Below are 268,692 nucleotides of genomic sequence, written 5' to 3'. Positions count from 1 at the left end.
CATTTAGACAGCATGAATTTCAGCAAGTCATTTTTATTTATTTCTTAAATATGTAAGAAGTTAATCAACACAGAAGCTTCAATTAATTAAAATTGGGAGACCAGAGGGGAGCTCTCTCACCCTGAGACTTCCTTGTCTTTCCTTGCAATAATTCAACCAGTGACAAGCCATGGACTCTTTATTATTGTCCTCCCAACTTCCTTTTCCACCCTATAAAACAGTTTTCCTTCCCTTGCTGTGCAAGGACTTGCATGTGGTTTGCCATGTGCAAACCAATTAAAAAGTATTTTAATTGGAGGATAGTTAACTTTACAATATTGTGATAACTTCTGCCATAAATCAGTATGAATCAGCCATAGGCATACATATGAACCCCTCCTTCCTGAATCCTCCTCCCACACCCCCCTCCACCTCATCCCTCCAGGTTGTCACAGAGTACCAGTTCTGGGTTCTGTGCATTATACATCAAACTCCCACTGGCTGTTTACATATGATACTGTATATGTTTCAATGTTATTCTCTCAAATCATCCCACTCTCTCCTCCCACTGAGTCCAGAAGTCTGTTCTTTGTGTCTCCTTTGCTGCCCTGCATGTAGTATCATTGGTACTATCTTTCAATTCCATATATATGTGCTAATATATGATATTTGTCTTTCTCTTTCTGACTTATGTCACTCTGTGTACTAGGCTCTAGGTTCATCCACCTCATTAGAACTGACTCAGACGCATTCCTTTTTATCACTAAATAATATTCCATTGTGTATATGTACCACAACTTCCTTATCCATTCATCTGCCAGTGGACATCTGCTTGCTTCCATGTCTTGGCTGTTGTAAACAGTGCTGCAATGCACATTGAGGTACATGTGTCTTTTTAAAGTATGGTTTCCTCAGGGTATATGCCCAGTAGTGGCAAATACCCAGATTGCTGGGTTGTATGGTAGTTCTATTCCTAGTTTTTAAAGAAATCTCCATACATTTCTCCATGGTGGTTGTATCAGTTTACATTCCCACCAACAGTGTAAGAGGATTTCCTTTTCTCCATACCTTGTCCGGTAATTATTGTTTTGTAGACTTGTTGATTATGGCCATTTGGACTAGCATGAGATGATATCTCATTGTACTTTTGATTTACATTTCTCTATAATGAGCAATGTTGAGCATCTTTCCATATCTTTATTAGCCATCTGTATGTCTTTGGAGAAATGTCTGTTTAGGTCTTCTGCCCACTTTTGATTGAGTTGTCTGCTTTTCTGGTATTGAGCTGCATGAACCGCTTGTGTATTTTGGAGATTAATTCTTTGTTAGTTGTTCCATTGGCTATTATTTTCTCCCATTCTGAGGGTTGTCTTTTCACCTCACTTATAATTTCCTTCATTGTGAAAAGGCTTTTAAGTTTAACTAGATCCTGTTTGTTTATTTTTGCAAAACACCAGTTTGCCAGGAAAGCAGCTAGCAATCTATTTGTTTTAGGTCAACAATAGAAATCACCCTCAGTAGTATCAGCATTTAGCCACAGGGGTTTAAACCCTAAATAGAAACTGGAGCACATGGAGCTCACGTGACAGCCATATGAAGACGTTTCGTTTTCATGAAGAGATGCTATCTCAGCTCATGGTCTGGGGCACACATGGAGCTCAGGTGACAGCCATATGAAGACGTCTCATTTTCATGAAGAGATGCTATCTCAGCTCATGGTCTGGGGCACACATGGAGCTCATGTGACAGCCATATGAAGACATCTCATTTTCATGAAGAGATGCTATCTCAGCTCATGGTCTGGGGACATGTGTACCCTGTAGACTAGGGAGAGATGAGTATCACTGAATGTGTAAGAGTGCCATTTTTCAGATCATACACATATGTGTATGTGTTTATTCCTGTCAAAATTATCAATATACTCTTGTCTTTCGCTTCCTCCTAAATTGCAGTGCTCAAGTACTCCTCCTGGTGTCATTATATTGTCAAAAAAAAAAACCTCCCTGAATAGCAAGTTGAAAGATAACAGTCTTACTTCTTTCTAAAAAGCGGCCTAAAATATCTTTTCATTTGTGTTGCTTCACATGAAATAACTTCAATCATGAAATGTGTTCATTATTCCAGCATTCTAAGAATTTGATTTATATGTTATCCTTCTAAAGGCATACCCTTCATATGCCAATAATTCCCCAACTTATATCTCTAGTCTTCATCTAAACTCCACATTCACACATCTAATTCTATAACTGATAACTCCACTTAGATATCTGATGTAAATGTCAAATTTGGCATGTCTGATACAAAACTCTTAACTTCCTTCCTCTTCCAAGCCTGCTTCTGATGTCTTTTTATCTTAAGTAAATAACTCCTTACCCTTTTAGTTATGCCAAAAACCGTAGACTCACCCATGACTTCTGATTCATTCTTTCTGTTACATCAGCCCATCAGCTCCCTCAAAAATGTATCTTTATTATACCCATTCATCACCATACCCTTTGAAAAAAAGTGAAAGTGTTAGTTGCTCAGTCATGTCTGACTCTTTGCGACCCCACAAACTGTAGCCTGCTAGGCTCCTCTGTCCATGGCAAGCATCAGGGTCTTTTCCAATGAGTCAGTTCTTTGCATGAAGTGGCCAAAGTATTGGAGTTTCAGTTTCAGCATCAGTCCTTCCAGTGAACACCCAGGACTGATCTCCTTTAGGATGGACTGCTTAGATTCCCTTGCAGTCCAAGGGACTCTCAAGAGTCTTTTCCAACACCACAGTTCAAAAGCATCAATTCTTTGGTGCTCAGCTTTCTTCACAGTCCAACTCTCACATCCATACATGGCCACTGGAAAAACCATAGCCTTGACTAGATGGACCTTTGTTGGCAAAGTTATATCTCTGCTTTTTAATATGCTGCCTAGGTTGGTCATCACTTTCCTTCCAAGGAGTAAGTGTCTTTTAATTTCATGGCTGAAATCACCATCTGCAGTGACTTTGGAGCCCAAAAAAACAAAGTCTGACACTGTTTCCATGGTTTCCCCATCTATTTCCCATGACATGATAGGACCAGATGCCATGATCTTAGTTTTCTGAATGTTGAGCTTTAAGCCAACTCTTTCACTCTCCTCTTTCACTTTCATCAAGAGGCTCTTTAGTTCCTCTTCACTTTCTGCCATAAGGGTGGTGTCATCTGCATATCTGAGATGATTGATATGTCTCCTGGCAATCTTGATTCCAGCTTGTGCTTCTTCCAGCCCAGCATTTCTGATGATGTACTCTGCATATAAGTTAAATAAGCAGGGTGACAATATACAGCCTTGACGTACTCCTTTTCCTATTTGGAACCAGTCTGTTGTTCCATGTCCAGTTCTAACTGTTGCTTCCTGACCTGCATACAGGTTTCTCAAGAGGCAGGTCAGGTGGTCTGGTATTCCCATCTCTTCCAGAATTTTCCATAGTTTATTTGTATTACAAAAGATCAAATAAAAGTAAAAAGTGAGCTTAGAAGCCAAGGTAAATTATCCTTCTTGCTAGCTCTGCTCTTCTTTCAACATCAATTCTTTTAGCCCCAGAGCACATTTTGAGCTTTGTCTCTGACAGAGCTGGTCCCTCAGCACCAGTATTAGCATCCTGTGCTTAACTTCCAGAGTTTTCCTCTGCCCTGGCCTTGGTCTGCAGGGATTTTTACCTATCTTTTTTTCAGCCTTGTCCTGGCCAGGTTCTGAAACCTTCCCTTCCTTAGGGGAGAGATCATCCCACTTCAGATGGCATCTTCCTAAGATATTTCTAAGTATTCCACACACACCCCCCCCCCCCACCCCCAGTGGAGATGGGATAGGTAGAGCAAAAGGAAGATGAAGGATGAGGCAAAGGGACTGCAGGATCTGGCCAGGCTTGTGGTCAGGGTATTAGGGATGAGAGCCAGGGGACTGATGTAGAGGATTTGTCCGAAGGGAACCCATCCTCTTCTCTTCTTCAGCACTCTGTTAGTCTTAACCATTTGAGACTTCTGGAATTTATTTTGTGCCTTGAATCATATTTTCTAAAATAAAGTTGTTTTTCCTATTTCAATGGAAATCTGAATGCAGTGTTAACAGACTTCTTTCAGTAAATGAACAACAACCAAAAAAAGTGTTTTAAGAAATTTCCCTTAATAAGAATTCTGGGTCAGCATGAAAGATGAACTTTAACAGGAAGAAATTACCTTCTATTGCTATCAATAGCATCATTATTCACTGGATTTTCCATGAGTCTCTTGTAATATTTTCTCCAAAAAAGTAACTCAGTGAATTAAATGAAGGAAATACCCAACCATAATGAAGTTACAAAGATTGCATAATACTTCTTCGATACAAAAATAAACTTTTAATGCAGAGTCCAAAGGAAGATTTTAAAAAATACTGTTCAAACAAAGGGAAAGTGCAGTTCAGTGAGAAATATAGTAAGACAGAGAAAGAGAAAGGATGGGATTCTGCATGAATCACATGTGTTTTATAGACAAGCTACTCGGTATCAGGAGATGTTGCTGTTGTTTGGTCACTAAGTTGTGTCCGACTCTTTACGACCTCGTGGACTGTAGTCCACCAGACTCCTTTGTCTGTGGGATTTCCTAGGTGAGTAATGTGGGCTGCCGTTTCCTTCTTCAGGATATTGTCCTGACCCAGGGATCAAACCTACACCTCCTGCATTCTTAGGCGGCTTCTTTACCACCAAGCCAGCAGGGAAGTCCATCAGGAGATAGCCCCTACTATCAGAATGGACTCTGTTCCAGTCTCCATATGTGGTCTTTGGTTTAGCTCTTGGAACAAGGTTGAGAGAGTAATGTCCTAACGCATCGGTAATAACCTATTTAACCTTCAATATGCCTAAAGTTCTGCAACAGCAGTGACTTACCAGCCCAAAGGATTGTGATACCAAACAAAAATGAACTCAAATCCACAGTGTCAGATATGGGAACATATCTTCACATTCAGGAAAGAGATCAAGTTCCCCATATTCTATATACCAGTAACAATGACAGTCTCCTGGTGGTGACCTCATGGCCTAGGCAGTCTTTGGAGTGAGAATGGGAAAGGAACTGGAGAAAGGTGAGGCTACCATAAGAACAGAGAATGGCTAAAGAAGGGCTCCAGGAGACTGAAGTTGGAGGAGGAGTAGGGTTTTGACTTGTTGCTGGATAACTCCTCAAAGACAGTTTTAGTTTTGATTGCTTTTTTGAAATTTTTGTTGGATTATAGTTGATTAATAATGTGTGTTAATTTCAGGTGTATAACAAAGTGATTCAGTTATACATTTACATGTACCTATACTTTTCCAAGTTTTTCTCCTATTAAGTTATTACAGAATATTGAGCAGAGTTCCTTTTACTATACAGTAGGTCCTTTCTTTGGTTCCTTTGTTATCCTTTGGATAAAGAATTATTCATTCCCAAATTTCATAGTACTGAGGTGGAGAAACTGTGGCATAGAACATCACCTTGGAATTTGTCAGAAATACAGATTATCAAGCCCCACCCAGACTTAAATGAAGTGGAATCCGAGAGCAGGACCCAGAATTTGTGGCTTAAGATGTCTTCCAGATGATTTTGATTCTCAATATAATCAGAGAGATTACTTTGATTGAACTATAATTTTTTAAAAATGTAAATCTTGCTAGTTTCACTTCTTTATGTTATTCAATTTCACCATAAGATTGTTTTCTAAACATTTCACAACCTACTGAGACCATTTGGCCAATCCTATTATCAATCATATTCAGGTGAGACATCAGTGATTTCTTAACATGGTTAATTTGAAACTCTGAATGATGAAAAGTCTCATGATAACAAGAATGACTAATCAGAATATCTCACATCAATAGTCTGACAGGGTGACCTAAGTATAACTGGTGATACAGGAAGGATGAATGATCAATCCAAAATTTCACCTAAGGGACATGGCAGATCTTTAAATTTGACATCTAGCAATGAGATCCAACCAGTCCATCCTAAAGGAGATCAGTCCTGGGTGTTCATTGGAAGGACTGATGTTGAAGCTGAAATTCCAATACTTTGGCCACCTGATGCGAAGAGCTGACTCATTTGAAAAGACCCTCATGCTGAGAAAGATTGAGGGCAGGAGGAGAAGGGGATGACAGAGGATGAGATGGTTGGATGGCATCACCGACTCAATGGACATGGGTTTTAGGTGAACTCCACGAGTTGGTGATGGACAGGGAGGCCTGGCGTACTGCAGTTCATGGGGTCGCAAAGAGTCGGACATGACTGAGAGACTGAACTGAACTGAACTGATGGTGAAATGGTAAGGTTTGGCGAAGATGAAGGAAAATATGGAAATTCGCCTCCCTCAATATAAACAAAACATACACTACTCATAGTGTAACCTGCGGGTCAGGACTCTTGGCAGCATGTGGGGGCTGTTAGCCGTGCAGCATCTCAGGACCCACTATAGACTCATTAAATCAAATATATAAACACTATATTTTCCTAAGTTCTCCAGGTGGTTCATATGCACATAAGAGTTTGAGAAGCACTAGAATAATTCAAGAGCAATGTTGTCTGAGAAGTACATCATTTCCTTACTGTTTTTGCTTTTGATACAACGATGTCTTTTTGGGTTCCATTACTAACACACACTTGAATACATAAGGAAATTAAATTAAAAAACTTTGTTCTCTAATTTCCTTGGAAATGAAGCATCCTAATTTTGAAATAACAGAAAATATCCTAGTCAACTTTCTGCTTTTGCCAAAGTTGAGTAACATCCAACTGTCAACTAAAAAATATAGTCACAGCCTGAAAGTAGAGAGTTATATTATTTGGTGGGAATGTTTAGGACTCCGAGCCCAGGAGAAAGCATCTCAGTAGCTCTGAGAAATCTGTTCCAAGCAGTCAGGAGGGGAAGTCAGGCTATATACAAGTTTGCAACAAAGGGAGCAGGTAGTCTGAACATCAAAGATCAACTATCAAGTTAAGGGATTTACATCTACATATGGGAAGATGCAAGCCTCTGGGCTCACTGAATTCATTCCTTTCATATGCACCTCACATATTTGGGGCCAATCCTGTTTCCTACTTCACCTTAAGGAGTGGCAGATGGCTGCTTCTTGCATTCTCCCAGCTCTGCAGCAGTCACCGTTGGGGGTGACAGCAACCTCTGGATCACAGTTTTGGCAGCCCTCATTCACATTTGGAGGCCAGGGATCGCTGATACCTGTGACATTTCTTGTTTATTGGTACGGCAGGCAATATTTTCATTTCACAGAACTTGGATGCCACTATCCAGACAGATAAATGAAGGAACCTCATGTCTGCGATATACAATTCTTTCCTTCTTTCTTTCATTACTCCTTCTCAGCCTCCCATCACCACTGCTTGGTTTGTACTTTTATTCATGTGAAAAATACCTTTTGAGCATCAAGTGTGTGCCAGGGTCTGTTCTAAGTGTTGGTGGTTTATGGAATGAAAAACATAGCTCATAACTATATTTAAGGGCATAATTTCTAATAAACTATATACAAATGAGATAAAGGACAGACTTTCAATTTTTTTTCAAGTGTCAAATAAATTTGATACAAGTTTAAAACATTAAATGGATGAAGTAAGTGACAGACTTATAGTCTAATGTTTTTTTATTGGACTTCCGTGGTGGCTCAGACAGTAAAGAATCTGCCTGCAATTCAGGAGACCCAACTATTTGGCACATATTTTACAAATATTTTCCTTTATGAACCTTCTATTGTAGTAGTTTCTTTCCATGTCTTAATCTTTGGAATGAATGACAACTGAAATTGTTAGGGGAAGCACACTGATTGAAACCGCCCACCCTGGCCAGGCACCATAGTAACCATTTGCATGAGTTGTTTTATGGCAGGAGATCCTGATAAGGAATACGGAACTAATAGGCCACCACCAGCGGGAAGAGTTCGGGAAAGATCGAGAGGAGACACTACCTGTCCGTCCACTTCCCAGAATCCCTCTTGCTAGCATCCATCTTGGCTGAGCGATGCGTGCGCCACCAGGAAAGACTCTGAATTAGAATGTGGCCAAAGACCACCCGGAAACTAATCCCATCACCATAAAACCCAAGACTGCGAGCCACGCAGCAGAGCAGTTCTCCTGGGTTCCCTTACCTACTGCTCTCCACCCGGGTGCCCTTTCCCAATAAAATCTCTTGCTTTGTCAGCATGTGTCTCCTCGGACAATTCATTTCCGAGTGTTAGACGAGAGCCCAGTTTCGGGACCTGGAAGGGGTCCCCCTTCCTGCAACAAAATGAGCAAGGATAAAGCAATAGAAAGAAGTCTAGGATGAGGGACATCTCTATTTGGGCCCCTAGGTCAGTCTGTTTGCCTTGGATTAAAGTCATTTTCTGTTATATCAATTCAGCCAATGAATCAGGATATCTCCCCCCATATTAAAGTGGGGGAAAATGTAATTTAATTTTTTTCATATATTTGACACTCTTTTGGGCAAAGTACACTGGAAAGGATGCTGTACTGGGTGTTGGGAGAAGGCAGTTTGAGCTCTGGCTTTGTCCTTAACTAGCTATGAGACTGAGTCTATACTGTCACATTTCTGAAACTCAGTTTCCTAAAATGTAAAATGACAATAAATGTAGTAAAATTTATGAAAGCACTTTGATATAAGGATGTCATTAATCATGTAAGAAAGAATTACTGTGTTTTGGGTCTTGCATTGTTTGGGGAATAATGCTTACTCAGAGTTATCATGAAATGAGGAAGTAAGCCGCAGCTGATGGAATTCTGAACAATTCCATATAAAACACGTTTGAATTTGTTTACAATAGCTTCCTGAAGACCCAGAATTACTTTTGCCTAATCCTGTTTAGAATTTCCAACAACTGATCTCCTGAGTATATTTACACATCTAACTTTACCATCAGATGACTCTATTGGGGGTCACTTGTAAGTCCAGGTTGAGGTACTCTTAAAGAGAAGAGGTTATCAATATTCAATCCCTGCTGCACTCTTTTGCAATGATTTTCTATTAACATACCAGGCAGGTATGAATGAACAGTCAAAAAAGCAACATTTAAGGTGGCTATTCTCTCTTAGATGAGCAAAATAAGTCTTCTTTATCTATTAATAAATGAAAATTATTGATTAGAATTGTTCCACTGTGCATATATAATTAAGTAAAACCAATTATTATAATCTTTTAAATTTTATCATCTTGATAAAAGGGGGGAAGTACACATAAAATGAGATATTCTTCTATTTTTATCATTAAAACTCACATTTTTATTTGTCTTTCTCCCTGTTTGTATCCTGTCAACCTTATGCTAGATTGAATTGATTGACCCTTTAGGAGAGATTGGTCTAGGAATTTATTTCCAGTCTTTGCCAATTTTACTCTTTTTTTTTAATCAAAAAATATTATTATACATGACACTGTGGTTTCTGTATCCTCAGATCCCTCTTACTTTATGTCTAGCCAGTCAGAACACTTCCCTGTTATTGTTGCTCATCTATGCAAAAGAAGAAAGAAAACTAACATTATATTTTGTTGTGCTTTCTCATTTATTCTTCAAAGCAATGCCAAGAATTATTCACAAATGAGGACATGTGAGCATGAAAAGTAAGTTTGTGATTATGTAGTTAGTGTATTGCAGACCTTGGATTTGCACTGAAGATTGACTCCAAACCTCATCATATTGCTATACTACTTATTTCTAGCCTGCTGGTCTCTTTTAAAACTAACATGTTTTTGAGCATGAAAATCCAAATTTTCCTTCTAGTCTATCACTCAAATCACAATTACTTCATAGGAACACCACAAGTGCTAAAATGTTAAAAGTCATAATGCAAATTCCAATTAATAAGGTACTTTAGTATTTGATGGTTATACCTCACTACCTCTTATATTTCTCTCAACAGTAGTACAAGATGAATCTCTTTGTAAAATTTTTATTTGTAGGATAATGATTTCCAATGTTGTGTTGGTTTCCGCCGTACAACAACCTGAGTCAGCCATACGTATACTTATGTCCCCACCCTCTTCAGCCTCTACATCCCGCTTCTCTAGGTTATCACAAAGCGCTGAGCTGAGTTTCCTGGGCCATACAGCAGCTTCTCGACAGCTATCTATTTCACACTTGGTAGTGTATATACGCCAGTACTACTCTCAGTGTGCCCCATCCACTCCTCCCCTTGAATATCTTTTTTAAATAGGGAACCAAGGTTTAGAGGGGTAACTGACTTGTGGGAGCTGGCACAGTGATGGTTTTGACAGTGTGAACCTTGGTTTTCTGGCTCCAAATCCACCATAGCTGCATGACTCTACTATGTCCAGAGTGTTTTGTTGAGGAAACATCTGTAGCTTTCTTTCCGGGGAAGAGACCATCAGAGGAAGGACAACAAAGATCTCAGTGGTCTTTGACAGTGGTTTCCTTCACTAACAATTTCAAAAGTGGTCCCTCCCCCATTTCCTTTCTTTTTTCCAGTGAAGGTCTAGAGTGGTAGGTAGTCACTATGGCTGATATTTGAGGTGGGTTTTTTTTTTTTTTTTTTTTTTATCTTGGAGATATGCTTCTTCTCTCCCCTTATTTCCTTATGATCATTCATTGAGAGGTTCAAACACAGTTTGCAGTGTGGGTGCCAGAACTTGTTACTAACTGAAGAATGGCTGAGCCAAACTATTGCAAAAACCAGTCCCACTGGCTGACATGATTGCCAAAGTGGGGAGGCTCTTTGTCCACTCATCCACCCTTATGGGAGCTCTTGCTCTTCTTGGGTAACCTTTTCTCTCAATTTCTTTAGTCTTTTTTGCAACATTATCCATGTGGAGACCTGAGGGCTGTATTCTTGGCTGGGTTTCTGAAGACTGACACTGAGTTTGATAAGAACATGAAGTTTCACAAAGGACAAGATTGTTGGAAAAAGGGGAAACAAAACAGAATCTTTGATAAAGTGAAGTTGTGAGTCAAGTAAACCAAACAAAATATACATTGAAAAGGGTGAGAGTGTATATCATGGGAGAAAATCAGATAAGAGGCCAGGATAATGGTGAGGAGAAAGGCAAGGGCTAGCTTAGAAGTGCCTATGAAGACAAAGTATGAGGAGTTTTACTGACGCACCCAAGGTAGAGATAAAACCCTTTTAATATAGGCCAGGGTCACAACTTCTTTACCAACTGAGCTATCAGGGAAGCACTCAATATGTCAGCAAATTTGGAAAACAACAGTGGCCACAGGACGGGAAAAGGTCAGTTTTCATTCCAATCCCAAAGGAAGGCAATGCCAAAGAATGCTCAAACTATCACACAATTGCACATATCACACGCTAGTAAAATAATGCTCAAAATTCTCCAAGCCAGGCTTTAGCAACACATGAACCGTGAATTTCCAGATGTTTAAGCTGGTTTTAGAAAAAGCAGAGGAACCAGAGATCAAATTGCCAACATCCACTGGATCATCAAAAAAGGAAGAGAGTTTCAGAAAAACATCTATTTCTGCTTTATTGACTATGCCAAAGCCTTTGACTGTGTGGATCACAATAAATCGTGAAAAATTCTGAAGGAGATGGGAATATCAGACCACCTGACCTGCCTCTTGGGAAACCTGTATGCAGGTCAGGAAGCAACAGTTAGAACTGGACATGGAACAACAGACTGGTTCCAAATAGGAAAAAGAATATGTCAAGGCTGTATACTGTCACCCTGCTTATTTAACTTATATGCAGAGTACATCATCAGAAACGCTGGGCTGGAAGAAGCACAAGCTGAAAACAATATTGCCGGAAAAATATCAATAACCTCAGATATGCAGATGACTCCACCCTAATGGCAGAAAGTGAAGAAGAACTAAAGAGCCTCTTGATGAAAATGAAAGAGGAGAGTGAAAAAGTTGGCTTAAAGCTCAACATTCAGAAAACTAAGATCACGGCATCCAGTCCCATCACTTCATGGGAAATAGATGGTGAAACAGTGGAAATAGTAGCTGATTTTATTTTTTTGGGCTCCAAAATCACTGCAGATGGTGATTGTAGCCATGAAATTAAAAGACACTTACTCCTTGGAAGGAAAGTGATGACCAACCTAGGCAGCATATTAAAAAGCAGAGACCTTACTTTGTCAACAAAGTTCCATCTAGTCAAGGCTATGGTTTTTCCAGTAGTCATGTATGGATGTGAAAGTTGGACTATAAAGAAAGCTGAGCACTGAAGAATTGATGCTTTTGAACTGTGGTGTTGGAGAAGACTCTTGAGAGTCCCTTGGACTGCAAGGAGATCCAACCAGTCCATCCTAAAGGAGATCAGTCCTGGATGTTCATTGGAAGGACTGATATTGAAGCTGAAACTCCAATACTTTGGCCACCTGATGCAAAGAACTGACTCATTTGAAAAGACCCTGATGCTGGGAAAGATTGAGGGCAGGAGGAGAAGGGGACAACAGAGGATGAGATGGTTGGATGGCATCACTGACTCAATGGACATGAGTTTGGGTAAACTCTGGGAGTTGGTGATGGACAGGGAGGCCTGGCATGCTGCAGTTCATGGGGCCACAAAGAGTTAGACACGACTGAGTGATTGAACTGATCTGACCTGGGTCACAACTTTTGTTTTAATTCCTTTGCTCTTCACTTGAGAATGGCAGTTCCAGGTGAAATGGAGAGGATGGAATCAAGTCAGGTCAGATACTCCATTGAGAAACTAGAGAAAAGTCACCCTTGGTTTAGTCAGAAGACATTTTGGGACATTTAAACAATGACACCAGGACTTACACTTCAGAACATTAATTTTCTGGGGCTTCCTTAGTGGCACAGTGGTAAAGAATCCTCCTACCAATGCAGGAGACATAGGTTTGATCACTGATCCAGGGAGATTCCACATTAGTTGCTGTGAAGCAACTAAGTCCGTACACCACAGATGTTGAGGCTCTGCTCCGCAACAACAGAAGCCACCCCAAAGAGAAGTCTGCACCCTGCAGCTGGAGAGTAGCCCTCTGCTCACCGCAACTAGAGAAAGCCCACACAGCAATGAAGACCCAGCACAGCCAAAAATAAATAAATAAAAATTATTTTAAGAATTTGAACACAGAACTTTAAAATGCAGAGCAGACAGTTGTAAGTATAACAGGTATTCAGGTTTAGGCAAAAATGAGAAGGACTTGTTTACCTCAGAGAAGGATGGGCTTGTGTCAAGCTTCCCTCCCTCTGAGATGGGATTGAAAAAACCATAAGACTAACAATATGGCAGAAAGAAAAAGTTACAGAAATTATTTCACTTAAAAACACTATCATCAGATGCTAAGTAGAACACAAGCACTTGTCATATAGTAGAAGCTCAATAAACATCTATTGAGTGTATGAATAAATGACTCAAAGTCATTATGATACACACAAGAGGTGTTTGGCTTTAGCAGTGAATATAACATTTGATAGTATCAAGAAAATGGGCATCTTCTTCCCACATCAAATTTTATTATTTCCAAAAGGTAAGCTAAAGCCCCAATAATTTGGCCACCTGATGCAAAGAGCCAGCTCACTGGAAAAGACTCTGATGTTAGAAAAGATTGAGGGCAGGAGGAGAAGGGGATGACACAGGATGAGATGTTTGGATGGCATCACTGACTCAATGGACATGAATTTGAGCAAACTCCAGGAGATGGTGGAAGACAGAGAAGCCTGGTGTGCAGCAGTCCATGGGTTCACAAAGAGTTGGAAACAACTTAATGACTGAAAGCAACAATCAAGAAAAAACAAAACTCTAACAATTGAGAAAAAGAAATAAATGCTAAGATTGCCTTAAGAGTTTAAACAACATTGGTAGTTGACAATGATTTATTTCTTAAATTTTGTGGGGTGGATTGCATTTTTAGTATATTACTCTTTATTCCTTATAAAGCCTTTCTTAATATCTTAGTTTAAAATAAATTACAAATTTAATGAATTGAAGTAAAGCTCATTATTTTGTACCCTGCCAAAATGTAGGGTCTACAGGGTCAGGGAGGAATTGAAGCTGAAGCTGACAGGGAGTGAGCAGACCAACTCCCAGAAATCCTCCTCTGCCGAGGATCTAGGAGTATCAAGGAGTCCATTCTGGTGGCATTTGGGAGGATTTTACTAACCAGCTCAGTCCTCTATTTTTCTATCCACCATAAAGTTTTGTTTAAAAAAAAGTCTTAAAATATACAATTAAACATTTTTCTGAATGCCCCTTAGGATCTAAAACACTAATATGACTCTGTGAAAGTTATTATGGAGCCCTTTAACCTGACTTTCTGCTGCCATTGAACTCAGTACTGGGAAGTACAGTCTACAGTAAGGAAACTATCCCTTCTCAACCTTTAAACCAGCTAGTTAGTGAACTAGATCTGAGTCCCATGTCCAAATTTCCTATAGTTTGATCAGAGTTTGACTGAGTCAGCTATAGTCCATTAATTTGCTGGCACCTGGTCTAGAAGAAATGATTAGGAAGCTCAGCATTGTCTTCCAAGGAATAAAAAGCTACTCTAGACCTACATTGTTTCTAATCAATGACAAATTTATATGAATTTCAGGGATGCAGAAATCCTTGTCCTTTATTCCAAGATTGCTCAGAAGTCACCCTGGAAGAAAAATATAGTACCTTAATTGTTTACCCTTATTTAGAATTAGGCATGCAACCATACTTGAATATTATTTTCTATTTAAATTTGTGATCACTTACACATATTCTTAAAAACAGAATTCAGCTAACATGATACTTAATGGTGAGAAATAAAACTTTCCTGAAAAGATCAGGAACAAGGAAAGAATGTCTCCTCTTACCACTCCTTTTCAAAATTGTACTGCAAGTCCTAACTAATGCAATAAGACAGAAAACAAACAAAACAATATATTGAGAATGAAAAAATATAACTGTCCTTTTTAGCAAATACCATATGTAGGCAATCTGACAGAACTGACAAAAATATTCCTGGGACTAAGAAGTGATCATTACTATGTTGCAGGATTCAAGATTCATATGCAAAAGTTAATCACTTTCCTATATATCAGCAATGAACAAGTGGAATTTGAAATTATTTTTAAAATGCCATTTCCATTATTACCTCCCAAAGTGAAATACTTACATATAAATATAACAAAATATGTACAAGATCTATATGAGGAAAACTATAAAACTCTGATGAAAGAGATAAAAGAAATAAATAAATGGAGAGATACTCCATGTGCATGGATAGACTCATTATTCTTAAGATTTTTGTACTTCTCAAGTTGATCTATAGATTCAACATAATTCCAATCAAAATTCCATTAAGTTATTTTGTAGATAGAAACAAATGGTTTCTAAAGTTTATATATTCACTGGCAAAAGACCCAGAACAGGGAAGACAATACTGCAGGAGAAGAGCAAAGAAGACCAACACTACTCAACTTCAAGACTCACTACAAAGCTACAGTAATCAATGCACTGTGGCAGTGGTAAAAGAATAGACAAATAGATCAGTAGAACAGAGTAAAGATCCCCCAAATTGGCCGCATAAATATATTCAAGTGATCTTTGACTAAGGAGCATAGGCAACACAATAGAGCAAAGAATATAGACACAGATCTTTCATCCTTCACAGAAATGAACTCAAAATGAATCTTGAACTTAAATATAATGTGGAAAGTTATAAAAACTCAAGAAGACAACATAGAAGAAAAATTTAGGTGATCATGAGTTTGGTGATGACTTTTCAGATACAACACGAAAGGCATGACACTAAAAAATAAAAAATATTCTGCTCTTCATAGAACACAGTCAAGAGAAAGAGAAAGCAAGCCATAGACTGGGAGAAAATATTTGCAAAATGCATCACTAATAAAGGACTGTTACCCAAAATATAAGATGAACTCTCAAAACTCAACAGTCAGACTATAAACAACCCAGTTCTTTAAAAAGTCCAAAGATTTGGACTCTCAAAGACAACTCACCCAGGGGATACACAGGCGGCAAATAAGCACCTTTATACACAATGAACTACCACTATACACTTATTAAATGGCCAGAATCCATACACAGACAACACAAATGCTGGCAAAGACTCAGAACAATAGGGACTGTCATTTACTTCTGGTGGGAAGGTAAAATGCTACAGCCTCTTTGATTTCCGAAAGGAAATCAGTCCTGAAAATTCATTGGAAGGACTGATGCTGAAGCTGAAGCTCCAATGCTTTGGCCACCTGGTGCAAAGAACTGACTTATTAGAAAAGACCCTGAAGGCAGGAGGAGAAGGGACAACAGAGGATGAGATGGTTGGGTGGCATCACTGACTCAGTGGACATGAGTTTGAGCAAGCTCTGGGAGTTGGTGATGGACAGGGAAACCTGGATTGCTGCAGTCCATGGGGTCGCAGAGTCAGACACGACTGAATGACTGAACTGACTGACAGCCACTTTGAAAGACAGTTTGGAAGTTCCTTACAAAATTACACATTCTGTTAACCATATGATCCAACAGTGGCACTCAAAGAATTGAAAACTTAAGTCCACACAGAAACTTGCTCAAGGATGTTTGTAGTAGCTCTGTTTATAACTGACAAAATTTGGAAGTGACTGTGATGTCTTTGGTGAATGGAAAAACAAACTGTGGTCCATCCAGATGATGGAATATCATGCAATGCTAGAAAGAAATGAGCTATCAAGACACAAAAAGACACAGAAGACACTTAAATGTATGTTACTAAGTAAAAGAAATCAATATGGAAAAGCAACACATTGTATGGTTTAAACTATATGACATTCTGGAAAAAGCAAATGTATGAAGAAAATAAAGGACCAGTGATTGCCAGAGGCTGGGGGGAAACAAGGGATGAAATGGTAGAGTACATAGGAATTTTAGGGTGTGAAACTATGCTATATGATATATAGTATATATAGTGTATACAGGGCATTATACATCTGTTGAAACCCATGGAAGGTACAGCACCAGTGAAGACTAATGTGTAGTATGGACTTTGGGTGATAATGATGTTTCAGTGTAGATTCTTCAACTGTTACAGATGTATCCCTCTAGTGCAGAATGTTGATAGTTAGGGAGGCTGTATCTGGGGAGCAGGCAAGAATGGGAAACCTCATACCTTCTGCTCAAATTTACTGTGAACTGTTATGCCCAATGTCCGAATCCCCGAGCGGGAAGAGAGAAGGCCTCCAAGACAATGCAACTCACAAAAAGGGAAGTTTATTGCTGACTCGAGTCAGGGCTCCTGCCGCATCCAATGCAGTGGTGTGGGGTCAGAGAGCCCCGAGCCCAAGCTGTTACACAAATTTATAGGGTGAGCACACGCCATTGGTAGTTGGTTTAAGCGGATTGGTTACAAGTTTGCAAAGCAATTTCATTGGTCAAACACACTCAAAACTTTCACGCGTGCGGGACTTTCCCGGGGGTTTCCGCCCCGTTCCTAATTGGCAAACAGCAGTCAGTGTTAAACTGATTGGTTGTATCCAGGTGGCCTGATAATCTTACCACCCAGAAGTAGGAAGGCCTACTCCTAATCTAAGCTGCCTGCCATGGCGTTACTTCTGCTCGCCTCACAAACCTAAAACCAAAATCTGTTTTTTAAAAAAACCAAAACACTAAAATGTAAAATTGAGAGACACGGGTTTCATCCCTGGGTCAGGAAGATCCCCTGGAGAAGGAAATGGCAACCCATTCCAGTATTCTCGCCTGGGAAATCCCATGGATAGAGGAGCCTGGCAGGCTATAGTCCATGGTGTTACGAAGAGATGGACATGACTGAACAACTAACACTTTTTCATGGAACACTAGTATGAAGAAAAAAAAAAAAGGACTGTGTACACAGAGTCCATCTGTGCCTTTTAAAAGATTTGCTTTACGAGTTTTCCAGAAAGCTGCCTGTTCCTCTTTTGAGTCCCTAAGGACGATCATAGGGACTTTCTTGTGCGGAAGGTGGGAAAAAATCGGAAGCGTCTTCTCTGTCCCTTGGATGAACTAAAGCAAAAAATGCTGAAGAAGCCATTGAAAGCGTTTTCACATTTCTTGTTCTCCACTTAGGCATCCACTCATATTCTCTGAGTGACTCTTATATAGATACTGTTCTGGACACTGAAAACATAGGAGTGGACAAAATAGAAAGTTCACACTTGATATGGAAAGTGAAAGTGCAGTCGCTCAGTCGTGTCCGACTCTTTGCGATCCCTTGGACTGTAGCCTACCATGTTCCACTGTCCATGGGATTTTCCAGGCAAGAATACTGGAGTGGATTCCTTCTCCAGGAGATCTTCCCGACCCAGGGATTGAACCCGGGTCTCGCGCATTTTAGGCAGACGCTTTACCATCTGAGCCGCCAGGGAAGTCAAGTGAAATGTGGTTGTGGTCGTATCTGACTCTCTGCGATTCTGTGGACTGCAACCTGTCCCACTCCGCTGTCCTTGGAATTCTCCAGGCAAGAGTACTGGAGTGGGTTGCCATGTCCTTCTCCAGGGGATCTTCCTGACCAGGGGATCGAACCTCGGTTTTCTGCATTGCAGGCAGATTCTTTACCAACTGAGCCACAAGAGAAGCCAAATATTTCTTTGAGCACCGCCCCCCCTCTTTTTTGGGGGGGGTGCAAGAATACTGGAGTGGGTTGCCATTCCCTTCTCCAGGAGATCTTCCTGACCCAGGGATCAAACCGTGTCTCCAGCACTGTAGGCAGACGTTTTACCGTCTGAGCCACCAGGGTGTAGAGGAAACAGCAAATACAGACAAAAACCCTAATCTGTAAACCAACAGATATGCCTGCCAGCAGCATAGCTCCATGTGGTTCAACCCTGGTGACGGAGAAGTCACTGTAGAAGGGGTGGCAGGAGGAGGAGGTGGGGCTTCCAGGGAGGGCCAGCAGCCAGATAAAGGTCTGCCTGGTTTACATTTTAATCCATCTGAACATGTTTCTCCTGATCTGCTTCCTCCCATTCACTCTCTGACCCTGACCTCAGTGCAGATGGACATTCTCTGCCTTATAAGGGGAGGAGGTCTGTCGTGGTAGTGCCGCCTACCAGGAAAGTTTACTAGTTTCAAAAGAGTGGGAAGGGGAAGGAGGGACAATTGAGCTCTGTTTACTGAGTCACAGAACCGGCACCAGGCTCTGCTGAAAGAAGCACAAATCACACCCTTGTTTTCCAGAAAGGCACTGCCCACCAAAACCCCTTCAGGGTAAAGAGTCTGAAAGAAGCCAGTCAGATTCATTTTTACCATAGCAAGTATGTGTATGTCCTTTGGAAGTGGGAAGCATACTGAAGAGGGCTTTTTTTTTTTTTTTCCTTCTTTGCTGCCTCTTGCATAGTTTTTCCAATTAAGGGATTTGGGCATCTACCTTCCTGGGGATCCCTAATTCATTCTCTCTGCTCCATTGCGAGTGAAGTTCCACGGTTCTCTGCACACTGTTTTTCTCTCTAGCTCAACCTCTTTCTATCCTGGCTTTCTCTCAGCCTCACTTCCATCAAAAAGATTTTTTTTTTTAGATCCATCTCAGACTGACAACAGTCGGCTTCTTTTTTTAATTGCATAGAGGCTTTTGTGGACAGGAAACAATACTTAACAGTAGCCTGTGCTATCACTGATGTTCTATCTACTACAGTTATAAACTGAAAACCTTGTTCTTTTTAAACTATTAAACACAACTGCAAAAATCTAGTAAATTAAGAATTTTAGATTGGAGTTAAGCACAGTATATACTTTATTGTTAGATTAGCTTATACATTTCATGAACAAATAGTGCATAATCTTTCAGACGCAACATACAAATTTATTACTTTATTTAAACATATAATTCAACAAATGAATGTATAAAGCCATTAATTTGAATGTTTCTATGTATTTGAACACATTTTAGAGACCTGGTTACTTACATTCCTATAAATATTTCCATCTATATTCGCATTTCATATAGTGGATTTCCTGGTGAACAGCTAAGAAAGCAGACATGCAAACCCCATAAACAAAACCTTCCTAAACACATACACAACTATAGTAAACCTAATTATAACAAAAACTTCTACAGATGATCCTTGAATAACACAGGCTTGCACTGCATGAGTCCATTGATATGTGGATTTTTTTCAGTAAATACTACATGACTGGTTGAACCGTGGATACAGAACTGAGGATAAAGAGAGGTGGGGGAGGGGCTCAGCTTCCCTAATCTCCTTGTTGTTGTGGCCAACTATATATTTACATATGATTCTCATAAGCATTTCAAAATCTTAAAGCCTAATTTAGTAAACTTCTAATTTAGTAAATCAGATTATCTTAAGTATTGAAAATTGATTATAAATATAAATGGGTAAAATACCTTAAGTGTCTCAGTAAAAATCATTTGTCTACTATGTTCAGTTCAGTTGCTCAGTTGTGTCCAACTTTTTGAGACCCCATGGACTGCAGCGCGCTAGGCTTCCCTGTCCATCACCAACTCCCAGAGCTTGTTCAAACTCATGTCCATTAAGTCAGTGATGCCATCCAACCATCTCATCCTCTGTTGTCCCCTTCTCCTCCCGCCTTCAGTCTTTCCCAGCATCAGGATCTTTTCTACTGAGTCAGTTGTTTGCATCAGGTGGCCAAAGTGTTGGAGCTTCAGCTTCAGCACGAGTCCTTCCAATGAATATTCAGGACTGATTTCTTTTACGATTGACTGGTTGGCTTTCCTTGAAGTCCAAGGGACTCTCAAGAGTAGAGAGTCCTTTCTTCTCCAACACCACAGTTCAAAAGCATAGTCTACTATGTTAGTTTCCTATAAACATATTTTAATATAAGTACATGCAAAGCAGTAAAATGATTTTTTAAACTTGATATATTTGTATTAAAATAAAATTTTGCAGAAACAATGTCATATTTAGTTTTTTAGCATCCATGTGTTTATTTCTTGGTACAGTCTTAGGTTTGCAAATCATTTATTTAAGTAGAACAGAATCATGATTCAAGGCCCATCATAGTAGCTGAAATTATTTACTCAGAGTCCTTGATTAGACATTTTATACCATAACTCAGTTGATAAACAATCTGCCTGCAATGCTGGAGACCCAGGTTCGATTTCTGGCCTGAAAAGATCCCCTGGCAAAGAAAATGGCAGCCCACTCCAGTATTCTTGCCTAAAGAATCCCTATGGACAGAGGAGCCTGGCAGGCTACAGTCCATGGGGTTGCAAGAGTCGGACACAACTTGGTGACTAAACCACCACCACTATGGGTTGGGGGGTATTGGTCATTGGTCAAGGAATTAAAACCTGGAAGATATAAACCAATACAAAACACATACCAAAAAAGATTCAATTTGGGTATACAGGGTAAGACTATTTTCATGGCTTCTGCTATGTCAGTGGAGAATCCACTGCATCAATTTCATGTGTTTTGTAAGTCCTGGTCCTCTTTTCAGTATCACCCTTACCCAGATTTTATCATTTTTACTTACAACATTTTATCATGTGATTTAAATAAATAAATACTATAACACATATCCAAATTTTCAATCTCTCTGCTTCCTGATGGGAATAAACACAGTTGTGCAATATTGTATATTTTATTGCTTTAGCAATCACTATTATTTAAGTTAGGCAAGGCAAGAAATGAGGACATAAATGGAGTAAAGTTCAATGAAACTATGCATATTGGCTTACTATAACTACTGTAACAAAGTGCCACAAAGTGAATTGCTTATTCTCTCAAGTTCTAGAGGTTAGCAATCCAAATTTCAGTCAGCAAGGCCATACTTTCTCTGACATCTGTAAGGAAGAATCTTTGCTGCCTCTTCTCATCTAGCTTCTGGTGGTTTGCTAGCAATCTTTGGCATTCCATGAGTTGCAGATGGATCTCTCTAATCCTTCATCTTCACATGAGGTTCTCCCTGTGTCTCTGTCTCTTCACATGGTATTCTTTTTATAAGGACACTAGTCATATTAAATTAGAGGTACACCATACTTCAGCATGACCCTGTCTTAACTAGCTGTATCTTCAATGAGCCTATGTCCAAATAAATTCACTTTCTGAAGGACCAGGGGTTAGGACTTTAACATACAATTTTTTTTTTTTTTTTGGAGGACACAGTTCTTTATATAACACCATGGTAGAACCAATGGCTTGTAGATACTGGTCATGTGAAGCAGAGTCTCTCAATCCTGGCACTGTTGACAATTGAACTGGATAAACCTTTGCTGTGGAGGGCTGTCTTGTGCATTATATGATGTTTAGCAGAAGACCTCTACCTGCTAGATGCTGGTAACACTCTTCTATCTGTGAGAACCATAAATGTTTCCAGACATTTCCAATGTCTTCTTATGGTTGGAGGGTAGAGGTCAAATTGCCTCAGCTGAAAACCACAGATAAAGGATAATTAATGTTGGACTACTTGAGAGGAAAAAGAAAAAACAGGAACAATAGGAGGCTGTCTAATGGCAGTGGGAAGTGTGAAATGGGAAAAGGAAGTCATGAAGGGTAGCAGTTTCGTGATAACAGAGATTAGGATGTGATCATAGGAGTGTGTGTCATAAGTAGGAATGAGAACTAGGTTAGTAGAGGGGAAGAGGCCAGGGAATGAAAGAATCATCTACACACATATTGATATAATCAATAATTATGACAGAAGTAGTTTCGGAGACCAATGACTGAAACTAAAATCTTTAAGGAATGAGGGGCAGTTACTTGAGAAAGGTAATGATTATATAAAAAAGAGGAGAGGTTCATAAATTATCTGATGATTTGAGACTTAATGAAGGGGTTTTTAATGGAGCCAAAAAGGAAAGCAACTTGGAAGTGGCACAAGGAGCAAAAACGATACCTCCCCACATCACAGCCCAGTCCAGGGATATAAGGAAAGCAAAACCACAGCAGAGGGCTTCAAGGAAATGTTGTTCTCAAAAGGGCACCAGGTTCAATAAGTGCAGGAAATAAAAAGAAACCTTTAGGAAAAAAAGGTTGAGGATGTAGGGGAGTTTGCTGGTTATTGGTCATATGTTCCAGGGAACAGAGTTGAGGCTTTCAGGAGCTGGTGATTGGTAGGAGGCATGGTCAGGAAAGGGAATTCACAGAACCAGAATTTAAAGGTTAGGTGCAGGAGGATGCGCTGGAAAGATAAGAGAAAATATCTAGAGCACATAGCATTATAGATGATAATAGAAGAGAAATTTTAAAGAAAAGAGAATCTGATGTGAGATACTGTGAGAAGAGGTAAAAGATATTCATTGAACTTGATGATATGAGGGTCACCAGAGTCCTTCCAGAAAGAAAAAATTTGCTAACAGTTTTAGAGGATGGTGGAGTTATCTCACCATCTACCCAAGAAGCCCAGGTTAAAAAACTTCTGCTGTTGCAGAAACCAGTAATTGAGAAACCAAGCACCACACCCAGACAGTTGAACTCAGGTTTATCACACTGGTGGGCCCAGAGGAGTTAACACTCTAAGCTCTGAACCCTAAACAAAGGGGCTACAGAGGTTTTATACACAGGCATGATTAAGTGGGTTTGCAGGTTTGCAGGGGCCGGGTGATTGCAAAGAGCAGGACGAGGGTGAGTGAGATAAGCTCCAGTTCCTAGCATTGTGAGTCCCACTTTCTGAGACCTATGTGATCCAGACTTTGCAAGGAGCAAGCTGAGTTACAGAGGCAGAAGGAGCAGGAGGTTATGTAAAATTTTAACTTTTCTTCTTCACTATGTGGCTTCCAAAAAGTCATCTAATCAGTAATCTACATGGGCTCAAATTATTGTGTTAATTCTTTACTATCTCAAAAATAAGGAAAATTTTTAGTTGACTTTAAGGCCAACTGTGGGGCTTCCCAGGGGGCTCCATGGTAAAGAAACCACTTGCCAGTGCAAGAGGTATGGGTTTGATCCTTGGGTCAGGAAGATCCCCTGGAGAAGGAAATGGCAACCCACTCTAGTATTCTTGCCTGGAGAATTCCATGGACAGAGGAGACTGGCAGAGCTACACAGTCCATGCAGTTGCAAAAGAGTTGGACCTGACTTAGTGGCTACACAGCAAGGCTAATTGCAATTATGTGAGTTTTGTGTCCTCAGGTAGGCTAGTGGCCCACAATAAGAGGTCATCAGAAAATAAAGAAGGCATATTTGCCTGTAAGAAAATCTGTTCCTCTACAAGTGTAGAAAACATCAGATGAATCAGCTTTAGGGAGATGAGTTATGATGTCTGCCAGATATTCCCAATCTGTTTTCCAAGCATAATCAACACTGACTTCCTCTGGCCCTAGAAACTAATCTTCCTGTTTGGATTTAACTGAATTATTCTTAACCCAAACAGAGATGATGGACAATGATCTGAATAAAAGCTGGGTATTCCTGAGAAATGATTCCAGAAAACTGCAGTCAGAAATATGTAAATCTGACTCCCATTTCCATTCAGTGGACTCTCTTCCTCCCGACCCTTAACCCGCTGAACCATATTCGAATTACCAGAGGCAAAGGATTTTATAACCCTGGCCTTGACACTCTTGAGCAATTCCAGCACTTAGGAAGTTCATTCTTTTACTTTCTCCAAGTTGGTTCTAGTTCTCTTCTTGGGAATTTTGTATTCTTTTCCTGGAGCTGCTATCACAAATTACCATAAATTCTGTAGCTTAAAACAACACAAATTCATTCTCTTGTGGTTCTGAAGGCTAAAAGTCCAAAAGCAAGCTTGCCCACGGGGCTACACTCCCTCCAAAGTGTTTGTGGGCTATATGTTATTTATCTATTCCAGCTTTTGGTGGCTCCAGGCATTCCTGGGCTTACTGTCACATTACTCTGGTATCTGCTTCCATGGTCACACAGCCTTCTCTTCCCTTCTATACATGTGTCTTGTGAAGGTACTTTTCATTAGATTTAGGGCATGCTGAGATAATCCAGGATGATCTCATCTCAAGGTCCTTATCTGAAATCACACTGGCACAGACTTATTTTCCAAATAATATCACATTCTTAGGTTCTAGGGACTATGATGTGAACCTCACTATCTTACAGAAGAGTGAAGTGTATTCTTTCAGAACATCAAAGGCTGGATTTAAGTAGTAATTCCTGGAGAATTTCTCCAAGTTTTGATCAAAGTGAAGTGAAGTGAAGTCGCTCAGTCATGTCCATCCAACTCTTTGCGACCCCATGGACCATAGCCTACCAGTCTTCTCCGTCCGTGGGATTTTCCAGGCAAGAGTACTGGAGTGGGTTGCCATTTCCTTCTCCATTACATCAAAAATTTATATCACATCATGTTTTTTTTCCATATAGTTATGTCTAGTTTTGCCAGTTTCTAATTGGAAAAATTACTTAGTCTTCCCAAACCTCCAGGATTTTTGTTGTAGTTGTTATTGTTGTTCTTGTGGTGGTTGTTGTCAAATAGAATAATGATACCCTTTCAGAAGGTTATTGTGAATATTAAATGACATAATGTATGAACGTCAATCAGCACTACACACTACTTAATGTTAATTATTATTATTATTCTTTTATAGTACTTTGAAGTTTTTAATGTGCAACCAGTGATTCTTCTGATTTAATACTATAATCCCACAGTTGGGTATTATGTCAGGAGACCCAGTCTTGGCAAGATAGTACCACAGCATTAGTTTAAATATTGATTTTTATTTGTCCCTTCTCTTCCCCAAAGTGACTTGAAGCAGTTTCAAAATATATATACTTAAAAAATAAGTTGGGAAAATCAACCAAGTGAAAGGTAAGCATTCATATCAACCATGATGATAAATTCAAATTCCATCAATTGAATGTCATAGTTGGCTCTTATAGGAATATTAGCAGTGGCTCTGGCTCTTCTAGATGGCAGAATAATGGGTTAATTATTTTTTGTCTCTCCTTCCCCTGTTTTTACTCTTCTGTACTTTATAATTTTTCTATAATGAATGTTTTTATTATTTTTATAATCAGAAATAAGTTCTTAATTGAACTTCTTGATACTCAAGGAAAGAGTGCATGTATATAGTAAAATCAGAAAGGAGGGAGTGTGTCCTTCCCTTTGGGAAAATCAGTTTTCCTACTATTGTTTTTACTTGGAGTAATAATCAGTATAATGTACTTTTAACTCAGCATTATTTCTCAGGAAATACATTGACAATGCCCACAGATGCTTCTTGCAGCACTGATCAAAAAGAACAGAAGGTGTACATGATTCTGTAATGGACTAAGATTATGTAGTCCTTAGATAATCACTCCTAAAGATCACTGTGAAGAGAGCCCAAGAGTAAGTGAGAAAAGTGGGTCTGGTTTATTGGAACTGAGTCTGAAAATGTGCCCAGAGCTGGCTATAACAGTTTGGAGTATCTGGGGATGATAAGTATGTGTTTAAAATTTTGCAATAATATTGTGTGTAGTATAATTCCAGAGATGATGAAGTACCTGGTCTAGATGGGTGGCCTTTAGCCTGTGGCCACTTTAAGAGCTGGAACCCTAGAGTCATTGAGGGAGGCTCTAGTCATTGGAAGGTTAAAAGCAGAGCACTTGAGATTATATTTCCATTGATAAAGATCTAGAGTAATTCAGTGTTGTTGATTGAGGAAGATTTTATTTGGGAAATAGATGAAAATGCAGCAGAGATGAATAAACTGTGAAGAGACAGGTGATATTATTCTTGTTCAGAGGAAAGTCTTCCCTCAAGTAGCCCATTAGTAGCAAAGTTGGAATCCAACTCTTTTTAAAATTTGATTTATGAGTTTTTCAAATATATACAAAAGTAGAGAGAAGAGTATAAATAATCTTGATTTCAACAGTTTCTACATATGGCCAATCTTATTCCCTATCATCCATATCTCAGATATCATTACATATGTAATGATGTGGGATCAAAATATAAAATTGACTTATAATAAGTACATTTATAAATTTTATTTCCAATTCATGACATCACAAATTTTCTTAAGTTATTTTAAATGCATGCAGGAAGGTTTACTTTGTCTGTCCTTAAGTTTTAAATTTCTCCAGGAAAAGATTTTTCCCACGCCTTCCTCGGCAACTATCTCTCAGGACCTGGGACAGCTGGGTGGTTGAAACAGAGCTTAGTAAATGCTACCCACTGAAAGATACATGCTGCTGTTCTCATCACCATAAATATAACTAGCAGAATATGGATCAAATAGCAAATATAAATGCAGCGTTTCTAACAGCTCTATGGTTAGAAAACTATACATACTTTATCGGTACAAAAGCCAATTATCACAACTGCGTCTAATGACATCATCACCTTTATTCCATCTCTTTGTTCAAGAAACTAAGTCAAACACAAATCCCAAACTTGTGAAGTCACTTGTTTTCTCTTCATCTTTTTACCATTTTTGTAATGTTCTCTCTTAACATGTTTTGCTTTTGAAAATTGATGACTGGAAATTCATTCAAGTCTGATTTTATGAGTGTTAGTTAGTTTTACATGTGATTCTTGTGACCTTTTTAATTTTTATTTTAAACCTGGTATATCTCAAAAATTGCCCCTCCTTAGCCAAGAATTTGCGTGCTTGCCCTCTCTCTTTGTCTGTCTCTCTCCCTTGTCAACATTCACCTCCAAAATTACCTTAGCTGAAAATAATCAAAACTCTTCTAGTCAGGGGAAAAATTTTTCCAGAATTTAAGCATTAGGTCAAAACTACATATTATCTATCAAACCAGATGTTTACCTGTTCACTGCCAAAGAAGTTGGAGGAACATCAAACACCAGTGATGGGAATAGCTTTGAATTTCATGCAGATGGAGGCGGTGCAGGGAAGTTTGGGTTTCCAGTAAGCTTAGCAAGCCAGCAAATATCTTTAAACTTAGGAAATGGTTTTTCTTAACTAAGCAGATTGCCTCAGGCTGTGTAAGAGCCTTTTGTCTGTAATTACAGAAGGAGTTCCAGCTCCTGGTTCTTTCAGGTGTACCAGTAAAGGAGTGAAACTTTGTGATTTTAGTGAATAACGTGGCATTCTGAGGCATGTTTCCTTATCTCTACAAGCTTTTTTAATTCTGACTTTCTGTGATTGTCACACAGTTTCTTTCAATGCCTTTTGGCATGTATCAGGAAAGGTCAGCTTACCCAGGGCGTGTCAGTCAGTTCTTGGGGTCTCAGGAATGGTTGCTGACCTTTGTTTACACAAGATGGTGGATACGCATGACACTTTGGGGATAGGAGCCTGTCAAATCAAGTACAACTTGGTAGGCCTGGAGTTCCTTTGAGGAATACATTCTCTCTTTCCTAAGGGATTTGTAGATTAAAGTTAGCTCTAAGACAAAGTAGAGAAAAGCATCTCCTTCTCCCAAGTGGTTCCAACCTAACTCGGGCACCTGCAAAACTAGCTTCATCTCTCCGCAACTCGCTGGGACAAGGGAAAAGGGAGATAAAATTCTAAGCCATCTATGAGCTGCATGCTGTATTTCATGAACACTGGCCTGGGTCAATGCTGCTGCTGCCAAGTCGTTTCAGTCGTGTCCGACTCTGTGCGACCCCATAGACGGCAGCCCACCAGGCTCCCCCGTCCCTGGGATTCTCCAGGCAAGAACACTGGAGTGGGTTGCCTAATCCTTCTCCAATGTATGAAAGTGAAAAGTGAAAGTGAAGTCGCTCAGTCATGTCCGACTCTTAGCCCCCATGGACTGCAGCCCACCAGGCTCCTCCGCCCATGGGATTTTCCAGGCAAGAGTACTGGAGTGGGGTGCCATTGCCTTCTCCGGCCAGTGCTACCCACCCCTAAAGATATCAATGTGTTTCCACCCAACTGGTCACTGTTTCTGAAATTTTAGTGTTTCCTGATGTTTCTTAACTAGAAACCACATGCTTTATTAATCAATATACTACTTAAAAGCACTTAATTAAAGCCATTGACATTTACAATATTGTCAAATATTTACAATATTACAATATGAAGGGAAACCAAGGTGAATACAAGTTCAGGGGATTATCACATACAAAGCTAAATAGCAGCAGCAGATCCAGAATCACGTGGTATCTGAAGTGCATCATCAGGACAGCTAGGCTTCAGTGACTTTTGCCCTTGAATTACAAAGTGAAAGCTACTTTCAAGAAAACACCACTCGCTTTTTGAGTTCCAGCTCTTTGATTTGAGCACTCCCCTCTCTAGGCTCATATGATTTAGGTGAAAAGCATCTAAATATCTGTTGAATTCTCTGGAAACTTTCAAATTCTGGAGAGGCCTTTCCATCATGACATATTACCAAATCTGGTAAAGCAACATAATTCTATGGAGAGCTTTCAGGGGTATCAAATTTTGCATCCTTTTTAAGTGTTGGAGGGCTCTCTGCCATCTCTGATGGCAGATGGTGGCTGTTAATACTCTGGAGCAATGTGGCAAAACTGTATTCAGAAAGCTGATGCCCAGTAGAAGAGATTTTAACTTTTTTGTGTTTTTATTCTTTTGGGTTTTGCTTTGTTTTAATAGAACACCAACATGATCAAGGGCTGGGAGGACTTTTTCCCTGGCTTACAGAAAACCACCTTCTTACTGACCAGATTCACTTTGCCTGAAACGCAACAAGTCAAAAATGCTAAGACACTGACTTTTGTGTGTTCTTTTGGTCTTATCCTCAGCACAAAGAAAGGCCATGTCGTCCTGGAGGATGTATTAGGGTCCCGGCTTCTTTTGAAACAAAGCCCAGTGGGTTTTCTCTCTGCTCAGCCATCTTCTGCTGCCAGCACTCCTGTTTCCACCCCGAGCCCACACCCACTTCCAGACGGGGTGGAGCTGACTGTGAGCAGGGGCTAGGAGCACAGACGTGAGACCTGTGGTGTTTCAGTGCGGGTTTTGAGGTCACAGAGCAGACATGCCTCAGCGTAAGCTTGCACACATTGAGAACCATACTCCTTCTCATTTGAGCCTTTACAGATACTCAGTAAGACAAACTTGGGGCACTCCCAATTTATAATTGAGGACATGTAAATTCAGGGATATTAAGTGATTGGTCAAAGATCACACATTACTGAATATCAGGGATGAAATTTAAACACCATTCTTTTGGTTCTAAATCCATTATGCTTGTCTCTATGCTTCATGACCATCAATTTCTAAAAGTCCTCTGCTATTCTCTAGTTCAGTCGTATTCTCTCATAAGGCAGGAGGGATGCTCCAGTGCAAAGCTGTTTAAACTACTCTTCCCTCCCTCCCCTAGCGTATTGTCACAAAACTGATTTGCTCAAGAAATATTCCTTGACTGCTTATACTAAGTGCTAGGGAAAAGCAAGCCAACTGATTAAAACCTCTGCCCTCATGAAGCTTACAATCTATTGGAAGGTGACAGATAATAAACAAATAAATGAGTAAAGCAGACAGCATGCTAGAGAGTGACAGATGCAAGGGAGAAAAGTGAAGCTGAAGAGGGAGAGAGAAAGGGTTTGCTGAGGAAAAGGCTTACATGACCGCCTTCAGGAAGAACATTCTAGTTAGAGAGAAGAGTTAAGTGCCAAGGTTTTGTGGTGGAAATCTTTCTGAATACTGGTAAAACAGCAAGAAAAGGGTAGTGTGGCTGGCAGAGTATAAACAGGAGAAAGAGCAGTAGAAGGTGATTTTAGAGTATCAGGGAGCCCAGTCATGAAGGGCCATAAAGCCCATGTAAAGACTTTGGCTTCTTCTCTAAATTAGATGGGAAGCACTTGGAGATTTTGTGCAGAAGAATGACAAGATCTGTCTTGACCTATATTTTAAGAGAGATATGAGAATAGTCTAAAAGGGGAAGGAAGCAGAAGCAGGGAGATTAATGAGAAAGCGATGTCTATATATACACTACCATGTGTAAAATAGCCAGCTAGTGGGAAGCTGTTGTGTAGCACAGGGAACCAGCTCAGTGCTCGGGAGGGGGTGGGGTGTGGGGGGAGAGGGGTTGGGAGGGAGGCTCAGAGGGCGGGGATATGTGTATACTTACGGCTGAGTCACATTGCGGTACAACAGAAACCAACACAACAGTTATCCTCCAATTAAATACATTTCAAATTGTTTAAATTTAAAATAAATTTTAAGAAAGAAAAAAAAAGCTATTAATATGTCAACAGTCTATGAGAGCGGGAATGAAACTTTGGGCCAGGTGGTAGAATTAGAGGTGAGAGTCAGAGTCTAAGTGTACCGACAGAGCGGATAGGAATGTGCTGACAAACAGGACATCGATGGATGAAGGCGTGAGAGCAGGGAACGGGGGGGCACTGGGCAGGAAGTCCGGGATTCCGAGTTGGAGTTTTCGTCCCACCTTATGTCCATAGGGTCACAAAGAACTGGACATGATTTAGTGACTGAACAACAGTAACGTGTTTTCAGTGTGACCCAAAGAAAGTCACTGAAGAACTTAGGGCCTCATTTTTCACACTTATAAAAATGGGCTTGAAAACCTTCCCCCGCCTCACAAGGTTCAAATGTATATGATGTCTATGCAAGAGCTGGCTTGCTTACAGCTGAATCACGGTGCTGTGTGACCTTGTCCAAGTTCATTAGCCTAAGTGACTGTGGTGGGAAGACTGAAGTCAAATCTGGAGCATTTTCAGAGCAAATGAAAAAAAACCACAGTTGTCAGGAATTACTTTAGGAAGCTTTATTTTTAGAAATTTAAATCTCTTTCTCAATGAGCTAAATAACCGTAGAAGAAAGTTGGTCCAAGAAAACTCTTCTAAACAAAGCCTCATAGTCCCTGGCCATCATGTGGATTTTGTATTTTTTGTATTGTTTGAACTTGTATGTTTGAAATGTTACTTAGTTAGTGGTTAAAAAGTTCCAACCCCTCCCCCCACATTCTCATCTTGAGTTTTAGTTCTATTTTAGCACAGAAAACTTCTTTTACTTTCCCTTATCTCTGAGCTCATTTACCACCACCCTGGAAAGTTTATAAATTTTTACTGCCAAGAAAAGTTTGTGACTGAGTTATTCTAAGTGACTCAAATGTTTGCAACTTCCACAACCTTGATAAATAGACAAAGCCCAAACTGTCTTCTTCTAACTCACAATTTCGGAAAAAGCTCTCCTGATGGAAAGGAGCAGGATGAGTTAAGGGGGAACTGGTGAGCCCCTCCCAGGAGCATGAGGACAGCACTCACCGGGAAGCACTGGTTCTCCCCTCGGATCTGCCTTCTCAGAATCAGGCGCTCTGAGCTGTGCCTTCCACTGCCTCTCTCCACTCCTATGAACCTCCCAAGTCTGTCCCATCAAAGTCTACCAATTCTAAGTCCAAGCCTCTCAATATCTTCCAAGGTAACTGATTAGCCATTTAATACATCAATTTAATTATTAGGAAGAAGGGTTAGACCAAGGCTTCTCTGCAGGGGAATTCCCAGAAAGGTAATGGCCTAAATAAAATTATGGTGGAATGCTTAGGCACTATGAAGATAGCTATTTCATAAAGGAGTGCCTTTGGGCACTCACGAAATCTCATAAGATGGTCTCCTTCTTTGCCTATTCTTTAAGTGAGCAGTCCTTAAAAGTGCCCTTGAGACCATTTCAGGGGCTCCACAAAGTCAAAACTACTGTCATAATCACACCAATTCCTTATTCTTTATTCTCTTACAAATGTGTTGTGGAGCTTTCCAGAAGTTATCTGATGTATAATGTTACCATCACTCTGATGACCCAATGAAATGTATGCTTGTAATGTATTGGTTTTAATATCAAATATGGTAAATATCAACAGACATAATTTGCTATGTAAGAAAGCTCTTTGGGTCCTCAATGATGTTTTTACATGTATAAAGGGGCCCTGAGACCTTTAAATGTTTGGAGCTACTACTTTAAGCTACATGATCTGATCTGGCAACTGAGATGCCAGAAATATAGCTAAATCAGAAGCAGGATATTAAGTCCTACTAAATTCAAAGCTGTGCGAGCTAATTCATTTGAAAAGGTTAGTATCTAAAAGCAAAATCAAAACAGCATATATAAGGAAGTGCTCCAAAACTGACAGGGTCATATCACCAACATGAAGGAGCTCTCACTGGTCAGAGAAGGACATCTCTGTTGTGAGAAATCAGAAATGTCAACAGCATCTTTTAGAAGACTGAGAGAGGGGAGGGCTTCACACACAGAGGGAAAATATAAGTATTATCATTAATGTCCACATTTTCCACATTCCCCAAGAGAATATCATGAGCCAAGTAGTTAGACACTTTTAATTATTTAGTATATTAATACAAATATATGAAATAATACATAATTAAATAACATATGAAAAGCTTACTAAATATATAAATATTCAATACAACAATAAAGACAACTTCCTAGGTCACTGGATACAGACAAGAAAGCAAAAGATACTGAAAAAGTCACCAGCTTGGTCCAATGATGATTTAAGAGTTCAAAACTGTTCCACTAGTTAGAACAATGTGTTTACAACAAAGGAATTTGTACAGCCATACATGCTTCCTCTGCTATTGTGACAAGTTACCTTATGAGAAAAAAAGTTGGGGGAGGCAAAGCATTTGAATTAACTGACTGCTATTCAGAAAACTTTCTAAACACCTCTTTTCATAATATATTTCATTATACTAGGTTGAATTTAGAATGATTAAAATAGGACTGGGTCATATTATGAGACAAATGGATGAGAAATGCATGCTTTTTAAAAAATGCAAGTTGCTGTCTAAGACTAACAATATTTAGTCTGCTATAAAAACAGATAAGCAAAGTTAAGGTTGCCAATGTTACTTCACAATAAATTCAGTTCCACGTCCATTGTGGTAAACATCATAGAAGTACATGAAGAAGAGCAGTGAAACTGAGACTTCTAGAAAGACCAGTTAATAGCAAAAACAGTAAGCAGGCAGTGGACAAGATACCCAGTGATGAGGAAATAGACTTATGGACCAAAGAAGAAGGGAAGAAGAGATGGCATATCCACAGAAAGGCAAAAGGCAGTCTCAGAAAAGTTCTTTGGTCCCTATCTTCCTGTATTCTTCTCTCTTTCATTTCTTTTCTCTTTATTTATCCTTTTTTTTTCCTGGAATTACATCTGTTTTTAGAGCAGAATGGCAAATTATTCGGTCCAACTTCTTAACTTTCTGGATGCGAACGTGAAAGTTCAATGAGATATGGTTAACACAGAGTTGCCACCAGTTGGAGTCAAAGTCAACCTCCGAGCGGTGGCTCCTGGCTCCAAGTCTAGTATCCTTTCAACAGCACAACACTGCATCATTTTGCAAAACCAAGTCCTACAACAGACCTGAGAGGTAAAATGACTTCCTCTGGGAACTCACAGAAGCACTGGGTGGCCTGCGTGGCAGTGGAAAGTCTTGAAATTCTTAGGCCTTTGACTCCCATTTTTTTGCTCTTTTAGGTTCCTTGGAGAATGACCCTCTTTCTTCTGCTTGCTTCCTGAGTCAGATTCAAGTAGACCAGGAAATAACTTTCAGGGTTCTGTGTGACTCCTCTAGGGCTCTGGGTAAAAGAAAGATCAAGATACGAACTTTGAACATCTATAATTTCTATTCTAATAGATTTTCAGCAGATAGATAATAGAAGGATCAATAAACACAGAATTCTCCAGTGCATATTTCATCAGCAAAGAGAAGGAAGTAGATACCGCTGACCCAGTGTGCTGGGAGGCACTGTGCCTCTCTTTAAAAGGATATGAGTAGTTCTAGGAAATAATAGCTTACTATTCTTAAGCAAGATTATACTTGCTTAATAATACATGTAAGACTACAAGTAAAAGAACAGGCTCAAGATTCCAAATGATCCACACGTATTTTAAGACCTTGAGCTTTGTTTCCTATGGATATTCACTTATTGGACATCAAGGTAGGTATGGTCACAAACTAGACAGATGGAGGCCCTTATAAGACTATTAGCTTTCTAGCCCTTAAACTGGGAGAATGTGGGCCTCCCTACAAGGCAGGTAAACAGTGAAGTAAAAGATCTGGGATTTTATCTTGGCTCCAAATCTCACTCTCTGTGTAATCTTAAGTAATTCTTCACTGGAACCTGAAGTTTTGCATGTTTTAACTGTGCCAACATTTCTAATACCAGTGATTTGTTCCATGGTGAAAGACACAGAACAGCTCAGGCAAGAATGCCCAGACTTGCAGGTTTGTTAACCACCTACTTTATCACTGGATTGTGTTATGACATTTTGATATGATGGGTGGCATTGATACCGATTCAAGGGTAAAATTTTATAGACAGATAGCCTTGGGATGCAAGATTTCTCCCAGCAGTTCTAACCTAGGTTGTTCAACAATAACTGCTTTACACTTTTCTCATTTAAAGCATCCCATCTTCTGCTTGAAACCATGATTACACTGGAATGGGCTGAGAGTTACCACTCAGCCAGCCTTCAACTGGGAAGCTTAAGTACCATTATTAGTAAAGCAAAGATTTTAATTTTTTTTTGAAACATATATCTTTTATATTATTCTTCTAATTAATCTCCAATTTCAGCATCACCAATTATTTAATGAGCATTGCTGTTATTTGATAGTCCTAAGCTTAAAATAAGAGAAAATGACTTGATTCTACCCAGAATATAGTGTTTCACTAACATTGCCATTATCATCATTGCAGAGAACTCATTTATAAGGTTAGGTTACTGTGAAGCAAAGTGGGAAAAATCAAAGTAATTATATAGATAATATGAGTTTAAATAAATCACTTTTACCTGACATAGATATTTTGAAGAGAAATGAAGTTTGGAATATGCATTTCACATGATTGTCTAAGTCTTCCATTGGTTTCCAATTCAACCGTGACCCAAACAATAGAAGACTGCTACTCAGAATAAAAATTTCTAAAAATTAGGTGACTATCTATGCCCCAAAGTGAAGTTGTTTCTGAGAAGCTTGTAATCATTGGTGGTTTGGCTAATGAAAAATAAAAGATTATTCTTAACCTCAAATTTAATGTTTTTGTAGTATATGTCAGGGGCAAATTTATGACATCAACTGGGTTTTAATAGGAAAAAACTATCAAGAAGTTTCCCTGGGAAATTTTAATTTCTTTTCACTTTCTATTTAGTAATAGAGTATTGATTCATAATATTGATTCATAAAAGAAAAAAAAAGTTATTTGAAAACCTATTAAACTACTATCATACTGTTGTAGTCTCACGAGAAGTAACTGTGATCTCTCTAGAAATGGTGCAAAGAGAAACTGCCTCTAACTCATCACACCTTCCTCAGAGAACAGCTTTACTGTTGAAAAAAACCAACACTCTCTGGCATTACATCAAATCCTAAGAAAAGGGGCCTGACTTCTCTATGAAAATAACATCTGTCATTAGAGATTACCCCTCTGTCTAAAACCTATAAATTTGCTTATGTTTTTGTGAGCAATAAATCAGTGATTTTAATCTACAATAAATAATTTTGGTCATTTATCTAACAAAGATTTGACAGACTTTTCTTACCAGATTTGTCTTACTACTGGCAGCTCCAGGGAGATGATTCTTTGTTTACTCATATTCAATAAGCTCAAAACCTAATTCACCTCTACTTTTTCTTTCCCCACAAACTGATCTCTCTCACTCACACACACACACACACACACTCTCAGTTCCCCCTCTCCACCTCCATTTCTGTTCACATGACCATTTTTTCAGGTCACTGAGGTCCAAAATCTTGGGGTCATTTTCACTGATCATGTTTCCCTGCCCATCCAAAAGTTTTATGTTTCAGAAGATAATAGAAAAAGAGAGGAGAAAAAAACACAAAGGGTAAAGAAACATATTTTGTAATAACCTAAATGGGAAAAGAATTTGAAAAAGAATAGATACATGTGTAACTGAATCACTTTGTTGTATACCTGACACTAACACAACATTGTAAATCAACTATAATCCAATATAAAATAAAAATTAAAGATGACAAGAAAATGTGGTAGGACTATTCACTTTCATCACAAATTGACAACCAAAATTTTTTACTTAAAGAAATTTTTAAAAGTCACTATATTTGATGATTTTCTTCCTTTTCTTCCAAATTTTTGGGTTACTTAAGTTTTGGTCTTAACAAACCAGTATTTTCTCAGCCTTGAGAGTTTGTCTCCAGCATAGCTGACACTTGATTTTACTAGCTACTTAAGTATATGGGACCAAATAACCTTAAGCTGACTCTCTTTACTTCAGCAACTGAATAAGGCATGAACAATTATATTTCCCAGAAAATATGAGACTTAATAAACAAAGGACAATTATTTTGCAAATGTCCCTTTCTAGTGAAATTTACCTTGGGCTTGAATGGACTGTATTATGAGATTCTTGTTCAAGGGGACATTTTAAAATGAATTTGAACATGTCATACTTTTCTGCTTATACATTTACAGAAGTATAGAGCAATATCAGCAAGCACAGACTGAAATAAACACAATTAACAACTGTGCCTTTCAAGTCAGGAAACCATAACTGGAAGAATATTCCAGCAGAGGTCAGGAGACCAGGATTCTAATTTTAGGCCTGCTGTTAACTGTGTTAAGGGAAGGAAGTCAACTTCAGTTCCTAACTGGAAAAGCAAAATATTTGGAAAAAGTAGAGTCAACTGGCCTTCTGCCTTTGACATTTTGCAGAGAGCTAAGGGCTTCCCAGGTGGCTCAGTGGTAAAGAATCCATCTGCCAATGCAGAAGCCTCAGGACACTGGATTCAATCCCTGATCTCTGGGTTGGGAAGATCCCCAGGGGAAAGAAATGGTCATCTATTCCACTATTCGTGACAGGATAATCCCACAGACAGAGGAGCCTGGCAGGCTACAGTCCATGGGGTCTCAAAGAGTCAGACAGGGCTGAGTGACAGCACAAGGAGCTCTATGGGCTTAAATTTATGTGCAGTAAGATTATCTGATTTGCAATCTCCTGTCCCCTACAGAACAAATCCTTTTATCTACATCTGCAAAAGGTCACTGATGCTGGTGATTTGTTGTTTTCCTTACAAAATCACAAGAATTCATCTAGTGTTTATATAAGGCTTATGCAAAATTAAATGTTCAAAAAGCTTAGAACATGAAAGATATTAATCTATGAGACATAAAAAGAGGAAAAAGGGTAGCACGTGAGTGATACTTTTTTTTTTTTTTGGTAATGTCATGTCTCTGCTTTTTATTTATTTATTTATTTATTTATTTATTTTTATTAGTTGGAGGCTAATTACTTCACAACATTTCAGTGGGCTTTGTCATACATTGATATGAATCAGCCATAGATTTACACGTATTCCCCATCCCGATCCCCCCTCCCACCTCCCTCTCCACCCGATTCCTCTGGGTCTTCCCAGTGCACCAGGCCCGAGCACTTGTCTCATGCATCCCACCTGGGCTGGTGATCTGTTTCACCATAGATAGTATACATGCTGTTCTTTTGAAACATCCCAGTGAGTGATACTTTTAATAGAAATGTAAAATAACACTCAAAGTGAACATTTTCCTCCCCTTTCTGTCAGTCATGTGAGCTGGAGAAAGCTCCCACAGCATTGCTTCATCCTAGAAAATTCCCACTACATACAACATAAACTGCACATTTTCATTAGCTTTAATAAATTATGCAGTGTCTTCAGAAACGAAAGAAGTTTAATTCTTCCCCTCTGGCTGACTCCTCTTGTTTGATAGTGTCTCTTGTTTTATATTCTTTCACAATGTTTAGACTCAGCATCTATGAGGTACTGAATCTGCAGTTTAAGAAGTGGAATTGAAAAAATCTGTTTGAAAATCTACCCTTCCATTCATTCATTCATTCTTTTAATGAACATTTAGTGAGTATACATAAGATACTGTGATAGATGTTGTAGGAGATGGAAAGAAATTAACAGTGTATAAGGGCAGGATGACATGATGCAGTTATTATCCCCTGTGCATTGCCTAGAGCGTCTGAGCCATAGTGAGCACATAACACGGAAAGCACTACTGAGATGGTGATCACATTGGACAGGTTCACAGTCTCTTCAGTGGGATAGCTGACCTGTTGTTCAGTCGCCCAGTCATGTCTGACTCTTTGTGACCCCCTGGCAACATGCCAGGCTTCCCTATCCTTCACTGTCTCCTGGAATTTGCTCAAACTCATATCCATTGAGTCAGTGATGCCAACCAACCATCTCATCCTCTGTTGTCCCCATCTCTTGCCCTCGATCTTTCCCAGCATCAGGTTCTTTTACAACGAGCTGACTCTTCGCATCAGATGGCCAAAGTATTGGGTCTTCAGCTTCAGCATCAGTCCTTCCAATGAATATTCAGGGTTGATTTCCTTTAGGATTGCCTGGTTTGATCTCCTTGCAATCCAAGGGACTCTTAAGTGTTTTCTCCAGCACCACAGTTGAAAAGCATCAATTCTTTGGTGCTCAGCCTTCTTTATGATCCACATCTCACATCCATACATGACTACTAGAAAAACCATAACTTTGGCTACATAGACCTTTGTCAGCAAAGTGATGTCTATGCTTTTTAATATGCTGTCTAGGTTCATCATATTTTTTCTTCCAATGAACAAGTGTCTTTTAATTTCATGGTTATCACCCCTTATTTAGGACTTTCCTGGTGGCTCAAATGGTAAAGAATCTGCTTGCAGTGCAGGAGACCCAGGTTCAATCCCTGGGTCAGGAAGATGCCCTGGAGAAGGAAATGGCAACCCACTCTAGTATTCGTGCCTGGAGAATACCATGGACAAAGGAGCCTAGCGGGCTATAATTCACAGGGTGACAAAGAGTCAGACATGACTAAGCACTCATCCCTTATTTATATCTTCATTTGAACCCCAGATTGTCATCAAACAATAATTTTTTCCTTCTTTTTACTTCCTATGGGACTCACCTCGATCTTGGTTCCGATGACGTTTCCAGTAGAGTAGAATTGAGATTAAGACCAGAAGAATTACCAAGGAGACAATGCTTAACAGCAGTGGAACTGAAAACCAAAAGCCTGTGGATATTGAGGGGAGAAAAGGAAAAACTAGTGATAAGTGGAAGCTGTAGAGGTAAAAAGTAATAAAGAAATAGTTGTAATGAGTTTTTACTAGAATTGTACTTTTGATGAAAATTATTCTTAAGTATATAAAGGTCTGCATTCATGACCTCATATTATTTTAATAGCATTTAAATAATAATAATAATTAACATGTTTTATGTGGTTACTATGTAGTAAGAGCTTTGAATGTGTTACCTTCTTTAATCCTCAAAATAGCTCAAGAGTTAGGTATTATTATTGCTATCATCTAACAAATTAAAAAAACAAACAACTGAGGCTCAGAGAAGTTGGGTAAGCCCCAAATCAGTGTAGTAATTGGTAGAACAAGGCTTGGTCAGAGATCTGTTTGCCTTCAAAGCACATAATCTTTGCCATACTGTCCATTAAATCAATATGTTTATTGAGGAATTTTTGGAAGATATAGAAAAATATAAAGGAAAAATAATGAATCTCATGATTCCAACCTCCAGGAATAAACTCATCTCCATGTTTTAATTGTGTTCCTTCTAATCAATGTCTTTGTTATTAAACTTCTTTCTAGTAGTCAATAAATGCAACTTAGCCTACATATAAGTTCCTCAGTGTCACTGTGTAATACAAAGTCAGAAAAAGCACTATCTGATTTGGGAGTCTCCGGCATCTTCTCCATACCTTTATAATGGGATTTGTCATGTCATAATTTAACTGAGCACCTTCAGATTGGTCTCACTAGTGTTAGACACTAGTTAAGAGTTCAGATTGGTCTTCAATAGATCTAGTACTTGACATAATGGTTTAAGTGTGAAAATTTTTAGTAAATGCTTGCAGAATGAACAAATATTATACAAATGATATAAATGTTATAAATGATAATCAGTCTATTTGGGCACTCTTAGAAAAGAAGACATGTTCCTTTTCAGATTCTTGCTTTTCAGGGAAATTTACCCTTCATCTTGGTGAAATCTAAGGATCTTGTCATAAATGTCCAAATCTAACACCACAAACATCTTGATCAAATTTACTTAAATGTTTACTTTTTAATTAGTTTGCTTTTTCAAGGACCCCAGAAATGACTACAAGACATGTTCATTAGAGACTATCTGGGCTTCCCAGGTGGCGCAGTGGTAAAGAATCTTCCTGCCAATGCAAGAGACAAGGGTTTGATCCCTGGATTGGAAAGATCCCCTGTAGTAGGAAATGACAACCTGCGCCTGGAAAATCTCATGGACAGAGGACCCTGGTGGGCAACAGTCCATGGGGTCACAAGGAGCTGGACATGACTGAGCAACTGAGCACATGAAAATGAGGCATAAACTTTTCCGGGTTCACAATGTACCCTGAAAAATGCAGCAGTATCTTTTAATAGGGGGCTTGTTAAATGAGTGCCTCATCCAGAGTTAGTGCTTCAAAACTACGCAGAGAAAGGAAACTATGGCTGTTGTCACTGAAGTGTCTTGCCTCTACGACCACTGCTTTCCTTATTCTCTCTCCCATCATCTTTACCTCTTGTATCAATGAGACCCAGAGATAAGAGTTTAGATGGAAATACAAGACAGCAAAAGAGGTCCTGAGCAGGAAGCAATTTATTTTAAAATGATGTTGGGAAAACTCAGATTGGCTTCTTTCCTAAAAGATCTATTGCTCCTTTCCCTTAGTGTAGATTATGCAAAGTTTTCATCCCAGATGTGACTTCTTCCAGGAAAACATTGTAATCCCTCCAGACTGAGCTGATGCTCCTTCTCTGCATTCTCAATCTTCCCAGGTTATACCACGGCTTTCTTTTTTTTCCCCCTTTTATCAGAGAATGGTTTGTTGCAGGGTCAATCAAGGAGAACAGGTGGCTCCTGCTCAAAAACCCCAAACTCCTACCATAGCTTTTTTATGGAAGCATTTAACCTGCATTTTTACAACTACCCAGCTCCTTCTTCATTCCTTCCTGGACTAGAAGCTTCCTGTGTTCGGGGACTGAATCCTTGCTGTCACATTTCTGGCATAACAAATACTCAGGAGCACAGAAGAATAAATCAATGGAATGGATCTCAGTAAAAGCATTCAGTGTGTGAGCAACATACCACAATTGCCAAAGCAATAAAATAGGCTATACTGGCTTCCTCAACTCTGTTTTTCTTCCCCTACTTATCCCATTCTCTGCCTTATCAGCTTCTCTGCTAAGAGGCCAAGAGGCCCTGCAGAGCATTCACCACCTTGCAGGTGTGTGTCCACACCTGCGACCACAGAAACCTCTCTTACCTTTGTTCACAGTTTCCCTGTAGTCAGTCACAGTCCCCAGGTGTAGCACCTGGCAGATCACATCCTTCCCCACCTGTCTCTTGGGGTCTTTGATCTGGAGGGTGCTGGTGACAGACGTTGTTCCGTTGGGGTGTGAGACGATCTCAGTACTGTTCTCAATCCCTGACCCAGAGACCTTCCAGGAGATCATAGGGGCTGGGCGAGCATTGGCCGAGCAAGTGATGTTTAGGTGATCTTCAGATAATTTATAGTGAAGGAATACTGTGGGCTGTACTGGGACAAGAAAATGATAAAATCTGATGTGAGTCCGATACTCTCCTCAGAGAGAAGAGAGGAAGATCTTTACAGAAAGACAGTGGGATAATGTGGCACATCCAATCCAAACTGGGGCCTTCTCTTCCTGTCTAATTCTCTGAACAGCAGGGTAGAGACTGGCCTATACAACCCTGTGAGAAGAATGATCCTCTATGGAGCTTGTCTCTAAGAGAATTAGCTAGATGGACAGAGGGTACATTTCCTCCCAAACAGTGCAGAGAATAATTATTCTTTTCTCTTTCGTGGGCAATGCAGTATCTCTGCCTCCTTCTGGGTATCCCTCTCAAGCAGCTGGACAACAACTATCAAGCAGCACCTCCACACAGCTGGTCTGCACTCCTCAGAAAACCAGAGCAGTTTCAGAACAGAGAGCCTATAGAGGGGCTGCCACATAGAAAAAGCCTTTTTCTATTTGGAACTGGGCCAGTGAATAAGAGGCATGGAGCAGACTTAGAAAGTCCCTGTTTGAAATATCTATACAAAATGCAAATTAGGAATTCAGTCAGTAGTCAGAAAAATCACAGAATGACAGTTGTGAGGACTTTGGAGATCACCTTATGGAGTTAACACAAAACAAACAGCTTATGAAGAAAGGACATTTTTAGGTCAGCTGTACCCTGTTCCCTTTCAAAAGTCCCTTGACTAATGCGTTCATTTTCCTTGGAATGTACAGTTTATCTCTGCTGAGCAAATGCAAATGTCTTTCTATGGTTGGCTTTGGAGCACAAAAGATAATTAAAGGGCGGTGCTAAATAAAAGCTTGTCTGTGTTTAGAAGTTCAAGAGGTAGGTGGGTGGGAGTAGGCTGGAGGAAATGAGCCTACAGGAGGACTGTGGCTCTGTCCAGAGAGCCCAGATTACTAACATCAGTGAGCCCTGGGGGAAGAGAAATAAAAGTAAAGGAGGACCAGTACGGCTGAAATGGCCAGCCTGGCTAGCAGGGTTCTCTGGTATATCAAAGAATCACTTGGATGAAACTTATACCTTATGGCTGGAAAGTGTCATTGTGAGGAAAAACTACAGAATTACCAGCTAGAAGACACAGAGGAGTCTGCGTTTCAGGCATACAAATTATTCAAAGATTAATGAGTAAAGAAAGGGAGCAAGAGAGAAAGATGAACAAAAAGGAAAGAGGAAACAGAAATGAGAAAAATATGACACAAGAAGGAAAAGGAAGAAAATGTTGAAAAGAAGGAAATAAGGAAGGGTGAAAGGAAATGAGGGAGGGGGGCAAGGAAAAAGAGCAAAGTAGGGAAAAAAAAAGAAGAGGAAGGAAGGATTGGAGGAGGGAAGAGACACAGAAAAATGGAGACAGGAGACAAAGGAATGAAAGAAATAGAAGTCAAGAAGAAAAGCCTGATGCAAGATCCTGCAGAGACAACTCATGGGCAAAATAAGTGAAAGAAACATGTTATCTGGTGTCATCCTACCTCCCTTGCATTCTTGTTTACTGAGCCTCTCTTTATCCCTTGTCCAATATTCTTGGTGTGTTCAAACTCTCATTTTAACATTCCTAATAACCCTAAGTTTGACTTTTCCCTTCTAAAACCACCACCAAGTGTGCATCTTCCAAAACTACCCCTTATTCCTAATTCTTAGTTCTTGATCCCAGCTAAGCATCAGTTAACAGGAAAGGAATCTTGTCAAACTAAGCCTCTTAGATTTTAGAAGAATGCTTATTTTTCAGCTAAATCCCTAGCAGGCATTGGGTATGAAGAAGCTCTGCTGCATGGCTGTATCAATTTTGCGAAAGATCCACTGAAATAAAAATGAGAGGGACCCCCATAACTGGCTCCAGCTTAGCCCAATCTGGCTTTGTCCTTAGGTTCAAAAATATGAAAGTTCTTAGGGACCTTAGAGATGATCTATTTCACACTTATGGTGCAGATAAATAAACTCTGGTACACTATGGACAGGACTCTTCTAGGGTCACATGACTCCTAGTGGTAATGCCAGGTCTGAACCATAGCACTGCTTAGGGAGAATTTATCCTCACTATGGTCCTTAGTTTACTCTTGTTGACAACAAGAGTATTCTTCAGGGCAAAGATAACTCCAGGCAAAGATTCAACATAGGTCAATGAACTCTCCAAATAACCGTAACCACAGTTACACAATAGACAAGAAAGGTCAAGTGTCCTCCAATGAACCTTTCTGGGGCTAGGATCCTGAAAGACTAGGTACTACCTCCACTACATTTCAAACATTCTTCAAAATAACATTTCAAGCTAGAGACAATGTATTCTCAGAGACTCTCACCAGAGAGAGTGAGGCAGGCTATTCCTGAGATCTTTCCAGAACCAAAGGTATTAAAGAGGCACTTGTAACACGCCTCATCCTCCAAGGTGGTATTCCAGAAGGTAATGGTTGAGTTCATGAGTCCCAGCTGGGTGATGTTTATCTTGTCCTTGTAGGCAGGCTGGACTACAACCCCATGGTTCTCGCTGTAGGTGATCATGTTTTCTGGGCTTACAGCCTTGACTTTTTGCCATGTCACAATCAAAACTTCTTGGGGATGTTGCAGAAAGCATCTTAAAGAAGCAGGTGTGTTCAGCAGCGCTTTTACGTCCTGGGTCACCACTTTATCATGGAATCATAAAAGAACATTTATATTTTAATACATACACAAATAAACATTTTTGATAAACGATGCATGTTCAAAGTCAAATTTAGAAAGAAAGAAAAATACAAAAAAGAAAACAACATTTACCTACCTTCCTGATGTTGCTAAAGAAATATAAGTTCAAATATGTTTGTTCAGTCTTTTAGAGTGGCAGAGTAGAAAAATAAGAAAGCAAACTCCCAGTGACCAGAATTTACATGAAGAATCCCTGTAGGCTGGAAATTAGGTGAAGTGAGGTTGAAGATGGAAACTGCCAGATAGGATAGAAGTATCACCAAGTGAGTTTATGCCTGGAACAGTAACAGCTAGGAATAAGAAAGGGTCAATGGATAATATGCAGTGATTAGTTTAAGGGAAGAAGTTACAGCAGCCCTATACATTCCACACACACATCTGAAAAGGAAGGGGCAGCAGTAGTGACGTCTGCCATCAGGAAGCAGTGGTAAATATAGGAACATGGACAGAGAGATGTACAGGACAATGCTCCAGGAGGCTGATAGTACCAGAGAGCTTTGACAACTAAATTACAGTCTACACAGTCTCCTGTTTCTACTGACTGTAGTACAAAATATAAGGTATGGCAATAATTTCTTCCCCCTCCAATGCTGGCTACTCTTATTGATACGATAGATGACTCAATGGGAAATCTCAATACAATAACAAATAGACAAACACTTGAGTAAGCTAACACAATGATAGAGGAATAATAAACTCTACAAATGAATAAATAAACATTTTTACATGGACAAATGTGATATCTCAAGTGTGAAAAGGAACCAGCACTGTAAATAGAAGAAACTAGAGATGTATAAAATGAGAAATAAACCCTTTTCACAATCTGGCTGCCTTAGCAGAATGAGTATTACTGAAGACTAAATTAGTAAGTAGGAAGACCAGATCATAGAATTCTTCCAGAATTGGAAGCATTAAAAATACAGAAAAGATTAAAGAAATATTGAAAGACTGATATTTCAATATTAGTCCAAGTAAGATTTTTAAAAGGAAAGAGAAGGGGAAATGGAAGACAAAAACACTGTAAGAAACAAAAATGTATTTTTCAAAATGATAAAAGGAGGAATCTGAAATAAGATATATCCTTCATGAACCTTCATGTACCTAGCAACATAACTCTGAAATATATAAAAAGCTAATAGAACTACAAAGGAAAATGCATAAATCCATAATCATAATGGGAGAATTTTTCACTGTTCTCTCAGAATTTTCACTTCCACCTATTAAAAAATAAGTAAAGAAATAAAATCAAATACAAAGATATAGAAGACTTTAAAAACAAATATTTATACATGTACATGTACTATGTCCATATGAGCATGTATTTATAAACCTTTACCCAAAAGAAAACATACACACTTTTCAAATCACATGTGAAACACACCCCGAAATTAAACTTGAAGTAGTACACAAAAAAAAAATGACCTTGCATTGGGTCCATAATGCAATAAAATTAGAAATTTACATACTCTTGTCTCCTTAATTACACCAGAAATCATAACAAAAGTTCTAAATCACTATGAATGACAATAAGAATATCATATATTAAAATCTGTAGAGGCTTATAAAGCAGTTCTCAGGGGGAAATATTTAATCCTAACTTAATTTATTGGGAAACAGGAAAGATTGAAAAATGAATACCTACATACATTCAAAATTCCCACACACCAGAAATTGATAAAAGGAGTGAATTAATAAAACTAAAAGCACAAATTAATAAAACAGTATAGAAAATACTGACTTAAAACACCAAAATCTGTTGTTTTATTTTTTGACTAATAACACAGATAAAATGACTAGAGTAATTAGAAAAAAAGAATATCTGCTCTACAACATCAAGAATGAAAAGATGGGCATTGCAACAAATACAAACTGGAACCACCAAGTGTTGCAAAATTCCAATTTCAGTAAGGTGCACTCTTGATAGTTGCAAAAAGTTCTAGGGGAATAGCTGTTGTTAGGATGGGGTTTCCTAAAGTTTGCTGAGTACAGAGCATAGATTTGAATAAACTGCTGCTGTTAGAATAGAGAGTAAAAAGGGGATCAAAACTAGAGTTTTAACTTCTAGGGCGATTTTTCTCTTTGACTATGCAAGAAATAATTTAATGGAAAGTTTACAATTATTTGCTGCTTATGTGAAATCCCATTTAGGGTCCCCCAGTGGGTAAATCCTGTGCTATGCATGGTGTGAAGCGTCCCTTTGTGCCCCTGTGAAGGCCGATGACTACGGTACACACCACACTGTTGTGCAGGTTTCCCAGTCGTATCCAACTCTTTGCAACCCCACGGACTATACAATTCATGGAATTCTCCAGGCCTGAATACTGGGGTGGGTAGCCTTTCCCTTCTCCAGAGGATCTTCCCAACCCAGGGATTGAACTCAGGTCTCCCACATTGCAGGTGGGTTCTTTACCAGCTGAGTCATGAGGGAAGCCCAAGAATACTGGAGTGGGTAGCCGATCCCTTCTGCAGCAGATCTTCCCAACCCAGGAATCGAACTGGGGTCTCCTGCATTGCAGGTGGATTCTTTACCAACTGAGCTATCAGGGAAGCCCATAGTACACACCACACAAAAGGTAATAAAAGGCCATCAGTAAGTGAGGTGTGGTCTCCTATGGAACCAAGGAGAAAGGTCTGGCAGAAGTAGGAAATTCAGCAGATAAGCGGACAGCACAGGTGTGTTTTATATAACAGACTGTGTGAACCCATGTAGCTTTCATATTTCACAATTTTTAATATTTTTCTGTAAGAGGGACACACCCAGTTTTAAGGCTTATTGCAAGATAAGCCCTAGAGGGCAAATTCATTCTTACTCCCCCACGCATCCCCATGTCTTCACACACATAAGGAATTATTGTTTTAAACATTATTCACTTTGATAGGTGAAAAATGATGTCTTAATTCAGAAAGAATTTTTTTCATGTCTGGTTTTATCTATGAAAAGTTTCTTAATATTAAAGTTTTTGAAAACAAAAATGTGGAAAGCAGAAAGAACCACTCCCAGTCTTCCAAACAAATTACACAGTTAAATAATTCATGCAAATGGACACAGCACAGACGAGAGTGGTCAGAGGTCCACTCCGGAAACCGTGTTTCCTGGATCCCACGCAGGGGAATCGAGTATCTTTACCTTGTGCCCTGCATAACACCAGTGCTGCCAAGAGCCAAATCAGTTGGAAGGTAGACAGATGACAGACGAGCCTTCTGAACACCTGAAGACAGAGAGCAAGTACAGAAATGGGCATTTGAATGTGGACAAAGCTAAGGGAGCTTCAATCTAATTGTTGTATCAGGAAAAACTGCAGCTAAAGTTTTAACCACCGGAAGCCTTTGGTTTTGTGGAAGCAGAACCAGGGACTATAAATGGAAGAAATAACAGAGGCTGCTTAGGGTGGGATGGGAAAAGCAGCCATGTGGTTCTTTCATTATGGCCATTCCTAGCAATTTGAGGCCATGCTCCCAAAGCCACCACTGTCAAGACTGATGAGAAAACAAACTGCCAAAAATATACCCAGAAAACACAGACTGCAAATGTTGAAGAAAATTTACTCCCCAAATAATCCACATCTGTTAATATTAAAAATGTAACTCAGGTGTAACCACTTTGCAGAATATGCCTTGATACTTGCTGAGGGAGATTTTCCTGCAAATTCTGCACAATTTATGTAAATTGTACCTTTTAAAACCAGTATTTGGCTTTTTTTCTTCCCCCTTGCTTTATTTTTCATGTGTCTGGGCAGAAATCCTTGGCCTTGTGGGTTTTTTTTTTTTTTTAAACAAATCATTGTGGTATTTAACAGAGTATTACTCTGGGAATCATTTTGCTATAAAATGAAGAGTGGAATGGAGACAGATTACTCTGCAGCAGTCACCATCCTCCTAAACTCCCCACTCCTGGGCCCAGGCACAGAGCATCCTTCTCAGGACACAAAGCAACGCTAATCAGCCTCTCTTTGCTCTCCCAGCCAAGGGTCAGAAAAGCTGCTTCCTCCATCACCTTGTATTCGTCCCATCAGCTTTTTCTGGGATGAATGCCTATCCTTGGTCTTTCATCATTTAGGCTTTTAAAACTCAAATGCTTAGGCTCTTGTTATTTCAAAACTTTGGCTTCTGAAACCAGAAGTTTTCTTTGGCATTCTGATTCCATACCATCACGCCACATGGAAATCTAGGTTCTAGTAAAGGCTGTGATGAGGAATGCAAATAGTTTAGTAGCTCTCAGAGTAAAAATCTGTATTTTAGGATAAAAGAAAAAGCAGACACACACCAAACCACAAGATGTGGGAACTGGGAGACAGTAACATTTAAGAAACAGAAGCACAGTGATTGAGGTGAAAAAAATTAGAAAGAAAGCCTTGCTATTAATTAGGCACACATTTCTTCTGGCTAATTTGAATTCAGGTTAGCACAAATACTAGGTGTGTAAGCTTAGACAAATCATTTTACCTCTTGGAGATACAGGAAAAAAATTAACAGTACCAATCTTCTCTGTTAAAAAGGTTAAATGAGATGGTATATGTAAAGCTCCTATAAAGTGATTGATAAAAATAAACACTAAATCAATGTAGCTGTTATCTCATTAGGCTACTGCCTGTATCTCACTATTTGCTGAACCCAGGGTAGGCAAGACTTGAGTAGGGAAGCTGGAAGAAGATACAAAGAGCACAGGACCGCAGACATTCCTTATCCTGCGAGGCAAGGCAGACAGGCTTCACTCTCTAATGGCTGACGTGGCAGCAACAATGACCACACAACTCAGTGCAACTCACTCCAACCTGACTCTCCTCCAGCTTTTCAGGTGGTGCTTATATGGGGCCACACCATGATGCGTGAGCGCAGTGCCACGAATGATCCCAGCTGTAGGATTTGAGTGGAGTGAGGTGACAGCCTGATCTCTGCCACCTGGCCAATTGTTCACTCCCTACATTCCACCCCTTCAGGGTCCTCGCCACACAATCTACGTGCCCATCTTCCACGATATTCCCTTGGCGAGTAACCTCCACAGGGGCAACTCTGCCCCTGAGGATTCTCTCATTTAGGACCCACAAAACTCCCCCACAGGTGCCGGGCCCACCCCTTCAAAGAGGGGATCTTTGGGGGTGTTCACAGCCCACGAACATGATTACACTTTTCTAAATCTGAGGACATAGCCTTTACAGTACACTGTTAGCACATCATAGGACACAGCCTTTACAGGACACTGTTCTAAATCTGCATCAAAAGACATTGCCTTTACAGTACACTGTCCTCTGTATCTCAGGACCATAACCCATATCATCAGCTCATGTAACCACCCGTATCTCTTGCTATCGGTGCTTATACTGCTGCTCTGGTCTCAACTGCCCAAGGGGCCTTGCTAGTAACTGGGGACCGGCATCATGGCACTATCCATATTCACCTTCAGGGCAGTCAGGAAAAGTCACTCCCGGTGTCAGCAGCTGTCCATGCCACCTTGTCCGGCAAATGGGAACTCACCTCCTGTAACACCTTTTCAGTGCTGGCAGGTGAACCATCCACCACTTCCCTGCTGACTTCTTCTGTGGAGCCTCAGGCTCCTCTACTTGCTATGTATCCTGCCAACTATACCAGTTGGCTCACTGTATCTCACTGTTCACTGAACCCAGTGTAGGCAAGGCATAAGTACAGAAGCTGGAAGAAGCTGCAAGGAGTCATAGGAATTGCAGACATTCTTTATTCACCATGGCAAGGTAGACATGCTTTACTCTCCAATGGCTGACACAGCAGCAACCACCAACATTTGACTCAACTTGACTCTCCTAGAGCTTTTTAGGCGGTGCTTCTATAGGACCACACCATGATGTGTGTGCAACACCACAAATGATCCCAGCTGTGGGACGCGAGTAGAGTTGGGTGAGAGAGCCTGACCACTGCCACCTGGCCAAGTGCTCTCTCCCTAACGTTACTGAGAATTAATTAAGCATTTAAAGTACTTAATACAGTGCTTAAGATATGGTAAATGCCAGTATGTGTTACACAGCTTAAAAAATTCATTAATCAGATCACACAATAATGGAAGTAGAGAAGTCCACTTATAACCCTTGCCAAGAGGGCCAGAGTCCAGAGACCTGGGTCTTACCTGACAGCTGTCCATCTGGCAGCTACACTGCCCCTCCCCTGAAAATTTGTAGGTTCAAATCCTGAAGCTGCCACAGTCATATGGACTTGGAAAAATTCCTGTCTGCCTGTTTCTTTATTTGTAAAACTGGGTAATAACTCCTTCTTTGAAGGACAGGGGTGAAGATTAAGAGCACCTGGCACTCAGTAAACACTAGCTGGGAGGCCACCATTCTTCTTTGTTAAGGAAGGCAATGAAATAACTGGCTGTGTAGTCTAGCCAATAAACCATATGCAAAAAATTTATCTTGAGGCATTACTTGTATTTAGATTTTTTAATTATTATTTTATATCAGTTACCAATTTAAATGAAAATCCTCTCCTTCATTTTGTCATATACCTAGATCCCGGATAACAAAATGCCTGTCTCTCACGGATACCCTGGGTTTTAACTCTGATTTATCCGATCCTTTTGGCTTCCTATGGCAAAGGCCCAGAGGATGCAGAAAGAGGCTGGAGCTTCACAGAGGAGCCAGCCTGATCCTGAAATTCTGCAACCCAACCGCAGATTTCAGGACCAAAATGGAGCCAATACAGCACCCTCTATCCACGCAGCCAGGGTCCGCCTCCAGGCCCATTTCCTCTCAAAGGATGTCAGTGATCGGAGAAAGCGTCTCCAGAGCCTGCACCTGGCAGCATCCTGTTTCCAGTTTACCGCGACAGATGATCGCAACCCCAGGAATGGAGGTATGGCCTATACACCTCGCTTTGGAAGGCAAGATCCGCTTCTCTGCAAGGTTCAGAACTGAGAGGAAAGCGCAAGCAGGAATCCCAGCTCTGAATCAGAGAGGGGAAACCCGCAGCCTAGCTTCGCAGCCCGCCACCGCCCCGGGGCCACCGGAGAGAAGTCGCCCACCCTGCGCCCTCTTTTCCACGCCTGGCCTAGCTCACCAGACACTCCATCCTCGCTCCTGGCCGCGCAGGTTATTTGGTTGCTGCTGGGAAGCCTGGAGGGATCTCACACCGGACCAGGGAGAGCCCCTCCAGTTCCGCGGAGCAAAGACGCCTTTGCTCCCCACGGGTTCGCCGCTTAACTCCTCCTCCTCCGCCCGGCTCAGGCCCCGCCCCCTACTCCTGTACCCGCCTACCCTACCCCGCAACGCAGAGGCGTAAGGGGGGATTAAATAGTACTCATCTCTTCCTGTCTTCAAAGCATTTCGCCGTTTTCAGAGGTTGCAACTGGGAAGACTGAGCAAGTGTTTGGAAAAAGATACCTTGTTTCCATTTTCATTATACAGACAAAGAAAGGGAAAGGAGGAGGTGGGAAGACATGAATTGCCTCACTGCGTGGTGCTTGGAGGAATGGCAGGCTGCATTGTGGACCACGCAAGTTATGAAATGATTTTTGAGAAATGTTACAGTTTCCCCAGTTACCATCCCGGAAAATCCAAGTATTTTGAAGCTGAATTTAACCAACAGACAATTTGCAAAGCAAATGTGTATTTATTTTTATCCAGAATCAAATTATATATTTAAACCATAAGTGCTGTAATGATCTCTCTTTTATTGATGTGACTGGGTTTTTTTCTCTGCTGTGAGAAATTTTCTTCCACTTGCATTGATGATGAGGATATTTCTTATTTTAACAAGTTCTGGAGTTCTTGGCTCTTCAAACAAACAAACAAAAGACAGATCAATGAAATGTTCAATTCCGATAGCCTTTTCTGTTTTCCTGACCACCAACCCTGACCACCACACCTACGGCAAGGTATTGGGACAGAGCTTCTATTATACTCAAGGCTGCAAATTCCTTGGCAGTAAATAAAATACTTACTGATTTTTTTTTTCCAGAAAAACAAACTCTGAAAGGACTAAAATATTCATGGAGTGGCAAACAAGATACATAAGAGAAAGCTGCTGCTGCTGCTGCTGCCAAGTCACGTCAGTGTCCGACTCTGTGCGCCCCACAGACGCCAGCCAGCCCCCCAGGCTCCCGTCCCTGGGACTCTCCAGGCAAGAACACTGCAGTGGGCTGCCATTTCCTTCTCCAGTGCATGCAAGTGAAAAGTGAAAGTGAAGTAGCTCAGTCGAGTCCGACTCCTAGCGACCCCATGGACTGCAGCCTACCAGGCTCCTTCGTCCATGGGATTTCCCAGGCAAGAGTACTGGAGTGGGGTGCCATTGCCTTCTCCTAAGAGAAAGCTAACATATAGCAAAATTAAAGGTCAAATTTAGGAAACTTAAAGAAAACTCTTAAAGCTTCAAATATGACAAGTAGAGACACCAAGAAAAAGAATCAAAGTGACTTTAAATGTCACAAAGCACTGCTGGATGCAAGAAGGCAATGAGTTAACTTTCAAAATATGGAAGGAAAAAATAACTTTGAACTCTACTTTGTCTTTTATAACTACTGCTAAAAAGGTATTATTTTTTTAAATACTTTAAATTTTTTGATTAAATGAGTGGTTCACAGGGTGAAATGCATACATCATCAGTTCAGTTCACTCGCTCAGTCGTGTCTGACTCTTTGAGACCCCATGAATCGCAGCATGCCAGGCCTCCCTGTCCATCACCAACTCCCGGAGTCCACCCAAACCCAGGTCCATTATCGGTGATGCCATCCAGCCATCTCATCCTCTGTCATCCCCTTCTCCTCCTGCCCCCAGTCCCTCCCAGCATCAGGGTCTTTTCCAATGAATCAGCTCTTCGCATCAGGTGGCCAAAGTACTGGAGCTTTAGCTTCAACATCAGTCCTTCCAATGAACACCCAGGACTGATCTCCTTTAGGATGGACTGGTTGGATCTCCTTGCAGTCCAAGGGACTCTCAAGAGTCTTCTCCAACACCACAGTTCAAAAGCATCAATTCTTCAGTGCTCAGCTTTCTTTACAGTCCAACTCTCATATCCATACATGACCACTGGAAAAACCATACCTTGACTAGACGGACCTTTGTTGGCAAAGTAATGTCTCTGCTTTTTAATAGGCTATCTAGGTTGGTCATAACTTTCCTTCCAAGGAGTAAGCATCTTTTAATTTCATGGCTGCAATCACCATCTGCAGTGATTTTGGAGCCCCCCCAAAATAAAGTCTGATCCTGTTTCCACTGTCTCCCCATCTATTTCCCATGAAGTGATGGGACCAGATGCCATGATCTTAGTTTTATATATATATATATATATATATATATATATACTTTTTCAGATTCTTCTCCATTATAGGTTATTACAAGATGCTGAATGCAGTTCCCTGAGTTACACAGTAGATCTTTATTGTTGATATATTTTAAATACAGTAGTGAACATATGTTAATCCCAAACTTCTCCCTCCCTCTGTCCCCACCATCCCCTTTGGTAACCATAAGTTTGTTTTCCATGTCTGTGAGTCTAACTCTGTTTTGTAAATAAATTTACTTATATTACTTTTTTAGATTCCACATATAAGTGATCTTATATAATACCTGTTTTTCTCTGACTTAATTCACTTAATATGATAACCTACAATTCTTTAACCTCTTTAGTTAGATATATATCTAGGAATTTTATTCCTTTTGATGCTATTGTAAATGGGATTGATTTTCCTAATTTTCTTTTTGGAAAATAAAATAATTTGTTGTTTATATGTAGAAACACCAAATTTTTGTCTATTAATTTCATATCCTATAACTTTATTAAATTTGTTTGTTCCAACTGGTTTTTTTTTGGGGGGGGGGTGGTTTCTATATATAAGATCATGCCATCTGCAAAAGGGGCGGTTTTACTTCTTCCTTATTGATTGTTATGCTTTTTATTTCTTGCCTAACTGCTCTGGCTAGGACTTCCAATACTATAGAAGTGACATGAGTGGGTATCCTTGCTTTGTTTCTTATCTTGGAGGTAAATATTTCATTTTTTCATTGTCGAGTGTAATGTTAGCTATGGGATTTTCATATATGCCCTTAATTATTTTGAGATACTTTCCTTCTATTTCTAGTTTGTTCAGAGTTTTTATCATGAAAGGGTGATGAATTTTGTCAAATGTTTTTTCTATAGTGTGTTGAGATGATCATGTGATTTTTATCCTTTATTCTGTTAATGTGAAGTATCACATTAACTGGGCTTCCCAATGCAGAAGACCCAGGTTCAATCCCTGGGTCAGGAAGAAAATGGCAACCCACTCCAATATTCTTGCCTGGGAAATTCCATGGACAGAGGAGCCTGGTGGGCTACATTCCAAGGGGTCGCAAAAGTCATATTTATCATGGTGTGCATTACACCCCTAGTATTTATCTTATAACTGAAAATTTGTACCTTTTGACCAGCTTCATCTAATTCCCTCTTCCCCCACCTTCTTGCTGGTGGCAGCCACAAATCTGATCTCTTTTACTATGAACTTGTTTGTTTGTTTTTGAAGTATAATAGACCTACAACACCATGCTAGTTACTAGTGTGCAACATACTGATTCAATATTTCTATACATTACAAAATGTTCACCACAATAGGTTTAGTTATCATCTAGACCATAAAAAGATTTTACATAATTATTGACTATATTCTCTACACTATAGCTTTCATACCTGTGATTGATTCATTTATTGTGTAACTGGAAGTTCGTACATCCTTATCTCCCTAATCTATTTCTTTCATCCTCCCACTCTATCCCCTCTGGCAACCTTCTGTATCTATGACTATTTTTATTTTGTTATGTTTGTTCCTTTGTTTTGTTTTTCAGATTCCACATATAAATGGAATCATGTGGTATTGATATTTCTCTGTCTGACATTTCATTTAGCATAATACCATCTAAGTTCACTCATGTTGTCACAGATGGAAATATCTAATTCTTTTTATGGTTGAGTAATAAATGGTAACCCACTCCAGTATTCTTGCATGGAGAATTCCATGCAGGTTCAGAGTTCCATCCAGGTTCCAGAGAAACCTGGCAGACTAGGTCCATAGGGTTACAAGGAGTCAGACATGACTGAAGTGACTTAGCAATAGTACATCTGTATAAATAGTACAGATTTGTACATAGTATAAAATCTGTTTTATCCATTCAGCTAGTAATGAGACCTTAGGTTGCTTTCATATCTTGGCTATTGTAAATAATGATGCAATGAACATAGGGGCACAAATCTTTCCAAATTACTGTTTTCATTTTTTTTTTTTTTTGGATATATACCCATGAGCAGAATTTATGGATCATATGGTAGTTCTATTTTTAATTTTTTGAGGAGCCTACACACTCTTTTCCATAGTGGCTGTACATTTCCACAAGTGTTCTCTATTATCTACATCCTCACCAACATTTTTTATTTGTTGTTTTTTTCATAATGGCCATTCTACTGAGCCATTTTCAAGTGAGGTGATATTTTACTGTGGTCGTGAGTTGCATTTCCCTGATGATTAGCAGTGTTGATCCTGATGTCATGTGCCTGTTGGCCATCTCTATGTCTTCTTTGGAAAAAATGTCTATTCTGGTCCTATTCTCAGTTTTAATTGGGTTGTTTTTGATGATGAGTTACATGAGTTCTCATTTTGGATATTTACCTCTTATTAGATATATTGTTTGAAAAATCTTCTCCCAAACAGTAGATGGTCTTTTCATTTTGTTAGTTTCCTTCACTGTACAGAAGCTTTTTAGTTTGATGTAGTTCTGTTCATTCATTTTCATTTTTGTTTCTCTTGCCTGAAGAGACAGAGTCAAAAAAATATTGCTAAGACTGATGTCAAAGAGCTTACTGCCTATATTTTCTTCTAGGAGTTTTATGGTTTCCAGTTTTACATTTACATCTTTAATCCATTTTGAGCTTATTTTTGTGTGTAGTGTGAGAAAGTAGTCCGGTATGATTCTTTTGAATATAGCTATCCAGCTTTTACCAACATAATTTATTGAAGATGCTGTCTTTTTGCTATTGTATGTTCTTGCCGCCTATGTTGTAGATTCACTGACCATATAAGTGTGAGCTCATTTCTGGGCTCTGATTCTGTTCCATTAATCTATGTATCTGTTTGTGTGCTAGTACCATATTGCATTCATGACTGTAGCTTCATAGTACTGTTTGAAATAAGGGAGTATGATACTTCCAGCTTTGTTCTACTTTTTTAAGATAGATTTGCCTATTTGGGTTTTTTTGTGTTTTCATACAAATTTGATAAACATTTGTTCTAATTCTGTGAAAATGCCATTGGTATTTTGTTAGGGATTGTACTGAAGCTGTAGCACACCTTGGGTAGTATGGTCATTTTAACAATTTTAATTCTTCCAATCCACGAACATGGTATATCTTTCCATTTGTTTGTGTTGTTACCAATTTCTTTATCATTATCTTGTAGTTTTCCAAGTACAGGTGTTTTGCCTCCTTTAGTTCAGTTCAGTTCAGTCCTCAGTTGTGTCCGACTCTTTGCAACCCCATGGACCACAGCATGCCAGGCCTCCCTGTCTATCACCAACTCCTGGAGTTTACCCAAACCCATGTCCATCGAGTCAGTGATGCCATCTAACCATCTCATCCTCTGTCATCCCCTTCTCCTCCTGCCCCCAATCCCTCCCAGCATCAGGGTCTTTTCCAATGAGTCAGCTCTTCATATCAGGTGGCCAAAGGATTGGAGTTTCAGTTTCAGCATCAGTCCTTCCAATGAACACCCAGGACTGATCTCCTTTAGGATGGACTGGTTGGATCTCCTTGCAGTCCAAGGGACTCTCAAGAGTCTTCTCCAACACCACAGTTCAAAAGCATCAATTCGTTGATGCTTAGTTTTCTTTATACTCCAACTCTCACATCCATACATGACCACTGGAAAAACCATACCCTTGACTAGATGGACCTTTGTTGACAAAGTAATGTCTCTACTTTTTAATGTGCTGTCTAGGTTGGTCATAACTTTCCTTCCAAGGAGTAAGTGTCTTTTAATTTCATGGCTACAGTCACCATCTGTAGTGATTTTGGAGCTCAAAAAAATAAAGTCAGCCACTGTTTCCCCATCTATTTCCCATGAAGTGATGGGACCAGATGCCATGATCTTAGTTTTTTGAATGTTGAGCTTTAAGCCAACTTTTCACTCTCCTCTTTCACTTTCATCAAGAGGCTTTTTAGTTCTTCACTTTCTGCCATAAGGGAGTGTCATCTGCATATCTGAGATGACTGATATTTCTCCCAGCAATCTTGATTCCAGCTTGTGCTTCTTCCAGCCCAGCATTTCTCATGATGTACTCTGCATATAAGTTAAATAAGCAGGGTGACAGTATACAGCCTTGATGTATTCTTTTTCCTATTTGGAACCAGTCTATTGTTCCATGTCCAGTTCTAACTGTTGCTTCCTGACCTGCATACAGGTTTCTCAAGAGGCAGGTCAGGTGGTCTGGTATTCCCATCTCTTTCAGAATGTTCCACAGTTTATTGTGATTCACACAGTCAAAGGCTTTGGCATAGTCAATAAAGCAGAAATAGATGTTTTTCTGGAACTCTCTTGCTTTTTTGATGATCCAGCGGATGTTGGCAATTTGATCTCTGGTTCCTCTGCCATTTCTAAAACCAGCTTGAACATCTGGAAGTTCATGGTTCACATATTGCTGAAGCCTGGCTTAGAGAATTTTGAGCATTACTTTACTAGCGTGTGAGATGAGTGCAATTGTGTGGTAGTTTGAGCATTCTTTGGCATTGCCTTTCTTTGGGATTGGAATGAAAGCTGACCTTTTCCAGTCCTGTGGCCACTGCTGAGTTTTCCAAATTTGCTAGCATATTGAGTGCAGCACTTTCACAGCATCATCTTTCAGGATTTGAAATAGCTTAACTGGAATTCCATCACCTCCACTAGCATCACCTCCAGTGATGCTTTCTAAGGCCCACTTGACTTCACATTCCAGGATGTCTGGCTCTAGGTCTGGCCTCGTTAATTAGATTTATTTCTATATATTGTATCCTTTCTAATGAAATTATAAATAGGATTATGTCCTTAATTTTCTTTCAGTAATTCATTTTTAATGTATAGAAAAAGAACATATTTCTATATATTAATTTTATATACTGAAACTTGACTGAATTCATTAATGAGTTCTAATAGTTTGTTGATGGCATCCTTAGCATTTTCTATGTAGTATGATGTCACCTGCAAACAGTCATAAGTTTCCTACTTCCTTTCCAATCCAAATCTCTTTTTATTTCTTTTCTTATTTGGTTGCTGTGGCTAGGACTTCCAATAATGTGTTGAATACCAGTGACAAGAGTGGTCTTTCTTGTCTTGTTCCTCATCTTATAGAAAATATTTTTAGCTTTTTATCATTAAGTATGATGTTAGCTGTGGGTTTGTCATATAAGACCTTTATTATTTGAGGTATATTCCCTCTTTACTCACTTTGTTGAGAGTTTTTATCATAAAGGAATGTTGAATTTTGTAAAAGCTTTTCTGCATCTATGAGATGATCACATGATCTTTATTCTTCAATCTGTTAATGTGATGTATCACATTTGATTGATTTGCAGATATTGTACCATCCTTATCTCCCTGGGATAAATCCCACTTGATCATGTTATATGATCCTTATAATGTATTGTTGAATTAGTTTGCTAATATTTTGTTGGGGAAATTTGCATCTATGTTCATCAGTGATATCGACCTATAATTTCTTTTTTATGCTGCTTTTGTATGCTTCAGGTATCCAAATGATGCTAGCTTCATAAATGGATTTGGAAGCATTTCTTCCTCTGAATTTTTTTTTAAATAATTTGAGAAAGATATATGTTAACTGTTCTCTGAATGTTTGTTAGAATTCACCTGTGATGCTATCTAGTTCTGGTCTTTCTTTTTTGTTGTTGGGATTTTCTTTAATTACTGATTTAATTTCATACCTGGTAAATGGTCTGTTTGTATTTTCTATTTCTTCTTGTTTCAGTCTTAGGAGATTGTATTGATGTGGTGTCATTTGTAACTTCTCTTTCATATCTGGGATTTTATTCATTTTTACCCATCCTGTTTTTCTTGATCAGTCTAATGGTTTAGCAATTTGTTTATCTTTTCAAAGAACCAGCTCTTAGTTTCATTGGTCTTTTCTGTTACTTTTAAAATCTCTATTTCATTTATTTCTACTCCAATCTTTATGATTTCTTTCCTCCTATTAACTTTGGCATTTATTTGTTCTTCTTTTTCTAGTTCCATTAAGTGTAAAGTTAGATTGTTACCTGAGATTTTTTTGCTTCCTGAGGTAGACTTTTATCATGTAAACTTCCCTTTTAGAACAGATTTTGCTATGTCACATATAGTTTTGGATTGTGTTTTTTGTCTCCAGGTATTTTTTATTTCTTCTTTAATTTTTCCTGTGATTCATTTGTTGTTTAGTGGCATATTATTCAGCCTCCACATGTTTGTGACTTCTGCAGCTTTTTCTTATAGTTGATTTCTAGTCTCATAGCCTTGTGGATGGAAAAGTTGCTTGATAAACTTTCAATCTTCTTAAACTTTCTGAGATTTATTTTGTGGCCTAGCATGTGATCTATCTTGGAGAGTGCTCTATGCATATGTGAAAAGTGTGTATTCTGCTGCTTTAAATGGAATATTATATATAGATCTATTAAGTCCAATGTGTTGTTTAAGGCAATTGTTTCCTTGGTGTTTTTGTCTGGATAATCTGTCCATTGATACAAATGAAGTGTTTAAGTCCCTTACTATTATTATGCCATTATTATTGTATTATTTCCAATTTCTCCCTTTATGTTTGTTAATATTTGTTTTATATATTTAGGTATTCCTATGTTGAATGTATATGTTTATAATTGTTATATGTTCTTGCTGTTTGATCTCTTTATTATTTTGTAATATCCTTCTTTGTCTCTTATTATATCTTGGTTTTAAAATCCATTTTGTCTGATGTAAGTATTGCTTCCCCAGCTTTTTTTCTTTTGACTACCATTTGCATGGGATACTATTTCTATCCCTTACTTTCAGGCTAGTATAGATTTGGACTTGAAGTGAGTCTCTTATGGAGAACATATATATGGGTCTTGTTTTCTTGTTTATTCAGTCACTCTTTATCTTTTGATTGGAGCATTTACTCCATTTACATTTAAAGTAATTATTGGTAGGAGGGCATGGAAACCCACTCCACTGCTCTTGCCTGGAGAACCTCAGGGACAGAGAAGCCTGGCAGGCTACAGTCCATAGGGTCACAAAGAGTTGGACACGACTGAAGTGACTTAGCACAGACATAGACATGTGCTCACTGGGCTTCCCAGGTGGCTCTTGTGCTAAAGAACCCACCTGCCAATGCAGGATATGTAAGAGACCCAGGTTTGATCCATGGGTCAGAAAGATCCCCTGGAGGAGGGCATGGCAACCCACTCCAGTATGCTTGTCTGGAGAATTCCCATGGACAGAGGAGCCTGGTAGGCTATACCCCATAGGGTCACAAAGAGCTAGACATGACTGAGGTTACTGAGCATGCACACATGCACATGTGCTTATCACTTTGTTAGTTGTTTTCAGGTTCTTTTATGGTCCTTTTTCATTCCTTTCTTTCTTTTGCTCTGTTCCCTTGAGATATGGCGACTATCTTTAGTTTTATATCTGGATTCCTTTCTCCATTCTGTGAGTGTATCTATCATAAATTTTGGTTTTTGGTTACCATGAAGTTTATATATATATATGTATGTGTGTATATATATATATATGAATGTATATATAATTTATATATACATGATTATTTTAGGTTGCTAATCTCTTAAGTTCAAATGCATTTTAACAGCCTTGTATTTTTACTCCTCCAAGTTTACTATTTTGACATTATATTATTTATCTTTGTCTTTTGTGTATCCCTTTACAATTTATTGTGAATATAGTTGATTTTAGTACCTTTGCCTTTTAACCTTTCTGCTAAGTTTATAAGTAGTTGATCACCTACCTTAATGTATATTTGCTATTACAAATGAGATTTTTCCTTTTGTAATTTTTTAACCTCTAGATTTTGTTCCTTTCTTTTCTGCTTATAAAATTCCTTTTACATTTCTTGTGAAGCTGCTTTGGTGGTGAACTCTTTTAGCTTTTGCTTATGTATAAAACGTTTTATTTCTCCATCAAATCTGATGAAAGCCTTGCCAGGTAAAATATTCTTGTTTGTAGGAGTTCCCTTTCATCACTTTAAATATATAGTACCACTCTCTCTGGCCTGCAGAGTTTTTGCTGAATAGTGCTACTGGAGATCAATCAGTAGAGAAATAACTCCAGAAAGAATGAAGGGATGGAGCCAAAGCAAAAACAATACCTAGTTGTGGATGTGACTGGTGATAGAAGCAAGGTCTGATGATGTAAAGAGCAATATTGCATAGGAACCTGGAATGTTAGGTCCCTGAATCAAGGCAAATTGGAAGTGGTCAAACAGGAGATGGCAAGAGTGAATGCCGACATTCTAGGAATCAGCGAAATAAAATGGACTGGAATGGGTGAATTTAACTCAGATGACCATTATATCTACTACTGTGGGCAGGAATCCCTTAGAAGAAATGGAGTAGCCATCATGGTCAACAAGAGTCCAAAATGCAGTACTTGGATGTAACCTCAAAAACGAGAGAATGATCTCTGCTCGTTTCCAAGGCAAACCATTGAATATCACGGTAATTCAAGATTATGCCCCAACCAGTAATGCTGAAGAAGCTGAAGTTGAATGGTTCTGTGAAGACCTACAAGACCTTTTAGAACTAACACCCAAAAAAGATGTCCTTTTCATTCTAGGGGACTGGAATGCAAAAGTAGGAAGACAAGAAACACTTGGAGTAACAGGCAAATTTGGCCTTGGAGTACGGAATGAAACAGGGCAAAGGCTAATAGAGTTTTGCCAAAAGGACGCACTGGTCATAGCAAACACCCTCTTCCAACAAAATAAGAGAAGACTCTACACATGGACATCACCAGATGGTCAACACCGAAATCAGATTAATTACATTCTTTGCAGCCAAAGATGGAGAAGCTCTATACAGTCAGCAAAAACAAGACCAAAAGCTGACTGTGGCTCAAATCATGAACATCTTATTGCCAAATTCAGACTTAAATTGAAGAAAGTAGGGAAAACCACTAGACTATTCAGGTATGACCTAAATCAAATCCCTTATGACTATGCAGTGGAAATGAGAAATAGATTTAAGGGACTAGATCTGATAGAGAGTGCCTGATGAACTATGGAGGGAGGTTTGTGACATTGTACAGGAGACAGGGATCAAGACCATCCCCATGGAAAAGAAATGCAAAAAGGCAAAATGGTTGTCTGAGGAGGCCTTACAAATATCTGTGAAAAGAAGGGAAGCAAAAAGCAAAGGAGAAAAGGAAAGATATTCCCATTTGAATGCAGAGTTCCAAAGAATAGCAAGGAGGGATTAGAAAGCCTTCCTCAGGGATCAATGCAAAGAAATAGAGGAAAACAACAGAATGGGAAAGACTAGAGATCTCTTCAAGAAAATTCAAGATACCAAGGGAACATTTCATGCAAAGATAGGCTCAGTAAAGGACAAAAATGGTATGGACCTAACAGAAGCAGAAGATATTAAGAAGAGGTGGCAAGAATACACAGAAAACTGTACCAAAAAGATCTTCACGACCCAGATAATCATGATGGTGTGATCACTCACCCAGAGCCAGACATCCTGGAATGTGAGGTCAAGTGGGCCTTAGAAAGCATCACTATGAACAAAGCTAGTGGAGGTGATGGAATTCCAGTTAAGCTATTTCAAATCCTGAAAGATGATGCTGTGAAAGTGCTGCACTCCATATGCCAGCAAATTTGGAAAACTCAGCAGTGGCCACAGGACTGGAAAAGGTCAGCTTTCATTCCAATCCCAAAGAAAGGCAATGCCAAAGAATGCTCAAACTAACACACAATTGCACTCATCTCACATGCTAGTAAAGTAATGCTCAAAATTCTCCAAGCCAGGCTTCAGCAATACATGAACTGTGAACTTCCAGATGTTCAAGCTGGTTTTAGAAATGGCAGAGGAACCAGAGATCAAATTGCCAACATCCGCTGGATCATCGAAAAAGCAAGAGAGTTCCAGAAAAACATCTATTTCTGCTTTATTGACTATGCCAAAGCCTTTGACTGTGTGGATCACAATAAACTGTGGAACATTCTGAAAGAGATGGGAATACCAGACCACCTGACCTGCCTCTTGAGAAACCTGTATGCAGGTCAGGAAGCAACAGTTAGAACTGGACATGGAACAATAGACTGGTTTCAAATAGGAAAAGGAATACTTCAAGGCTGTATATTTTCACCCTGCTTATTTAACTTATATGCAGAGTACATCATGAGAAATGCTGGGCTGGAAGAAGCACAAGCTGGAATCAAGATTGCTGGGAGAAATATCAGTCATCTCAGATATGCAGATGACACTCCCTTATGGCAGAAAGTGAAGAGGAACTAAAAAGCCTCTTGATGAAAGTGAAAGAGGAGAGTGAAAAGTTGGCTTAAAGCTTTACATTCAGAAAACTAAGATCATGGCATCTGGTCCCATCACTTCATGGGAAATAGATGGGGAGACAGTGGAAAAAGGATCAGACTTTATTTTTGGGGGCTCCAAAATCCCTGCAGATGGTGATTGCAGCTATGAAATTAAAAGACGCTTAGTTCTTGGAAGGAAAGTTATGACCAACCTAGATAGCCTATTAAAAAGCAGAGACATTACTTTGCCAACAAAGATCCATCTAGTCAAGGCTATGATTTTTCCAGTGGTCATGCATGGATGTGAGAGTTGGACTATGAAGAAAGCTGAGCACTGAAGAATTGATGCTTTTGAACTGTGGTGTTGGAGAAGACTCTTGAGAGTCCCTTGGACTGCAAGGAGATCCAACCAGTCCATCCTAAAGGAGATCAGTCCTGGGTGTTCATTGGAAGGACTGATGCTGAAACTGAAACTCCAATCCTTTGGCCATTTCATGTGAAGAGTTGACTCACTGGAAAAGGCCTGATGCTGGGAAGGATTGGGGGTAGGAGGAGAAGGGGATGACAGAGGATGACATGGCTGGATGGCATCATTGACTCGATGGACATGGGTGAGTAAACTCTGGGAGCTGGTGATGGACAGGGAGGCCTGGCATGCTGTGATTCATGGGGTCGCAGAGTCGGACACAACTGAGCGACTGTACTGAACTGAACTGAGCTGACAGTCTTTTGGGAGTTCCCTTGTGTATAACTTGTTACTTTCCCCTTGATGCTTTTAATATTCTCTTTATTTTTGTCATTTTAATTACAATATATCTCTTTGTGTTTCTATTTGGGTTAATTCTATTTGGGACTCTGTTCCTCCTGGACCTAGATGTTTGTTTTCTTTCTTAACTTAGGGAAGTTTTCAGCCAATGTCTTAAAATATGTTCTCTGTCTTTTTCTCTCTTCTCCTTCTAGACCCTTATAATGACAACATTAGTGTACTTGATGTTGTCCCAGAAGTCTCTTGAACTGTCCTTATTTATTAAAATGCTTTTTTTCTGTTTAGCTTGAGTGATTTCCTCACTCCTTTAAATTCCTGCTTCTTCCCCAGGTCTCTGTTGAGTGAGATTTTGTGTGTACCTTTAGCAATGAAGTCTCTACTTCCTACAGCCCTTAAGCTCTCCTGAAAGCACATCACACTGGCCTTCAAATCCAGACTTTCTAGGGTTCATCTTCCTGGTGCATGATCACCAGGGTAGATTGTTTGATATGGAACTTGTACCCCTCACTCTTGGGGGGAACTTCTGCAATTGTGACTCTCCTCCTGTTTGTGGGTCATCTACCTGAGGGGTTGGGTCTTGACTATACTGAGTCTCCACCTCCCCATCCATATTCTTGTGGTTCCATTTTTATATCTTTAGCTGTAGAAGTTCTTCTCTGCTAGTCTTTGGGTTGTCCTCACTGATAGTTGCTCTGAAAATTATAATTTTGGTGTGCTCATCGGAGGAGGTGAGTTCAGAGCCTTTCTCCTCTACTATCTTGGCCAAGTTCTAGCCTGTGTGAGTCTTTTAATGTGCCATTGAATTTAATTTTCTGGTATTTTGTCAAGGATTTTTCCATATATTTCTGCTGTTACTGCTCAGTTGTTGTCATGTCTGACTCTTTGCGACCTCATGGACTGTAGCCCACCAGGCTGCTCTGTCCATAGGATTCTCCAGGCAAAATACTGGATTGAGTTGCCATTCCCTTTTCCAGGGGATCTTCCCGACCCAGGAATCGAACCCTGGTCTCCCACATTGCAGGCAGATTCTTTACCATCTGAGCTACCAGGGAAGCCCTTCCATATATTTATGTTGGTGTAAAGTAGTTGTGGTTTTGCATTATTGAACTTGGCTGTTTGATATTGGAATATATTCTTAAATAAATGTGGTTGTGTTATGTATCATTTTAATGCACATTTCTCACTTTATTTATTTATTTGCTAATGACATTACTTGCTGTGTATTGTATATTTATTTTAGACTAGGGAAATGATGTGTCTTAGACAAACAGCAAATTTAAGTGATTTTCATACTCAAGTTCAAAATGGGTTGTAAAGCAGCAGAGACAACTCACAACATCAATAATGCATTTGGTCCAGAAACTGCTGGAGATAAGAACCTTGAAGATGATGAATGCAGTGGCTGGCCATTGGAAGTTGACAACAAATTAAGAGTGGTCATCGAAGCTGATTCTCTTACAACTACATGAGAAGCTGCTGCACATCAACCATTCAACATCAACCGTTCTATGGTCATTTGGCATTTGAAGCAAATTGGAAAGTTCAATAAGTGAGTGCCTCATGAGCCCACTGAAAATCAAAAAAATTGTCATTTTTGAAGTGTGATCTTATCATATGCAACAACAACAAAATATTTCTCAATCAGATTGTGATGGGCAATGAACAAGGGATTTTATATGACAACTGGGGATGGCCAGCTCAGTGGTTGGATCGAGAAGAAGTTCCAAAGCGATTTCCAACACCAAACTTGCACCAAAAAATGGTCATGGTCACTGTTTGGTGGTCTGCTGTCCATCTGATCCACTACAGCTTTCTGAATTCCAGTGGAAACTTTACATCTGAGAAGTATGATCAGCAAATCAATGAGATGCACCAAAAACTGCAATGTCTGCAGCTGGCATTCAACAGAAAGTGTGCGATTCTTCTGCATGACAACACTCAACCACACGTCTCAAAACCAACGCTTCGAAAGTTGAATGAATTGGGCTATGAAGTTTTGCCTTATCTGCCATGTTCACCTCATCTCTTGCCAATCGACTAACATTTTTTCAAGCATCTTGACAACTTTTTGCAGGGAAAACACTTCCACAAGCCAGCAGGAGGCAGAAAATGCTTTCCAAGAGTTCATTGAATCCTGAAGCATGGATTTTTATGTTACAGGAATATTGGCTAAAATGTGTTGATTTTAATGGTTCCTATTTTGACTAATAAAGATGTGTTTGAGCCTAGTTATAATGATTTAAAATTCACAGTCCAAAACCATAATTACATTGCACCAACCTAATATATTTGTTATATAATATATTTCTGTTCTTGTGTTGTCTTTACCTTTGGTATCAGGTAAATCTGGTCTAATAAGATGAGATTGGAATTGTTCCCTCCTTTTTAATTTCTTGAAAGAGTTTAAGAAACATTGGCGTTGATTCTTGTTTAAATGTCTGGTAGAATTTGGTGCCTGTTTGGTAGAATTTAAATGTTTGGTAGACTGAAGTCACTTCAGTTGTGTTCAGCTCTTTGCAACCCTATGGACCGTGGCCCACCAGGCTCCGCTGTCCATGCGATTCTCCATGGACATGAATACTGGAATGGGTTGCTATGCCCTCCTCCTGGGAATCTTCCCAACCCAGGGATCAAACCGAGGTCTCTTTCATCTCCTGCATTGGCAGGTGGGTTCTTTACCACTAGCACAACCTGGGAAGCCCCAGGGAATGTACTGGAGTGGGTAACTGGTCCCTTCTCCAGGGGATCTTCCTGACCCAGGGACTGAACCTGGGCCTTTTGCATTGCAGGCAGATTCTTAGCCATCTGAGCCACCAGGGAAGTAGTGAAGCCATCTTATCCTGAACTTTTCTTTACTAGAAAGTTTTTGGTTACTGATTCAATTTATGTACTAGTTGTAGATCTGTTCAGACTTTCTATTTCTTCTTAGTTTTGATAAGGTTGTATGCTTTTAGGAATTTATTTATTCTAGATTATCTAGTTTGTGGCGTATAATATCTCACAGTAGTCTCTTATGATCCTTTTCATTTCTGTTCATCAATCATAATGTTTCTTGCTTTGTTTCTGATTTTATTTATTTGTCTTCTTTCTTTTTTCTTAGTCTAGTTAATGGCTTGTCAATATTTTTATCTTTTCAAAAACCAAGTTATAGTTTTGTTATTTTTTTATTATTTTTTAAAAATATTCTATTTCTTCAGTCTTTGTAACTTCCTTCCTTGTGCTAACTTTAGGCTCAGTTTTGTTTTTGTTTTTTTCTTTTCTAGCTCCTGAAGGAGTAGAATTAGGTTTTTAATGTAATGACTATGAGAATTCCCATAGCATTTTTTACATAAGCAGAAAAAAACAAATCTATAATTCATATGGAACACAAAAAGCCATAATAGCCAAATCAATCTTGAGAAAGAAGAACAAACCTGGAGGTATAATACTTCCTGACTTTAGAGTATAGAGTACAAAAGTTACAGTGATTAAAACTGTGCAACTGTGGTAATGACAGACATGTGAATAAATGAAATAGAGAACTCAGAAATAAATCCATATACACACAGTTGATTGATTTTTGACAAGGGCGCCAAGAATGCACAATGGGGAAAGAATTGTCTCTTGAACAAAAGATAATGTTAAAACTGGATCTTCATATGCAAAAGACTGAAATTGAACCTTTACTTTATACCATATAGAAAAGTCAATTCAAAATCAACAAAAGACTTAAATGTAAGACTTGAAACTGTTAAAATCTTAGAAAAAATATCAGTGAGAGACTTCATGACATTGGTCTTAGCAATGATTTCAAGGATGTACACCAAAAGCACAGGCCACAAAAGCAAAAGCAGACACATGAAACTGTATCAAGCTAGAAAGCTTCTGCACAACAACGGAAACAATGAACAGTGTGGAAGGGCAACCTGAAGAATGTGAGAAATACTTCCAGTGGTCTTTAACAGTCATAAAACCATCACAAGCACGCAAATGTTTTCTGTGTCATTAATGACATTTAAAACCATAACCCATTCATGTATGTTCCAGATATGGAAGAGGAAACAATTACTCAGATACGCAAGCAAGTAGCTCCAGGATAAGCAATGACATTTGCTCAGTGTCAGGGTTTGTCTTCCATCTCAATCTTAAAGCTCTTGCCTCAGAGCCAAAGTGCTTGTATAGGAAACTATTCTGAGCTTCTGCACCTTATTTCTCCCATTTATTTTCATATCATCTGGCCTAATGAGCTTCTAAAATTAACTTTCACTTTACTTGGGATGTGTTTCCAAATGTGTTTTTAAATTAATCAGTGCTAGTAATAAAAGATAACATAACCCCGGAAAAAAATTTTTGCAGACAATATATCCAACAAAGTTAATCTCCAAAATGCTTAAAGAGCTCCTACAACTCATAGCAACACACAAACACACATACAACAACAATAACAAAAACCCCTAATAACTCAATGGACAAATAGGTGGAGAATTTGAACAGATATTTCTCCAAAGAAGATACAAATGCCCAACAGGTATATGAAAAAATAGTCAGTGTCACAAATTATCAGGGAAATGCAAATCAGTACCACAATGAGATATCACCTGACATCTGTCAGGATGGCTATTCTTAAAAAACAAAAGACAACTCTACTACAAAGCCACAGTCATCAAGACAGTATGGTACTGGCACAAAGACAGAAATATAGATCAATGGAACAGAATAGAAAGCCCAGAGATAAATCCACGAACCTATGGACACCTTATCTTTGACAAAGGAGGCAAGGATATACAATGGAAAAAAGACAACCTCTTTAACAAGTGGTGCTGGGAAAGCTGGTCAACCACTTGTAAAAGAATGAAACTAGAACACTTTCTAACACCATACACAAAAATAAACTCAAAATGGATTAAAGATCTAAATGTAAGACCAGAAACTATAAAACTCCTAGAGGAGAACATAGGCAAAACACTCTCCGACATAAATCACAGCAGGATCCTCTACGACCCACCTCCCAGAATATTGGAAATAAAAGCAAAACTAAACAAATGAGACCTAATGAAACTTAAAAGCTTTTGCACTACAAAGGAAACTACAAGTAAGGTGAAAAGACAGCCCTCAGATTGGGAGAAAATAATAGCAAATGAAGCAACAGACAAAAGATTAATCTCAAAAATATACAAGCAACACCTGAAGCTCAATTCCAGAAAAATAAATGACCCAATCAAAAAATGGGCCAAAGAACTAAACAGACATTTCTCCAAAGAAGACATACAGATGGCTAACAAACACATGGAAAGATGCTCAACATCACTCATTATTAGAGAAATGCAAATCAAAACCACAATGAGGTACCATTACATGCCAGTCAGGATGGCTGCTATCCAAAAGTCTACAAGCAATAAATGCTGGAGAGGGTGTGGAGAAAAGGGAACCCTCTTACACTGTTGGTGGGAATGCAAACTAGTACAGCCACTATGGAAAACAGTGTGGAGATTTCTTAAAAAACTGGAAATAGAACTGCCATATGACCCAGCAATCCCACTTCTGGGCATACACACTGAGGAAACCAGATCTGAAAGAGACACGTGCACCCCAATGTTCATCGCAGCACTGTTTATAATAGCCAGGACATGGAAGCAACCTCGATGCCCATCAGCAGATGAATGGATAAGGAAGCTGTGGTACATATACACCATGGACTATTACTCAGCCGTTAAAAAGAATTCATTTGAACCAGTTCTAATGAGATGGATGAAACTGGAGCCCATTATACAGAGTAAAGTAAGCCAGAAAGATAAAGAACATTACAGCATACTAACACATATATATGGAATTTAGAAAGATGGTAACAATAACCCTATATGCAAAACAGAAAAAGAGACACAGAAGTACAGAACAGACTTTTGAACTCTGTGGGAGAAGGTGAGGGTGGGATGTTTCAAAAGAACAGCATGTATACTATCTATGGTGAAACAGATCACCAGCCCAGGTGGGATGCATGAGACAAGTGCTCGGGCCTGGTGCACTGGGAAGACCCAGAGGAATCGGGTGGAGAGGGAGGTGGGAGGGGGGATCGGGATGGGGAATAAGTGTAAATCTATGGCTGATTCATATCAATGTATGACAAAACCCACTGAAATGTTGTGAAGTGATTAGCCTCCAACTAATAAAATAAATAAATAAATAAAAAACAAAAGACAACACGTGTTGGTGAGAATATGGGGAAGCTGTAAACCTTGCTTGCTATTAATAGGAATGCAAAATGATGCAACTGTTCTGGAAAACAGTAAAGAGGTTTCTCAAAAAATGTAAAATAGAACCATATATGATCCAGTCTCACTTCCGGGTTTTTATCCATAACAGTGGAAACCAGGATCTCAAAGTGATATTAACATTCCTATATCAATTGTAGCATGATGCACATTAGCCAAGGTGCAGAAACAACCTAAATATTCATCTGCAGATCAATAGATAACAAAAATGTGTTATATATAGTGAAATGCTATTCAGCCTTGAAAAATTCTGCAATATATGACAATGTGGATGAACATCATGGGCATTATTCTAAGGGAAATAAGCCAGTCACAAAAGATAAATCCTGTATAATTCCACTTATGCGAGTGATCTAAAATAGTCAAATTCATAAAATCAGAGTGAAATGATTGTTGCCAGGGGCTGGGGAGAGAGAAATGGGACGTTACTAGTTAGTTGGCCTAAGTTAAGCAACATGAATTAGTTCTAGAGATCTGCTCTACAACATGGTACTAATAATCAATAGTATTATATTGTATGCTTATAATTTTTATTAAGAGGGTAGATGTCATGTTAAATGTTCTTACCATAATGAATTAAAATGTAAAAATAGAAATGAATTTATATACATTATAAGAAATTTAAAATTGAATAATCCAATAACTTTGAAAGGAACTCAAATGAAATAAAATAATTCCCCTGCCAAAAAAATCTATAAATCCAGATGGCTGTTAAGGAATAGAAATCTCTAGCTTATACATGTTTCTAAAAGGAGAAATACTATATGACTAAGCTCTTTCTTTGAGTGTTAATTTCAAAACCTTAATTTGAAATTTTATTTCATAGAAAGGAAAGATGATTCCAAAAAATAAAAGTATAGTCCAGTTTCATTTATAAAGCAGAAAAAATTCCCCAAATGGTTTAGCATTTGAAAATCTGTCAATGGAATTTATTGTATTTATGAACTACTTTGGAAAGTTCATGTCACTATCTCAGCAAGCACAAAAAAAATTACTTAAGTATGATAAACTTATATATGATAAAACCACAGAAAATGGAAATAATGGAACTTCTTCTTAAGTTGATAATATGCTTAAAGGCCAAACACTGCAGCAGATATCGTAGAGAAATTTTAGACATTGTTTTTAAATTCAGAAGTGTTTTAAAGCAAAAATGTCATTACAGGCAAGCAAGATGATGATCTATGTGGAAAATCATTAGATCAACAGAAAAACTTTGAAAAAATAAACGGTTTAGCAAGGTTTCCAGCTACAGGTTAACTCACAAAATCAATAACTGTTCCTAAACCACTAATAACACGCTAGAAAATTTCATTTAAAAAATAAGTTACTATTCATTATAGCAAACAAATGAAAAGTACCAAAGAATTAACTTAGAAAAGATCCACAAAACCTACTGAGAGAAAATTTTTAAACTTTTTAAAATAACATTCAGAAAGACTTGAATAAAGGGATAACATATTTGTAGGGTGAGCAAATTACACCATAAAGATACCAATACTTCCAAAAGTAATTAGCCTATAAAATCAATGTAGGACTAACCAAAATTCCAGCTGTATTTCTTAAAGAATTTAAACTTATTTCATGATACATTTATATGTTTGTGTATCCTTCAATTGAAATATCAAGTTTGAAAAGAAAAAATGGAAACCTCTCCCTACCACATTTTAACAGATAACAAAAGACCATAGTAATAAAAAGTATGCTTTCATGGAAAAAAAAAACAAAAAACAGTGGAACAAAAGTCCCACCTGAGAGAGCTGGAAATAAAGCTTATCTGTAAGGAAAGGATAGAGCATGTAGTAGATGATGTCAGGAAATACGGATCATTATATGATGAAAATTAACACTATATTATCAGGTCTACATTATGTATAAAGGTTTAAAGACCTAAATAGAAAATAGAAAAATAGAAAGCTAGTAAATACGATTATATTTTTGTGAGTTTAGGTAGATGAGGATTTCTTAAATAAGATTCCAAACTCAAGCTATTAGGTAAAAAAGTGATGAATTTAGCAGCATTAAAGCATTAAAGATTTCTTTTCTTTTAATGTTATAGCTGAGAGATTTGAATGATGCCAAATAGGGAGGAGTAATCAATATCTAGTATGTACAAAATCTAGGATATAATGAATATCTATAGATGTAGACAACCAACCCAAGGTCATATGAAGATGTAGACAATAACTCTCAGAAGGGGAAACCTATATAAAGCATGCTCATACTTATTAATACTCAGGAAAAAAGAAAATCCAAAATCAGATAAGCCATTCAGTTGGCGACAGTGGGAGGTGGGAATAGACAGTAAATCAGGGAATGAATTGAAACATTCAAAGACATGATTATTACTATAACCTCATTTGAAATTACTGATTCATGAAACTATATATAAATAATTTTTTCCATTTATTTTTAAAATAACGATTGCTGCGACCAAAGGCAGCAATGAAAGGTTAAGTCTTAAATTTGAAGTATACACAATGACAGCAAAAGCCACACATTTGCCAATTCCCTGTGTTCGTTAAGGAGTGTGGTTCATTAGGGGTGTCTCAGCAGCAGTACCTTTCCCCAGGGAGAGGTAAATCCTATGGGCTTCCACGGCGACTCAGACGGTAAAGCGTCTGTCTGCAATGCGGGAGACCCAGGTTCGATCCTTGGGTTGTAAAGGTCCCCTGGAGAAAGAAATGGCAACCCACTCCAGTACTCTTGCCTGGAAAATTCCATTTACTGAGAAGCCTGGTAGGCTACAGTCCATGGGGTCGCAAAGAGTCGGGACTCGACTGAGCGACTTCACTTCACTTTCATTTTTCAGCTGGAGTGTGGCTTCAAGCACATTTTCAGACCTACAGACACAAAGACTGTGATGATACATAAGATGAATACAACCCAAACACTCTCCCTAGTGGCGGTGTATTGTAAAGCATGCTACGAATAGAAAAGGGAGATTCAAACTCTCTTGACAGATCAAAAATATCTTTTCAATAATGTTTTTGATCATTGATTTTTAATAATATATTGATATGATTTGTCTCCTTGGAGAACATGCCCTGTATACTACCAAATTTATACCTCTGGTCTTATTTACATGCTCTGTAAATTCCAGATTCATGAATCTAGATCCTTCTACTCTTTTAACTGCTTCAATGGGTTATTATTGCAGACACTTAAAAGCTCAAATGTCTTTCCAGTCCTGTGGGTCTCACCTGTTCTGGCCCTCACATCTATTTCTAAGTCATTGTTCTAGTCACACTGACCTTCTCATTATTCTTTGAACACTTCAAACTCATTCCCAACTGAGGACCTATACAAATTCTTCCTTTTTTGTCTGGAATATTCTTTGCTAGAAGAACTTTATTCAACTTTTTTCTTACCCAGTTCTTAGGTTAATAGTCACCTCCTCAAAGAGACCACTCAACATAAACTGGCCCCATGATTTCTTTCAATTTTATCATTCTGTTTATTTTCTAAATAGTACTTATTGCTACCCAGTATTTTCTTATTTCCTTGTATGTTTCCTTGACTGCCTCTCCCCTCAGGACACAAGCTTCTGAAAGGTAAAGAACTTGTAGGTTTTAGCTGTGAGTGTCTCCCACACTGAGAACAATGCATAGGCATTGAGGAAGTATTTGTTAAATAACTGAATCAATATTTTATGATATTAGTATTGTAGAGTAACACCACTGTCACCTTACTGTGGTTTTGTCAGGTAGACTTATCTCAAGTTTCCTGTCCTCACCGTTTTTACCACCCAGTGGTCATCCTTCCACCAGACGTCTGAGGTCCCTATGATTCTCTCCTGTCACAATCTGTCCTCAAGAATCTTAAACTCAACTTACCGTGTGTGCCAAGTCACTACAGCTGGGTCTGACTCTGCAACTCCATGGACTGTAGCCCACCAGGCTCCTCTGTCCATGGGATTCTCCAGACAAGAATGCTGGAGTGGGTTGCCATTTCCTTCCTCCAGGGCATCTTCCCAACCCAGGGACTGAACTCCCATCTCTTGTGTCTCCTGCATTGGCAGATGGGTTCTTTACCACTAGTGCCACCTGAGAAACCTTCTATTTACTATAAGCATGAATGATTACTAACAGCCTACCTCTGTAACAATCCCAAGTAGCATGTCATTTTAATAAGGATAAATCCCTCGACTGCAAAAAATCACCAAGAATATACAAAAGTTTTCCGTGATGATTCTTTCCATGATTGATTTTCCCAGAGCCATCGGAATTTTTTTTTCAAATTTAAAACTAACCCTATTTAATCCACCTTTTCTATGAAAACAGGTAGTAATAATACAACTTACTTTTTCTTTCTCTGAACAATACAGAAGATGAAAAATAAAATACATGAAACAGTAAAGAATGTATCAAATGTATGTAGCCAATTATAAGAAAACCCAGCAGTACCTAGAAAACACAAACCAGAAATATGTTCTTTGGGACTATACTTCTTTTTACGTACTATACTGACATTTTGGTACCTTTAATCTGAAATGCTCTTTTGGTTTACCATTGGTTTGTTGACATTCAAATTGATACTATAAGATTGTCACATTTCATTTTGTAAAATAATATACTAATAGTATTCAAATTGAAGACAGACAATATTTACTATCATTCTATCACTCTCAAGAATTAAAAATATATCTATATAGCCACCTAAATATCCACTTAGATATAACCACTTTAAAAATTATTAAGCAAAATATAATATAGTCACTTAATGAAATATTATCCTGTTAGTAAAATTGAATTTCCAAACATTCTGTAATAACCTTAGAAAATAAATTTACAGTGATAATTCATATTTAAATTAATGTTTTTAGTGATACAATAGACACTTTATAAGGATTATGTAAGGTAGTAGTATTTGCCACCCTGAAATACATCTCTTTCACATAAGCATTATTTCAGGCTGATTTTTTTAAGAAGCTGAAAACACAGGATATACAACTGAAAACCAAGTAGAAGTTACTGTTTGGTAAGAAAGATGTTCATAAGAAAAATAAATCTATAAGACAATCTGTAAGAGAAATCTCCATTTGTACCAGGAAGAAGAGGATGATGCTAAATCTGTAGATTCTTATCAACTGAGAAAGCAACAACTTAAATCTGCATAACACCCTTACCCATGTTTACAGTGGCTTCCTGGTAACCTCCCATAACTGACTCCCCACCCCTAACATCTTTCTTCTTTAAAAAGCTGAGGATAGCACTTACGGTGATGTTGTCAGTCCTTTCAAAGGCTCTGTCTTCTCAGTTCTCTCCCATGTGTACATACACTGACATTTGTTTTTCTCCTGTTAATTTGTAATATCATTTTAATTACTAGACTAGCCAAAGAACCTAAAAGGGAAGAAGGGAAAACTCTTCCATTCCTATAATTATTTACATCAACGAGGTGAGCACAATTATTTGGTACAAAATGGAAAACGGAGGCCCTAAGATGTAAGAAAATTGCCCAAAACTACACAGTGATTAGGTGGCAAAATTGAGAAGCAAGTGCAGTTCTCTGACTCCCGGCTGGCATACTTAAGAAAAAACAGAAATGGTAACACTTGTAACACTTTGAGCATTAACACTTTCTACAATAGCTGTTTTGACTACAATGTACTTAAGTTGTCCTATAAACTTTCCTTCTTTATATATAGCCTTCTGAATATAAAATATATTTTATATTATAACTTCAGTTTAACAAAAGACCATCATTATGATTATCAATAATAGTTCTTAGGTGTAGCATAAAAATGAACCTGTACCTCATGGTGGATGGATCTTAAGGAAATTTTCACTTATGTTAAGTGGCATGAATTACTGTGTATTTTGTATCTTTGTTTCTGTCCTCTTTCTGTTTGTCAGATTGATGTCATTTGTCTGCTTATTGTAACCTCTCATTCCTTTTTAATTTGCTGCTTTAGTTTTTTATTATCATTGAAAAGAAGATAAATTCTTGTTAGCAGTTACTTCTTCCCTGAGATACTATTAGAAAATCATAGATTTTAGTTGAAAAGATTTGTGCCATTTGTTTTTGATTGGTCACATATCACTCTGCCTCTTTTCTATTTTTAACTCTGTCTTTTTTCAGGGAGATACTGCATTGCTCATTCAAATGGGTGGAGGAAGCTGAATGGAAAGAATCTGGCACAAAGATTTGAACACAGACCTGAAGTCAATGGCAAAAAATGGGGTGGGGGGGAGAAAACTCTAAATAAGATTTAAGCAAAATCAGGGATTTATATCCCAAATACGTTCTATAAAGCTAGTGCTACATCGCTTCAGTTATGTCCAACTCTTTGGGACCCCATGGACTGTAGCTCACCAGGCTCCTCTGTCCATGGGATTCTCCAAGAAAAAATACTAGAGTGGGTTGTCATGCCCTCCTCCAGGGGATCTTCCTGACCCAGGGATCGAACCTGAGTCTGTTACGTCTCCTGCATTGGCAGGTGGGTTCTTTTCTACTAGCCTCACCTTAAAGATAAACATGGAAAAATCCTCTTCTGAACTGATGTTACATCTTTGAAGACATTTGTATCTCAATGAGAAATAATTTTTTTTTTAAAAGAAGTGAAATTAACCATAATAATCTACTCAATAGATTGATGGGACATACATATGCCATTTAGTTGCCATAACTCAATCTCATGATTTGGGGAAAATTACCAGGAGAAAAAGGCTGATTGACTTCCATTTGAAAGGATAAATGTAACAGAAATACTTATCTCTACTCTTTCCTGAGACTTCATTAAAATAATAGTAACAAAACTAAAATGATTAAATGAAAAATAACAAGTAGACAGAAGAGAGACCTCCATTAACAAGAAGTTTAAACAAGCGTATGAAAGATGTAAAAAGTACAGAATGGCCTATGAAGGTGCAAGATGAAAGAAACTGCAGGCTTACGTATGTACAAAGCAGACTATTCCTGCACAGAGAGCCTTGCAAGACTTAGGGGGAGAGGCTCAGGATTCAGATGACAAAGGAAGGAATAGTGAATCACAGAATAAAGGTTAGAGGCAAAAGCATCACTTCCATATCCCAAAGCACAACTTTGGACAGCCAAGTGCTTACTCCTCAGGCAAATAACATAGAGGTTCAAGTAATCATTAAATATGCAGAAATAGCCAAGGTAGAGGGGATCAGAGCACCAGAGAAAAGGCTCTACATTCTGACTTTCAGAGTCTCCTGGTTAACTGCTGCCTGCTCCCTACAAATAAAAGTTTAGCTCTTCACAAGATGCAATAAACCCAATAAAGATACTTTAAACTCCCAGTCAAGAATCTGTAAACTTTGAAGAAAGCCTGTAATCAAAGTGGAAATTACTGAGTAAAAATAACATAAAATGATGGTAGTGAAGATGAGGCAGGGACCAGTAGAGATAATTAAAGACAATTAAAGCACCCCTAAATTATTATTCTTAAATTTGAGAAGATATTATTTTCTTAAAGTAGGAAGATAATTTGTAAAATTAATTTTAAATTATAAAAGCAATTCAGAATTATAAACTTGATTATCAAAAGAAGGAAACAGTTAATGAAGAGTTTGAAGACAAATTTTAGAAACTTTCTCAGTAGTCTGAAGAAAAGAAAAAGAGACACGAATGTGAAAAAAAAATAAAATTCAAACTAAATAGTTTAATGGCTGCTTAATAAAGTTTATCAAAAGAGAATGTTATATGAATGGGAGGAAGTCTCAAAGATATGAGAAGATTGTCAGAGTTGAAGGATTTGAGTCTCTGGATTGGATGAACCTACCAAATAAATTTCCATCACATTAAAGGATTTTTAAAAAGACAACTATTAATAAAAATAGCACTAGAAAGTTTCAAAAGTCTAATAGTAGAAGAGCCTATGTTACCAATGAGAAGTAATATTTACTATCACAATTATCAGATTGACATTTGGCTTCTTATCAATAACAATAGATGGTCAAGGTAACAGAGAAATACTCTGTTCTGAGGCCAGAATAATGCTTCAAGTTGTATAACAAGCAAGATATCATCACATGTAAAAGCATTCTAAGACCATAAGATAGATTCTGTGGTCTTTTAGCATGACCACCAGAGTCACTAGGAAAACAGCTGCTTGTTCTGATCTACAGCACTGAGTTTTGAACTCAATTCTAGACTAGTATTCTAGTCTAGAATACTAGAGTGGGTTGCCATTTCCTTCTCCAGGGGATATTCCTGATTCAGGGATTGAACCCACATCTCCTGAATTGGCAGGTGGATTCTTTACTGCTGAGCTACCTGGGAAGCCCTGAGTTTTTTATTAATTCAGAGATTGATGAGATTTCCCAGGCCTAAATGAGGTTATATTTAGCTCATCTGGACTGCTTACTAGACTACTCATTTCAGTACTTTTACAGTTGGTTATATACAAAACTCTTAGATTTCCAAAAGATATGATGTCTCCTTCAGTCATTCAAAATTTATGATTCAACATCGCTGAAGGCTAGTGATGCTTTTGTTTCTTGGGTGGATGTGACAAATTATGGAGATACTTTATCCTTTTCATCATTTTCTTGTGTTTATAAAAACCAAAAATATAGATTATGCTAAAGATATCTTAATAAAATAGAATAAGTAGGCTAACTAATGTGATTTACTCAATACTGTCACCAACTCTGAATATAGCATTATTCAAGCTATGCAAGCTGTCCAGTCAAATAAGATTCTGGAAAATTTATTAGCTTGTGCTTTCTGCAAATGATGTGCAGAGGTGCTATAGTTTCTTGCCTAAAATAATCTGTAATAAATGACTTGCCTTGTGTATTTCAAAGAAAGAAAATATTTCACTCATTATAAAGCCTAGGCTTTGAAGTACTACTCTCTGAATAGTAAACTCTTAATAGTAGATTTCTTCTATGAACTCTAGTTGGCTGATAAGCGAAGAGCCCTTCTCTTTCTGTTAAAAACATTTAAGGCTATGCAATGAGGGCAGGAAACTCCTTTTTTTAATTTCTGGAAACTTGAATCAAAGCATATTAATTCTTGAAAGTGGTAACAACAGCCCCATTGACATTGAAGCTGTGGAAATGCAGCTACAAAAGATGAATAAATGATGGCCAGTATAAAACTTGATAGTAAGAGAATATTTCAAGGACATATGTTACAATCTCCAAGTCAACCACTTAAAGGGTATAGAAGGGTATAGGAATGTATAATTAACAAAGAGGGGGGAAATGAAATAAAAACAAATAATTAATCTAGAAGAATTCAGGAAGAGAGAAAAAGAGACATAAAACTGGTCAGGTAGTAAATAACAATGAAGTAATATTTTCATTCCTCAGAGGATGCGCATGATCCACATGCTCAGTCAGTGCTGGAGCCTTAGAGACATCACAGTCTCCAAGGAGACTTTATACATTTTAGCGATAGTAACTGTACCATTGGGATTCAGAGCAAGGAATTCCTCTGGAGCACTGATCAAGACTTGTAATGGGAAGAGGTATTTGAAGAGCAGGTTTTCCTACAGCTGAATAAATAAATCTCAGAAAATTTTCAGAATCAAGGTTGTTCTGGAGTTCAGTTCTTAATTCAGATACAGCTGAGGCAAAAAGAGAGAGAGAGAAACAAAATTAAATATGAAAAAGTCACCCTAGATTTCTATGGTGTTAAAGATGGACTTCCCAAAATTTTTTATAGAAAACAAAATGTTGAAAAGATGTCCCTCTCTCTCTCTCACAAATAGCTCTCCTCACATATTACAAAACCTCCTGATTCCAACTCCTATACCCACTATCCTTCAATCTGAGAGGAACAATTGGGATCTCCACTTCCAGTCAACCTTAAAATTACATTCTGAATGCTTAAATTTGAAATTAATTAGAATTTTATTGTTAGCATTTTTAATAGTCAAATGTTAAAGTTTTGACACTATAATGCAAGAATCCTAATATCTTCATTTGCTCATTGCTCAATTTCCTCTGCAGTCTTTATTTGTGATGCTAAGTAGATTCTCATTTTCAAGGAGTATATTTAGTATTTGATCAACTTTTGTACAAAATAAAATAGAAATTTTTAAGAACAATTTTTAGTAGCATTTCCTATGAGAAACTTCTACCTATGTTTCACAACTTGGGCAAAATATTTTAAAAAATCATACTTCTTCCAGTATAAAAAATTACATTATATAAACCCCCAATACTTTAAATTTATAATAACATAATGAGGTGACACTATGACACTATCACTATTCCTTCAATGTTTTGTCAGTTTGAAGATTGGGAAATTCTTATTCTCTTAGCATCTTCTTTCTCCTTTCTTCTTCTCTACTATTTCTTTTTCTTTTCGTCTCTTTCCCAGTGAAAACCCTCATGCCATTCATGAGATTTATCCAATGGATTGAAGCCAGTGCAATCTAGTACAAAAAAATGTTAGATAAGAGGGCAGAGGGTCTAAATGCTTTGCCTGGTCTTGCACTGTGTAAAAATGGGCAAATTATGTAATCATTATTGACTTCTGTTTTTTCTTCCATATAATAAAAGACTTAGCCTGAATGACCTCTATTATAGTCTTTTCTTCTCTAAAATTCTTTCTCTGGATCTTAACCATCAAAGACCAAATCCCCACAATTTTGACTTCACATATACTTATAATGTTAAGGCAGATTTGTCCTACATGGCTTCCGTGTGGGAACACATTAAATAAGCATTTGTAGCAGGCTTCATCTTCAAATGTCACCTCTTGGATAGTTATGAATGAGGAATTGGGTTCAATGGCCTTGCAGGGTAGCCGATCTATGTATGGAGGAAGAATCTTTTCTCCATATTTACGGCTATATGTGCCAATATTTTGTGGCAAAGAATCTTGGATCTTCTGCCAGGTAATTTGGACAACATCTGCTGGAGTTGTTAAATTGCAGAAAATAGTCACGTTTTCTCCCAATTCGGCTGTGTCATTATTTTTGTGCTTTATCCTATGTGAATAATCTGAAAATAAAACCCAGTATGAATCAAGAGAAATATACTTTCATACTACCCTATGCGTGCCTGCTCAGTCACTTCAGTCCCGTCCTACTCTTTGCAAAGCTATGGACTGGAGCCTGCCAGACTCCTCCATCCATGGGATTCTCCAGGCAAGAATACTGGAGTTGATTACTATGACCTCCTCTAGGGGATTTTCCCAACCCTGGGGTCGAACCCACATCTCCTGCATTGCAGGCAGATTCTTTACCACTGAGCCACTGGGAAGCCCTCATACTACCCTAGACTTACCCTTATCATAGCACTTATCTCTCTGTTTTATAATTATCTTTTGATTTCCCTCTCTTCCCCCATTAGAAAATGAACTCTCCTCTCTTATTCACCATTGATAAATAGTTTCTGCTGTATAATACCTAATCAACAAATATTTATCAAATTCAAAAGTTACAATATAAATTAACCAACTAAAATGAGTTATGATAATTTCAATAAATTTCTGGAGCTTGAGTGTGACCTAGATAAGTGACAAACTTCTCAGGGCCCCAGTCTTAGGAAAGACCACCATGTTCCATAGGTTTCACCAGCAGAAATTCCACCAGGTTCTCATGATGAAGAGCCAAAAAAATCACCTCCTAATCTTTGTCAAGAAAAGAGGAAAGTCTCCATTTTTAAATAAGCCCAGTGCATTTTCCATAAAAAGACCTTTTATCCAGGGGAAAAGATTTTACCAGAGCCCTACCTCATGTGGGTGCAAGGACAATGACCTAATTCCAGTTTCCTTTAGCTTCATGCAAAGACAATTCAAAAAAGAAAAAAGTCTTTTTAACAAATGAGGTCATTGTGACACCTGGATGTCTAATTACTTTCCTAGGGATGCCATAAGAAACTATTACACACTTGATTAATTAAAACAATAGAATATTTTTACATCTATAAGTTGTTGTTATTGCTACTGTTCAGTTGCTAAGTCATGTCCAACTCTCTGCGACCCCATGGGCTGTGGGACCCCAGGCTTCTGTGTTCCCCGTTGTCTCCCACAGTTTGCTCAGATTCCTGTCCGCTGAGTCGGTGACACCATCCAACCATCTCATTCTCTGTGGCCAGTTCTTCTGCCTCGAATCTTTCCCAGCATCAGGATCTTTTCCAATAGTCGGCTCTTTGGGTCAGGTGACCAAAATATTGGAGTTTCAGCTTCAGCATCAGTCCTTCCAAAGAATATTCGAAGTTGATTTCCTTTAGGATTGACTGGTTTGACCTCCTCGCAGTTCAAGTGACTCTCAAGAGTCTTCTCCAACACCACAGCTCAAAAGCATCAATTCTTAAGTGCTCAGCCTTCTTTATGGGCCAACTCTCAGAGCCATACATGACTACTGGATAAACCATAGCTTTGACTGTACAGACCCTTGTTAGCAAAGTGATGTCTCTCCTTTTAGTATGCTGTCTAGGTTTGTCACAGCTTTCCTTCTGAGAAGCAAGTATCTTTTAACTTCATGGCTGAAGTCACCATCTACAGTGATTTTGGAGCCCAAGAAAAGAAAATCTGTCACTGCTTCCACTTTTTCCCCTACTTATTTGAAAAGACCCTGATGTTGGGAAAGATTGAAGGCAGGAAGAGAAGGGGACAACAGAGGATGAGATGATTGAATGGCATCGCTGACTCAATGGACATGAGTTTGAGTAAACTCCGGGAGTTGGCAATGGACAGGGAGGCCTGACATGCTGCAGTCCATGGGGTTACAAAGAGTCGGACACGACTGAGTGAATGAACTGAACTGAATCTGCTGTGAAGTGATGGGACCAGATGCCATGATTTTAGTTTGCTGAATGTTGAGTCTTAAGCCAGCTTTTTCACTCTCCTCTTTCACCCCCCTTAAGAGGCTTTTTAGTTCCTCTTCACTTGATACCATTAGAGTGGTATCATCTGCATATCTGACGCTGTTGATATTTCTCCCAGCAATCTTGATTCTAGCTTGTGATTCATCCAAGCCAGCATTTCACATGATGTACTCTGCATATAAGTTAAATAAGCAGGGTGACAGTATACACCCTTGTCATACTCTTTTCCCAATTGTGAACCAGTCTGTTGTTTCATGTCTCGTTCTAACTGCTATTTCTTGACGTGTATACAAGTTTCTCTTAAGTCAAGGTGACAGCAGTGTTGGTTCCTTCTCTCCAAGCTTCTAATGTTTTCCAGTAAATCTTGGTGTTCCTTGATTTGTAGATGCAACACTGTAATATCTGCCTCCATCATCTTCTTCTTTTTTAATTTTCTCACTTTTAGTTTATTGTTGTCAGGCATTGGCAGGTGATGTTAGATTGGCTGCTCTCATCTTCCTCATAGTTAAGTTAGTTTGAACAACTGAATTCAGGATCAAGAAAGTCCATAACAGGAATAATCTCTGGGGAATGGCAGCTCTTGCTCAGAGTTTACCTGTGTGCCCCAAGGGGTGCTCTTGAGTTGGCTCTAATTATCTAGGTATACTATTGGTCTCTGGAAATTTGTCCCTCCAAGATTTTCTTTTTTTTCTCCCAATTATTTTTATTAGTTGGAGGCTAATTACTTTACAATATTGTAGTGGTTTTTGCCATACATTGACATGAATCAGCCATGGATGCCTCCATCTCCATATGCTGGTCTACTCTGTCTCTGTGTGTCCTATTCTATTCTATAAGGACATCAGTTACTGGTGTCCTTAAGCCTAACCCAGGATGATTTCATCCTGAGATTCTCATCTGCAAAGACCCTATTTCTAAGTAAGATCACGTCTGAGGTCCCAGGTGGATATAAATTTGGGAGTAGGGTGGATGTTATTAACCTTTCAAAACATCAATATACTAAAAAAAATTAACAGACATCTAACTTTCACAAAATTAACTCAAATGGATTTACAGATCAGTAAAAAATGCAAAACTGTAAAACTTCTAGAAAAAGCAAGAGGAAATCTAGGTAATCTTGTGGTTGGTGATGAGCCATTAGATAAAATACCAAACGTATGATCAATGAATGAAAAAATATTTGAAGAGTTGGACATCACTAAAATTAAAACTTTTGTTCTGTGAAAGACAATGTTTAAAGACTATAAGGACAAGCCACAGATTGGAAGAACATATTTGTAAAATATGTATGTAAGGTAGAACTTTTTCTTAGTCCTTTCAGGCTGCTTTAACAAAATACCATATTCTGGGTGGCTTATAAACAACTGAAATATATTTCTCACAGTTCTGAAAGTGGAAGTGCAAGATTAGGGTGCCAGCATGATTGGGTGAGGGCCTCCTGTGGTTTGTTGACTTCTCATTGTATTTTCACATGGTGATAGGGGCCAAATTCTCTGTGGATCTTTCTTTAGTGTACTAATCCCACGCATCAGAGCTCTACCCTTATAACCTGAACACCTCCCAAAGGCCCCATCTGCTCATATCATAACCTTTGGGAGTTAGGATTTTAAAATATGAATTTGGAGGGGGTCAGAACATTTAGACCAAAGAAGACTTGTATCCAAAACATTAAAAAAAATGAGAAAACAGATAACTTAATTAAAAATTAGGCTAAAGTCTAAACAGACACTTCAATGAAGAAGATATATTAATACAAATGGTAAATGAGCACAGGAAAAAAATGCACAAAATCTCTTGTAATCTGGAAACTGAAAATTAAAACAATAGTGAAATTCTACCACAGAATTATTGGAGTGGTTTAAAAAAATTACAGTACTAAATGCTGGTGAGAATGTGGCCAAAAACAGGCACTCTCATTTACTGCTAATGGTAATATAAAATGGTGTAGTTACTTTGCATGACCGTTTCTTACAAAATAAACATATACTTACCATATAATCCAACAGTTGTGTTCCTAAGTATTCACCCAACTTATTATAAAACACATATCCACACAGAAATATGCATGAAAATGTTTATAACCTCCTTACTTGTAATCACAAAAAATTGAAATCAACCAAGATGCCTTTGGTAGGTAAATGTTTAAACAAATGACATTTATACCACAATATTTTTCAGCCATAAGAAGAATTGAGCTACTAAACCACAAAAAGACATGGATAAACTTTTGAAAAACCTAGACAGTGTATTAAAAAGCAGAAACATCACTTTGCTCACAAAGGTCCATATAGTCAAAGCTATGGTTTTTCCAGTAGTCATGTAGAGATGTGAGAGTTGGACCATAAAGTAGGCTGAGCACCAAAGAATTGATGCTTTCAAGCTGCAGTGCTGAAGAAGACTCTTGAGGGCCCTCTGGATAGAAAGGAGATCAAACCAGTCAATCCTAAAGGAAATCAACCCTGAATATTCATTAGAAGGACTGATGCTGAAGCTGGAGCTCCAATACTTTGGCCACCTGATGTGAAAAGCAGACTCATTGGAAAAGATACTGATGCTGGGAAAGATTGTGGGCAGGAGGAGAAGGGGGTGACAGAGGATAAGATGGCTGGATGGTATCATTGACTCAATGAATATGAGTTTGAGCAAACTCTGGGAGATAGTGCAGGACAGGGAAGTCTAGTGTGCTGCAGTCCATGGGGTCACAAAGAGTTGGAAAGGACTTAGCAACTGAACAACAACAAACCTTAAATGCATATTACTAACTGAAAGTAACCAGTCTAAAAACTGATACATACAGTATGATTTACTTATGCCATTCTGGGAAAGTCAAAACTATGGAGACAGTAAAAATACCAGTGGTGGCCTGGGGGTCAAAGGTAGGGGTAGGGCTGAATAGATGAGGTACGGGGAAGTTTTAGGGTAATAAAACAATTCTGTGTGATACCATAGTAATAAGAGACATTATACAGCTGTCAAGATATATTCAGCTTGGCAGCACATGAACCTCAATGTACACAATTTAAAAGTTAATGAGAAAATTGAGACTCCCAAGGAGTAAAGATTATAACCTGAAAATCTAACTTTATTGCAAATGTAAACATAAGTTGATAGTATATATACTTAACATGATATAATTAAAATGACATTTTACCTCTGTGATCTTCCTCCCCAGAATTCATAACCCCAGTCTAATCATGAGAAAAACATCAGACAAATTTTGATTGAGGGTAATTCTATAAAATACTCAACCAGCACACCTCAAGATAATCAAATCCATCAGAAACAAGTAAATTCTGAGAAGCTGTCAGTTGATAGAAGCCTAAGAAGAAACAACAAAGAAATGTAACATATGTTGGATGGGATACTTAAGGAGAAAAAGACTTTAACTAAAAACTAAGGAAATCTGAATAAACTGTGGACTTCAGTTATGAAACATGTATCAAATTTGATTTAATAATTATTACAAATGTACCATACTAATAGTGCAAACCTGGTAAGGGGTGTGTGTGTGTGTGTGTGTGTGTGTGTGTGTGCGTGTATATATATATAACTTCAATAATTAAATGTAAAATACGAACTTGAAAGTACTATCTGCAATACCCTCCCTAAAAAGAAAACCCATAGGAATAGACCAATTGAAAGATACGTAAAACTTCTTCACTGAAATCTACAAAACATATTTGAAAAATTAAAGTGGAAAGATAGATTATAAACAGGAAAAAGCATAAAGATGCCAATCCTTTCCAAACTACTTTTTAGACTTTATATAAATATGATATAACTTAAATCAGTTTTTTAAAAATTTTAATCCTGGAAATTGACAAGTGGAGTGTAAAAATGCCAAAGCAATAAACTGAAGACTTGCTATCCAGATATAAACTAAAATAATGCAATGTGATACTGATTTAAGGATGAGTAAATAGATAAATATGATGAAATAAGTAAGAAATAGACCCAGACATATATAGTCATCTAATTGTTGTTGTTTAGTCGCTAAATCATGTCTGGCTCTTTGCAACCCTGTGTACTATAGCCCACCAGGCTCCTTTGTCCATGGTATTTCCCAGACAAGAATCCTGGAGTGGGTTGCCATTTCCTTCTGCAGGGAATCTTGCCGACTCAGAGACTGAACCTGCATCTCCTGCGTTGTCAGGTGGATTCTTTACCACTGAGCCACCAGGGAAACCCATAGTATCTGATATTTATGACAAATGAAACAGACAGTACATAGAATTGAGGAAAAGATTATCTTTTCAATAAATTATGATGTGTAAACTGGACAACTCTTTGGAAAACTTATATATGGATTCCCATTGTAGACCAGAGGAAAAAAATCTATTTCAAATGCATTAAATATATGTGAAAGATAAAACACAGATTTAAAAATAAGGTGTTGTGAAGCACCTATTGGGCTGGAGTAGCCAGTGATTTCTTAGATGGGACATACATCATTATCTGATGTGTTATTCCATTCATAAGAATATTAAATGATAAAGAAATGAAAATTGACCTATTTAAAAAATACATTTTCAGAAGTAAAAAGGCAACCCACAGAGTGGGAGAAGTTATTTACTATATATAAAACAAAAAACTTGCATTCTAATGTATGTATAATTCTACAAATCAGTAAGACAAAGTCAAGCAACTCAATAGAAAGTTGAAGGACTTCTGTGGCAATCCAGTAGTTAAGACTCTGCAGTCCCACTGTAGGAGGCATGTGCTTGATTCCTGGTTGGGGAACTAAGATTCCATGTGGACTTGGCCAAAAAAAATTATAATAATTATGCAAAATATTTGAGTATGCTCATCATAAGAGAGAATGTCTAAATGGCTGGTAAATATTTAAGATGTCTGACTTCTTTACTCATCAAAGAAATGCAAACCAAACCCTAAACAACACATGCACCAGAATAACTAACATGGAGGTTAGACAATATCATGTTTGGTAAGAGAGAGTTAATGACAGATAAAATGAATCCATGGGGTAAGCAGTTAAGATGGTGGTACTCTTAGGAGAGGACAGTGAAAGGAAGTGGGCATGAGTAAAGCTTTGGGATGCTGTTAATGTTCTGTTCTTGATCTGTGCTGGATATATTGGTGGGATCACTATGAAAATGAATCAAACTATATCCTTACATTTATACACTTCCATGTATTTCTGTTTTACTGAAATGTGAAGGTTGAAAAAAAAATTGTCATGTACTTTATTTACCTCATGATATGTTCTCTGCTTTTCATCTACTTCTCTTGATTTTTCATGTTCAAATTATGAACACATTTTTTCAAGTATTTTTTAAAACTTTATTAGTCTGGAACTATGTACACAGCATTGTAGAATATTTAAATACAGACAATACATTTGTTGCATACACAGTATTTCATCAGTCAACAAAAGACTGTGATGATGTCCTACCTAGGTTACTTTTAAGAAGTGTGGTCTTGTAGCAATCTTTTACCTTCCTGCTTAGGATTTTTATCTGAAAAAATGGGCTTAATGGTACCTAACTCACAAGGTATTGTGAATATTAAAAGAGAATATATAGATGTAATGCCAGTTATAAATAACCATAGATACTTTAGTTATTATGGGTGATGTAGTCCCTGCCCTCGAGGAAAGACAGAAAATACTAAGAGAAGTCAAAAGAAATTCATGTAAGAGTAACAAGCTAACTAACTATCATTCATTCCATAGCAATTTATAACTGTGCTTAACACACCCCTTCATTATTACTTTTTTACATACTGGTCACTAGATTCTGAATTATTTGGTGATAATCTTCTCCATTTTGCATTTTAGATGCAGCAGTAAGTTAAGAAGAAGAAACCTGAACATAATGATTTCTTTACCTATCACACTTTTTGTCCTCAGCATGTCACCCAACATTCAACTTTTGATTAAACCATCTAGCTAAATTCAAATGATACTTTCCCCATGAAAAAATTCTTAACAAGAAGTTATCATGATATTTTTTTAATTCTGCTGTTCCTTATAGAACATTAGTTATTGCCTTTACCATTGATCAAACCGACTTCAGATGGATTTGAGTTAAATATCTTTAATAAAATTATTTTTAAGTGACCATAAAATGACAGGTCTTGAGTACTTATTACATCATTCATGTGTTTCAGGTGTACCTCAGTTTGTAATGATAAGCAAACCCACCAAAAGTCCCAACAGATTCGACAACACACAAAAATGAAGAACTTCTTAATGACCAAGAAGAGCCTAAGAACAAATCAAACTTAAACAGCAAATGAGTTACAAGGAATAATACAAAACCAACTAACTAATGTGCAAAGAATTCATTTGCTTCCAATAGGTTTCTGGTCGCTTAGTTTGAGCTACTTTGGCTCAACTCAGAAGTGCTTATTACATTTCGTTCATTTTCTGTTTACTAAGTCACCATTTCAAATATGTTAAACCGTTTGCTAGTTGCCAACAACTTGGATAGCTACATGGTTAACATGCAGACCCAAACATAATGTCTTCTTCTTCTAACCTTATACAGGTAAAAAAACTACAGGCTGACATTTATTTGTCATTGATTTTGAGCCAAGCGCATTTGAGAGAAAAAGTGAAAAGTTACCTGATCCTTGTACCCAGAGGGGAAGCATGAGGAACTGGATAATAAGATGGGGTGGAAAGCCCATGAAATTTGATGATAAAGCCTTCACCAGCATTTGTAGTATTTCGTTCCCTGAATTCTGAAACTAAACGGAGCATTTCCCGCCAAAAATATTACTCAATAACCACTAGCAGTGAAAATTCATTAAAATGTAATCTTGACTTTTGAACTTCCTTGTGTGACAATTCCATTCAGAATATCAGGTCTATGCATAAAATTTTACTTAACCATATCTTCCTGCTGTCCTGTTGCAGGATTTATAAACAGGGTCTTAAAAGTTACCTGCTGACTTGCAAGAAAATTTAGTTAGCTCTTCTTTGGGGGGTGTTACTAACCTTTCCCAGTCTTTATGTCCTGTTACTTAAGTATGTCATGCATATGTTTATCCACAATGAGAGAAAGTGAAAAGACCACTTTCCACAGAAGTATGGTAAGTTTCTAAAAATCATTCCTCTCAGCATCTAAATCCCTAACATCCACCTCCTCAAACAGCTAGAGTGGGAAAATTAAAAAATAACTTTCCTGTAAAATCATCAAGCAGTTTCAAAGTTAATACTATTTATGTATTAAAATGAAAAAAAAGACACAAATCACTTTCATCTTCCTATAAACTCATTTCTCTATATACAATTTTAAATAGAGGGAAAGCACTTCTTGACTGGTGCTTATTATGGTTTCCATTTTTCTCCTTTAATGTCTTCTTCCTGCTGGAATTCTGGAAAAGCAATTCTCTATCAGTTCACAGTATAGTTTAACATGGATAGTTCGTTTGAAAGTGAGTTCCTTCTTCCCGTCTGTTATTGCTGGTCTATTTAGTGCCTTTTGGACTCCTGTGTTCTGTCTTATAAGTTATGGTTGGTGACCTTTATCCAGAGCCTCCTAGAATTACACTTAATTAGCCAAATGGACCAAGGTTGGGGAATTGAAACCAGGGCTACCTGCTCCTTGTACCCAGAGGGGAGGCATGAGGAGCTGGATAATGGGATGGAGTGGAATGGGCTAGGACTTGGCGCAAATACTCTTCTCAGGAAAGTACAGTTGGGCTTAGCTTCTCTGGAGCGGGATCATTAGCCAGCTCCAGTTAGTACACACATAACCATACCCCCCCACTCCCATCCATGCACACATAATAATGTATTCACACAGAGAACACATTTTGGGCACTAAACCTTCTCTTTTCTCTTTTCTGTCTCTCATGAAAGAAAGTGAAAGTGAAGTCGCTCAGTCCGTCCGACTCATTGAGACCCCACGGATTGTAGTCTACCAGGCTCCTCTGTCCATGGGATTTTACAGGCAAGAATACTGGAGTGGGTTGCCATTGCCTTCTCCAGGAGATCTTCCCGACCCAGGGATCGAACCCGGGTCTCCGGCATTGTAGGCATTCGCTGTACCGTCTGAGCCACCAGGGGAGTCTCTTTTCTCTTTTTGTCTCTCATGAATCTCTATAAAAATCTCCTTCTCCTCTCATAACTTCTCCCTCAGCTCCTGAGTCAGGAAAATAAAAGGCTCTATTGGCATGGATGGGCACCACTCCCTACCCACCCCACCCCCCACCACCTCATATAACAACATTCGTCTCTTTGCTATGGCTCTAGGTATCAAAAGTCTTTCTTCCCTGATTTCTCTTAAAACCAACTTCCTTCTATCTATATTCCAGCTTCTAAGCCCCCACTCAAAATTCTGCTACCCACATGAGTGATACTGTCTTGGTTAATGAGGCAAAGAAAACTCAGTTTTCAAAGGGAAATGGAAACCAATACTATGAATATATTATGCCTGGTTTTGGGAACTGTTCCTGAGATGGAGAAAGAATTCATTGTGAATAAAAGGTATTAGGATTAGATGCCCAGCAGTCTCTGAGTCAGTGAGAAGTACTGCTGCTATGTTGAGGAACAGGATGCTTTATTATGGTGAAAACCCTGTCCCCAATTCTTTTCTTGTGAATAATAAAGATGTGAACACAAGCATTATAATTTTAAATAATAACTGGGAAATCCCAGAAAAATATTCTAAAAGAAACCATGTCTAAAAAATCAAAGAAAGGTATAGTAAGGATGATATATCACCAAATATAAAATATCAACAAAGAGGTAAAAAATTATAAGAAGGAATGTATAGAAATTCTGGATTAGAAAAGTATAACCAAAATGATAAATTCACTAGCTCAACAACTGGTTAAAGGAGACAGAAATTAGAATCAATAAACTTAAACATAGATCAATTGAGATTACCCTCTGAGCCACCAGGGAAGCTCTATCTAGTCTAAGAAACAGAAAAAGACTGAAAAAAATTGAATAGAACCTCAGAGATCTGTGGAGGAACACTATCTGAGCACCACCATACCCATAAATAAAATCCCAGAAAGGAGAAGGAAGAAAGAAAAGGGATAAAAATAATATTTGAAAAATAATTCCTGAAAACTTTCCAAATTTGATTTAAAAAATATTAGTCTACATATCCAAGAAGATCAGCAAACTCTGTGTAGAATAAATACAAAAGATCCACAGCAAAACACATCATAATCAAACATAAGACAATCAAGCATAATCAAACATAACACAATCAAACAAAGACAAAGAGAATCTTGAAAGTAGCAAAGGATTTCAATAACATTAACAGATAATTTTTATCAAAAACACAGAGGTGAGAGATATATTAAAAGTGCTAAGAGGAGTGGCCAAGATGGAAGAGTATGAAGATCCTGAGCTCAACTTCTCCCATAGATACACCAAATTTACAACTATTGACAGAAATTATTTTTTCTCTTTTTTTAAATATTTATTTTTAATTGATTGTTTTACAATATTGGTTTGACTTCTGTCATACATCAACATGAATTAACCACAGGTATACCCATGTCCCCTCCCTCTTGAATCTCCCTCCCACGTCCTATCTGTTCCCGCCCCTCGAGGCTATTGCATAGCCCCGTCAGAGTTCCCAATTCCCATTGTCTGTCTGTTTACACATGCTAGTGTATATGCATCCATGCTCCTCCCTCCATTCTCCTCACCCTCTCCCTCGAGGCTATTACACAGCCCCCCTTAGAGTTCCCGAATCACCCAGCGAATTCCCACTGGCTGTCTGTTTACATGTGTTAGTGTATACGCATCCTCTCTCCATTCGTCTCACCCTCTCCCTCTTCTCCCCCAACATTGTCCACAAGTCTGTTCTCTATGCCTGTGTCTCCATTGCTGTTTTGCAAACAGGTTCATCAGTACCATCCTTCTAGATTCCATATATGTGTTAATATACAATATTTGTTTTTCTCTTTCTGACTTACTTCACTCTGTATAATAGGCTCTAGGTTCATCCACCTCATTAGAACTGACTCAAATGCATTCCTTTTTATGGCTGAGTATTATCCTATCGTATGTAAGTATCACAGCTTCTTTATCCATTCATCTCTATTGAAAGAAAAATTATTGATGAGAAAAAACTGGAAGACTAGCAGAAAATAGCTTCCACAACTAAAGATATAAAGTGGACAGGAGAGGTAGAAATGTGGTACAGTCAAGACCCACACATCTGGGTGGACAACCCACAAAGTGAAAGTGAAAGTCGCTCGGTTGTGTCCGACTCTTTCTGACCCCATGGTCTATATAGTCCATGGAATTCTCCAGGCCAGAATACTGGAGTGGGTAACCTTTCCCTTCTCCAGGGGATCTTCCCAACCCAAGGATCAAACCCAGGTCTCCTGCTTTGCAGGTGGATTCTTTACCAGCTTAGCCACAAAGGAAGCCCGACAAATGGGAGGATAATTACAACTGCAGACTTTCTTCCAAAAAATCAAGAATTTTGAGACCCAAATTGGGCTCTCCAATCTGAGGGTACTGCACTAGGAAGATGATTCTTCCAGAACAATTGACTTTGAAGGCAAGCAGGGCTTGCTTTCAGGAGAGCCAGAGGGCTATAGGAGATAAAGACTCCACACATAAAGGCACACACAGATTCTTACATCCTTTAGGAACTAGAGCAGAAGCAGTAATTTGAAAGAAGCCTCAATCAGACCAACATGCTGATCTTGGAGAGACCTTTAAAGAGGTAGAAGGCAGCAGAGGCTTGCCCCAAGCACATAGAGACTGCCAACAACAATTTGGGGGAGCTCATTCTACCATGGGGACACTGGTGCTGGCAAATACTATTTTGGAATCCTTCCTGTAGCTTATAAACACTAACCAAACCAACTTTACAACAAATGTTAAATGTTAATAGCAAAAAAGAAAAGGTTACAACTCGAAATATAAAACCTTACAGTTCAGTTCATCTCAGTTCAGTCACTCAGTCGTGTCCGACTCTGCGACCCCATGAATCACAGAACGCCAGGCCTCCCTGTCCATCACCAACTCGCGGAGCTTACTCAAACTCATGTCCATCGAGTTGGTGATGCCATCCAGCCATCTCATCCTCTATCGTCCCTTTCTCCTCCTGCCCCCAGTCCCTCCCAGCATCAGGGTCTTTTCCAATGAGTCAACTCGTCACATGAGGTGGCCAAAGTATTGGAGTTAAAACCTTATGAGCCAATCACAGAAGTAAAAATTTCATTGGTAAAAGCAAATATACAGTAAAGGTAGTAAATAAACAATGCATGAAGGTATAAGGAAGGTAAAAAGACAAACAGGGTAAAATTATCTATATCCACAATGAGTAGTTTAAGGATTGTTGTTTTAGTTGCTAAGTCGTGTCTGACTCTTTTACGACCTCATGAACCGTAGCCCACCAAGCTCCTCTGTCCTTGGGATTGCCCAGGCAAGAATACTGTAGTGGGTTGCCATTTCCTTCTCCAAGGGAATCTTCCCAACCCAGGGATCAAACCCGTTTCTCTTGCATTGGCAGATGTATTCTTTGCCACAGAGTCACCCGGGAGGCTATATTAAGGGATACACAAAACAAAGTGGTGTAAAATATGATGTAAAATCAGCACACATTGTGAGGGGAAAATGCAGAGTTGTTCAAATGCATTTAAACTTAATAGATAAGCAACTTAATATAACCATTTATACATGTATCAGTTCAGTTCAGTTCAGTTACTCAGTCATGCCCGACTCTTTCGACCTTATAGACTGCAACACGCCAGGCCTCCCCATCCACCACCAACTCCCGGAGCTTACTCAAACTCATGTCCATCGATTCAGTGATGCCATCCAGCCATCTCATCCTCTATCGTCCCTTTCTCCTCCGGCCCCCAATCCCTCGCAGCATCAGGGTCTTTTCCAATGAGTCAGTTCTTCACATCACGTGGCCAAAGTATTGGAGTTTCAGCTTCAGCATCAGTCCTTCCAGTGAACACCCAGGACTGATCTCCTTTAGGATGGACTGGTTGGATCTCCTTGCAGTCCAATGGACTCTCAAGAGTCTTCTCCAACACCACAGTTCAAAAGCGTCAATTCTTCAGAGCTCAGCTTTCTTTATATGCCAACTCTCACATTCATACATGACCACTGGAAAAACCATAACTTTGACTGGATGGACCTTTGTCGGCAAAGTAATGTCTCTGCTTTTTAATATCCTGTCTAGGTTGGTCATAGCTTTTCTTCCAAGGAGCAAGTGTCTTTTAATTTCCTGGCCACAGTCACCATCTGCAGTGATTTCCGAGCCCGAAAAAATAAAGTCTCTCATTGTTTCCATTGTTTCCCCATCTATTTGCAATGCAGTGATAGGACCAGATGCCATGATCTTAGTTTTCTGAATGTTGAGTTTTAAGCCAACTTTTTCACTCTCCTCTTTAACTTTCATCAAGAGGCTTTTTAGTTCCTCTTCACTCTCTGCCATAAGGGTGGTGTCATCTGCATATCTGAGGTTATGGGTATTTCCCCTGGCAATCTTGATTCCAGCCTGGGCTTAATCCAGCCTGGCATTTTGCATGATGTACTCTGCATATGTTAAATAAGCAGGATGACAATATACAGCCTTGACATACTCCTTTCCCAATTTGGAACCAGTCTGTTGTTCCATGTCTAGTTCTAACTGTTGCTTCTTGATCTGCAAACAGATTTCTCAGGAAGCAGGTCAGGTGGTCTGGTATTTCCATTTCTTGAAGAATTTTCCACAGTTGGTTGTGATCCACACTGTCAAAGGCTTTGGTGTAGTCAATAAAGCAAAAGTAGATGTTTTTCTAGAACTCTATTGCTTTTTGATGATCCAGTGGATGTTAGCAATTTGACCTCTGGTTCCTCTGCCTTTTCTAAATCCAGCTTGAACATCTGGAAGTTCACAGTTCATGTACTGTTGAAGCCTGGCTTGGAGAATTTTGAGTATTACTTTGCTAGCATGTGAGATCAAATTGCCAACATCCGCTGGATCATCAAAAAAGCAAGAGAGTTCCAAAAAAACATCTATTTCTGCTTTATTGACTATGCCAAAGCCTTTGACTGTGTGAATCACAATAAACTGTAGAAAATTCTGAAAGAGATGGGAATACCAGACCACCTGACCTGCCTCTTGAGAAACCTATATGCAGATCAGGAAGCAACAGTTAGAACTGGACATGGAACAACAGACTGGTTCCAAATAGGAAAAGGAGTACGTCAAGGCTGTATATTGTCACCCTGCTTATTTAACTTATATGCAGAGTACATAATGAGAAATGGTGGGCTGGAAGAAGCACAAGCTGGAATCAAGATTGCTGGGGGAAATATCAATAACCTCAGATGTGCAGATGACACCACCCTTATGGCAGAAAGTGAAGAGGAACTAAAAAGCCTCTTGATGAAAGTGAAAGAGGAGAGTGAAAAAGTTGGCTTAAAGCTCAACATTCAGAAAACTAGATCATGGTATCTGATCCCGTCACTTCATGGGAAATATATGGGGAGACAGTGGAAACAGTGTCAGACTTTATTTTTGGGGGCTCCAAAATCCCTGCAGATGGTGATTGCAGCCATGAAATTAAAAGACGCTTACTCATTGGAAGGAAAGTTACAACCAACCTAGATAGCATATTAAAAAGCAGAGACATTATTTTGCCAACAAAGGTCTGTCTAGTCAAGGCTATGGTTTTTCCACTAGTCATGTATGGATGTAAGAGTTGGACTGCGAAGAAAGTTGAGTGCCGAATAATTGATGCTTTTGAACTGTGGTGTTGGAGAAGACTCTTAAGAGTCCCTTGGACTGCAAGGAGATCCAACCAGTCCATCCTAGAAGAGATCAGTCCTGGATGTTCACTGGAAGGTCTGATTCTGAAGCTGAAACTCCAGTACTTTAGCCAGCTCATGCGAAGAGTTGACCCATTGGAAAAGACCCTGATGCTGGGAAGGATTGGGGGTAGGAGGAGAAGGAGACAGAGGATGAGATGGCTGGATGGCATCACCAACTCGATGGACATGAGTTTGAGTAAACTCCGGGAGTTGGTGATGGACAGGGAGGCCTGTCGTGCTGCTATTCATGGGGTCGCAAAGAGTTGGACAGGACTGAGCGACTGAACTGAACTGATCATGTGAGATGAGTGCAATTGTGCAATAGTTTGAACATTCTTTGGCATTGCCTTTCTTGGGATTGGAATGAAAACTGAACTTTTCTAGTCCTGTGGCCACTGTTGAGTTTTCCAGATTTGCTGGCATATTGAGTGCAGCACTTTCACAGCATCATCTTTTAGGATTTGAAATAGCTCAACTGGAATTCTATCACCTCCACTAGCTTTGTTTGTTGTGATGCTTCCTAAGGCCCACCTGACTTCACATTCCAAGATGTCTGGCTCTAGGTGAGTGACCACACCATTGTGGTTATTTGGGTCATGAAGATCTTTTTTGTATAATTCTTCTGTGTATTCTTGCCACCTCTTCTTAATATACTCTGCTTTTGTTAGATCCATACCATTTCTGTCCTTTATTGTGTTCATCTTTGCATGAAATATTCCCTTGATATCTCTGATTTTCTTAAAGAGTTCTCTAGTCTTTCCCATTGTATTGTTTTCCTCTATTTCTTTGCACTGATCCCTAAAGAAGGCTTTCTTATCTCTGCTTGCTATTCTTTGGAAATCTGCATTCAAATGGGTATATCTTTCCTTTTCTCCTTTGTTTTTCACTTCTCTTCTTTTCTCAGCTATTTGTAAGTCCTCCTCAGACAACCATTTTGCCTTTTTGCATTTCTTTTTCTTGGGGATGGTCTTGATCCCTGCCTCCTGTACAAAGTCACAGACCTCTGTCCATAGTTCTTTAGGCACTCTATCTATCAGATCTAATATGTATGTATAATCATAAGGGATTTGATTTACATCATACCTGAATGGTCTAGTGGTTTCCCTCACTTTCTTCAATTTAAGTCTGAATTTGGCAATAAGGAGTTCATGATCTGAGCCACAGTCAGCTCCCAGTCTTGTTATTGCTGACTATATAGAGCTTCTCCATCTTTGGCTGCAAAGAATAGAATCAATCTGATTTCTGTATTAACCATCTGGTGATGTCAATGTATAGAGTTTTCTCTTATGTTGTTGGAAGAGGGTGTTTGCTATGACCAATGAATTCTCTTGGCAAAATTTTGTTAGCCTTTGACCTGCTTTGTTTTGTACTCTATGGCCAAATTTACCTGTTACTCCAGCTATCTCTTGACTTCTTACTTTTGCATTTCAGTCCCCTATGGCCTGCTTCAGGGTCAGAGGCACTGAGTGCAGCAGTGTGTGCTTGGGACCTTTGAAGGAGGTTACAGGGAGGGAACACAGCATGGCCCATCAACAGAAAAGTGGATTAAAGATTTACTGAACATGGCCCCACCCATCAGAACAAGACCCAGTTTCCCCCTCAGTTTCCTCCTCTCTCCCATCAGGAAGCTTCCATAAGCCCCTTATCCTTATCCACCAGAAGGCAGACAGAATGAAAAAACATAGTCACAGAAAACTAACCAAACTGATCACATGAACCACAGCCTTGTCTAGCTCAATGAAACTATGAGCCATGCTGTGTAGGGTCACCCAAGATGCATGGGTCATGGAGGAGAGCTCTGACAAAACGTGGTCCACTGGAGAAGGGAACGGCAAACCACTTCAGTATTCTTGCCTCGAGAACCCCATGAACAGTATGAAAAGGTAAAAAGGTATGACAGTGAAAGATGAACTTCCCAGGTCAGTAAGTACCCAATATGCTCCTGGAGAAGAGGGAGAAATAACTCCAGAAAGAATGAAGAGACAGAGCCAAAGCAAAACTAACACCCAGTTGTGGATGTGACAGGTGATGGAAGTAAAGTCCGATGCTATAAAGAGCACTATTGAATAGGAACCTGGAATGTTAAGTCTATGAATCAAAGCAAAATCAAGGAAGTGGTCAAACAGGAGATGGCAAGAGTGAACATCAACACTCTAGGAATCAGTGAATTAAAATGAACTGGAATGGGTGAATTTAACTCAGATGACCATTATATCTACTACTGTGGGCAAGAATCCCTTAGAAGAAATGGAGTAGCCATCATAGTCAACAGAAGAGTCCAAAATGCATACTTGGATCAATCTCAAAAATAACAGGATGATATCTGTTCATTTCCAAGGCAAACCATTCAATATCACAGTAATCCAAGTCTATGCCCTGACCAGTAATGCTGAAGAAGCTGAAATTGAATGGCTCTCTGAAGACCTACAAGACCTTCTAGAACTAACATCCAAAAATGATGTCCTCTGCATTATAGGAGACTGGAATGCAAAAGTAGGAAGTCAAGAGCTACCTGGAGTAACACCTTACTTAGATAAATGGATAGATCAACCAGGAAGAAAGTAATAAGGAAACACTTGATTTAAATGACACATTAGTCAGATTGACTTAGTAGAATTATAAAAAAATTCCATCCAAAAGGAGCAGAATATACATTATTTTCAAGTGCACTTGGAATATGCTCCAGGATAGATTACATTCTAGGATACAAAGTTTGTCTCAATAAATGTAAGAAAATTAAAATCATATCAAGAATCTTTTCTGACCACAATGCTTTGAGACCAGAAATCAATTGCCAGGATAAAATACAAAAGCCCACAAATACATGGAGGCTAAACAATATGCTACTAAGCAACCGATAGATTACCAGAAAAAATCAAAGAAATAAAAAAGTACCTTGAGATAAAAATAAACACACAAGGATCTCAAATCTATGGGACATAGCGAAAACATTTCTATAATGGAATTTTATAAGATCATTCACAGTAGATACTGTAGAAACAAATCATAATTATCTTCCATTGAATTCCACACAAATAAAAAAAGAAAAAAGAATGATACAGATACCTGTTCCTTGTAGTTTTAGGGGTGGAATTCCGTTGGCCTGGAGAAAGAGATAAAATACAGAGAACAAAAAATAAAAATATATTTCTCACAAGTAAATAGATACAGTGATTGCTTCATTTATTAATTTAATTCTAGCTAGTGGCTCAGATGGTAAAGCGTCTGCCTATAATGTGGGAGACCTGGGTTCAATCCCTTGGTCGGGAAGATCCCCTGGAGAAGGAAATGGCAACCAACTCCAGTATTCTTGCCTGGAAAATCCCATGGACTGAGGAGCCTGGTAGGCTACAGTCCATGGGGTCGCAAAGAGTTGGATACGACTGAGCGACTTGACTTTTTATAATAGAAGGTCTTCTCTGGTGGTTCAGCAGTAAAGAATCTGCTTGCAATGCAGGAGATGCACGTTTGATACCTGGGTAGGGGCGATCCCCTAGAGAAGTGAATGGCAACCCACTCTAGTATTCTTGCCTGGGAAATCCCACCGACAGAAGAGCCTGGCAGGCTCAAAAGAGTCAGACACAATTTAGCAACTAAGCAACAACAAAACGATCCTGCACGTGATAGTTATATTTCTATCTAAATGATTTACTCAGAAACAATCTTGTCTTTTATTTCATTAAGACGTTATGTGAACGTTATCACTTTTAAAAGCCTTACTTAGTTTCTTTTGACTAACCATCCCCCAGGTGGGTTTACATTGTTAACTTTAGGAAGATGATTTTCTTCAACAAAGACTACTGTTTTGTGGCCACTACAAGTACACATATGAAGGTTCTGAATGCTTTTCTGCCCACCAGAAGGATCATTTGATCACCACTTCTTTAGCTTTTACTTCTGTCTTTGGTGGGTTCACGTTTCACTCCCTATTCTTTGACCTTTCTTCTCTGCACATGCCTTTTGTAGCCATCCAAATAGCCTCACAGACTTCGAGTGAGTAAAATTATAAAGAAGTATCACACATGCCAAATAAGTGTTTAATTTCAAAATCATTCCAGTATTCCTACCCAAATATTTTGCGATGAGAGTGGGAATATGAATATTCTCTCTATGGTATTAAAACTAAGCAATTTCAATGAAAATATCCTTTTCATATTATGCTTAGAAAAAAGAAATGAGTCTATCATTATTCCTAAAAATTTCCCCAGATAAAGACCTCTGGAGAGTTAAACTCTATCTTGCCTGTCTTGATTGCGTTCTCCTGCATGGCTAGAATGGGATTTCCCTGGTGGCTCGGTTGGTAAAGAATGTGCCTGCAATGCAGGAGTCCCGAGTTCAACCTATGGGTCAGGAAGCTTCCCTGGAGAAGGGAATGGCTGCCCACTCCAGGACTCTTGCCTGAAGAATTCCATGCACAAAGGAGCCTAGCCGGCTACAGTCCATGGGCTCACAGAGTCAGACAGGGCTGAGTGACTAACACTTTCACTTTAAGTTCATACCGTTAGCTGCTGCCGTTGCTAAGTCGCTTCAGTCGTGTCCGACTCTGTGTGACCCCATAGACGGCAGCCCACCAGGCTCCTCTTCCCTGGGATTCTCCAGGCAATAATATTGGAGTGGATTGCCATTTCCTTCTCCAATGCATGTACACATGCTAAATCGCTTCAGTCCTGTCTGACTCTGCGCGACCCCATAGACGGCAGCCCACCAGGCTCCTCCGTTCACAGGATTCTCTAGGCAAGAATACTGGAGTGGGTTGCCATTTCCTTCTCCATCATACGGCTAGACTAGCCACTATTTCTCTCTCTCTCTTTTGTTTCCTAATTCAGCAACATGCATCTTCATATTTCAAATTTTCTACAACTCTATCTTACCTAGGAATCTCACTTCCACTAGAATTCTGGGAAAACAGTGTCCATTGGCTCTTTGCCACAAATCTACTGTTCCTAAGTTTTAAATTAATATAGCAATACAATTTCTGGAGTTTCCTTTTCACCCTTGCTTATGTATTTATTTATTTTTAAAATACAACAGCCTTAATACTTCAAGGGTTGTTATAGATGTTCAGAGGTAATGATGCTGTGTAGCACTTTCAATGACTGTACTTTGTCAGTCAATCAAGTCAGGGGTTGTGAACCTAAAGCCAATGGGTGCAGGCCAGGGGCGGGGCTTAGAGCAAGTAACTGTCAGTGAGGTTGCAGTTGGTTGTGGCTGTTTCTGGATGAACGGATTAGCTCCCTTCCACCTATCACTTACATACTACATGATACTCCTCCTGACGCTCTGGATGGTGAGTCTTCCTTTAGCTTCCCATTCAGGAAATTGCCCTTCCTTGCTGGTACCTTGTTCCTCAAAGAGGAAACAAATATTTTCACAGTATTCCAGCTACAGATTCAGCCAACCATTCATCTTGAAGTTTCCACCTTTCCTATGACTTTGCCGAAGATCAACCAGCCTCTCGGTGTGAATTTCTGTCCCTTAGCCCCTGCCCCTCCTCCATTACACTTCCCATATCAACTTTCCAAGCTGCTCACCGACCTAGTATTTATTCTCTCTGCCTTACAAGGCACTAAGAGGAAACCACACTGACGCCGTGGCTAATCTTAGGTGTATGGAGCAGAGCCGAGAGCGAGGAAGGGCTCATTCTAGTGAAGAAATCTTAGGAAGGCAACAGACCGCCCACCTTCACAGCGTCTGTGAGTAAGAAGATGTGTGTTGTGTGGTCAGAGAGTCCAACTCCAGTTTTTCACCTGTCAAAAATCATGAGAGCTTTGCAGCTTCTTAAGATTACTGGGCTCCCACAGCACTCTTTTCAGGATACTTTTGTCACTTAATTCCTGCAAAAAGTAGTGATTAAAAGCAAGAAATATTTCCCATTTTCAGGGACAGAGTGAATCAGTATGATTTCCACACCATGAGAGAGAGAATTTCTCAAGGCTGACTGTTGTTGGGGACAAATCCATGTGCCATTTGAGAGGACAATTATTAACCTCCCACAGAAAGAGATTTGAGGCATTATTTAATTTTCCTGATAAGTTAATGTAGGAAACCCATGTGGCAATTTTAAGGCAAATCAGTATTTTTTTCCTTAATGCATGTGACATGGACTTATAAACTTATTCAAAATTGTTAAAAGTCAATTTAAGCTGAATAATAAAAATTGTAATTACATTGAAAATCTGTTTAATCTAAACTGCTACTTCTTTACCCATATTTTTTAAAGTGTCAAGCTTGAATAATATTAGCATTTACATGCTGACTTAACATGAGATCATTTTGTGGGAGTAAAGGTTTGTTAGAATTTGGAGTGGAGATTGAAGAAACTGATATGAGTTTTCACAACCAAACTGAAATTCTTCTGAGTTTGATCATATATTTCCCCAAAGTTCAAGTATAATTAAGATTTGGGGTAATTTTATTCTTTTATTAAAGGGATTTATTAGAATTGAATATACAAACACTTATTAAGGTTTTCAAATAAGCTACTTTAGAAATGAGAAACCTGCTTATGGGATCATGTATCTCTGCTTTTAGTTTGGAAGACAATAGACTCCTTAACTGTATTAAATTCTGCGAGCATAGAGGAATATATAACTATGATGCAGAAAATATTTTCCTTTTTTGTTCAAGCCCTTTTGCTTTGTAACAGTGAGAAAATTAATAGGTGTCATTGACAATATTTTACTAACCAGTTTGATTTTGAGAGCAAATACACTAGTCTTTCAGTGTTCTTCCCTAAGGCACAGATTTCTCCTAGAGCAGTGCTTCTAAATAATGGCTGACTATTAGAATCACTGGGAAGCTTTTAAGGTTCCCAATATTCAGGCTGCACTTTATACCAATTAAATTAACCTCTGGGGAGCCACCCAGGTAAATCCCTGTATTTTTAAAACTCTCTGATTCTAATATGTAGCCAAGGTTAAAAATGTCTGTCTTAGAAGGATAACTGAGCTTACTTTGCTGTATCACTATTCTATTATCAAGATCCCCTGGTCTACTTCCAGTTCTTAACATGTTACAGTAAGGTTGAGGAATTTAGAAATTCTTCTAGGAAAAACAAAACCAACAAGTTTAAAAAAAAAGAAAGAAAGAAAGCAGCCCCAGACCCTGGGAAACTGGTCGGACACTCAGGGCCAGGTGCCACTCGGCGTTGCCACAAACTGGTGTGATGGTCACAGCTAGTCCATGTTGTTCTCTCATTTGACATAAATAATCTCACAGAACATCAAAATCAGATGAGGTCACTACGAGATGATAATAAAATTGGACAGAACAAGTCACCATGCAACCCACCCAATACCGAATACCTCTCATTCTTGTCTGAAACGAGTGGCTGCTGCTTCTGTGCTCAGCACAGCTTTATCCCCATTCCTGTTTGCTCTCTCTGTAGGTGAGTTATTGAGTACCCAACCACGGAATTGTCCTTACTTTCTGACAGCACCCAAATCAGGATAAACTCTCACTTCCTTAGACCCTCCCTCTCCAATATTACCCAGATCCATAACTAGTTCTTTCTAACATCCTTTTACTGAAACCCCCCACCACAGTTCCCCAGGATGGATATGTCTCCCTCACTGAGACACATAATATACCAAACCTGTCAACTACAGATGTGTTTCTGGGGTCTTCCCCAGAAGGACACTAATATCCTTTCTCAAAATACCTGACTCAAGAATATTGGAAAAAAATGTTGGCTTAGAGACAGAAAATTGAGCAAGGTTGCTTTTTAATTGGGTGAAGCACAGTGGTTACTAACCTTGGCTACACATTAAAATCGCTTGGGGAGCCAGGCTGCCACGCAGACTGATTTAAATAGGAATAGTGGGGATAAGACTCATCACCAGTGTTATCATATCTCCCCAAGTGATTTCAAAGAAAGTTATAAATACAGGGAGAGAAATTACACAGACTGGGAAACTATACAAATTAGAAAACTGAAGCCAACAGCAGGTTGCCCAGAGTCTTTTATGCTGTAAGCCTAAGCCCAACAGACCTTTGCATGTGGGCAGTCAGAGCAGAGAGTTACCGCTTTCACATTAATGCTAATATGGCACAGTGTTTGCAAGGCTCTTTGATGCTGGTGATATAATACCATGTGGAAAGAAGCAGAAAGTATGATTATATAAGGATGAACCCAATTGTGTAAATAAAATATATAAGAGCTACTAGACGACATGATTGTGCAGAATTGTTTCCTGTTTTTGAAATGTTTGTTTATATATTTATTTCAAAAGTGTTCACCATAAGCATACATTTATTTAATTAGTCTTCTTTCAAAAAGTTGTTTAGATAGTCAGAAAAGAGCATATAAGAATCCATATAAGTATATGAAATATGAAAGTGAAAAAGACATTGCTGGATCATGAGAGGAAGTTTAGTAATAACTAATTGATTGCTTAGCGAGGCAGCAAGGTGAGATGCTAAGAGATGCTAAAAAATGTTAAGCCAATATTAGGAGAGATAAAATTGGAAGAATTCCCTCCATGAAGTTTAAGACCTTGATGTAAAATGTTCCTTACCATGGGAAGCAAGTGAGATTGGCAGACTGCAGCTATCACCTATTTCTTCAGACCAAGACACATCATGGCCCTTGTTCTTCTTCCAAGAAGTAACAATGGAAACATGTAACAATTCTCCTGTTTTAAGTCATTTTGGTTTCAATATTTTTCTTAGGTCCTTAGTTGCTATAAACATATTTAAAAATTAGAGAAAATCTGGCCCATGAATGTCTTGAAGCAGATAAAAGATGATTATTGTTGAATATCATCATGGTCTATTGATTTCTCTCTGGATATAACAAGAAAAGAGATCAGAATATCCTGCCCCTTCCACCACTTCCCACTTTGGAATAGCTGCCTGAACATGCTTCCATAAGCTCAGATAAGTGATGGGAAACCCCTCAGTTGTCCCTCCTGAGAACTAAGTAACCTGTACTAGCATGTGGTCCCTATTACTGGCTAGATGAAAAATCCTCTTTTCAGTTGAATAGATACAGCATGAATAATAGCTGATTAGTGCCTGGCATCATAAGAACACAGGATGACACTGGACAGTCTCTATTACTTGGGGTTGTACTTTTTCTTTATCATTTAAATAGAGAACATCATAGAAGAGGAAAGTGAAAGTAAAGTCGCTTAGTTGCGTCGGACTCTTTGCGACCCTGTGGACTGTAGCCCACCAGGCTCCTCCATCCATGGGATTTTCCAGGCAAGAATACTGGAGTGGATTGCCATTTCCTTCTCCAGGGTATCTTCCCAACCCAGGAGTCGAACCCAGGTCTCCCTCATTGTAGGCAAATGCTTTAACCTATGAGCCACATCCCTAATTTTGGCAGACTCTAAGAAATTACTGGAAATAAGGACAAATATAGGCTTTTTCCTTATTTTTTTAAGAAAAGCTTTAGGAGGCCACCAAGAAGAAAAATCTAACTTTCTTTTTGTTCTAGGCAAGTTTTGAAGAGTCCTGAGAGTTGGATTCAGACAGCCTGTGAGAAACCACAGGATGGATGGCCAAATTTCTAATTTCACTTCTTTTCGGAAAGGGTTTACTGATGAGTGGATGGAAGTTTTTAGGCATTCATTCTTGAAAACTTCTCAGGAACTCCCTAAAATCATTCTAATATTGTCTTTGATCTGTATAATTGGAGGTGGGTGTAATTCTTTTTATTTCAGTGTATTCTGTGGATATATTCTGTATATGTCACCATATAGAATTAAGGAAGGTAAAAATAGTAGGAAATTAGTGTTTTTTTCCTAAATTCATACCTCTATCCCAAGATTTTCAATCAAATGAATCCAATAATAATCTACTCCTGAAGAGAGACCATGTAAATCTGATTCATATTCTTCACCTCTATTGAGTTCAGAATATCCATACCTTCTTACTTGCTAAGTTATGGTTAGATTTAAGTGATGTGGTGAATTGAATCAGATTAACAGATAATCAAAGGTTAGGAATTTTATTGTTAACCTGCCTTATCATAAACTATAGTTTCATCCATATTTTTAAGTTAGCTGTCCCACAGCTTTCTTCACTTGGAAAAAGAATTTTCAAAGTGATAGGTCTTCTGAATGATTCAGTCACTTTTTAACCCCTTGATAGGTGTTCTCTTGGGATTCCTATGTGGCACTAGTGGCAAAAAACCCGTCTGCCAGTGCAGGAGACATAAGAGACTTGGGTTTGATCACTGGGTGGGAAGATCCCCTGGAGGAGGGCATGACAACTCACTCCAGTATTCTCACCTGGAGCATCCCATGGCCAGAGGAGCCTGGAGGGACACAGTCCATAGGCTGCCAGAGAGTCCAGCCCTACTGACGCAGCTTAGCAGGGCACGGCACAGATGTTCTCTTGGGTTTTATCCAAATAGTAAAATATGCTGAGCTTTTATGAGAAGAACAGAACACTGTAGAAATCAAAAGAAAGGACAATTTTTGCATCCTTTGACCTGATTAGGAACTGTATTACAAAGAATTAGGAAACAGTAAACTGAAGGAAACGCTGTGATATTGCTTATTGCGCTTAGAGAAAAGGACAAAGTCAAGCGCTCATTATCGGTTTTCCAACAGGCAGTGAGGTGAACGTGCTAGCTCCTCAGTCGTGCCTGACTCTTTGTGACCCCATGGACCGTAGTCCGCCAGGGTCCTCCATTCGTGGGATTTTCCAGGAAAGAATTCTTGAGTGGGTTGCCATTTCCTTCTCCAGGGGATATTCCCGACCCAGGGATCAAACCCAGGCCTCCCTCGTTGCAGGCAGACTCTTTAGTGTCTCAGCCTCCAGGGAAGGTAGCTAGATTTTCTCATTGTTATACTAACTCCTCATTGTAATACTGAGGATCAGCCAGGATATTTCATTTTAGTTATTTATTAATCCCTCATTGCTGGATTGCTTAAGAAATGAATATCTGATTTATAGCATGTACATAAATTACTATAAATATTTTAGTAGTAACCCAAGAACCAATGACTACTAGCAATGTTTACTAAAGATTCTAAGGAAATTATGTACATCATAAAAGAAGTGAAGCATGAGTTTAGTAGATTACCAATTATACTGATTCTGTGTTTAAGTGTGAGGGAGGGCTTCAATAACTGTTTCGTCACTTACTTGCTATATTTCTATATTTCATTGTCTTCATATTAAAAAGTCATATTAAATTAAAGTTCTGTTAAGTGTGATATGTCATTGCCTTTCAATAGACATATTTTTTGCAGCACTTTTGAACCAACATTTGAAAGACTTTCCAATTCCTCTCCCTGTGATATTATTTTTACTTGGATGCAGTTTTGAAATGCTAAGTTTTACATCTGACAAGGTGTGTATAGTAAATATGTGTGTTTTATTTTTCTGAGTATATCTAAGATTCATACAAAGATGGCTTAAGGAAATTTGTAAGCCTATCTCTTCACTGCTCTGCCAGTTCATATATGCTTGTAATGCAAATAACATTAGATCAGCTGTGTAGAAAAAGGACCCAGGTGTGAAAGAGCTGAAATCCAGCTTAACATCGTCAAACAGAGCCTAGGTCTCAGACTAGGTAAGTAATTCAGAATGAATACACATAGCCACTGAGAGTGTGAGTAGCTTAGCATTTAATCATAATTCAAAACCTCAGACAAGAAATTGGCTAACAAGGTGGAAATCCAGAAAGACTTTGAACTACTGATACAGGACTCCGTTACCAAGAGAATTCTGACATTGAACCAATCTAGTGCCTCAGGAATGTTTCGTGGGGTTCCCATTAGGATGGAGGCTCTCTCTAAGCTTGACTTAGCATGTATCAAGAAGCATACCCTGAACCTCTTACATGGAGTTAGAAGTGACAGAAAAAGCAAACTATATAGCCAAGGTATCTACAGTAATACTAAATAGTTGGGAATAGCTGTAGTCAGGTAGAGAAGAGAGAATATATTTACTACAAGGAATGTAGAATGCATTACTAGCACATTAAATAGTCCTCTAGCCCAGGGGTTGGCAGCAAAGTTGTTTTTTTTTTTTTTCTGTAAAAAGCCACAGAGTGAATATTTTGGACTACACAGGCTGTATGATCGCTATCACAGCTACTCAATTCTGCCACTGTAATTTAAAAGCAGCCACAGACAATACATAAGTAAATTGGCATAGCTGTATTCCAATAATACTTCATTACCAAAAACAGGCATTGAGCCAGATTTGTTCCCAGGGACCATAGTTTGCCAACACCTGCCTTAGTTAATCAATATGTAAATAGGAATGTGTGTAAAAATGATTGACTTTCTCAAACAAATTCAGTGATGTTAAAAAAGATAATGGAAACCATATATCCAGGCAAAAACAGAAGCAGATTACTACTTCATTTCTTATGAACAGGTTTCATAATCATATGATATTTTACATAAATGTGACTTTAAATACTTCTATAAACCTTCCTATTTATCAACAACTCTTTAAAGGAAAGGTCCCTATGTCTAGAACTGTGAAGGGTCTAAGATTTTACTCAGGTTTCAATCTAATAAATTAACATGCCACAGTTTCACAATCCTGTCAAAACACATGGGACTCCTAGGCTAGAGACAAAATACTCTATTACTCATAGCAATAGCAGAATCCAGAGCCTCAGGATTTTCTTGTCCCATTCTATGAACCCCACAAAGAGAAGTAAAGAGGGCAAGGTGAAATCTGCATACACATTGGGTTACATTATAAGAGAGGAAATCTGAGTTTAGAGAACTTGAATTATTTTATGATGGGCATTGAGCTCATCTTCCCCCTTGCTCCAGAGAGAGGTATTATCCTTATTACACAGGACTGTAATAGTAAACCTGCCCTTTGTTCTGGAGGGAGACACTTGCTGTATCTTCCAAAGCTGTTAGTACATACAAATATTCTTGAAAGAAAATATTCCTGGAAGAAAAGCAATCAGTGCCTCCACCCATAATGTACAGAGATACACAAGAGACCAGTGAAGAATTACGTTCCAAATACAAGAATATCACCTAACCAGTAGGACTGTGTTTCCTTCATGAGTGAATGTTGAATGGGTGTGTTAATGAACCAAACTCATCTCTGCTCACCCTCAAGCAGGAAAGCCAATCTACTGATGGTGGATTGTGGTGAAGGAAAGCATCTATTATAAGGTGCCATACAATGAGTACCGGACATCTAGTGCTCAGAAAGTCTTCACTGATGGGTTTCAGCAAAGCATTTTAAAAGCAAGGCAAATGAGGGGAGTCCCAGGGTATGTGATCAACTTGTGCACAATTATCTGATTGGTTGATAGTGAGGTAAAGTAAAATCATTGCAAATATTTCCTGGTTCCAACCAGACTCCTGAGGGGATGTGTTTATTTCTTTCATTAGGTGGGGGTTTCGCATCTGTAAAATAACTCAGCAGATATGCATCAGACACTATTATTTAGATACTTAAGAGAGGAGCTAAAGCAGAGGCTATGAGGGAGGGGTCTATCTGGGGAAGGCCCCATAGAGTCCTGCTTAGTTACAGACACCCATAATAAGGGTTAAAAATTGAAACTAAATATTTTATGATAAATGCCACTAATTAATTATTTCATGAACTGCATTAACTTCCTAGTTTCTTATTCCTACTGTTCTTCCATACACATCTACATAAGCCATGGCTAATTATGTAGTTTCTGGAATTTGATGTAATTGTTTACTCCTTTGTGGATTTTGTGCATGATGATCCATCTACCCAAAATCTCTTTCTCTTGTAGGCCTGAAAATCTCCTACATATCCTTTAGTACCTATGTCAATGTATTTCCTATGTTTGTTCTTTAAAAAGAAACACTAGACATAAAGATGTCCATTAACTTTTTGCTGTATTTGGTAATGATCTGATGGAAAACTATGAAAATCCAACAGAGTTAAGACTTAAGCACTTACTATGTTGTTATGTATCTTTTTATTTTTTGCTAGAGATAGGAGTGCCTGATATGTATTCCATGCTAACAGACGAATGGGTAAATGAGAAAATAACAGTCTTATATTATTAGGTCCAAGAATATGCAGATGCCATACAATGGATGGATCCACACTTATTTTTTAATCTATTTACACCGGTAATTATCTTTAATGTTGCATTTGATATGGATGTTTACCTGTTCCACAAGTTATTTTGGCAGGTAAGAAGTTATTTTAGAGAGTAAGAAGTTATTTTGGCAGGTGTTATTTTCAATAATATTATTCACTCATGAACTACTACATGTGATCTATGTTCAGGCTTTTCTTAAATTTTAAAAAACTTAAAAAAAATTTTCTTACAAAAAATTTTTCTTACATTTAAAAAACTATTTTGAGATATAATTTACATGCAGTAGTGTGCATACATTTTGAGGATACAGTTTGATGAGTTTTGATAAATACCTGTGTAACCATCACCCAATCCAAATATAAAAATTTTCGTCAACCTAGAGAATTCCCTCAGAATTTCTTTGAAGTCAGTCCCTTACCAATGTATCAGTGAGGCAATCCCTAATCCAACCTTTTTTTTTTTTTTTAATGATTCAATTTAATTTGACTTACCTTAGAAATTTGTCCAAATATTGATGTGACTTTCAACACAAACAGTAATTTGCAAGGTCATGGGGTACAAGTAGAAAGACTGATTTTCTCATTATTTGTTATTTCCATATGCTACATTTCTTTCAAATATTAATTAATCAGAAAAAAGTAGGAGGTGGTTTCTACAGCTTTATTCTTAAAGCCTCAAATAGATGCCAGGTGAAAAATATTACATAGTGACTTTTACAGGCATTATTTTCAAAAATCATTCCTAAGAAAGATAAATTGTATTCAATTAAATTGATTTTAAAAATCCATTACATATTGTTTTTAGCTGGTTCTTCAATAATTACTTAATAGTTTCATTGTCTTCCATGTATGACTTAGATTCATGATCAAAAATAGTAAATCTCTCCTTTGGTACCATTGTAGTTTTCATTTTTCCAAAAGTTTTTACTTTTGGTGAAGTCCAATTTGTCCAAATATTGAAAAATTTTTCCTTTAGAATTTGTGTTTTTATGTCATATTAAAAAATTATTTCCTAATTAAAGATCACTAAGATTTTCTCCTATGTTTTCTTCTAGAAGTTTAATTAGTTTAGATTTCCCATTTAGGCCTATGATCAAATTTGAGCTAATTTTTTAATTAATTTTTTTAATGATATGAGTTGCATGTTCAGGTTAATACTAGTTATTGACTGTATTCCCCACACTGTACATTTCAAACCTGTGACTCATTTGTTTTGTACTGAAAGTTTGTACTTCTTAATTCCCCACATCTATTTCTTTCCTTCTCTCAATCCCCTCGCCAGGTGGTTACTTGTTTGTTCTCTTTATGAATCTGTTTCTGTTTTGTTGTTTGTTCACTTAGCATACTACCCCCTAGGTCCATCCATGTTGTTGTAAATGACAAGATTTCATTCTCTTCTGTTGCTCAGTAGTCTTCCATTGTGTGCATATGTATATATACCTCATCTGTTCTATCCGCCTATCAACGAACATTTAGGTTGCTTCATATCTTGGCTATTGTAAATAATGCTGCAATGAACATCACTTCAGTTCAGTTCAGTCACTCAGTGGTGTCCAACTCTTTGCAACCCCATGACTCGCAGCACGTCAGGCCTCCCTGTCCATCACCAACTCCCGGAGTTTACTCAAACTCATGTGCATAGAGTCGGTGATGCCACCCAGCCATCTCATCCTCGGTCGTCCCCTTCTCCTCCTACCCTCAATCCCTCCCAGCATCAGGGTCTTTTCCAATGAGTCAACTCTTCACATGAGGTGGCCAAAGTATTGGAGTCTCAGCTTCAGCGTCAGCCCTTCCAATGACACCAAAGACTGATTTCCTTTAGGATGGACTAGTTTGATCTCCTTGCAGTCCAAGGGACTCTCAAGAGTCTTCTCCAACACCACAGTTCAAAAGCATCAATTATTCGGCACTCAACTTTCTTCGCAGTCCAACTCTCACATCCATACATGACTACTGGAAAAACCATAGCCTTGACTAGACAGACCTTTGTTGGCAAAGTAATGTCTCTGCTTTTTAATATGCTGCCTAGGTTGGTCATAACTTTCCTTCCAAGGAGCAAGTGTCTTTTAATTTCATGGCTGCAATCACCATCTGCAGGGATTTTGGAGCCCCCAAAAATAAAGTCTGACACTGTTTCCACGTTTCCCCATCTATTTCCCATGAAGTGATGGGACCAGATGCCATGATCTTAGTTTTCTGAATGTTGAGCTTTAAGCCAACTTTTTCACTCTCCTCTTTCACTTTCATCAAGAGGCTTTTTAGTTCCTCTTCACTTTCTGCCATAAGGGTGGTGTCATCTGCATATCTGAGGTTATTGATATTTCTCCCGGCAATCTTGATTCCAGCTTGTGCTTCTTCCAGCCCAGCGTTTCTCATGATGTACTCTGCATATAAGTTAAATAAGCAGGGTGACAGTATATAGCCTTGACGTACTCCTTTTCCTATTTGGAACCAGTCTGTTGTTCCATGTCCAGTTCTAACTGTTGCTTCCTGATCTGCATATAGGTTTCTCAAGAGGCAGGTCAGGTGGTCTCTGAAAGAGATTCCCATCTCTTTCAGCATTTTCCACAGTTTATTGTGATTCACACAGTCAAAGGCTTTGGCATAGTCAATAAAGCAGAAATAGATGTTTTTCTGGAACTCTCTTGCTTTTTCGATGATCCAGCGGATGTTGGCAATTTGATCTCTGGTTCCTCTGCCATTTCTAAAACCAGCTTGAACATCTGGAAGTTCACAGTTCATGTATTGCTGAAGCCTGGCTTGGAGAATTTTGAGCATTACTTTACTAGCATGTGAGATGAGTGCAATTGTGTGTTAGTTTGAGCATTCTTTGGCATTGCCTTTCTTTGGGATTGGAATGAAAGCTGACCTTTTCCAGTCCTGTGGCCACTGCTGAGTTTTCCAAATTTGCTGGCATATGGAGTGCAGCACTTTCACAGCATCATCTTTCAGGATTTGAAATAGCTTAACTGGAATTCCATCACCTCCACTAGCTTTGTTCATAGTGATGCTTTCTAAGGCCCACTTGACTTCACATTCCAGGATGTCTGGCTCTAGGTGAGTGATCACACCATCATGATTATCTGGGTCGTGAAGATCTTTTTGGTACAGTTCCTCTGTGTATTCTTGCCACCTCTTCTTAATATCTTCTGCTTCTGTTAGGTCCATACCATTTCTGTCCTTTACCGAACCCATCTTTGCATGAAATGTTCCCTTGGTATCTCGAATTTTCTTGAAGAGATCTCCAGTCTTTCCCATTCTGTTGTTTTCCTCTATTTCTTTGCACTGATCCCTGAGGAAGGCTTTCTTATCTCTCCTTGCTATTCTTTGGAACTCTACATTCAAATGGGAATATCTTTCCTTTTCTCCTTTGCTTTTTGCTTCCCTTCTTTTCACAGATATTTGTAAGGCCTCCTCAGACAACCATTTTGCCTTTTTGCATTTCTTTTCCATGGAGATGGTCTTGATCCCTGTCTCCTGTACAATGTCACAAACCTCTGTCCATAGTTCATCAGGCACTCTATCAGATCTAGTCCCTTAAATCTATTTCTCACTTCCACTGCATAGTCATAAGGGATTTGATTTAGGTCATACCTGAATGGTCTAGTGGTTTTCCCTACTTTCTTCAATTTAAGTCTGAATTTGGCAATAAGGAGTTCATGGTCTGAGCCACAGTCAGCTTTTGGTCTTGTTTTTGCTGACTGTATAGAGCTTCTGCATCTTTGGCTGCAAAGAATATAATCAATCTGATTTTGGTGTTGACCATCTGGTGATGTCCATGTGTAGTGCCTTCTCCTGTGTTGTTGGAAGAGGGTGTTTGCTATGACCAGTGCATTCTCTTGGCAAAACTCTATTAGCCTTTGCCCTGCTTCATTCTGTACTCTAAGGCCAAATTTGCCTGTTACTCCAGGTGTTTCTTGACTTCCTACTTTTGCATTCCAATCCCCTAGAATGAAAAGGACATCTTTTTTGGGTGTTAGTTCTAAAAGGTCTTGTAGGTCTTCACAGAACCGTTCAACTTCAGCTTCTTCAGCATTACTGGTTGGGGCATAATCTTGAATTACCGTGATATTGAATGGTTTGCCTTGGAAACGAGCAGAGATCATTCTCTCGTTTTTGAGATTGCATCCAAGTACCGCATTTTGGACTCTTGTTGACCATGATGGCTACTCCATTTCTTCTAAGGGATTCCTGCCCACAGTAGTAGATATAATGGTCATCTGAGTTAAATTCACCCATTCCAGTCCATTTTATTTCGCTGATTCCTAGAATGTCGGCATTCACTCTTGCCATCTCCTGTTTGACCACTTCCAATTTGCCTTGATTCACGGACCTAACATTCCAGGCTCCTATGCAATATTGCTCTTTATAGCATTGGACCTTGCATCTATCACCAGTCATGTCCACAACTGGGTATTGTGCACATATTTTTTTGAATTAGCATTTTCTTTTTCTTTGTATGAATACCCAAAAGTGGAATTGCTGGATTATATGGTAGTCCAATTTTTAATTTTTTGAGGAATCTCCATATCTTTTTTCCATAGTGACTGCACCAATTTAAATTAAAGTGGTTCATAAGGTTTCCCTTTTCTCTACATCCTCCCCAACACTTGTTATTTGTTATCTTTTTGATAATAGCCCTTTTGACAGATGTGAGGTGATATCACATTGTTGAAATCAAGGATTTGCATTTCCCTGATGATTAATGGTGTTGAGCATATTTTCATATATTTATCGGTCATTTATATGTCTTCTTGGGAAAAATGACTATTCTGATCCTCTGCCCATTACTTAATGGGGTTGTTTGCTTGTTTTTGATGTTAAGTAACATGAGTTCTTTGTACGTTTTAGATCTTAACCCCTTATTGGATATATCGTTTGCAAATATCTTCCTCCATTTACTAAATGGTGATCTTTTTCTTTTGTTGATGATTTCCTTCACTATGCAAAAGTATTCTAGCTTCATGTAGTCACATTTATTTACTTTTGTTTTTCTTGCCTAAAGAGACAAACAAACAAACAAAAATGATTACTAAGATTGATGACAAGGATCTTACTACCTATGGTTTCTTCTAGAAGTTTTCCACATGTTTAGTCCATTTTGAATATATTTTTGTGCAGGATGTGAGAAAGTAGTACAGTTTAATTCTTTTGCATATAGCTATTCAGTTTTTTCAACACTATTTATCAAATAGGCTGTCTTTCCCCTATTATACATTTCTTCCTCCTTTGTCATAATTGACCACAGATTAATTGCCCATACAATAATTATTTTTTTCCTTTCTCAGGTTAGGGAAGCCTTCCCCTATTATTTCTTTAAATGTATCCTCTGTCCCTTATTCTCTCTCTTCTTCTTCAGAGACTTTATGACGCTACTGTTAGTATGTTTCATGTTCTTTCAGAGGTCTCTTAAACTGTCCTCCTTTCTTTTTGTATGTTTTTCTTTTTTGTATTTGGCTTCAGTGATTTCTAGTACTCTGTTTTCCAGTTCGCTGCTCCATTCCTCTGTATCTTCCAATCTACTGATGGTTACTTCTGCTGCTGCTGCTAAGTCATGTCAGTTGTGTCCGACTCTGTGCAACCCCATAGACGGCAGCCCACCAGGCTCCCCTGTCCCTGGGATTCTCCAGGCAAGAACAGTGGAGTGGGTTGCCATTTCCTTCTCCAATGCACGAAAGTGAAAAGTGAAAGTGAAGTCACTCAGTCATGTCCAACTCTTAGCAACCCCATGGACTGCAGCCCACCAGGCTCCTCCATCCATGGGATTTTCCAGGCAAGAGTACTGGAGTGGGGTACCATCGCCTTCTCTGGTCGATTACTTCTACTGCATTTTTAATTTTAACTATTACATTGTTTATCTCTGATTCTTCTTTATATTTTCTAACTCTTTGTTAAAAACTTCCATCTTCTCACTCTATTCATTTAATCTTCTCCTGGATTCTTGGATCATCTTTATCAGATAGATTGCTTATCTCTACTTCACTTAGTTCTGAGATTTTATCTTCTCCCTTCAAATATATATTTGGAACATACTCCACTGTTGCATCATTCTGCCTAATATGCTATTTTATTTATATGTATCTGATAGGTTCATTGCATTTTCCAACCTTGGGGAAGTGGTCTTTTTTAGGAGAAGTCCTCTGTGCCCCAGTGACACACTCCCCTCTCTTCACCAGAGCTACATCCTCTAGGGGTTCTTCTTACATGAGCTACATGGGTCCATCTCTTGCAGCAGGCTGACTACCGTGGCAAGTCTGACAGAGGTGGCTGGCCCTAGTCCAGCTGGTTTCTAGGCTTTGCCTCACGTGCATGCTGCCAGCTGCTGGTGGGAAGGGCCTGGACACAGGCAGCTGGCTGCAGATCCCTGGGGGATCCTGGGGCTCAGGCTGGCCCACTGGTGGGCAGAGCTGTGTTCTGTAGTGGGTTTCTGTGGGACCAGGGATCCTGTATCTAGTGTCTGTCTGATGATTGGTGGGTCCAGTTCCTGACACAGCTGATTATAGGACCTGGGGTGCTCCAAAGTTCATGTTGACCTGTTGGTGAGTAGGGCTGAATGCCAGGGGTGGGCAGTTGAGGCATCGAAAGTGTCTTGGAGCTGGTATTAGCTTGCTGATATGCTGGGTGGTGGAGGTCCCAGGGCTAGTATTGGACTGCTGATGGACAGGGCCATGATCCAAGGTGGGGGGGTGGGGGCCTGGAGCAAGTGCTGTCCTGTTCATCAGGATGGCTTTGGTGCTCTTGTGGTTCCTGGGTTCATGTCTACCCACTAGTGGGTGAGGATACATCCTGGGGATACTGCCAGATTGATTTTGGATGAAACTGGGTTCCTCCAGCTGACTGTAGAGTCAGAGGATCCTAGGATTAGTACCAGTATATTGATGTGTGGGGTTGGATCCTAGCCTTTTTGATGAACAGGGCCTTGTCTCAGGATAGCTGTACACTCAAGGAGTCTTAAGGAAACTAGCCTACTGGTGGGCAGAGCTGTATCCTGACCCAGGTAGCTGCTTGTCCTGAGGTGTTCCAATACTTTTGCCAACAAGCAGGGCCAGATTCTGCAGATTAATAAGCTAGACAAAGGATTCCAAAATGGCACTTGCCAGTACCAGGGTCCACATGGTAGAACAAGTTCCCCCAAATAGCTACCAGCTGTATCTATGTCTCTGGGTCATCATTCCACTCTGAAAGACTTTTCAAGATAAGTAGGTGGGTCTGACCCTGGCTTCTTTCAAATTATTGTTTCTGCCATGGGTCCCAGAGCATCTAAGATTTTGTGTGTGCCCTTTAAGAATGGAGGTTCTATTTCTCACAGCCATCTGTCTATCCCCAAAGCAAATCCTGCTGGCCTTCAAAGCCAAATGTTCTAGTGATATCATCTTCATGGTGCAGTACCCCCAGACCAGGGATCCTGATGCAAGGCCTGGACTCCACTTCTAAGAGAGAAACTCTGCAATTGTAATTATCCTTCTAGTTGTGGCTCACTCACTGTGGGTGTGGGTCTTGACTCTATAGTGTCTCTGGCCCCTCTTCCCATTTCATGGTGTGTTTCCTTTTTCTTTTTAATATAGTTGAGTTAAAATATTATGCTAGTTTCAAGTGTACAATGTAGTGAATCAATATATTTTGAGATTAAAAGATGATGGCTATAATTCTCTGTGCTACACAACGTGTCTTTGTTGCTTATTTTATACATCCCGTCAACCCCATACATTTACTTTGTCCCTACCTCACTTACCTTTCCCTTTTGGTAACCACTATTGGGATTCCCTGGTGGCTCAGATGGTAAAGTGTCTGCCCGCAATGAGGGAGACCTGGGTTTGATCCCTGGGTTGGGAAGATCCCCTGGAGAAGGAAATGGCAACCCACTCCACTACTCTTGCCTAGAAAATTCCATGGATGGAGGAGCCTGGTGGGCTACAGTCCATGGGGTCGCAAAGAGTCAGACAGGACTGAGCGACTTCACTTCACTTTCTCTTTGGTAACCACTAATTTGTTTTCTACATCTATGAATCTATTTCTCTTTTGCATATATATTCATTTGTATTTTTTATGATATATAAATAAATGTATATATATATAAATGTATATATATAAATGATATACAGTATTTATCTTTCTCTGATTGATTTCACTAAGCATAATGTTCTCTAAGTCCATCCACATTGCTGCAAATGGCAGAGTTTTATTCTTGCATTGGTTGTATAGTGGTGAGCATAGGTGCCTTCCATTCTTTTTATGGCTAAATAATATTCTATTGAATATAAAAACCACATCTTCTTATCTATTCATTTGTTAATGGGCACTTGAGTTGTCATGGTTTCTTTATATCTTTTTTTTTCTCTTTTTTTCTTTCTTTTTTGTTTTTTATTTATATCTCTAGTTGTAGATCTTTTCTGCTAGTCTTATGGCCTTTCTCTGTTTTAAATAGGAATGAGTAATCAGTATACTGTTGGCTATATATGAAATACATTATTGCTGTTAACTGTAGTCACCATACTGATATTATGTCTCTATGCTTTCCTCATTTTATAACTGGAAATTGGTGCCTTATGACCAATCTTATGCATTTCACACTTCCATCTCCCAACTAACCTGATTGCCTGTCTCTGTCAACCATAAATCTGTTCTCCAAATCTATGAATTTGTTTTTTTTAGATTCCACACATAAGTGAGATTATATGGCATTTGTCTTTCTCTGTATGATTTATTTCACTTAGTATATGCCCTCAAGATCCACTTATATTGTGGCAAATGGCAAGATTTCCTTCTTTTTCTTATGACTGAAAAATATTCCATATATGTATATATGTACGAAATACATATTCTTTATCATTCATCTATATATGGACATTTAGATTGCCTAATGTTTTGGCTATTGTAAATAATGCTGTAGTGAACATGGTAGTATATTTGTGAATTCTCATAGGTACTTTAAGGAAAAATCAGCATATTTTCCCAAGTCCGTTTGGTCATAAAATCATGCTAAATAGCCACCACAGGAAAATATGAAAAACTAGAAGGCAACTTCCCAACAGTGGGAAGGCAGAAGGCCAGGTTCCAGTTCTGAAATAATAGAATTTTCCTTCCTATCTTTTCACTGGTCCTCTGCCATTTCCATGCACTCTTCTATTTTTTTGTTTTCTCTTTCCTCCCCCCACCCCCAGTCTTTTGTAACTTTTTTCTAAATTTTTTTTCTTTTTTCTGTGTTAATAAGCTATGCCTCAGTTTTTATCCATTGTTAAATGTGTATATATATTATACATATGTAACATATAGGATAGTTATATGGTATCTATGTATATGCCTTCACACATACATATCTATATTCAATGTCTTTATCAAGATAATTAAAAATTTGTTTTTTCCTTTATGGTTTATTACAGGATATTCCCTGTGCTTTATAATAGGACCCTGTTGTTTATCTATTTTATATGTAGTAGTTTGTATAAAAGTTACTTTTTATTACAGTATTTCCTATAACTAGTATTTCTTAGATTCTAAGACTCTCACTGCAGTTTTTTCCTTATTTCCAGAGTTTCAGGCACATAGTTGTTAAGTAAGATAATTGAAAATTTCCCTTTGATGGATTTAATGTGATTCTAATGTGATTCTACATCTTCAGTATCCTGATTTTGCTTTTAAAAATGGAATACAAAAGCAATTTGATTTTTATATCTATGAAATTTCTTTGCAGATAGTTTTCATTACAGTTCCTGGCTTTCTGATTAACTACGCCTTAATCCTTTGGTATCTGGCGTCTATGAATAAATTGCTTCTGAAAACCACCCCATGGTTACTATTTTCAGCTATCCTTGTGAGTTTAGATCCCATGCTGACTTCATCTGCTATAAAAGATCTGGGTAGGTGTATTTTTCTCTTTTCCTATATTTAAAATATATTCCATGTTTAAATTGTCTAGTTTTAAGATCTTTGTTCATTATAGTTTCTTACTATGTGAAGTGGGGTGCTGGGACACTAAGGTTTGAGCATAGAGATTCATGTGGTGATTCTTAGAATAGAATGAAATGCCAGTGATGGGCTTACTTAGTATTTTAAGTCTTACATTCAGTTGTGGGATGAAAGTGAAAAGTGAAAGTTAAAGGCGATCAGTCATGTCCAACTCTTTGTGATGACATGAACTATACAGTCCATGGAATTCTCCAGGCCAGAATACTGGAGTGGGTAGCCTTTCCCTTCTCTGGGGGATCTTCCCAACCCAAGATCAAACCCAGGTTCCCACACTGCAGGCAGATTCTTTACCAGCTGAGCCATGAAGGAAGACCAAAGAAAATAATCTGCTTTTTGCATTGGCTGGGAATCGATCCCCAGCCTCCCACCTGGCAAGCGAGAAATTCTACCACCAATGCCTTGGTTAGGGCAGGGCATTATTTGGAATGCTTGACTTTATGCATGCTTCTGCCTTAAGCCAACAGAATAGTTTTGGGGGCATTGCAATATTGTATGTATTTCATGCCCAACACCTCTTTTCTGTTGAAAACACTGTTCGGATAATGCTATCTGTAAAAAAAATTATCTTTTAAGTCTTTGTCACCATTAAGAACAAAATTCTAAAGAGTCAAAAACAATAAAATCATTAATGATATAGTGTTATCAGTGTGCACTGTTTTAGGAGAAAGAAACCTCTTTTGAAAAGTAAAATACCAAGTCAGTGTAACCCAGAAAAAAAAATCCAAGACTCGCATTCAAAAAAAAGGAAAAATTACCTAATTTATGTTTGCTTGACAATTTTTTTTTTTTGACAATTTTTTATAATGAGAACTGAAACATTTGTTTTAAAATAGAATTTTAATGTGGCACATACATGTGCACACACCCTCACACAAACGCTTCTTATGGACAGTTAAAAAGGAAAGAACTATCTGAGGTAACTAGAAGGAGAGTAGGGGAGAAATACTAAGTGTATCTATATGAATAAAGAAAGGTCAGATCTTTAAGACAAGGAGATTAAGACTGTATTAGTATCTACCCCCAACCCTGCTGCTCTGGGACTCTGTCAATGCCTGCTCCTTTTCATGCTCATAAGATGTGGAGGAGTTCTGTACTAACTGAGAGGATTCCATAATCCTCTTAACTTTATAATCTTAGAGTTTAGTTGTTCCATTGACTTCCTGGTTTACCACTGTTGAATTTAAATCATTTCTTTGGATTTACTTACAAAGTTATTCTTGTTATCTTTGGCCATCTTGCCGTTACTTTTGGAATTTTGCTTTTCTCCTCATTTTGCATCATTTTTAAAGTATAAAAATTTTTTTTTCTCTTGGAAATATTTTTGCCTGAGTTTTCACAGAAAGACTTTCATATGTTTTTTATTTTATTCTCAACAATAAAATCTGGCCAGGCTTATGTTTGGAGTACATGGATACATTCACATTGTCTTGAGCTTTTTATGATCTATTGACTCCTCTTATGCTCCTTGTCTTTATTTCCAAATATTCATTTTGTTATAGCCCTATTTTCTAAGATGGAATAGTTATACAACAGTATCAGTTAGGGTTTGTTTTGGGCTTTGCTTTTGACTAAAAATAACTCCAAGTGTAGTGGCTTAAAACTACAATAATTTTTTATTTCTCATGAGTTTGGTAGCTTTGATGGTATGAACTGGGCTCTGCTGATCTTGGCTAGGCTCACTAATGAATCTGCAGTCAGCGAGAGGGTCATCTGGGAGCCAAGTGATCTAGAATGGCCTCACCCAGAAGATCCACTTTTCTCCCATATTATTTCTCACATTCCTCCAGAAGAGTAGCCAGGAAATTCTGCCATGATGGTGTCAGGGATCTAAGAGAGGAGAAACAGAAATCTTTCTCACGCCTTTCCTTGTATAAAGTCTCATGAAAATAAATCTCTTTGGTGATAGAAACTTCAATCTTATAGCAGAAGGCATGGATGCAGAGACAGGTAAGGAATTAGATTATCAAGGCAATGAGTTTCTACAGGGACAGACTGCCTTGGCTTTTCTTCTTTTCCAGTAGCATACTTACTGTATTAGATTGTGATCAGAAGGATAGGCTGATTGGTTCACAAGAAAGGTTTTTATCATTTCCTTAAGAATATTTCCCTCCTATGGACATTTTGAAAATTATTAAAGAAGTTCAGTTATAGTGTTGCCCTACAGGAACACTGAATGGCAAAGAAAGAAATAATAATTGATAGATATCTAAACTTGGAATAATATCATAAGTGGAGGAGATCAAGATGGAAATAGATTATATCAGAATGCTCTCCATTAATGGAGTTTGATTTCTAAAACCATTGAAAGTGATGTATGAGAAAGTCAGACAATTACTAATTACAGTCTGACTACCTGGACAACTGCATTAATACTTTGGTTAATTACCATGGTATAGAGCTTTGGTTTATAAGTTTGCCTTATCCCTCTACTATCATTTTTTTTTGTCTTGTCTTGAATTCATGGTGTACATATTTATATAGACTAAGTCTCAGAATTAAAAAATAATGAATTTCACATGTTCATCTGTACTTTGAAACAAGAAACAAGAGCTCTAGCTAATTATCTTTCTTACATTAAACAACCTCCCCTGCTGAGTCAGTGGTAAACAGTCTGCCTGCCAATGCAGCCGATGCAGGTTCTAGTCCCTTGGAAGATCCCTTGGAATAGGAAATGGCAACCCACTCCAGTATTCTTGCCTAAAAAATCCTATGGACAGAGGATCCTGGGACTTAAGAGTCTTTTCCAGCACTAATTCAAAAGAATCAATTCTTTGGCACTCAGCCTTCCTTATGGTCCAAGTCTCACATTCATACATGACTACTGGAAAAACCATTTGTTTGTGCGCTTGGTCGTGTCCGACTTTGTGACCCCATGGACTATAGCCCACCAGGTTCCTCTCTCCATGGGATTTTCCAGGCAAGAATACTGGAGTGGGTTGCCATTTCCTACTCCAGGGAATCTTCCCAACTCAGGGATTGAACCCATGTCTCTTGTGTCTCCTACATTGGCAGGCAGATTCTTTACCACTGTGCCACCCAGGAAGCTCCCTTCTTGGAAAAGACATAGTTTTGACTATATAGACCTTTGTCAGTAAAGTGATGTCTCTGCTTTTTAGTATGCTAGGTTTGTCATAACTTTTCTTCCAAGGAGCAAGCATCTTTTAATTTTATCATCTATATTGATTTTGGAGTCCAAGAAAATAAACTTTGCCACTGTTTCCACCTTTTCCCTATTTGCCATGAAGTGATGGGACCAGATGCCACATCTTAGTTTTTGAATGTTGAGTTTTAAGTCAGCTTTTTCACTCTCCTCTTTTACACTCATCAAGAAACTCTTTAGCTCCTCTTCAGTTTCTGCCATTAGAGTGGTATCACCCGCATCCCTGAGGTTGTTGATATTTCTCCTGGCAATCTTGATTCAAGCTTGTGATTTATCCAACCCAGAATTTTACATGATATACACTGTATACAAGTTAAATAAACAGGGTGACAACATACAGCCTTGAGGTACTCTTTTCCCAATTTAGAACCAGTCTGTTGTTCCATGTCCAGTTCTATTTCTTCTTGACCTGCATACAGATTTCTCAGGAGGCAGATTAGGGGGTCTGGTATTCCCATCTCTTTAAGAATTTTCCACAGTTTGTTGTGATCCAGAAGTCAAAGATTTTAGCAGAATCAATGAAGCAGAAGTGGATATTTTTCTGGAATTCCTTTAGTTTTTCTCTGACCCAATAAATATTAGCAATTTGATCTCTGGTTCCTCTGCCTTTTCTAAACCTAGCTTTTACATCTGAAAGTTCTCGGTTCATGTACTGTTGAAGCCTAGCTTGAAGGATTTTGAGCATTACCTTGCTGGTATGAGATAAGCACAACTGTATGGTAGTTTGAACATTCTTTGGCATTGTCTTTCTTTGGGATTGGAATGAAAACTGATTTTTTTCCAGTCCTGTGACCATTGCTGAGTTTTCCAAATTTGATAGCATATTGAATGCAGCACTTTAACAGTATCATCTTTTAAGATTTTAAGTGATTCAGCTGGAATTCTATCACCTCCAATAGCTTTGTTCATAGTAATGCTTCCTGAAAGTTCACTTGAGTTCACAATCCAAGATTGTGTAGGTAAGTGACCACACCATCATGTTTATCTGGGTCTTTAAGACCTCTGTGTATTCTTGCCACCTCTTCCTAATCTCTTCTGCCTCTGTTAAGTCCTTACCATTTCTGTCCTTTATCATGCCCATTCTTGCATGAAATGTTCCCTTGGTATCTCCAGTTTTCTTGAAAAGACCTCTAATCTTTCCCATTCTATTGTTTTCTTTATTTCTTTGTATTGTTCACCTAAGACGACTTTCTTGTCTCGCCTTGCCATCTCTGGAACTCTGAAATCAGTCGGGTATATCTTTCCTTTTCTCCTTTGCTTTTGGCATCTCTTCTTTTCTCAGCTATTTATAAGGCCTTCTCAGACAACCCTTTTGCCCTCTTGCATTTCTTTTTCTTGGGGAGATCTTGATCCCTGTCTCCTATACAATGTCACAAATCTCCTTCCATAGTTCTTCAGGCACTCTATCAGATCTAATCCCTTGAATTTATTTGTCACCTCCATTGTATAATCATAAGGGATTTAACTTAGGTCATACCTGAATGGTCTAGTGGTTTTCCCTACCTTCGTCAATTTAACTCTGAATTTTGCAATAAGGGTTCATGATCTGAGCCACAGTCAGCTCCAGGTCTTGTTTTTGCTGACTGTATAGAGCTTCTCCATCCTGGCTGCAAAGAATATAATCACTCTGATTTCGGTATGACTATCTGGTGATGTCCATGTGTAGAGTTGTCTCTTGTGTTGCTGTAAGAGGGTGTTTGCTACATCCAGAGTGTTCTTTCAGCAAAACTCTATTAGCCTTTGCCCTGCTTCATTTTGTACTCCAAAGCCAAACTTGCTTGTTTTTCCAGGTATTTCTTGACTTCCTACTTTTGCATTCCAATTCCCTGTGATGAAAAGAACATCATTTTTTTTTCTTTTGGTGTTAGTTCTAGAAGGTCTTGTAGATCTTCATAGACTGTTTGAGTACAGTTTCTTCAGCATTAGTGTTTGGGGCATAGACTTGGATTACTGTGATGTTGAATGATTTGTCTTGGAAATGAACTGAGATCATTCTGTCGTTTTTGAAGTTACACCCAAGTATTGCATTTTGTACTCTTTTGTCGACTATGAGGGCTACTCCCTTTCTTCTAAGGGATCCTTGCCCACAGTAGTAGATATAATGGTCATATGAGTTAAATTCACCCATTCCTGTCCATTTTAGTTTGCAAGAATACTGGAGTGGGTAGCCATTCCCTTCTCCAGGGGATCTGCTCAACCCAGGGATTGAACCCAAGTCTCCTGCATTGCAGGCATATTAGTTACCATCTGAGCCACCACGGAAGCCCTTTCTTTGATTCCTAATCAACCACAGTTAATTTGGTACCTAATCATGATGATCTAAACTTGTAAGTTAATACATAATGAAAGTTTCTTGAACAGATTTTACAAACATGACTAACGTATATTTAAGTATGTAGGAAAAGTACATGATATAAATCCATAGCTGAAAATATACTTCTACTTGTTAATAAAATTCTGTTCTTTAATATTCATTAAATTTTTCCCTCCTTAAAAAAATATTTTTCCCTCTATAGGTCTTTCTAGAAGCCTCGTCAGTTTAATAAATGGAGAAAGTCTGATGACCTCTGTAATGTCTTTAATTACATTCACTGTTATTGTGAATATTGACCTTAGCTTGCACAAAAATACAATCCAGTCCTTAGGTAAGTATTTTTTCTTAATCTTTTAAAATTAGAATCCCATATTTTCTGAAATCTTTATTTCTTAAAACTAGAATTCTGTATTTTCTATACTCTGACATGTATATTATAATACCTTACCAAAATTACACTTATGCAAACATAATCATATGAGTATAATTATTGGCCATTTACAAAGAAGTACCAAACATCCCTTATTTAATATTGGTTATGATTTTGTTGTGAGGCTAAGTTGGGACTTTTCATGAGGATGCCTATAGAAGCAGTATTCCTCAGACCTAGACTGAACCAGAATTATTGATAACAAGAATGAGAGAATTTTTTATCTGTTGAAGATGAACTCAAAGATAAGTTGAGTAGGGAACCCCCAGTGCCGAGAGGAGGGATCTTCCGTCCCCTGCACTGTGTGACTGTCTCCCTGCAGGCAGCACAGCGAGCTGTCAGCTCAGGGAGGAAGCGTGAGTTGTACGGCCATCCGCAAGGCCTGAGCACAGTGCTTGTAAGCAGAGAGATTGTAAAATGTCTAGAAGTTCATTTACCACATTCAGATAGTCCTGAACCATACATATTTTGTCCTTTATCATGCGTATGTGCATGCATGTGTATATAAGGCAAGTGATGTACGCACACCGTGATGAGTGATTATAAAGCATATAGATGAGTAATTATGACTCAGGACAAAAAATACAGTTGTCAGCACTCCTGTGAGCATCTTAGATGCCCCTTCCTAATCAAACCTTCATCCTCTCAGTAGTTTAGAGTGTAGTTTCAACAAAATTAGAAATAAAGAAGTTATAACTGACACCACAGAAACACAAAGGACCATAAGAGACTACTTACTACAGGCAACTATATGCCACTAAAATGGACAACCTAGAAGAAATGGACAAGTTCTTAGAAAGATACATTCTCCCAAGATCAAACCAGGAAGAAATTGAAAATATGAGTAAACCAACTACAAGTACTGAAATTGAATCTGTGATTTCAAAAACAAAAGAAACAGAAGTCCAAGACCAGATGGCTTCACAGGTGAATTCTATGGAACATTTAGAGAATGATTAACACCTATCCTTTTGAAACTATTTCAAAAAATTACAGAGGAAAGTATACTTCCAAACTTACTCTGTGAGACCACCATCACCCTGATACCAAAACTAGACAAAGATACCACAAAAAAAAGAGAAAATTACAGGCCAATATCACTGACAAACATAGATGCAAAAATCTCAGCAAAATACTAGCAAACCAAATCAAACAATACATTTAAAAGGTCCTATACCATGGCCAAAAGTGGGATTTATCCCACAGGAATGCAAGGATTTTTCAATATTGGCAAATCAACCCATGTGATATACCACATTAACAAATTGAAGAATAAAAACTATGTGATCATCTCAATAGATACAGAAAAAGCCTCTGATAAAACTCAACATCCATTTATGGTAAAAAAAAAAAAAAAAAAATTCTCCAGAAACAATCCCATTTACCACTACATCCAAAAGAATAAAATGTCTAAGAATAAGTCTACCTAAGGAGACAAAGATCTGCACTCTGAAAAGTATAAGAAAGAAACTGAAAATGACACAAGCAGATGGGAAGATAAAACAGGCTCTTGGATTGGAAGAGTCAATATTGTCAAAATGACTATCCCACCCAAGGCAATCTACATACTAAATGCAATCTATATCAAATCACCAATGGCATTTTTCGCAGAGCTAGAACAAAATTTTTTCATTTGTTTGAAAACTCAAAAGACCTTGAAAGCAACTTTGAGAAAGGAAAATTGAGTTAGAGGAGTCAGGCTCCCTGACTTCAGACTATACTCCGAGCCTACAGTAATCAAAACAGTATGTGCTGGCAACCACACCAGAAGACTAACCCTTCCCCAGTAGAGTCACCCTTCTCATGTCTTTCTCAAGAGAGCCGGTCCAGGTTGTGAACAACCACCCAACGTGGGCATAAGGAGCACTTACTTTCAGCCTTGTTTTTTGTATCCAACTAGTTTACTCAAACCATGGCAGTTTGGAATATCTGTTGTGATCCTAGAACCCCAGTTTAGCATAGCAAGGTACATCCTTTTCAAATGCTTCACATAACCTTTCTGTGGTGTGTGAGAAAACCAAACTACATACATAGAATATTTTTCAAAATGCAGAGTACAAAAAGAGGTAACAGAATGCAGTACTCAGAGAGTTTTTACCACAAAACTTGCTGCAGATAGGACCTTCCTATAGATGACTGAGGTGAGGAAAAAGGAAATGTTTATATTCAAAAGCATCTTAAAAGCTCAAAAACCATCCTCGGGGGAAACTGAGAAATGTAAAGTGGAGTCATACATGCTGGTCAGAAGGATCAAAGTCCAACCTATATACCTGATCTAGTATTATGTGCAAGCTGCTCAGTGATGTCCAACTCTGCAATCCCATGGACTGTAGCCCATCAGGCTCCTCTGTTGATGGAGAAGGAATTTCCTGGCCTAGTAAATCCATCCAGTAAATATTTTATTCTTTAAGAGCTCTTTTTCTTTTTTAAAAGAGAAAGCATCTTTTAAACTTGGTCTTTTAACTTCAGTTCTTTGCATCTTCTGAAACCAGCATCAGCATCCAGCATATGTTTCATTTACAGGAGGTGCTGGATTCCTAAAATTATCACCATAGTCAACCCCATGCCTAGATTGGACGTTACCTAGAGTCATTCATAAAATTCTCTCAAGTTCACACTATCCCTACAAGTGTTAAATTTTTCTGCTTGGCACATCTAGAAACCTTGGCTCTCTTTTCAGTCATAGGAATGAGACTAGGTAGAGAAGGAATTTAGATAACCTCAGCAATCTTAACAGTGCCCTCTCTACCAGTGGACATTTATGATTAAGAATTCATAAAAGGATTCTTTCTCCTTCATTTTACTACCTCAGAGCACTGTTCTGGGATTTACTTCCCCAAATTTAGCCTTGTTTTTTGATGTGGTTGCTATTGCTGTTTTCTGTTGGCTGTTCTTTGTTTTGGTTTTGTTCTTGCTCTTCACATATTCTATTGAAGTTGACCCTTCAGGCTTTCCTGCACCTAAGACCCACTTTCATCTGTGATTTAAAACTTTTCTCCTCTGTTCCTCATCCTATAAAGATGAGAAGGACTTCCTCATCTACTGAAAATGCCTGATTCCAGCAAACAGTGCCCTTGAGGGTTTAGGCTTCCTGTTTACCTGGGAAGGGCATCATAATGACTGTTGAAAGAAATTTGGCAAAATATAACAGTATCAGTAAAGGATCAACTGTCCTTTAGTGTAGCAATTCCATTTCTGGGGCCTAAGGAAGTAATCAGAGAAGTACAAAAAATTATGTATAGAAATATACACCACAACCTTGCTTATTGGGAGAAAAACTGGAAACAATCAAATGTCCAATAGTAAGGAACCAATCGGATTGGTTTGGCAGGCCAATACAATACAGGAGATTCACTTAGCTGTGACCAGAGGCATTCCCTTATTATTATTTTTTAATTTCTTGTGTATATTATTTTAGATGTAGATTCTAAATTCCATGAGGTTAGAGAACTTCTACTTCTTATTCATTATTGTTTTTTCAAAATGTGTTACACATTTTGGCACTAAATAAATATATATTCCTGAATGGGGACTTAAAAAGCTCTTAAACTAAACTGATCAAATTTTATCAATTTAACTGTGACTTTTGGCATTTGAAAAGAAACTCTTTCAATTTAAGAATAAGAAAATACCCTACATCTATCCCAAAGGCTATGAGCTATTTTAAAAGATAATGTCAGAAAGAAAAGTTGACCCAGATTATCACTTAAAATTAAAAGTACATAAATTCTATTAATTATTTTCTTATTTATTCCCTTTTCTTTTAGCCTATATCATTGTGAGAGAAATTTGGTTACAACTTATAGTAAGTTTCTTGTTTGGAATTGTTAGTTCAAAACTGATTCAACTATGGCTGTCTACTGTTTTTGGAGAGGATGTCAATCATATAAGTCTCAGCTTTTCATTTCTGTACCTCATCTTCTATATTTGTAAGTAAGGGGACTATGCCTAAAATTAAATAATAAAAAAAGGTTCAAATTAAAGATATAAAGATGTGGGAAATATTTACCAGGTGAAAAGCAAAAAAAAAAAAAAAAGACAAAAAAACAAAAAACCACCATGCAACTGATCTAGAAGGAATATTTTTGTAAATAATTTATCAAAAGACATTAAAATATTAATATGTATGCAATAGGAAACAATGTACCAAGATACATAAAGATAATTATAATAAGAGAAACTGCAAAATCATAATTACAAGGAGAAACTTTAACAGGCCTTTCCTAGATAATTTCATAACCAATTGGATTGAAAAAATGACTATGGCTATGAAAGATTTATATGAAAACTTAAATGCTTGGCTCCCAAGATATATAGAGTTTTATCTTCCAAAATAGAATGCTTATTCTTTACACATACCTATAGACATTAACAGAAATAAACTAGACTAGAAGAACATATCAATAAAATTTCAAACATTATTCAGCTACAGTGCAATTAAATGCTTACTTCAAAAGGAGGATCTTTATTTTTTTTCTCCATTTATTTTTATTAGTTGGAGGCTAATTACTTTACAATATTGTAGTGGTTTTTGTCATACATTGACATAAATCAGTCATGGATTTACATGTACTCCCCGTCCCGATCCCCCCTCCCACCTCCCTCTCCACCCGATTCCTCTGGGTCTTCGCAGTGCACCAGGCCCAAGCACTTGTCTCATGCATCCAGCCTGGGCTGGTGATCTGTTTCACCCTAGATAATATACATGTTTCGATGCCGTTCTCTCAAAACATCCCACCCTTGCCTTCTCCCACAGAGTCCAAAAGTCTGTTCTGTACATCTGTGTCTCTTTTTCTGTTTTGCATATAGGGTTATCATTACCATCTTTCTAAATTCCATATATATGCGTTAGTATACTGTATTGGTCTTCATCTTTCTGGCTTACTTCACTCTGTATAATGGGCTCCAGTTTCATCCATCTCATTAGAACTGATTCAAATGAATTCTTTTTAATGGCTGAGTGATATTCCATGGTGTATATATACCACAGTTTCCTTATCCATTCGTCTGCTGATGGGCATCTATATTGCTTCTATGTCCTGGCTATTATAAACAGTGCCGCGATGAACATTGGGGTGCACGTGTCTCTTTCAGATCTGGTTTCCTCAGTGTGTATGCCCAGAAGTGGGATTGCTGGGTCATATGGCAGTTCTATTTCCAGTTTTTTTTTTTTTTTTCCACATATTTTTCTTTTTTTTTTTTTAATTAATTTATTTATTTTTTCAGTGGGTTTTGTCATACATTGACATGAATCAGCAATAGATTTACACGTATTCCCCATCCCGATCCGCCCTCCCACCTCCCTCTCCACCCGATTCCTCTGGGTCTTCCCAGTGCACCAGGCCCGAGCACTTGTCTCATGCATCCCACCTGGGCTGGTGATCTGTTTCACCATAGATAATATACATGCTGTTCTTTCGAAACATCCCACCCTCACCTTCTCCCACAGAGTTCAAAAGTCTGTTCTGTACTTCTGTGTCTCTTTTTCTGTTTTGCATATAGGGTTGTCGTTACCATCTTTCTAAATTCCATATATATGTGTTAGTATGCTGTAATGTTCTTTATCTTTCTGGCTTACTTCACTCTGTATAATGGGCTCCAGTTTCATCCATCTCATTAGAACTGGTTCAAATGAATTCTTTTTAACGGCTGAGTAATAGTCCATGGTGTATATGTACCACAGCTTCCTTATCCATTCATCTGCTGATGGGCATCTAGGTTGCTTCCATGTCCTGGCTATTATAAACAGTGCTGAACATATGAACATTGGGGTGCACGTGTCTCTTTCAGATCTGGTTTCCTCAGTGTGTGTGCCCAGAAGTGGTATTGCTGGGTCATATGGCAGTTCTATTTCCAGTTTTTTAAGAAATCTCCACACTGTTCTCCATAGTGGCTGTACTAGTTTGCATTCCCACCAACAGTGTAAGAGGGTTCCCCTTTCTCCACAGCCTCTCCAGCATTTATTGCTTGTAGACTTTTGGATAGCAGCCATCCTGACTGGCGTGCAATGGTACCTCATTGTGGTTTTGATTTGCATTTCTCTGATAATGAGTGATGTTAAGCATCTTTCCATGTGTTTGTTAGCCATCTGTATGTCTTCTTTGGAGAAATGTCTGTTTAGTTCTTTGGCCCATTTTTTGATTGGGTCATTTATTTTTCTGGAATTGAGCTTCAGGAGTTGCTTGTATATTTTTGAGATTAATCTTTTGTCTGTTGCTTCATTTGCTATTATTTTCTCCCAATCTGAGGGCTGTCTTTTCACCTTACTTTTGGTTTCCTTTGTTGTGCAAAAGCTTTTAAGTTTCATTAGGTCCCATTTGTTTAGTTTTGCTTTTATTTCCAATATTCTGGGAGGTGGGTCGTAGAGGATCCTGCTATGATTTATGTCGGAGAGTGTTTTGCCTATGTTCTCCTCTAGGAGTTTTATAGTTTTTGGTCTTACATTTAGATCTTTAATCCATTTTGAGTTTGTTTTTGTGTATGGTGTTAGAAAGTGTTCTAGTTTTATTCTTTTACAAGTGGTTGACCAGTTTTCCCATCACCACTTGTTAAAGAGTTGTCTTAAAAGGAGGATCTTTAAAAATAAATATTCTAACTGCCTGAAGTTAAAAGCAAACTGTTCTTGGTAACTCTTAGATCAAGAAGGTAATAAAAATAGAAGTTACAGATCAAGGAAGGCTAATATTAAAAATTCTATCACATTGCTAATCCGTTTACCACAACTCCCTTCTCACAGAGGTACAGCAGACAATGATTACCAATATCGCTGTTTCCTGATACTGCCTCAGAATCACTTTCCATTCAGCCCTTTAGACAGCTCTACAAATGATTTGAAGTTGGCATGTGTGATAATACCAACTTCCCAACTGACTCTATATCTTTCCATTACATTTAAGAATAAGACAATGTTGCCTAGCCTCATATCCATGAATAAAAATAATTCTGGAAGCTCTAGTTAATATAATAAGAAAAAAAATACAGTTTTATACATATTTTAAAGAAAAAATGGTTACATTAGTCACAACATTTTAGAGTATATAAAAACCCAAGAGACTTAATTAATAAACCAAGATAGCAAGGCTCTTTAATGATTGATAAAAGATAAATATTTTAAAAATCAATAAATCAAACAACATTCTTACAAACCAGCAGTAATTAGTTACAGGGGCTTCCCCAGTGACTCAACAGGTGAAGAATCCACCTGCAATCCTGGAGACATAGGAGATGCAGTTCTCTCCCTGGGTCAGGAAGATCCCCTGGAGAAAGAGAGGGCAACCCACGCCAGCATTCTTGCCTGGAGAATCCTATGAAAAAGGAGCCTGGCAGGCTACAGTCCATAGGGTCAGAAAGATTTGGACACAGCTGAAGTGACTGAGCACACACACTCACAACTAGTATAACACATAATGAAAATTGATTCTCTTTACACTGACAAAAAGTTAGAAAATATCAAGGAATAAACTTAGCAAAAGTTTGGACCCAAACAGAAAACTACACAAGTTTTCTGAAAATTAAAAATTTCAGTAGACACAAAGGAAAACTTCTTTGTAGAAATGCTAGAGCAACAGAATCCGTTATTTTCATTTCTGAGAAAGGAAAGGCATAACACAGATATTTGAGGTTTCCAAACCAATCTGGATTTAAGCCAATTATAATCTAGTGAGTTTACAGAATCCGTTAATGAATTAATAAATAGTGACAGAATGATCAGCCAGTACAAATGCATTCACTATGCACTACCTTGTACATACCTAAACCTTCAAAACGTATTTCAGCAAATACGATTTCTTTTAACATCATCAAGTAAGGAAGAATAGCCTCAAGATTAAGGGTTAAAATAAGTGATGAGAAACTTTCTTAGGTTATATTGTATGGGTGAATGTTATTAATATAACTGTTCTAGAAATTACATGAAGTTCCAAAAAATCTGATACATCCTGATACAATGTTATTATAATTCTAATTATCCTAAAATGTTGTATGTCACAGAAATAACTAAATTTCCTGTAACAGCATCATTGTAATAAACTCTCATCTGATCTTTAACCATTAAAACAGAAAGATTAAGGGTTATGCTCAAGGAAATAATTTTATTTATTTAATTTTTTAAATTTAAGTAGAGTTGATTTACAATGTTATATTATTTTTCAAGTATGCAATATAGTGATTCAGAATTTTTATAGATTATATTCCATTTAAAGTTATTACAAAATAATGGCTATATTTCCTTGTGTGGGACAATAGACATCTTTGTTGCTTATTTAGTTTATACATACTAGCTTGTATTTTATAATCCCCTACCCTAATCTCCAAGAAAATAATTGAACTTTTTTAGAGTCATGATGTCTCAATAAATATTTTAGAAAGCAGATAATGAGTAAGTATAAATCTAATGTAAAAAACTTTTACTCTGGCCTGTCAAATAAATGAATATTTTAAAAAGTTATCACAATCTAAATCAAATAATGATAGAAAGTTGGAGGGAAGTGAAATTTTACAGAAAAATTTAAAAAATTCATCTGGAAACATAAACTGTGAGGCTATGTTTATGACATATGTCATATGGCATGACAATCTATTTAAGTGAAGGATTTTTCCTACTACGTGGATAATAGACATTTAATAAGCCTGTAATAATTAAAATACGACTGCTATAACAGAGGAATACAAATTAACCAGGGAAACGGATCCATTTGATAAATGTGTGCTGTGCTTAATCGCTCAGTTGTGTCTGACTCTTTGCAACCCTATGGACTATAGCCCGTCAGGCTCCTCTGTCCACGGGGATTCTCCAGGCAAGAATACTGCAGTGGTTTGCCATGCCCTCCTCCAGGGGATCTTCCCAACTCAGGGACAGAACCCAGGTCTCCTACACTGCGAGTGGATTCTTTACCGTCTGAGCCATCAGAGAAGCCCAAGAATACTGGAGTGGGTAACCTATCCCTTCTCCAGGAGAACTTGCCCCACCCAAGAATCAAACCTGGGTGTCCTGCATTGCAGGCAGATTCTTTACCAGCTGAGCTACCAGAAGAGCCTATGAAAAGTGGCATATCCACCATATTCTTTAATATTAAAGCAAAATTTTAATTTGTAACTGTTACCTAGAACAAAGTCTGCTAAACATTAAGAGAAAAAATAATTAGCCCATTACAGAGCAGTATTGCTCTACAATCCCTCTTTGGGTGCTTGTTTAGTCATTCACTCATGTCTGACTCTTTGGGACCCCATGCAATGGTGCTCACCAGGCTCTTCTGTCCATGGGATTTCCCAGGCAAGAATACTGGAGGGGGTTGCCATTTTCTTCTCCAGGGATAATCCCTCTGTAGATTTTCTTAATGTGTGACTTTATGTATATGTATGCTGGATATGAGCTTCTGTGTGTTCACTGGGTACTCCACTCCCAAAATCTTGATCCAGTTATCTTAAGCTTCCAATAGACACGCTGAGTTGTGTCTGACTCTTTACGACCCCATGGACTATACAGTCCATGGAATTCTCTAGGCTTGAGTACTGGAATGGATAGCCATTCCCTTCTCTAGGGGATCTTCCCAACCCAGGGATCAAACTCAGGTCTCCCACATTGCAGGCAGATTCTTTACCAGCTGAGCAACAAGGGAAGCCCAACCCAAAGATAACTCCTCAAAATTTCTGACAGTTTCTGGAGTTTTCTTCCTCATAATCTCTGCTGTCTCCTCCTAAATATCTAACAATTTCTGCTTCTTGGTGAACTTTAGTGAAAGTGAAAACAAGCGGAGCTCACAGAGAAAATTACATTGTGCAGTTCACAATTCTGAGATCCGACATCTACCATTATCTCCTCACTTTTCTATATTTCCTACTTAATTTTTACCACTTGTCTTCTGTACAGAAATTCAGCAAGCAGCTTTTAATGCTTGGAGTTGCCTTTTGGGTCTCATACTGTACTGTCAAATAGCTTATCAAATGACTTCTTCTAGGCAAATATAGTCCTCTCCTCAATAGAAATTTCAATCAAAATTTTCTTCAAAAATTTACCTGAATTCTTGGCAGTGTAGTTATGGGTGTTCCCTTTTTCTAATCTGCCTGCAATGCAGAAGACCCCGGTTTGATTCCTGGGTCAGGAAGATTCCTGGGAAGAATTCCTGGGTTGGGAAGAATCTTGGAAAGAATTTCTGGGTCAGGAAGATCCCCTGGAGAAGGAAATGGCAACCCAGTCCAGTGTTCTTGCCTGGAGAATCCCATGGATGGAGGAGCTTGGTGGGCTACAGTCCATGGGGTTGCAAGAGTCGGATATGACTTAGCAACTTAACTACCACCTTTTTCTAAAAAAATATAATCTCTATACTATACTGTACTATATTATTTGAATTTTTCACAGTGATAATATGTCACTTTCATAAGCCACTTCCAAAATTGTTTTTCCCTCTAATTCATGAAAGTTGATGATATTTAAGAGTTTCCACAGTTTTTTACACTTTTCCGTCTCAGACAGTAAGTGCACCAAACCATAATTAAACTGGGAAGCAGATCTGTATTGGGTTTCTCTTGGCTCCACTTTCTTAGCCTTGTCACAAAATCAAATCATTCCTATCTCCTGCTGTCTCCTAAGAAGAAGTATATGAAGTAGGCTAGTCCATAGAGGGCTCATCAGCTTACTTCCACTTAATTCATCCAGAGCTGCTCTGAAAAAATCAGACCTATGGAGGGTGCTCTAGCCTCACTGGGGTACCTGAAAAGATTTGTGAGTTCCACATTGCTGCCAATGATCAGAAGCCAAAGCAGAGCAAGGATGTCCAGTACAGACTTCTCCGCACACTGAATGTGAATCTGAGCAGGAGGAACAGTTGGTCTGTAGTGATCATTTGTGACATTATTCAGTGGGAACCAAGTGTGATAGCCTCTCTATGAAGTCCCTACTATCAGATATCAGGATGTTTTCATCTCTGGGAGTATTGGTACCACTCTTGATGTTAAATTAATACTTTTTATTTATTTCCTTAAAAAAAATAGGTGAGCTAACTGAAATGTCTGGAATATTTACTCTTGTCATTATGGGACTTTTTTTTAATTCTACAAGTTTTAAACCAGGAGTTGAAGCACTTCTTCTTGAGTAAGTGACTAGCATACTTTTACTTTGTTTTCATATATTGAAGTTATAACATTAAAACAGTAACTACATTTACATGGCCAGAATAAGATACTGACTTGGAAGCTAGCCAACTGAAAATAACCGCCCCCACCCCACCTTTAAAAATTCTATTGCTTATGTTCCTTAAACCTCTAATTTCAGATAAAATTTGTAACCTTACCTTGAGTTCACATTGACTGTATTTCACTACTAATTCCCTTACGTCCCTGACCATATTACTCAGTAGTGTTCAGTCTGATCCCCTAGACAGAGCCAGGGTTAAAGTAAGGGAAGTGAGGCCCTCATCTCAGGCACAAAATCTAAGAGGATGCCAAAAGATTCAATAATCAAGATAAATATTTTAATACAATATTTTAAAATCAAAATTAATGCAAAAAATCAATGGTGAAAATACAAAATTTTTAAAGATCAATATTACTGATAGTTCCTTTTGCCTCAGGCTCCAATATGGATCAGTAAGGCAATGCCTCTAGAATGAAAGACCAATATTTTAAAGACAGTGAAGAGAGGCCATGCAAAGTCAATTTAAAAAGTAAGCCAGGACATTTAAATACAATTAGCAGCATTAAAAAAGAAAATAGAAAAGTACAAATTGTGCCTTGCTTGAGGGTACCTACCTGAGGGGTCAGTGGAGTCTGTGTTGGTCTTAAAGGAAGATATTTTCTGAAATGTTTCAATACATGGGATGGGAACTTAGCCTAAATGACACAATAACAAGATATGTGTTAACAGAGGCCCTGAACTAAATCAATGATTTTTTTGACATTTGGGAGAACATTGTGAAAGATGAAATGAGTTCAGAAGTCAGAAGCTTAAAAATACAGATTACAGGCTTTGAGAGCATGTCACTAAAATTTCATGTCAATTATAATGGAAGCCAGTTTATTAGCAGCTAGGTAGCATTATTTGGGCCACCACTGTAGGAAGAATTAAACATGTTATGCATGTATTTGTATCTATGGGGAGTGATTCTGAAGGCTCCCTTCATTCTTGCTCTAATTGAAACCTGGATCTCCCCTGAAGACATGATTTCCCTTGTGTTCCTTAAAGGTTATAGTGTCTTTCTCTCCTGCATCCCTGGTGCTACAAGCCTAGAGTGGAGGTGGGTGATCTTTCTGTACCTCAGTCATTTCTATTCTATTTTCCTTCTTCTTCCCCAGAAGCAGCCAATTTCGAAGCTGCTTATACCACCAGCTTATAGCATCAGCTTATACCACCTGTCACCCTGTTGGTTGTAGAACCCAGAATCTAGAACCCAGAATCACACTCTCCATTTTGTGACGATTTTGGCCCCCTCTCACTGTGACATTCCAACATCACAACTCACCATTCTTAGTGATGTCAGTCAATATTCATTCAGCTAATGCTTCTATTCCCTCACCTTTCAATTCCAGGACTTCTCCTCTTGCGATCATATTTACCACTCTGCTTCAGCCACCCACTTTATGCTCATACAAATAATCACTTCATAATTTCACGTTCAACAATTATAATATTTAAAATACAATATGAACCAGCTCCTACTCTGCAAGAGAGTAGAAATCTAAGATAATAATAGTAAATCCTATTAAATGCTACAGAGGTCTACACTGTCTCCCATCTTTTCAGTTTACCCCCCTAGGACTCCAATTCTAACAATTACATAGTCACACTGAGAAGACAATGCATTGATCCTATGCTATTTTCTGACCATCATCCACCTTACTCCCTCCTTATCCAAATCATTTCTTGTGTTTAAAAATCATCTAATAACTTCTCATCTCATTTGGCTACAAACCAAGGTTGTTTTCATGGCAAACAGGGGCTCTATTTGTCCCCTTGTTACTACGGTAATTCATTTCTGCCACTCTCACCCTCGCCCACTCGCCTCTACCCACACTTGGCTATTCCTCATACATGCCAAAGAGGGTCCCTGTTTGACTTGCGTCCTTGGGCTTCTGCTCTTGAAATGTGCTTCTTTACATATTAGCATAAGTGGCTGCCTTACTTCTTTCATGCTTCTATTCATACATCACCTTTTTAGGAAGAAATTCCCAAATAAGAGGTATTTCCTTGTCAACTTGTATAATCCTCTATTCCTGGCAAATTGATGTTCCTAAAATGTCCAGGCCATAAGGTCTTCTCACTCCTCTAGGCTAGGGGCTATGCAACATTAAGATATAAAAATGACACATATGCTTAGATTCATAATATCAAAATCTATGAGGGTGAAGCTTGTGATGTCTGATTTTAAAAAACTCTTCCTAGATAATACTTAAATACAGACAGTGTTGCAACCCTTTGCTCCTATAAAAGATCTAGATTTGTTGGGACAACTCATCACCAAATAAAGAAAAGGTGCTATTTTAAAAAATTCAGAAGCTTTTTTACTGCGTGCCTGACTGATTGCACACATGCACACACATGTGTACATGCGCAGGTCTATTAGATGGTTTTGGAGCTTGGTTTTCAGCTCATTTATGCTCTGAATATAATGGGCACTGGTTCCTTGGAGAATCTGGTTTCCTCCTCATCCAATTTCTCCCATTAATTTCTACTACATATGAAAAAGTCTTAATAACTCCTCAGCATTTGTTACTTAACTGATTTCATTACATTTTGTGCTAATTAATGAGACTGAGTTTTTTTCCCCCCTCAATGTATCATAATGAAATTTTCTCTGGTAATAGCTAGGTATTTGTTTTTCAGGGACAGAGTCTGGCAGCATATGGGTAAAACCAAGCTCTTTTTCCTCTCATGAAGTAATATTCATGTGCCCTTTTAAGCTTTTCAATTTATTTTGCTATACATATAATGTCAAATTAAAGACAGGAAATACACAGAGAGATAACGAGAAGTAAGTTTTAAATAGCTATGATCCCAACACCCAAAATGACAAATAATGATGTCTGAGTGTGCTTTTTCAAACTGTTTTGCCTGCAACTGTTGAGAACATGAGTTTGGGAATGATGCCCTTTTCCTAGGCTCTGGAGTACTTGAATAAGCACAGACTCAGAGATCACAGAGTCTACAAAGGGCATTCACGTGAATAAAAGATTCATTCACATTCTTTAAGTGCAAGCTAGACTTTGGGCAAAGGCTTAATTCTATCACTATGTAAATCAGACTAGGAGTTCAGTATTTCCTCTTAAAATAAACAATTTTAGCTCTTCCTAATGATACAAGGACTAGCTACTTGAACCATAGTATTTTCTAGCTACTTGAACCATAGTACCTGAATGAGTTTTGTCAAATAGCATAGCTACAACCTAGCATGTCTTTCAAAGTCAACCCCAAAAAGAGACACTAATTTATATTCAGTGCAAACTGGTTAAAATTGCTTTAGAAGTATTTGTTTACTTATCTTAGCGTTCCTTTCTCCCCAGTTAAATTACGCACTCCTTGAGTGTTGGTGAATGTCTTATTCATCTTTATTTTCTTCATGACGCCTAGCACAATGCCTCACATAGATAAGCCTTGCATTGACTATGTTAGCTCAGTTAACTATCTCAACTATATTTAATTTTTTTCTAAACATGCAGATTCTGGAATTGTCTATCATTTGTTGCTTTTATTATGGTGTTTACTTTCACTGGACTTCTAATTCCTGCACATACATATTTATATATATCATTTTCTGATATATATTATTCATTAAATATCTACTTAACACTTATCATGTTCAGGTAAGAAAGCCATTTGAATTTTTCTATTTATGTGATATTGACTAAGCCTGAAGATATTCTTTAAATGACAGAAATGTTTCATTCTGGAATGAAGAATTCACTCAAATTTCCCAAGGAATCATGAGCAAATTAAGACTTAGTGTTTTCAGTTTTTAACTGCATTTCAAAACAATGCAAGCATGTTGTAAAGTTTTTGAAAAAAAGAAAAAAACTCTCATAATCTTTACTACCTAGAGGCGAACACTACTATTTCACATATTTCCTCCAGAGTTTTGTATTGTTTTTTATTCTATGAGGTTTCATGAAGTTAGACACCTATTATAAATTAAAATGTTAACTTGTTTTATTTGTTCAATATTTTATGACAGATAATTTGTATTAATAAAGTATAGTTGGAAATAGCTTTTTAAAAATCAGAGTGGGACAAATTGGGAGACCAGGATTGACATATACACACTGCTTGCAATGAAGAAGGCCCAGGTTTGATCCCTGGGTTGGGAAGATCCCCTGGAGAAAGAAATGGCAACCCACGCCAGTGTTCTTGCCTGGGAAACCCCATGGACAGAGGAGTCTGGTGGGCTGCAGTCCTGGGGTCACAAGAGCGGGACATGACTTAGCGACTAAACTACCGCCCCAGATGTAAAATAGGCACGTGACAAAGACCTGCTGAAGAGCCCAGGGGACTGTGCTCAGAACCATGTAGCGGCCTGTACGGGAGAGAATCAGAAAGAGGGCGATATTTGTATGTGTATAACTGATTCACTTCGCTGAATACCTAAAGCTAACACAGCATTGTAAATCAACTATACTCCAATTAAAAAAAAGAACAATAGCCTTTCTTCCCTCTTAAATGACTATTCACTATTATTTCATATCATTTACCTGCTCTGTCCAGTGATCTTGCGCTTCTGGTATTCTGCTGTGTTGCTACTTTTCACTAAGATAAAGTGTTGAAGACCAAGCTACCATTTTTCTAGCTTTGATTCATAAAAGATGAAAATAAAATTATCTCATGTCTAAATAAATAAATAAGAATGAAAATCATAAGGAAGTCCTCCTTGTAAATGTCATGTTAGCCTAAATAAGTTTTGTGGCCTCTTTTCCAATGTTAAAAGGCTTTCAGAAAGCAGTCTGTTTATGTAACTGAAAAGGAGATAATATAGAAGAGGAAAACCACTATAACAATACTATTAGCCAAATTGTTAGCATTCTAGGAAACTTAGGTTGGACTCATCACTAAGCTGGGCTTCCCTGGTTGCTCAGTGGTAAAGAATCTGCCTGTCAATGCAGGAGATGTAGGCTTGATCCCTTGGTCAGGAAGATCCCCTGGAGAAGGAAATGGCAACACACTCCAGTCTCGCCTGGAGAATTCCATGGACAGAGGAGCCTAGCTGGCTATAGTCCATGGGGCTGCAAAAGAGTCCAACATGACTTAGGGACTAAATAACAACATTAAGTCAGCCAGTGCCAAGTAAATGGAGATTCGTCCCAAATTATCAGATACAATTAGTGTAAAATATAAGAATTATCTGTGACTGAAAGAAGAAATAGAAATGAATTAACTGATACTGTGTAAATTCAGTATGATTAAAATCTACAAAGAAAAAGAGAGAGCATTGTTTTCTCTCCCATTTATTAAATTTGTTTTTATTTGTTTCTGGGATCCAGAGTAGAGTAGATCTATAGAAGTTTCTAGCACTTTCTTTTCTACCTGAAGAAGCACGGGTGATGTGGAACTTTTCTACTGCTTAGCTAACAGAAAGAAAGAAAGAATAATCCCATTCCCTTGGCATGTTTCTGCATGGGATGCCCTTCTGCCTTCCTTTGCTGCAATGCCAAAGGTGTGTCAAAGATGCCTCATTCTTCTGAGAGTTGGCAATTTCACAGGGAATAGATTGGAGTAGTATAGCATGAGATGGAAAGAAATTTCTATGACAAAAATAACTTTTTAAAATCTGTTTTGCCTTTTAGACTTCTGGTCTTTCTGTTACTGAGCCCTCTTTTGTCTCGACTTGGTCATGGTTTCAGCTGGCGCTGGGCATTCATAATGGCCTGGAGTGAAATGAAAGGGACTCCTAATATAAACTTGGCTCTTCTGCTTGCCTACTTTGAAAACTCTCTTGGATCTGAGAGGGAGAAATCTCAAGTAAAGAAAGATGTAGTTTTTCTATTTGAATGTTTTATGAAAACTGTTTCTGTGTACTAAAATATGCTTTTGTAGTAGATCGCTCAACCCCACTTGGACTGTGGTATTGATTTAGCTATGATGGGGAAACTTGGGAGGAGAAAAGCAGCTGGCAACTTTCCTCTTCCTCATTCCAGCTTACATATCTTTAAACTCCTTCATCACACTCCTAAAAATTAGGGTTATTGTGAAAGTTAAGGGAATTAAAATTTATAAATCATTTAAAATAGTACCTGATACAGAGTATGTACTCAACAAATGAGTACATTAAATGAAAAAATTCTTTTTTAATTTACTCCTAATACCTACTTAAAAGCAGAAACCTATTTATGAATGGTTGTATTGCCTTCTGTAACTTTATGAAACCACATTTAGTAGTGCTAGAAACCAAAACATTTTAATTATGAAGGGAAGTTATCTCCTAAGATAGAACCCCCAAATTCTGCCCAATAGAACATAAAGTGTATGACTATCCATTTACCACATCTCAAAATAAGATAATTTCAAGGAACTCTTTAAGAAATATTCTATGTAGACATCACAACACATCTAACACTTCCATTGTGAGTTTTTTCTTAACATAACTTCTAAGAGTAAAGGGAACCATGTCAAGGTTATTATTATGTATCTAAGTGAATAATAATCAAGATTTTAAAAAAACTAAATATTCAAAGACTGCTTTAAAAACCAAAGTATCTAATATTACCAACCTCCTCTTTCTTTTCAGTCTTCCCTAGTGGCTCAGATGGTAAAGAGTCCATCCCCTAGAGAAGGGAATGGCAACCCACTCCAGTATTCTTGCCTGGAAAATCCCATGGACAGATGAGCCTGGCGGGCCCCGATTCATGGGATCACAAAGAGTCGGACACCACTGTGCAACCAATACATTCACACCCCTCTTTCTTTTTAACTAATTTCCACTTTGTCTGGATAATCAAAATCAGTGTCATCATCATACGTCCTGACCAGTGTAATGATGAACATTGCACTTGGATCTGGGTTCTGAAAATTTTAATTGCTATTTATTGTGTGGTCATCCACAAGTTATTTAATTCCGACCCCCACCCCCTGCCTCTGTGTGTCTGTTCCCTCATTCCAAAGCAGTCCGCAATAATACCAATGGTTTGCTAGTAGGTATATAACAGGGGAGTGTTGGAAAGGGGGAGTGTTTGCCAAATTTCTGTTCCATAATCATTGGCACCAACAAAACATAAGTCAGCCTATAAACTTCCTGAAAATGTAATAATCAGCATTCACAAACTGGTAAGAGCCAAGTCTATCTGGCTATCTTACTCTCTCTACTGTCTCAAAGAGTTATTATGAGAAATTAAAAATATACATAAGAAGCTTAACACATTGTTTAGTATCTAGTAAGTGTACAGTAAATCTGAGTTCTGATAACAATGACGATAATGTCATGTAGACATCTTTTGAAATAAAACTTTGGTCAATCAAATCATTTTGAGGGATGTTTCAGTAGTGTTAACTAGTTGAGAAGAAATTAGCAGTCCTTCTTTAATTCAATTTGGTGACTCCTACAGCTAATTTATTAATACTCAAAAAGAGGCACTACAATGAAAGCTTAAATTATTAACTTAATCCTGTCTCTACTACTCACAAGTTCAGTGACTGAATTGAATATGTTCCAAACAAGTGTATAGAATATATGAAGCAAAAATGGAGAGCTAAGAGGAGAAATAGACAAACTACAGTTGGAGACTTTAACACTCCTTTCCATAATTTGTTTAATGAAGTATTTTTTTTTTGTTTTGTTTAGTCACTAAGTGGTTTCTGACTCTTTTGTAACTCCATTGGCTGTAGCCCACCAAATTCCTCTGTCCATGGGATTTCCCAGGCAAGAATACTGAAATGGGTTGCCATTTCCCTCTCTAACGGATCTTCCCAACCTAATTCCACATCTCCTACATTGGCAGGCAAAGTCTTTACCACTGAGCCATGAGGGAAGCTAGAACTACTAAAAAAATTATCAAGGATATGGAAGAACTAAACAACACCATCAACCAACAGGATCTAATTGACATTTATAGAATCATATCAACTGATGAAGAAAAATCACTTAGCAAATAAAAACCAATATCCATTTATGATAAACCTCTCAAATAGTAGAAATAAGAGGGAATTTCCTAAAGTAGATAAAGAACATCTACAAAAAAAATCCGCAAGTAGCATTATAATTAATAGTGAAAGATGCTTTCTCCTTATAACTGGGAACAATCCAAGAATGTCTCAATTAATTTATGAACAATCAAGAGTCCCGACCCTCATCCTTTTTACTAAGCATCATGATGAAAATTCTAGCTTGCTCCATAAGACAAAAAAGGAGAAAAAAAAAACAAGAATATTCAAAAGGAAGAGATAAAACTATTCCTACTGAAGATAGTATGATTATCTATATAGAAAATTCCAAGGGTCTTCAAAAAGAAGGGGGAAAAAACCTTCCTGGAACTAATAAGTGAATTCAGTATGATCTCAAGATATAAGTATAAAATCAAGTGTATTTCTATATACTAGCAATTGATTCAAGGAATCAAAAATTAAAGACACAATACCATGTACAATCATTCAGTAATAAAAAGCAAAGGAACTAAAATAACAGAAACAATTTTGAAAGAGAAAAATAAGTGGTAAGAATCAGTATACCCAGTTTTAAGGTATGATTACAGCCATGGAGATTGTGTAGTATTGCCAGAGAGAGAGAGAAGCATGGAACAGGATAGAGAACTCAGATTCAAACAAATATCACCAACAGTTTTTGATAAATATGCAAAAGTAATTAAATAGATGATGTCTTAAAAATGACGCTGAAGAATGGGACATTCATGTACAAAAAAAAAAGAGAGAGAGAGAAGAACCTTGACCTAAGCCTCACTTCTTCTATAAAAATTAGTTCAAAGTGGATCACAGAATTAAATATAAAGTGTAAAACCAGAAAACTTTTTTTAAGCTTGGGGTAAAACCTTTAGGACCTATCATAACACAAAGATACCAAGAGCATAATCCAGAAAAGAAAAAAATAATAGAAGAAATTACACTTCTTCAAAATTGAAAACTTTTAACAGTACAACACATAGAATACAGAAAGAGACATTTCACTGAAAGGGATATACAGATGACAAATAAAAATAAAAAAGGTGGTCAATGTCATTAGCCACTGGAGACATGCAAACTGAGAAAACAGAAAGATATCATCTATCAGAAAGCCTAAAATAAAATATGGTGATGACACCAAATGTTGGTAAGGATGCAGAGAAACTGCCCACTCCCAGATGCTAGTAGGAGTATCACATAGTACAGTCACTCCGGGAAAGAACTTGGCAAGCAACACAGCATTCTAAAGCAATTACCCTCCAATCAAAAATAATTTGGCAGTTACACATGCAACTACCATACAGCAATTGTTCTCCTGGGGATTTAGCCTGGAGATCTATGTCTAACACACCTGTATGTGAATTTTTATAGTAGCTGTATTTATAATAACCAGACATCTGGAAACAATTCAGATGTCCTTTAGTAGGTTTGTACAACTTTACTTTGGAATGCTACTCAGCAGTAAAAAGGAACAAACTATTAATAAAAGCAACAACTTTGATAAATCTCCAGAGAATTATTCAAAACAGAATACATACTTCATGATTTGAATTGTATAACATTCTTATGAAAATGTAGAAATTGAGAACAGATGAGCAGTTGCCAGACAAAGATATAGAAATTGAGAACAGATTAGTGATTAGAATAGGAACTAAAGAGCCCCTTGATGAAAGTGAAAGAGGAGAGTGAAAAAGTTGGCTTAAAATTCAACATTCAAAAAACCAAGATCATGGCATCCGGTTCCACCACTTCATGGCATATAGATGGGGAAACAATGGAAACTGTGACAGACTTTATTTTATTGGACTCCAAAATTACTGCAGATGGTGACTGCAGCCATGAAATTAAAAGATGATTGCTCCTTGGAAGAAAAGCTATGACCTACCTAGACAGCATATTAAAAAGCAGAGACATTACTTTGCCAACAAAGGTCCATCTAGTCAAAGCTATGGTTTTTCCAGTGGTCATGTATGGATGTGAGAGTTGGACTATAAAGAAAGCTGAGCACCAAAGAATTTATGCTTTTGAATTGTGGGGTTGGAGAAGACTCTTGAGAGTCCCCTGGACTGTAAGGAGATCAAACCAGTCAATCCAAAAGAAAATCAGTCCTGAATATTCATTGGAAGGACTGATGCTGAAGCTGAAGCGCCAATACTTTGGCTACTTGATGTGAAGAACTGACTCATTGGAAAAGACCCTGATGCTGAGAAAGACTGAAGGAAGGAGGAGAAGGGGACGACAGAGGATGAGATGATTGGATGGCATCACCAATTCAATGGACATGAGTTTGAGCAAGCTCCGGGAGTTCATGGACAGGGAAGCCTGGCATGCTGCAGTCCATGGGTTGCAAAAAGTCGGATGTGACTGAACTGAACGAATTAGTGGTTGCCAGGAATAAAGAAATGAGGACAGGAGGGAAATAAAAGTGACTATAAAAGGCAACATGAGGAATACTTATGAACAGTTCTGTATCTTGACTGTGTCAATGACTGTGTCATTGTCAATATCCTGATTGTGATACCTTTGGGGGCAACTGGCTAAATATTACACAGGACCTATTTCTTAAGACTGTATGTGAATCTACAACTATCTTAAAATGTTAAACATTAAAAAAGAACAAAAGAGGGAGAAAGAAAGAGGAAACAAATGATTGATATCAGTAATGAAAAAGACCATGACTATAAGTTATACAGCAATTAAAGGAGTAATAAATAAAAACTATGCATAACTTTTGTCCAAACAATTGAACACCTAAGGTGAAAGTGGTTAAATTCCTCAAAAAACACAATGTACCTAAACTGACACAAAAGAAAATATAAACTCTGAATAGTCCTCTATGTGTTAAAGAAATTATATATATAAATTAAAACTTTCTCATAAGCTAGAAGCCAAGACGGCTTGACTGGTGAATTCTTCCAAACATTTAATGAATAAATGATAACAATTCTAAACAAACTCTCTCATAAAATAGAGAATGATGAAACACTTTCTTATTTTATGTGGCCAGCCCAGTGTGATACTAAATACCAACAACGAGAATTACAAACAAAAAACTGATTAAACCACTGAATAAACATGATGCAAAAATTCTTAAAAAATATATAGCCAATTAATTTTAAATATATAAGAAGTATAAGACATTATGGTTAAGTATTCATTCAAAAATATGTCCATAATTTTAGTTTAACATTCAAAAAAGTGTTTGTAAAATCTAAAAAAACTGAACTCATAGAATGAGAGAACATATTAGTGATTTCCATAGATGATAAGTGGAGATAGAGGAAATGGATAAAGGCAGTCTAAAGGTACAAACTTCCAGTTATAAGATAAATAAAAGCAGAATCTTTTATTTTTTACTTCACACCATATGTAAAACTGATTGGAGATGGATCAGAGTCTTAAATAAAATGAAAAACTCTAAAACTTCTGGAAGAAAACAAGAGAATACCTTTGCAGCCTTGGAATAGACAAAAGGTTTTAAAACCAAAAACAGTAATAATTGGAGTTCTCAACTTTAAAAATGTTTGCTCATCAAAAGATAACTTTTGAAATGGATAAGGAAGGTGGTCACAAACTGAGAGGAAGTATTCATAATAACATATATCATATATCTGATATGCACATTTTCTGTAGTTTTTTTAGATTCCACATACAAGTGATATCATATGATATTTGTCTTTGATTTATTTCACTTAGTATGTTAATCTCTAGGTCTACCCATGTTAATGCACATGGTGTTATTTCATTCATTCTTATGGCTGAGTAATATTCCACCATATGTATGTACCCCATTTTCTTTATCCATTTATCTGCCAATGGGCATTTAGGTTGGTTCCATATGTTGGCTGTCATACATAGTGCTGCAGTGAACGCTGGGGCACAAGTATTTTTGAATTTGAGTTTTCTCCAGATATATATCCAGGAATGGGATTGCAGAATCATATGGTAGCTCAGTTTTCAGCTTTTTAAGAAATCTCCATACTGTTCTCCATTGTGGACTCGTCAATTTATTGATATATTCCCACCAACCATGTAGGAGAATTCCTGTTTCTCCACACTCTTTCCAGCATTTATTATTCATAGACTTTTTAACTATGATATTCTGACTGGTGTGAGGTGATATGTCACTGTGGTTTCAATTTGCATTTCTCTAATAACTGGCAATATTGAGTTTCTGTTCATGTGTCTGTTGTCCATCTATACGACAACGTACTTCTCTCCAGAATATAATTTTCAAAATGTCTACAATTTTGTAACAAAAAAGCAACCCAATTTTTAAAACAGGCAAAAGAGTTGAACAAGTGTTTCAAAAGGAAATGTATATACCACTAAGCATATTAAAATGTTCAACATCATTACTCTAGGGAAATGCAAATTAAAACTACATTGAGAAACATAATATTCAGTTTAAATGAAGATTTTAGAATTGGCATATCCCATCTATAGAAATAGAAACAGTAGTTGTCTCTTGTCTGGTGAGGATTGATTGGAGCAGCACTGGGGAAATTTAGAGGATATGAGAATATCATACATCTTGAAAGGATTGAGGGTAATATGGGTGTATGCACTGTCAAAACTTATCAGATGCACAAGTACATTTCACTCTGTGTAGATCACACCTTGGTTTTCCTAATGACCAGTGCAGGGGTGGCCCCCTTGAGGAATTAAATTAGAATATTCAGTGAGAGCGTCCTATGCACCAGTATTTAGAATTTCTCAAGTGATCCGAGTGTGCAGCCGTGAAAGCCTCTGGTGTGTGTCACATTCTGTCTCTAATTTCGATCTGTAGCCAAAGAATAGAGGACTGGCTAAGAGTTTAAAATAAATTCCTGAAGTTAGAATTCCATAAATCGATGGAAATATGTAATATCAGACTGAGAAGTGTTTCTTCATCTGTCTGTGGAGATAACTTGAGATATACGAGGAGGAAAAAAAAAGTGACACCAAAGGAATCAACTGCTCCTCCCTTCTGGTAACGCTGGTAGAGAATCCACCTGCAACGTGGGAGCCCTGGGTTCGATCCCTGGGTTGGGAAGACCCCCCTGGAGAAAGGAAAGGTTGTCAACTCCAGCATTCTGGCCTGAAGAATTCCATGGATTGTATGGTCCATGGAGTTGCAAAGAGTCAGACAGGACTGAGCAGCTTCACTTTCACCTTTTTTTCTGGTAATGACGGGATACCAGAGAGGCAAAGTATGTGGTAGAACAAACATACCAAGGCCGTGTGTTGTTTCTTCTAGGTGGAGAGAATTATTTAACACAGATGTGCTGGTAATGTTGAACAGAGAACTGTGTGGCTATGTACATAGAAGTGTAAGTGGTACACGAGAATTGATAAACTACAGGGCTATTCCCAGGACACAAGAAGCTCAGAAATCGAAATTAAGAACAAATTTTTTTCCTAATGTCTTTATAAGTATATAAATACTTGTCAAAGCAAGTCGTTATGTTTCCCAAATATTGACATAGTACAACTTAGCTTAATTTACACTGGTAAATATAGAGTATATTATATGAAATTATGATGAAAACTTACTTTGGTTTGTTTTTCTATTCCAGATATTATTTCATGGAGTGTCAGTATCCTTAATTACCTTGATTATCAATAGATTTATTTTGCCAATGGCAGTTACTAAACTTGGTAAGCCCTGCTAATTCCTGAGTAAAGAGAAAAATATTCCAAATATACTAAAGACTTGCTAATAATGAAGAAGAAAGCTATATAAATACAAATCAAAAGTATCTAATTGAAAAGGAAATTGGATCTCAATATAAAGTCACATGAATCATTAAGGCCAATAAGTTCATTAAGCCAATAAGCAATAATCTTATAAATAAGATTACCTATTTACATTAGTCCAGTTTAAGTGAAATAATACAATGTCTATTTAATTATTCAACAAACTTTTTATTAAGAGCCTCTTATATGCAGACACTATTCTAGCTGATAGTGATGCATTATGAAGACAGGCAAGTCTGAATTGTCGAAGCTAAATTGGAGAGAGGAGAGACAGACTCTAAACAAGTCAAATAAGGTAATATCAGAGTGTCACTGGTGCACGACAGTGCTCAAACCACATGTGAAGAAAGTAGAAATACAACATGCAGTAGGTTCCTGAGGAGGTTAGAAACCAAGCGTGTTCAAGAAAAGAAGGTAAGGTGCTGGAACCTTTGAGAACTATGTCAATAGTGGAGGAAGTCCAGATGGGAGAGGTAGGGAAAGAGCTAGATCATGAAAGACCTTGAATTTTAAGATTTTATTCTAAGAGGTAAATGGATTTCTTGGTTGGTTTTAAGCAAGTAGGTGTAATTTTATGAATAAGGTCCTTAAAAAGACGACTCTGGATAGCTGACTGGGGCCTATGAAGAGAGCAGGAGCAGAAACACCAGCTTTAGGAGGCACCTGCTCTATGCAGTATGACTGCTTCCATCTCCTACTTTTTAACAACCGAAAAATTGAAATCTAAAGAGTTAAAAGTTCTTGTCTAAGATCACACAACTCAGTAATGGCAGTTAACAAACTAAAAGTACATTCCTCTAATGTTTTTAATCCACTTTACTCTTAACTGCTCTAGCACCCTTTCTGTTTCATTCATATGGCATTTTCTTAACCAATCTTAAATTTCATCTTTATGGGTAATATTGAATCTTCATTCTCATGTTTGTAGCCATATCCTTTTTACCATTTACTTTTTTCTTTTCTGGGCCTTGACATAGTAAAATGAGAAGAACAGATTAAAGAGGTAACATTTTGCAGAGTATCAGATCCTGTCCATGGGATTTCCCAGGCAAGAATAGTGGAATGGGTCACCATTTCTTTCTCCAGGGGATCTCCCCAGCCGAGGGGTCGAACCCACATCTTCTGCATTGCAAGCAGATTCTTTATCACTGAGCCACCAGGGAAGCCCATCAGATGTTCTACTTAGTAGCTAAATAAACCTAAAATTCTTATTGTAGAGCGTCTGTTTACTTGCACTGAGAAAAGTGAACATTTGCTCATGGAATATTATTGCTTTTTGAAGAAACTTCTATGTTGAAAAAAAAGGAAATCTGTGTTTGATAGTAAGAGTCCTTCAAACCTTTATGAGGTATATATATATATACCTCATATATATATATATATCTCATATATATATATATATATATATATATATATAACCACTGATCCTTGATCAAAATGAATTTGAGCTATGTCAGTCCACTTATAAGTGGATGTGAATTTTTTTCATATGTACTTCAGTACAACACAAACCTCAGTTTATTGAAACTGAGGATGCAGAACCACAGATATGGAGGGACAACTGCAAAGCTATATGCAGATTTTCAACTGCATGGAGGGTTGACATCCCTGAATCCCATATTGTTCAAAGGTCAACTATATATATCTGGAGGTAAATAAATGTACATCAAATATATATATGATCTTACATATACATAGGAAATATATATAAGTGCATATATTTCTGTGTACATATATGTATATCTATACCTCCTACATATGTATCTCCTACAAATTTATTTGTGTATATGTGCATATATTCTGTACATACTATCAAAATGATGTCCAATATTTATAAAATGTGTTCTTTTTATCAAAGGTCTTCGTGATGTCACATCAACAAAGTATAAATCACTGTATTATACATTTCAACACTTTCAAGAACTAACCAAATCTGTAGCCTCTGCACTCAAATTTGACAAAGATCTTGCTAATGCAGATTGGAACATAGTTGAGAAAGCAATTATACTTCAAAACCCATATGCAGTAAGCAAGTAATATTTTTTAAGTATTACTTCTGTTTATTCCAAAACAAAATTTTGTTATTATTAACAGAAAATATCTTTTGCTTATTCCTTCAAAGTGGATATGATTCATCTTAAGTATAAATGTTATAAATATTAATTCACAATTCTTAGGGAATTTTGTGATCACTGTGAGACAAAGTAGAAGTGACAACCCTTTTGGGTATATGAAAGTGAAAAATGAGTGTTAATTGCTCAGTCATGTCCAACTCTTTGCAACCACATAGACTGTAGCCTACCAGGCTCCTCTGTCCATGGGATTCTCCAGGCAAGAATATGGGAATAGGTAGCCATTCCCTTCTCCGTGGGATCTTCCCTACCCAAGGATCGAACCTGGGTCTCCTGGCAGGCAGATTCTTTACTGTCTGAGCTAGCAAGGAAGACCCCCCCCACCCCAACACACACTTTGAGTATATCGCAAATGTCTATTGTTTTCCCAGTAGTCATGTATGGATGTGAGAGTTGGACTATAAAGAAAGCTGAACACCAAAGATTTGATGCTTTTGAACTGTGGCGTTGGAGAAGACTCTTGAGAGTCCCCTGGACTGTAAGGAGATCAAACCAGTCAATCCTAAAGGAAATCAGTCCTGAATATTCATTAGAAGGAATGATGCTGAAGCTGAAGCTCCAATACTTTGGCCACATGATGTGAAGAACTGACTCATTTGAAAAGCCCCTGATGCTGGGAAAGATTGAAGATAGGAGGAGAAGAGTCAGACAGAGGATGAGATGGCTGGATGGCATCACTAACTCAATGGACATGAGTTTGAGCAAGCTCTGGGTGTTGGTAATGGACAGGGAAGCCTGGCGTGCTGCAGTCCATGGGGTTGCAAAGAGTCAGACATGGCTGAGTGACTGAACTGAACTGAACTGGATATTGTAAATTCAAAAGAAAGAATAGTGTATGAGAGCTACTTTTAAAAGAGTATAAAAAGAAGAGAGTAAGCTTTAGAAAACAGGTGTTTTTTTTTTGCTAGACTGAGGATGGACAGCATATTCAGTATTTATTTAGGCTATTATATATTGAAGTACTTGTTAAGCCTTGGTTTATGGTTACTGTTACTTTTTATCATAAAACAGAATTAAAAGCTAGTATCATAAGATTAGATATAGTGAAATATCACCTCCTGCTTCTGAGACATACTTCAGAATCTCCATGGTCAGACTTCTTATTCATATATGAGAACATAATTCATCAGCAGTCATGACTGCTGGAGAAATAATAAAAGTTGTCCTATGATCTGCCCATTGTTTTTTCTGGTTTGTCATTGCCTATCATGTCCAATTTTCATTGCAGTGTTTTTCTGCATCACACAATATAAGGGGACAACTGCTAAGAGTGTAGACATAATTGGTTGCTATGAGATAGGATTTGCAAAACTCCATTTTATATCCTGCAAGAGGTGTTTGAGGCTTCAGATGGAGGCCCAGAATCAAGTCCTATGTTTGCAGGAATATTGATAGGATTTCTGGTTAAGAAAAGTGCCAAGTCAAATCTAAGGATTTTTTCATAGTAGTTCTCAATATCTAACTCTGGCCTTTTGCTAACCTGGCTGCATTTGAACCACCTGGAAAGCTTATTCAAAATATGGAATCCCTGCTGGTTCAGCAATAATGAATCTGCCTGCAATGCAGGAGACCACCTGCCAATGCAGGAGACTCCAGTTCAACCCCTGGTCAGGAAGATCCCCTGGAGAAGGGAATGGCAGCCTACTCCAGTGTTCTTGCCTGGGAAATCCCATGGACAGATGAGCCTGGAGGGCTACAATCCATGGGCTCACAAAGAGTCAGATATAACTGTAGCGACAGAGCACACAGCCTTGATTTCCCAACCTCTATCCAGGAGGTTCTGATGCAGTTGGTCTGAGGAATATGTATTTTTAATCCATTTACCCAGCTAATTCTAATGCAAACTCAAAGTTAAGGTCAAACTCTGGTACTTGATCTGTTTCAGAAGGCAGATAAATAAACAACTACATTCTCTTCTTTATGATGCAGACATGAGAGATATTTTAGTATTACAGATAGAATGTTGGCCTTGGACTCAGAAAATCTGGGTTCATATCCTAGTTTTGTTACTTAATAAATAGCTTTGTGATCTTTTATAAAACTTGTATTTTATCTAAGCTTCAACTTTTCTCATCTACAAAATGGAGGTATCCATATTCCCATCTCCTAACAGCCATGTTCACTTTTTATTCTACTGTAAGTGGTTAGTTTCAAGTGTTGTCATACTTTAGCTGTAGCAGAATCATGAAATGTGTTTATAAAATACAGGACAGTTTCTGATTCATCAGATCTGTAGCAGGCTTTGAGAATGTGCCTTTCTAGCAATACCCAGGTGATGGTACAGTGCTGGGGTACCACACTTTCAGAACCAGTGGTTTAAGGTGTAATCAAAAATGCAGTAGTTTTTGTAAACTTTTACCAATGCCATTCAAAGGTAAAGATATGATGTAATTCTTTCCCCAACAAACTGGCAATTATTTTGCCTTCTAGATGACTGTGTAAGTGCAAAACTCATCTGAACATTTTAAAGTATCTAGCAGATTTTCTGTGAGTTCTTAAACCAAACTGGTATGTGAATTGCTTGAGGTTTATGCTAAACAATACATTAATGTTCATGTACTATTTTTTGGTTTTGATCTGTATTTTATTTAGTTGGGCCAAGGAGAAACAAAAGAACATCAAAAAGTGAAATGTCTACACTGTAACAAGGAAATAGATGATAACCTTAACATTGAAGCAATGGAGTTGGCCAATAGACGTCTCTTGTCAACACAAATAGTTAGTATTTTATTATCTATTTTTTTTCCATTTATTTTTATTAGTTGGAGGCTAATTACTTTACAATATTGTAGTGGTTTTTGTCATACATTGACATGAATCAGCCATGGATTTACATGTGTTCCCCATCCCGATCCCCCCCTCCCACCTCCCTCTCCACCCGATTCTTCTGGGTCTTCCCAGTGCACCAGGCCCGAGCACTTGTCTCATGCATCCACCCTGGGCTGGTGATCTGTTTCACCCTAGATAATATATATGTTTAGATGCTGTACCCATTTTTTAAAATTATTGGCCTGTTGTTTATATCACTTTCAAATTTTTTTCCATTCAGTAGATTTTTTTCATTTTGTCAATGGTTTCCTTTGCTATGCAAAAGCTTTTAAGTTTAAATTAGGTCCCATTTGTTTATTTTTGTTTTTGCCTTTGAAGACAGAGCTCCCAAAATGTTGCTACAATTTATGTCAAAGAGTATTCTGCCTGTGTTTTCTTCTAGGAGTTCTGTGGTTTCCAGTCTTACATTTAGGCCTTTAATTTTGAGTTTATTTTTGTATTTTATCTAGGGTGTGAGAAAATGTTCTCATCTCATCCTTCAACATAGAGCTGTCCAGATTCCCTAGCACCTCTTATTTAGAGACACTGTCTTTTCCCCAGTCTTGCTTCCTTTGTCATAGATTAATTGACCATAGGTGCATGGGTTTATTTCTGGGCTCTCTACCTGTTTCATTGATTTACTTGTCTGTTTTTTTGTGCCAGTACTATACTAAAAAATTAAGTTATTAGCTAAAATTATACTGAAAAATTTCTCCCTTGTTTAATACATCTTGGTTATGCTCACCTGCACAGTTTAATAGATGGTTTACAAAGGTAAAGGGAAGTTTGGCATTGTCTTAGGAATCTGTTTCACTGCAAAAAGAAAAGGTAAAAAAAATCCACTCAAATTAGCTTAAGCAGAAGGTGTTTTATTTTGAGGAAAATATAGTATTCAGGAACCCTTAAAATCAATGTGGGAGACTCTATTTTGTGTCTTGCTTTCATTATTAATACAATATGTGGCTCAGAACTTATTCTTTTTTCTTTATTTTCCCCATCTGTAGAAGGAGAAACTAGCTATCCAAATGACCTCTTAAATTCCTCCTCCCATGATATCCTATATTTTCTATAATACATGCTTTCTGTATCTTTTTGATTTATTCCCTTTAATTTTTTCCCTATTTCTACTATTATATCCTCATTGATTTTGTGTTGTTAGGTCTTAATCCAGAAGTCTTATTTTCAAAGTGCATTGAATCTCTCTGTTCTATTCTCCAGATCTTCATCTCACCTTGTACATTTTTAGTCCTTCTTTGTACTAGATGTATTTTCATGTGTATCTTGGTTTGATTTGATTTCTGCAATCCCCATTCTAATATTCATTGCTCCCAACAGTATTAATTGGCTATTATAGTTTTCAGACCTTTGAGAGTTCTTTGTTTAAATCTCAGCCAGTTCAGGTTAATGGGAGCAATATCTCCTCCACTACTGTGCGTTTGAAGGGGGAGCATAGCGTGGCAAGACAGTGGCAAAGCAGAGAGCACGATGTGGTTGGAGGAAGGGAGGACAGGCTTTCAGTTCAGAAAGAACTGAGCTTCTAATGTGGTCTTGAGAAAACTACTTAACTCCTTGAGGATTTTCATCTTTCTCATCTATCAAATACAGATTTGAATACCTTCATCATAAAGCTGTTGCAAAATTCAAATATGTATTATGAACTTCTAAGGTGGGGGTAGTTTGCAGCAGTTCCATGCTTATTTGGCCACAGAACTCCACTTATTTTGAAAACATAATTAACATCTACAAGAACCTAGTTTCTTGCATAATCTGTTTCACTCCACACAAAACTCAGATGTACCTTTTGCACTGACCTCATGGTCTAGACTCCACTGAAACAAATTTTTTTTAATAAAGATACTAAGTTATTTTTGGGTTTTAACTTCTCTCTCATGGGTTATTTTTCCATAAGTTGTCACTCTGATCCACATTATATAACGATTTGATTCAACATTCCTTTTAGGCGAGCTACCAGAGACAATACGGGAGTGAGACTCTGTCCCAGAGCGCAGTCCAGGTGCTGGTAGGGGCAGCAGGAAGCTTTGGAGAGAAGACGGTAGAGTAAGTACGATTTCAAGAGAAAGCTTTATCCTAAGCCACTGCACTTAGGAAATTGTGCGAGTGAGTTTCCGCTTTTGTCTGGTAACCTGAGATCATCCAGTATGATGCATCTGAGCCACTGCCTGTTCTCCATTCCACCAGTAGGCCAAGTCATCTGCTTCCAGTTTCCCAGACCTGCTCCACTCATTCACACACCTCTGTGCATTTGAACAAGCTGCTCCTTCTGACTGATACCTTCTCTTTCTCCTTTCGCCCCCCTCCTAAAGCTAAGCTGTGGTAAACCACTCTTCTTTTAGACACCTAGCTGAAGTCAAAGACTTCCTTCAACCCTCCAGGCACATCTTCCCAATGCACACCCTCTCTTGACATATTTATGTTGATTTCTTTAGAAGTGAACCTCCACAGCCAGCAGTGAGTTCCTGAGTCAGCGTATTAGCGAGTACCCTCAGATCATCCCCTGTGGAAGGATGAAGGATGCATGGTTGGGCAGAGGGAAGAGCTAAACTGCAGTGTGGTTGCAGCAATGACCACCCCAAACCCAGACATACCCTCTTGTTCTGGATCTCTCTTCTGGTACCATGAACGCCAAAATTCCCTGCTCAATTGGTCCTAGGATTGCTTGGACCTTTTCCTTAGGTCATCATCTTACAAGCAAACCAGGTCTTTGGTGTCCACTCCTCAAAACCTACGAGATGAGGGAGGCTGGTGTCTGCTCACATACACTGGCTCGACGTTTGTCATTGTTCAGTCACCCAGTACTGTCCAACTCTTTGCAACCCCATGGACTGCAGCACACCAAGCCTCCCTGTCCTTCACCATCTCCTGAAGTTTGCCCAAGTTCATGTCCATTGCATCGATGATGCCATTCAGCCATCTCATCTTCTGATGCCCTCTTCTTCTGCCCTCAATCTTTCCCAGCATTAGGGACTTTTCCAATGAGTTGGCTGTTCGCATCAGGTGACCAAACTACTGGACCTTCAACTTCAGCGTTAGTCCTTCCAATGAGTATTGAGGGTTGATTTCCCTTAAGATTGACTGGTTTGATTTCCTTGCTGTCCAAAGGACTTTCAGGCATCTCTAGCACCACAGTTGAAAGCATCAGTTCTTCAGCATTCTTTGGGCTTGAGGTTTAGTAGTGAGAGATAAAGCCCTGTGTGGGAAGAGAAGCAACCAGACACTGGGGCGTGTTCCCATTGCAGTGTGAGTACAGATTGTCAGAGCCTAAGAATTTTAATTTCAAGCCTAGCCATACAAATCATTATCACATTATATTTCCATATATGATACAAGAGCCCCCACCTACCTTCTTGCTCTGGGCCCCTTCAGAAGCTAGGGGACCTGATGGACATTAGTGAAGTAGAAGGAGAGGGCTGGGCAGATCAATTTAAAACAATCAGATTCATACTTTAAAGACAGATGCACTATGTACAGCAGAAATTTTTAGATGAATGGAAAATGACATGTGAAAGTCCAGGAGAGGTTAACATATATAGAACACATATAAAACAGTACTTGCATAGGGCAGTTCAGTCCACTCCCTTGATTTTTCCTCTTAAAATCCACAAAGGCAGAATCAACATCTGCCTCTGAGGACCCAGAGTAAATGGATACAGAAAGGAGGTAAATTGTGTGGAAAGGGAGTTAAGGGTTGAAACGATTCATAGTAGACAACAAAGGCAAATTTTGAAATGTATTACATTTTCATTTGGACATGCAAGAGATAAATATTGAATCCTAAATGTGTGCAAAACTATATGCCAGCCCTGGGAATATCAAGATCAGTGAAATGGCTTTCAAATCAGAGCAGAAGTCTCCCTTAATTACTCTTAAGTTCAGTATTTGCTTCTTTGCTGGGCTGCCCTGGAGCTGATTCTACTATTTGCTGATCATTCCTATCTGTAACCCCATGTGTTGAGGGTATCCTGTGGCAAGGAAAAAAGTCTAAAGATAGAAAGAGTAGGGAGTTTAAACAGAGGTACCAGGACCTGTGCTAAGCACCTGTGTAATTATCTAAGAAGCAATACTTTGAATAGGGATTATGTTTATGGTCTTATGTCAGATACAGTTTTAAATATATTACATATATTACCCACTCAGGTGGTAAAAATCCTCTAAGTGCTATTGTTACCTTTATTTTGCAAATGGGGAAAGTGAGGCACAGAGAGATTAAATAATTTACCCAAGGTTATTTGACTAATTACAGAGCCCAGATTCAAAGCCAGGCTACCTCACTATCCAGTTAAAGAGATCACACTGTTTTCCTAAATCAAGTCTAAACAGTGAGCATGTTTAGAGCATATCAGATAGGAACCCAAGAGCCTGATGTACACTATAAGGTGGCCTGTTAAAATATCACATGCACCAATGTCACAGAATTTTAGGGCTCACAGGAACTTGTGAAATGATCAAATCTTAACTTAGACATTAACTGAGCTTTCCTGGTTTCCCAGGACTATATTAAACAGCCCCTGTGTGGATCCAGAGTGCCCTTTTATTTATTGTGCAGAACACTTACTACACTTAACTGCAACTGTTGTTGGCACATTTTACTCCACTAGTCTTCAGAAGTCTTGAAAACACAGTCCAGTAATTTTTTTAATGGTTTACCCCATTCATTTATCAAGCATAATAGGTACTCAATCAAATATTTTAATAATCAGAACTGAATCAAGTCATATACACATTCATGATTTTCCATGCCATTACCACACTGTTACATTAATCACAGAGAACAGATTACCTTCCTTCTTTTTAATTATGTCAGTATCTCTGTAACAGAGAAATTGCCCACCTTTTAGGGTGAGAACATTATAATCTATAGGAAGAACAAGACCTTCCTTTGGACTTAAGTCACCAATGCCCTTCTATTAAGCCGCATTTTAAGGTAGGGCCTCACACCCCGGGATGGAGCCCCAGCCTCCTTCTGATGAAGAGCAAGACCTAAATATAGCACACAGATCTGAGATGTCTCAAAAAAAAAAAAACAAAAAACAGAAAAAACCTACAGGCAACTTGGGGACAAATGTCTTTGGTGGGTTTATGAGCACCAAGTCTTCCAGGTAACCATTTTTACTCTTTTACTTCACCACTTGTATTTACCCCATAAATTCCCTGATTACTTGCCCAGAAGGTGAAAGAAAAGAGATGGGGGATATGTGAGGTGAGCCGGATGCCTCCTATATACGCTCTCATTTAATTTTCCCAGGCTGGCATTAGTAGTCTTACCTCCATTTTGCAAAGCAAACAAGTTAGTGAGGTATTTAGTTCATTGCCACCCAGATAATGGAGGATCCAACACGAAAATCCACATATATTTGAATCCCAGGTATTTTAATCATGGCGTGCTTTCTCTTCCTGAAACATGACTTCTCTATTTTGAACCATTTTTTTAATACTCTGATTAATAAACCAATTTTTATTGAACCATTTTTTATACTCTATAATTAATATTGAACCATTTTTATACTCTAATTAATAAGTGAATTTTTATACTCTCTAATTAATTAATTAAAGCTCCAGCTCCTAATTTCACAAATAATCCACCTTTATCGACATCTTTGTTACTTGGACCCATGCCTATGAAAGTGTCTCACTTCCTGTCATCACGCAACAAAATAGTTTTCCTGCCTTCTGATAATTCTGCATTAAACTTATCTCACAAATTTTAAAGCATGCTTAAAGGTTTCTTCTTCCTTTTTTAAGGTATATGAATGCTGAGACAATAAAGAATTATTCTGAAAGCAAAAAAATTCTTGTCTTTACTAGAAAAGTATTGCTCAATTGGGTGTATAATACGAAAAAGGAAAAAGGGATCCCATCAAGGTCAGTGCTTTTAAACCTTACTAGACATGCTATTATATTCATTTGACATTTCCTTTTTATTTATTTTTTAAAATGTATATCCTGGATACTTTGTAAAATATTTTGAGGTAGTTTACAACTAAGTTGTTTATATATATATATATACACACATATATATATATATACACAAAAAGTTACCTAAAGAATAAAGATAGAGTGTAATAACTTTTATTATAGATGTAAATTTCATACAAGATTAAACAGTAACAATTTTAAAGTGTACCATTCAGTGTTATTTAGGACATCTGCAAAATTGGACAACCATTTCCTCTATCAAATTTCATAGCATTTCCGTTGCCCCAAATGTGAACCCAGTACCCATTAGGCAGACACTCCCCATTCACTCTTCTCCCCAGCTGCTGGAGAGCACTAGTCTGCTTTCTGTCTCTATGAACTTACCTATTCAGCTGTTTCAGATAGATACACTTACACAACGTAACACCTTTAGTTTCTGGATTCTTTCATTCAGCATACGATTTCTTCCATATTGTAGCATAAGGTTCATCTACTTCATAGCAGTAACAATACTTTATTTCTTCTTACGGCTGAATAATAATAGTCCATTGTGTGGACGTGCTGTATTTTCTTTATCCATTCACTGGCTGATGGATAGTTGAGTTATTTCACCCTTTGACTATTGTAAACAGTGCTCCTATGCGCCTATGTACAGATATTTGTTTGAATTCCTGCTTTCCATCTTTTGGGTATGCACCTAGGAGTAAAATTGGTGGATCATATGAAAATAAAACTTATTTAATTAATTTATTGAGGAAACACCAAATTGTTTTCCTCAGCTGCTAGATAATTGTGAAAACAGGAAATGTGAGTCCATCTACCTTACTTTTCCTTTTCAAGATTGGTATAGCTATTCAGGATTCCTTGCAATTCCATTTGAATGTTAGGATTAGCTTGTCTTTTTATGCACATAAAAAATTCATTTGGATTTTCATAAGGATTGCATCTAACTTGTAAATTGTCATCTTAAAATATTTAACTTTCTGATTTATGAAATAGAGTGGCTTTTCATTTATTTAGATCTTAATTCCTGTTAGAAACGTCTTTAGTTTTCAGCGTACATGTCTTTAGTAAAATTTAATCTTATGTATTTTTATGCTATTTTAAATAAAATTTTGTTCCTAATTTCATTTTTGTACAGTCCATTTCTCATGTATAGAAATACAAATCATTTTCTGTATATTGATCTTGTATCTTAAAGCTTTGCTGAATTCATTTAATAGTTTTAGTTGTTTTTTGTGAATTCTCTAGCATTTTCTGTATTTAAGATCCTGTCATCGAGGAATAATTTTACTTCTTCCTTTCCAATTGGGATGTCTTTTCTTTACTTAGATTCAAGAGAGGTTTTTCTCTTTTCAATAGAAGTATCAATACATACACAATGGTTCTTTTAAAGCCTTCAATAGTGACTTAAGCTGTAACTATCTGAATAATTATTTCTGTTGTTGTGACAAAGAAATGGAGATTTGAAAAACTAGGATTGATAGTCAATCTACCTTTTAGGCTGTCTCTTAAGTATTATTCATCTCACAGTAGGTAGTGCAGATTCTGGAGTCAGGTGGCTTAATTTAGGATCCTAGTCTTCATTGAATCATTTATTTGCTGAAGGAGCTTTACAGGCCTCAGTTTTTTCACTTGAAAAATGGGTAAAGCAATATCTGTCATATTCTGAAAGCTAACTGATACAGGTTACACATGATAAAGTAACTGTCACAAAGTAGGTACTAGTGTATGCTAGTTGCGTTCTCCTTTGCGTACCTTACGGGATTGTTGTAAAGATTACATAAATTGTGTGTGTAGAAGCACTTAGTCCAGAGAATAATGATAGCTAAGCACTTAAATATTAGCATTTACTGGTAAGCGCTAAATAGTGTTGGATTAAAAATTGAATTCTTTAGCCAATGAATGAAGTCACTATCAAAGCTGAACAAGCACACTAGAAAAGAAGTGATCACGAAAGTGAATCAGCAGAAATAACAGCAGCAGATTTATATCCCTAAGGCTTCAGTTATTAAAATTATCCAGTATGGACTATAAGCATTACTGAAATGTTGAAATTAGCAAGTGATGGAATCACAAACATGAGCCAGGTCAATTACCAAAAGAAAATGAATAGAAAAATGGAAAATACATACAATTCTTAAAATTAAAAATTCAGCTTAAGTTTTCAGAGTTAAAAGATAACATGCTTGTGTGCTTAGTCACTCAGTTGTGTCCGACTCTGTGATCCCATGTAGCTCACCAGGCTCCTCCCTCCATTGAATTTCCCAGGCAAGAATACTGCAGCGGGTTGCCATTTCCTGCTCTAAGGGATCTTTCTGACCCAGGGATGGAACCTACATCTCCTGCATTGGCAGGCAGAGTCTTTACCACTGAGCACCTGATATATCTACCTGGAGGGACTCAGGTAGAGCTGTACAATGCCAACAAACGCAGGGCCTGTGTCAGGGCCAGGCCTCTGGCGGAAAGGTCAGGACTGTGAGGCCTGGAGTGGTGACCCCTGGGGGGCAAACCTGAGGATCCTGAACTTCGGCATTCTTGTGAATACCTTGGCTTGACAGAAGTAGCCACCTCTCTTCTGCTGGAGAACAATAACCTTTTATCACCTTTAAGTGCTGCAAAGACATCAGGAGATAAAACTTTTTCTTAGTTTCTACCACCTTTCATTGCTTCCATGGTAATTACCCAGGTCAAGTCTTAACATAGATGGAGGGAAAAATATAGTGGCTGCTTCAGGAAGAGTACAACTTATCAGCAGAAAGAATTATAGGACTTGACTGATATCAACAAATGCTAATAGAACATATAAGGGAATGGATCTTGAGGATACTGGACCAGAGGGCTGCAACATAAGGCCAGATTGGGAAGAAATTTATTGGTACAGAGTTCTTAGCCATAATTCAGTTTTCAACATTCTGCCAAGGACATTTGGAGCTGGTGCAATTATATTCCTGAGATGGTTCTTGTTTGGAAGAAGAATCCTGATTCTTGGAAAGAAGGTTATGACAACCAGACAGCATATTAAAAAGCAAAGACAGGACTTCCCTGGTGACAGTGGTTAAAAATTCCACCTGCCAATGCAGGGGATACGGGTTCAGTCCCTGGTGTGGGAAGACTCCACATGCTGCAGGGCAACTAAGCCTATGAGCCACAACTACTGGGCCTGCAAGCCCTAGAGCCCATGTTCTGCAACAAGAGAAGCCACTGCAATAAGAAGCCCAAGCACTGCAACAAAGAGTAGCCACCACTCACCACAATTAGAGAAAGCCTGCATGCAGCAACGAAGACCCAGAGCAGCCCAAAGAAATTAAATTAAATTAAAAAAAAAAAGCAAAGACATCTCTTTGCTGACAAAGGTCTGTATTGTCAAAGCTATGGTTTTTCCAGTAATCATGTACAGATGTGAGAGTTGAACCATCAAGAAGGCTGAATGCCAAAGAATTGATGCATTCAAATTGTGGTGCTGGAGAAGACTTGAGAGTGCCTTAGAGAGCAAAGAGAACAAACTAGTCAATCTTAAGGGAAATCAACCCTGAATATTAATTGGGAGGACTGATGCTGAAGCTGAAGCTCCAATACTTTGGCCACCTGATACAAAGAGCCAACGCACTGGAAAACACCCTGATGCTGGGAAAGATTGAAGGCAAAAGGAGAAGAGGGTGGTAGAGGATGAGATGGTTGAATGGCATCACTGATTCAATGGACATGAACTTGGGTGAACTCTGGGAGATGGTAAGGGACAGAGAGGTCTGGCTTGCTGCAGTCCATGAGGTCTCAAAGAATCTGACATGACTTAGTTACTGAACAACAACATACCTGATAAGGGGTTAGTATCCAAAATATATAAGGAATTCATACATTGAATAGCAAAAAACAAGCAATCCAATTAAAAATGGGCAGAGGAACTGAACAGACATTTTACCAAAGAAGACATACAAAAGGCCAATACAAACATGAAAAGGTGCTTAATGTCACTAATCACCAGGGAAGTAAAAATCAAAATCACAGTGAAATATTATCTCATACTTGTTAGAATGCCTATCATCAAAAAAAAAAAAACAAAAAAACCAAGTAGTAAGTATTGGCAAGGACATGAAAAAGAGGGAACCATAATACACTGTTGGGGGGAATGTAAACTTGTACAGCCACTATGGAAAACAGTATGGAGGTTCCTCAAATAATTAAAAATTAAATTACCATATGATCTAGCAGTCCCACTTCTGCGTATATATCCAAAAGAAATAAACACATCAGAAAGAAATTTGCAATCATATTTTATAGTAACAGTATTCACAATAGTTAAGATGTAAAAATAAACTATCCATCAACAGATGAATGGATAAAGAAAATACAGCAGAGAAAGAAGGAATTTTTGTCATTTGTGACAATATGGTTGGATCATGACAGTTCTATGCTAAATATGTCAGACCAAAAAAGACAAATACTGCATGGTATCACTTATATGTTGACTCCAAAAATAAGTAAAATGAAATGAAATAATAGATTTTTTAAAGTCAACTAATATAAACAGAGAGTAGAAAAAGAGGTTACCAGAGTTGAGTGTTTAGGGAAACAGAGATTAGTAAAAGGTTACGAACTTTCAGCTATAAGGCGAACAAGATCTGAAGATGTAATGTAGTGCATGGTGACAATAATTGAGAAAAGAATTTAGTCATACCTCAGAATAGTCACACATCATGTGAGGTGATGGGTATATTAATTAACTAGATGGGAGGAATCCTTTCACAAAGTATATGTATATCAAGCCACTAGGATAGATAGTTTCAATATCTACAATTTTACATGTCAGTTATACCTCAATATGACTGAATTTTTTTTAAAAAGTAAAGAAAAACAGTCTGAAGAGACAGCTGGGAGGGAAGTATTACCTTGAAGTTAATGAGGCTTTCATTCTATGGCTCTCCCTCTCTCTGGCACTGCCTGAGACCTTGGAGGATTTTTGCAATGTGATGACAGGATCATATAAGCATTTATGATTTACCTCATTTTTATTAAATAGAGATGCAAGTCATAAAGATTGTAAAAACCTCAGGTCCTGCATAACACAGGTCTAAATCTAAGAATGACAAAGTAATCAGCACTCACCTGCTCTTTAGTCGATAATTGATTAATCATTTTGTTTGAGTTTTAGCAATAATAATGCATTATTATACTACTTGAATAATTTAAAATTAAAATTAAAACTGCATAAAGTAAATCCTTTCACTCACAATTCTACTATCCAGCATACTCAGTATAAAAATAATTTTTCAAAGCACATATGTTAAAGTTTTTATAAAATGTGTACCTATCCCATTTCACTCCCACACATATTAGGATTTGTGCCAGACTGTATGCCTTGACAAGGAAAAATGCTCATGCTCCACTGCTAAGAGAAAAATTAGCAGGTTATAGAACAATATACATGATATAGTTCTTTTTGTATTCATAGATAATGATTATATAAACAAAAATATTGAAACAATATTAAAACTGGTAATAGTAGCCATCTCTGAGAAGTAGAATAATTAGTAGGTGGGAGAGATTTTTTCTTATTAATATCTCCAGTTTGAATTATCTCTGTTTTATGATCTGAAGTATTTCTACTAAAAGTATAAGTAAAAATGAATGAGCGGTGAGGAAAGAAAGAAAGAAAGAGGGGAAACTAGCCTAAGGATGTTTACAGAGGAGGAAATTAAAGGATCAGTATCTGAAGTAGAATGCCAACAAGTGTTTGGTAGCGACGGATACTTCTCAGAATTAAGCTGGGCTTTGTGGCTATTGATGATTAGATCAGGACTGAGCATATAATGAAATTAATTCAGTGTAATTATTTTATCAGATAAAACTATATCTTTTTTTAAACTTTTTTTTTTTGCAGACATTGCTTTCTTCGTGCGTGCCATAAAATAGTATTTACTGATGAATTTGAGTACATCGGATACCTTGTCATACTAATGAATATGTTTCCTCTTATAACTTCTTGTATATCTGTGTTGAACGATATCTATGAAACAGAATTAGCATATGCTAACTACTCTTTTCTTGCATTTTATATCATGGAGGCACTACTTAAGGTAAAGCTAAATGTGCTTTTGTGTGTGTGGTGGTATGTCTAACAGGGAGATTTCATAATTTTATTTTTCTACACTAGCTGCACAGACAGTTTTCTAAAGGATTGTATAAAATTCTCCCTCACTCCTCAAACAAACTTTATTTTTTAAAGGTGATTTTTACAGTGACAATAATAAATATTCATACTTTAAGGACTGATTTTGTATTTGCAAATGTTCAAATAATGTGTGTCAAAGAAGTGCAGAGTGAGTTACAAGGGTATTGGCAATGTTCTTCAGCTTAGCAAAGTGGTGAGCACCTGGATTTTTTAAAATTTATTTTTATATTAGATAAATAAATAGATGGATAAGTAAACTGATAGAGATTCATTTATACTTAAAAAACATTTAATAGTTTGATTTTTTTTAATTTAGTGTAAAGATAGCTGTTGAAATGGAAATGTATGTCCACAACTGACAACAGTACTGTGTTACATGGGGCTTCCTAGGGGCTCAGCAGCAGAGAATCCACCTGCCAAGGCAGCTGATGTGGGCTCAGTCCCTGTGTTGGGAAGATTCCCTGGGGAGGAAAACAGCAACCCACTTCAGTATTCTTGTGCCTGGGAAGTCCCGTGGACAGAGGAGCCTGGCAGTCCACTCCATTGAGTCATAAAGAATCAGACACAATTTAGCAATTAAACAACAACAACAATTTGTGCTGTATAGATCAAATTGTCTATAAAATATTTTTAGCCAAATGATTTAAATAGAGGAATTAAATTTGATATTTGGACAAAATGGATGACTCTCAAATCATTACTGGAACATTAAAATACTAGAGCTATGATTACTGGGGAGAGTGGAATGGATTCACATTCAATCATTGTATGTAATAAATCCCAACTAGTTGGAAAAACCATAGGAGATGTCACAGAGTTAAGAAAAAATAAAGCAATTAGAGTCAGCATTAGTACTAGGGTGAGGATAAGAGTAAAGTGTTCCCTAAAATCATTTAATACGTACTATAGTGGAAAGAACAGTGAGCCCAGATGCAGGCCTGACTCTGGTTTTGGCTTTCTCCAATAAAATGTTAGCTGTTCACCAAGTCAGTAAACTTTTCTCAACTTCAGTTCCTTCTTCTGTAAAATATCAAGGTTGGCCTAAATCTTCAGAGCTAAGAGGACACTCCCAACTGTTCAATCCTGTGTCTGCCTCTCCTTTCTGTTTAACTCAAGATTCATCTTCACTGCCCAGTTTACAAACTTGCCTTCACTTATTTTCTTTGCCCTTTTTTCTATTTAGTTCAGTTCTTCCCCCTTTGTAGTATGCCTTTTAAAATATTCATTATATCAATAACAACAATAATAAACGATCTCTGAGGTGCCAGGTATCACTGCAATTGTAACATTTCTAACCCTTGTTTACACTTTAATGTAGATATTATGCCTTGCATTTTACAGATGAGGGACCTGAGTCTCTGAAAAGTTTTGTAACTTGTTTAAGGTCACATAGCTAATGAATAGGAGAGTTGGGATCCAATCCCTCAAAGAGTGTGTTCTTTCTTATACACAATTCTGCCTTAAACTTTGCTTCTCATATTTTCAAACTTTCCCCCAATACTCCTCAACCTATTAGAGTAATGGATCTTTTAAAACTTTCTCAAAGGAAGGATAATCACTCTTCTGCATCTGAGTGCCAGAGGCTGTAACAACTTTATATTTGACAGACCTCTCTTCCTTTGAAGCCTGTGCTATCATTTTATACCAAGCTCTTCCTCTCCTATGGCTTTATTCCGTGTGTGTGTGTGTGTGTGTGTGTGTTAGCAGCTCAGTCATGTCCACCTCTTTGCAACCCCATGGACTGTAGCCCATAGGTTCCTCTGTCTATGGCATTCTCCTGACAAGAATGCTGGAGTAGGTTGCCATTCCCTTCTCCAGGGGATCTTCTCAATCCAGGGATCAAACCCTCCTTTCCTGTGCCTCCTGCATTGCAGGCAAATTCTTTACCATCTGGGCCCCCAAGGAAGCCTGAGTGGCTGTATTCTTTGACCTCCAAATAACTCCTTCATGTTTCTGAATACTTGGTATCTAGGTAAAGTCTTACTATTTATACCAGTTCTTTTAAGCTCCTAAGAGAAAGATCTCACCTATACTCTGTTGCAACAAGAAGGAAATGAGACTTACAGTAGCTAAACTGTGTCTTGCACAGGACCTCACAAGACCAGGATCTGATCTTCGGCTCCCTAGATTCAGACATTGACTTTCCTCAGCCTGGCCAAATGAGAGCACACTCAAAAGAAATGAGGCTATACCATTAAACCCTCTACCACTTGTCTGTTTACAAACAAGTATGACAGTTTCTTTGGGCACCTGATGCAAAGAACTGATTCATTGGAAAAGAACCTAATGCTGGGAAAGATTGAAGGCAGGAGGAGAAGGGGACGACAGAGGACGAGATAGTTGGATGGCATCACCGACTCGATGGACATGAGTTTGAGTAGGCTCTGGGAGTTGGTGATGGACAGGGAAGCCTGGTGTGCTGGGGTCCATGGGGTCACAGAGTCAGACACAACTGAGTGACTGAACTGAACTGATGACAATTTCTTAATTTACAATGAAGCTTTTGCTCTCCCTGGCATAAATATGTCTATCTCCTTCACTTTCTCTGAATTATAGTGAGTAGGAGGATAAGGTTGCTAAAAAAGCCAAATTAATCAATATTACAAATCAGTATATTAAGTATTATGATAAAGAAATACACAGGGTGCTATTGGAAAACATGGGAATTCGTTATGGAGAATATTAGGGTCAGAGAAACAAGTCTATTAAGGAAAGGAGATGCTTCAGTTGAACTTTGAATAATGAATAGGAGTCAACGTAGAGACTGAACATGTGAGTAAGGAGCAGAATAGACAACAAGCACAAAGGAAAACTTAGAAGTGACAATGTGACACACACAAGGAACCCTATTCCTAATGACAGGATTGGTCAGGATGAAGACTGGAGAGATGTTAAATTTGTGTGGAGGATGTGGAAAATAAAATAAAAGGCACAGACATGAATTATGAGACAGGGTCTCATGGGCCAGGCCATCTCAGTCACTTCTCTGGCATCAACTACCATTCAGAGTCTCATGACTCCCAAACTTATGTCTTCTGCTTGGATTTTGTTCAGAGCCTCAGATCATATAGACAACTGATGATTGGGTCTCTACAACAAAACAACATCTCAAATAATTTATTCAAAATAAACTTATCATCTCTAAGCCTACTCTTTCTTCAAAGTTCCACTGGAAATCTAATTTCCCAGGCTGGAATCCACAGTCATTTTTGACTATTCCCACTCTCTCAGTTATAGTTGCTGTTCTTCAGTCACTAAGTCCTGTCTGACTCTTTATGACCCTATGGACTGCAGCACACCAGGCTTCCCTGTCCTTCACTATTTCCTGCAGTTTGCTCAAATTCATGTACATTGAGTTGGTGATGCTATGCAACCGTCTCATCCTCTGTCACCCCCTTCTCCTGCCCTCAGTCTTTCCCAGCATCAAAATCTTTTCCAATAAGTTGACTCTTTGCATCAGGTGGCCAAGGTATTGGAGCTTCAGCATCAGTCCTTCTAGTGAATGCTCAGAGTTGATTTCCTTAAGGATTAACTGGTTTGATCTCCTTGCTGTCCAAGGGGCTCTCAAGAGTCTTCTCCAGCACCACAATTTGAACACATCATTTCTTTGGCCCTTCTTATGGTCCAACTCTCACATCTGTACATGACTACTGGAAAAACCATAGCTTTGACTATGTGGACCTTTGCTGGCAAAGTAATGTCTCTGCTTTTTAATATGCTGTCTAGGTTTGTTATAGCTTTTATCCCAAGGAGCAACATCTTTTAATTCCATGGTTGCAGTCAGTATCCAGTGACTTGGGCCTCTTTGGAGCCCAAGAAGATAAAATCTAACATTGCTTCCACTTTTCCCATCTATTTGCCATGAAATGATGGGACCATATGCTGCGATCTTTGTTTTTTGAATGTTGAGTTTTAAGCAAGCTCTTTCACTCTCCTATTTCACCCTCATCAAGAGGTCTTTAGTTCCTCTTCACTTTCTGCCATTAGAGTGGTATCATCTGTATATCTGAGGTTGTTTTTGTTTCTCCCAGCAATCTTGATTCCTTCCAGCTTGTGATTCATCCAGCCTGGCATTTTGCATGATGTACTCTGCATATAAGTTAAATAAGCAGGATGGCAATATAGAGCCTTGATGTATTCCTTTCCCAGTTTTGAACCAGTCCCTTGTTCCATGCCTGATTCTAACTGTTGTTTCTTGACTTGCTTATTTATAATAAGATTTCAATAAAATATTTTTAAATAAATAAATAATGAATGAATTAGTAGGTATTTTGAATATTTTCTGTCTTGGAATAGATGCTTCAATGTTTTAGCCATTTAATTTCAAGTTGATGTGATCACTTACTAGTATTTCAGACGAGTAGAGTCTTAAGGTACATCAGAGAAAAACTTAACTATTCATGTTTCAGTTATTACGGAAAACACTGTGAAAGCAAAAACAAATAAAGTAGTGCAATTTTTTTTTAAATCAACAGATAGCAGCGATGAGGAAGGAATATTTTTTCCATGCCTGGAATCTATTTGAGCTAACAATTACGCTAGTTGGCATCATAGATGTAATTCTGATTGAGACAAATCCCATTAATTATTATATTTTTGATTTGGTTCAAATAGTCATCATTATAAAAGTTGTTAGATTTCTTCGCATCCTACGCATTTTGAAGGTAAAGAACTATTAAATCAAGCAGTTTCAAATTTCTTCTGACTACTTCATGAAATATGGATGAAAATCAGCTTACTAGTTTTGTGGTTTCCACTTTCTGTTGGGCTGATGTTTATATTTAGATTCTTTTGACAAGTTAAGTCTCATAACAGATTATATTATGAATATCTAAATTATATTAGAAATTCATTTAGCACATGAAAGTACAGAAATACCCATCACAGCCTTTCCTTTCAGTAGAAAGCATGTGGAAACCCCAAAGTAACATTATTCTTATGAATACCTGAAATATATGATAGAAACTGCAAAGCAAACCATGTATGTTTGCAGTGACAATGCAAGTAGTGTACATGCATACAAATTAAGAAACTGAAAAATGCACATTTTGTGTTATATAAACTCATAGTATTATAAAATCACAGCATCTAAAATGACCTTTAATTGTCTAATGTTTCTTTCTATAGCAATAGAACCAGTAATTATTCTCTGTATAAGTGTGGAGAACTGTGGAACAAAGATGGGAAAATGTAGGGTTTGGCCAGTTCTGCTGAAGTTAGGAGACAGTACAGTGGTGACAGTCAAGCTGAAGACTTAAACCCTCAGCAAAGAAACAATGAGAAGTTAGTTGTGAGGTCAAATAAGGACCACAGTTGTGGTGAGCTCTAACTCAAAGGAACTATGAACCATCTAGTGCAAAGTTTAGTGGGAGGGTTAGTAGGTAAAAGTGGCAGTACTTCATAGACAAGTCATTTTGTGACCCAAGCCCAGAAGATTAAGCACGTTGTTTCCCAAGAATAAAATCCCTTAAAATATCATGCAATTCTCTACAATGGAAATAAGTAAAAAATAAAGTCTTAACTTTAGTCATCTAATATTATTAGTTATGGGGAAATAGCTCTAGCCATGAAGTTACAGAGATTCTGTGAATAAAATAACTAAGAATCTTGACAAGTTGCTATAGTTACCACTGAGAGCATGTCATTTCTTATTATTACCTATTTTAAACTAGCCAACATAAAATCAACCATAATTTGTACAAATTATATTAAATAGTCTTGTTTTTTTCAGCTTGTAACACCAAGGTTGCTGCAAATATTAGATAAAAGGATGAGCCATCAGCTGTCCTTTAGGTATGCTATACTAAAAGGATATGTCCAAGGCGAAGCAGACATAATGACTATAATTGATAAGATTGCAAGTTCTAAACAGGTTAAACAGGTGAGGAAAGCTTAAAGTACTAAGAAAATGGTTCCTTTCCCTCACTCCTCAGTTGCCCTCGCCCATCTTGTCTTCTTTCTATATATGTAGAGGTGAGCTCTGACTCTTGGTTTGCTGAGAAATTTTTGCAAAAACAGAAACCAGTCTACATTTATATTACTCAGATGACTCCTCACTGAAGTGTCTATGACACATTAGCAAGTTATGAGGCTCCTCTAGGCCCATCTGTGTTTCCGAAAATAAGAGTATTTTCTTATTATGGCTGAATAGTACTCCACTATGTATATGTGCCACATCATCTTTACCCACTCATCTGTCAAAGGACATTCAGGTTACCGTCTCCATGTCTTGGCTCTTATAAATAGCATTATTCGTGCCAGCCAAAAAGTTGACACAACCCACATGTCTATCAGCTGTTGAACTGATAAATAAAATGTGATGTAATTGTGCAATGGAATACTAAGATTATTAAGCAATAAAAAGAATGAAGTATCAATACTATAGCATGGATGAACTTTGAAAGCATGCTAACTGAAAGAAGACAGTCACAAAGCACTTGCAGTATGATTCAATGTATAAGAAATGTCTAGAATAGGCAAATCTATACAGGTAGAAAATAGACTACTGGTTCCCTATGGCTGGGGGAGCGGGGGCGGTGGGGGCGGTGGGTGTGGATGAGGAGGAACTGTAATGGTTATGAAATTTCTTTTTGGAGGATGAAGATGTTTTAAAATTGATTGTGAGGATGATTGCACAATGCCATGAATGTATTAAAAAGTCATTTAATTATATACTTTGAATGAGTTAAAAAAAAAAACAACAAGTTATGAGCCTCTTGGGGCATACATTTTGGTCCTTTTGGAGCTATCATGAAACCCATGTGTACAAATGAGCTTCTCTCAATGCAAGTTCCAGGATCTATCAGGCTAAGATGCATTAAATAGGAAATACTGAAGGATGATAAGTGATGGCAGGGTTGAGCAGACAGACCTTCCTTATAATCTCCAAATCTCCTTCTGTTTCTCTATATGCTTGATTTTCCCACAGTAAATAGTAAAAATGAGAGATGGGGATCTGACAAGTAGAAAGAAGTACCAGTAACTTATTTAGAGGGAAACCATATTTAATTCCCTCATTTTACAGATGAGAAAAATGAAGCCAAGAAAGATTTAATGATTATGTCCAAAGTCACATACACAGCTAGTAAACAGCAAACAGAATGCTAGGGCCTAAGTTCTATATCTTATTTTTCATTTTCTCAGTTGAGTCAGATTAACACTGATGTGTGCCCCTAAGTTTGTCATCGATGTGAAATTAGTCATCTTTCAAGATAATTTAGAATATTTTAATGCTATATGTCATATGCCCAAAGTTCTGTAGTTGAGAACATTGAACACTCAATATGTAGTTGAACACAAATCACTGTATCTTTTCTCTCTTCACCACCTGTAACTTTAAAACCTTTGCTGAATTTTGTTACCTTTTATACTCACTCATATTGAGGATACACAGTAGAAAATACAAAAGAACTTGAATATTTAAGATATTGGCCAGTTTCAATCCTCATTTCTGCTCTCACATATTTTGGTTAAAACTTCTATCTCATTTAAGGTTGAAAACCACATGTATTTCCAAAATTCAGAGGTTCTCAAAAATTGAATGGGAAATACCTCACATGCCTGTATTTTTCAGAATCAACAGTATCCTAAAGTAAGTTACTTTAAGAAAAATATATGACTTACCTTTGGGTTTCTCAAAATCAGCCTAGGTAATGCCACTTCTCATCTTCTCCACTACTCTTGCTGGAGTGAAATAAAATTCATTGCACACAATTCCCAGGTGGCGATAGTGGTAGAGAACCTAACGGCCAATGCAGGGACACAGGAGACACGGGTTCAGTTCGAGTCAGGACAATACCCTGGAGGAGGACATGGCAACCCACTCCAGTATTCTTGCCTGAAGAATCCACAGTCCATAGTGTTGCAGAGTCAGACGTGACTGAAGTGGCTTGGCACACACGCACAAAATTCAGTTCTAGTTCCTGAAAAATCTCCATCATATTTTTCTTTACAGTTACTAATTTAGGTAAAAAATTAATCAGTTGTAAACGTAAAGGCTTTTTATAACAGTTTGCTTTCCAATAAGAATAATATTTCTTTTGTTCCATAGATGTTATTAAGGAGGGTAACGAAGAACACAGGACATGCGATGAAAGAACTAGGTAGGTACCTCTCACCCTAAAGCTCTAGCATGACCATTTCTTTGTCATCACTCCTTTAGAAAGGCAATGGTTTTGACAACTAAACTGGTCTTTGAGGAGATCTACTTATTATCATAATAAAGTGAATCACTCCAGCAATCAACATGATCATATCTTTGAATGAAAATAGTGTAATATTACCCCTCCACATTTGCTTTTTCTGCCTTATGTGACAACAAAGACCTTTTCATTTCTGTTTAAAGAAAATACATTAGCATTCCATGATTGTGCATGTCTTTATCACACTACAAATTCTATTTTCTTCCAAACGTACTATGCTGAGCAACACAAGGAAAGAAGTTATTTTTTTCTCCATTTGCCACAGAGTTGCCATCTGAGGATTTAGGCTTTAAAATGAGTTGAAATCAGAACAGAATCTCACAGAATTGCTGGTTTGGCTGCTAGAAGGCTCAGTGCTCACACATGACAACAGCCTGTTCTCTGAATTGTGCCAGGTCATGGTCCTAGTGCAGGACAAATCCTGGGAGTGAGACAGACATCCCTATGGCATAGTGTCTGTATGTTCAGAAAAGGGAGTTTGGTACGAATGGTAAACAGTAAAAGAACACAGCAAATCTGGAATGAGCCTAATCGTGAGAGATCTTGCATGGCAGAGAGTTGTCAAGTCAGACAAGAGGTCATGACCAAGAAAAACTTCTAAGAGGATGAAACTCTCATGGGCACCTAGGAATCTACATCACATTAGCAGGACATAGATGGATGCGTCATCTAGATGCCCAGGCAGGGTGGGTGGAAATGACCCAGAATGAGTGAGAGGACTTGATCAGAAGCCATGTTTAAGCACACAGTTTATTGTCAGAAATCTTGATTCAAACAGAATAAAAAATCGGGTCATAAACTTTAGACCTAGAGCCCAGGAGAGCCTCTCAGCATCTGGTGTAGGTGCATCAGTATAACTGTTAATCCTAGGACTAGGGGTTGTCTGTACTTCTTCATGGGCTTAGACACAGTATGGGGCTGCCAACAAGGAAATGTCAGGCAGAACTCTGCAATTATGGGTGAATTTTGATTGATTACAGAAATCTCTTTAGGGAGAGATACATTTCCCTGTGATAAGGGTTGTGCTCCATGGGTTTAGAAAATAAATATTAACTTACTGTCCACATGAAATATTTAAGCAATGTCCTATTTCATCTGAAAATATTTTGTTATTTTTCAGGCTACTTAGAGTATGATCACCCAGAAATCGCTGTCATTATGAAAACAAAGGAGGAAATTAATGTCATGCTCAGTTTGGCTAAAGAAATTGTTAAAGTTTTCAGGTTAAAAGGCATTCTTCATAAAATTGAAGGTTCTGAAATTAACAAGGTATGGTGGAATATTTTCAAAGCAAATACTCTTACTTGATAGTCATTTATGATCTTCAAACCTGCTTTCAGTCCTTTCCAATATAGGCCATTTCTGCAATGTAAATACATTACTTAAAATAATTGTCTAAAGAAAAGTACCTACAGAAGAGTTTCCTCCAGGCAACTCTAATGGTCAACTTCTCTTTCCTTTCTTGCCACAATGAGGGACCACGTCTTTCTATGCTTTGTACCCAAAACAAAGGTACAGTGAAATCATTCCTCTCCCTAGGCTAGACTGCATATTAGTGTGTTCCTGGCAATTATTTATGACACCGAAATAATTTTCCCATAGAAACTGTGATTGATAAGAACACTCAATTATAGGGTAAAAATTAATTAAATTTTCTTTCTTCAAGTTGTTTAAATGGTATTAGGAAATGTAAAAAGATAGAGAGGGTCCCAACTCATTCTGTAAGTATAAAATTTATGCCCCAAATCAGGAATAGTATAAGAAAAAAAATAAAGCTATTATACTTGTGAATACATATATAAAACTGTTTAACATAATAGTAGCTAATTGAATCTGGCAGTATAGGCAAAGCATGATATGCTATAACTGAAAAGGTTTTGTCTCTCAAAATAGCTATATAACTCACTTATTGAGATATCAAAGAAGACAAGTCATTTGATAAAATCCAACTCTTATTCAGAATGTTCAAAGGCTAATAAAATAAGCAGCATTCTTAACTAAATAAAGAATATATATTAAAAATATGAAACAAACATTGTATTAGATGGCAAAACTTTAAGCAATATTCCCATTAGAATCAGGAAAAAATAAGAATGAATAGTTCATTCCAAGTAGTGAAAGCTGTGTTTGTAGGTCTTAGCAGAAAAGCAAAAGGAACTTCAAATATGGAAGTTTTGGAGAATGGACAAAACTATTATTGCTTATTGATTGTTTAATCTAAAACCCTGAGAATTAACTTTAGATGAATAATATGGTACCAATAAAATAATTCAACAAGGCTTCCAGAAACAAGATCAACATTAAAAAGTATTCCAAACTAAAGAAAACGTAGAAAAATATTGTGTTCATTGGTAGTAATTAGAAACTCTAAATACTTAAGCTTGAACTCAAGGTAAAATATATATAACACACATGTAGCAGGAACTAAAAGGCATATTTAAGTAGGCAGAAAAACAAGTCACCTTGAAAACAGCTCCATGGAAATTATACTATCTGAGGACTAGAAAGAAAAAGACTGAAGAAAAGTGAACAGAGTCTAAGGGACCAGTGAGAAGCCATCCATGAACCAGCATATGCCTTGTAGATGTCCCATGAAGACAAGAGAGACAGAGAGGAAATTTAAATAAATATTGGCTTAAAACTTCCCACACTTGATATCAAGCATGAATATTAACATCTAAGAAGCTCAGTGAACTTCAAGTAAGATGAACTCAAACAGACCCACACCAAGACCAAATTGCTGAAAGATAGTGAACTTTGAAATCAGCAAAAGCTTAAAAATTCATCATATACAAGGGATCCTCAATAAAATCATCATCAGATTTCTCATCAGAAATTTTGGATACCAGAAGAAAGTGGGCTGATATGTTCAAAGTGCTAGAAGAAAAAAATGTAGTCAACTAAGAGGGCTTCCCAGGTGGTTAAGTGGTAAAGAAGTTGCCTGCCAAGCAGGAGAATAAGGTTTGATGCATAGGCTGGGAAGATCCTCTGAAGAAGAAAATAGCAACCCACTCCAGTATTCTTGTCTGGGAAATCCCATGGATTGAGGAACCTGGCGGGCTACAGTCCCTTGGGGTCGCAAAGAGTCAGACACAACTTAGTGACTAAACAGCAACAGCAGCAGAAATCAACTAAGAAACTCATATCCAGCAAAACTGTCTTTTAGAAATGAGAGGAAAATGAAGACATTCTCAAACAAACAAAAGCCGGGGGAGTTCATTACCACTATACCTGCCCTGAAAGAAATGCTAAAAGATATCATGCAGATGGAAAAGAAAGGACACTGGGCAATAACTCAAATCCATATGAAGGAATAAAAACCTCAATAAGTTAAATACGTGGGCAATTATTAAAGCCAGCATTGTTGTAATAATGGTGTCTGACTTTACTTTTTTTTTCTACATGATTTAAGACACCAATACATTCTTAAAAGTAACTATTTGTCTAAAAGCTAGCAGTATTATATCTTTGACTTATAATGTTATAGTTCGTTTTCTACATAATTTAAGAGATGAAAGCATTTAAAAAAATATTCATTTATGTTTTGGATAGACAACATACAAAGATGTAATTTTGTGATGTCAACTACAGGGGTAAGGATGGAACTGTTAAAGGAACAGAGTTTTGTATGTTATGGAATTTAAACTGGTAGAAATTCGAATTAGAGTGTTATATTTTAGGATGATAAATGTAATCCCCATGATAATAAAAAGGAAAATAACTAAAGAATTACATAAGAATAGGCAAGAAGGGAGTTTCAAGTGTTTCACTACAAAAAAAATCAACTAAATACAGAAGACAGTAATGCAGAAAATGAGAGGCAAAGAAAGATACAAGATAATGATAAGACAGTCCACAAAAAAGGTAGAGGATATTTTCAAAATAAATATATCCAACAAAGGTCTTATTTTCATAATATATCTTACAAATCAAAAAGAACAAGACAGAAAATTCATGTTTTTAAAAAATCAGCAAAAAGTTTGAACAGGCACTTCCCAACAGAGAATATTCTAGCACCCAGCAAATATAAGAAAAGATGCCAAGTGTCATCATCATAAGCTTAATGCAAATAAAAACCCAAAATAAAATACCAATACACAATCATCAAAGTACTTAAAATTAAAAAAAAAAAAAGCCTGACAATACCAAATGTAGGCAATGATGTGGAATAACCGAAACATTAGAAAGGGGGTATAAACCAACGCAATCACTTTGGAGAACTGCTTGTCAGAATTTACTAAATTTGGACATATACATATCTTAAGACACAGAAATTATATAACCAGGTATACAACAGAAATGTGTATATATGTACAGTGAACAAACACTCAGAAAGTGGCATTTCAAAAGTTCCAGACTGGAACAGCCCCAATGTCAATCAACAACAGATAAATAAAGCTGTGGTATATTCATAAAACATAACACTACACAACAGTGAACATGGAAAGAATTTTTGTTCCTTGCAACATTATGGTTGGATGGCATCACTGACTCAATAGACATGAATTTGAGTAAACTCCAGGAGTTGGTAATGGACAGGGAGGCCTAGTGTGCTGCAGTCCGTGGGGTCGCAAAGGGTCAGACACGACTGAGCGACTGAACTGAACTGAACATTATAAATGAACTTCAGAGACATTATGTTGAACAAATGAAACACAAAGAAGTACATACATTGATTTCATGCAGATAACACTCAAAACTAGACAAAAGCTAAACCATGGTAATAGAAGAAGAGTGTTACTTTGGGATAGAAGTAATGACCTCTTCTAGAGGACATAAAGGAGGATTCTAAGGTGCAACTGATGTTTTTAATCTTGGTTATGGTTACACAGATGTTTTCATGTTGCAAATGTTCTTTGAGTGGACTTTTAGGGTTTGTGCACTTTTGCAAATTAGCTATACTTCAGTAAAAAGATTTACTTTTAAAAATAATCTATGACTTCAGAATAATGATAACATAGAAAAATGCTTTAAGACGGGATAGGTTGAAGTTTTCCATGGAAGAACAGAAATCTCAGGAGATCAAGAAAAAGAAAATAGTACAACTCATAATTGTTTTAAACATTTCATTAACACGAGTTTTGTTCATCTCCTTTCTTAACTTTGGTGGTTTTAGATAATTATGGCCAAAAAAAGAGACATACTTGATTTTCAACCTACATATGAACCTCTTACTGTTGATGAAGCACTTTATCATATCCCATGGCTACATAAAGACCAAGAACATATAAACTTTATTCAGGTAATATTTGTATTTCCTGCTAATAATATCTCTAATGTGCCAATAAATGCTCTTTTAAAAATTAAAGGTCTAGCCACGATACTCTTTGTTATTTGTGATTACCTATAGAGTAAAATCAAAATCAAAATCCCTTTGAATGACATGCAAAGTTTTCCCATAATCTGCCCCCTGCCTATCTCTCCATTCTTACCTTTAGTTATCTATATGTCATATACCCCAACTCAGAGGGTAAAGAATCTGCCTGCAATGCGGGAGGCCCAGGACCAATTCCTGGGTCAGGAAGATCTCCTGAAGAAAGCAGTGGCTACCCACTCCACTATTCTTGCCTGGAGAATTCCATGGACAGAGGAGCCTGGCAGGCTACAGTCTGTGGGGTCGCAAACAATTGGACATGGCTGAGTGACTAGACACTTTCACTTTTGTTTCACTCATGATACTCCAAGAACTTTATGCTTTTTAAATTCCGTTCTTCTGTGAGTGCTATTTACTGATTGTAAAATGCCCTTTGTTTTCACCTCCCACCCCACCCCACCCCCCCAAACTGCCTCTGCTCATTTCTTCTCTGGAAACATTCTCTAAAAAGCAGGCTTTAGAGTCAAATACCAGTAAAAGACCAACCTGTGGTCCATCCAGAGTTTGGAGGACCAAAGATGTCACCATTGCATCCAGTATACACCTTTATTATAGCATAATTATATTACATTACAATTATTATCTTTACACCTCTCCCCCCTTCTATAATACTTACCTCATCAAACTTTTGACTACTCAGTGCCTATCATGTTGTATCTCACATACTGGGTGTTCAATAAGTGTTTCTGGGATGAACAAATAAATGGATTTAACCTGTTCTAATAACATTTTTCTGTATCTAGTAAGCTCCAAAAGACCAATTATATTTTTTTTCACCTGGTTAAAATATTTTGAATGATTGAATTTTTGTTACTTCATCTGCTGTTTAGAGCATGAGTATGTCTAAGACGTATATGTGCCATTAGCTTGTATCTGTTCAGATTATTTTTCATCCAAAGAAATATTTTCACCTTTCCATACATTCTAATTCTTAAGTTAGATTGTTTTCTAATTTATGTATAAATACCCCACCTGAAATTACATATATTCATTAATATCCACTTTCTCTTTTTTAGCCATAATTCCTATTTTCTCTTACAAATTTATTACTAATACAATGTCTCGGATATTTTTGAGTAATATTTACTTTAAAAGCATAAAACTTTTATTAAAATGTAAACTCTAATCACTGCTAAAATATTATTTGTAGCTTATGTATTTGGTGACATTTTATAGGAAAGATCCAGAGTTGTAACATTTGATTGTGGAAATGATATATTTGAAGAAGGTGATGAGCCTAAAGGAATTTATGTAATTATTTCAGGCATGGTAAAGGTAAGGCAGAGATATTTATAAATGCGCTTGTGAGCATTAGTTAAAAACATTACATAATTGAGAATAAATATCTTTCAATGCTAAGAACTCTATTAATCCTTTTTTTAGGACAGCAGCTACTATCCAAACAACAATTATCTTCCTCAAACACAATGAATAACACCAGCTATCACTTGTTAAGCCATACTTTCCCATAGATAACAAGAAACTTTAAAAGGATCAGCATTAAGGTTGAAAGTTATAAGTTGTTATTTATCTTATATTTGAGTTAGGCATTTAGCTATTCTATGACAGGTATTAATTGATTGAGTTGGTGGAATCAAAAGGATGAGAGTATTTAAGAATGTTTTGTTTCCAAGTCATTGCTAATTTAATAAATTCACTTTAACAGTTATAAGTAATACATATTTTCAGGCAATGTGCAAGTATTTAAAATTGTTAAACAAAGGGAAAAGCCATAAATCAAATAGTTTTGGTAAGTTAACTGGTTCATGTATTTGTTTTTTCTTTCTTTCTTTGTTCTTGAACAGCTTCAAAGATCAAAGCCAGGTTTGGGAATTGATCAAATAATCTGGGAGTCAGAGGAGAAAGATTACCAGATAACTTATACAGACTTTGTGATCAGTGGGGCAGTGATAGGAGAGCTAAACTGCTTGACTAATGCACCCATGAAATATTCTGCCACCTGCAAAACAGTAGTAGAGGTCAGAAAATGTCACCTTATGTCTTATTATTATAGCTTATTAAATATCTAGTACCAAATTTAAAGTTATTTTTGTATTTGTTTATGTTTGTAGTCTAGTGAACATATTTTAAGAAATAGGAATAATAAATAAAACTTGTTACAGAATCTTATGTACACAATGTAGTGTCTTAGCAAAAATGGCTTGCAAAAGTTAATCTACCGTATTGGAACAAGGATTTAACCAGAAAAACTGGTTATGTGAGATGTCCCATGGGAAATTAGATGGGATATGTTAAATGTGAATACCATAATTTGGAGGGTAAAGAAGGGAAAAAGTCAAAGAGCTGGGATTTATTAATAGAAAGTTGAGCACAGTGAACAGAAGTTTCTGACACACAAGTCACAACAAAATCCTCAAAGCAACAGGGGCTCTCACTGGCCTAATGTGAATTCACAAAGAACAGTGACTGTAAACAATAAAACCACAAACATAGAAGTTCATAAGTTGATAATGGTATCAAGTTTTTTATTTTAAAAAGATCGCTAGGATATCAACTTATATCTCTGAAAATGGATTGCTTATTTTAAAAAAGAAATAATTAAACATTTATCCTGCCTTTCCTCTATGAACTCTTTCAAGGAAACTACAAAAAAAAAAAAAAAGAGGAAAATTGTTCTGTGTAGAAGAATTCAAGCCAATAAATGTAGAATAAAAGAATTAAAATATCTCCATTTAGCCAGCCCTAATGAAATAATGGACCTATGCAATAACCACCGATTGATACTAAGACTGCCAAGTGGAATGTTAGTGGAACAGTTTGCAATGGAAACCACACTAACGTCACCTGCGGGCAATCCTGGCATCACTAACACAATGGCAACTGGGCACCGCGTGCGTCACAATCTGATGCAACAGGAGTGCTGGCACCCTGGACTCTTCTTGCGCAGGAAAGAGAAACCTGGAGCCTCTAGGTCCAACCAGTTTACAGAAAATTCAGGAAACAAGTTAACCAACACCAAGAGAGGATGATTAGCTAAATCTAGACTGTGGGATGTCAACAGGCCAATAACCCATTTATTTTTTAACAAACCAAAGGAATGAAAAGGGAAGAGGAAGGAAAGGAAGAAGAAGGCAAAGGAAATTTTGTCTCTATCATTCAACAATGCATATTAGAATATTTATAAGAGAAATTATATGATATCTGACATTTGCATAAAAATACTCTGGCCTTTTGCTTCTGGATATAAAGAAGTTACTGAGAATACAGTGGCACACTTACCATAAATAACCATAACTTGACAAAATATATGAGGCAAATATTTTCAACCATTGGAAAACAGGACGTGTTGAGTCTGGAAACCTCAAGAGAAGAGAAACTCACGAGATAATCTCCACATCCACCTTCACTCTCTGACTGGGGCAGTTTCTGACCACAGTTCACTAAGAATCCAAGTGGAAAATAATGATCCTGCTGAGCTGAGATGGGAGAGGTTAGAAACTGTGGCAGCTAAAGAAGATTGGAATCTGTAGAGCAGGGCATAGGATCAGAGTTCACAGAGGGAGACCTGAGGAATCTATGGTCCACAATTCGTTGGTTGAGGGACAGGCTGCAAATGCACAAGGTAAGACAAAACTAAATTACCAGATTGCTAAGAATGAAACAGAGATGTTAAAAGTCAAGGAGTGTCAGGGATTTGAGATATTTTAAGATCTGTCTTGATAGAAAGGAGACACTTTTTAAAACCTCTGGCATACAGGTGAGCAACCAGAAGGAATACACCTTAAGAGCAAATATCATGGCCTAGTAAGACTATCTCTAAATTTACTAAAACAAGCCTGAGAGCAAGCCCTGGCAGACTTGTTTGGAGGTTAAGTTACACAATCATGAAAATGCCTAGAGTTTTCTACTGATTAAACAAAACAAATCATAAAACACAACCTATACAAAATCAAGGTCATCAGACAGTAAATGAAGGGGTCTACTGCAACAAACATCAACAATGATCACAGGAAGATAACAGAATCTGGAATATCAACAATTTATCTTCAGGAATCATGAATTACTAAGCAAGCAAAGAGGCATGAAAATGTGACCCTGAATGTGGAAAAGGGGAGTGGAACAACACTGAAATTACCCAGACTATGGACTAAATGAAGACACTAAGGAGCTAAGAAGAGATTCAAAGGACTAAAATGAAACATGTACAAGCAACTAAAGAAAAATGTAATCTTTATGAAAGAAGACACAGGAAATATTGAAGAATCCAATGAAAATTTTAGAATTAAAAAGAGTAGTTTGGGGATGGCAGTAAAAAGGTCCAGAAAGGAAAAATAACCCACTAATAAAGGCAAATATATAGTAAAGCCTGTGGATCAGTCAGTTAAGTTATTACAAGATTAAAAGACAAAAAAATTGTAACATCAACTAGGACTAGAATAAATAGTTAGGGATATGACATCAAAGACATAAAACCTGGGAGAAGAGAGTAAAGAAAGTAATTTTAGGATATGTTTGAACTTAAATGACTATCTGTTTAAAACAAGTAGATCTAGTTACAGGTTAACATATATGAACGTGATGGTAACCACAAGTCAAAAACCTACAATAGACACACATAAAGCTAGAGGAGAAAGGAACAAAGTGTACCTCTAAAGAAAATCATCAAACCACAAAGGAAGGAACTAAAAAAGGAGAAAGGGACAGAGAAGAACTGCAAAAACAACCAGGAAACAAGTGGCAATACGCACACACCTATCAGTAATCATTTTAAATGTCAATAGGCTAAATGCTCCAGTCAGAAGATATAGGTTAGGTAATTGAATAAAAAACAGTGCTGATTACCAGAGACTCACTTCAGAGCTAAAGATATACACAAACTGAAAGTGAAGGGATGGGAAAAAATATTTCATGCAAATATAAATAAGAAAGCTTTGTATCAATACTCACATCAGGAATATAAACTTTGAAACAAAGTATTGATTTATTAGGAATGTTAGGTCCATGAATCAAGGTAAATTAGAAGTGGTCAAACAGAAGATGGCAAGAGTGAACATCGACATGTTAGAAATTAGTGAACTAAAATGGACTAGAATGGGCAATTTTAATTCAGATGTCCATTATATCTTCTACTGTGAGCAAGAATTCCTTAGAAGAAATGGAGTAGCCATCATGGTCAACAAAAGAGTCCAAAATTCAGTACTTGGGTCCAATCTCAAAAATGACAGAATGATCTCTGTTCATTTTCAAGGCAAACCATTCAATATCACAGTAATCCAAGTCTATGCCCCAACCAATAAAGCTGAAGAAGATGAAGTTGAACAGTTCTATGAAGACCTACAAAACCTTCTAGAACTAACACCCGAAGAAAATGTCCTTTTCATCATGGGGGCCTGGAATGCAAAAGTAGGAAGGAAAGAGACACCTGGGGTAATAGGTAAATTTGGCCTTGGAGTACAAAATGAAGCAGGGCAAAGTCTAACAGAGTTTTGCCAAGCAAACACACTGGTCATAGCAAACACCCTCTTCCAACAACACAAGAGAAGACTCTACACATGGACATCACCAGATGGTCAATACCAAAATCAGACTGATTATATTCTTTGCAGCCAAAGATGGAGAGGTTCTATACAGTCAGCAAAAACAAGACCAGGAGCTGACTGTGACTCAGATCATGAACTCCTTATTGCCAAATTCACACTTAAATTGAAGAAAGTAGGGAAAACCACTAGACCATTCAGGTATGACCTAAATCAAATCCCTTACGATTATACAGTGGAAGTGACAAATAGATTCAAGGGATTAGATCTGATAGACAGAGTGCCTGAAGAACTATGGATGGAGGTTTGTGACATTGTACAGAAGGCAGTGATCAAGACCATCCCCAAGAAAAAGAAATTCAAAAAGGGAAAATGGTTGTCTGAGGGGGCCTTACAAATAGCTGAGAAAAGAAGAGAAGCTAAAGGCAAAGGAGACACAGATTAATGGAACATGACAGAGAATCCAGAAATAAACCTACGTACTTGTGGTCAACTAATCTAAATCAAGGCAAAAATATATAATGGAGAAAATACAGGCTCTTCAATGTGTTGCTGGGAAAACTGGACAGCTACATGTAAAAGAATGAAATTATAACTTTTTCTCACATGAAATACAAAATTGAAAGTGAATTAAAGACCTAAATGTAAGGCTGTAAACTGTAAACTCTAGAAGGGATCGTAGGCAGAACGCTCTTTGACATAAACCATAGCAATATTTTTTTGATATGTCTCCTAAGACAAAGGAAACAAATGCAAAAACAAGCAAATGGTACCTAATTAATCTTAAAAGCCTTTCTGTGGAAAAGGAAACCATTGACAAAATAAAAAGGCATCCTATTGATCAGTAGAAAATATTTTCAGATTGCATGACCAATAACAGATTAATATCCAAACCACATAAACAGCTCATACAACTCAATATCAAAACAACTCAATTACATAGTGGGCAGAGACCTGAATAGATATTTTTCCAAATAAGATATACAGAAGGTCAACAGGCACATGAAAAGATGCTCATCATTGGTAAATATCAGAGAAATGCAAATCAATATCACAGTGAGTTATCACCTGTGTCACAATGGCTGTCATCAGAAAGTCTACAAATAACAAATATTGGTGAGGATGTGGATGAAGGGAACCCTCTGAGGTCTCCCTGGTGGCTCAGTAGTAAATAATCCACCTGCCAATGCCAGAGACACAGGTTTGAGCCTTGGGTCAGGAAGATCCCCTGAAGAAGGAAGTGCCAACCCACTCCAGTATTCTTACTTGGGAAATCCCATGGACAGAGGAGCCTGGCAGGCTGCAGACCATGGGGTCACAAAAGAGTCAGACATGACTTAGTGACTAAACAACACCACCATCAACCTACACTGTTGGCAGGAATGTAAATTTATGCCACTTTGAAAAACAGTATGGAGGTTGCTCAAAAAAACTGAATATAGAGCTATCATATGATGCAGGAATTCTGCTCTTAGCTAGGTATGTGAAGAAAATAAAAACATGAATTTGAAAAGATCCATGTTCCCCCATATTCACAGTAGTATTATTTATAACAGCCAGGATGTGAAAGCAACCGAAATATCCATCAACAAATGAATGGATAAAGAAGATTTGAGATATATATATATACACACACACACACACACACACACACACACACACACACACACACACACATATATATAGTATTACTAAATGAAAAAGAATGAAATTATGCTATTTGTGACAACATGGATGGACTTGGAGGGTATTATATTTAATGAAATTATAGGAAGACAGAGAAAGACAAGTACTGTAAGTTATTACTTTTATGTGGAATCTAAAAAATAAAACAAGTTAATATGACAAAACGGAAACAGATTTACAGAAATGGAAAACAAAGTAGTGGTTATCAGCAGGGAGAGGAAGGGAGCAGGACAAAATAGGGCACCCACTTCAGTATTCTTGCTTGGGGCTTAAGAGGTACAAGTCACCACGTGTGAAGGATATATTGTACAGCACAGGCAATAGAGTCAATACTTTGTAATAACTTTAAATGGAGTATAATCTATAATAATATTGGATCACTATCACACCTAAAACTAATAAAATATTGTAAATCAACTATGCTTCAGGATTTAAAATTGGGCAATGGATTTGAACAGATACTTCATAAAATATACAAATGGCCCATAAACATATGAAGAAGATGCTCAATATCATTAGTGCTCAGGGAAACACAAATTAAAATCATGATAAGGTATCCCTGTATACATACTACATTGGCTAAAAATACATAAGTTGAACACACAGTATTAGCAAGGATGTTAAGCAACTGAAATTCTCATACATGGCTAGTTAAATGGTAAATATTACAGCCTCATCTGAAAACAGTTTAGCAGTTTATTATAAATACACATTACTATATTACCCAGCAAATCTACTCATAGCTGCTTACCGAGAGAATTTAAAACCAACAAACACAGTCTCTTGTGTCTTCATAGAAGCTTATTCCTAAGAGTCAGTAGTCTAATTATTGTTAGCATCAGAATTTTATTACTGACCAAAACATTTGCTCCCCCCAAATAATGTTTTTAGAAATACTTATGTCTTTAGTTTAAAGGGTTAAATGATCTTTGATTCTTTGTTTTCTATTTTTTCAGAATCTATAAGAATAATGAAGTCTCATTAAATCATGCAGCCTTTCAATACTTAGTATATGACAAGAGTGTACAAATATTTACTAAATAGATACATTTATTAGGTTTCCAGGCAATAAAATGAATCTGCATAATTTAAATATTATTAGCTTTAATGTTACATGTATATAAGAGAAAATCTCATTTCATTGAATCATGAATGCACAGAATGAAATAGTAAGTTGATATCCTCTTTTTTCCAGACATGTTTTATCCCCAAAAATTACTTGTATGAAGCTTTTGAAAAATTTTGTCCTCACATTGAATACAGAATGTGGCTAAAACTTGGACTTTCTATTACTGCCAAAAAAATCAGGGAACATTTATCTTATGAGGTAAGAGGTGCTTATGTGAAATTGTCCTTCTCTCTGAATGAAAATGAACTAAAGTATTGTTAGAAATTAACTATTTAGGAATTTATATTAATCTTTATAAACAATAGACTACAAAATTGTATTTTTCTTAGGATTGGAATTACAAGATGCAATTAAAACTCAGTAACATTTATGTAAAAGATATACCAAAGAACACCAAAACTGATATATATGATGAAACAGTAATTTATGTCATCCTCATCCATGGAGCTGTGGAAGATTGTCAGTTACGAAAAGCTTATAAGGCTCCTTTCTTAATTCCTATAACATGTCATCAGGTAAAGAAATACTGATTCATATCTTCAGGTCAATATTCCATTTGTCCAACAATGAGTTAATAGTAGAAAGAGTGTCACTTTTCCACCTTCCCATTCTCTCCCATTCCCCTACCACTCCATGAAGGCATGCACAGCAACACACTCCAAGTTCATTGATTGCTTTAGCACTGGGTAGCCCAAACACCAAACTGTTCCTATTCACTATCAATGAATCAGGCCAAGTTATACATTTTGGCCACAGTTAGATTTTGGTGCAATTGTAAATAGCAAAAGAGAACCCATTCAGTTCATGTACATATTTCAGGACTACTCTCTCTGGATTATATCAACAGTACTGTAAAAAGGTTCTTTCAGTCCTAAGCTGAAGTTGAGTATTACTGGTTATTTCTTCAGCTACTTTGAAAGTGAGTGTAAAAATAAAGGACCTTCTCATATTAAGCTGTTGAGTTACGTGTGTGCTTAGTTGTTCAGTTGTGTCCAACTCTTTGCAACCCCGTGGATGTAGCCCACCAGGCTCCTCTGTCCATGGGATTCTCCAGGCAAGAATACTGGAGTGGGTAGCCATTCCCGTCTCCAGGACCTGGGTCTCCTGCATTGCAAGCAGTTTCTTTACTGTCTGAGCCTCCAGGGAAGCCCAATTACAATGAAAAGCTGTGCCGTGAGAAGAAAGAGAGAATGAAGGAATATCATAGTATATGTGTGTATTTGTGTGTGTGTGTGTGTGTGTACCAGGGTAGAGTAAGAGAGGCACATGTCTGGGGGAATCAGAGGACACATAAAATATTTCTAAAGAAAGTAAATTGAAAGAGAGACCTAGAGTTAATTAAAGTAAGCATATTTTTAGGCAACTATGACAGAAACAGTGCTAGATGCTAAACTGATCAAAACAAATGAGTCTTGCAACTTGCCCTCAAGAGATCTCTCAACCAAGCAAAAAGGAATATATAAAAATAGATACATGAATGTTTACAGCTATGATAGAAGTGCTTAAAAGGTAAATATGAGACACAAGAAAAATATGTTGGAGGTAAGAGGAATCTTGAGCTGAGAAATGGTCATAAGAAAATTTTCCACGTGGATACCACTAATCTGATAGCCAGTGAGAGGAAGTGAAACACTATTTTTAACTATGGTACTCCCTACCGCTATTCCTGAATATGTAATAATAGAACTTAGTTAGGGTTGCTGGGTTGGGAATTTAGATAACCAAGAAAGGAATTCTTTAGGCAGCCCAAACCTGCCCAACTCTGTCTACTGTCCTGGGCATAAGGCTCTCCTCACTGTGGGTTTGGATTGGAAGATGTCTTGAAATCCATTGACATTCAGACTTTCTTTCTGCCACATAGAAAAATACTCTGGGTGATATTTTAAAGGGTCATGGATGATTAAGTCTTCACTATTTTTCTCATTTGTAATAAAAATGGACAAAATAATTTAAAATCAGTGAGAGTATATAGAATATTGACTTTCACAAAACTAACATATCCAAGTATTTAGCTATATCTAATGTCTATTTGGGCTTCCCTGGTGGCTCAGATGGTAAAGAATCCACCTGCAATGCGGGACACCTGCGTTCAATCCCTGGGTTGGGAAGATCCGCTGAAGAAGGGAAAGGCTACCCACCTCCAGTATTCTGGCCTGGAGAATTCCATGGACTGTACAGTCCATGGGGTTGCAAAGAGTCGGACAGAACTGAGCAACTTTCACTTCACTTCACTTCAATATCTATTTACAATGTCAATTTTCAGGCCCAGATATTTAGAGAGGGTCTGAGATAGTAGCTTACTAGAGAACATTTGTTAGGTTTTTACTTAGAAATTATCTTGTAATCTGTTGACTTTCAGATACAAGGCACTGAAGATTTCACAAAGGTAACAATTGTTCGAACTTCGATTTATTCGAAAAGATTCAGGTGGAAGACTAGAAAGTATATAGCGTCACATAAACCAGCTGATCCAACAACATCAGGTATGTAAGTTAGAATTCTTTGAATAATTGGGAACTTATTTTTCTTTTATGAAATAGTCCTATAGTATTTGGAAACTTGCATGCACTCTGCCTAAAGTATTGAGGAATCCTTTTAACTGCCATATTTTATATCCAATATGTGAATTATGACTGAGAATATCTAAGTTATAGTTAGAAATTATTCTATATTTAATCTATAAAATAAATACATAATTATAATAGGTATCATATATTATAAATGTTATAAATATATAAAAATAATATGAAGAAAAGATTGATGAGGAAATTTCTAGTTCTTTCCAAAAGTTAAAATATTTTATATAGCAGTAATAATGAAAATGTTGTTGTGTTGTCTGAATAACAAAGATATAAATCATAGAACTGAATAAATAACCTTGCTGCTGCTGCTAAGTCACTTCAGTCATGTCCGACTCTGTGTGACCCCATCCCTGGGATTCTCCAGGCAAATAAATAACCTTATTATAAGCCTATTCTCCATACAAATTTTGCATGAATGAAACTGAATCATAATATATATGATTATTTAATAACTGCTATAAGCTATTAATTAAAATTTGGAAAATAAATTTGAGATAGTTTTAAAAATTGAGTTATATTTGAATTATGGAATCAGTCATTTCAGTTCAGTTCAATTGCTCAGTCGTGTCTGACTCTTTGCGACCCCATGAATCGCAGCACGCCAGGCCTCCCTGTCCGTCACCAACTCCCAGAGTTTCCTCAAACTCTTGTCCATTGAGTCGGTGATGCCATCCAGCCATCTCATCCTCTGTCGTCCCCTTCTCCTCCTGCCCCCAATCCCTCCCAGCATCAGGGTCTTTTCCAATGAGTCAACTCTTCGCATGTGGTGGCCAAAGTAGTGGAGTTTCAGCTTCAGCATCAGTCCTTCCAATGAACACCCAGGACTGATCTCCTTTAGGATGGACTGGTTGGAATAAATATTCTTTAATATTTTTCATTTCTCTGAAGGAGACATTGTTCTAAATTTAAGAATACAGAAATTAATTCTAAAATTCTGTGTTGATAAAAATATTACCAATCAAGAGATTAACAAAGGACAGTTCATGGAAGAAAAGTTTTATTGAAAACAAAATATAGACAAAGTTCAACACTACTAATATTTAAAGAAACAGAAATTAAATATTAGCCTATTTCATTCATGAGATTTTTAAAGAATTATAATGACTAAAGCTCAAAAAATGTAGTGAGTGGAAGAGAGGTTTAAGAGAATGTATGTATGTATACTTAAGCCTGATTCATGTTGAATGCAGAAACCAACAGAACATTGTAAAACAATTATCCTCCAATTAAAAATAAATTCAAAAATTTCTTTAAATGTAGTTTTTCTGATATACATTCTTATCTTGACACAGTACAAATTGATCAAATAAGTTTATCACAAGATTCCAAAAGCCCTAAAAGCATTTATATCCCTTGCTTAAATAATGTAATTTCTAAATATGTCAATTATATCTCAAAAAAATTAATTAATAATATAATTTCTAGACATTTATTGTAAATAAATAAAGCAAAAAAGTAATTAAGGTAATTAAGCATTATTTATAAGAATAAAAATTAGAAGTTATCAAAATGTCAGTACAATAGTAAAGATTAATAAAACTAAAGCTGGTTCTCTGAGAAGATAAACAAAATTGACAAACCATTAGCCAGACTCATCAAGAAAAAAAGAGAGAAGAGTCAAATCAGCAAAGTTAGAAATGAAAAAGGAGAGGTACAACAGACAATGCAGAAATACAAAGGATTATAAGAGACTATTATGAACAACTATATGGCAATAAAATGGATAATCTGGAAGAAATGAACAGATTCTTAGAAAAGTTTGATTTTCCAAGACTGAACCAGGAAGAAATAGAAATTATGAACAACCCAATTACAAGCACTGAAATTGAAGCTGTGATCAAAAATCTCCCAAAAGACAAAAGCCCAGGACCAGATGGCTTCACAGGAGAATTCTATCAAACATTTAGAGAAGAGCTTAATGCCTATCCTGAAACTCTTTCAAAAAATTGCAGAGGAAGGAACACTTCCAAACTCATTCTACAAGGCCACCATCACCCTGATACCAAAATCAGACAAAGACAAAAAAAGAAAACTATAGGCTGATATCACTGATGAATATAGATGCAAAAATCCTCAACAAAATTTTAGCAAACAGAATTCAGCAACACATGAAAAAGCTCATACACCATGATCAAGTTGGATTTATTCCAGGGATGCAAGGATTCTTCAATATAAGCAAATCAATCAATGTGATACACCATATTAACAAATTGAAAGATAAAAACCATATAAAAATCTCAATACATGCAGAAAAAGCCTTTGACAAAATTCAGCATCCATTTATGATTAAAACTCCAAAAAATGGGCACAGAAGGAACCTACCTCAACACAGTAAAGGCCATAAATGATACGCCTATGGCAAACATTATTCTCAATGCTCAAAAATTGAAAGCATTCCCCTAAGATTGGGAACAAGACAAGGGTGTCCACTTTCACCACTATTATTCAACATAGTTCTGGAAGTCCTAGCTACAGCAATCAGAGAAGAAAAAGAAATAAAAGGAATCCAGATCAGAAAAGAAGTAAAGTTCTCACTGTTAGCAGATGACATGACATAAAAAACCCTAAAGATAGTATCAGAAAATTACTAGAGCTAATCAGTGAATTTAGTAAAGTTGTAGGATACAAAATCAATACACAGAAATCACTTGCATTTCTACATACTAACAATGAAAAATCAGAAAGAGCAATTAAGGAATCAACCCCATTTACCATTGCAATGAAAAGAATTAAATACCTAAGAATACACTCACCTAAGGAAACAAAAGAACTGTACACAGAAAATTATAAGACACTAATGAAAGAAATCAAAGATGACATAAACAAATGGAGAGATATTCCATGTTCCTGGGTAGGAAGAATCAATATTGTGAAAATTACTATACTACCAAATGCTATCTACAGATTCAATGTGATCCCTCTCAAATTACCAACAATATTTTTTATAGAACTAGAATAAAAATTTCACAATTCATATGGAAACATAAAAGACCCTGAATAGCCAAAACAGTCTTGAGAAAGAAGAATGGAGCAGGAGGAATCAACCTTCCTGACTTCAGATTATACTACAAAGCTACAGTCATCAAGACAGTATGGTACTGGCACAAAAACAGAAATATAGACCAATGGAACAAGATAGAAAGCTCAGAAATAAACCCATGCACCTATGGGTACCTTATTTTTGACAAAGGAGGCAAGAATATACAATGGGGCAAAGACAGCCTCTTCAATAAATGGTGCTGGGAAAACTGGACAGCTACATATGAAAGAATGAAATTAGAACACTTCCTAACAACATACATAAAGATAAACTCAAAATGGATTAAAGACCTAAATGTAAGACCAGAAACTATAAAACTCTTAGAAGAAAACATAGGCAGAACACTCAATGACATAAATCAAAGCAAGATCCTCTATGACCCACCTCCTAGAGTAATGGAAATAAAAACAAAAGTAAACAAGTGGGACCTGATGAAATGTAAAAGCTTTTGCACAGCAAAGAAAACTATAAGCAAGGTGATAAGACAACCCTCAGAATGGGAGAAAATAATAGCAAATGAAACAACTGACAACGGATTAATTCCCAAAATATCCAAGCAGCTCATACAACTCAATACCAGGAAAACAAACAACCCAATCAAAAAGTGGGGAAAAGACCTAAACAGACATTTCTCTGAAGACATAGAGATGGCTAACAAACAAACACATGAAAAGATGCTCAACATTGCTCATTATCAGAGAAATGCAAATCAAAACTACAATGAGGTATCATCTCGCACCAGTCAGAATGGCCTTCATCAAAAAGTCTATAAACAATAAATGCTGGAGAGAGTGTGGAGAAAAGGGGATGCTCTTACACTGTTGGTGGGAATATAAATTGATACAGCCACTATGGAAGATGGTATGGAAGACAGTAAGGAAGAGATTCCTTAAAAAACTAGGTATGGAGATTCCTTAAAAAACTAGGAATAAAACCACCATATGACCCAGCAATCCCACTCCTAGGCATATATTCTGAGGAAATCACAATTGAAAAATACCCATGTATCCCATTGTTCATTGCAGCACTATTTGCAATAGCTAAAACATGAAAGCAACCTAGATGTCCATCGACAGATGAATGGATAAAGAAGTTGTGGTACATATACACAATGAAATATTACTCAGCCATAAAAAGGAACACATTTGAATCAGTTTTAATGAGATGGATGAACCTAGAACTTATTATACAGAGTGAAGTAAGTCAGAAAGAGAAAGATAAATATCATATTCTAATGCATATATATGGAATCTAGAAAAATGGTACTGAAGAAATTTATTTACAGGGCAGCAATGGAGAAACAGACATAGAGAATAGATTTATGGACATGGGGAGAGAGGAGGAGAGGGTGAGATATATGGAAAGAGTAACATGGAAACTTACATTACCACATGTAAAATAGATAGCCAATGGGAATTTGCTGTATGGCTAAGGAAACTCAAACAGGGGTTCTGTATCAACCTAGAGGGGTGGGATTGGGAGGGAGATGGGAGGGAGGTTCGGAAGGGAGGGGTATATGTATACCTATGGCTGATTCATGTTGAGGTTTGGCAGAAAACAACAAAATTCTGTAAAGCAATTATCCTTCAATAAAAAAATAAATTAATTTTAAAAAGAAAAAAATAAGGTAATTAAGCATTATTTATAAGAATAGAAGTCAGAAGTTATCAAAATGTCTAATGATAAATGAATGGTTAATTAAATTAACACATTAGCCAACACAATTGAATGCTTAATAAGCATTAAACAATTAATTTCCCAGGTAGTACCTTGGAAAAGACCAATGATACATATCAAGAAAAAGTAGCACTGATACAACATTGTCTTGCTAATTTTAAACAAATTTTGTCTTTATTATATTACAATTATAAACCTTAGAATCCAGATGAACACAACACTGCCATTCCGTGGGTCCCCACTGATCTTCACATTTAGCAGAAACAGGACATAGTATGGGAAACCTCACCATCTGCTCTTTCGTCAGCCATCTTCCCGCCCCACAATCTAAAACATGGCCACACCAAACGGCTAACGGTTCACATAATATGAGAGACCTCGTGGTCTCTCATTCCTGAACCTTTGCACATTTCTTCTCTTCCTTCTGCCTAGAACCCTCTAAAAGTGCTTGTCCCCACAGCTCCCCGTTCTGTGGAGTTAACTTCTTATTCCGTAAATCTCAGCATCACTGACATATCCCACCTTCACAGAGCTGTACTTCCCATGTGCTCCCATAGGCCATGCACACAGTCCTACTTTCCCATCATGTATTTTTTTGTTTGTATGTTTGCTGATCCGTCTTCTCCAAGAGAGCACAGATCACCACTCATTTGCTTTCTTATGCATCCCCATTACTTACCAATGGACCTGGCATGCTCAGCACATATTAATATAAAAGTGCTTTGGGGATGGCGGGACAGTAAATGATTTTGTCTCTGTACTTTCCAAACTTTCTGCACATTTGTTACACAATCTGTATAATAAAAGACTTTTAATCTCTTTTTTTAAAGTGACCCCATTTCCTACCAACTGAAATTGCCACCAATTTCAGATCACGGTGACTTGAACTTGGTTGAATTGGATAGTTGGACTAGTTAACATGGCTGTTTGTTTCAGTGTTTGAATTAATGCAGTCTTTTCTGAAGGAGCTGAATCCAGAACATGTGAATATCCCCTTCCAGAAGACACACATACTCAATTTGAAGCAGGTGAAAGTGGAACACATGAAAATCTCTCTCAAGAAGAGACATGCACTCAGGTAAACTGAGAAATAGAATGAAAATACAGTCAGTTCTCCATACCCTAGAACACAGAACATGTGGCTCCTGGGCCCTGACTGAACTATGTCATTCTATATAAGGGACTTGAGCATCCCTTGATTTTGGTATTTGTGGGAAGATGGAGTGCTGTCCTGGAACCAGACCCCTGAAAATATCTAGAGACAACTGGACCTCACTAGATCTCCATCAACCTACCTGGACCTCACTAGATCTCCATCAACCTACCTGTAGATTGGATTTTATGGAGTTCTAAGCAAAGTACAGAATTTATTTTTATTTCTAGTCTTTTCCGAGCTGGTAGTATTGTCCCAGGAGATGCTAATTATAATACCCAGAATATGAGAAATATCTGCTACAAATGAATACATCAGAAAATTGTATATTTGATTGTCAAAGATGTTTTACATTGATTCAGCCCACTTACTCTATTAGCATAAGGCATCAAACTCAAAACACATTCTCCTTCTCCCCTGAAACTTGCCTCATGAGTATATGTTGAATGAAAGGTTATCATAGGTTCCATGAGGGTCATTGAAGGTGTTTTTCTCATGTTCGTCTTTAACTCAAATGTGTCCAAGTTCTCAGGTCTTGAGGAGCCCAACCCTCTTCTTTAATACACAAGTTCTCATTCTACATAAAGGCAGGAAGTTCAGTTCATCCTTGAGTTTCAGAGTCTTCCTGCGGGAGCTTTTCCTCAAACCCTCCCTAGTTGTTGCTCGTTGCCTCAAACTGCTGACCCAATAGCATAGGGGTTGAGAGCATGGGGTGTAGCATGAAAGTCTCTGGTTTGCTTCCTGATTCCATCACAATTAGCCATGTGACCTTGAACAAATTTCTCAACCCGCCTTAGCATCATTTTCCCTGTCTATAAAGCAGATAAAATAATAAGTCACTTACCTATGGTGCTGCTATGGAGATTAAAGAAACAGGAAGTACACTACATAGTATTTGACACCATTTCTTAACATTTTAAACTGCTTCTCCAAATGTCTTTTGCACTTTCCATATTAACTTTCTTTAAAAAAAAAACAAAAACACATGAATATAGTCACTTCCTCTAATTCTCCCAAACATAGTTTCTGCTGAAGACTAGGAAATAACAAAGGGAAATTACAGTTAATAAATAAACAACAACAACAACAACAAAAAAAAAAACGATGAGGAAGACACTTAAGATAAAATATAAGATGGCTCCTTCCAGCTTACAGATTAAGCCATCTTTCTCCTTAGACTTGGTAGGCTGCCAAGCTTGTAGGATTTATCTTAATAGCGTATTTGGGGGAATGAAGGGAGAAGCCAGGAAAGCTAACGCTCTCCCAGTACATAATGCCCCAAATTGCTGCTTTTACTTAATTAAAAAGAAAATGATTTGCATGAGAGTTGTTAACATAGAGCAAGTAGTTTGAAAGTGAGAGCCCGTTAAATGGTAGAAACATCAGCTAGTTAGATATACAGAGAAGATCAGCAAATTCTGTTATTTAATACATGTTGTTCTCCCTGATGTTAAATCTTGGCTATGTTTCTGAGCCAACTCCCTTCCCTCTCCCCTCAAACCTTTCCCTGATTACCGCCAGCCCAGAACTGTGGCTTTACGTTTACATCATTAGAAAGCCTGCCACAACATCAAGTGGCTCCTTACAGAGCATTTTGGTCCCCACACAGTGCTGCCTCTGCCAGGAGTCCCAGCTGTAGGTCCCCTGATCTACAGACAAGATTCGACACCAACTCTGTTTTTTAAATCTTATTAACAGTCTCAGACTTTAACTCCTATCTCCATTTTTAGAATCAAGAGCCTACGAAATCAACTGCTAAGATCATGATGGATAAGAGCATCTATGAGAATGCCTCGAATAAGCCTGAATGGAAGTCTGGTAAGCTGGTTCAGTTTCCCCAACATCAGTGGGAGCATACTTGTTCCTGGAGATGTAGAAGGAAGCCAGTTTATTTGCCTTTGTGTGAAAATACGCTTATACCACCTTCTATTAGCCAGAAGATTCTTCTACTGGCACTAATTCTAAATTCTAATTTGGAAAATTAATTTTAAAATGAGATTGCTTTATCTGAATTTCTGAAACTATAGTTTCATGGTTCCCTCTCTATATTCTGCCATTTAATGTCACATGCAACACTAGTTGCTCCCAGTTTGGTAGGTTGTTTTACAAGTAGCCAAGTAATGTGGAAGATATAAGCAGACAATAAGCTATGACTTCATGTTCAAAAATTTATGTTCTAGTTAAGGAGACAAAACTTACCACACAGAAGGCAATTAAATGACAATCCAAGAAACACGGTGGACATTGTCAACTGCAGTTAAATGAATTCAAAAGAAACAGGTAGCTACTGAGCATAGCAAAGTCTTTGCAGAGAAAAGAAGCTGATGCTTAGAACAGAAGACAGAAGAGACCAAGACTTTTAGGAAACAATGAATAGACCAACCTAGCTGTTGGCAGTACAAAATGTCGTGTCTCTAGGGAAATATTTGTGTTTATAAGTGCTTTATATGACCTTCAGATAAATTTTTTATCTCCATTTCCAAAACATTAACTGTTGAATACCACTTCCTATGACAAAGATCATATTTTAAAATAGATTTAAAGGCTAACAATACACCATGTAAAAGGTGTTTGAAAGAATTATTTGCAACACAATGAATATCTTTACCTGGGGAAAATGTGTACAAAATGATGAGGAAAACACTATGATACCAACAAGCAAACTTATGAACAGCCAATTCAGGGAAAAAACAATACCCAAAATGTGGAGAAAATAAAAAAAGGAAAACTAAACAACAAAGTATTAACATTTTTTAAAGAACTATTTTTATTCAATGGTAGAATTATTTCCTTTGAAATAAATGAAAATAGAATGATACTTGTTTTCTCATATTTGGCTGGTAGATAAGCAATTTGTCAACAAAAGTCATAAAAATGCTCACACAGTTTGCCTCAGTGATTTCTCTTCTGAAAATCAATCCAAAGAAAGTAATACAAGGTATACAAGTAGACAAATGTGCAAAATGTCTAATACACTACTATTTCTAGTGACAAAAATATTTAAATAGCCAAAATGTTCAACAATGAAAAAATGTATAATTTCACTACAGAACATCCGTAATACAAGGAGTGTCGTACTACTATGGTTGAGTAGTCCAACATAAAATGTAAAAGCTGAATTCAAAACTGTACATATAAAATGTTTAGTGTAAACAAGGCCAGAAAAGATAAATACAAATGATGTAATTAAGAAAAGGGAGAGTAGGGATGGTCTTATTTAACCTCTCTTATTTTATGTCGTTTTATTATGACTCTACAGTGGAAGTGAGAAATAGATTTAAGGGACTAGATCTGATAGAGAGAGTGCCTGATGAACTATGGACAGAGGTTCGTGACATTGTACAGGAGACAGGGATCAAGACCATCCCCAAGAAAAAGAAATGCAAAAAAGCAAAATGGCTGTCTGAGGAGGCCTTACAAATAGCTGTGAAAAGAAGGGAAGCAAAAAGCAAAGGAGAAAAGGAAAGAGATACCCATTTGAATGCAGAGGTCCAAAGAATAACAAGGAGAGATAAGAAAGCCTTCCTCAGCGATCAATGCAAAGAAATAGAGGAAAACAATAGAATGGGAAAGACTAGAGATCTCTTGAAGAAAATTAGAGATACCAAGGGAACATTTCTTGCAAAAATGGGCTCAATAAAGGACAGAAATAGTAGGGACCTAACAGAAGCAGAAGATATTAAGAAGAGGTAGCAAGAATACACAGAAGAACTGTACAAAAAAGATCTTCATGACCCAGATAATCACGATGGTGTGACCACTCTCCTAGAGCCAGACATCCTGGAATGTGAAGTCAAGTGGGCCTTAGGAAGCATCGCTACAAACAAAGCCAGTGAAGGTGATGGAATTCCAGTTGAGCTATTTCAAATCCTGAAAGATGATGCTGTGAAAGTGCTGAACTCAATATGCCAGCAAATTTGGAAAACTCAGCAGTGGCCACAGGACTGGAAAAGGTCAGTTTTCATTCCAATCCCAAAGAAAGGCAATGCCAAAGAATGCTCAAACTACCACACAATTGCACTCATCTCACACGCTAGTAAAGTAATGCTTAAAATTCTCCAAGCCAGGCTTCAGCAATATGTGAACCATGAACTTCCAGATGTTCAAACTGGTTTTAGAAAAGGCAGAGGAACCAGAGATCAAATTGGCAACATCTGCTGGATCATTGAAAAAGCAAGAGAGTTCCAGAAAAACATCTATTTCTGCTTTACTGACTATGCCAAAGCCTTTGACTATGTGGATCACAATAAACAGTGGAAAATTCTGAAAGAGATGGGCATACCAGACCACCTGACCTGCCTCTTGAGAAACTTGTATGCAGGTCAGGAAGCAACAGTTAGAACTGGACATGGAACAACAGACTGGTTCCAAGTAGGAAAAGGAGTACATCAAGGCTGTATATTGTCACCCTGCTTATTTATCTTATATGCAGAGTACATCATGAGAAATTCTGGGCTGGAGGAAACGCAGGCTGGAATCAAGATTGTCGGGACAAATATTAATAACCTCAGATATGCAGATGGCACCACCCTTATGGAAGAAAGTGAAGAACTAAAGAGCCTCTTGATGAAAGTGAAAGAGGAGAGTGAAAAAGTTGGCTTAAAGCTCAACATTCAGAAAACTAAGATCATGGCATCTGGTCCCATCACTCCATGGCAAATAGATGGGGAAACAGTGGAAACAGTGGCTGACTTTAATTTTCTGGGCTCCAAAATCCCTGCAGATGGTGACTGCAGCCATGAAATTAAAAGACGCTTACTCCTTGGAAGGAAAGTTATGACCAACCTACATAGCATATTAAAAAAGCAGAGACATTACTTTGCCAACAAAGGTCCATCTAGTCAAGGCTATGGTTTTTCCAGTGGTCATGTATGGATGTGAGAATTGGACTATAAAGAAAGCTGAGCACTGAAGAATTGATGCTTTTGAACTGTGGTGTTGGAGAAGACTCTTGAGAGGCCCTTGGACTGCAAGGAGATCCAACCAGTCCATCCTGAAGGAGATCAGTCCTGGGTGTTCGTTGGAAGGACTGATGTTGAAGCTGAAACTCCAGTACTTTGGCCACCTGATGTGAAGAGCTGACTCATTGGAAAAGATCCTGATACTGGGAAAAATTGGGGGCAGGAGGAGAAGGGGACGACAGAGTATGAGATGGTTCGATGACATCACCGACTCGATGAACATGGGTTTGGGTGGACTCTGGGAGTTGGTGATGGACAGGGAAGCCTGGTGTGCTGTGGTTCATGGGCTCATGAACTGAACTGAACTGATTACTCATAATGAAAAATATGATTGTAGAATTATTAAGAATTATTCAAATATAAATTACTTGAAAGCTGTCTGCTGTCGTTTGCACCGCACGTCACACTCAGAAGCCCACGGTGTTAGGGAATGTGAACGTGTTAGTGCTTAATGTGTCACGCCCTTTGCAGCTGCAGCCCGCCAGGCCCCTCTGTCCACGGGATTCTCCAGGCAGGAATACTGCAGTAGGTTGCCGTCCCCTTCAGCTGGGGGATCTTCCCAACCCAAGGATCGAACCCTGGTCTCCTGCATTGCAGGCAGATTCTTAACCATCTGAGCCATCAGATGGTAATAGCCAGAGCCAAAACTCAGTGAGTGATAATGACTCCAGTCAGTTATTCCCACAATGGTAAACCCTCCTCCTGATAGTCCGTAAACTACCGCACCCAGTTCAACAGACCCCAGGGGTTTCTTGGATTCACACTCCCAGTTTAAATCATGCTACCACCCCTTATGATGACAAGTGATTCACATTCACTTGCTCAGCTTCCTTCCTTGGTGTCATTAACAATGACCTGATATTTCTGGTGGGAATAAAACTGACCCTCCTGGACATCCTATTCTGGGTTGTGGGTCAATGTTGAAAGATTCCAGAGTTCTTTTGCCTTTGTTTGCTTTCTTTCATTTCCATTTCTTTTAGAAATGATTGACAAGGCTGTTTAGAAGACTGTCACATGTCCTGGCCCTGCTGCCATGAGATGCCTCCTGTTTCTGAAGCACGCTTCCCTCCCTCAAGAGGGAGCAAGTTTGAGTTGAATCCTATGTGGATATTCTTGGTGCCACACTGAAAGAAGTTTGGACTTTGCAACTGTTTCATTCAAAATATATATATATATATTTTTTTTTTGCAAAATTTCCTGGATTTAAAATATCTAAAACATCCCAGAATATCTTAGAGTAAGTTTTAGGTTTAGAACCAGAAAATAAGCTTATGATACCTGGATAGTTTGTATATTACTCTTAGAAAAAAATGGTTTGATTCACTTGATGAAAATTAAATGCTATTAAAAAGTATTTTAAATGTTGCTCTTGAACCAAGTGTTGATTTTTGTTATTCACTCAGTGAAGTGTCATTGCATTTCACTCATCCTGGAAGCCCTCAATGATTTAAAATAGCTAATAGAAAGGCTTTAATCCTTTCTAAAGGATTTAACCATAGAAAGACTTAACCATGTAACTCAGCCTTAAATAAAACTTTTGGTGTCCATTTTGTTCATGATTATATTTACAATAGGCAGTACATGATTTTTTAAAATAATCTTAACAGTGAAGAGATATTGCATTGCTTCTGTATGCTGTTAAATAACAAATGCTGTACAGTTATAAACTTATGTAATCTTCACAGTAATCATATAAGGTAGGTACTATTATTTCCAATTTACAAATAAGTAAAGAGTGAATTGAGTGCTTTGTGGAAAACCTCATAGCTGGTAAGAGGCAGAGCAGAAATTTGAAAACAAGTCTGTGATTAGTGATTGTACCGTATACACCTCCAGTATGGTAGGTCCTAAATAAGTACCTGAAGAATTAATAAAAATTTAAATATATATCTTCAGGATCATCCCTCCACCTAGGGGTTGGGAAATGTTATTCCAAACTCAGTTCTTGCTACAACTGGTGGTAGGCACATTTTTCAAAGAAGCCAAGTGTAGAGATTCCATTCATAAAATGTGCTTGTGGAGGAGATAGTTTGGTTTGTTGCTGTTGGGAAAGTCAAATCAAACTGCTCTTAGACTTCTCCGGTGGTCCGGTGATTAGGAATCTACCTGCCAATGCAGAGCACGCGGGTTCAGATCCTGGTCTGGGGGACTCCTCATGCCACCCAGCGCAGTCAGGCCCATGCCCCCAAGTGCTGAAGCCTGTGAGCCCAGAGCCTGTGTTCCAAGGCAAGAGAGGCCCCCACAAGGAAAGCCTGCACACCGCACCTAGGGGACACCCACGTGCAGAACGAAGACCTAGGACAACCAAGAATCAAAGAAAGGAAAAGAAAAACCGCTATCACTTCCCTCCAAAACTAACCTCAACAAGTTTTTTTCCAGTGATAGTTACATGACAGGTGTTTTAATATCTGAAGGACTTTTTTATTATTGACATGTAGTTGATGTACGATATTGTATGTTACAGGTGTACATCATAGTAATTCACAACTTTTAAGGTTATATTGCATCTTTAGTTAAATGTTGCATACACTTCCTGTATTGTAGCTTACGTATTTTTAAACATAACAGTTTGTATCTCTTAGGTCCCTACCCCTATATTGTCCCTCCCGTCTCCCCCGCCTCACTGGTAACCACTGCTTTGTTCTCTATATCTGAGAGTCTGTTTCCTTTTTTTTTATAGCAACTAGCTCATTTTATTTTTAGATTCCACATATAAGTTATATGTATTTGCCTTTCTCTGTCTGACTTATTTCACTTAGCATAATACCATAAGGATCTTATTAATGAGTACCCTTTCCTGAGCTCTGAACCAAGAAAATTAAGACAAAGGATTGAGGTAATTAGAACCTTAAACACACATATCCCACCCTGCCCTCCCCCCCACACACACCTCTTTATTAGTGACTGAATTGACTTACAAGACATGGTTGCCTTTTGACCCCCAGATTTGGACAGTTTTACTACTGTGAGCATTTGTCATTAAGCTTACCACATAGCTGAGAACAGCAAAAACTAAGGTTTCTAAGGGTGAGATCACTCCCGAAAGAAATCAGAAAGAAAGGGCCAAACAAGAACATCCAGATTCTGCTTCCAAATTCAACCTGATAAGCCACTCCACGTCAGCAGAATGAATGAGGAGGTGGTGACAGGCCCGGAATGTTAAGGCAACAGAGAGTGAAGCCCTTGATCGGGAACCAGACACCAGGAGGGAGAGGGGCCGTCCAACAGCAGTCACCACGGAAAGTGAGAGTCGTGTGCACTAGCCACTCTCCTGAGAGCTTTGCCCTCGTTTCAGCTTGGGCAATCACTACCCAAACTGTGGGTGGTAGGCGCTAGTAATGGAGCTTAAAGAATTCAGAAAATTACTCAAAGTCACAGATAGACATGATGACACTTGGACTTACATCCCCCAAATTAATTCAGAATAATTATACAATGCTTTTTAAGTTCTCTAGATTTTATTTTGGAAATCTAAGCCATTGGAGAAGAGAAGGACATACTCCACAGATATTAGTCATTGTCAATGCCTGACTAGGAACATGTCCTTGAGTGGAAACATCTCCAAGTGGGGAAAGGAGCCTAGACAAGGCACTGGGATGTGAAATAAACTCAGCACCTTGCAAGGTGCACACCCACCCTGCTCTGCATCACGTGATGGTTGCGCGCCCAGAACTCCTCCTTCACCAGAAGGAATGCAGTGCAGGTTTTGGGCTGAGAAGTGTGCTCAGAGCTCATTTCCACTGGACTAGAAGCCTAGAGGAAGGCTAGAGGAAGCCTGCATGTCTGCCTTTAATATTTTTAGACAAGGACTCTACTTGGTCTTTTCACCTTTGGGACTTTATTTTTGGCTTAGCTTTTAACTTGTACAGTGCTTAAGCCTAGTTTGTATTTTTTCCCCATGTATAGAACTTAATTTTCTATATTCCATGTTAGTCTTACTGAAGAAAAATAGGAAACTTTGCAGAAAAAAAGAACATTCTTCCTAAGGGTCATTCATTCTCAAAAAATAGTCCAAATAGTGACAAAGAAGAGTGCTATACCATCCACCTGCTTGGGTACATTGTCGGAGCCCTCTCAGTGAACTGAAAAAATTCCCATTTTGTTCCCAAACCATTCCTTTATTATTAAAAATAATCCTTTGTAGTATTATTGCCACCAGGAAGTCATATGCTAACATCCCTTCACCAGATAGCAAAATTCCAGCCCCAAATTCACTTAGAGGGGTTGGAACTGTGTTACTGCCTCCTTTTTAAAACTAGAATTGCCATTATTAAAATGTCTACAAATGACAAATGCTGAAGAAGGTGCAGAGAAAAAGGAACCCTCTTACACTGTTGTTGGGAATATAAATTGGTGCAGCTACAATGGAAAACAGTACAGAGGTTTCTAGAAAAACTAAAAATAAAGTTGCCATGTGATCCAGCAAGTCCACTCCTGGCAAATACCCAGACAAAACTATAACTCAAAAAGATATATGCATGCCTATGTTCATAGTAGCTCTATTTGTAATAAACAAGACATGGAAACAGCCTAAATGTCCATCCATAGATGAATAAAGAAAATGCGAGGTCTTACTATATAGCACAGGCAACTATACTCTATATCATGTGATAAACCATCATGGAAGAGAAGATGAAAAAGGATATATATATATATATATACATATGGGACTTCCCTGGTGGTCCAGTGGTTAAGACTCTGTGGCCCCAATGCAAGAGGGTCTGGGTTTGATCCCTGGTCAGGGAACTAGATCCTACATGCCACAACTAAGACCCAGTGCAACCAAAAAAAAAATTCATAAAAAAAAGATATGTGTGTATAACTGAGTCACTTTGCTGTATAGCAGAAACTAACGCGCTGTAAAAAACTACATTTCAACAAAAATTTAAAAAATAAAAACAGCTAAAAACTCCTTAGTGAGGAATATTAGCAATTAACAGTCATAGTTTTCAAACACATAACTCTCTGACATTAGCCAGGACTCCTAATCAACTCATAATCTGTACCCAAAAGTTAATAGAAAATTATACTCAGGAAAACGTCTCAATATTAACCTATCACACAGCCTTCACTCTCTCTATGAGACTTTTTGAAGGAAAAAAAGAATGGTGAAGTCTTAACTAAGTTATCTTATTCCTGACTCTATAAGCATTCTTAAATAAACCAGTTCTTTTCCTGTCATAAAATGTTCCAAAATTATCTTGCTTGGCATAAATAGCTTTCCCAACTCCTATCTCTAATCGCAAAGTCTAAAAAGGACTACCTATAGCTGGATCTGGAGAAGGCAAAGGCAACCCACTCCAGTGCTCTCGCCTGGGAAATCCCACGGACGGAGGAGCCTGGTGGGCTGCAGTCCATGGGGTCGCGAAGAGTCGGACACGACTGACGTGACTTAGCAGCTTAGCAGAGCTAGATTTATACCATCCAGTTTTTGAAACTGAAAAAGTTCAAAGAATCACTATCATCCAAAAGGCCTCTAACCTGCCTTGGCAGCTAAAGTCAGACTGGAGTGGAAAGCACCGACGAAAGATCCCTCGCCATCTGGTTCTGCAAGGATTGCGTCGTTAGTCACTGCAGTTGCTGACCTTCAACACACCCGGAAAGGAGTTCAGGGTGGAGATCAAGAATAAGGTACTCTGTGCTCTGGGAAAGCTGGCATATTGAATAAATATTAAACCAGAATGTAATGAGGATCATTGGCTATCCACTAAGGAGATTACAAAACTAAAGAAATCGTGCCCTTTTATTAATATATAGCCAAAATAATTCAAAATGTTATAAACATTTTTTTCAGAACAAATAATGTCTAGTCCTCAAACAAGAGGAGTGCATTATTTGTCACACATTAGTTATCCTGGCTTCACTTGGTAATATGCTTGCTGATTGTCCTTAAAAGAGCAAATTTCCTCTTACAGTTTTACCTGGGGGTAGGTTTGCCATGTGGAACCAGGAGCTAGCTTTGACGCCTCTCCTCCCAGGAAAACTGGGAGATAAGGGCCTTATCTTCTAAGGAGATTGAATTTTCAAAAGATGGCCCCCTAGGGCCTGGAAGAAACATTCCTGGATTGCTTGTCCACCCCTCAGTCAGTTTGTGAGAAATTGCTCCAGGAAACCCCTCACAGAGGCAGCCTGGAGAGCACCCCGGGGGCATGAGTGATGGGTCTGGTGTTATACAACTAATACCCAGCTTCTCTAACGTGACTTCTTCTGAGCTGCCTCCCCACACTGCCCTCTGTTGCAGGTATGACTTCTACATTACTCCAGGACAAGCAATACAAGGAGGTCCATGAGGGCAGGCTTATATCTGCTTTGTTCACCACAGAATCCACAGTGATCAACATACGGTAGGCGCTCAATATATAATTGCTGAAGGAGTGAAGGAACAGATAAGTGACCGAACTAGAACCAATCACCAACTATAAGAATAACTTTAAAAATCCATGATTCCTGCCCCCAAGTTAATTTCTTTCAGTTTTTAATCTCTCTCTGTTGAGGTATAATTTACATACAGTAAAATGCACACGTTTGGGTATACAGCCCCGTGAATCCTAACGCACACAGTCAAGCCACCACAAGATACAGAACAGCAACCACCAAAAACTCCCTGGTCCCAGAAGTTCAAACCTTCTCCTACTCCTTCTCCTGGCCACCACTGGTGTGTCTTCTGTCCCTACAGTTTTGCCTCATCCTGAATGTCACAAAAGATAGGCTTTAAGACTGGACTCTTCCACTCATTCATTTGCGATCCGTCCATGTTGTTGTATATTAGTTGCTGTTGCTCAGTCCCTAAGTCATGTCTGACTCTTTGTGATCCCGTGGACTGCAGCATGTCAGGCTTCCCTATCCTTCACTATCTCCCAGAGTTTATTCAAACTCAAGTCCACCAAGTCAGTGATATCATCTGACAATCTCATCCTCTGTTGTCCCCTTCTCCTCCTTTTAATATACATTATAAAAAGTATAATATTAGTAGCCCATTCCTTTTTATTACTGGGCCAAATCCCATCATGTGAATGTGACACAGTTTGTTTAGATATTTACTACTTGAGATTACTTGGGTTGTTTCCAGGGTTTGGTTTTATTTGGCAATTATGAGTTCAGTTCAGTTCAGTCACTCAGTCATCTCTGACTCTTTGCAACCCCATGAACCACAGCACGCCAGGCCTCCCTGTCCATCACCAACTCCCAGAGCCCACCCAAACCCATGTCCATTGTGTCAGTAATGCCATCCAACCATCTCATCCTCTGTCGTCCCCTTCTCCTCCTGCCCCCAGTCCCTCCCAGCATCAGGGTCTTTTCCAATGAGTCAGCTGTTCGCATGAGGTGGCCAAAACTGGAGTTTCAGCTTCAACATCAGTCCTTCCAACGAACACCCAGGACTGATCTCCTTCAGGATGGACTGGTTGGATCTCCTTGCAGTCCAAGGGACTCTCAAGAGTCTTCTCCAACACCACAGTTCAAAAGCATCAATTCTTCAGTGCTCAGCTTTCTTTATAGTCCAATTCTCACATCCATACATGACTACTGGAAAAACCATAGCCTTGACTAGATGGACCTTTGTTGGCAAAGTAATGTCTCTGCTTTTTAATATGCTATGTAGGTTGGTCATAACTTTCCTTCCAAGGAGCAAGTGTCTTTTAATTTCATGGCTGCAATCACCATCTGCAGGGATTTTGGAGCCCAGAAAAATAAATTCAGCTACTGTTTCCACTGTTTCCCCATCTATTTGCCATGAAGTGATGGGACCAGATGCCATGATCTTAGTTTTCTGAATATTGAGCTTTAAGCCAACTTTTTCATTCTCCTCTTTCACTTTCAGCAAGAAGCCCTTTAGTTCTTCTTCACTTTCTTCCATAAGGGTGGTGTCATCTGCATATCTGAGGTTATTGATACTTCTCCCGGCAATCTTGATTCCAGCTTGTGCTTCCTCCAGCCCAGCATTTCTCATGATGCACTCTGCGTATAAGTTAAATCAGCAGGGTGACAATATATAGCCTTGACATACTCCTTTTCCTACTTGGAACCAGTCTGTTGTTCCATGTCCAGTTCTAACTTTTGCTTCCTGACCTGCATACAGGTTTCTCAAGAGGCAGGTCAGGTGGTCTGGTATTCCCATCTCTTTCAGAATTTTCCACAGTTTATTGTGATCCACACAGTCAAAGGCTTTGGGTTTTATTTGGTAATTATGAGTAAAGAAGCTATAAACATATGCATACAAGCTCTTAGAGTTCTTGATTTCTTATTTCATTTGGGTTAATGCCTAGGAGCTAGGTTGTATGGTAAGGATATGCCATACTCTTTTCCAAAGAGGCTGAAACATTTTGCATTCCCACCAGCAATACATGAGACTTCCAGATGTTCTGATTTCCTTGTCAGGACTTAGTATTATCAGTTTTTGTTTTCATTTTCAAATGTTAGCCACTCTAATGGGTGTGCAAAAGTAATGCTTTGTGGTTTTGGTTTATATCATTATACTCGCAATGTTCAACATCTTTTCATGAATCTATTTGCCATCTGTATATTTTCTTTGATGAATATCTTTTCAAATACTTTACCCATCTTGCCCATCTTATTTGATGTTTGTTCTACTCCTAGTGAGTCTTGAGAGTTCTTTGCATGCTTTGGATAAAAATCTTTTTATCAGATGTATGTTTTGCTAATATTTTCTACTGGTTTATGGCTTGATTTTTAAGCTTTTTTGTTTTAAAACAAAGTTCCCCTTCTGATGTTTCTAGGACTACAAAGTGATCTAACACATTTAGGCGTTTAGGCGTTTGAAGTGAAAAGCCCCTACGACCTGTTTACAATTGCAGATGGGGCTTCCCCATTCGTTCAAAGCCCTCACTGACTAACGGCTTCTGGTTACAAATACAGCCTGGTTCATTCGGCCTCTGACATTTTAGGAAGCTGTGCTGTGGGCGCTTCTGAATCGCCTCCCCCGGGCTCCTCCTCCCCTCCTCAGAGGGCACACCCCCCTCAGCTCCCCCTGCCCTGGTGGCCAGAGCCGCTCAGCCCCCTCTCCAAGTCAGGAGCAGCCTGCCTGCTGGGCAGGTCGAGGCGAGGGCCCCAAAGGACTGAGAGGATGGGGAACTTGCTGCCAAGGGAAAACAGGTGAGTCCAAACTCCCTGAGGGGGAGCAGGAGAGACGGGTCAGGGCAACAGGGCCGGAAGGAGAAAAAGAGGTTTGCTGGCTGGGAGAAGGCAGCCAGGTAAGGGGCTAATAAGCATGACATGCCTGCTGCATGCCGGTGACCATGCTCAGTCCCTTATCGGCGGCCTTCTTCCCAGATTCATGGTACCCACGAGTGCAGGACCACTGAAAGGCAGGACTTAATCAAGGAAGTTCTGTGCAGGCTTCTCTAAGAAATGGAGCAACTTTCTGGGGCAGGAAGGGGATACTCTTTTGAGCTCTTAATGCCCCACAAAGAGCATAAAAACACCACTACCCTGGTTGCTCGGCTGGTAAAGAATCTGCCTGCAATGAGGGAGACCCCAGCTTGATTCCTGGGTCAGGCAGATCTTCTGGAGAAGGGATAGGCTACCCACTCCAGTATTCGTGGGCTTCTCTGGTGGTTCAAATAGTGAAGAATTTGCCTGCAGTGCTGGAGACCTGACCACCCACACAAGTGGTCTTGGGCTTACCAGGTGGCTCAGACAGTAAAGAATCTGCCTGCAATGTGGGAGACCTGGGTTTGATCTCTGGGCTGGGAAGATCTCCTAGAAAAGGGAACAGCTACCCACTCCAGTATTCTTGCCTGGAGAATGCCATTGACAGAGGAGCCTGGGAGGCTACAGTTCATGGGGCTGCAAAGAGTCAGACACGACTGAGCGACTTTCACTTCTCTTCACTTCAGAGCTTGAAACAGCAAACTTTCTGATAGCGTAAGACCTTAGCTGGTATACAATCCTTGCAATGGGTAAGCAGAGGACATTGAAATTGGTAGGGAACTTGGCTTAACTTTTTTCTAAACCTTAGTTTCATTATTTTAAGTGGAATTAGTAGCACAATACTTACTTTGGAGGAGTCTAGTGTGTGTGATGCTAGCATGATACTGGTACATCAGTTCAGTTTACTTCACTCGCTCAGTCGTGTCCAGGTCTTTGCAACCCCATGGACTGCAGTACATCAAGTTTCTTTGTCCGTCACCAACTCCCAGAGCTTGCTCAAACCCATGGTACACAGTCAGGTTCAGTAACTAAGAGATACTAGTCAGTTTGACCATCACCTTCATTAACAGTGGCCACTGTAAAAATGGCTTCCTTGGTGGCTCAGACAGTAAAATTGTCTGCTTGCAATGCTGGTGACCTGCGTTCAATCCCGGGGTTGGGAAGATCCCTTGGAGAAGGAAATAGCAACCCACTCCAGTACTCTTGCTTAGAAAATTCCATGGATGGAGGAACCTTGTAGGCTACAGTCCATAGGGTCGCAAAGAGTCATGACTGAGTGACTTCGTTTTCTTTCTTTTTCTTTTACTGTAAAAATTAGTATCACTCTAAACAAAGGAGTCCCTCCAGTACAAAGTGAGATGGTGAAAATCAGTTAGCTGGGAAGGTGGAACGTGGTCTTTACAGGATTATGTTTGGTGTCCCAGAGCTCGGTTCATGCTACTAAGATCTTGAACATAGGATCCAAAAAACTACCTGACAAAAGGAGTCTTGGCAAGGCCATGGAATGTCTCTGGCCCTCCATGAGGGTCAGTGCTGTCTAGGACTTCTCTCCAGATACTCCCAGCCCTTTGTCAATCTGAAACCCTTGCATTCTTCTATCAGATTATAAATCCCTGTTTTTATGTCTAGATGTGAGGTCCTCAAAAGTAGAGACTGTTTCTTATTCATCTTTGAATTTGTGTTTTCTAACATTGCTTCTGACATAGAGTAGGCGCTCAATAAATGCTGAATGAATGCTTGGAAACCTAAATAAATGTCTTGAAAAGAAAAATAAAACAAAATACAGATATGATGGACAGAAAGTTAAGATTGATGTTACATCTATAATTTTGTTTTTTAGAACTTTGGTGAGAGGGTGAAGAAATGTGACATTAATACATGTTTGCTGTAAAAGAAATTGGAGAATAAAATATAAACAAGAAAGTAAACTGGAAAATCACAAAACTACTTATAACATTAGAAGTGCTATCTTAATTTTACTGTCTTTATTTACCAGAGATTTGTATTTCTTCATCTATGAAGGGTTAATACTCCTTTTGCCAATTTTTGTTTTGGATTTTGGTGTACTTTCTTTTATTGATTGTAAAAGGTATTTTTACTTGAAGAAATTAGCCCTTTATCATAAATATTACAAAAATTATTTTTCCAGTCCCTGTGTCTTGTGTCATACAGAATTTTTGTTATTCTTATATGTTTAAACATAATTGCATTAAATCTAGAAAGCTTTTTGCTTTCTACCAATTTATGCTTAAAATTATTTCCTCATCCCAAGATAAGACAGATCCACAGTATAATTTTCATGGTTTTATTGCTTTACATTTTAGCATCATACACTCATTATATGATGTCAGATAGAAATATGTATTTTTCCACCTAATTACTCGGCCCAGAATCTTCATTTCTATACTGATTGAAAATATCTTCCTTAATATACTCAAAAGTCTCATATTTACTTGGATCTGATTTTCAACTTCACCCTTACCACCTGGTTATCATCCAATCAACACACTCCACCTTGTCTCTCCAGATCAAAATTGTTACAAAAATCCAGGAAACTCCCCCTCATTAGGCAGAATGGCACTGATTCCCTTCATGAAAGGAGCTCAGAGTCTCAGAGGACGAGTCTGCCAGGAGCAAACTCAGTTTTCCCCCTTACTCTCACTTACCTGTCCTCAGACAAGTTGCATAAGCTTTTTCATCTCAGTTTCTTCATGGATAAGACATAGACTCACAATGTCTACCTCATGGGTTTATTCTGGGATTAAATGAAATATAACATAAAAAAATGTGTATGTTACTTACACTTAACAAGTAGTATGCATAATAAATAATGTACATGTAAACAAGTAGCATTTACAGTCCGTGTGCCCATATATAATGAGCACATGGTGAATCATGCTTAGCTTTTAGTTTGCTTTCCTCTATACCCCACACTCCCCACTAGTAAAAGGACAGTTACGCAGAAACCCAACCCAGACTTTGAGTCAATCTATTTTCTCCATTTCATTCTCTCCTTCCCTTGTATCCTGCGCTCTCTGCCTTGGTACTTTCTGTGAAAACTGCAGTGTATGTGAGACAAGGCCTGAGCCCTTCCAGTCCTGAGTGCAGGGTCCCCGAAACCAAACTGAGCAGACAGGCTTCTGGGTGCCCTGGCATCTCGTGGTCACAAGGAGGCCTAGGTTTGGGGAAAAAAGATTGGGGCCTGGTTGTGTACAGCAGTTGCTGGAGAAAACTGGGGGGGCTGTTGCAGTGGCAATGGAGAGGAGGTCAAGTCGAGGACAGACTGGGGTGTGTGCTTTAGAAGGGCATATTCACAAATGGAAGGGCAGCAAGAGGAAGCCGAGGCAATGCTGGGGTTTCACCTACAAATAGCAGAAGTGAGGAAGGCTGGAAACATGATCAAGCAAGGTGGGAAGCTGGAGAGCAAAGACTTAGCTCATTCTTGATATGCTGAGTTTTAGGTGGCAGCAGAACACTCAAGAAACACCCTGGAATCTGAGAAGTCAAAGCCCCAAACTGAGACTATCCAGGTGAGACCAAATCCAACAGCAATTTTCCCAGGCTTTACCTGTGAGGAATGAAGTTTGTTAGGTCCTGGGCTGCACACACCCCAGAATGGAAGACCTTGCTTCAACCCAACAGCAGTTGTAACAATAGTAAATGCAAAGACAAGACAAAAGACAAAAATACTCTGAACCTTTGGACAGGAGATGTGCCATTTTGCTGGGAACCTAGTATAGCCCAAAGAAGTGGAAAGAAGACCCTTATTTCCTATTGTCTCTTTGTCTGTTAATCTCATGTCCCTTTCTTCTCCAGCCCCATTCTGGCCATTTCACTTTAAGCTCTGAGTTTCTGTTTCTGAGGTGACCACATTCCCCACATGGCTACAGTTATTGAAAGTTTTGGGGAGAGAGACACCTGTGATTACCATGATGCTCTTAAATGCAGCCTTCCTCATCAGTCCCTTCTGATCAGGTCTTTTTTTCCCCTTAATTTTATTTATTTGGCTTCGTCAAGTCTTAGTTGCAGTATGCAAACTATTAGTTGTGGCATGTGGGATCTAGTTCCCTGATCAAAGATTGAACCCAGGCCCCCTGTGTTGGGAGCAGAGTTTTAGCCATTGGACCACCACGGAAGTCCCCTGACCAGGACTTTTGAGTGTCAGGGAAACACTAAAATATGAAACGAGTGTCCCTGAATCCAAGAATCCCAAAGTGCAATAGAGCCAGTTGTTCTGTGGCTTGAAGAGTTATCTGCACTTTTCCCATGGTTTCAGGAGAAGCTTTTGAAAAAGCCACTGCACAGTCAAAGCCTACATAGGCAACCCCCATAGAAAGGGTGTTTTTCTTCAGTACAAACAAAGGCTCATATATTTGGTGTGTATCACTGGACGTATGTGAAAGTAATCAGTCCAAATGATGAAACAGACAAGTAGGGCCATGGGCATTATAAGGAGGGAGAGTCTGGGCAGACTTCGGGGGCCAGGGAAGCTTTGTGTTAAGAGAAAGGAACCCGGAATTGCTAGCATGTAGCCCACGTTGTAGGACTTCCCACGTGATTCATTTGGTAAAGAATTCACCTGCAATGCAAGAAAACCAGGTTTGATCCCTGGCTCAGGAAGATCCCCTGGGGAAGGAAATAGCAACCCACATAGTATTCTTGCCTGGGGAATTCCGTGAACAGAGGAATCTGGCAGGCTATAGTTCATGGCATTGCAAGAGTCAGACATGACTTAGTGACTAAATCACCACCAGCCCACGTTGTAGAGATTCATCTGGTTTCAGAGAAGGTTGTCTGAACCTACCCTAGACCAAAACTCCAAACTGAAATGTAAAAATACATTGCAGAAAAGTTGACTGGGGGAAATAACCAGTTTAAAAATAGCTTTTGTCCATATTTAACTTCATTTGACCCTTACACTTAGTGCAATAGATTTTTGCATTCTAGGCAAGAATACTGAATTGAGTTGTCATTTCCTTCACCAGGGGATCTTCCCAACCCAGGGATTGAACCCCAGTCTCCTGCACTGGCAGGAGGATTCTTCACCACTGAGCCACCAGGGAAGCCCTTATATAGCTACCTCGGGGTCAGGAAGACAGACCTGATGGTCTGCGCCAGTTAGAGTTGCTCTGTTCTTAGCTACTCCTTCATTTATCAGACACTTATTGAAAATATACTTACTATGTGCCAGACACTGTCGCATATGCTGGTGATCTGTACCATGATGAACAGACAGATTTGGTCCTGCCCTTGCGAAACTCATGTTCTAGTGTAAGATATAGACCAGTGAGCAGACAAATATTAATATAGTAGTTCAGTCACTCAGTCATGTCTGACTCTTTGCGACCCCATGGACTACAGCACGCCATGCTTCCCTGTCCATCACCAACTCCTGGAGCTTGCTCAAACTCATGCCCGAGTCAGTGATGCCATCCAGCCATCTCGTCCTCTGTCGTCCCCTTCTCCTCCTGCCTTCAATCTTTTCCAGCATCAGGGTCTTTTCCAATGAGTCAGTTCTTCATATCAGGTGGCCAAACTATTGGAGTTTCAGCTTCAGCCTCAGTCCTTCCAATGAATTTTCAAGGCTGATGTCCTTTAGGACAGACTGGTTGGATCTCCTTGCAGTCCAGTGGACTCTCAAGAGTCTTCTCCAACACCACAGTTCAAAAGCATCAATTCTTCAGTGCTCAGCTTTCCTTATAGTCCAACTCTCACATCCATACGTGACTACTGGAAAAACCATAGCTTTGACTAGATGGACCTTTGTTGGCAAAGTAATGTCTCTGCTTTTTAATATGTTGTTTAGGTTTGTCATAGCTTTTCTTCCAAGGAGCAAGTGTGTTTTAATTTCATGGCTGCAGGTACCATCTGCAGTGATTTTGGAGCCCAAGAAAATAAAGTCTTAAAATTAATAAATATATTAAATATTAATATAATAGAGTATAAATAGGAGAAGTTCAGAGTGCAGCAGGCTCCTATGTAAATATTGTCTAATCCATGCCCAAAAGAAATTTCTAAAATGTCCACACAATTTTATTTAGATTTCCTGGGAATAACTGTGTGTCCTTCCTCACAAGAGGCGACATATATTACTGGAAGTGGGGATGAGCAAGCCTTTGCTAGGAACACAGCAGCAAGTTCCTTCTCTGATTAGGAGTCGATAAAGGTCATATTTCCAAAGGTCCAGTTAGTGTCCTGGGAGGATGAAAGCATTCTGGAGTGATAGATGTGTCCAATTCACCTAGAATGAATATTCTCTTGGGGGAGGGGAAAAAAAGGTCTTCCACAGAAATGACAAAGGGAAGGGAGGCACCATAGCAAAGTTGCAGAAACTAAACCTGTGATATGTATCATTTCTTGGGTATTTCAGATGCTCGGACTGCCACATCGCTGAGGGGTGTTTCTGCCTTCCGTGGTGAGTGGAGAACTCTTTTCAGGGGCTGTTTTTCTGTAAGTGTAGTTTCAGTGTGGTGTTTGCTGTAAGTTACCTGTGAATCTCCCACTGGCTGTGGCCAAGGTGGAAGCAGGCACTAGCATCAGTCAGAGAAAACCACACTTCTAGTTTGGTGAGAAACAGGAACACTAGTCTTATGGGTGGTTACACACCCTTCAAATGGGAAAGTCTCAGAAGCAAGGATGAAACTGGCTACTGAAGTAGAGAAAGGCCCCTTAATCACACTGCACATCCCAGCGAGCTCCTGCGACAGAGGCACAGAGAAGGCATAGCCAGGATGACGTATAATTCATTGTCCAAACCAGAAAACTTCTGCAAATGAAAAGGAGGCTAAAAATAGTTAAGGGTCACTAAGTGATTGATAATGACATAACTAAACTGTCTGTGCAAACCAGGACATATGACCATTCTCCTTAGGGCAGATGTTGCCCTTGTCCCCTGAGATGATAACTGGCTGCCATGATATTTACACTGTGTTTTTCTGAGGGCTTTTGTGGGAGGTGTTGGCTTGCTGGCTTGATTGTTTGTTTAGATATCAAAAATTGAGACTGAGATTGAGATTGTATATAACAATGGCTCCTTAATATAAAAGAAATTGGTATTTTGTCAGGAAAGAAAACTCCAAAAATGTTACCTACATCATCACCACAGTTCTCTGCTTATAAGTCAATTCCATACCAGCCTCAGAAAAGGGAGAAGGGAGCTGACAGAGGGAGACAGAGAAACACAAAAGAGTAGATTTCTACTCAGTCTCGTTTCCAGTTGTCCTTTTTTCCTATCTTCTTGTTTCTCTGGCTGAAGGAGGCGTTATAAAAGCCTTATAACTTTAACAAATGAGTTAAATGTGAGCTTTTATAGTTGAGTATAACTCCCTTTGAGAGTTTCTGAATAATAAAACAACCAATTTACTTTCTTTTTTTTTCCAGGAAAAAAATACACATTTTTGAAGCACGACAAGACTCCCGAAAGCAAAGTAAGTCATTGTTTTCACATAATTTTTACTTTTGACAGACTTAGCTTTTCTTCTTCCCTCCGCTCCCAAAGCACCTTGGGCATACATCTAGGGTGATACTTACACATTTGCTGCTGTTTGTCCCATTGCATGTCTCTATCTCCACTAAATCAGGAGCTCACTGAGGGAAGAATTGACTTACTGAACTCCATAGCCTTCCCGTATCTCCTGAGGTCTGCAGGCTGAAGGAGTTAAATGGGAACAATAAAAGCCAAAGCTGTGGGCACAAGGCACCTGTAAGAAACTGCAAGGAGGCCAGCGTGGGCGCAGAGCACACACAGGAGGAGTGGGACCTTGGTACCAAGCTTCTTGTTAGGATCTTTTCACCTTGAGAGTTACAGGAGGCACTGAAAGGCTTTAAACAAGGGCCAAGTATGATCGTATTTGCATCAAAGACATCACCCAGTTTGCTGTTCAGAGGACAGATAATAGTAGAGAGTGGCAAAAATGGATGCTGGAAGACCACCTAGGAGGCCAGTGGTGATGGAAGCAGGGTTGAAATGAAGGAAACAGAAGCATTCAGAGGAGAGGGTGGTGAATAGTGCCACATCTAACTGGGAGATTGGGGGCAGGAGGACAAGGCCACAGTGTTTCCAAAGAAGAAAAGAAAATGAGTTTTGCTTTTGCCTTCCTGGGTTTAAAGAGGAGAGCCTGGTTCATTCACCCTGAATTTTAAAAAAGAGCCCTGTGTGTAAAAAAATAGTAAAGCCCTCCCACCTCTAGCCACTTCACCCAGGGGAGTTGTGGGTGTCAGGAAACCCCAGTCTCAATCAAAGCAAAACAGAAATAGGAATGACCTCTAATAGTAGAAATAAGACCTCTAATGCTGAAACTCACAGACACTTTTTAAAAAATTCTATTGAACTTGTTGACTTAAAACATTAGTTTCAGGTGCATTTATTTTTACACATCAAGATGATCTAGTTACTCTCTGTCACCATACAGAATAATTAATGTTATAGTCCTATTCACAGTATTCCCTATACTGCACAGTATATCCTCATGCTTTATTTATAATTGGGTGTTTGTACCTTTTAAGTTCTGTTACCTACTAGCTCGTACCCCCACCCCCTTCCCTCTGGTAACCATCAGTTTGTTCTCTGTATCTATGAGTCTGTTTCTGTTTTGTTGTGTTTGTTCATTTGTTCTTATTTCTAGGTCTACATATGAACGAAATCATGATATTTTTCTCTCTTTGACTTCACTCAGGATAATGCCATCTAGATTCATCCATGTTGTTGCAAATGGCAAAATTCCATTCTTTTTATGGCTGAGTAATATTTCCTTGCATATACATATACCACATCTTCTTCATCCATTCATGTATCGAGGAATACTTAGGTTCCTTCCCTATCCTGGCTTTTGTAAATAATGCTGCAAAGAACTTTGGGGTGCATATATCTTTTCAAATTAGCACTTCTGTTTTCTTTGTATCAGTACTCAGAAGTGGAATTTCTGGATAGTATGGTAGTTGCATATTTAATTTTTTGAGGACACTCCATACTATTTTCCATAGATGCTGCAGCAATTTACAATCCCACCAACTGTGCAAAAAGATTCCCATTTCTCCACATCCTTGACAACAGTGTTATCTGTTGTCTTTTTAATACTAGCCAGAATGGTAGTGTCAGGTTACTAGTAGTACCATAGACTACTGTATCAATAGCATGTTGGTAGTGGTTTAGTTGCTAGGTACTGTTCAGCTCTTGTGACCACATGGACTGTAGTCTGCCCGGCTCCTCTGTCCATAGGGCCTCCCAGGCAAGAATTCTGGAGTTGGTTGTCATTGCCTTCTCCAGGGGATCTTCACAACCCAGGGATCAAACCTGCATCTCCTGCATTGCAGGCAGTCTCCTGCATGACAGGCAGATTCTTTACCACTGACCCACTAGGAAACTAGCAGTAACATAGTACAGTAATATAGTCTAGTTTGAAATCACTGATCACAGTATCTCCAGCTTTATTTTTCTTCCTCAAGACTGCTTGGCTATTCTGCATCTTTTGTGGTTTCATACAAAATTTAGGATCATTTATTCTAGTTCTGTGAAAAACAATATTAGTTCTTCCAATTCATGAGAACAGTATATCTTTCCATTTTTTATGTGTCATCTTCAACTTCTTTTATCCATGTCTTATAGCTTTCAGAATACAAATCTTTTACCTCCTGGGTTAGATTTATTCCTAGGTATTTTATTCTTCTTGATACAATTGTAACTAGGATTGTTTTCTTAATTTCTGATAGTTTGCTATTAATGTATAGAAATGCAACAGATTTCTGTGTGCTAATTTTGTATCCTTGCAACATAATGAATTTATCTATTAGTTCTAACAGTTTTCTGGTCGAATCTTTAGGGTTTTCTATATATAATATTATATCATCTCCAAAGAGTGATAGTTTTATTTTTTCTCTTCTAATTTGCATGCCCTTTATCTGTTTTTCTTTTCTGGTTGCTGGGGCTAAACTTCCAGTATTATGTTGAACAAAAGTGGTAAGTGTTGGGCATACCTGTATTGTTTCTGATCTTAAGAGAAAAGACTTCATCTTCTCATCATTGAGCATGATGTTAGCTCTGGGCTTGACATATATGGCCATTATTATACTGAGGTATGTTCCCTCTATAATCAGTTTACTGAGAGTTTTTATCATAAATAGATATTAAATTTTGTCAAATGCTTTGTTTGTAACTGTTGAGGTGATCATATAATTTTTATTTTTCATTTTGTTTATGTGGTATACCACATTGATTTGTGTATATTGAATTATCCATGGAATAATTCCACTTGGAATTATCCACTGGAATAAATTCCACTTGACCATGGTATATGATCTTTTTAATGTATTACTGAATTTAGTTTCTTAGTATTTTGTTGAGGATTTTTATATCTATATTCATCAGGGAAATTGGCCTATGTATTTTTTTCCTGTGGTATCTTTGTCTGGTTTATGGATCAGGGTAATGCAGACCTTGTAAAATGCATGTGGAAACATTCCTTCATCTTCAATAGTTTGGACTAGTTTGAGAAGGCTCGGTATTAACTCTTCTTTAAATGTTTGATAAAATTCACTTGTGAGGCCATCTGGTCATAGGCTTTTGTTTGTTGGGAGTTTTTTTTTTTTTTTTTGATTGATTCAATTTCTTTACTAGTAATTTGTCTGTTCATATTTTCTATTTCTTTCTGAATCAGTCTTGGAAGATTGGATGTTTCTAGGAATTTATCCATCTCTCCAATTAGTTTTAAGCTGATTGTCACTTAAGTTTGAATGCATTCTAAAAGCACTATATTTTCACCACTCCGCACCTACGCTTATTTTTTGTTCATATTTTACATTTTTATTCTGTGTATCCCTTAATCTCTTACTGTAGTTGATTTTACTACTTTGGTCTTTTAAGCTTCATACTAGCTTTTTAAGTGGCTGATACAATGGCTTTGCTATATATTTGCCTTTACCAGTGAGATATTTTCTTTTGTATATCATCTTAAGTTATAATGTTTGCTTAAAGAAGATCTTTAAATATTTCCTATAAGGTCAATCTAGTGGTGATAAACTCTTTACTTTTTGCTTGTCTGGGAAATTTTACCTTTCCTTCAATTCTGAATAATAACCTTGCTGGGTGGAGTTTTCTTGGGCTGTTTAAATATATCTGCCGCTCCCCTGGAAAGTTTCTGCTAAAAAACCAGCTGATAGTCTTACAGGAGCTCCCCTGATGTGACTTCCTGTTTTTTTCTAGCTGCCTTAAAATTCTCTCTTTAACTTTGCCATTTTAATTATGATATGTCTTGGTTTGGATCACTTTGGATTCATCTTGTTGCTTCCTGGACCAGGATGCCTGTTTCCCTCCCCAGATTAGGGAAGTTTTCAGTCATTATTTCTTTAAATATATTTTCTGCCTCTTTCTCTCACTCTTCTCTTTCAGGGATCCCTAAAACATGAATGTTAGTATGCTTGATTTTTTTTCAGAAGTTCCTTCAACAATCCTCGTTTTTTAAAATGGGCACACCTATCTTCAGGGTAGGGTGATGTCTTGAGGCTTCCATTGAATGCTCTTGTTTGCTTATTGAGCTGGTGTATTTCCCTCTTTGCTGAGTGGCCAGAACCTGCTGGTTTTAAGTACGTTGACATTTTAGCAATTGGCCTGCTTTTGTTTGTTTCTGTCACCGGTCTCAAAAATGGTTCAGTCTGAGAGTTTCCTTTTCTGTAGAACTATTCTTGAGCACCAGCTTCTACTCCGCCATCATCCCCTGTCACCTATAGTAGAAACAGCCTTCCTCTGCCTTGTGGCTAGCCTATGAGCAACTTGAGGACAGGGTCTATCTCTGATTCTTCTTTTTCTCCCTAATTCTTGGTACACAGTAGGCATGCCCTGGTGGCTCAGTCGATAAAGAATCTGCCTGCAATGCAGGAGACCCGGGTTCGATCCATGGGTTGGGAAGATCCCCTGGAGAAGGAAATGGCAACCCACTCCCGTATTCCTGCCTGGGAAATTCCATGGGCAGAGAAGCCTGGCAGGCTACAGTTCATAGGGTCACAAGAGTCAGACACGACTGAGCGACTAAACCACCACCACCAGGCATGTAATGAATTCTGGGTAAGAAGGGACAGAGAAGAAAAGGAGTGAGAAAGGGAGGGATGTGTCACATCCTGTCCAAGACCCACTGAATGTCCTTCCTTCTACTTGGCCTCTCAGCACATTTGACTGTTTCTTGTTTAGATGACCAGGAATGTGTTGAAGATCAGGATAGCCCAGGAAGGAACCCTAGCTGTTCCTTGGTTTTCTGGTTGCTTATCTTTCAGTGCCTCTCTCCTCCCCTCCCAGAAATCTTCCCATGACCTGAAATTCATTAAGTGTATTTTCTTTCTCCAGATGAAGAAACATCATCTGCTCCCATTCAGGTAATGCAAACATCTCTGAGACTTTTTCTGAGATGACAGTAGAAATGCAGACTTCAGGTAGCAGGAGAAGACCTCCAAGACCCCTTGTGACCTTAATACTGAATCCTTTGGATGCCAGTGCGTGTGGGTCCAGGGACATACGCAGAGTCCGGTAGCAGAAGCTATGGCCACTTCTGTTGCACAGTTTATTGAAAGGAACTTATATTTATTGAGCATTTAGTTTATGCCAGGCAGTTTATGCCAGTTTATGTGGGCTGAGTGCTTCACATGCATCATCTCATGTAACTGTCACAACACTATAAGATTGGTACTATTATTTTCCTATCCATTTTATAGAAGGATTAAGTGATATTCCCTCAAAGCCAGACAGCTGACAAGATGGCAGAAGCATGGATCAAAAGTCTTGCTTCCAAATCCATGCTCCTTCTGTCCCTTGCTGTTTTGCTGATTATCTCCTGAGATTTCACTGAAGAAGACCTTCAATTGAGTGAATTCTCCTTTAATAATGTAAATATCTCTAGAGTGGGTGGTTAAACATCATAACCCAAGCATTTTAAGCTGTTTTTGGATTGTTCTCTTATACAAGGATGGCTGCCCTCATGGTCTTGAGACTTTGGGAATTATATAGGGAGGTCACTCTGGGATACGGGGAAGAGAGGACACGCCTGAGCAGGCGGAATTCTCTGAGTAGCATGGGAAGTCTGACAGCTTGGGCTGGTGGTTGGGGTGGGGCAGCCATTTAGGAAAAATAAACAAGAGGTGAAGGGAAAGTGGTCATGGAGGACAGACTTTGCCCGAGGCTGAGCCTTGTTGAGATGAAGTAGAAGAATGACAAGAGGCCAAGTCTTAATTCTGGCTCTCCTTTACCCAGCAAGAGAATGGTGACCAGGGCTCCTCGGAGGATCTGTGCTACACCCTCATCAATCACAGCGTCCTTGGGAAAAGGCCGTCGGGGATCTCTGCTGAAGAATCCTATGAGAATGTTTCCCTCAAGGCTGAGAGGCCCAGAGCATCGCTGGGAGGAACCGAGACTGAGTACTCACTCCTTCGCGTGCCCTCCGCCCCTAAGCACCCATCCTCCCCAGAGGACGAGTATGAACTTCTCATGCCCGGCGGAACCTTGCCTCACTCCCTGAGACAGTCACGCCCACTCGCGCCCCCTCCTCAGGCTCAGTTTTCTCATCTCTGATGAAGCGACTGGACCAACGCTTAATTTGCTGATGCTCCGTCGCTCAGTCGTGTTCGACTCCATGGACTGAAGCACGCCAGGCTTCCCTGTTCTTCACCAGGTCCCGGAGCTTGCTCAAACTCTTGTCCATTGAGTCAGTGATGCCATCCAACCATCTCACCCTCTGTCTCCCCTTCTCCTCCTGCCTTCAATCTTTCCCAGCATCGGGGTCTATTCTAATGAGTCGGATCTTTGTACCAGGTGGCCAAAGTATTGGAGCTTCAGCCTCAGCATCAGTCCCTCCAATGAATATTCAGGATTGATTTCCTGTAGGATTGACTGGTTTGATGTCCTTGCACTCCAAGGGACTCCCAAGAGTCTTCTCCAGCACCAAAACTCAAAGGCATCAATTCTTCAGCATTCAGCCTTCTTTATGGCCCAACTCTCACATCCATACATGACTACTGGAAAAACCATAGCTTTGACTATACAGACCTTTGTTGGCAAAGTGACGTCTCTGCTTTTTAATATGCTGTCTAGGTTTGTCATAGCTTTTCTTCCAGGGAGCAAGTGTGTTTTAATTTCATGGCTGCAACCACCATCTACAGTGATTTTGGAGCCCAAGAAAATAAAGTCTGTCGCTGTTTCCAGCAATTAATACCAGCAAATAAACCCGTGAGTGGGGAAATTTGGTTGAAGCAGGTCTGGGGCATGGAGCACTTTCAGCCTCTCTCCGCTCCCCACACACATGACAGCTCTTGCTATGGAGGCCCATGTAGAAAGTGGTTTGCAGACCTCAAAGCCTCCTAAATCCTCCTTGATGTCCAGCATCCAAAGATCACCCAACTATCCCGAATACTCACTCTTTGAGAAGGAAGTGACCATCTTTGGTTCTCTGGCTTTGGATGTGGGCCATTCTACTCAGTGGCGGGAGGGACTCCCTGGTCCCCTGCTCCTTCGTTCAGGTTCTTCTTACAAAATGTCTGTGTGATTGTGCCCTGAAGTCACAGAAAAGCTTCACCCATCATATTAAGAGCCCCTGGGTTACCGAAAGGGGCAACCTCATTCCACATATGTCTGTGTCCCCAACTCCTCGCTCATAACCTTCCAGGTAGGTGCCTGTGGCTTTCCTCTCACGCCAGGCCTCTAAGAAGTGTCCTTTGCTGTGGGGGAGGGGAAGGAGAGAGTGGAGTGAGTTGGGAGAGTAATAATGACACATAAACACTACCACGCGTAAAATAGACAGCTAGTGGGGCCCCGCTGCAGAACGCAGGGAGCTCAGCCTGACGCTCTGTGATGACCTAGAGGGCTGGGACGGCAGCGGGAGGAGCCTCGAGAGGGAAGGGATATGTGTATACATAGAGCTGATTCACTTTGCGGTCCAGCAGAAATGGACACGACATTGTAAAGCAATTGTACTCCAATAAAAATAAATGTATATTAAAAAATAATAATAAGTAGTAGTGTCCTTTGCAGAGTGTCTTTGACTCATTGACCCTGGTGCCTTGGTTGGTTACATGGGTTAAATTGGTAAGTTCCAGGCCAGATTTTTATATATATTTTAATCCATATTTTTTAAATTTGTATTTCTCCCTAGAATCTTAGGAAAAATCATAGCATCAGAGAAAGATAGACTAGAAAGGTCATTGGAGATCCTTTAATCCCACTATCTTTTTTGGCCCAGAGAGGATAAACTAGCTCACTGCAACACTGCAAGTGAGTGGCAAAACTTTACCTAGAGCCTGATTTCCTGGCTTCCACTTTGGTGCTCTTCCAATATACTACATAGAAGGGTCTACTATATTGCATCTGTGTTATATAATATGTCACGTATAAACTATGAATAAAGTGTCACACTGGAAAAATCTCACACACAGACACAAACCTTCTCTAACGAGCGCTTCTCCCTTTGCCTCAATTATTTATTTTCCCTTCTTTCTTTCAGTGTTTCTAGAATTATGCCCAGCCCTTAAAACAGGGTCAGCATACTATGGCCCACAGGCCAAACCTGGCTGACTCGCTATCTTGGTAAATAAAAGGTCAGCAGCCCACAGCCCGCTCATTTATCTACATACTCCTGTGGTTTCTTAACCTCTGGAGAGCTGAAATGTTGTAATACGCACTGCGGGTCCTTCAAAGCCAAAAATATTTATTTGGGGGCCCTTTTCAGAGAAAACAAATTTTCAGACCCTTTTCTTAAACAATCATATAGATAAACTAAACAAAAACTTGTTTTGGGTCTTGGTGTAACCGTAAGATTTGGTGCGAATAAAATGGCATGGAAATGTTAAACCACAATTTAGGGTGAGGGCAAGAACAATCAGCAAATTAGACTATTTCTATATGCACACCTGTGCTTTCAACTTCCCGTTTTATTTAACCCATAACCATTGTCCTAATTTGGGCGATGTTAAAATAGTAAGAAGTTTGTTGAGACAAGTAGTAGGTGCATTATGAGTTTAATCAACATTTTGCTCCCCAAGTGAACCAAAGTTAAACAGTGTTGCTATTTAAAATGTGCTAAGTGCCCTGTTGGGATAAATCCAATGACTTGAGGTTGGCTGTGTCAACATAGGTTTGATGAGGCTTCAGTCAGTCCATGGTCTTGAGCTAAGCCAATCACATCTTAATATTGTGTCCTCTGCTAACTTCCTAGTTTTAGCAAAATTCTTCCACATGGAATCCTAACCATGTGGATTAGGTTAATCCTAATCCTTGACCCTTGGCCGAGATTCACTCAATTTCAAAAGGAGGCATGCATGGTAATGGAGAATACAGTATAAGACGTAACGTGGCTTAGGGCAAAGAGTGTGTACGCAAGAGTCAGATGATTGATTTGAGTCCTAGTTTCATCTCTTCCTCGCTCTGTGAACTTGAGCATGTAAGAGGCTCAGCTCCATCACCCATAAGCAGGAGGATTTCATTCAATGTATGTACATCATCTATCACAGACTATGAACAGATTTTGTCAACGAGCAAAGGGATACAAAATTCTTCATCGTGTATAGAGAAAAATTTGCGCTGATGTGTCTAGGGGTTCAGGGTCACTTGGCAGTCTTCCTTACAGGCAGACACATAATTACTGGGGTTTACACAGGGATTTTTCACTTAGACATTGGACCACTGTGGAAGCTGATTAGTAAATATTTGTAGTTACAACATAGTAAGTTATAGTTGTTTGAGTCTTACCCTGTAAAAGTATTATTTTTCCCAAATATGCTTTATTGGGGAACATATTAAGTATAAATGCTTAAACAAAGAAAACTGTCTTACAATGAAATTGAAAGGAATTATGAAAGGGAACTATTTTTGAGCAAGAGAGTCTTTTGGGAGTACTTTGAAATACCTACTGTGGCTGTATTTAATGCTGATCTGTTTTCCATAGATTTCAGGATTTCTAATGAAAGAAGTGTACTCTTTTTACAGAAAATGTACCTTCAGACACCACACACACACACACAAATTTGTATACAATTTCCTTTGGGGATGCAACCCTAAATTAAAGAATTCCTGTTCTTGATTAGAGACAGCCTGAGAATTTAAAATGCTCCCTTAAGTCACACATAGAATCAGAGAACTCCCCTCCCCCATGCTGATCTTAAAACTACACAGAGCCAGAGTTGACAGAGGCATATGCAGTATCTGCAGGCTTTGTGGTTTCTGCTTTATGCTCATACTAGTAGCTATAAATAATCTCTTAGTCTGTGAACAAATTCTTATGTTAGAACACAAGAGAGGTACAAGAGAAGAACAAAGATAGGTCAGGAAAATCTACCGTTGACAACAAATAAATTCAAATGCTAATGTTTTTAAGACAACCTTGGGTGACAGGGGCTTCCACTATGGAAGGAAAGGAAGGGTGTAGGTAGAACAGGAAAGTTGAGGCCCCAAGGTTCCACAGGAGCCTTCAGAGGAAAAGGAGATTCTGTTTACATTTATCTGACTCTGTTCTTTCCAAGTCAACCTACCGAGTTCAGAAAGCTAGCTGAGAGCCACTTGATCTGAGTGTGCCTCAGATCTGTCAGCTGCTAAATGGATCGGTGTAAGTTCCACTTTCCTAACAGAGGCACTTGGTAAGGTGCTGAGTGGTCATGACCACCCCAGAGTCTTGCACAGTCTGATAACCCACCTCACAATCCATCCCCTTCCCTCCTCCTGTTCTCTTCATGAGTTTCCAGAATGTAGCCAAGCCTGACCTGAGCATGATCCTGGGGGGTCCACCAGTTGGAGGCCACTGATCATGTGTTTCCCACTAGGCTGGACTTTGCTCCCCACAACTGTGGGATTCTGGGCTGGTCCTTCCACCTTTCCGTACGTTGATTTCCCACTATAATAAGAGAGAACTGCCTTCTGATGCTAAGAGGATAATGACCTCCGATCATAAAGGAAAAGTTGCTTCTGGCAATGCAGTAATTGTGTGAATAAGCTTATTTTAAAACAATGAAACAACAATGGGAGCTGAAAGGGAGACTTCTCCCATTTCTCAAAGCACTAATCAGACTTTGAATAAGGCAAGAGTCCATATCTAAAGGGAAAAGAAGAAAACATGCGTCTCATCCTAAGACACAAATGTGTAAAAAGAAAGAAAGAAAATCTGTCTACTCAAATCCCACCATTGCTTTAAAGTTCAGCTCCAGTCCTACTTGATAGTAAAGCCTCCTCCAGTTAACCTAGACTTTTCACCCTTTTCTCTGACCATCACACAGTCCTACTGTTTATCTTTAACATCTTGTTTTTCCCAGTTTCCCATTTCATCTGTGCAGAGCCTGACTCGCTAATAAGACCAGCAGTTTTTTTCCTTATTATCATTTTCATCTTCATTAGTATATTCTGTAGCCTTCTGCAACTCACATCATTTAAAAAAAATCTGCAAAACTAAGTTAAATTGAAAGGCAGAAAAGAATGGGACATAGCTGGAATTTTCGCTGGAGATGGGAAGAGGGCGTGTTCCTCTGATCTGGTGTATACTTTCTGTCTGTACTTAAGTGACTCCCAGGTTTTCTTCTCAAGTCCTTCAGTGAGAGATTTTCCAGTGGTCCAGTGACTAGGAGTCCATGCTTCCACAGAAGAGGGCACAGGTTCGATCCCTGTCAGAAAACTTCCTGCAGACTGCACAGAGAGGCACCCCCAAAATAGTTCACTTGGGAATTCCCTGGCTGTCCAATGCCTGGGTTCCATTCTTGGTCTGGGAACTAGGATCTCACAAGCCTCACAGCCAAAAAAACTGCTGTTACACCACAGATATTTGTTGGAACCTTCTTATGCACCACGTGGTATGCTCATCATGAAGACGTGTCGTGGCCAATCAATGCATCTCCGGTAGCATAACAGTATATAAATGCCATCCCCCCCCAAACACCTCAAAATGCTCGAATCACAAAGTTCATTTCTTTCCACACCATTTGGGCAGAAGGGTCAAGCCAATAGAAAATCCTCCCTATGACTTTCAAGTGATCAAAACCTGAGGCAAGGTGCTAAGATATTGGTGGTTTCCAACAGAGAAGCAAAGATCAGAACCAAACCCAGTCCTGCCTCCAGACAGGAACCAGCCCTTCCTTCCAGCCCCAGGCTCTTCAGACACCTGGTCATGCCCACGGGGCCCCAAGGGAAGTGGAGAGAAGAGACAGCCCCTCTGCAACAGGAACAAGGAAAGGAGGACCCAGCCCAGGTAGGTTCAATCTTATTCACTCAGAAGGGGAAGCTGCCCTCATGAAAAGGTCGCTTCCAACACCAATTACTGCAAGGACACACCAGGCCAAACCCAGGCCCTGGAGAGTCAATGCCTACAGAGCAAACATTAACACAGCAAAGCGGAAGCAAAAATAATTTATTGTCAATATTTTAACTCCTCTCCAAAGAAGTTCTTCATTATTTTCTTAAAAGTACAAACATGAAGGCTTAGGTTTGACACATAAAATATAAAGAGGAAGAAGGGAAATTCACCTGTTTCACTAGTTTGAGGAACTATGCTCAAAAATGAGACACCGAGTTACAATAAACATATCTTCCAGTTAACTAACAAAGCACATTCACATTATCCAGAGTCCTGGGTCATAAAGAGCTCAACAAACCTAGCCTGAGATGCACACTCTGACACATCCCCACACACAGCTGCCTCCCCACACACACACATCATCCACCAGGGTCAGCTGAGATCCTGAGGCTATGAACCTCTCATTACATGACCACAGAACTCTCCTGGAAAATTTCCAGCAACGTCATTTTCCTAACAAGACCCTCTTGACAGGTAATTCTATGTCTGTAGGTGACCAAAACAGTCCCTCTTGTTCCCTCCAATCCTCACCTGCCAAAGGATCTGGCATTAAACTTCCAGCAGTTTAGTTCTGAGAGTGGTTCTTCCTATTTCACAATCATCTTCAATAAGATACATAATCAGTGCTTGAAGACACTGAGTCCTACAGGAAGGCTAGGGAACCCAGACAACAAAAAGTCAACATGAACTACCTCCAGCAGACGGTAAGCAGTCTTAATGACTGTCTGATGGAAGCTGATGAAAATATAAATGGACAAACTATCCAAAATGAAGAGTCGTGTGTTCAAAATTCACAGGGACCCATGTCTTCTAAAGAGGTGTTCGGGAGTCACAGTAATTATGCAGGGAAATAATTAAGAAACATTTCATTTCTGTAGTGCTACATAACGCAATAACATCAGGTGATGTGCCAAGGCTGGTTTCCTGATATGTGGCAAGTCTACGCATCTTGGAAGTAGACACAAACAGTGTTAATTACCTTTGACAAAGTGCATGCCTTTTCCCCACAGCCTTGTCTGGAGGTAGATCAAATGTAGGTTTGGGAGGGAGGAGAGCGACTGGCTGAACTCCCCCTCGCTTGGCTTCTCCCTGTTGTCTCTCCTCTAGCCCAGGTTGGCGGGATCCTGCCTGAAAGAACCCCTTGCCCTAAAAAGAAAGTGTCCATTGTGGGTGGAGGGACCTCCCCCTGCAGATCTGCCAGCCGCCCCATCACCCCACCGTCTCTAGACCCAGCTGGGGCACCGCTGGAGTACTGCTTAGTTAGACACCGAACCAGACTCTGTGACTGTGCAGAAGCTGGAGAAAGAGGACGCCTCCACGCCTCCAGTCATTTTGAGTCCTCTGTTAATTCTCAGGGTCTCTCCTGTAAAGTGGAATGAACTCTCGGCATCCCAAAGTCCAGCAGAGTGCTGCTGTCAGACATAGATCAACCTTCATAATTCTGAAAAGGAAACACAAACGAAAGTCACAATTTTAAAAAAGGCATAATTATTTTAAACATTTATGTTTTTATTTTATTTTACTTAATTATGAACTCCAATGTAAAATTGGAATATTTGTAAACTCTTAACAGAGGAGGTTTACTCTCCAGGTAAGATACACACACACACACACACACACACACATTCACAACTCCTGAATTCCTTTCAAAAGGAAATAACACATTGTTTGCTTATTTACTTTGGCATAATTCATGATAAATAACATTTTGATGAGGACTTTTGGATGCAGAGGACATTTTAACAGTCAGTCTTTTTCCATAGTCTAATCTATGGAAAATCTAAAAATATTTCTAAATTTTCATTTTTTTAATATAAGCACAATACACAGTGAGAAACTCTAATGAGAGAAATGGTGCATAGCTGGCCTGGGGCCGAGGCACTCGGGCAATGACTGAGGACAAGACACGGGAGCCCAGTCTGCTGGGTGCCTCCTTCCCAGGTCAGGGAAAGGTATGAAATAACTACCCCACGTCCAGAATAGCTCACAAGGTTCAACATAAGTCACACAGCTGTTTTACGTTGTAAAACAGACTTCCCCTCCTTATCTTGGGACCCTACCCTCCACTAGGCAAAGAAGCTCAAGGAATGGGGGGATGGGGAGGGAGCAACCCATCACCAAAAAAAATTCACTTAACCCTGAGGACATTATGCTAAGTGAAATAAGTCAGAGAGAGAAAGACAAATATTGCATGATCTCACTTTTATGTAGAATCTCCAAACTCATAAAGAAAGAGATTAGATTGGTGGTTGCCACAGGCAAGGTGTGGAGGAGGAGGAATTGAATGAAGGTGGTCAAAAAACACAAACTTCCTATTATAAGATAAATCAATCCTGGGAACAAGTTCTCACAAGGGGAAAAATAGTTTTGTAACTTACAAGGTAATGGTGATGGACGTTAACTACACTTATTATGACAATCATTTCAAAATATACGGGTTGAGTCACTATTCTGTACCCCTTAAACTTACACTGTCTTGTTAATTATATCTCAATTAACACTGCAAGAAAATATAAATTTAAAAATTCCCTTATGACTATAATATTAAAGGAAGTTTTTCTTTGTAGAAGGCATCAAAATGCCTGCAGTTAGGTCAAGCAATCATATTCCCCAATTAGAGAAAGAGAAATACACAAACAATCCCTTAGGGATCCAAATTACAAGCTAATTTAAGGTTCAGGCTCTCTAGCACACATGTTGGAAATTCCACATACCTGCAGACTGGCTCCAGGGAATGCTTGGAATCCCTGAAATTGTAAAATTCTGTCCAGGGGGAAGAGTATGTGCATTTTTTTCCAGGGAGAAATTACACGGCTGTCTGCAAATTCTCTAAGAGGCATCTGAACCAAACGATTTTAAAAACCACTGCCCTTTGTAGAACAGACTTGTGGCTGGCAAGGGGGAGAAATGGGGGTGGATGGTGATGGATCAGGAGTTTGGGGTTAGTGGATACAAACTATAAAACACAGAATGGATAAAGATCAAGGTCCTACAATATAGCACAGGGAACTCTATTCAGTACCCTATGATAAACCACAATGGAAAAGAATCTGAAAAAGAATATATACATATAAATAGATAGATATGTGCTGTGCTTAGTCGCTCAGTCATGTCCGATTCTTTAATAGACAGATAGATATCTATCGGTATAACTAAATCACTTTGCTATACAGCAGAAATTAGCACAACATTGTAAACTGACTATACTTCAATAATTTTTTTTAATGGCCAAAAAAAAAAAGAAGCTTTGCTATTTGAAGAATTAGAACACTGTCTTTGTGGGAAACCAGCTGCCTAGCTCATCACAGAAGGGGCTGCCCTGCCAAGCCCACAGTGCCTGGGAACACGCGAGCTGGCCTCAGAAGCCCCAGGCCTTGCTGGTCCCTCCTGGGGGCCTCTCCTCCCTCCCTCTGGACTTTGCCCTGAGTTGCCCCTCCCGCTGCCTCCCTGCCCTCTAGACTCTCTTCGTCCTTTCTTGCTTTCCAAATGGTCACTGTCTTCCCTTCCATTTGAGAGGAAACTGATACTCACACTCCTGAAAATATCAAACCCTGTCCAGGCTCTGCAAAGAGGGTGTGGGGTCATGGAGAGACCGCCCCCCAGGAGAAACGCCCGAGAGAAGGAGTGCGGTCTCCTGAGAAGCACAAACGCCGCTGCTCATGGCTGCACCCTGGGGGCCACGCTGAATCTGAGGCTCAGCTCCAGGTCTTTCAGGCCTCACAAGCAACCTGCTGTTTGTCATGCTGTGTGTGGACTTCCCAGCTTCATAATCCTCCTCAACTCTTTCTCACCCTCCTCGTAATCCCTCATCTCCGTTTGGGAAGAGCTGGGGACCACAGTTCTAGAGAGGAGGCTCAGAGAGTCAAGGCCGTCACCACACAGCAGGCCGGAGGGCCTCTTCTCTCCTTCCGCTATACACAGCATGGGGCTGGAGGGTCCTTCCTTCCTCCCCCCTTCTCTCCCTCCTTTCTGTCTTTCCTTCTTTCTTTTTAGAATTCCTGTGGAGGAGGCAGAACCTTTTCACTCCACACAATGTTACTGGTCTGGCCCACAGACACTCCATCTATTCAGATGCTCAGTGAGGAAACTATTCACTATGTGACTTTCCCAGTGAGCTAAACGTCGGCCCTCTGAATGTCATTCCTTTTATTCATTTGGGGAAAGAATGCCTTAAGAACTGCTTTATATAACTCTCTGCCCTCCCAGGCCAAGGTGAGTCCACTCCTACCTCTCGTCCCCAAGAACCAAGCGCCATCACAGTAAACACCTCTTCAGTAAACATCGCGTGGGGATGTGTGCGCTCTATAACCTGTTCCACTCTTCTGACCCCTGGCAGCTGGCCCCATGCCTGCTGCTCACCACACCTCCTTCGTGACTGCCTTTTTCATTCATTCAACTAGTATTTCCCACTGCTGATGTACAGAGTGTTTCTGATGGATTGTGGATAAGGAACCATCCAAAATCATTAGTATTATGGACTAACCAAGATCCAAAACCCATCCAAGGGAGCGCTCAGAAGTGGAAAACGAGAAGAATGGAAACTTAGGCTGACGCTCAGTGCAGACCACAGGGAGGAGGGCTCAGAGGCTAGCGGTCATCTCAACTCCCACCTTCCTTCCTGATAGGTTTTGTACAGCGTTCTCAGATTCTGACAAGTGGGGTATCATCTATGCTTATTTAAATAACGTCCATTTCCTCATTCCATTCTTAGCTTTAAACGTCGATGCACACTTTGCTTATAATCTAAGAAAGAGATGAACTTGCCTCTCTATATCCCTCTGTTAATATCTTAGACTAGTGGCCTTCAACAGAAAAGGATATTCTCCAGATTGAACCATCTTTCAACAATTTAATATACCATTTACTTCAAATTCTTCAGTACTTGCTTCTCCAGTGCGACCACAGCGTTTCCATGAAGGCATCTAATGATACTGTGATGTGGGGTTCGGAGCTTTGAGTGCGGGTGAACCACAGCAAGGAAACACGAAGCAACCCTCATTTTTATAGTTTGCTTCCATGACATTTTTTTCCAGCTTCTCTATCTGCTCACAAAGGGTAGGGACATGGAGCATCACCTGCTCAGAAATCAAAGTAAGCTCTCTGCCCCACCTGGTTCCCCCGTTTACCGTCACAGCTCTGCCTTCCGGACGTGCTCAACTTATTGTAGGAGCAGAGGGATCCTGGATCAAGCCCCAGAGTCTCACAACCAGCCACGTTCTGATCATGGAAATCCTGCTGCAAAACGCCCAGCACGAACTCCTCACTCATCACATACTTCATAAAACTGCCATCTTCAGGAGGAATCCTGAAGTGCAGGTGGAAGATTATTGTGGCATTTTCACCACTGAAAGAAAGGCAAACCAAACAGAGACAATAAACATATCAACAGCATCACACTGCAACTCAGGAAACTGATTTTAGCAAAAACATCTTTTGAGTTCTACAAGTTCTCCCAGTATAAAAAAGCAAAGAGTGTACTACCATAGAAGAGCCCTCGTCAATGCACTCATCACACAAAATTGCAGTTATCCAAACCTCCTTTCACCTAAAACCCAACCCCGAGAAGCCCACCATGAGAGCCCATGCAGGGGAGGCTCCAAGAGCTACCTAATACCACACTTTGCCCAGAGGCAGGCCAAGGCAGCCCTTTTCTCCCTGGTCTCCTTTCTCCCACGGGCTTGTCAAAGCTCTCCAGTTTAACCAGTTCATCAATTAACCTATAAAATGGTCCATGTAGGGCCCAAAGCTCCCTGCCATTGGCAGGATACACAATCCTAAACTCCCCAGATGGCCCTGGGTACCAGCAGCAAATCTCACCTCCCTGGTTTGTCCCCAAAGTGAGCAACGGTTTCTGTCCTGTTTCTACTTCCCACGGTTTTGCATCACTCAGTAAGGGAACCTAGGAAAGAGGGTTTTTCTCTTTCTAGAACATATTCTCCTACTTCTAAAAGAAAAATAATCATATGGCTATCCTCAGCTGATCAATGGTCTACACAGCTTGTTAAACGCTACCTCCCCATTTACAATTCTCACAATTATCCTTTGGTTCAAGAAGGCCAGCCTTTTTTTTTAAAGGCCTAGATTAAGAGGTAGCAATAAAATATTTAAGAGTGATCACATCTGAGACTCTTAGCCAAGGGTAAGTTTTGCAGTCAAGCCAGTCCCAGTAATGAATCAGAACACTGTCCCTGCCAACGACTGGCAAAGAGCTCTCTCTTGTGGCCAGAGATCACAAAGCCCAAACAAACCGAGATCATTCTGTCGTTTTTGAGACTGCATCCAAGGACTGCATTTTGGACTCTATTGTTGACTCTGATGCTACTCCATTTCTTCTAAGGGATTCCTGCCCACAGTAGTAGATATAATGGTCATCTGACTTAAATTTACCCATTCCTGTCCATTTTAGTTCACTGATTCCTAAAATGTCCATGTTCACTCTTGCCATCTCCTGTTTGACCACTTCCAACTTGCCTTGATTCATGCACCTAACATTCCAGGTTCCTACGGAATATTGTTCTTTACAGCATCGGACCTTGCTTCCATCACTGGTCACATTCACAACTGGGTGTTGCTTTTGCTTTGGCTCCTTCTCTTCATTCTTTCTGGAGTTATTTCTCCACTGATCTCCAGTAGCATATTGGGCACCTACCAACCTGAGGAGTTCATCTTTCACTGTCCTATCTTTTTGCCTTTTCATGCTGTTCATGGGGTTCTCAAGGCAAGAATACTGAAGTGGTTTGCCATTCCCTTCTCCAGTGGACCACATTCTGTCAGACCTCTCCACCATGACCCTTCCATCTTGGATGGCCCTACCCGGCATGGTTCATAGCTTCATTGAGTTAGACAAGACTGTGGTCCATGTTCCAAATAGGAAAAGGAGTACGTCAAGGCTGTATATTGTCACTCTGCTTATTTAACTTATATGCAGAGTACACCATGAGAAATGCTGGGCTGGAGGAAGCGCAGGCTGGAATCAAGATTGTCGGGACAAATATCAATAACCTCAGATATGCAGATGACACCACCCTTATGGCAGAAAGTGAAGAAGAACTAAAGAGCCTATTGATGAAGGTGAAAGAGGAGAGTGAAAAAGTTGGCTTAAAGCTCAGCATTCAGAAAACTAAGATTATAGCATCTGGTCTCATCACTTCATGGCAAATAGATGTGGAAACAGTGGCTGACTTTATTTTTCTGGGCTCCAAAATCACTGCAGATGGTACCTGCAGCCATGAAATTAAAAAACGCTTACTCCTTGGAAGAAAAGTTATGACCAACCTAGACAGCATATTAAAAAGCAGAGACATTACTTTGCCAACAAAAGTCCGTCTAGCCAAGGCTATGGTTCTTCCAGTGGTCATGTATGGATGTGAGAGTTGGACTATAAAGAAAGCTGAGCACAGAAGAATTGATGCTTTTGAACTGTGGTGTTGGAGAAGACTCTTGAGAGTCCATTGGACTGCAAGGAAATCCAACCAGTCCATCCTAAAGGAGATCAATCCTGGGTGTTCATTGGAAGGACTGATGTTGAAGCTGAAACTCCAATACTATGGCCACCTGATGGGAAGAGCTGACTCATTTGAAAAGACCCTGATGCTGGGAAAGACTGAGGGCAGGAGGAGAAGGGGACAACAGAGTATGAAATGGTTGGATGGCATCACCAAATCGATGGACATGGGTTTGGGTGGACTCTGGGAGTTGGTGATGGACAGGGAGGCCTGGCGTGCTGCGATTCATGGGGTCGCAAGGAGTCGGACACGACTGAGTGACTAAACTGAACTGAACTTTGTGCTTTGGGGTTAGGGAAGTCCTTTTGGGTAACTCATGATGACTGTCAACCTCCAGAGAGAGACTGTAATACTCTACATTCTTACCTGAAGTCCATGACTTCAACCGAAGTGAAATAGCGGTTCAGAGCTGGTGAATCACTGTACACGTGTGTCACCTAAAACAAACAGGGGCAAGTTAACAACCACACATGACAGCCAGATCATACTGCATATCACCTGACAAGCAAAACTACTCCTGGGTGATGGAAATTCCACCCTAGGGAGGAATGAACTTACCAAGAGGTTCTGGGTGAAGAAACATGAAGGGGTGGGCCCCACACCAACCTAAATTCAAGTTGGCACTCATTTAAAAGGACCTCATTTGTAAGGACCAAGTGATCAGGCTGGGATTTTCAGCAACTCTTACATGTTGCACTGTGACGTGTGGTCTGACTGGTCAACAGCCTGAGCCCACAAAGACCCAAGCACCACGGGAAGGAGGGAATCTCTAAGGGGCTGGGAAGACAGAACAGGCGACTCAGGGGCCCACACATCACCAGACAAAGAAAGGCCTCTTCTCTCCTTGCCGGGGAACTTCACTCCAAGGAGACACAGTCATGTGGTTTCTGGATAATGCAACCAAATGAGTGGTACAATTGCAATGATACAAAGTTCTTATTTTAGCCATCAAGTGTTGCAACCATAAAAAACAAGGACACCTGTGTTCCCACTCCCCAGGTTTCACCCCTTCACATTTTACCACATGTAGCTGAGCCCTTTACCTGAAGAAACAGCACAGTTAACGTTATTCTCACACACTATTCCACCTCCCTCTCTCCCTGCCCACTACGAACCACTGTCCTGAAGCTGTCGTGTATCTTTTCCACGCATGTTTTCATGGATGCAACACTCTCTTGTGTAATCATAACTATATGTAATTTTTTTTTTTTTTTGGCTGCTCCACACAGCATGCGGGATCTTAGTTTTCCAGCCAGGAATAGAACCCATGCCCCCTGCAATGGAAGTGTAGAGTCTTAACCACTGAACTGCCGGGGAAGTCCCCAACAACTTGATCTTTTTAGAAATACATATATAAATTCAATGCATGTTTTTATTCAAATAAAACATACCGTATTCTACACCTTCTCTGATTTGATTTTTTTCACTCAAAATCACATTTGCAGTTTACCCACAATGGTCCCTTGGAGAGCACGGAGATCAAACCAGTCCATCCTAAAGGAAACCAACCCTGAATATTCATTGACAGGACTGATGCTGAAGCTGAAGCTCCAGTACTTTGGCCACCTGATTTGAAAAGCCAACTCACTGAAAAAGAAAAGACCCTGATGCTGGGAAAGATCGAAGGCAGGAGAAGGGGATGACCCAAGACGAGATGGTTGGATGGCATCACTGACTCAATGGACATGAGTTTGAGCAAGCTCCAGGAGATGGTGAAAGACAGGGAAGCCTGGCGTGCTGCAGTCCGTGGGGTTGCAAAGAGCTGAACACAACTGAGCGACTAAACAACAACAACACAATGCACTTCTAGATGGAGGTCACTCGGTCTGACTCCTACCTCTGCAGAGATTCCGTGAAATGACAGCTCCACCTCCTCCCCTCCCCTCCTGGGGGCCACGTGCTTTGTTTCCGACTGTCTCCTGCCACAGCTATGCTGAGGTGATCTGCTTGAACATCCCTAGGCCTCTCTTCTCACACAGGTAAGAGATTCCCTGGGTCATATACCAAGAGGACGACTTGGGTCTAAGAGTTAGCACATCTCCACCTTAACTCTTTCTGAATTGCACTCCATTTCACTCCCCTCCCACCAATGTACACGTGCTCTATTGCCCACAGCCTTGCCAGCATTTAAGGTTACCAGATTTTTCAATTTTTGCCAATCTGATGAGTTTTCATTGTGTTTACACTGTCATATTGTGTTCTAGTGAGGCTGAGTGTCTTTTCAGGTGTCTATTAACTATGGAATTTCTCAGCTTTGAATTGTCTGCCAGTGTTCTTTCTCTCGGGTTGCATTTTCTTACCCAAACTGCTTTACACTCTGGATACTAGCTGTTGGTTTGATGTCACAGATATCTTCTCCCACTCTTTGATTAGTCTTTCCATCATGTTTCAGAGATGTAAACCCCAACCTATAGTACCCCAGAACTTGTGGCTGAACGCATTTACATTGCATCTCTCTAAAATTATTACTTTGAAGTTTAAATGCCTTGTTCTTAGCAGGCAGGAGGACAGTGCTGGGATCTGGGTACTCCCCCAGCATGAATCCAGCTCTGAGGCTGGAAGCAAGCCTGTAGCTAGACCCACTCCTGCTGGCCTGAAGCCTCAAGCCCAACGTTGCTCTGGAAACTTCACCCCCATGGGTCCTCTGTGCTGAGCTTGGCATGCCCCGCTGCACCCATCATGGCTTGTCGCCTCACTGCTTTATTCCGCAGCAAGCAGCAGAACTACCCCCGAGGAAAGCCTGCCCATCGTCCCCCACCCACCCTCGGCAGAATCTCAAGGAGGCTGCATCCGTTGTTTGCTCCCACCACACTCACGGGTGACAATCAAATTTCCCCAAGGTAGAGCAGAGGGGTTTAGAGCACTTCCTCCAACCCGGCCACTACTGCTGTCACCTGCATCAGAAGCTGACAGAAGAGGCACTGCTGTCTTTGCCCTCTGTTCCCTTTGTGCTGATGGAAAAAAATAAAAAAACTCTAGGCCTTCAGGGAGGTCACTCTGCTAGTAAGGAATCTAGTCCTAGATGTACAGACAGCCCAGCGTCCTCACGTTTTACCACACAACCCGTTCAGATGGAGCGAGGGGGAAAGTGTCTCCTGAACAACAAGGACAAAAGTAGCATAAAGTGTTAAGAACTCTGCGGGGAAGATGACTGGGCCATCTTAGAGTTTCTGAGCCCCAGAGAAAGTTGCCAACAGTCATTTAGAAAACCCGGAGGTTGGCGCAATCCCAGGACTGCTCAGAACAGGGAGGAAGATGAGGATGCTAGAGAAGGCATTTTTTCTCAAGCGCTGAAAATAACAACAACAATAATAACAACAACAATATCCCTCTCTTCCTTTTATTTTTTAATTTAATTGCAGGATAATTACTTTACAATATAGTGATGGTTTTTGCCAAACATCAGTATGAATTGGCCATAGGTATACATGTGTCCCGGTCATTCTGAAGCCCCCACCTGCCTCGCTCCCCACCCTATCCCTCCAGGTTGGCAGAGAGCACCAGCTTTGAGTGCCCTGCGTCATATAGCAAACCCCACCTGGTTATCCCTCTCTTCCTTTTAGATTGAGCTTCTTTTGTCAGAAATTATGTCTGTCCTTCCTTCTTTTTTCCCTCCCTCTCATTCTTCCTTTCATTAATTCTTAGGGTCCTAAGCACTGTGTTTTGCACATTGATACTCAGAAAAAGTTTTAAAATTTCATGTTAAGAGATGGCGTGGTATACTAGATCAATTTCAGTGTCCACTCTAACATTTTTTTTTTGTGGCACCATCACCTACTATGATTAGGAAATATTTACATATTTAGGAGCTGTCAACCACACTACTTTGGGATCAAAAGAGTGAAAAGAGGCGCTCCTCACCCCTTGCTCTGGTGTTTCCCAAACTGTGCCAATGAGGCTGAGTGCAAACTGAGCTTTGAGCCCAGTGAGCCGATCACCAGAGTCAGGCACAGTGGCTCATCAGAAACCAGTTTCCATTATTTACAATGGAGCTTTCCAGGTGGTCCAATGGTTAAGAATCCGCCTGCCAATGCAGGAGACTCAGGAGACAGGAGTTCAATCCCTAGGTGGGAAGATCTGGAAAAAGAAACAGCAACCCACTCCAGTATTCTTGCTTGGAAAATTCCATGGACAGAGGAGCCTGAGGGGCTGTAGTCCATGGGGTCACAAAGTGTCGGGCACAACTGAACACACACACACACACACAATTACTGACTATAGCCAAGATATGGGCGCAGCCTAAGAGTCCATCACCAGATGAATGGACAAAGGAGAGTGGTATACGCAGATGATGGAAAACTACTCAGCCATGAAAAAGAATGAAATGCTGCCATTCGCAACAACATGGATGGTCTTGGAGGGTATTGTACTAAGTGAAATAAGTCAGAGAATGACAGATACTGTGTGATATCAATTATATGCGGAATCTAAAAAGTAAAAGAAATGAGTAAATATAACAAGAACAAAAAAGAAACAGACTCACAGATGCAGAGATCAAACTAGTGGTTATCACGGGAGAGTGAGGAGGGGGTGGGGCAAGATGTGGGCAGGGGGTTAAGCAGTACAAACTACTATACATAAAATAAACAGGCGATAAGGATATATAACACAGGGAATATGGCCTATATTCTTTAGTAACTATAAGAGGAATGTAATCTTAAAAACTGTGAATCACTATGTCACACACCTGAAACATATAATACTGTGTATGAACTATATCTCAATTTTTTTAAGTAATAATGTTAAAAAAAGAAAAACATCTTCCAGAGCAAGAGGGATATGTCCCCTGCATTATTAGAAGGGCCACTGCTGACTCTGGCATCGAGCAGGTAAGCTGAGCTATGACGCTGAGTAGCTACCAGGTTAGCTTAAGCAAAGTTATCAGCCCAACCCAAAGAGAAGGAAACTGGCAGTGAGATATGAGAGGAGCCAGGAAAACTGTGCTTAGAAAGCAAGACAATAAAGCAAAACAGAGGGTGCAGTGTTTCAATATCCATTCCCATTTACTTTCCAAACCCAGAAACTGTCCTAAGTGGAAGAAAAGGGTTCTCGATCTGACAGTAAGATAGTAATATCTCCAAGTTCCTCATTTTTTTCCCCTGAACATTTGTTGGGAAACCAGAGAGCAGAAGTTTCTTCACCTCACTGCACCTTATGTTTATCATCTGCAAATCAGATAATTCTTTTTAAAAATGCCTTACAAAGTTCTTTATATGCATCTGTGGGTATACAGGGAAAGTGAGGTGATTTCCATTTATCACAGTAGGAACCAACTCAAAGAGGCCTGTGAACTTGCCCCAGAGACCCACCAGTCCCTGTTCCTCAGCCATTATACCACAATGAATTAAAAACACCTGCAGAAGCTGCTCATATCTGCTTCTATGACCAGAGAGATGGCTCTTAGGTGAGTGAGTGACACCCATTTCCCCCTGACATAGACCAGTGACAACTGTGGATGCTGACTCACTTGGTTTCTCCTCGGCCAATGCAAAACCTCTCAATCAAAAAAGTAAAAAAGAGGGCACTGCCCTAGCCATCCACTGGGTAAGACTCTGCCCTTCAGGAAATAAAGGGAACTCACCCCGTTCAATCTATCTACCATAGGGACGAGAGTAACAGACAGCAGGCTGGTCATGCTTAGATTTTGTTCTCACAAACTTTTCTGGGTCTGACTGTGAACCACTCTGTCTTTGACAGAATAACCAGGGCTGCTCCAACCAACCTTTATGGTCTTACTGCAGAGCCCTCATTACACACAGAGGCTCCTTCTCCTGCATTCCCCGCTCCATGAACGATATCACCATCCACCCATGTGGTCACCCAACCAGAAGCCTGGAGCCATGCTCTCCCTCAGCCCACATCCTACCAGCCATGAAGTCCTATTGAGGGAGCAGACCTCTGAAATCTCACCTGAACCTCAATTATCTCCCCTGACATTGCCCTAATCCTAGGCTCCCTCACTTGTCATCCTTCTAACTAAGCCCTCCACTTCCAATGTTCCCATCATCACACAAAGACTAAAATGAGAAGTTGACCATGTCAGCCTGCAGATGAAAATCTTCCAGGACCTCGCCAAAGAACCGGAAACCTTCGTAATCTGACCCCTTCCTTTCCGTTCAGCCTCACCTCTGCATTTCTGCTACACAGTATGTGGAGCTCATAGCACACTGCTGGGCAGATACCCTTGTGTTCTCTGCTCTCTAATCTGGAATACCCCTAGTTCACATTTCAAGACTCATCCTCCTCCAGGAGGCCCTCCAAGCCTCCATCTCTCCTCTGCGGTTGTAAATCACACTGTACATATCTCAGTGATGGAACATACCACACTGCTCATAACTATTTAATTGCTTCCTCTTGGACTCCAAATTCTTCCAACTGGGACTTTGAGCCCCACTGAGGGCACAGCCTCTATGGCCCTGGCACTAAGCATGTTGTCTAGCACCTCACAGACCCTCAATAAAATTTCAGGTTGAATCAAACCTAAGACCAGAGTGAGAAACAGAATACTGTCCTCCAGGACACATTCAGCTGGAGGCCAGGGCTCTTCCTTCCAGCTTTGCACTACAGAAAATCTATTTCTAAGCACTGGTTTCTGCCGATATCCAAAGAATCCAAGCTTGAAGCTACTTACTGGCTAGCTCTAACCCAGCTGCTCCAGAAGAATTCACACTCTAATGCTAAGAACTCAGTAATAATACATAAGGTAACTTACCCGCTTCTGGAGCATGTCAGGTAATTCCTCTTCAGAAACACACTCCTCTGGAATCTTTAGCATGACCGAGAATGTTTCATTTGATGACAATTCAAGTATTTCATTTTCATCTTCATCAATATAAGTTACTAAACAGAATGGGGGGGGGGGATAAAAAGTAAAAGTAAGCACATGCATAAAATAACATTCATTCCATTGGCTGCTATACTTAAGAAATAAACGAACAATGAGTATTCATCAAGCCTAGTCACAGTAAGCAAGTATGAGCAGAAATGCTTTCTTTTTCTCAGGTAGGCTGAATAAAGACAGGGGCTTGCCTCCATCACAATAAAATTTTGTTTCTTTATCTGATGACAGAGGGGGCTCAGATTCCATTGAACACAGACTGGGTGAAGGGCAGCTGGAAGAGGTGGGAAGAACATGAATTTCTTTGTCAAACTGACTCTTGCAACTTAGCTACTTTTACAGGTGTCAAGGCAGGTGCTAGAGATGGCCAACAAACAACAGGAGATGGGGGACAGGAGCAGAGCAAGGGATTTCCCTGAATCCCCTGTGCTTCTGTACCCACGCTGAGGACGTGACATCATTGAGAACAGCTCCTGGGTTAGAATCCGAGCTAGTAAGCATGAAGTCATCACTCTCCAGGATGTCCCAGGTGGGAAATGTTGACACACTCTGTTTGTAGAAGGAATGGACACTGCACTCAGAGTCCCAGGGCCCACGGGACTCACATTCCTAAGACAACAGTTCTGTGCTGCTTGCATTCCAAGGACTGTGAGCTAACTGATTTTTAAGTTGTTAGAGCCAAAGGGAAAACACACTAAGTCAGCAGCCAGGAACTTGGAGCTGGCCCACTGGCACTCACTAGGCTCCCCTGGCCCCCTGCCAGCACCACCTGGGGACCACCTCTCCAACCCTGAGAAAAGCGTGGGTGGGAGGAACCTGGTGTTTGTGGGCCATGGACTTCTCTGTAATCCCGTGCCTCAAACATAACATTATCAGTCTCTTTACTGGACTTTGCAAAAGCCACTGTGGTATCGACTCTGGGTTTATGATGGAAGTGAGAGTCCAGGTCCTTATTCCCTGAGGAAGTCTGAAGTGTGAGCCACAAGATCAAGGGAAGTTGCAGAGGAGTTAACACAGCAGGTCGGAGGCTGCCAGCCTTGGCAAGGCCGGTGCAAGGTTGACCCCTTACTGGAATCTGGAACTTGGATTCCCAGAGAATTCCCACGTTCCCTGGTAAGAGTGGCTAGCTGTGCCTCAACTGTTTACAGAAACAGCGTGGCTTGTGCCGAGCCTCTCCTTTCCTTCTGGGAGTCTGGGGTTTTAGTAGGTGCCAGGCAGAGCCTGCCCATGTGACCAATCCCAATATAAACTGAATCTCTAATGAGCTTCCTTGGTGGACAAGACTTCACATGTTGTTGCCACAATTCATTGCTGGAGAAATTAAGTGCACCTGTGTGACTGCACTGGACGGGGATTCTTGGAAGCTTGCCCCTGGTTTCCTCTATATTTTGCTTTATATCCTTTAGCTGTAATAAATCATAATCACCTTTATAATATGTGCTGAGTATCATGAGTCTTATCAGCAAACTGATGAATCTGGGGGTAATCCTGGGGACCCCAACACAGGGAATTATCCCTGCATCATTAATTGTTGTAAGTCATCATGTTATTTTGTCTGAGAATAAAAAGTTATGCCCTCAGGAATTTCCTGGTGATCCACTGGTTAAGACTCGGCACTTCCACTGCTATGGCCCTGCATTCAATCCCTGGTCACAGAACTAGGATCCCACAAACCACCAGTCAAAAAAAAAAAAAAAAAAGACTTAGGGCCTCAAAGCAGAAAACTTGCAAAGTATAGAAAACTGCAGCAAAGCAAAAAAAAAAAATTACTAATAATTCTTTAATCAAAAGGTCTCCCCCCATATTTTATATATTTGAGGTCTTAATGAAAAGGTAATTTATATATTGCTTTTTATTGTTTGCTGCCCTCATTGTTTATATGTCTTGATTCTTTTGTTGCTGTTATTAACATATCAAAAGGCATTTCCCACATGTTCAAAATTCCTTGCAAAGATTATTTTAATGGCTACATTATTGTTCTAAAATCATTTAATGTTTTCAGCTTTCCAAAGTTATAAATAATGCTGCAATGAGTATCTTTCAGCTCTACACCCACCATGTGCATTTCCAGAGTAGATATCATTACCTCAGAAAAGAATAGGGATGCCAGAGAATGGATACAGGAGTCACAGAACTGCTGAACTCAAGGGCATTAAGAAATGCCAAGTTCACCATTGTATATACTTGCTTCCTTTGCCATAGACTAATTGCCCATAATCACATGGGTTTACATTGATCTAGATTTCTGTTTTTGTGCCAGTGTGATACTGTTTTGATGAGTATGGCTTTGAAGTATAGTTTGAAGACAGGGAGCCTGATTCCTCTAGTTCCTTTTTCCTTTCCCAAGGTTGCCTTGATCATTCAGAGTCTTTCCTGTTTCCATACAAACTTAAAAAATTTTTGTTCTAGTTCTGTGAAAAGTGGTAATTGTAAATTGTAATTGTATTTTGTAATTGTAAATTATAATTGTAAATGTCATTGGTAATTTGATAGGGATCGCAGTGAATCTGTGGATTGTTTTGGACAGTATGGTCACTTTGACAATATTGATTCTTCTGATCCAAGAACATGGTACATCCTTCCATCTGTTTGTGTGTTCTTTGATTTCTTTTATCAGCGTTTTATAGTTTTCAGAGTAAGGGTCTTTCACCTCCTTAGGTAGCTTTATTCCAAGGTATTTTATTGTTTTGGGTACGAAAGTAAATGTGATTGTGTCCTTAATTTCTCTTTCTGATCTTTCATTGATAGTGTATAGAAATGCAACAGATTTTTGCATATTAATTTTGCATCCAATAACTTTACCAAATTCATTAATGAGCTCTAGTAGTTTTCTGGTATTGTGTTTAGGATTTTCTAAGTATAGTATCATATCATCTGCAAACAGTAACAGTTTTACTTCTTTTCCAATTTGGATGCCTTCTATTAAGAAATGCTGAGATCAAAAAGAGGTCTCTAATAATAGCTCTACTGTAATAACTTGTATGTTCTGAATAATGAATCTGTACAAGAACTAGCTAAAGAGTTGTGTTTGTTAAAATAGTAACAACAGCCACAATAGGCTTACCCAGTCAGCAGAATCTTTATGCTATTAATGAGATTTAATCTGGACAGTATTTCCAGGTAGAGAAAATGTCTTTTAAAAATCATAGTACATACACAGAGTACACTGTTGTCGTTGTTCAGTGGCCCAGTCATGTCCGACTCTTTGTGACTCCGTGGACTGCAGCATGCCAGGCCTCCTTGCCCCTCACCATCTCCCAAAGTTTGCCCAAGTTCATGTCCATTGTTGAGATTTAATATGGGCAGTATTTCCAGGTAGAGAAAATGTCTTTTGAAAATCATAGTATATACAAAAGTACATTGGAAATACACAAAAATAGCTCTTTGGCAGGAATATAAGAAATGAGCCCAGAGAGGGAGGACTTAAATGCCAGATGTCTTCAGGAGATAACGGAAGTTGTTAAATGTCTCCCAGGAAGGAGACAGAGGAAAATCTGTTGGTGACAGATGGGATGACAGGCAACTGGGGGAGACTGGAGGTAAAGAGGCCACCGGACGCCAGAATAGGAAAGACAGATTTCAACTGACAGCCGTGAGAAGAGGAAGGAAGGAGAGGGAAGAGGAAGACCAGGATGGTGGAAGCAGAGCTGACTGTAAAGGTGGCCAGAAGTTGTTTGAATTCCACCTCAGCCAGTCACAAGCCATGTGACTTAGGTCATTTAAATCTCTGAAGCAGTTTCCTCAACAGAAATACCAATGTCTATACTGTAGCTGATGGTAAAGGTAAGAACCACCATATCCAGCAGGGAGCCTAGAAGTAGGTGGGTAGTCAATGTTGAAAGTTACTATCAAGACACTACCAAGGAATGATTGATAAGACCTAGTCATTATCTAGCTACAGGAGAGAAGAAGAAATCAAAAATGTTCCAAAGAATCAACCATGGGTAACAGGAAGAATAATAGCTGCTATATTAAGCATTATGCACAGACATCCTGCTATGCACTTGCAGTTTTTAACCTCATGTAATCCTCCAATCAACCTTATGAATTAAATATTTATGTTTTCATTTTAAAATGAAGACATTCTTAGAAAAAAGGCATAATTTGCTTAGGACAATTGGGCTAGTTAAGTGGGAGGGTCAGGGTATATTTATAGACACAGATTCAGAAATCACTTATATTTTACAAATGAGGAAACTGAGGCCACGAACATTGAAGAATTTGCCTGAAGTTACACAATTGGATGATATAAACCTGGCTTCATGATTCACCACGAAAATATAAAGGGTGAGGAAGGGGATTCCCACAAATAGTAGTTTCAGATGAATGATTAAGACAGTGATAGTTATTTCCAGGTTGAGAACTCCAGCAAAGAGCATGACTAAAACTCAGGGAAAATGTGTGCATGAATTTCTCGGAGTCATTTCCAAGATGGGGATGGCCGCTGACTTGGGACTAAATGAACTTCTAAAGGGAAAGAACGAAGAATGAGAAAAGTCAGAAACCTGAAGATATGCCTCCTGCAACCACAACACAGAGGCCAAAGGCAGAAATAAAGTCTGGGAGTTCTGAAGGCCTGAAAGAGTACAACACAGCAGAGAGAGCTGACAGCTGCAAACAGGGCAGAGAGGGGACGGGAGAAAGACCACCAGGCTTCATCGTCAGACACTTGCTGTTCACCTTAGGAAGAGAATTTGGGACCAACAGATACAGTAGTTTAGGAGTACAGATCTCTCTTTCTAGAAGTTTGCCAGTGAAAAGAGAGAAATATCTAAATGAAGTAGCAAGATGCTGATGGAAGACTGCTCTGAAAGAGAGACTATGAGCACATTTGAAGAGGCCCAAGAGGATGCTTTTAGAGAAGGCGTGCAATATCTGGAAGTCCACAGGTCAGAAGAAGCTGGAGAGGATTCTATGGAGCGCATAGGTGAAGAGGTTGGTCTTAGGAAGGCAGAGGATCATATGATACATGAGGGAAAGAGAAGCAGGGCAAAATGCAGAGAAATTTCAAGGTCCTGGACTGTGAAGTTCCTGCTCCCAAGGACCTTGCTGTCTGCCTAAGATTTTCCCAAAGTCACCCTATACCAGGGAGCAACCTGTGTGACCTACTTATCTATCAGGACTGTGTGATGTAAGCTGTGGTTCTTATTCCCAAGATCTGGTAAGAGAGCTGAGAGGCATCACATAAGGGTTTCTAAACTATTAAAAATGGTCACCTTTCAATCACATTTGTAAGCATCTACCTACTTGTCACAGTTTGCATTCTGTAACACTTAAAATATTTTTGCCCAAACCAAGGAAGGGTTTCACTAGTTAAGGTGTTCCTAGGATCTTTCCCCTGCCTGGTTGGGACAGGTTAATAAAGAAAGCAGAGTCCTTGAGGATGCTTAAATGATTCTTCAAATTATCCAGACAGGAAAGGACTTAGAGAGAGGAAGGGAGGGAGACAGAGAGGAAAGCTTCCCCCCACCCCGCCCACTGCCTTTACCCTTCACAACAAGGAATTTGTAATTCCTTAGGGAGAAAGAGAGAATCCATCAGTATTTCTCTTTTTGAGAGCTGGATCAAAACTAGGCCTCTAGAGACAACAAGGAGATTCTCTGATCTATGCCCCCGCCCCCAAATTGTCCATTTAAAGAAGGTCTCAAAAAGAAAAAAATTATAATAATAAAGTTTCATTGTCTCCGTGAGCCTGGAGGAGTGTTAGCCTCTGATCCACAATATGGACACAGCCCAGGGTCAATGCCTTAAGCTGAGCTGTGATCCTAACTTTCCATCACTTCAGTGGCATTCCAAGGGCAGAGTGGGGGGCCAGCTCATCCCAGGTACAGGCAAGAAGGGGTGCACTATCTGTATAGAATTAATAATAATGCAACTGACCACAGGATGGTCTGCTTGTATTATCACCACATCATGGCCATTCCTATCAATGTCAGTGATAAGATACAGCTCCCCCCAGGCATCTCATTCTGGGTACCCTATTGTCCCCTCCCTAGAATTGGATGCCCTTCCACACTGGGATACAGTTAATGTCCCCTCTCTGTCCACTCCAGCGCCGCGGTTATTATCATCTTCATCTCTAAGCCTTAGTCTGGGGACTGCAGAGCCCTGAGACAGTAGAGTAAGGAGGCAGGAGGAAGGGAATGGCAAACAAGGTCCTGAGAAACTTCACTTCTGAATGAAGACACAGCATCACTTTTTAACAAATGCATACTCATTCCTTTGTTTTATATATTGAAGTATAGTTGCCATACAATATTATATAAGTTATGAAAAGAAAGTGAAGTTTGCTCAGTCGTGTCCGACTCTTTGCGACCCCATGGACTATATAGTTCATGGAATTCTCCAGGCCAGAATACTGAAGTGGGTAGTCTTGGCCTTCTCAAGGGTATCTTCCTGACCCAGGGATTGAACCCAGGTCTCCCACACTGCAGGCAGATTCTCTACCAGCTGAGCCACAAGGGAAGTCCATGGATACTGGAGTGGGTAGCCTATCCCTTCTCCAGCGGATCTTCCCAACCCAGGAATTGAACTGGGGTCTCCTGCATTGCAGGCGGATTCTTTACCAACTGACCTATCAAGTGTACAATATAGTGATTCACAATTTTTATAGGTTATAATACATTCATAGTCATTATAAAATACTGGCTACATTTCCCGTGTTGTACAATATATCCCTGTCACTTATTTTATACCTAAAAGTTTGGATTTCTTTCCGCCTTACCCATATATCGCCCCTCCCACATTCACTAATGAAGGCACAGCCTTCGACTTTCCCAGGCAGCAGCATTTTCCACAGATTGCCAAGAGGTTCTGTCAACATTCAATTCATATCAATGGGCCTGGCAATTGAACAATGGCTGATTATTGCAGACTATCATCCCAGGCATACCCATGGAGCTGCTCTGGGTGAGGCTGGGATGCCCAGAGGGAATCCTGTCCTTCCTCCTTCTTACCTCCCGTACCCCCAACAGCCACACTAGACTCTCCCCACAGGCCCAAACCCTTGAAAGTTCAGGTGCCAAGTAAAGTAAAAGTATTTCCCTGATTTAAAAAGAGTAAAAGTTTGAAAATCTCTTGGAGCATCAACACTTTTAAACAATTTTATAACCAAATTAAAAAGAAAGTGTGCACCACAGGTGTTAAGAAAAAGTTCTTCCCTAAATATGATCCTGTAAACTCTCCTGTCCCCTGAGAAACTGTGGAGGGAAATGGAATCCTTTCCTCTGCAATTTGTTCTTCATGATTTGAAGTTAAATGACTCTCTGAGAATGGAAGACAGCTCTGGGGTCTTGAGTCTTTTGGGTTTTGTCTGTTTTCTTTTTTCTCCATACACTTGGTGGGATCTTTGTTCCCCAGCCAGAGATCAAACTCAGCATGGAGTCTTAACCACTGGACCACCAGGGAAGTGCCTGGGTCCAGGGCTTTAGAATCCTGAATATCAATCAAACCAACCAGATCTGCGGCATCGTCCTCTGTTACAGGCTCCCGATGCTAGCAGACAGACCAGCCAACTTTCAGGACAGCACTGGCTGGTGTGACAGGACAAGGCTGTGTGACTCAGTTCAGTTTCAACATCTACACGTGGGCGCTGATGGGAAGAGGGCGCTCCAGCACTCACACTAAACCTACTGTCCTCGGTGTGATGGAGGAGGGGCGGCAGCACCCCTTACCCGCTGCTCCCTGCCTCGGGCCAGCTGTGGGCACAAAGCCACAGCATCCCGCCTCACACCGCCATGACTGAGCAAACATGGCGGCCGCCTGGGAGGCGCGCGCGCTGGGGGCTGGCCCACCTCACCAGAGTTTTCCTGTTCCTTCAGGGACCATGAAACCTTGAGACAGGAGGCCAAAGGATTGGGACAAGGCGGAACAGAAGGCGAATAACGAATGCAGTCCCTTAGGAGAACTCCCAGGGCCCCCCTCTGGAGAAACTCGGGGCCGCCATTCTGGCTCTCGTTCTGTGACTGGGTTTGCCACGGACAGCCCAGCTCCACCTTAATCCTGTGGTGACCGGATCACTTTCATGATCCACTTCAGAGTGAGTATCCCCGCTTCAAAGAGCCCCCGCACACCGCTGCAGCCTGCAACCACCCCCACATACAAATGAAAGCCTTTTCTCCTTTTTTGAAACAGAAATGATTTTCCACTAGGTGGCGCTATATTTGGCATCATAAAAATACTGATAATCATTAAAAAAATAATAGCAACTACCTAAAAGACTTTTAAAAGTGTGGAAGAGTACATCATGTAGTAATTTTTAAATATATATATATGTTCACACATAACTTTTAATGAATTGTCAAAATGATCGCAATGTAACATTAAAATTTTAAAGTTAAGCCACAAAATTATATATAAAAAAAAAAACTGACCTCAAATTATCCTTAAAACACAAGTAAGAAAAAGACTAGAGAAGAGTGTAGCAAAATACTAGTAATGTGGGTGGGCTTTATGGGTAACTGAACATGCACTATTTTCATATTCAGAATAAAAAATAAAATGAGATAATATATGTAAAATACATAGGTAACACCAGCACCATGAGTTTTTATTTTGCACACCCATACAACACAAACATAGTGATTTCTAAAAGAAGTTAAGATAATGACAGCTAACAGATACATGGCTCTATAGTTTTTAAAATCCTTTCAAATACGTTATTCATCATTTTGTCATTACAGTGATGTGCCAGGTATGTGAGATAAAGTTGGCTTTATACAATAAAAACCCTTTACAATAATTATATTTACTAAATAAATTATTAAAAAAATTTTCAAACACACATGTGTAAGATACAATAAAATATCAATTTATGTTTAAATAAATTAAAAATTAAGAAATCTTCAACATCCAATGCATAGAGTAAAACAATGATCCCCATACTTCTACCAGAGTTTATAAAACAAACAAACAAACAAACCAAAAGTAAAATTAAAAAAAAGCAAAATCATGTATATTGCCCATCGATACAACATACCCCAAAGCAATTTTAAATTCATATTATAAATAATGAAGTAGCAGTAAGTAGATCTTCTATTTCAGCATTTAAGTCATAAGCATTACATAAGTTCTTAAAATACATCAACTTAGTCACATTTAGAACTCTCTTACCTCCAGTTAGACATAAGCTTATGATGATGACTATAATGAAACTCAGGAAAATAGAGGCGAGGACCATCCAGAGTTTGCACTTTCCAATCAACTTCTTATTACAGGAGCTCCAAGGGCTTTCCTTGTCAGCCTGGAAAGCAGAGGAAGACTGTGATGCAGTCATTTGGTTTCAAGCAACAGTTTTTAATGCTTACTATGGGCCAGTGACACAGAAATGAAGGCAGCAGGATCCTGATCTCAAGGAACTCCACTCTACTGAGTCAAGTTCACAAAAGGACAGATGGAACCTCATAAAGAGGTTAAGGAGAACATGCTCTGGGGACTCTGAGGTGGGAAGAACAGGCAAGATTTTGAAAGAAGGACAGAGAAAGGCATTCCAAACCCAGAAAAGAACATCCTCAGCATTAATTAATAATGAAATTGGCTAAAAGATTCATCTGATGGAAATGCAGGTTTCAGAGGCAAGTGATGAGAGTTAAGATTGGAGAGAATGAAAGGTTGGAGCATCCCTGAAGAGGTCTTGAATGCTGCCAGACTGGTGTAGACTTAATTTGGTCTGTACTGGGAACCCACTGAAGACTTCTGGTACACAAAAGCTGAGTAGAAGATTAAGAGAAAAATAATGTATAGCTTAGACCAAGAAAAAGTTAAGAACTGTGCTCGCTTTGGCAGCATATATACTAAAATTGGAACGATACAGAGAAGATGAACATGGCCCCTGCGCAAGGATGACACGCAAATTCGTGAAGCGTTCCATATTTTTAGAAGCCTCACGTGAAAAGTGGCACACATGTTAAGACCACTTTTTTAAGCAGCCAAATCACAGTGAGAACATCACTACTGTAATGCTTGGCTCCTGATGTTTCTTATTTCCTCACTATCAGTCTGAGACCAGTAATAAATGTGATATGTTACGTTGGAAAAAAAAAAAGAAAAAGCTAAGAACCTACTGCTGTGGCCCAGACTCTATGTAATAAGGAAGGAACACCAGGAAATAAGCTGCAGTGTGTTCAGTGATGCAGAGGGTGGGGTCAAAGTAAATACAACCGCTGTGGTCTACTGAACACCATTTCACTTATCTAAGCAGCCCTGCAAGGGGGGTGTTAGTGTTGTTGCTTAGTCTCCAATTCATGTCCGACTCTTTTGCAACCCCGTGGACGGTAGCCCTCCAGGCTCCTCTGGCCTTGGGATTTCCCAGGCAAGAATACTGGAATGAGTTGCCATTTCCTTCTTCAGGGGATCTTCCCAACCCAGGGATTGAACCCTTGTCTCCTGCATTGGCAGGTGGATTCTTTACCACTGAGCCACAAGGGAAGACCTAACTTGAAGTTAGGATAATAGAAATTACATAAAGTGAAAAGCAAAGAGAAGAGAAAAGAGCAAATAAATAACAGAGCAATGAAGAACGGCGGGACAATATTAAACAACACAGTACAAAGATAACTGGAATCCCAGAGGGAGAATAAAAAACTGGGGGGAGATAAAATATTTGAAGAAATACTGGATAAAGCATATCCTAAAACTACAGACAGGCACAAAACTACATACTTAAGAAACTTATGAGTCCAAACTTAGGGAAAACAAACAAACTGTATCTAGACAAATATTCAAATTGCTGAAATCCAAACACACAAAATATCTTGAAGGCAGCTGGAGGAAACTCATTTTACCTCTTTTGGATTTAATGGTTTTGTCCCTAGATTCATATGTTGATATCCTAAACCACCTTACCCACCACCCAAGTGTGGCTGTATTTGGACATGGGCCTGGTAAAGAAATAATAGACAATGAAGTTCTAAGGGTAGGACTAGTGTCCTTATGGGGCTTCCCAGGTGGCACTAGTGGTGAAGAACCTGCCAATCCAGGAGACATAAGAGATGCTGTTTCAGTTCCTGGGTGGAGAAGATCCCCTGGAGGAAGGCATGACAACTCACTCCAGTATTCCTCCTGGAGAATCCCATGGACAGAACAGCCTGGCGGCCTACAGTCCATAGGGTCACAAAGAGTCGGACACGAATGAAGTGACTTAGCACACACACACACCACACAGTGTCCCTATAAGAAGAGATACCAGAGAGCTCACACTGTCTCTCTCTCCCTCTGTGTGCCCGCACCAAGAAAAGGACATGGGACGATACATCGAGAAGGTGGCCTTCTACTGCCAGGAAGAGAGCTCTCACCAAAACCCAACCATGCTGGCACCCTGATCTTGGACGTCCAGTCTCCTGGACTGTGGGAAAATTAATTTCTGTGGTTTAAGCCACCTGCCCTGGGGTGTTCTCTCATGGCAGCCCGAGGAGACTGCAACATCTACAAAGGAACAAAGATAAGTCCACGTCGAAGCAGCAGTCGGGAGAGGTTAGCCGGGTCGGGGTTGTATCCTGGCTGATTTCACCGGCCCCCGCACGCGCCCTCCCTGCTCCACAGCCGCCCGCGTCAGCCTGTGGAGCTCCAGCTTATGCGCGTGCCCGGCTTTCTCCTCTCTCAGCAGTGGAGCTAACCCCTGAAAGGCTCCATTCCTCTTCTCCTATGTCCTACATGAAAACCATGGGAAACAATAGAATATGATGGATAAAACACGTGTATCTGGATGGGATCCCAATCCTAGTTACACCACTTAAAGGCAGGGTGCCTATCAGCAAACTACTTACCGAAACTCACTGGCCCCAAGGTTCACAACTGAAAAACACATTAAGTAATAAACCTGGCCCAGAGGACTGTTGTAAAAACTAGAGATCACGCCGACGAAGCACTTGCTAAACAAGGGCAGAGCGGAGGTCGCGCTTCGGCAGCCCTGAGCGCATGGGAGCCGGCGTTACCCTGGGTGTTCACCTTCCCGCCAAGCAGCAGCAGGCGCTTCCTGGACTGATGCCTTGTTAACGTCTTCTCCCGCGGTGACTTTAGCGGGAGCCGTCAGGAAGGAAAACTCTCCACGGAAGGACAATGCAGTTTTTCTTACTGAACGGGTCCCAACCCTCAGCATCTCCTGAAGGGGAATTTAAACAACACACACCTAGGCCCAGATTATAGGGGAAATGGGCAGCCCTGGTTTGAAAATGTAAACCTCCCAACATGCACCAGCTGCTTTACCAGAGGCGGGTGGGGGGCCCTGGCCTGGAGCCTCCTGCTGTCCGGAAAGCAGGTAAAATCTCTCCCTTTTGTGGAGGCCTCCCTACCAGGCTACCCTCAGAGAGCAACCCAGTGCATGACCTGTCCACACAGCTCAACTGCTGTGGCTACCACCTGCCTCTTCTGCCTTCAGGTCCAAACATAAACAGATACTGGCCTTATCTTCCTAGGAAAAGTGAAACCACCCAGAGTGAGCAGTGGCTCTTAAAATTCCCCTGTTCTTATATCCCACACCTCATACAGGTAAGAGGCACTTAATAAATGTGTGTTCCTGAGGTACAAAGGGTGCCCCAAATTTTGAAAACGTACTTTGAAAAGTTCTAGAGTAGAGGTCACACTTTGGAGCCCCTGCGTGCACCGGCCCTTCCGGTGGTGTGTGGTGGGGGGACGGTGTAAAGGCCCCAGCAGCATCTAGACAGAGGCAAACTCTCTTGAGGTGAGTGTGTCTGGAGTCCGAGCATACTCACCTCTCATCCTCACCTGAAGCCTGAGCACTGCTCCAAGGTGACTAAGGCTAGGGGCTCAACAAGGTACACAGCAAAGAGGAGCCCAATACAAGAAGCCGTGAATTTCTCAGGGGCTAGAAACATACCTTCCTGTTAACAGAGGTCCTGAGACACATTTTTAGTTCTCAAGAGACAGCAGGGATCACAAGTCAATTCAGTTCAGTTCAGTCACTCAATCGTGTTCGACTCTTTGCAACCCCATGGACTATAGCACACCAGGCTTCCCTGTCCATCACCAACTCCTGGAGCTTACTCAAACTCATGTCCATCGAGTCGGTGATACCATCCGAACAACTTATCCTCTGTCGTCCCCTTCTCCTCCCACCTTCAATATTTCCCAGTATCAGGGACATTTCAAGTGAGTCAGTTCTTCACATCAGGTGGCCAAATTATTGGAGTTTCAGCTTCAGCATCAGTCCTTCCAATGAACATTCAGGACTGACTTCCTTTAGGATCGGATCCTCTTGCAGTCCAAGGGACTCTCAAGAGTCTTCTCCAACACCACAGTTCAAAAGCATCAATTCTTTGGAACTCAGCTTTCTTTATAGTCCAACTCTCACATCCATAAATGGCTACTGGAAAAACCATAGCTTTGACTAGACTGATCTTTGTTGGCAAAGCAATGTCTCTGCTTTTTAATATGCTTTCTAGGTTGGTCATAGCTTTTCTTCCAAGGAGCAAGTGTCTTTCAATTTCGTGGCTGCAGTCATCATCTGCAGTGATTTTGGAGCCTGAAAAAATAAAGTCTCTCACTGTTTCCCCATCTCTTTGCCAGGAAGTGATGGACCAGATGCCATGATCTTATTTTCTGAATGCTAAGCTTTAAGCCAACTTTTTCACTCTCCTCTTTCATTTTCATCAAAAGGCTCTTTAGTTCTTCTTTGCTTTCTGCCATAAGGGGGGTGTCATCTGCATATCTGAGGTTATTGATATTTCTCCTGGAAATCTTGATTCCAGCTTGTGCTTCATCCAGCCCAGCAATTCACATGATATACTCTGCATATAAGTTAAATAAGCAGGGTGACAATATACAGCCTTAATGTACTCCTTTCCCGATTTGGAACCAGTCAGCTGTTCCATGTACAGTTCTAACTGTTGCTTCCTGACCTGCATACAGATTTCTAAGAAGGCAAGTCAGGTGATCTGGTATTCCCATCTCTTTGTTGTGATCTACAGTCAAAGGCTTTGGCATAGTCAATAAAGCTGAAGTAGACATTTTTCTGGGACTCTCTTGCTTTTTCGATGATCCAACAGACGTTGGCAATTTGATCTATGGTTCCTTTTCTAAATCCAGCTTGAATATGTGGAAGTTCATGGTTCACATACTGTTGAAGCCTGACTTGGAGAATTTTGAGCATTACTTTGCTAGCATGTGAGATGAGTGCAATTGTGTGGTAGTTTGAACATTCTTTGGCATTGCCTTTCTTTGGGATTGAAATGAAAACTGATCTTTTCCAATCCTGTGACCACTGCTGAGTTTTCCAAATTTGCTGGCATATTGAGTGCGGCACTTTCACAGCATCATCTTTTAGGATTTGAAATAGCGCAACTGGAATTCCATCACCTCCACTAGCTTTGTTTGTAGTGATGCTTCCTAAGGTCCACCCAACTTCGGACTCCAGGATGTCTGGCTCTAGGTGAATGATCACACCATCATGATTACCTGGGTCATAAAGATCTTTTTTGTGTAGTTCTTCTGTGTATTCTTGCCACCTCTTCTTAATATCTTCCGCTTCTGTTAGGCCCATACCGTTTCTGTCCTTTATTGTGCCTGTATTTGCATGAAATATTCCCTTGGTATCTCTAATTTTCTTGAAGAGATCTCTAGTCTTTCCCATTCTATTGTTTTCCTCTATTTCTTTGCAATGATCATTGAGAAAGGCTTTCTTATTTCTCCTTGCTATTCTTTGGAACTCTGCAGTCAAATGGGTAAATCTTTCCTTTTCTCCTTTGCCTTTTGCTTCTCTTCTTTTCACAGCTATTTATAAGGCCTCCTCAGACAACCATTTTGCCTTTTTGCATTTCTTCTTCTTGGGGATGGTCTTGATGACTGTCTCTTGTACAATGCCATGAACCTCCATCCATAGTTCTTCAGGCACTTTATCAGATCTCATCCTTTAAATCTATTTGGCACTTCCACTGTGTAATTGTAAGGGATTTGATTTAGGTTATACCTGAATGGTCTAGTGGTTTCCCCTACTTTCTTCAATTTAAGTCTGAATGTGGCAATAAGGAGTTCATGATCTGAGCCACAGTCAGCACCCGGTCTTGTTTCTGCTGACCATATAGAGCTTCTCACTCTTTGGCTGCAAAGAATATAAGCAATCTGAACTCGGTATTGACTATCTGGTGATGTCCATGTGTAGTCTTCTCTTGTGTTGTTGGAAGAGAGTGTTTGCTGTGACCAGTGCGTTCTCTTGGCAAAACTCTGTTAGCCTTTGACCTACTTCTTTTTTGTACTCCAAGGCCAAATTTGCCTGTTACTCCAGGTATCTCTTGACTTCCTACTTTTGCATTCTAGCCCCCTAAGAGGACATCTTTTTTGGATGTTAGTTCTAGAAGGTCTTGTAGGTCTTCATAGAATCATTCAACTTCAGCTTCTTCAGCATTACCGGCCAGGACAAAGACTTGGACACTGTGATATTGAATGGTTTGCCTTGGAAACGAGCAGAGGTCACTCTGTCGTTTCTGAGACTGCATCCGAGGACCGCATTTCGGACTCTTTTGTTGACTCTGATGGCTACTCCATTCCATCTAAGGGATTCCTGCCCACAGTAGTAGATATAATGGTCATCTGACTTAAATTCACTCATTCCTGTCCATTTTAGTTCACTGATTCCTAAAATGTCCATGTTCACTCTTGCCATCTCCTGTTTGACCCCTTCCAATTTGCCTTGATTCAGGGACCTGACATTCCAGGTTCCTATGCAATATTGCTCTTTACAGCATCGGACTTGACTTCCATCAGCAGTCACATTCACAACTGGGTGTTGTTTTTGCTTTGGCTCTGTCTCTTCATTCCTTCTGGAGTTATTTCTCCACTGATCTCCTGGAGCTATTGGGCATCTTCCAACCTGGGGAGTTCATCTTTCAGTGTCCTATCTTTTTGCCTTTTCATGCTGTTCATGGGGTTCTCAAGGCAAGAATATTGAAGTGGTTTGCCGTTCCCCTCGCCAGCAGACCACGTTTTGTCAGAACTCTCCACCATGACCATCTTGGGTGGCCCTGCACGAAATGTCCTGGAGTCTCAAATGAGCCAGAGAATGAGGGTCATGTACCTCTCTGGTCTTTTGGGCCTTCATATGTGCTGTCCCCTATAGACCACAACCAGGACCCTAGTGGTTTGAGGAGACCAATATTCTGATTTCCTGGGTGAACTCGGCTCAGAATACATAGCACCCCCTCTGTAGGAAATGCCTTTTCCAGTCCAGCCCGTCACAGCCATCCTACATGCAGCCCCCTTCACCTGCCTGCTGTCCGCTCCAAGGCAGAGACCACTATCCTTTGAATGACTCATCTTCACATCCTTTAAGTCATACTAAAATGGTCAGTTAGCCACACACAACACAACAACTGAGTATAGGGCTTCTCAGCTGTCTCTACGTTAGAGTCAACCCAAGAATCCTTTTTAGAAGTGCCCCCAGGGGACTCCACTGGACCTTGAGGGTGCAGAGCCTCTGACACAAAAGATGTGTGCTACTCGTGCACACGGGGTCATGAGAACATACTGCCTCCTTCACTGCCTTCTTTAGTCTCTCTTGCCCAAACTCTAGGTCATGAGGAGAGGCCACAGGAAGTTTTTTCTCCAGAGTGACTTTAAAAGATTTTTACAAACTGCATCTTACATTTTATGATTGAAGTATACAGCCCAAGAATTTTTGTGATTTTCCTTTGCCTATTCCCCCAGATTTTCACATCCTTCTTCAGAAAAGGTTCAAATACATGACATAAGGTCCTACAACAATAGCAGGACTACATAGCTCTTGGATACAAAAGGCTTTTCTCCTCTTTGGCTCAAAGAGGAGCAGACATTGTATGTGTGCACGCTCAGTCTTTTCGGTCAGGTCCAACTCTGCAATGCTGTATACTGCAGCCCACCAGGCTCCTCCGTCCACGGGATTCTCCAGGCAGAAATCCTGGAGTGAGTTGCCATTTCCTCCTCCAGGGGATATTCCCAACCCAGGAATCAAACCCATGTCTCCTGCAGCTCCTGCATTGCAGGCAGATTCTTTACCACTGAGCCACCAAGAAAGCCCAGATACTATATAGATGAGTGGGAAATTTTCTTAGCACACAGTAAAATCTATACTTTAATTTTCATTGTGGGACTTAACCTACTCGTTGACTGAAGCACAAAAGAGCCAGTTGATCCTAGTCCTAAATTCTAAACAACACGTGGCAGTGGGCTAATTTTTATCCAACTTATTCAAATCTACCTTGCCTGCTTCAAAACTCTCCATGTACTGAATTATAGTTATTATTATTATGAGGCTACTATCCTTAAAAATGTCTCTGGGACCTTTGTTTAAAAACTGAGGTCAGAGTCCATATAATAAACCATAAAAGAAAACTAGTCTTGGGACTTCCTTGGTGGTTCAGTGGCTAAGATTCCATGCTTTAAACACAGGCGGCCTGGATTCCATCCCTGATCAGGAAACCAAATCCCACAGGCTGCAACTGAAGATCTCATATGCTGCAATGAAGATCAAAAATCCCACATGTCTCAACTAAGACTAGGCACAGGCAACTAAATAATTGATTAAAAAAAAGAAAGAAAAAGCTAGTCTGGCTCAATTACCCCTGATGGTTTTCCAGTTTTGACCCAACTTCGCTACCCTGTTCACACTGACGGTAGGCAGGCAAAGTGAAGTTCAAAGACTTACAATTTTTCCTTCAGTTTCCAAACCCAAATAAGAAAGGGAAAGAACTTCCCATGACCCTTGAATACTCTCTCAGATATCCCTTCCAAGTAGGAAGATACTCCATGATAAGGGATGTCTTCTTCCCAATGATGCCCAAACTGTTCCCTGCTCATCACCCATCTACCCATCTGCCTGTAACTCCCTCATCAGTCCCGATATACCACTCAACTCCTCGTATTTCACCTATGTTCCATAACTTACAGAATCAGTAATGGTATATAACTTAGGCAATTATACACAAATGAATATAAATTATGTGATTATGTTTATATAGTCAAATTAGATGTACATATTAATAGACACACACACACATATGTGCTTCCCTGGTGGCTCAGATAGTAAAGAATCTACCTGCAATGCAGGAGACCCAGGTTCCATCCCGGGGTCAGGAAGATCCCCTGGAGAAGAGAATGGCTACTCATTCGAATATTCTAGCCTGGAGAATCCCATGGACAGAGGAGCCTGGTGGGCTACAGTCCGTGGGGTCACAAAAAGTCAGACAGGACTGAGAGACTAACATTTTCACTTTTCATATATATGCACACATATAAAATAAATCAACAAAAGCAGCATAAGTTTGAATCCTAAAAAGCCAGAGTTCAATCTCAGAGCCAACGAACTTCAGTATTTTGGTAACTCCTCTGAGCCTCAAGTTCGTCACTCTTTGTCAAATCAGAATGAAGTTAGCTGTGCTAATTAAATGCATTTAGGTAGCAGAAGTATTTGACACATGATAGGTACAAAACATATGATTAATAAAAACACATGGTCTTATGCTACATTTCAAAATTGGAAATCTTAACATACAGTATAAAGAGACCTACACACCAAATTCTTAAGAGTCTGTATCTCATGCTTATGCTACACTTGTTGACTTTTCAATTTAAAATACACTTCCACTGATGCTGTGGAACCGAAGAGAATGATCAACACATTAGATGAGGATTTTCTTCTCTTTTCTAAAAAAGTTTTTCCTCTTCAATCATTTCTAGAATGGTCTCCAAATGCTGATGTAACCCTCTTCTTCACACCATTCTGTTCCTCACACAGCTTTCCTATTCAGTGACCTACAAAGCTAGTTCACAAGTCTCAGATATCTGTATACACCTGGCTAACAAGGAAGTAATTAAAACATGAAAGAGCAATCTCTACCAGGTAGGTACTAAACGATAATAAAATACTGACACCCTACATTTGTCCGGCTCCTCCACTGTCTTCAATGTGCATTCCCAGGCTCACAGAGAAGCCTGGTTGGCCACATTACATTACTGTCAGTTGACAGCTGGGAAAAGAAAATATAGACCTTAGTTCCTTGCCTCGGGACACACCTTTTAGTAAGGAAGGTATCACCAGAACTCAGATGTCTGGATTCAGTCCCAAACCATGGAGTCCCTGGGGTTCCTGGGTCTACCCAACATGAGGCAAGTACTCCCAATTCCCACTTCCTGACACTACCTTGGAGGACCCATACAAGTCCACCCAAGCAAGTCCACCATTACAACCACATACACAGAGATCAAATCATCTTTATTCAACATTCATTGCCCTATGGCATTCATCTTTCATTCAAATATAAAGTACCAAATTACTCTCCAGGGTACCTATAAAAGCAGAATTTACATTATTTCCAGGCATCAAGAAGAAGGCAAAAGCAATGCTTTCAACTTCTGAATTTCCTATTTACCCCTCAAATTAACAGCTGAACAGTCAAAGGAATAGGAGTGGAGGAGAGGAACCCAGAAAGGTCAGGCTGGAAGCATATGTATATACATGGGGAGGTCCATATGCCTAGTAAACATCAAACCAGTTTGAAGGGTTAATCAGAAGTTGAATTCAAAGTCTCTGCTGTTTTACAAGCATTTGATGAGAATGAATAAGTTTCCTGTCACTGTTAGGGCTGAATCCGAAGAGTTCTGTCTAAACATCACCAGCGACTTTCTCAGAAACTGAAATGAGGCCAAAGCAAATGATCATAGTCTAGTTCTTTGAGACACGAACCTGGAAACTCAGTTAAGCAGCGCAAGTTCACTCCCACCCCCACCCCCACCCCCACCCCAGTCCTCGGTGCTAAGTGCTAGGTCGCTTCAGCAGTGTCGGATTCTTGGCGACCCCTCGGACTGCAGCCGGCCAGGCTCCTCTGTCCGTGGGATTCTCCAGACAAGAATACTGGAGTGTGCTGCCATTTCCTTCTCTTGCCCTTTTCTCCCTTCTCCCCTACATCTCTTTCTGCGAAACCAAATGGCCAGACTGGGCGAAGACGTGAAGTGTGGCCCCAGGGGTGGTTAGCCAAGATGGATGACAGTGGGCAGTGGGTGAAGGCTGGGGGTGGGAGCGTGGTAGGGGAACAAGTGGCAAGGCAGTATAGAAAAGGAAGGCTAAGAGATTCTCAAGAAAAGACTCCAGTTATCATTCTAATTCTTTGCACGGGGGGGTTGGCGGGGGCGGGGGGGGGGTGATTTTTGAAAGTTAAAAAATTTTTCAAAACCACGTCTACCTCTGGTGATTCTCTCTCTGAAGAGAAGAGCGCACACTTCCCGGATAAGACTCTTTAATTTCCCTGAGTCGGAGTGATCCGAGGGCAGGCTCAGGCTGGAGGGCATTTCTGTGTCTGCTCCATTCAGAATGTTTCAGAGCGTACCACAGGCGCTAGGGGTCGGCTGCGCCCCCAGAGCTGCCTGGAAACCTGAAACCGCGCTGCCACGCCCGGGCCCTGGCCTGCAGCCTGGCTCAGAGCCAGGATAACAGCGGCCAGGGCCAAGGAGACCTTACCTGGGGTTCTGGGCAGGGCTCCTCGGCTGAAGAAAGGATGCCCTGGACGGCTCCGTTGAGAGGCGTCTGCTCGTCTGGCTGCCCTTGGATCACCGAGAGCTCCAGCTCACCTCCTGGAGATGGGGGACTGGCCCCCTCCATGAACCGGCGGAGGGGGACTAAACAGCCCGCCAGGAAGCAGGACGCACACACCCGCGGGTGCAGAGTCCAGAGTGGCCTAGCGAGCTACTCACTCCACCCCCGGGCGGGGAGGCCTCGGGTGGTAGGCGGGGCCCCGCCGGGCGGGGCGGGCAGGCCTCTGACTTTAGCGCGGGGGAAGCGCGCCTCGCTCCCTCCAGGCGCCACAGGCATTCCCAGCTGTGAGCTCGGGAGCACGGCGGAAGAAGGTTGTTTTTCTGGTTTGTTCAGGGCGCTGCCTGCTCTGCCGTTTTCAATTCGCACAATTCAA

General features: G+C 39.0%; 4 protein-coding genes and 1 non-coding gene across 8 annotated transcripts; 3 read left to right on the top strand and 2 right to left on the bottom strand.

The window, feature by feature from the left end:
* Nucleotides 1-32,971: 32,971 nt before the first annotated feature.
* CD200 (CD200 molecule) lies at nucleotides 32,972-52,761 on the bottom strand. Of its 2 annotated transcripts, XM_043892924.1 has the most exons (6): nucleotides 51,957-52,761; nucleotides 48,061-48,142; nucleotides 44,555-44,875; nucleotides 41,983-42,255; nucleotides 39,601-39,708; nucleotides 32,972-34,254 (listed from the first exon to the last, which is right to left on the bottom strand). In XM_043892924.1, the coding sequence occupies exons 1-6, from the start codon at nucleotides 51,966-51,968 to the stop codon at nucleotides 34,247-34,249; spliced, it is 804 nt and encodes a 267-aa protein (XP_043748859.1). In that variant the 5' UTR covers nucleotides 51,969-52,761; the 3' UTR covers nucleotides 32,972-34,246. The 2 variants fall into 2 exon arrangements, with proteins under 2 accessions (XP_043748859.1, XP_043748860.1); XM_043892925.1 differs by lacking the exon at nucleotides 48,061-48,142.
* Nucleotides 52,762-103,073: 50,312 nt separating this feature from the next.
* On the top strand, nucleotides 103,074-211,005 carry SLC9C1 (solute carrier family 9 member C1). The gene is made up of 30 exons (XM_043892874.1): nucleotides 103,074-103,217; nucleotides 103,494-103,623; nucleotides 107,469-107,573; nucleotides 109,138-109,238; nucleotides 111,916-112,044; nucleotides 121,644-121,809; nucleotides 127,595-127,723; nucleotides 131,590-131,751; nucleotides 138,812-138,911; nucleotides 142,472-142,615; nucleotides 144,587-144,761; nucleotides 152,468-152,549; nucleotides 154,507-154,673; nucleotides 157,373-157,498; nucleotides 159,549-159,646; nucleotides 163,349-163,468; nucleotides 169,404-169,599; nucleotides 174,170-174,358; nucleotides 175,426-175,575; nucleotides 177,745-177,796; nucleotides 179,016-179,164; nucleotides 183,012-183,137; nucleotides 184,446-184,544; nucleotides 185,075-185,248; nucleotides 191,649-191,780; nucleotides 191,912-192,097; nucleotides 193,942-194,065; nucleotides 199,835-199,959; nucleotides 201,765-201,852; nucleotides 210,911-211,005. The coding sequence occupies exons 1-30, from the start codon at nucleotides 103,074-103,076 to the stop codon at nucleotides 211,003-211,005; spliced, it is 3,963 nt and encodes a 1,320-aa protein (XP_043748809.1).
* A 2,846-nt stretch (nucleotides 211,006-213,851) lies between these two features.
* GCSAM (germinal center associated signaling and motility) lies at nucleotides 213,852-228,068 on the top strand. 2 transcript variants are annotated; one of them, XM_043893143.1, is made up of 6 exons: nucleotides 213,854-214,106; nucleotides 217,625-217,693; nucleotides 220,534-220,578; nucleotides 221,544-221,590; nucleotides 226,495-226,523; nucleotides 227,395-228,068. In XM_043893143.1, exons 1-6 carry the CDS (start codon nucleotides 214,078-214,080, stop codon nucleotides 227,710-227,712), a joined length of 537 nt encoding a protein of 178 aa, XP_043749078.1. In that variant the 5' UTR covers nucleotides 213,854-214,077; the 3' UTR covers nucleotides 227,713-228,068. The 2 variants fall into 2 exon arrangements, with proteins under 2 accessions (XP_043749079.1, XP_043749078.1); XM_043893144.1 differs by lacking the exon at nucleotides 217,625-217,693 and having other exon boundaries at nucleotides 213,852-214,106.
* Nucleotides 228,069-233,503: 5,435 nt separating this feature from the next.
* C31H3orf52 (chromosome 31 C3orf52 homolog) lies at nucleotides 233,504-268,462 on the bottom strand. 2 transcript variants are annotated; one of them, XM_043893078.1, is made up of 6 exons: nucleotides 268,245-268,462; nucleotides 256,919-257,048; nucleotides 247,682-247,809; nucleotides 241,336-241,406; nucleotides 238,591-238,808; nucleotides 234,772-234,905 (listed from the first exon to the last, which is right to left on the bottom strand). In XM_043893078.1, exons 1-6 carry the CDS (start codon nucleotides 268,383-268,385, stop codon nucleotides 234,898-234,900), a joined length of 696 nt encoding a protein of 231 aa, XP_043749013.1. In that variant the 5' UTR covers nucleotides 268,386-268,462; the 3' UTR covers nucleotides 234,772-234,897. The 2 variants fall into 2 exon arrangements, with proteins under 2 accessions (XP_043749014.1, XP_043749013.1); XM_043893079.1 differs by lacking the exon at nucleotides 238,591-238,808 and having other exon boundaries at nucleotides 233,504-234,905.
* On the top strand, nucleotides 257,575-257,681 carry LOC122687639. The gene has a single exon (XR_006339204.1). It is a non-coding gene; the product is annotated as a U6 spliceosomal RNA (small nuclear RNA).
* Nucleotides 268,463-268,692: the final 230 nt, after the last annotated feature.

The sequence above is a fragment of the Cervus elaphus genome, chromosome 31, assembly GCF_910594005.1.
Source record: "Cervus elaphus chromosome 31, mCerEla1.1, whole genome shotgun sequence".
Taxonomy (NCBI): Eukaryota; Metazoa; Chordata; class Mammalia; order Artiodactyla; family Cervidae; genus Cervus; species Cervus elaphus.
Note: the sequence above shows the minus strand (reverse complement) of the source record. Positions and strands in the feature narration are given on the sequence as shown.

Coding starts and splice junctions, on each gene's coding strand:
- CD200 (XM_043892924.1), bottom strand. Junction 42,256..44,554: donor AGCCTGCCTCACTCTCTCTG/GTGAGAGTCTCT, acceptor TTCTTGTCCCAG/TACAGCCCACAGTATTCCTT. Junction 39,709..41,982: donor CAGGGAAACTGTGAACAAAG/GTAAGAGAGGTT, acceptor CAATATCCACAG/GCTTTTGGTTTTCAGTTCCA.
- SLC9C1 (XM_043892874.1), top strand. CDS start 103,074: ATGGGTGCAGGCCAGGGGCGGGGCTTAGAGCAAGTAACTGTCAGTGAG. Junction 103,218..103,493: donor TCCTCCTGACGCTCTGGATG/GTGAGTCTTCCT, acceptor CTGCCTTACAAG/GCACTAAGAGGAAACCACAC. Junction 199,960..201,764: donor AAGAAGAGACATGCACTCAG/GTAAACTGAGAA, acceptor CTCCATTTTTAG/AATCAAGAGCCTACGAAATC.
- GCSAM (XM_043893143.1), top strand. CDS start 214,078: ATGGGGAACTTGCTGCCAAGGGAAAACAG. Junction 217,694..220,533: donor CCCAAACTGAGACTATCCAG/GTGAGACCAAAT, acceptor TGGGTATTTCAG/ATGCTCGGACTGCCACATCG. Junction 226,524..227,394: donor CATCATCTGCTCCCATTCAG/GTAATGCAAACA, acceptor TCCTTTACCCAG/CAAGAGAATGGTGACCAGGG.
- C31H3orf52 (XM_043893078.1), bottom strand. CDS start 268,385: ATGGAGGGGGCCAGTCCCCCATCTCCAGGAGGTGAGCTGGAGCTCTCG. Junction 257,049..268,244: donor AGCCCTGCCCAGAACCCCAG/GTAAGGTCTCCT, acceptor TCTGCTTTCCAG/GCTGACAAGGAAAGCCCTTG. Junction 247,810..256,918: donor AAGCTTATGTCTAACTGGAG/GTAAGAGAGTTC, acceptor CATTCTGTTTAG/TAACTTATATTGATGAAGAT.